The sequence below is a fragment of the Chaetodon trifascialis genome, chromosome 9, assembly GCF_039877785.1.
Source record: "Chaetodon trifascialis isolate fChaTrf1 chromosome 9, fChaTrf1.hap1, whole genome shotgun sequence".
Classification (NCBI taxonomy): Eukaryota; Metazoa; Chordata; class Actinopteri; order Chaetodontiformes; family Chaetodontidae; genus Chaetodon; species Chaetodon trifascialis.
Window position 1 is genome coordinate 25,628,015 of NC_092064.1, and position 267,333 is coordinate 25,895,347.

The 267,333-nt window shown below is 41.8% G+C and overlaps 5 protein-coding genes across 9 annotated transcripts; 4 read left to right on the forward strand and 1 right to left on the reverse strand.

The window, feature by feature from the left end:
- The first annotated feature begins 2,298 nt into the window (after positions 1-2,298).
- tenm4 (teneurin transmembrane protein 4) lies at positions 2,299-148,743 on the forward strand. 4 transcript variants are annotated; one of them, XM_070969824.1, is made up of 31 exons: positions 2,299-2,772; positions 36,013-36,295; positions 37,412-37,684; positions 58,599-58,820; positions 68,028-68,277; positions 71,422-71,657; positions 78,076-78,240; positions 80,212-80,426; positions 81,455-81,665; positions 85,932-86,033; positions 86,710-86,904; positions 88,433-88,633; positions 92,312-92,497; positions 94,966-94,992; positions 98,043-98,189; positions 99,058-99,274; positions 103,728-103,847; positions 107,427-107,688; positions 109,013-109,280; positions 109,379-109,522; positions 112,310-112,559; positions 112,940-112,960; positions 116,310-116,542; positions 117,311-117,465; positions 124,840-125,717; positions 129,961-130,133; positions 133,032-133,267; positions 137,071-137,367; positions 138,140-139,754; positions 141,949-142,091; positions 145,756-148,743. In XM_070969824.1, the coding sequence occupies exons 2-31, from the start codon at positions 36,073-36,075 to the stop codon at positions 146,512-146,514; spliced, it is 8,424 nt and encodes a 2,807-aa protein (XP_070825925.1). In that variant the 5' UTR covers positions 2,299-2,772; positions 36,013-36,072; the 3' UTR covers positions 146,515-148,743. The 4 variants fall into 4 exon arrangements, with proteins under 4 accessions (XP_070825925.1, XP_070825922.1, XP_070825923.1 ...); XM_070969821.1 differs by lacking the exon at positions 58,599-58,820; XM_070969822.1 differs by lacking the exons at positions 58,599-58,820; positions 94,966-94,992.
- Positions 148,744-161,138: 12,395 nt separating this feature from the next.
- On the forward strand, positions 161,139-165,566 carry nars2 (asparaginyl-tRNA synthetase 2, mitochondrial). The gene is made up of 14 exons (XM_070970222.1): positions 161,139-161,480; positions 162,030-162,139; positions 162,261-162,381; positions 162,504-162,644; positions 162,723-162,803; positions 163,011-163,105; positions 163,199-163,331; positions 163,899-163,997; positions 164,123-164,160; positions 164,268-164,334; positions 164,439-164,576; positions 164,708-164,805; positions 165,186-165,212; positions 165,334-165,566. The coding sequence occupies exons 1-14, from the start codon at positions 161,319-161,321 to the stop codon at positions 165,476-165,478; spliced, it is 1,455 nt and encodes a 484-aa protein (XP_070826323.1). The 5' UTR covers positions 161,139-161,318; the 3' UTR covers positions 165,479-165,566.
- Positions 165,567-166,289: 723 nt separating this feature from the next.
- Positions 166,290-200,080, forward strand: gab2 (GRB2-associated binding protein 2). Of its 2 annotated transcripts, none has more exons than XM_070970954.1 (10): positions 166,290-166,722; positions 181,322-181,622; positions 192,502-192,730; positions 194,705-195,300; positions 196,050-196,147; positions 196,336-196,615; positions 196,777-196,867; positions 197,012-197,114; positions 197,246-197,368; positions 197,483-200,080. In XM_070970954.1, exons 1-10 carry the CDS (start codon positions 166,651-166,653, stop codon positions 197,624-197,626), a joined length of 2,037 nt encoding a protein of 678 aa, XP_070827055.1. In that variant the 5' UTR covers positions 166,290-166,650; the 3' UTR covers positions 197,627-200,080. The 2 variants fall into 2 exon arrangements, with proteins under 2 accessions (XP_070827055.1, XP_070827056.1); XM_070970955.1 differs by having other exon boundaries at positions 197,249-197,368.
- Positions 200,081-203,124: 3,044 nt separating this feature from the next.
- maml2 (mastermind like transcriptional coactivator 2) lies at positions 203,125-237,137 on the forward strand. The gene is made up of 5 exons (XM_070969825.1): positions 203,125-204,531; positions 229,237-230,445; positions 235,168-235,332; positions 235,448-235,556; positions 235,644-237,137. The coding sequence occupies exons 1-5, from the start codon at positions 204,121-204,123 to the stop codon at positions 236,486-236,488; spliced, it is 2,739 nt and encodes a 912-aa protein (XP_070825926.1). The 5' UTR covers positions 203,125-204,120; the 3' UTR covers positions 236,489-237,137.
- A 3,243-nt stretch (positions 237,138-240,380) lies between these two features.
- yap1 (Yes1 associated transcriptional regulator) lies at positions 240,381-263,757 on the reverse strand. The gene is made up of 8 exons (XM_070971045.1): positions 263,043-263,757; positions 261,632-261,867; positions 252,828-252,946; positions 251,715-251,828; positions 246,768-246,937; positions 244,734-244,861; positions 243,494-243,606; positions 240,381-243,270 (listed from the first exon to the last, which is right to left on the reverse strand). The coding sequence occupies exons 1-8, from the start codon at positions 263,241-263,243 to the stop codon at positions 243,035-243,037; spliced, it is 1,317 nt and encodes a 438-aa protein (XP_070827146.1). The 5' UTR covers positions 263,244-263,757; the 3' UTR covers positions 240,381-243,034.
- Positions 263,758-267,333: the final 3,576 nt, after the last annotated feature.

A 267,333-nucleotide genomic window follows, 5' to 3' on the forward strand; every position in this document is an offset into this window, starting at 1 on the left:
CTCTAACTTAGTTGCTGTAAAGACCTGCCTTTCACAATCGAAATGACACTGTGAAAGCAGTGAGAGTCAACCAGAACAGTGGAGTTGCAGAATTCGTATGATGATTCTTTGTACCTTGCAGGGCTGAGTCATCCCAACAAGTGACTTCTTTGTCATGTTAGACCTTTTTACGCAGAGATCCCGCACACTGCTATAAAGTATACGTTGCTTTTTTACACTGAACTACGTTACAGCTAATGCAAACCAAACTTTTCCTACTGCTGCAGCTTCATATTAAAAGCATTTAACTGGTGAAACACGAGTAAACTGTCATCATGAGGTAGCCACAGGAAATGCGATGTGTTGTCAGTGAGTTTTGTACTTAACTGCTACCGTTCGTCAAAAGCGCGTCAACAAAACAGCGGTCATTTTCGACTTTCCTTGACAGCGTTCAGTTTGAAATATTGCAGAGAGTAATGGAACGAGAAGTAGCAGCCACAGTGAGCTGTTAGATGACGAGCTACATGTGACAAGCTGCAAACCTATTTAACCAACTCCTTTCACTGTGTTCTGCTGTCTGCAGACCCATGACGTGTGCAGCATAAAATCAGAGCATAGTTTCTCACAGCATGATGGAAAAAAGCCAATTATTGCCTGGCTTCTTTATTAAAGTGACAGTAGTTTGTTTAACTGCCCCCAGAATTCTTTGACACGTAGTGTTTAAACCATGTTTGCTGTAGTAACTGCAGGTGTCGCTAAATCACCCAAGACTGGAATCTCAACTTTAAATAGCACAGTTCCTTAAAACAGGGATTTAGATCAGATAGTGGCACTGAAATGGAGTTGATGTAACCTACATCAGTTTATTTTCACACATGAAAAGCGGTGCGTAACCAGTGAATTACAGCCCACCACCTGCAAACATGAGCCTGAATGCAGCTTCTCAAACTGAAACTGGCCCCTCTCCTGCTGTTGCCTGGGTCAACGGCAAATCTCACATTCCCACAATGACACAGCCACAATACCGGGCCAGTCTTCAGTTTTACATTTGAAAGCATATTTAACTTTTCACTCATCCATTCACAGCCTGTGAGCAGTAAGACTCTGAGCCTGGCCAAGATTAGCTTTTGGCAGACAATGCAGTGAATTAAAGGCCACACATGGCCCCTCTCTTGTTCTCTGGGTGACCAAACACACTTCCAGGGCCAGGAACTCTTGACCGGTCTTTTTAACCCACGAGGAGTAACGAGGAATTGGAGATAAGTATATGGCAATGGATTTAGGATCAGAACCTGGCCAGACAAAAGTGTTGTCTGGTGGAACAAGACAGATGGTCTTTACCTCGCTAACCTACCAAACTCTAGTGTCAGAGGTTTCATCTCAGGTTGAGGAAAACATTTGAGGATATTGTCAAATACTCACATATTTATTTGTGTTCTGGTACATTTTAGTTGTCTGTTACCTTACATAAGGCTCCCTGTTAGTATCTCAATTCCAAAACATCTTCATTCAAACTATTTGAGTGAAAACTTGACAGTTTAAATAGAAAATTGCTGAAACATCACAGTTAGCGTTAAGCAGAAGCTGCTGTTCCTTCTTAAATATGAAGAGTTCCCAAACAATTCACACACTTAGAACTGATTATGCTTTTACCACCAGCATGATGAAAATAAAGTGTGATTAAAGCAAATATTACATCCCTCGCAGGAAGGCTAAATAAATCGATGGCCTGGGGAAAATTTAGGAATGCGAAAAACATTCCCTTAAGCTTCTCAGTAATTATAACTTCGAATTTAGTATCATAGTTATGACGTCAAAACTATGACTTTGTATCTTTTCTCATCATGTCTCATTATTCCCATTTGATAAGTTTGATGGAACGTTTGTTAAAAAACTTGTTTCTGGTCTTTGAGGAAATTCTTGGCAGTCAGATGTGAAATGGTTAAGCACATCCATTAGTAACACTTGTGTTCATACAGGGCACCCAGTACACATGGGACACAGTTATAGTATGCAACACAAGTCGTCTTTGGTTGATGGAGACTTATTGTTAATAATTATGCAATATGAAGTCTTCGTTTTAGTTGTTAACTGAATTTTTTGTCCATACATTCGAGCTGTTTTCCTGGATGGGAAGGCCTTTCATATGTGGGTGAAATTAATAAAAGATGATGTGCTGAATAGCTGATGGGTTTTTTCCAGGAGAAAAAAACGCACAGGGAAATCAGAAGTAGGCAGATATTTGGAGGGACTAGGCTTCAGCGTAGTAGCCTACCGAAGGGGGCGACCACGCACAGCCGCACACTCATCCCTGCTCCAGCCTCGTAATTGTAAATCGTGAGGGACCACGCAGCTTGTCATTCCCCGGCATATCGGCTTGCGTGTCACCTTATCTCCCGCTGTGTGTCCTGGGACTATTTCGCGTATTTCTCCCGAAGGATTTTCACGGCGTTCAATTAGGTCCGTGCATGCTAATGGGCATCTTGGACGGCTGCCTCTCTCGTCCATGTGTGCCTCTGTGAGAGCGCTCTGAGCGGCGGCGGCAGCGGCAGCGGCGGCGGCACCTTGGAAGAGCAGCAGCAGCAGGAGGAGGATTTTCTCCTGCCGTACCGCGTCGTGCTCAGTGGAAATACACTCGCCTGCTCGGGGTACTATCAAAACGAAAGGGAGGGCAGAAGAAGAGGAAGAAGGAGACCAAGTAGAAGCATAAGGGCTTTTGGGGGGGGCATCCCAGACCGTATTGGTGAATTGTCAACGGGACAGGCCTGCTACGTTGGATGTGTCTTCAGAATGGTAAGGTTAATTTTAGTGAGGTTTTTTTTTTTTTTTTTTGCCAGTGTTGCAGAAAAACAGCTTAGCGCAAGCATCATGCAGCAGCGGAGCGAACACGGAGAACTGGTGGAGGAAGCCGCGATCAGTTTCACTACAGATGTTTGTTTTCTTGTCAGTGTTTATGCAGTCTTTTTCTAAACGTGCTCATTAACCCGCACGTTATTCCTCGCACAGAGAGAGATTAACGGTGCTTCGTCAGCGGTGCAGCACGGCAGGCTACCTGCTCCTCGGTTTTTAGCTGCCTGGAGGCTTTGGAGACCGCCTTTACATCGCACGGTGTGAATTTGATAGCTCGTAGCGCTCAGGGATCAAAAAGTCCACAGCTTTCTTTTCACGGCAAGCTCGGGAGCAGGAATGGCTGCAGCGCGTCCTAAATGATGTGAGATAGGTGCATGAATAACGGATGAAGACGGGTGAGGGCTTGGTTTCTGGATTTAGAGGTAGGTTAAAGTGCCCTGCTGTATGAAGACTGTGCACTAAGCTCGTCCATGGCTGTGTCGCTGAGTAAAGGCTGCGAGTTACATTACAATAAACCCTGCTGTTTGTACTGAAAGGAAAAATGTAGATGGATGTGGACTGTAAAACCTTCCTGCCTCATTTTTTTTGTTCCTTCCAGGTGAGTCCGTATTCAACTTTGTAGTAGCCTCTGTGTCGTGTGACAGCAGCACCAACTCACTGGACTGAGGCTCTGGCTTGTTTCAAATGAAGCAAAGCGTTAAGGTTTAGGGATAATCTCATACCTGGTAGTTTTAATTTAACAACAATAATAGATAATATGAATCAAATTCAGATATTCTGAGTAACATTATGGATTTAACAACATAAAATAAATAAAAATACACCTTTAATTAATTAGCCTTATTATTTAAAGTCAAATCAAATTGGATCTTCAATTTACTGCCGTTTGACTTACATTTTTTTGTTGTCCTGTTAAATTTATGAGTCAAGCCTCAAAAGCTGCGTCATTAGCGGGGTCATAATCAAGTCAATTAATGTAAGCAAAGTAAATTAAGAAACCTCTCCACCTGAATGTTCTGCAGTTCTCAAATGTTTGAGTCTGGAGCACTAAAAGCGTTTAGATGGAGGACTCCTGGGAGTCATTGTTGGGGCCCTACACACAGCTTAGATCAGCACTGGCCAACTTACAGGACTAACACACACACACACACACAGACAAATACACACCTCTGAGTGTCGTGATGTAATCGTGCTCATGCTGGTAGTAGATGTAGAGCTTACACCACATCACACTAATATCGGTTATTAGTGTTCTAAGTTATTGGAGAATTTTTCCATGAAGGATCAAAGGCCTGCATAAGAGTTAAAACCGTTAAAGCAAGGTGAACTGATCTTTAAATGAGGAGAATATAATGCCTTCATAGATTATAATGGTGTCAAAACAGTGAAACTGCCCCATTATGTTTTACTGAATGTTTTTAAGATTGATTATAAATGTAGTAATAATACTTGAGCATTTCCAGTCTTAATGTGAATTCAGACTTTTCCCAGGACATGCTGCAGACATCCAGATCATTAAGAAACTACTCTCTATGTGTGGGGGGATCCCCCCCCCATATAACAGAGCTCACAAGTGCCACCGTTGGCCTTAGTGGGATGCATGACCCCAGATATTAGAGGTTAAATCCAAGGGAATCTGGGGGCCCTCCGTCCTCCATGGCAAGTGTTTCGTGGAGGCATCAAATAAGAGGTCTGAAGTTTTTAGGTCCCGCCGAGGTTAACCTTTGCAGAACAAGGCTGCATTCTCCCAGTTGTCTTTGTCGTGCTGATGAGCTCTGAGAAGCAGCCTCAGCACTAGTTCTATGCATGATAAGAGGGGAAACAACCCTTCCTTTGTGATCACGAATGAAAAATCTGTTGCTTTTTTTCCGCCTTTGTTGTTGTTTCATTGAGAAGTGAACACACAGCTATTCTCCAAAGGACAGATTGCTGTAAGAAAGATGACATGTAAGATGCAGTTGGACCTTGTTATATTCCATAAACGATTGTTGTGTTTGAACTAACATTGGCAGCGTTCGGGGGCAGAACGATGACAGAGAGGAAACAATGAAATGCCTCTGTCCCTCTGGAGTTTTCCACAGGGATATTGTGTATTTCAAGTCATAATTGTTGTGAGAACTGTACGGTCATCTGGGGAGGGAATGGTTGCATTTGAGGGAAATGGATACTGTGGATGGTGAAGAGTATGTTCTCAATGTTCTTGCATGACAATAGAAATGTCTTTTTAATTGAAAATAAATGATAATCAGCAAAGCAGCATTTTCCTGCTTTGCCTTATAGAAAACGTGGAAATTGTGGAAGTCGGTAAATTGAAAACTGCTGTTTGATATTTACATGTAAATCATTCACACACATTTTTTCCTGTTAATTTGTGCAGTCTGTGATCCTTTTGTACCTGCTCAGCTAAGCAGCGTTCAGAGCAACAAAAGGAGAGGTGGATTTTCTAGCCTGGAGCATTATGTTTAGTTGAAGCTGCAGTCTGTCATCTTGTGATTTATCACACGTAGAACCAATGGGTAGCTGTCACAATTACACCACTTTACTGGACATGAAACACACACACACACACACACACACACACACACACACACACACACACACACACACACACACACACACACACACACACTCACACACACAACCCCCTCATTTTTCCAAATGTTGACAGGACAGCTCCAGACTTTGATAAGTTGAGGACACTGCAGAAATCAAAAGCATGTGGTGTCAGTGACCAACTGATTGTTGCAAGGCACATTTTTGTGAATAGTCACAGTTTTCCTACTTAGCACAGTTACCTCTGATAGCCCCTCCATGTAAATATCTACAGCACAGTCAGATTTATACCTGCAATATTATATCACATCTCTGTTTTGTCTTCTGTATGCTGCATCATTCTAATTGGACAGCAGAGAATTGAAGTGAATTTTATTTTTGTGGCCACTGTCGACCTGACCTATGTTTGTTTGAGGCACTTTTTTTGTATTGTGTATTTTAGTGTTTTCCAAAAGCTTCATAAAAAGCTGAACACTTTTTGAATAACTAGAGCCTGAAAATTTTCTGTTTCACCTGAGTGTTAATGCTAAAACACTGCTATACTGTCTCCTATGCATTGATACTCATTTCACTGATTAAACAAAGAGAAATCCAAATTCCCAAATTAAAGGAAATGTTGAAGTTTATCTGATTTGATAGGATTCACTTGCATGTGATGTAAATAAAAAAAAAAAAAAAAAAAAAGATGGGAACAAAGAAGAAAAGATCTGATTTGCAGTGTGCTGAAACCCTTAACAAAGCCAAGGTATGTTAGATGTGTCTTCACATTCTCTGTTATCCTGGAGCATTGCAGTTATCCATTTTTGAAAGAACTGGAATCTCGCACCTGTTTGGTGCTCTGAAAGTCAGAATCACTCAAACAAAGTACTTTTGGAGTGAGGTTGGGGTTGAAATTGTGCGCTTGAGCTCCGATGCACAGGGTAGTATTTCTTCTCGTGGGCACACAGCAACAGACTCGCCTTTGTGTTTGACATTTCATAGTATGCATGTAGCAATTTTTAAGATGACTCTGCTGCAGAAGCTATTGACAGTCTGCAGGTGTGGTACTCATTATCCTTACACACTCTACTTTGATATATCCGTGTCTGCTCAATTCCACAGCAGAGCATTGTTCTGTTCACGTTTTCCCTAAAATCTGCTCTGCTGCCCGTGTAATTTCAGATCAATTTAGAGTGTCAGTCTCAGAGTAGACTCTGTGATAGTCAGAGTGAGAGCCCATCTACAGTGATGGCCATTGTTGCGAGTCTCACTTTGTGCTTTAATCCTACATCTCTTCATTTATGTTACACAGAAGAGCCAGTTTTGTATGCTCCTTTGACCAAAAAGTTCCCACCATTTGCCAGATCTGTGTTTTGTTTGTGAAGGGGGAGAAAAAAAAAATCTGTCTGTTAAAGAAATATAACTTGTTCATTGGCTACAGCTGTTGCTCACTTGCCACCGGTTGCTTTTAGGTCTATTGCTTGCCCTATTGTACAACACTTACTCTGGGAATGCTCATAGTTATATAGCATGGTGTGTAAAAATAATGGCTAGATATATGAGGATGAAATCTTAGACAAATAAGAGTTTACATATTTATGTGTGGCAAGCTATATCAATAACAGCATTCGTTCTGATCCTTTTAGGTGGATGTGTTAGATGTGTCCACAAAAAGTCCTCACAGGCAAACACAGCTAGCAGAGTTCTGCAGAAGTATTTGGAACACATTGGCCTGAATTTCAGACGCAAGTGGCAAGAGGTGCAGTTGTGAAAATGAAAATTGAACAGTGCTTGAGGAAACTGTAGATGCACTTATCAAGGTAGTTGCTCTACAGCCATAGAATTACACCAGTATTAAATCAAAGTCTCTTTTCTACAGTCTCAAAAAAGAAAAAAAAGAAAACAAGCTTTGAAATTCACAAAGCTGGCACTTACAACAGAGGTGCAAAAATACAAACACACAGTGCATTTCCTGGTGTACTGTGAGAGAGCTTTATACTTTAACAGCCAAACAGAGTCCTATGGTCTGATTAGTTGTTGTTGAATCTTTTTCATACATTAGAGGAGGTTTGGAGGTAGACAGCGTAACGGTGCCTTCGGCTAACAGTGTCTAGTTCCCACTTTTAAACATGCTTCTGGACCTATAATGGGATGGGCAGCCATCTCGGGAGGGTCATTAGATCTGATGGTTGCCCTGCACGGTTGTTAACAGCCAAATAATATGAGGCCATTTCACAAGACCAGGTGCACTTAGTGGTGCCAACACTGTTCTCTTAGCATATTCCCATATTCTCAGATTCTAATGCTCCAGCCAAGCACATTCACGAATGTCTCCTCTGCAGTACGATGTAGTTGCATAGTTTTCAAGACATAAGTTCTGGATATTCCTAATTAAAAAAGTGTCAGATTTGACAAATACTAGCAGTGTTGTCTGTACATTTGTCATTTACTGCCTGTAGCACAACACAAAATGTGGTTGCACTCCAAATAGTTGGGGTAACAACTAACAACATATATCATGTTTATATAACAATATGTAACATATAAAATGTTTTCTTTGTGAAATTTACATTATGCAATACTATCCCTTTGCTGTGGTGGTATGATTAGGCAACATTGCATAGTGTGGTTGGTCTAATCTGTGTTGCATCACTAAAGAGGCATCTCTGGAGGTCGAGCTGATTCACTCATAGTTTACATGTATTACAGAGACCTAAAAAAAATGTTGACAAGGCTAGCAAGATCAGAATTGCACTAGTATGACTAATGAAAATGTTTTTTTTTGGTCTCTGGCTGATTTTGCTCAAATTTGTGAGTAGAGTTGTTGATAAATGTGCAAATAAAATAGAGACCTGTGGCAGCAAATAAAGTTTAACAGAGAAAGTCCAAAACCAAAAACATGCCTCAAAAGCTAAATGTCAAAGTAAAGCGTCATCAAACAATCTGCTCTAATAGAGCAGATTTGGCATTTCTGGCCTTGCAAACCTTTATGTTTGATTGCCCATCATGCACTGGAAAACTGTCCACTGATGGAGAGAAATTGAGGCTGACCAATTCAAACTGCTCCCAACTACTGCTCACAGACTGAGTCTGCCCAACTGTCGGGTCAATGTGTTTTACACCACTAGAGTTAAATGCACTGCAGCAAATTGCCCCACTCACGTTGTTGTGTGTACAGCGTGGCCTGCTGCAGCTATGGCCAGCAGATAAAAAAGCCTGTAATTTGATGACTGAACTTCAACTCACGTTGAACTTGAAAAAAGTGACAGGAATAATAAGATGTCCTACAGTGTTTGAAGGTCACATTATGAGGGCAGTTTAGCTGACAGGCATCACATTCCTTGCAGCTATCACACTAATATAGTGGCATCTTGTATTTTCTGCATCTTCGAATCCTCCCATCAGAACAGTCTCCCTAGTGGCATTTCATCATGACCAGGATAATCTTATGCAAGATAGTGAAACGTTAGTTAATTTGCAGGTAATTAAGCCCTAGTGATTTACAGTTGGAAAAGCAGCATATACTGTACAGTAAGGCTGCAGTTAGTGTGGTTGTGTAATGTTTTGAATGATAGTGTGACTGCAGCACCGGCACCTTTCATTATTTATAATTAATGTATATGCAAGCTTATATGTGTTTTGTGCACATGGCTGATAATGTGGTCAATGCTAAAAAGTCCAGCTTCAGCAGTGTTTATAGGTCGTAAGTGTCCGTTGTAACGGACACTTAACCCCGGTGAAATGAAGTTGTTGGATTGATTCATTGCTGTGCTTGATTAACAAAAGAAATGCATGAATGTTTAGATGATCACCGTCTTATGTACCTTGGTTATTTAAATCGTTGTAATATGCGTTAGTTTAACTGTTCCCATTTAATTTGCACTTGTATTTATTGGTTGTGACAGTGGTTACAGTAGGTGGACAAACAACATGCAATTTTTATACAGTCATAATATATTAATGAGCCTGGATGTATTTGGTTCTTTGCATTGCAAAAGAAACTGTTGTATACTGGGTTGCTCTTGAGAACAGGGCTTTCAGCAGGTCAAAGCAGATATCACGAAAATGGGATGGAGGCCATTTACAAGGTTTAGGTTCACATTGCTTGACTTGAGTGCAGAATTCCTGTTAGATCTCAAGCTAATTTTTAGCTGTGAGTTTAAGCTGTGATTGCTATGACAGAGGCATTTTTAATGGATACGCATGAGGGCTGTATTAAAGGGAAGGTGCGGGACATTTAGAAGCTTATCATACTCCTCACTGATTAAGCCCCCGAAGACATGAAAATATTTTCAGATCAGAGCTGTTTTTGAGTTAGTTGGCACCAGCTTCCTGTCAGCATCTCTCTCGTACCTTGTCTTCTAAATGGCACACAAGTAATTTTGTATGCTTTTAAAACTGGAGCAAAAGTTAATAAGTAATAGGACAATTTCACAGGATATACTATATGTATTTAGCAGTGATTAAAGGGATCATTTTTGGGTAGTTCAATTCTCTTTATTTCCCTCTTACCCAGTTAGACGATCACGCAGAAGATTTTTTTTTTCTGTCATCTGGATGCATAGCTTGAAGGTATGTTAATTCAGCTCATGGATATCTGTAAGATAAAGTAGCAGCTGCATTCAAAGGTAAGGAAATATGCCTTTTCCCACACGGGGGGTTTACTGCCAGTTGCAACCTAACCCTTAGACAGTTAAGGAAATGACTGTAAAAAGGGCATCTGCAAGTTTCTAAGCATAGTTAGAAATAAACCAAGTAAAAATCTTCCAAATTCTAGTCAGCATCACCAAAGAACATTTGGTGATGTGACAGTGACCACAACATCACAGGATCATATAATCTGCCTGCATCCATGAGGATGCCTCTGGAAACATTTATTCGGTCAAAAGAGTAATGAAATAATTTTTCAGTCTCTGTTCTGTATCTCTGACTCATCCAAGCAATCAGATAACGTCTCATGGAGCAAACTGAAGTGACATACGGCGGGATCCCTTTGGATCATGTCCATGCGCATGCCACTTCACCTCCAAGGACAGCTTCATAAGTGTTCATAGTTGATAAGTGACATGAGAAGATTCTTTTTGTACTGTAAAAGTCCTGGGCCAAAGTTGTGACTGAAAACCTGCTCAGTCTGGCTGGCTGCACTCTGAGACATCAGAGAGCTGCCAACAGGGCCTGTTTCATCCAACCAGACACCAGGGTGTCATCCTTGACATGACGTCATGATTGTGACTGTTCTCTTTATTCAGTAACAAGAAATTGAAATCCCAGTTCCTTTGAAATGTCCTTTTCAAGTCTTTTAAAATCACATCATCTTACTTCATTGTGCAAATTATAGAATATAAAGGTTAAAATAAAGGTCCCTCTGCCTGCACTCATATTTTATAAACCTTATGCACATCTGCATGGGGATGTTTTCAGGGGAAGGGGAGTGCTGAAAAGGAGTTGTCAATATATTTTGCAAGTGTTAGGCAGCAAAGAGGAGTGATAGTTCTCAAGGGGGCTGGCCTTAAGCTGTTATTCTATAAATATTAATAAAGCCCACTAGCCTGCCTGGAAGGAAGGTAACAGTTTGCTCATGTCACAGACTGGGCTTCAGTGTGACAACTTGTGAAAAGAGTGATGAGATGACAAAGAGGCGGTAAGATGACATTTAGTGACAGGCCTCATTTTTCAAATATGAAATGCCATCACTGGAAAGGGAAGCTGAGTCTGCTGACCTCTTCCATACAAAATTGTGACACAGCAAATAATACCTCCAGTAGATTTTATTTTTATTTGTTTATTTATATGCAGTCGCCACAATAAGAAAATACATTCACATAAATTACTGGAAGAAGAGAAAACTTTATTGACTGATCGATTTTGGACGCATTAGGAGACAGCTCTAAAGAAATCTAAGATTATACATATGAAAGATAGTCATGCTGGTTAATTTAAGAGAATGTCATGGAACCAACAGTGGAGATGGGGATTAACGCTTTTGGCTGCTGCTGACATTGATCTGCCAAGATGCACTTGTTGCATGCAACTAAGACTAAGCAGCAACACCGTGCTTTGGCATGCTAATAGATGTCATGTGTTTGTATTTCTATTATGATCCATGGTACATGTGTTTTTTTTTCCTGTGACAGCTGAGAACAACAAATTCATAACTGCCTATATAGAGTCATGAAAAGGCTGCAGCTGCTCTATAATGAAGATTTCCTGTTTGGGTTCTATTTAGACCCCCATGCTGGCAAGGCACTTAGGGGCCAGTTTCAGAGGCACAGTTAACAGTCGAGAATAGAAAAAAATGGCCTTTGCATACTGTGTCAGAGGCACTAAATGCAACTTTTGAGGCCTTTGAAGTGTGGGGTGTTCTGTGATTCTCATCTTCACTTGGCTAAGTTTCCAAGCTCACGTCATTCATCTTGATGAGCTGTCCGGTTTGATCGCTCTGTGCTTCTTTTTAACGTTGTTGTTGTTCACTGTGCTGTGTACCCTTGCCCTATCTTGACATCAGCAGCCCAGCTCATGTGTAGCCACTGCATATGGTTTTGTCCAAAAGTCCCAAACATCATTGGAAAGCCAATTTAAGTCCGTCAGGGGAACAGAAAGTGACAGACACATGGGGACTACTTCCAGCATATTCATAATATGTCTTAATAATTTATTGCTGTTTTGTTGGGGAAATTTGTTGAAATGTGTCAGTGCTTTGACTATTGAAAGTTAAATATTGTAGTATTACCAAGTAATACAGTTTGTGTTCATGTTTATTGCAGACCCACTTAAATTGCTGCTCAGTGCAAAAGGTGTCACCACATGCAACAGTTTGCGGTCTCCTCCACTAGTACAGTACTTGCATCCAATCCAGGAAGCAATCAGCAACATGCATTATCAGGAATCAAAAGATGTAGTCCACCAGGACTGGTGTAGCAGCATACATTAGGTGGCATATGAAATTATGTATGTTTGAAATAAAATATATCTCTTCGGGGTTCTTCAGTACATTACTGCCTCAAATGAACTTCTTGATAATAACGTGTGCATGCCACGCATTAATGAGAGATTTTTAATTACTAGTGGACCACTGTGTCAGTTCAGGCATTCTTAAGGCATTTTCAATATTTGCCATCAAATGAACAGTTTGCTATGCTTTGAGATTATCTGTTGAGCTTCAAACACTAAGTTTGTTTCCTCAAAAGAATGTCCACCAAACAGATTTAGCACAGCCAAACCAAACTGCAGGACGTTGTTGTATAGTTTATGTCTTCAATCATCGATGTATTCTTTCTACGTTTCTTTTCACCTTCCAATCACACAATTTTTACTGAACCCAATGAAATAGGCTTTAATGGTCTATAACCAGTGTTATCATTAGAAATTAAATTCAAAGATTAAATAGTTGCATTTATAGACATGGCTTCCATATGGCAGCCATTATGCACAATATTTTTTCTCTCAGGTTATGCTATCCAAAACATTACATTAATGGAATTTAACACCAGTGAGGACACAATTCCTGTCTGGTAAGGTGTAAAATTGAGCAGCTTAGATGTTAAACAGTCTGTTTAAGATTCAAGATGAGGCTGTTAATTAGTTGACAAAAATCTTTTTGGTTCTAGGTGTTTTTTTTTTTTCTTAATCCCGCCAGACTGAGATCAGGTTGCTACAGCTGAGTTCAAAGAAGACAGATAATAACTGATAGTAACAGTATAGTTATTGGACTGACTCCATGAGGGAAGCTTCAGATTGGAGGGTTTGATTGGAGATGGCCAGGCATCCACAGTTGAGGTGGTGAACGGGTGGACGTGGGTCACACGAACATCATGGTGCCAACGTGCACCTGAATGACAGCAGAGAGAGAACATAACTAAAGCTTGACAGCTTTCAGATGATTGGCTAAGGTGAGCATGTGAGGTTGTGATTGCATGAAGACAAGACTGAGCTTGTGGGCTGTAGAGGTAGCAGCAAACTGAGTAGGGGGTGACTTAGGAGGTACGTGCATGGAGACAGTCTTCCTGACTGATCTTTTAATAAGCTTCATTTTTCATATAGGTATTCACTATCAAAAATGTAGCACCCTAAAACACTGCACTACAGTATTTAAATTTAAGCAATTATCAAGGTGGCCAGTGAGTGATACAATTTGACTTGGAATGGTGAAAAACTTCAGTGAATCAGGACCGCTAAATACACATTAGGTTGATCTGTGATATTTAAGAGCTCAGGGAATATTTACCTTGACAAGTTGTCTATGCCAGCATTTCCATTTGTGTTATACAGAAGTACATGCAGTAGATACCACACCTAAATGGAAGGGGAGAACAATTCCTGATGTTCCATGTAACTATGCCAGCCTTGACTTTTATATTGAAAAGAAAAGCTTGTATGTCGTGTAATACACTGTTCCATCCTCAGACGTATTCTCTATACTAAGTCAAGATGGAGATGTAAGTATTTTTCATAATATTTGGAGAAATCGCCTCTCAATACATGTATGCAATCCCTAGGTAGCACATATATGTATAGGATACATTTATATGTGAGAAGCAAAGCAGCTAATGGGGGAAATACAGCCACATTGAATGTGAAACCCATTTTCTTTTGTATCCTCTCTGCCGTCTACAAATTCTTTTGGATCCTCTAATGGCAGATATTCATCAGGCTGGGCAATGAGCAGCCGTGATCACAATGCGGACACAGCACGGCCATTGTTGCCATGAAAAGGCAGGAGACTGCTTACTGTGGTGATGTGATGCTGATTAGGTTTGTCCAAACTACCATAAGTCCCTGCACTTCTTCCTGTTTTGTTGCAATTGCAGCTGCATTGTTTCTTTCATTCATTCCTTGCATTATTCATATTTATCCACAAACTGAAAGTGCTAAAACATCCAAATAAAGATGTTTCTAACAAACAAGGATAGCTCAAGAACTTAACCTGCGACAGCTTCACAACAAAAAGCTTTTTAGTGATTCTCCAGTGGAGGGCTTATATATTTAATCATTTACACTAACAGAACACCCTGTAATAGCTTAAATAGCTGGGGTGACTCAGAAAGTAGACATGCTACTAGCGACCAATTTGTGTTTAAAAAAAAAAAAAAGTCTCTAACACAGTAATTAAGCCTACATCCTAACATCCAACAGTAGTTATATTCTAAAATCCAACACCCACTCAGTTGTGGCTGCAAAGCAACCTGTCTGTCATTGCTTTTGTGGTACTGCAAGTGAATTAGGTTAATTAGTTTAATGTGTAGTAACTTTAAGTAAAGGTTTGCCAATTATTAAGTAATTGATAGTGATACTGACTGCTGGTTGTCATTGTTGTCATTAACCAAAGCAGGTCTAGTGATGCCATCATGGCCGTTTGTCCTGTGATCTGTTTGTGACCTTTTCTGTGCTTTTGTTTCATGCCGTATTCACTTTGATAGCTAGCGATGTCAATACTAAGCTAGTTACTATTGATTATAGTAATGGTTAACTTGGCAGTGGAAAGAACAAGCTGTGGAACTGGATTTATTGTGTCATTGCAAGCGTGGGTTAAAGCCATCATCGCCACTGTAATATATGAGCTTGTGGTCCACACTCGAGTGGATCGGGTATCCAATATATGTTTTTAAAATAGCTATTATGGTTTATCAACCTGCACCATCTACTGGCAGGCATAGGAAATGCATTTTATGTATTCAGTCTGACCAAAAGCAGAAATAACATGTATCCCCACCGGGGAGAAAAAAATTAATGACCAGACGTTGGGATATCAAAAGCAGGGAGAAGGAAATCCCCTCCATCCCTCAGGTAATTCACACCCAGGATGCTTCTGTCTGTTAGATAAAAGTAAGAACTGGAAATGTAGGAGTCAAACAAACTCTAAAGAATAGCAACTTCCATATTGGAGCAGAAAAACAAAACACGGCTGAAACCTAAATGTACTGAGTCATTGACCACACATGTTGTAACTCCTCCTGTGCCAAGTTCTCCATGACGTTCACAGAGTTCGGTTGATGGCAGGAACCCATCATGGCTTGGCCCTTCTCCCAATCAGGACCATTGTGTTGTGCGTCAGCATGGTCACCCCCTGCTGTGAGGATGGTGTGCAAATGGAAGTTAATTCACGGCTGAAGCGTGCAATATCATGCCAGTGGAAAAACAACATTACAGTTGGATATCATCAGCCACTTCTCAAACTTCAGCTGCCAACTTCTGATGTGGCTTGAACATGCAGTGTGAGGACTCACGGGAAGCAGTAGCAGAGCCAGAATTTGAGAAACTGGCCTCTAACTCAAAACGCACTGCGTTCATGTTGCATAGCATTCTGCTCTGTTGAAAACCCCAAATTCAGCATTGGTAATGAGGTAACTAAAAGACTGACCAGATTTCATCTCAGATGGAAAAAGTTTAAGGTGATGTCACATCTTCTATCAGCAAGAATAAGAAAAAGAACATGATACAGAAATCTGTCCAGAGCTGTTTTCAAAAATGTTAATTCATTTTTTGATGGTTTTCTTGTCAAAAGAAACCATCAGCAATTAGCTACCAACACGGTTGCTTCCACTGCATGAAAGTACCCAGATACAACTCTTCATAGTTATCTGAAAGCAAAATCAATCTTAGTACTGTATAAAGGCCCATTTATACCCTCCGGATCCGGACGAAATCCGTCCATCCCTCCCACACGTTGCCTCCGTAGGGGGCCTTCATACCTCCGTCCGTTTTCAGCGTTTTGTCAGTGTGTCCTCTAGGGGACAATGTTGAGTCATAAATTACAGAGCTGTTGTCATGGCAGCCGATGCCTTGTCAACGCTTCTGTCAGCATATACCGGCATCAGTAATAGCGTCAGTAGAGGAGGTTATTATAATGACAGTACTGAGAAATAGGAAAAAAAGATTAGACGAATCTTTTTTTGACGTAGAACCGGTTCTCTTCTTCGTTGGTTTTTAGTTTGACTCATTTTGCTCATTTTGACTCTACGCTGCCCCCACGACTTCCGGTGGTTTCGAGTGGTTTCGTCCGGAGAGCTCCGGATGGCTAAGCTCAGAACCGACGGACAAACTGACGGATGAAACAGCCTCCGGATACGGACGAAAGCGTCCGTATCCGTTATTTACGGAGGGTATAAATGGGCCTTAATAGTCAAAAAGCTCAGTTTCCAGTTAAAAATACACCGGTCTATTCAGTTTTGTTCTAACAGCACGGTTGCTTTTTTAAAAATACAACCAGCTGTTCTCAGTAGTCTGGGTTTAATGTTTGTGCATCGCAGTGCTTTTGTGTGTGCATTGGTCTGAGTAAAAATAAGCAATGAAGAGTGAGAGAAATAGACAAAGGGCAGCTTATAAACTGTTTGTGTCTAATTTGCACCTCAGTCTTGACAAAAGACATGACTGAGCAGGAGCAGGAGGCAATTCAAACAGGCCTGAGGGTCTTAACCAGCATTCATATCTGGTGAAACTGAATAAAAACAGTTCTACAGACAACCAGTGTTTTCTGCCTCTGTTGTTTCAGTGAATGCATCTTTTTTTAGAGGACAGAAACCTCTTTTGGTTTTAGTAATCTAGAATATGTGTTTAAAATACCTAAAAAATGTGACATTCTCCTCCTGTCAGTGCTGAGATTATTTCCTCGTGTTGAATATCACTGAGCACCCAAGTGTTACAAGGAGGTGGTAGATTGTCAGTGGAACTCCTGTGATATTCAGATGCACTTAGATAAAAGAGATAGCATAAATCAGAAGTTATTTTTATAAACTGCACTTAGCATCACATATCCAATGTTCTTAGATTATGTTGTTGGTAAGTAAGTAGCACGTCAGGTAATTGAATTCTTAAAAAACACTTAAGATCTTTTGAATGAACAGTCTTTGCTCAATACGAAGATTAAATGATATGCTCATGAAAATCATGTGAATATCAAACCTTCACCCTCTTGGGTGAATTCCAATGCTGACAAATGTTTTTGAATAGAATAACCTAAGGAGTGACTACTTCATGGCTAGCAATCCTGCTAATCCTTGCACTGCCATCTAGCAGTCGCTCCAGGCTCCATCCGCACTTTCATATTACATTATAGTACAATGGTACTGTGCAACTGCATGTGGTCATTGATAGAACAGGGTGGTGAGAAGTCAAACAGAGTGAAATGGCAACTTAAATATTAAGCTAAATCCTACTTTAAGCACTAGTTCATAATGCCCGTAGAATGGAGAAACTACTGAATTTACTTCACCAGCTTTGTTGTGTTGAGTATCGCTTTCTAAAAATGTCAGTGAATCCTTTAAGACTTCATTATTAAGCCTTTAGCATCAGCTCCGAAATATCTCACATCTCATCTGGTATCAATAATTTTTTGATAAGTGATGTCCGAAATTGTTAAAATGATGTGAACAGTGTTTTTAATGCTTTGATTAATTGAATGACCTTTGGGCAGAAAACCTTAATAAGCCGTGCACTGCTGCTGAAGGAAGTTACTGAGCATAGAAACCGTTTGATGCTCCTCTGCACAGACATGTGACCTTTTACTCAATAATGCAATGTATTCTTGGATCAAAGAGCATATTCTTAATTTCACAGCCAGCTTGCATTTTCAGATATCCCACTTGCATGTTCAAGTATTTTGGTTGATATCTAGTACATGTGCACTGTTGAATAAGTAATGGGGTTACCACAGCATCCATGCACCAACAATGTAAATTAACAGAGAGGCTCAGTGCACTTCAAATCCACTGACTCTCTTGAATGCCTGTACAGCATTTTCCAGTTCAGAGCTTCTGTTTAAAAGCTGCAAAATATTTTTATGTGAAACATACATGCAACCTACCAGCCTAAATCATTAAGTGGCACTGTAAAATATAAGCCTCCTTGTGCTCTGGTAAAAAGAGAATGCACACCAGGCAACTGGTAAACATGAGTGAACTGTGTGCACTTTATGGGTGGCACATGGATGTACAGGTTCAGATATTTTCAGTTACATCTTGATGCCTTTTGTTCCCACCAAACTACAAAATCAGTCAGTGCAGTTGATGTCTGCGGTAGTTTTGGTAATCTGGCTGTCTTACCTGCTGATTATATGCTTCACTGGTGATGCCAGTTATTCATGTGCTCCAGTGGAACGTGGTGGATACTGCATGATGAAGCCTCTTGATCTCAGTTGGCTCTCATGTTGCATCATTTTCATATTGAATGTATTGTTAAAGTCACTCCATATCCCGCTGCTGCTTGTCGGAAGGTTTTCCTGCAGAAGAAACTGTCAGCTCCCAAAATGTGTGCAAAAGGAGCAGATTTTTTAGAAGTGTGCATTGCAGGTAGAGGTGTAAACATTAGCCTGTAGTTTATACAGTGCTCTTGAAATGACTACTGTTATAGGATCAGCTCAAGGTTATCAAAGTAAATCAAGTCACTGTTTCCTCATTTTTGTCCCCTAATTTCTGAGTATATGGAAAACCAGTTTTTGTCGGGAGGAAAAGAGCTCTGGCACATCGCTGTCTCTCCCTCTTGCCCACTGTGCCACCCACACACTGCTACATGTCTCTATTGCTCGGCTTCTCATTGTTCAACGCACTGTTGTGTAAAATGAACAACTTGGTGGAAATGCTTCCTTGCTTTTTGGGCTCATTTTAAAACAGGAATTTTGTATTCCTCCAGTTTTTCTGGCTCTGTTTGGATTGTACAGTAATTAGAAGCAAACGTGGAACTTATTAGTTATTGTGCATGGGCCAACTGGGCTGATAGACTGGCAAATTTGCTGTCCTCATGAAAAAGTGCTCTCCCAGTTGTCATCTGAATAGTGATGGTAATCAATAGCGATGTCTCTGATGTATGCAAATAATCATCAATGCAAAAAGTGTCACAGTAATCATTTTGTGGTGACATGTGGTGCATATAATGAACCATTCCGTTCTCTCAATTTCATCTGCTATAAGTAGATTTTTCACTTTAAATGTAAAAAAAAAAGATCATATGATGTTTTACAGGTCAATGATGCCTGATGTTACCGTATAGTTTTATGGAAAACTATAATATGATCTTATCAGTCAGGCTCTAAAGACAAGGGCACATACAGTATCGTATAAAGTTCTCTTTGAATTGATATATTAATTTTTGGTGTGACCCAGGTTAAAAAGTTTACATTTCATTTATTTATTTATTTAATTGCGTCAGTTTCTGTGTTGCAGCAATCCAAGGTCACTGTATTCTAGAAAACTTAAATACATGGCATACCTCCAGAAGCATCACAGACCAGATGGCTAAGACATGCACATTTTTAATAAAGGCATGTTGTTCACAACACTATGCTGAAGATTGTGGTGCTTAAATCCTTGTTCAGAAAATGTGCAAACTGAAAAGAGTGTGAGACAGAAGATGTATGAAAAGCCTCAGCTGGGCGGAGGTTCTGTGCAGACAGTACATTGCTGCTATGACTCAAAGCCATAAGTTGCCTGTATTTTCTTTCCAAGCTTTTAGTATTCCAGGCCAGCTCCTTAGTAGCTGTAAGTGCAGCTCTGTATGTGCCTGAAATGTTTTTGTATTCGCCTGAACACAAGCAGAAACATTGAAGGAGCTTATATGATTTGGATCATGACTGGGAAGGCTGCTGATGTGCTGAGGTAGAAGAATATCATAGTGAAGGAAACGGCTGTGCTATAATGCACAGCTTGACCCATAGCAAGGATTATTTATTGCTGTCGTCTGAGAAGCTCATAACTCCTGTTTTAGTTATTTATTTTATTTGTTAACGTCAGGTCAAGGACTCTTCGTGGCTCTGCGGGTTGAGAACAGTCTTTGTCTATGGAAGTTTTTCAGTATGACACAATGCATTTTTTTTATTATTATTCTATGCAGCTTCTAATGTTTTTCCAGGGTTTGTAGCCAATATCACTGATGCTGGTCCACAGCTGCATTAGTTACTTGATAGGGCTGATTTCAACCAAATGAATTCATATATTGATAGTCACAGGGCATCAGATGAATCACTTTGAAATGTTCAACAAGCAGCTCAGGCACAATAAGAGGCACGTGAAGACATTAAGCTGTCCAGGTGTTTTGATTTGTTTTACGGTCCTTACTTCCCGTGTGGCGCACACTGTAGCCGATTGACCACACCGAAAAGATGAAAGGTAAACAAAAATGAATGAAATAGGAGAAGGAACCAAAAGAACGAGAAATAAGTTACATTTCAGAAAGTGAGCTGGCCCATTTCTGCCAGCAAGGTCTGGTCTGACCTGTTCTCATGGGAGCTCCTGCTTATGAAAGAAGGTGCTTTAATAAACAGGAGCGTGTAGAATCTCCCCATTATAAAATCAAATCAATCATCCCACAGAGATTGTTCATCTTTGCCTTAAGAGTAAAACATCATACTTATAACAGGTGCTTAAAACATGCTGAATGTAGCTATTGTCTCAACACATTGAAATGAGCCTTTCATTCTGAGACAATGCCCTGGAAATGCTTCAGAAAAAGAAATCTGGATCACCTGACTCTGATTTAGCAGTTTGAGGCTCTAAAGAAGAGGTACGATTGTATTAAGTGCAGACAAAAGACAGTAAATCATTTTGCATGCAAATATTAGAAAAATATGGAAATGTGCACTGACAAGCAAACACATGTATTGTTTATACAGTACACATAGAGCATACTTCAGAATGAGAGCATACATCACGCTTCATTATGAGGATTTAGATTTTCCTCAAGCTTATGATTTTCCATAAAATGTAATTCTGAAGCTAAAGCAGCTACAATGTCTCGCCCACTCTGATTTATGTTAATGTTGCCTAATAACATAGCAAGATCACTGTATTACACTTTATTTTGAAAACCGCCTGTTAATTCTGGGTTGTGGGAAGTGTCTGTCTCATTTCTTGAGTAGTTATGGTGTGTATGGTGTGTGCTTTAATTGACTGCTGCCAGATTCAGAGGCTATTGATATCCAAAACCTGGTTCGGCCTTGGCTCACCTCATAATCTTCAACAGTGAGTTCAGAGACGTATCAGTGTAGGCTCATAACATCTGCATCAGTGAACAAACTGCATTTTCATTCTGTTTTCTTGTGTTGGAGGTCAAAGAGCAAATGACTCAATAAAATAAAGCATTATTAACATGATTCAATGGAATTAAGGTGGCACAGGGGGTGTTACATGACTGCTGTGTGTTTTGTGCAGGCCATTGTCAGTGCTGAAACAGTCATGGGTGACAGATTATCTGAAAAGGTTCAGCTCCTCTCTGCCATTAAAATACATATTAGCATGCAGCACTGAAAGCACTTTCAGTTCGAACATCCAGCCTTTGAAAAATAGAATTTCTTCTCTGAGCCCTATTCCTTTTTGCCTAACACCTGTCTGTTATACACAAACTTGGGCCAGAGTATGTTGTTGCATCTCATTTTTTACAGCTTTGATTCTGGTTGCCTATAAAGGTGCTCAGTAAAATGCATTCATGAAAACAGAGGTTGGCCGGCAGATTGTTAAGTACCTGACTGGAGCATTACAGACTGCTAGTCTTGTGTGAAAATGGCTGTAGACTAAATGCATACAAATACATAATGCAGGTAGATTTATGTAAAGGTATTCTGTCACTGCTTAAGCTTTTTACATTAAGGCAGTGCCAGGAGTAACTTATGTCTACGTATAGTTTTTTTTTATTTGTGTTTCTAAGAAATAAAATGTTTGCATTCGAGCATTCATTGTATTTAGTTCTTTACTCCAATTTAGGACTACGTGGGCCTGGAGCTAATGCTTTTATTGCAAGGAAGGTGAAATGTTTATATTCTGAATGTAAATTATGATCTAATTCAAATGGTCTGCTAATTTAAAAAAAAAAAACAACAGAAGTAGGAGGAAGAACTGGCCTATAGTTGGACTGCACCCAGAACTACAGTGTGACTGGGATTCTCAGCTGTGGCCTCGACTCTGAAATGTACTTTTATTTTATCACAACACTGAAAAACTGCATGAATGTACTGGCTGTAAGACATTTTCAAAGATGCATCGTTGATCTGTATGTTTCCTCTTAATTTTCGGAGGAATTCGTAATGAGAGATATTGATGTGGAGCAGATTTTAGATATTCACATGACAGGGTGAGCGTGTTTCAGTCAGTTTAATGTGAAGCAGCCCGGGGAAGAAAGATGAGCGGAAAACTCTGGGATTCTCTGCTGCTGTCAAGGAGAGATGAAACGGCCTCCAATGAGGATTTGAAGGAAACCCCTGCTTGTTTCCAAACTTGTTAAACACGGAGACGGTGTTAACATGCTTTGTTTCAGCACTGCACAACCCCCACCTCCATACACACACCCCTCCTCCACTACCATACCAAAACAATCCCCCTTTCGAAGTTGAGCAAACCTGCAGAGTAGCAGTGGAGGGAGCCTGGCCCTGATTTCGGTGCAGCGGAGGAGCCGGGGGGGCCCAGGGGACACTCAGGTTACCAGCATCGAATCCTGCAGTATTAGCAGGGCACAGTGAAATAACAGCCTGCCATCTGGAACCTATGTTAAAGCCATCCTAGCCTTGCAGCGTTCAATCACACTGACCTCAATTAAGTGTTATTTGTTCAGTATTTTTATTCACTTCTCCCTTTGCCTCCAGATCTCTCTGCCTTGTGTAGTAATGTATGGCCTAACGCATTGTGTCAGATCCAGAGCGATGGCTGGAGTTTAGGTTTTCTTACCAGGTCCACTGCTCTGTATGAGCTTTCCCATTAAACTTTAAGCAAGTCCACCTCATAAGAGGTTTCAGCAGAGAGCAGCTTAAGTGCAGGGGGATAAAGCTTGTCTTTGTCCTGGAGAGATGCAGCATGGTATGCCAGGTTAAGAGAGGGGGTTTTTCTGGTGAGGCTTCATGCTCATGGCTCAATGTGGTCTTTCTTGACCCCACTTAAACAGGAGACAATCAGCACACGTGAGCAGGTCTCTCCCCTTTTGAACCTTGATGCTTGGCAAAAAACCTGGTAGTTGTAAACTTCATATGAATATCAGCTTTCCTTTCCTTCACTGACATTTTGTGATGTACTGGTGATCTCTTTCATTCCTCAGGTTGCAGTAATATTAACTCTTCCAAATCACTTGTGTTTACTTGAGACTTTAATTAAAAGGATTTGGATTTAATTTGAAAGGTTTTCTGACTGATTGGATGCAAAACACTTTTCAAAATGAACTTAGTAAAGTTAAGAAAAACTTTTTTTTAACCCTGTGTAGTTTGTGTTTTATGGGAACATGGCTGGAAGATTTCACTTTATTTTATATAATTCATTGGTACTGGACTGTGATTTATTCTGCCTTGATTTTGTTTTTTTCATTTGACTTGTTATTTAAATCAGACTGGACATTATGTTGGATTTGACTGGGAAAGGATCTGTTCCACATGTCAACTCGGTATTTGTATTTAAACATGACTTTGACTAAAGCAGAGTTGGTCACTGTTCTGATATGAATTCGAAACGTCCGGAGTGCTCAAAAATTTGAAACAGTCTCAGCAGCTACAGTAAGCCTGCAGTTATTACACTGTCAAAAAAGTCAATTTTAATGGCTGTTCCTTCCCAATTAACTCCTCACGAATTGGATGTGGTCTTATGTGGCAGTCTTCTTTCAATAACGGCTGGATTCCTCACAAGCTAGGCTGAGGTTTGCAGCATTTTAAGAGACATGCCCACAGGAATGCTTCCATCCAGCAGATTTCATCTTTTGATATTGTGGATGCAATTGGGAGCATCATCTCTTAATTGGCAGCTATTGTTGTGACTTTTTAGCATGTGGAGATTTATTCTTGAAAGGTTATGTAAGAGTAGTGTAGCTCTGTTAAAACCGTGCAAGAAAAATTGGATATATGTCATACATCCTGAAAAAAAAATCAGAAAAAGTTTCAAAAGAACTGACATGGCTGCCATTTCTGTTGTAATTCACTAATTCACATTTACAGTGACTATGACCAATACTTTCCCTCCCTGTTTCTATCACTCCTCCTCCTCTAGTTTTGTTACCCAACTGATCAATCTAGGTTGTATCTTAAATTTAATTGGAGGTTGAGTCAGAAATGGATGAAAGCAAAGAGTGCCCGATTAGGGAAAACTACTTAAATTCTAAGTTTTTTAAAATAAAAATACATGAATTAGTAAAGATACTCTTGAAAGCCTGAAGCCAGGATTTTGCATTCTTGAATTCAGAGAGAGTCAACAAGAAATGTGTTCATAGGAGATACTAAACTGCACATAATGTAACAGCAGCCTTGGTTGACTGGTGACTGATCTCTTCCATTTTGTGCATGAAGCCATGTCATAAATTAGAATTTTTACTTTGCAGCAACCACCAACATTATGCATATTTTTCAGGAAGGTTTTATCATTCACATTTCATAGTTTTATGCTTTTCAGGTTCCATGCTTTCTCACTGTTCAGAATTCCATTGTGGCTCCAGAGGTCTGCTTTCTTCTTGATGCAGGCAAAATATGCAAAAAGTGGAAAAAAGGAAAGATGAAGCTTTGGGGGAAGAAATGTTGCCACTATCCTAATGGCTGGGAGATAAAATAGGAGGGATTATTGCTGTGTAGTCCATACCAGTTTTAGCCTGTGAGAAAATAGCCATTTTTTAACTCATAAAGTCGTACATGCTTTACAGTTTTTATTTTTATTTATTTTTGAAAAAGGTGAGTGTTTATTTGAACAGTGTCTGTCACCTGCACTAAAGACTAAACATCTCATCTTAGTCCTAAAGAAATGATATCGTCCATGAGCCTCGCTCTTATCTGTATTTACCTTTTGTGATCAGTGAGCACTGGTCAGAAATTGCCTGGTGCCGTGTGCCACGCTGTCAGCATGTCACAGTGCTGGTTGCGTGCCAAAGATGCCAAGGAGATACAGGCTGCGAAACTGGCATTTTGAATTATCTGCTAAATATCCCCTGCTATCAGCGACAGGCATCAACAGGATAGTATGCTTTTAATGGCTGTGGAGACACATCTCAGAGGAATTCCCAAACAGGTGACACAGGGAGTGCTGCAGGTAGCTTCTGAGCGTGCTGTCAATTCGTAGTGCTTTCTGTTTGCACAGATTTCCTGTCTGAAGCACAGGATGTCGTAACTACTCCAACAAAGATGATATGTTAAAAATGTGCAAGTCAGTGGACACAAAACGTCCACAAATCAAAATGTTCTAACACTAAATAATGTTGCATTTCTTAATCAAGAATGTGTATTTAATCTTTAAAAAGTGGTCTGCACGAGGCCTGCATGAAAACCTACTTACATTTTTAATGTCAAATGCAAGAGCAGATTTCTCCCAGCTTATGTTGTAGCATATACGGAACAAGAATTTCAGCCCTGAAAGCAGTTTACCCCTGTATCCATTTGGTTAATAGATCCATTAAGCGGCATGGCGTGAGTGGAGTGCGGCTGCTGTGTGGAGCGCAGGATGACGTGTTAATTCTGGGTAATTTATTACCCTGGGTGTCGCTGGGCAAGGCGCTCCTGACAGATCCTGTCTCACTGGGATCGTCCTCAGCCAGGCTTCCATGGGCATCGCCTGCTTAGCAGTGACTCCAGCATGTGGTGCTCACATCCGCTGATGCAAGTATGATGTAAAACCCTTAGTGCAGGAAAACAACAGTGAGGATGCACATAGTGTGGCATTATATCAGACTGGCAGTCTTCGAAGGTAGGAGGCTAAAAGCACACCTGTGGAGAGGGAGAGGGTAATCAAATTTCCCCCCAGTGTTATGGGCACTTGCTGGCTCTCATATGGTTTTTATTTATGGAAGTATCCTTTTCTGTCTAGGGCCGGGCCCTGATTGGATCATGGATGCTGATTGTGGCCTACAGCTATGGTGATCAATCCTAATTTACTTGGAGAATTAAATTCATATATAGGAGGATGCAGTGCCCAGCCCTGATAGATGAAAGGCCATTTCCCTCTTATGCATCAACAATAAAGATGACAGAAAAAAAAGACACTACGCGTATCTTTGATTTTGCTTTGTTTTGTGTTTTCACAGCATGTTACGCAAGGCTTTCACTGGGGAGTAAAAGCTGCATTAAAAGCTGATAGTAGATAAGCAGAAAACAGGGATCGCGCAGGCGTTTGTGCGTAAGGCTTTTTACAAGCTGCAGCACTGTCTAATGTTCAGCCATTGGGATCAGAGAGTGCAGACCTCTGGTGCCTTCGAGGCAGAGGAAGGGGATTGCGCAGGTCAACACAGCACTGCCAAGCTCCCCGTCAGCCATTTCATGTCATAATCAGTTTGGGGCAAATCAGCATGCACCAACTCTCAGTGCCCCACGAAAATCCTCTCGGGATTCTTGTCTGCACTGTAGCACTGAAAAGATGGCAAAATGCATTTCCTCATGTCATGTTTTTTTTTTTTTTTTGGTTGCTTTGTTTTTAAATGCGATGGTGTTCTGTTTTCAGCCCCAGAAAACAAGCCCTGTGTGTTTACAGTAGGCCACTGCAGCAGCCACGCCCTCTAGACAGAGCATCTTTACAGCCAGTGCTGTCATCCAGTCGATGATGAAGCTACAGAGTGATTAGCCCCACCCAGAGGCTGCTGAGATGGGAGATGTGGGAGGTGTGTGGTTGTCAAAGCAGGGCTTGCAGAGATGACTCAGTTAGGCACTTAGAGTAAGATCATTACCATGCAGGAACCCTCCGCCTGGCTTTGCTGCGTGTGCTGATTTTTTACTGTTGATATTGAACAGCAGCTGGTTTATTGTCTCCAGCAACACAGTTGTTCATGCTGCTTGTTCGGGTTATCACATGGTTCTCATGTTAGTGTTCTCTCAAGCCCGCCCTGTTAGCTAATTCATTTTGCAAAGCCCTGCTAAGATCCATACTATTGCTGTTGTGAGGAAACCTAATTAGTCCAGTTTATGTGATTGACTGACACTTTTAATTGAAAAAAATACAGCACTTCCCACTGTGTCATAGTTTATTTTGACTGGCAGGGGGTGATTATGTTGTGTTCACTGGATTGTGAATATACAGTATACAGTATTGTTTATACATAATTGTACAGTGCTGTGTTTCCTGCACTTACTTCACACAATGCGACTCAATGGATAACAGCCATACCAATACTACTCATTTTCAGTGCTTGCCAGAAATTAATATTCATTAATATTTCTATTAATATTTCATTGTAAGCTCAACAGCTAAGATTCCAATATATGATGTGATATTTTACACTTAATTGCCAAATGTCTCAGGGAAATCCAGCAAGGATATGTAAGAATAGGAAAGTTTAAAGGAAATGAGTGGTTCTCCTCTGAGGGGTGGGCCCCTGCTGATGACAGTGGTGATTTTAGGACCTTGCTAAGTTTGTGATCTTTGCAGTGCACTTCCTTACTTCCTTCCTTACTCTGGGTATACACGAGTTACATATCATGAGGAAATACCAGGAGCACCATTGTGAGTGGATTGTAATTGGTATCCAGCAGCCAGTGCTGTCTCACAGTCTCTTTGAGGGGAGTTCTTCCATTATTTGGCCTTGTCTTCATATCCTGGCACACAGGGAAAGAAGGCAAGTGAAGAAAAGCATGCATCAGGTGATCTGATTACAAGTGGACAGCTCTAAATACAGGTGTGATTGCACCCACAGTACAACACATTCATGTCCAATATGCTGGAGCCACTGATTGTAGGGATTCATGTGACAAAGTTCTTTATGTTGTGGACTGTGAGTACAGACTTCATATGCAGTCAGTTCTCTCTGGCCTACAGGAATTAAAGTGATTTACATGGTTATTTGCATATCAAGCAGGGAAGTGAAATCCAAACACAAGTGGTCACTTGAGACACATTTGAGACAAATTCTGACGCCATAAGTCAACTGAAATCTGGCTCATCTCAGTCTAGACACAGTCAGGATGTACTGCACTGTATTTGTTTGATTTGATTTTACTTTTTTCTTTGCAAAATGTTAAGTAAATATATTAATTTTAACAGAATTAGTGAAATGTAACACCTCAATGTTCGGCTACTAAACATAATTCATGCACCATGTTTGGATCCAGTAAACTGTAGGATCATTAGTGGCACCAAGGTGTGATAACATCAGTGAATTATTTTGTAAATATTATATTTTCCAAGAAGCTGCAGCCATTTCATTCTACTATTTGAATACAACGTCATAGCATGGGAGTCACCTGCTTCCATTTCTGCTCCTTTAGTACTCTTCAGTCTTTTAAATTACCCAGGCAGCCTACTCTCAGGGTTGAATGGAAAACTAATAAAGTGCTGGCGGAAAAAAAAACAATAAACATTAACTTTCACCTCATTTTGCATTCTGTAAAGTGGCGACATCAGTTGCGTGAATACTTGTAAGGCCGATACAGAACAGGCCTGTACAGTACAACCAGTTTTTTTATAATGAGTCCCAGGCAAGTGATATTTGATAAAGCCATTCGTATATTAAGCACTGTGAAGGTAAAGGGCTTTTTTCTGAGATTCTGAGGCAAATGGAAGTGGCAGTATTACATTAAAATACAATGGACTTCAAAAATCTAGGAATCACAGATAGTGCTTTTGTGAAGATTTTGAAGAAAATTATAATTAGAACTGTAAGCTACAATAAGAAGAAAAGATTCTGTGTTGTGGGTTTAGGTCCATTCAGAAATGCAGAGAGGAAAAGTCAAACACTAGCCGCACAGGTTTCCACTCACCTTATTCTAGCTCAGTTTGGTAGGATAATATAAAACTGTAACTACTAGTTATAAGGTCAGACAACAAGTATAAAACTCAGGTTTGTTTCTAGTAAGACGGTACTGGTTATTTGACCAGTTTCCAAAATGAAATAATTCTCCATTTGATCTACTCTAGAAGTGCAGAATTGCTCAGAATTTTCAATGACGTTCAAAATCAAAATGAGGGTGAATTGATAAGCTCTCAGCAACAAAAAGTATGAATTAATGTGTGTGCTAAAATGTGTTCAGCTGGTGAGGTCATACAGTACATTTAGAGATTTCAACAGCTGTTCCCACACTATGTGGATGAACAGCAGACTACCTCCAGTTTAGCTACCAGAAGGCTCATAATGTCACCTGAAAGAACTCTGTTGAATATACTGCTGTTAGCTACAGGAGTGTGTGGTCCAAACACTGTGAGAGGAGACTGATGAATGCAAGCTGATCTTGGAGCAGAGGTCAAAATGAAGTATGTCAATGAGTTCATTGGCTCATAATAACGATTGCCTTTTCTTAACCTTACCAAATTTTAGGAGTTATGTTACCAAAAACATGCTTTTCACTCTAACAGTAACTAGTATTGCTAGTTTCTATCCACTAAAGCTCTGAAGTATGTGTCCCTGTACAGACAGTGGAGGTAAAGGATTCTTGTTTGTCCACCTCAATGTGTGACGGCCTTGCTGTTGACAGTTTTCAAAGGGACTGACTGTAACTTAGGTAGAAAGACGTTCTAATGGAAAATGTTGACAGCGTAATCTATCGATTATTCAGAATAACAGGGACATTACTTCTGGAAAGACGTTGCCATTAATTTTTTTTTAATGTAATTCTTCAGTGCTGTGAGCAGAAATATAATTCAATTCACCTCTATTGAATTAGGGACAGTGGCTGAAATCTCACAGGCAGACATCTCAAAAGTTGGCATATGAAACAGACACAATTTACATGCAGTGGGAAAATGCATTTTTGCAATTGGAGTGAACTAACCCCAAAGGATACAGAACCGCATGTAAAATATTTTTGATCAGAGCATCATTTATTTGCAGCATTACGGTCCCGTAGACCTTCCTCAGGCTGCAGTGGGAAACCTCAGACATTTGTAACAGTAACTTTGACAGTAGCAAGTTTACAGTAATTTGATTATTGCTTAGCTGGTATTAGGTTTGGTTTCACCGCAGGCCAAACTATAAATCAAACTCAGGTCTAGCCTTTGCAGGATAATGAGCATTAATCGCAGACTAATGAGAGACAGGTCACCACCAGGGTGACCTCTGCACTCAGCGGCCATGCCTGGGAACAGAAGCACTTCACCTCAGTGGAGAGTTCCTCTTTAAAACCTGCAGGAATTTCAGATTTATCTGTTGTCTCAGTTGCTCCTCGGGGCTGTAGTGAACCTTATGAGTCCAGATGACTTATTTCCTTTAATTCAGTTTAGGATATGTAGCTGGATCATTTCTCACATGCACCTATGCTGCAGTAGCAAACCAGCAAAATACACAAATGTATTTTCTGTGGTTCAGCAGCAATACTGATAATGGATAAGTGAACTTTTCGGCCTGACATAGCGCTGCTAACATTTTGCTGTATTTGGCCAAGGTCGGGGGCATACATCAATGGAGGAGGTGATTGTAAATATACTGCTTCTCCATGTTATTTACCAGGCTGGTTTAAAAGCATTATTGCATTGCCGGCTCCCTCTGTCAGGACTAAACCTTGAGTTGCTTAGAGTGATTAGTAGCGGGGAGCGTGCTGCAGCAGTGGGCCCAGGCTACTTTTGTTTATGTTAAGGCTTTTACGCATTCTGTTTTACTCGCTGGCGGGGCTCGCTTTTGATCCCGGAAAGAGGCGGCTGCTGAGATGCCCCACCGCAACCGTGCCCCCTCCTCTCTCTCCCCAGCCTGCATTAACACTACAGAATTCAGGTCTGTTTGGCAAGCCATTCAGCCCCCGCCCCCCCCTTCCCCACCTCATCTACCCAAGTCTTTTTTCCTCTATTGAAAACACACCTTTCTGTTGACCGAGGAGGGTTTTCTATAGAGCCGAGGCATGTGAAAGATTTCCAGAATAGAAATAAGTGGTGCCTGTATGGAGCTTTCCTTGCCCTCAATGGATCTTGTAGACAATGTTCTTGATATCTGCCCAAATTTCCTCTCTGTTGCACTACAGGCTGCTTTTGTGTATATACCTTTTGTCTGCAGTGTTGTGAGCTAACTGTCACTAATCCTTTGACGACGTGACCAGATTAGATAATAACAAAACAGATATACATCAAAAACATATTTTAAAAACTTTGTCACCTGATGCCTTTAATATATATAATATATATGTTTACAATGATTGGCAGATATTACTTTTTTTTTATTTTGCAGAAATTCTAAATTGTAATTTGGGTTGGATTTGCTAAAAGTTGTTGACATTTCCTGTGTGGGCTTATTAACATTGATCATATATCAAAATGTTAGTTTGGTCTCCCTGAACTGCAAAGCTGTAGTCCTCCAAACAAACATTTAGCTCATGCTTTGTATATCAGCAGTAATCTGTCTAAAAATGTCATCACTAATCAGTGACACATTATGTCTCAATCGTAGTGATAGTAATTAGTAATAATACTAAGTAATTAAGTGATTTCACAGACAAGTAATCTGTAATCATCGAATTATACTCCAAGGGATTTGTCAAACATCGCGCATGTGTGTTACTTTGTCTGTTTTCTGTGTCTCCTGAAAATGTTAGTTAACATAAGTCTTGGAATTCTGCATAGAAAATCTGCAACATGTAAAGAGCAGCAAGCGGTTAATTATCATGGAAAACAGGGTTGTGTGCAGAGTGAAGGCGAGATTTATATGCCGCAGCACTGAATAGCAATTCTCAGCACACTGCTAATTGTTTGATGGATAGTACAGAGTCATTTGCATTTATATTGTACCCCAAACGCCACCCACGTATTTAGATCCCATATTTAACCAACTCCTGACACTGGAGCAATGGTCACAACGATCTGCCCAGCAAAAACCTCAATGAGTGTTTTAACAGGGGCTTCTGGAAGTGCCCATTCAGTGCTGGTGGTTTGTTTCATGGGTTGGTTTGACAGATTTTGTGAAGTGCAAGCAGCTACCATCGCATCAAGGAACTCCTCTGAAGCGACAAAGTTTTCAGCCTGCTCACATTTATACGGCTTTAGCGTTAATTGGTTTTGGGGAGTTTGGAAGTGCTGATTATCCAGAAAGAATGGAACACAATCAGAAAAAAATTCAACAAAAATTAACATCAACCCCCGTTTTTGGCCGGGGAACTCATGTATGGACTTAATACTAACAAGCACGCATCCTTTGAGAAGCAAAACTCAATTTTCTTGCATTGTATGTCGAATATAATTTTTTTCTTGGACTGCTGGCCAGACAAAACAAACGGTTCACCTTGTCCTCTGGGAGCTCATGATGAGTGTTTTCCCCTACTTTCTGAAGTTTTCTTAAGTTAATCAGAGAGAGATAATTGGTATTGATTGAGTCTTATAAATCCTTTGGTTTAAGAGCAGTGGCTAACTGGTCTATGCAAAGATCTGTAGTGACGAAGATGATTACATTTTTAATGCAAAATTGAAATTTAGGGAAGCAACCGCCTGCATTGAAAAGAGAACTCTTTAACAGAAGAACATACAGTAGCTGGCCACACTGTGTGTTCATCCAATGCCAATCCAATGGCACCTAAGTGTGAATGTGATTGATGGCTTGGGTGGTTACTTACCTTCAGACTCTGGCAGTACTTTAAACTGAAGTTCTGCCTTCTCTCCAGTATGTTAAACTGGTTTGAATCTTTGATCCTAGACAGTAAAATAACAGAGGCAGCATAAAGAATGAACCGTCATTACCAGGCAGAAGACATGCCACTGATCATGTGCTGTCTGTACCAGTTTGACTCATACGTGTATTCTGCATGTACTGTACATTAATCAGTTTCAATCGTCATGAGCTTATCAGTGATCACCTATTCAGAACATTTACTGTCTGATCATAATTTGTTCACAGTTGTTGGATGCACCATAGAAACCTTTAAGAGCAGAATTCTTCTGCCATGGCGATCCGTCTTGTCCACACCTTCACACGTAGGCAGTGCTTCCATGGTTGTTTAGCTCTTGAAGAAAAGGATGTTGAATAATGTGTGAGTCTGCAGTTAAGCCCTCGACAAACAAATCAACAAGCATCGTATGCAACATCACTGTATCTGTTGATGCAGTTAATTTGTCATCGCTCGCTGCAACACTTCCTCTGCAGAACCAAATTATTACTCTGCTTGCAGCTGCTATACCTTTGCTTTACACCCACAGACAGCTCTGACTCTACTCTGGCCAGTTGTAGACAATGCAATTGAAAAATGTAGAGTGTGCAATTGTTTGAAAGGGGAAAACAGACCATCCACCATTTCTTTTGTCTATCCAGAGAGACCTCAATTGATTTTGGATCATTGCATAGATATGCAGTTAGCTTCTTTTTGGCACTGCTCAAGCTCTGCAGCTCAAGCTTTAGAGGAACTTTGTCTTTGAAATAAAAGCCCGTGATTGTTATCTTCGTTTCAGAGATTTCAATCCATGGCATTCATTTTTCACTGGTCTTTGTAAATAACTTTTCTGAGTCTTTGTGAATGTGCCCTCATTAACCTTCTCCTTCAGTGTTTCAAGCTTCTACTTTCAGTCCCCTGTGCCTTGCTATGAGATGATAATAATACTTTAAAAATAGTGCTCCTATCACTTCTTGCTTCTGTTTCTCATTAAGTGTTGAGACATCTTGGTTCAATAGAACCTTCTGTTTATCATCTTCACGTACCACTACATTGAAATAATACAACAGTGGCATTTTCTTTGTTTTGGCTCCTTCTCCCATGATTTAGACATAGACAGATGAACAAAAACAACAGCTTTGCTTTCTGGTGCTGAAACACTATGATAATGCCAGATGTAGTCTATTTCTGAATAAGAGCACTGTTTAGTTTTACATGCTTTTTGTGAAAACTCTGACAGCTGCAGTCAAGGTGGATGTGTTTGCAGGACCTACATTTGCATCTGTCATCGTGGACGGCCTGTTGCTTCTTTGAAAAACTCCTCTGGGTTTCCCATGGCCTCAAAGATACATCTCATTGCATACCAGCCGATTAATAATGAGGAGCAGGGGCTGTACAGAAGAGAGATGGCCGAAGCACTGAGCTCAGCTCTTTGGAAACAAAAACAATGCACTTTACAGAACATTCTTGAAACTTTACAAAGCTGCTTGTTCTGTGCTCTCTCACATTTGCATAGCATCAAGGATCTTGAGCAAAAAGGTAAAAATTAGCAACCCATACAAGCTGCATCAGAAATCTTGGGAGCAGCTGAAGTGCTCTTGCGGCTGCAGAGTGGGAGCATTTCCCCTCTCCATGTGGCGGAGGTCCTGGTATTGAGGCCCCAAGTCATTAATCACTAGGATCTTTTCAGCTGTCAATACATACAAAAAGAAACCCCCAACCCCAACAATGGCTTCTTCAATAAAGGGTTTTTTTTTGTTTTTTTTTGGAAGCAGGGGCAAATATAGTTCACTAAGGATTATTGTTTACTGTTCTGTCCAGCACGAATCTCATACAGTATTCATAAAGAGCTTATCTTGTGGAAAAATCCTTGTCTAAACAACACAGGCATATTGTCACTAAAAAGTCCCAGATTTACCAGGAGTAGTTTTTATCTCTCTTTCAAATGTCTCTCATCCAGTGACTTGCATCCCATTTTGGCTTATGCTGCTGTAAAATACATTTTCAAGTGTGGAAGCGAGTCGTATAGAGGAAGCATGAGTGATAAGGTTTTCAGCTCATGACATGTTTTTGTGGATATATCATCATAACAGTGTATTTGGAAGAAGCAGGAGATTATTTTGCTTCAGTGTCTGCTCACTGATTACCAATGTTCAGTGATCGAGCCTCAGAGTAAACAGCGACCAAGCCTTTAATCAAGTTCGTATCCACATTGACATTTCTTAATCCAGCTCAATATCTTAAAACCATGCGGTCGCTTCGAATGAGCTGTTTGCAACGTGCCATCAGCTAAGTGCTGTAATATTAATATAGATCATGTTGCAATTAAAACAGCACTTTTTTGCTTCCTGTGTTTTTTGGCTGTTTTACCTTTTTAAATTATAAAATGAATATATAGTGAAGCTAAAAACATTTATGTTAGAATATATTACAATTCTTTTAAAGCTTGTTTCTTTATTTTTTCTGCCATTTTGAATATTTTGTCTTTCAAGGCAAGAAAATAAAACACGGGACATAGCTGGATGCTAAAATTCCTTCCCTCCATTGATCTTATGCTCGGTGTGCTATTTGACAGTTGGGGTTTTATGTTTCAGATTTTAATCATCTCTGCTGGTTCAGTGTAGCTCCAGCTTTTTTTAGCTCCTCAGTTTTCAGCTGGTGATGATTTGTAACTTATAAACAACACAATTCATGGAAGGACACCTGCCACTTTTACAGATGCTGGAGGCCCAGCGTTTCTATATGGCACATAAAATAGAATATTTGTGGGAGACTTGCACCGTAAACTTTATAGGTGCAAGATTTGTTGTGCCATATTTTATTAAATCTAATCCTGGTGGTTCTTCATGCTCTCCCTGTGTGTGCTGAGCCATGCATACACTGCTGTTTGGAAACATGCATTTGCATTTTATTTATTTTCACAGTTGCTTGGTTAAGTTTGTGTGTGTGTTTGTGTGTGTGTGTGTGTGTGTGTGTGTGTGTGTGTGTGTGTGTGTGTGTGTGTGTGTGTGTGTGTGTGTGTGTGTGTGTGTGTGTGTGTGTGTGTGTGTGTGTGTGTATAGAAGTTATTTCCAATTCCTAATGATGTTTATATTAGATACCTCTTAATATAATTGTTACTGGTGGTTGCAAGTGATCATATTTTTGATGATGCATGAAAGGATTGCATTTAAAGATACTGTCAAGGTGTCTTCATACATCACGTATCTGTGTTTTTTGTTTGTGGTTTTCTTTTACAGAATCACTCTAAACTGGCACTGTAACCCACATTTGATGTTGAAAATAGCGTGGAGTCAGCCATGGAAGTGAAGGAACGTAGACCTTACCGCTCACTCACGGCCCGGCAGGACACAGAGCGCCGTTACACCAGCTCCTCAGCAGACAGTGAGGATGGCAAACCCAACCCCAAATCCTACAGCTCAAGCGAAACGCTCAAGGCCTTCGACCATGACTCAAGGATGGCCTATGGGAGCCGTGTCAAGGAAATGGTTCATCACGAAGTGGACGAGTTCAGCCGGCAAGGTTAGCTTTAGCTGTGCCAATATTAGAAATACTGTGGAATTATGTCAATAACAGAGATCGTCATTGATATTAATACGCTTCATCTATAAGTATATTAGCAATGCACAATGAACGACACGCAGGTTATTAGGTGAAGGGAACATTGCTGCCTGGTGCCTGATCTCAATATATGCATCATTGCAATTTAATGAGGAGTCTCTTTGCAGTTCACATTCAGTCGCTGCAGAGGTCACTCTGCATTGTTTGACTATTAACAGAGGTGGCCAGGGATTGAACTCACCATGCCAGTGTTAAAAACTGCATGGAAGACATGCATACCTTTACCTGCTCGCTCAGATATATTATTGATCATCAGAGTTCAAATCAGATGTGATGACACTGTCGAGCTAACCTTAAATCCAGCTGAGACATAGGTCTACCACTTCACTAAAGAATATACAATTTTTATCATCGTAACATAGGCTGTGTCCTTTAGGTGGTGCACTGAGGGAAAGAAACAGTCTTTGATTTTTTTTATTTATTTTTTTCATTTTCAGCAGTTACAGAATCTAATGAGATTCTCAAATCATCAAGGACTGCTTTACAAGTCTCCTGCCTTGCAGTGGTAATTCCAATTACCTTGGTAGAGAACTTAGGAGAGAGAAAATTGAAGTGACAGATGTCTCAGTTTTCAAATCCGACATGTAAAGATATAAAAGGCGTGTGGCATTTGAAAACTAATGTTGCTTATAAATGAAAGAAAAAAACGAAAACATCGATTGTATAACACCGATTCCAAAAAAGGTGGCAAGAATGTGATAACTTGCTAATCCTTTTTGACATATACTGAACTGAAAACAAGATACCAGTCTGACATCTGACATCACATAGGTGTGTTGAAAGCAACACATTGAAATATGCTAAAGATGATTAAATACTAATTGCATCTGCATCTTCATGTAACTCCACAGCTGCTGCTTGTGAAACCTTTTGCTTTTAAATTGTTACTGCACCGCTGAAGGCCAGGGTATTGCTGTCATATTTTTCTGCACTGAATACAGTTCATTATGTTAAGTGATGCAGTTAGTGGCAGATTTCATTACCAGAGCTTTGTATTTATTGGCTTTGTATTTACAGGAGCAGACTTTTCCCTTCGAAACCTCGGCTTTGGAGAGGCCCTCCCGTCCCACGTAGCCACATACAGGACTGACCTGGGGCTGCCACACCGCGACTACTCAGTCAGTGTGGGCTCAGATGCAGACACAGAGACAGATGGCATCATGTCACCAGAGCATGTGGTCAGATTATGGGGCCGCAGCAACACCAAGTCAGGCCGCAGCTCGTGCCTCTCCAGCAGGGCAAACTCCAACCTAACTCTCACCGACACTGAGCACGAGAACACAGAAAACGGTAGGGTGCTTTTCTCTCTCTTCCTTATCAGGCAAGCTGATTTTTACAATGCGTCTCTTTCCATGCGAATTTGATTTTCATGTTGAAATGGAATAGATTAGTGTTTATTTTTTTAAGCATGTTCGTGCACACTGCAGCAGAACGACATGCTTTATCTTTGAGACAGCAAAAAACACAAGCTAGATTGTTCCGCATGAGACTAAATGATGGTCATGTTGGTTTGGATCTGTTTAGTTTTCGACTGCTCCACTGGAATCCATACAGCCACAACATGAGTTGCATCTTTTCTGTCTTAGTAAACACTATTTCCATCTCACCAAATCGAACTTGGCATTTTTATTAAGTTCTTTTAAATCTAATGTCGGATTTGACCTCTTGAAGAAATAGACAATTATCAGTGTTTCAGCACAGCCAGACGTTTAGCATACCATTACCAGCGCTGTTCATCATTCCCACATCATTTTCTTCTCGCGCTCTTCTTTTTAGTGCAGTGTGTGAATCATATGTGCACTTTGATAGGAATTGGTCTGGCAGCTTTCTTGGTGAAATTATTGCCAGGAAATGGGAAGCCATATGTATCGAATTCATCTCTCTGTGGCTTGGTGTTTTCCCCCAAGGGCCAGATGAGCCTGTGTGCTTGTTCAGAAGGTCACTTGAGCTCAGGGAATATGTAACTGTGAGCCATGTCAAGTGCCGGAAGAAGCCAGAAGATAATAGCAGTTCTGCTGAAGATACTCTTATTCAAATTATAGATTAATGTGCTGTAAAGTCATGAGATACAGAATTCTGTTTGGAAGCAGAAGTGCCATTTTGATTCTCAGCTCAGTCCCCCCAGCGCTTATTTGTCAGTAAACTCAGTTACAACTTGGTAATTGCTTGGATAGTGTCTACACTGAAAGAAAAAGCTCTTGGAGTGAATTCAGTGCCGTGTGGAGGCAGTACCTGACAGACAGGTTTCTTTTACCCACACAGGCCTTTTGTGTCTACAATGCCTACTACTTTCTGCACGTGTTTACTGCCAAAATGAATTATTTTCCATTTTTTTTACTCAGTGGTGCTATGTGCTAAAATTTTAAGTTCTGTTTCACATTATGCAAAGTTAAACACAAACCTAAATCATGCATATTAACTGGCAGATTTATGATACTGTTCCCAGGATACTTCGGAGATAGAGGAACTCATCAAGGGCCTAGCGGCAAAATTCTAATTGCCCCTGCACAGCATTGCAGAGAACCTTGTGAATAGTTTTGCATTTCAGAGTGTGTCACATTATGTATTAGCTTCTTATTATAACTGACAGAAATGACTCTTGGAAGTGGAATCCATTTGCCCGAATGACTCGGGGAGAGAGCGTGGCATCCCTCTGCTTGATCATCTGAGATGCCAGGGGACTTGGCTGTATTGTACATAATTAAAGAGAATCTCCTTGGATGGCTGTTCAGGGGTCGGTATGTTGGAATAGATTCAGAGCACCCGTAGCTGCAGCATCATGCTACATCTTGGAGATGCAATCGAGATTCTAAGTAGCTTTTTATTCAACTCACCCGAGCAGAAAGAGCACTTGTGTTCAGCATTTAATTCAGTAATGCCTGATAACATACAATTTATATATGGCAAGTTAATTAAAATCCATCGAGCAGGTCTGCTTGTGTGTGCTTTAATCTTTTAAAATCAACAAACCATTTACTCGGCCTTAATCTATTCAAGCTGTTGGGCAGCTCTCCCCCTCTTCACATGTGACTTACTTGACCCTGGTTTTAATGCATGCAAATAAACGATAGCGATGTTGAAACATTTTCTTGATGCTCAACTGATTCTGAGTCTTCCTGTATGTACTGTGAATAAGACCCCTTGCTGATAAAGATGTGCTATACTAGACTCATTTCATGTGTGATTATAAAATTAGTTGCTACCTTTATTAAGATTCTAACCTGCTATGGGATGATAGACAAGTAACAAGTGAAAACATAGGTTGCTATATAAATGTTTCATTGTACCCAAAGACCATGGGGTCTTTCAATCACTGGCATTTTGTACTTGAGTGTTAGTAGTTATGTCAAGCACTTATTGTTATGCATTTGTGCTCATATTGTGTCAAAAGTGCATTCATGCAGTGTCCTCAGGTATGTGTGCTTCTCCTACCCAGTACGTCTCTGGTCCCTAGGGAGCTCCTTGAGGACATTTCCAGCAGCCAGCGACTGCTGAGTCATTGCACATCCTACAGGGGTTGAACAGCAAGGAGGCCAGTCCAGCCTGCTGGGTTTGGGAGAGGGCTGCTGTTCCTGGGTTTTACCCCATTACATCTTATCTAGATGTGTTCTCTAATCCCAGCTTTCCCCCACTGTCATGGCTACACTATTACGTTTCTGTAACCATGAGAACTGGCAGGAGCCACTAAAGCTTGTCAAGGCACTGTTGTTAGTCACATGTTCCATAAGTCCGCTAACTACACAGTTCCTGTTGATTAAAAAAAGCTTCTCTGACTCACACAGGTATTTTTAGATGGACAAAATGTAATTATTTCCAGGGGGCTGTTAGTTGTGTACTGATTTGGCTTTCCCTTACTCCGCCCTCCTGGGAGATCTGTTCTGTATTGATTAATGGGATGTGTGTGTGTGTGTGTGTGTGTGTGTGTGTGTGTGTGTGTGTGTGTGTGTGTGTGTGTGTGTGTGTGTGTGTGTGTGTGTGTGTGTGTGTGTGTGTGTGTGTGTGTGTGTGTGTGCGCGCGCACTTCATGATACTTAATGGAAAAGTCATCCTTTCCTGCATTCTCACCACAAAATTCAGCATCAGTAGTTTGCACAGTGGCATCTAAACTAGGCCGTCACAGTCCCCCCACCTTAACATTACAGGAAATTTGTGGATAGACCTGAAAAGAGCAGTGCAGGCAAGAGGACCCAAGATTCTTTCAGACCTAGAAGCCTGTTGCTGGAAGAATGGGTGAAAATCCCATCAACAAGAACAGAAGGACTCTTAGCTAGCTACAAACAGCGTTTAGGAGCTGTGATACTGACCATGCAGGGTGCCCAAATTTTGCTTCAAGTCCTTATGAGAACAGTTCATATACAGGCACATACTGTAATGTAATGCAATAATGACACACAAGCTTATGTACACACACATATGTGTGTGTGTCTACAATGTAGTAATATTCTGAGAGCAGCTTTTTTATATATTTTGATATTCAGTTATTGGACTTAGATTATTTTTTATTATTGCTCATTACTCAAATCCAGGTCGCTGCAGGCATTGCTTCGGGGCAAAGCCTCGAGGAATACCAGTGAAATCCTCTTGTGAAAGTCCCTCCATAACCTCTCAGTTTGGATTTTCTGCAGCACATAAGCAACTAGTGGAAGTTTCTGCTGAGATCTCATCACAAACTCTGCAGGCTTTGTCTTGATGTGTATGCATATTATGGAAGTACATCTTTTCCTCTACATTTTGTCCTCGTCCACATGCAAACTGTAGTTTTAGGTCACTAAAAAGATTTTTTGAAAACACCTGCTAAACTACTACCACCACTTCTACTACAGCTACTAAAACTAGTACTACAACTATGATAATAATAATGATATTATTATTATTAGTACTACTAGTTGTCGTGACCTGACTTGGCTTTTAAAACAGAATCTGGTACAGAAACAGCCAGTAATGACAAAATTTGCAGCTCTGATTGTGAACGTTACTTTTGCACCCATAACAATAAAAGTATATAAGTATTCACAGCAAGTGTAAGTACTGATGGAGGGACCCAAAGCCATCTCTGCTTTAAAAGTACTCCATAAAATCTTAAGCCTGATTCAGAAATTCTCTTGGCTATCCAGACAAATGAGGCAAGGATTGCTGTGATGTCTTCTTGTTTGTAGTGCCATTTGAGTCTCTGGCTGAAGAGACTGGACATAATGATCAGAGAAATGACAATTTTCAATTTTGCTTAATTTGATCTTGGAAATTTTCTTAGACTGAAATAAGCATGTTCGTAGAAAGCAGAATGGTGTGATGATTAGCAAAAATATACTGGCACCAGTCCTTTTCATGAGAAGTTTGAATTATTCTGTTTGTCTATACTTTCCCTTGCATAAGCCGTGCTTTTACACCATCAAGCAAGTATGGGGATAACACACTTTTTAGGTTCCTCCACTGACTAATGAGTTGAAGCTGCAGAAAAGGAAGATGAACGATGGTCGGCCTTCTTAACTCAATTCTGTTTTTTGTTCTGCATGGTTAGCTGCATGGAATCAGTCAGCATTTATACGACCTAAGCACATAGTAGCTAATGTGCTGATGTGATCACACTTAGCTGGGGTGAGAGCAGTACTTATTGATGTTGGCTTGTCAGATTGTCTTTTCATGGGGACTCTGCATTTTCATACACAAGCTTAACAGTTGTTGAAATAAGATTTTTTTTTTTCTGTCTTCGTTGCTGCTGACAACCTTAAATTTTCAAATTGAGATGTAAAGTGCCTTAATATTATTCAGTATGTATTATGCTAATGAAGCTGGTCTGCTTTGCACACAATTACACAAATCCTAAAATTACTAAGAATGGCAATGAATAACTACTTGTAGCAATACTCCACTAAACTTCTTCCATTCTTAGTTATGTGTCCTACTACACAGCACTAGAACTAAAAGCAAAAAGATGGTTAAAAAAAGTATTACAATGATGACAATTAGAATTGCTTTTCTTGGACTAAGAAACAAAAATTCTTGCAGTGAGCGCCAACTCTACAGCGATGATGATTTACTCCTTTGCTGCCTGTATCAGAGTTGTTGGAGGGTTCACGACTGAAGGAACTTTGAGCTGCTGAAAGATTGAGGTTAAGAGCTCCAGGGTGGCGCTCAGTTACAGAATCATCAAACATAGCACGACTGTCTATGAGGGACAGGTGTTCCTCGTGGAAACATGTCACAGCCCCAAAAGGCTGATGGGTTTTGAAAAGGTTGGAACCTGAGCAGGGAGTACATCGGCCTGTCCTCTTAACATGCTGATCGTGATTGAAAGAACGTTTGATCAGTTCTGTTATTCTCAGCCAAAGCCGCATTTTCCTTCCACAGAAAAGCACCAGCTGAGCTTGAGACTAATTGCTTAGTGTATTTATTCTAATTTGATTGTATTTAATTCTAATGATGGTCCATTTTCCTTTATTAAAAGCAGCGTTGTATTTTTCAAATAGAGCCAAAGTAAAAGTCTGAGTTTGCAGAAGTCACAGAAACATGAGTATGTCTAAATGAACGTTGTTTTGGAGTACCACTACCACAGTCCACCATGACTAACACAATTAAATGTTTTTTAGAGGGAAGTCTTCTGATATTACTCACTAGAACACATCTGAGTCACAACAGATGAGTGAAAATAGCCAATCACATTAGAAACGTACCCTCTGCATAATGAGAAGTAACCACAGAACAAGCAGCATTTTTACACTTTGATTCAAGCATCTGAATCTCAGACCGTGCATGCTGAAATACCAGTGCTGATGGCCACACCCTTCTGAGGTGAAAAAACCAATGTCTTTGATGCACACTCCACATTTAAGTCCCGGAGCTTCACCACCACGTGAGGAGCGTGTGGAGTGAAGTGAAATCAGACCAATTAGACAAGACATTTCCTGTATACAGGGCTGGATTCATTAGGGCATGTTTTACAGCAGTGTGGTAGGACCACAGAGATGGGGTTTCCTATTGTGACCTTGGAGTAGCAGCAACATATTTGCGTGCACACACACACACACACACACACACACACACACACACACACACACACACACACACACACACACATATACACAAGGCACATGTGCAGAGCAACTAAAGAAATAGTTTTTATGTGAATACTTGGACAGCAAATTATAAAATTATCATATGTGAGAGCGATGTTATTATCAGGTCTTTTTCTTTGAATTAAAATTGACAGAAAATCCAACTCCATGCAAAACAGCAAGCAAGCTATTGCTCTTGATATTTTAATGATGTATTTAAGATAGAGTAAATCCTTTCTTGTTTTTATTCGTCCATGCTGGGAAGTCGTGGCATTTTTCAGGTTGTCCATCCGTCTGTCCGTCCTGCTCTTGTTGACGTGATAGCTCAGGAACACAGTGAGGGAATTTCTTTAAATTGAGTATAGACGTTCATTGAACTCAAGGATGAACTAATTTCTTCTTGGTGGTCCACATATGCAATTCTTGACCATAACTCAAGAATTCATATAGTAATTATAGTAAAATTTCACACAGATGTCTCATAGGAAAAAAATGATCAAGTGATTAACATTTGAGAAGCTGAATGTCAAAGTTCAGCTTCACTGTGACATTATAATGTCCTGCAAAAACACTTTTCTGGCCATTATTCAACCCCCTAACTCAGGAACAGAAGGGCAGATTGTGACCATATTTCACATGGTCAGATACTGAATTGGTGACAGTAACCTTGGATGTCCACCTTGAAACTGTCGTGATTGTATAGATCCTCCGTGCTGCCGGGTGAACGTGTGTGAAGCATCAACCTTTTATCATCTTTAGCGTCTTTGCGCTAACATCCATATTTGAAGCATTGTACTCCACCACAACCTCACTTGTTTTGCTGATGTTGAGCTTCAGGTGATTGTTGTCTCTGTAAGTCCTTTATACTCATCTATGAAAACAGTCTTTAAGTGAAGACAGCACGTCTCTCACTGGAAATTATCCACTGGAATCATACATGTCAGCTGGACAGATATGGATCTTATTTTAGTAAATGAATAATCATACATTTACAATGGTGGACTGTAACTTTGTGCGCATTGAAATTGCATAATTAGAAAATTAAAAGACATATTTTGAGTGTGATGGTTTATGTTGAATGTTGTAACAGATCATATGGAGTGATTCTTTTCACCTTGTACCACTGCACTGCAAGGTTGTGCTATTGATCACAGCCCTCGCTCGTAATTTTCTGTGTGCTACAGGCTATTCTGTAATATCAGTCATATTTAATGTCAGTATTTACAGTAACATAAACATTAATCAGCCTGTTTATCACTGGACATGTTGCAGAGAGCAAAACAGAGGAGAAACATGAAAGGATGCAGAATTTGTGCAAAATACTCTTCATTTTAAATCTTTTTGATTTATTACTTTTGTCCATTTTTATTTTTTTGGTTTCCAAATAACTCCACTATCCAGAATATCAGAACAATGGTTCAAACACATCACAAGTTTGATCAACTCATCAGGATGGAAGACATTAAACAGTAAGAGCATGCAGGCATCTTATCTGTTTGCTAAGTTCTAAAATAAGTGACAGGTATGGATAGAATATTTTGTTTTAAGGAACCACAGAAACAGTTACACCATTGAAACAGGTTTGGTAATCCTATCAGTTTTCATGTAGAGACAAATAAAATCACATCTCTATCACAGAAGCCTTTTGGCGTCAGTGACAGCGATGCCAAAAGCGACACAGAGACTGTGATCATTTGCTGTAGGGGACAGTGTTTTCTGTAATTTCGCTGCATCCACATCGAGCGCAACATGGAAGCTTGTTCTGAAATGGTCACAGGCATCGTAGCAGCAGAATATCAGGCGAAATGATGCTTCAAAGAAATCACTAGTGGATTCCCAGCTCACAGCCGTGGTTATTTCCACCCCCAGTTTTTCTTGTGAAGTTATTTATTTGTTTACTTTTTTTGGCAGAGTCTCTGCTCAGATCATGGATTAGTAGAGATATTCTCTGGCTCATTTGCAGGCTAATTTGCTGGGTTTTAGAGGCCCTTGTGGACAGTTTTGGTCTGTTATCTGTGGAGTTGCATGCCCGCTCGCTGCCAGTGCCTCTGACAGTCTAAACCAACAGCACATCAGGGCCCATCTTACCACCAAAGCTCAGGGGCCTCAGTGCAGCTCAAAGCACGACATGGAGCAGGATGAGCCCTCCTCCATGGAGGATCGTCTTAACCCAGTCTCACAACTTCTGTCCATCTCTCAGCAGTATCCATTTAACATACAGTCATTAACCACGCTCATGTTATATTTATGTTAGTTTTAAGAACTGCTCTCCCTGTCTAAAATGGGATACAAATAGCAATGCGGTGATTTTCTGGATCTCTAATCTAGCATATGCTATCAGATCAGTCGTCAATACTGTCTGATACCCAGCCCACAAAGATGTATGATTGGTCCTTTGATGCAAGTTAATTGCTCTCCTGTATTTTTTTTCTTTTCTGAGCATACATTACAAAAAAAGTAGTATTTTATCTTGACCTGTGTTTTATGTTTTTGAACACCGTATATCAGTCTGTTGGAACTCTAGATAGCTCTGAGCAAGCAGTTATCACAAGTGAAAGCAATTAGTGCTTGTTGTTGAGGCTGAGGAAACAGTGATCATAATGTGCGGTTGCCCTAGATAGACACAGTTAAACTTCCATGCGGAGATTTCTCTCATTAGCGGTCACCTCTGATACCGTCAGTGTAAGTCTCTGATACCAATCCAGGTACAGAGCTTTCAGGGCTGCTTGAGTTACAAAATATTCATCAGCAAACATCAGCTCAGGTAATGCAAATGTTTGTCTGTCACTTCGTCATCCAAAACTGGATAATGCTTGTCATGCTTAAAGGTTAGAACGTGCATTTATGTACATCTTTGAGTAAGGGACCATGCCACAACAAATGTAGTACATTTTCAGACGATGTGTAACATTTGTACTTCTTTTTACTCTTTACTTTGAACCATGTGGAATACAAGATCGTTTGTGTGGTAACGTAATGCGAGCGTAGCTGTAATGATTAATTAATTAGCATAATTAATACGAATTATTTGCTGCGTTCCCGCTTTTGCTCTCAGGGCTTGTCAGTGTACTGCGTGATTCAGAATAAGATTAGCACACTTAAATGTAGGGGTGGCACACATGGAAGATTTTGACACACATAAAGACCCTGCTGTTCCAAAACCTTGATGTGTTGGACAGCTGAGGTTCCTCCTGTATTATTTCTCTCACAGTGAAAGTAGCTTGGCACGGTGAAATTTCACAGCCTGCTCATGTTGAAGAAAATAGCTCAGGACATAAGCTTTAGATTTTTTTCCCCTCTGCCTTCAGTGGTTCCTGTGAAGTACTGCTGTCTCACTGGAAACACTAGTCTTATCTCAGCTGAATTGCTGGCTTCTGCAGCAGGTCACACTGGAGCTGCAATCTGTCTGTCTTCAAACCTCAATGCTTACAGTGTGTGAATCACCAGATTTTGGCATAGGCACACTTTGAGCTATTTAGATAATTTAAACTCACTCATTATGAGCTGAGCACTAATTGTGGTTCGCAGGAGGTTGGATGTGTAACAGTTTTAACATTTAATTAAGTGCTAATGGGAAATACAGTCCAGGACAGCCAGAAACATTTCCACACTGACTTTAGGAATGAATAAAAGGACAAGTTTGAAAACTTAATTCGGGAAATAGAAAATAAACTGACCTCTGTCGGTCAGCTGACTGATAAACACTTATTAAAAATTATACACATATTAAAAAGACATACGTGGCTTGTATGACCCCAGAGAATACGTCTGCTCCATGACTGAGGCAGCAGTATTGTAATCTTTTTGCAGAGCTGAACCTGAAAGTGAGGACAAAAGAGTTTCTTTTTTCCGAACCTTGTTTATGTTGGTAAATGGCATCAGAATGATTTGTTTTCAGCTCTGAGAGATCACCCCGATGACCCTGATTTCCCTGAAGTCTAGAAGTAAATTTGACTTTGTGGAAGTTTTAAAGAATTATCTCTGCATATTTCAGCGAGCAAGAGGTTGCAGGTTACAGCTTGTTAGTGTACATCACTAATTGGATGCTTGCCGCTTTCAGGTCAGACTTTGATTGTTGTGGTTTTTTAATTGCATTTAGTTGCCACCCTTGTAATGGACTGCATCGTCTTTTTGTTGTCAGTATTACTTGAGAGACAGTGAAGATGCAGCATTGAAGAAATGGAAGGGCCTCTTAGGCTAATGCAACCTTGGGCTCAGTCTGTGAAAAAAGCTCAGTTTAAACTTGAAAAGTTGTAGCTGTACATTTATAAAAAGTGATTTGGTTCAGTGTCACAAAATGGATTTTTTTCCATTCATTTGGTGAACCTTTATTTAAACACGGTGGCCCAGTGTTACTGAACATGCGGCCGTCACAGTAGCTTTTGAAACATAATGGAAGCAGGTGTTGCTTGGACCACTGAAAGGAAAATTTACATTTAAAATTTTCATATGGATCTGTTGATAGGAGCATCACTTGACAGCCCTCACTTTCAAACATTCAGTAAAAATGCATTAAATAAAAATGCATAATGTCTGAGAGGTAACAATACAACCCAAAGAGAGATAGAGTGCAATCAAAAAAGGACTGAAAATGGATCAGGCTTCACGCATCTGCTGCTGATCAGTTAGAAATGATTGAAATAATCAGCCTCAATCTGATCCTGCAAATAAACAAGATTTATATTCAAAAAAACAAAACTCAAATGGATGAATTTGACTGATTGTGATAAGTAGTGATAAGTTTAAAAGCCATCTGAACACATTACAATAAAAACAACATGTTGCAGCATAACGGGCTCCTGACTGCAGCGTCCAGACTGCTCCACAGGTACCACAGTATCCGCACTATTATTAAAATGATCACGTTTTGAAGTTAATGTTCAGTTTTCGGCAATGGAAGAAAATATATGAAATTCACATTCTGATTCACCACTGGTTTGAGTATGAAAAGGTAATCCTCGTGTTCACGCCCATCTCCAGTTGCTAGGACTCCGTCTACCCCAGGCAACTTAATTTACAATCTTCGCCTGAGTGGAACTAAAATTGGTTTACCTTGTTCTGACCAAAGTCTCTACAATTACGCTCCAGAAAAGGTGTCTCCTGTCTGCACTTGTTATTTATTACTACATTCTTGCTACTACCACTGTGTCAAAAGCTTGCTATTTTTTCATAAAAGAGAATTAAGAGACGTATCTAAATGGGTCCAAATGCAGATACTGGATTTCTGTTTCTGTCAGTGATGTAGCAGCCTTATATTAGCGTTAAATTATTGTAAATACTTCTATTATAAACAAGCCTTCTTTGCCATTTTGCAGACTCTCAGTGGCTTTAGTTTAACCATGGTGTAAATTATATAAGCACTTAGAAACACAGGCCTCTTGGCAGCATGTATTTTAGATAGCCTTTTGAACTGTCATGCACTCAGTGGGAGCTGGGAGGCACACACAAATCAATTCTTTAACACTGACAAAGTGTCTGAAATGAAAAACAGGGGACTTTTATGTAAGCTATCTGGAGAGCATGATGAGAGGAAGAAATAATGTTTTGACAGAGGTATGATCCTTTAGCATAAAAGCATAGATATTGCTCTGACATTTATACACAGCGTAGCAAATCTGCACAAATCAGGCGAAGGTGGCCTTCTCAGCACGCCGAAAATTCCCACTCAGTCTAATAAAATTTTGATTCCAGGAGAAAGTTTGGAAGATGGGAGGTTTTTGTATTTTTTAAGGCAGTGCTTAAGCTCTTGACTGTCTTTTATTAGGAACGTACTATTGCTGTTTCTTAAGGGTATACTTTAGAATTTTATTAGGCCAGGCCTGCAGTGCACTGAGAAATGACAGGATGGGGATAGTGCCATCTTTGTTCAGCAAGGCCCCAGGCAAGCCACATGTAGCCCTAATGAGTCGCTTACAATTTCAGGCTCCGCTTGCTCTCAAACACCAAAAGTAAACTTTTGTCTTTTTTCCCCCTCACAATTCGGGGACCTTAAGAGGATTGTGGGGTCATTATTTATTCATGCCATTGTGTTTATTCACCAGCCTCTGTGTGTGATGGGAGAGGGAATAGAGCAGCTAGTGCAGACGGAGTAAAAGCTGATAATTATCCACTATTAGCATTGTTTTTTTCAGCCATGGTTTAAGTCGGCTCAGTTGATGATCGAGCTATGATAGAGTACCAGAAACATCCATTTAAAGCAGATTACCACATGCACTTCTTTGAAGTCCAGAATCCTCTGCAGTGGAGTCGCCAAATGGGTGTGGATGTGTTTATAAGCCTGCTTTTACGCCACTTTTTCTGTGCTGTTAGAGAAGATATCCTGTCATGATGTCAGTTACAAACACTTGTGTTGACCAAGAGATCTTTAAAAACAGCCATCACATGCCTGCAGGATGCTGTTAACAGCAAGAGGTGAGGGGATTGGAACCTTTACTATTTATCCTAGAACAAAGAAAGCCCCTGTGATGCCTGAACGGGACTGCATGGAGGGATTTAGCAATGTCAGAGCTCGTCAGAACTAACATTGATTCAAAAGACTAGTGAAGTAAAGAGCAAAAAAAGGGAAGACGAGGAGTCTTGCAAATGGCTCAATTAGTGATTACTCCGTTCTAAAAGAGCAGTTTGAAAACTTAATTGTACTCAGTTTTTTAGCAGCATTTATTCCAGGTGTCTAGTTAATTTCAATAACACTTAAAAAGTTGCAGAAGAAGGTGGCAGTACAGCAGCAGTGACGCTTCTCCTCAAACAGAAGAAATTTCCAATCAGTTTTTCAGGAGTTCAGCTTCACATTTCCAGTCTGATTCAGTCCTCTGTTTGTCACAGAGATGTCCAAACAGATGGTGTCTTTCGGCTGGATTGCAGGGCCCACTGTCTCTGCAGCACAGAGAAATAGGATGGACCGGGCGGATGAGAGTGGCAGAAGCCAGGCAGGGATGTGGGTAGAAGATGACTGTGGAAGGAGTCTGTGCTTATAGTCACAGAGTGGAAATGCCATCTGTACTCTTAGCCACTCTGGCCTCCTTTTCATCTTCCTAGGTGATGCTCTGGAAAGCCGCTGGCATCTGTAGTCTGCTGGGTGCGAGTGCTTGTGTGCCACTGCTGCTTTTTCTTTGTCTTAGGTGGATATTTTCCTCCTCCTCCATGCAGATGAAGAGATTAGCACTGATAGATTGCATCCTTAAATTGGTGTAATTTAAAGAGGAATGAGTGTAAAAGTTTGTTCTTTCTGGGGCCCATGGTCTGTGAATGTGTTTATGGATATCGTGACAGCTGCTAATTTGATCTAAATCACCCATTTCCATGTCCAAGCTGTCCTGCAGGCACCACAGACTGTACTAATGGCCAGATATTTTTTACTTGTGTTTTCTGCATTTATACAAACCATCCTTTTATAATTCTGCATTCAACGTCTCTTAAAGAGGACACAGTAGTTGTAAGTAATGGATGCTGGGTTTAAAGTGCTGATAGAAATGTTATGGGTCAGCCTTAAATGGAGTTGTGCCTTCTGTGGTAATGCTTTTTTATTACACAAATATAATTTCCATTTTCTCAGTAATGGTCATGTCCATAAAAAAATAAAAAAGAAATATGGGTATTTACAATTTGTTTTCAACCTTATCATACATTATGTTCACTCTGTGTTATTATGATATTGATTCAGGGAAACGGCACCGTCAGAGAAAGTTTTATCATTTTTCCAATGTTGGTTCATAAAAGCTCATTTCCCACTTCCTCTGCAAGTGTGTCCGTGTGTCTGTTAATGTTTTTCGTTGTATAGTTTGGAGTAAGGTGTTGAACTACGGGCAGTGTCCTGCAGAATTACAGTTTGCCTGACAAATTTATGACATTGCACCGTATCAATTGGGGAAATTCTTGTCATCCTGCCGCAGGCATATGTTCAGCATAGCCTTTGGCAGGTGGTGTAAAATCAACTAATAACTTTATATTGCTCTGAGAAAAAAGTGGAAGCGAAATATTTTTTAAATATGAAGCATGTTTACGAGGCACTTTGTCACCTGCGTTTGCTGCATTAGGCTTATGACTTTGTCAGAACTGTCCCTTTGAGCTGTGTCGTTTGTTTTTCTGTTTGTTTGGGTTTTTCTTACTGAGATGAGATCACCTGTCAAGTATTCATTTCGTAAAAGGCTAGTTATGGCTTCAGCTGTGCAATAGAAAACAATTATGTCAATTTAGAAATCCCAATAACGCACAAACCAGAATCAAGCCACCTTGATTGTATTGAAAAGAGAAATCTGATAAGTGTAATTATTACCTGAACATATCCACTAATAACTTTTCCAAAAACGTAGAAGGAAACCTAAAACTTCCATTCATTTGATAAATAATCAGGCACTATTAGGAATTTAGCTCATCCTATAATATCATCAGTTGTTTAAGCCACATCATGATTACTTGCAGTTTCGACTGCTGTTACTTTATCTCAGACAAACACAAATATTCACATCCAAATGGATTTCTGATCTTAAACTCAATTTTATTTTAGTTTGAACTTTGACTTATTGTGAAGACCATTGCCTTTATTGATCATGCCCACAAGTAATGTTCTGCACACTCACACACTCACTCACTCACACACACACACACACACACATATGAATGTTTTTGTTTTGTTTTGTTTTGTTTTTAACCATTTTTTGTTGTTTTTATATTGAATGTGTGTATTGTTTTGTCTTGTTCTGTAACAGCACTAGCCAGTGTTTTCTAAATCTGTGTATTGTGATCAAGTACATTTTCTGGAAATTTGACTGAAAAATGATTTAAAGATAAAATAACCAAATGGGACCCAGCAAATCAAATACCTGAACGATACTGAAGAACCGTCCAGCTTATTGATTTGCAAAATTGCCCACAGTGTCCCAATACAGCAGAAAAATATTAAACAGGAAAATGTCTGATGTTTGACAGATTAATTTATCTTCATATAAAGCACACTATACTATACTGTAAATAGTCATGTCACCCAACCATAGCCAGTCTGTCAGCCAATATTCACCCCATATTTCATCATGTTAGCTTGTAAAAACACCACTAGAGGACTTTATTTCCTTCGGTGACAAAGACGTTGAATATCTAACACTGTCAGTGACACAAAGGCAGCACTAACACTGCCTTGCCAGAGTCTTAGCAGTTCAATCCAAACCAAGAACAGTGATAAAGTAGGCAAGAGGGCAGATTTAATCAGTGGTGGCAGGGCTGAAATGCTGCCAGCCGTCAGTTAGAAAAAAACATCAAAAAGGGGCATCAAGCCTCCTTTCATGGGTTAAGCAGCTCTGAAGCCTTTGTATCACACAGTATTTCCAGGACAACTTGAGCTTGACCAGTGAACATTTGTGTTGCACACTGTAAACATGTCCGCGAGAGCTAAGCAAAAGCACATCATTAGGGGGACAAAGTTGGAAAGCTGAAAAGGGAATTGATAACACCCATGCAATTCAAAAGCTATAAATATCCAATTAAGCTACGTTGTTGCTACCTTAATTGTACCTTGTAGGGAAATATAACTCAGTAATTAATAGAGCATTATTCGTATTAGCTTTGGCATAATAGGCTTTTTTATAAATCTGTTTTGCCCTTTGAAGAGACTTACAATGCATCCTTGCTTCTTCATAGAAGAAGTTATTATGACTTACTGTTCTAGTCAAAGCAACATGGAAACTCATGGTTTATTTTCACTTTGAACTACTGTACACACAACACTCTGCTCATGATTTATTATGATGACTTATCCTCTAAAAGTCTGTTTTTCCCAAGCAGTTACTGAAGGATTGCATGCAGTATTAACCCCCAGAGACCCACAGTTGTAATTTTACATTAACAATGGGCATGCATTTATAACAAGCTCCTAAAGATGTTACAGTCTCCAGCACTGATTTTCATTCCATACATTGGGTCAGATTGTCAAGAATACTGAGATATAACTGAAGCGTTTAACATGCACAAAACGCAGATGTTTGTGGGTTGATTTTGCAGTGGCCTGGCACTGGTTGCACAAGATTTAATCAAGGTTACCAGTGGGTCTGGTGTGCATAATCACATACCTGCTGCCTTCAGATGGCTCCAGAGAGAGTTAATCAGCCGAAAGGGAAGGCCTTCATACATGAAATCTGTTGTGGCTGACAGATGCTGGTAAGAATCAGCCATTAATCTTTTGCGTGCCTTCCTGCATCACTCCCATAATCCTTTTTTTTTTTTCTTCAATCTGTACAATTAGATATCTGCTGATTGAAGAATGTACCTGTATAGTGAAAGTGAAGCATGCAAGCAAAACATTTATAAAAGGGGTCTGTCTGGTTTTGGAGTTGTAAAGGTGCTACACCAATTAGTGATGCAGCAGCACAGAACTTGCATGCGGTAAGTCTTGTCTGCTGTCAGCCTGGTCTGAATAGGCAGGCCTTGGACTGAGCAAAATGTGGTGAATCTTGACACCAAGATTGCATTACACTATTGGTTTGCTAATGACACAATGGTGAGTATCACAGGTGTGTATTGCAGGGAAAGAACAAAACCCACTGCGTCATATACCATGAGCCAGCCTACACGTAACCTCCACATGCAAATACAGTAAGAAGAGTAAGAAGAACAGCTGAAAGTATGACAAAGCTTTAAACATGCTATCACATCTTGGAGTGGATCCCACTCCACCTACACAGGATGACAAAATTGGTGCCAGGGGGAGCAAATTACGCAACATTTTACTGATCTGCCAAAGACAAACTGCCAACCTTTCACACAACCATGTATGATTCTTACTACACAGCTGCCCAAGTCAATGTGGAAACACACGGTGTTAGAGATTTTTTTTTTTTCTTGTTTTTCCTGGCATCATTGTAGAATATTAACATGAATTTTTAGCATTAGCATTGAATAAAAATGCTGGTATCTTGACTACATTAATCCTGCATGCAGAACATCCGGCTCTATGATAAAATGGAGATTCAACACAATCTGCATTTACAACAAGAGTAGCGGTGTGATGATGACACTCAGTCCCCGCTGAGACTCTGTGAGTCATTCCTGTGCATCCTGCATGCTTTGTATGCCACATGGCATCAGTTGATGTTACCGGACAGGCGCAGAGATGTTTGTTTTTTCTTCAGTGTTAATCTGCAAATACACTGCATTTTTTATAGACACTGCCTGCAGCGGTAGTCCTTGAGCAAACAGATAATTCCTGTTGTCACTGTGGAATCACACATCTGCTTCACCTTACTCGCTTTTGTGGGTGTGCAGTTGTACAACGTAGTCATAGATCTTATTTACCATGTTGTGTATTGGAAGCATGACAACCTTTATCTCCCTGAGCATTTCTATGTATAGCTTCAGAATATACAGCAGTTAGAGGCAAAATCAGAAAGATTAGCCAGGTTTGGAGAGAAAAAGAGAGAGAGAAGTAAAGATCAGGACTCCCCGGATGAAGGATGTTGACTCTGCTTATTTGATTTTCTTTTCACTCAATTACATTCTCCCTCTAAATTATATTCTCTATTTACGTGATTTTGTTCTCTATCCCATAGCCAGAGAAGCCTTCTCAAATGACGGCATTTTTAAACATGATTTGTCGTGTGTGCTCGTACAGTGCTAATGACTCTACCTCTTTCTCATGCACAAGCTTGATCATTGTGATTAGTCTCGTAGCTTCCAGTCCACGATTCTGAGTTTTAGTCCCTACATTATGTGAGTGTGTACACCTTAAGCAATTCTGCAGACGTCTCCTCTGGCCTCCACTCATTAGTCAGCACATATACACACCACCCTGCACAGATTGATCACATTGAAATAACGCACAGAGGTTGTCAGATATCTTTGCACAGGGTGTTTCCACAAATCCCTTTGAAGTGTGTAATTATTTATTGGTTTTAGTGCTGAAGCAGTCAAATGATTAATTGATTAGTTGATTGACAGCAAATAAATAAATCAATATTTAAATAAGTGGTTAATCCTGAATGAAGCTGGCTTTTTCTATAGTAGTAAATATATCTTTTTGGACTGCGTTAGTCAGACAAAATAAGCAATTTGGAAATCTGCCAACCTCACCTTGTGCTATCTTGAAACTGTGATGGCACTTTCCACTATTTTGTGACATTTATCAGACCAAAGCTACAGGAGTGCAGTACCTTTAAGCAGCTGTTCGAAGGCATACTGTAGAGGATTATGAAGTGAAGCCCATGAAGTAATATCCTTCAAACAGTCATGTGGAAGGATCTCGCTCCATCCTCGCTTGTGAGCGCCTGAGCCTTTTCGAGGATGCCCCTTTCATCTCCACGCACCATACCTTCACTGCTTGCCTGTGTTTCAGGATGTTTGCATACGTGTTAGTGAAAACAAGACATTCCCATGAATTTCCAGAAAATTAACAATATCACAATATATTTCTACATGATGTTTAAAATTATGTATAAAGTGTGTTTTTCATATTGCCCATAGCAGGAGAATTTACCCTGTGACCAGATGAACTCATGCTCTCTCTCTGCAGCAGCCAGTTCATTTGTTATCTTAAAGTTTTGAGCACAACACAGAACACCTACTTGCTTATTTATTGTAAGTTGCAGGGTTGAAAAAAAAATATATATATTGATGCGTTGCCGCCCACATTCGCATGTTTCAGCATCTGTCTCTCATCCTTGAACCACATACTGATACTGCTTTTCCCTGGAAAATAAATGTCATACTTTGAACTCGGGCTTTGATAATTGCTGCCTGAGCCACTTTTGTTATGTTTGACAACTTGCACTGTTGAACTAATATACTTATAAAGTGATTTTTAGATAATCCTTATCAAAATTAAACTAATTGAATATGGAATTGTAAAATAATTCAGTTGTTACACCTTTTGTAAGTTACTTTGAATCAGAACATCAGTTATATTTCAGAACATAATGCAAAACATGTATGGAGCATTTTTTCCATGTTGCACTGAACACTGCAGTGTCATTAGCAGTTATCCTTTCCTGCCGATCACAGTAACTGATTTATTCATCTTTCTGGGCTCCTAATGAGTTGATTAAGACCTCTAATGCAGTTGTCGGTGGTCTGTGTTTGCTGTCAGGCCAAACCAGACAGTAACTGGCGCTTCCTTTAGCTGTCAGGAACTGACTAGTAGCGCATGGTCCAGGTCCTCCTAAGTAAAGGTCCCCTTTTGCTGCCATAATATAGTGATTGAAGGCAAAGGCAATCAACTCTGGCAGCCAGAGAAACTTTTCTGGCCGTCTCAGGCTGTCGTTTCTGGCCTGCAGCAGCCCCGTGCACGATGTTCGGTGCATGTGGCTCGGGCACGAACTGGACAAGCCAGCATTAATTAAACACAGTGAGACAGTAAAACCTCTGTGTGCTAAACTAATGGCTGCCGAGCATGACTACCTTGACCTCATTTAGGTTATGACTTTGACCATTTTTAGAGGACTTTAATCTTTTCTTGTCTCATTGATTAATTCTCTCCGTGAGGAAAATGCTGTAATATTCGGTCAGAGACTTGGTACAGCTCATTTTTGTCTCTCATGTCGAGAATGTTCGTCTTGCCTCTGGACTTTCATGCCCACAGATACTAGCTCAGTGAAAGATCCTCTGTTCAGCAGCAGAGTGTTGTTTATTTGACACACGCTGAATGTAGTGTCTTTGATGTGTCCGAAGGGCTCTGGGAATGGCTTCTAATTTCAACAGCTCTTTCTCTCCCGGTTGTACAGTGCTGTAGAGTCAAGCACAACAGTGTCACGGCCATTAACCCGCAGCATGGCCACTGTGCCACTGTACCCATTACCTGCACCTACATTAGAGGATTGAGAGAGAAATGAAGTGTGTGGTGGGAAGTATATATAAAGCACAAACTGTGACTCTCAGGGGCAGTGGACATTTGCTTGTGTAGGGCTGCGGCTGATATGTTAGTATCACTAATTGTTTCCTAATTAGATGTGAGTCACTGAGCCGTATTTTAATACTCTTCAGGGATCATTACAGAGTGAGAGGAAATTTATCTCTCCTGATGGATGACAGTAGAGTCAGCAGGAATTTCAACATCAACACCGACGGACTGATGGGAAGATGGGAGAGCACCAAACTGATGGCTTTGTTCGCTGCAGTCACGTTACTTAAGTAGTCCATTTTCAGCGTGGCGCAGAGCTGCATCAGGAGTTAATCACACATTAATAGGAGCTCTGTGGAGATTTAACATTTTATGACAGCATGGGAATTGGAGCCAGTAAGCCTCGAAAGAAGAAATTGTATGATATTTGTATGTAAGAATTAGCATACTGTATTGCTATATAACAAGAGGCTATAGATAATCACAACTGTAAATTATTGGTATTCTGCTGTTTAGGTGAGTGGCCAGTCTAATCCCTCTGGTGTTTTATATTACTGACAAGTAGGGAAGCTGAAATGGACACAGAGCACAGAAGAAATAGGAAGGATTGGTTCAGGTTGGATTCATTTCTTTGCTGCCAGGGGTTATATGTATTTCCGCAGGAGGGGGTATTAACAACCCCTCCATGCCTGGGAACATATGATTCATGTGCCTGCTGCACAGCACACAAATTTGAATCCGCCTGCGTAATTTTTGTAATTTGGAGAAGTGTAGTCATGTCAAATTGTGATACTTTCAAAAAAGTTCAAAATGAGAGTGTCAAGAATTAGTGTGAAATATTATTTACTTGTATTTGAGCAGATATTTCTGACTTAACATGCATTTGTTACTGAATATAGGCTGAGCTTTGATGTAGGCATACATCCAAACTGATCAGTTGTGGGGGGTTTTTGTGCTTGTTTGTTTTGTTAAAGGATTTGAGCATTGTAGCCTGTAATTGTTCCCCTTTTCTGCATCTAACATCCCAAAAAGGTGTTTTGTTGTTTTTATTTCTCTAAACCAGTGCCAGGTATTTGCCTTTTCTATTCTGTCTCAAATTCATTTCAGTTGTTTGCAGTGTTCCTCCCAGCTGGGGTGAGGTGGCGGAGACAAAGGCAGATGTGTCCCTGTTTTTGTTTTTTTTTTAAGTGTCAGAGTTAAGTCTTACTTATGTGTGTGTGTGTTTGCGTGTGTGTGTGTGTGTGTGTGTGTGTGTGTTCTGCTCCTATGTGATGTTGCCTGTGTTTGGGTGTGTTTCATTTCCCCCCCATGTGTTGTCTCTGTTTGTGGTCCACAGGTCCTCCGCTGCATTGTTCATCCGCCTCCTCCTCCCCCGTTGAGCAGCTCCCATACCCTCCCCCTTCCATTGCAGCCAATGAGAGCCAGGGAGGGTTGCTAGGTAACTGTGCGGCTCAGCCAGCCCAGGACTCTGACTCTGAGGATGAGTTTGGCCCCAATTCATTCTTAGTTAAAACTGGCTCAGGGAACGTGTATGCTCCTGCCACTGCAACTGCTGATGGTGAGTTGGTTTTCAAACTACTGTTGCTTTCTGGAGGTTAGCCTTCCCCTGCTCCTGGATGTGTTGTGTTATAGGTCATGCAGATGGCTATGGGCAAGAATATGTCCCTTTTTTCTGAGCACCATGAGAGAGAGCTGAAACTTTGAATCGATATGTAGCCTCAGGAAATGCGCAGAACTCTCTGAAGCGAGGTCTGGAAAGTTCAGAGTCTCACTCAAAGAGATGGACGATTTTGGTTCAGTAGGAGATATTTGTCACAGATACTTCTCTTCAGTTTCAATGCGTGCTGGTGGGAGTAACCATCTACAATCCCTCAATAGAATTTTCAGAAACAGCAGCCTGCATGCATCCTCCGCACCTGATAGGAAATAAGCAAGGAATAAAGACAGCTGCTTGACACCAGCTGTAATGTAATCCTTGCTGTATCATCATATACTGTATAACTGCAAGGACGGACTCCTTCCAGGTTTATTAAAAACAGAGTTGGCCCCTTACTTTAGATTTGTATTTTGATAACGGCTCAAACTTAAACAGTGCCCCTTGATTTAGATTAGGTTTGAAAATTCCTGATGTGGTTTCTCATTAATAAATGTCAGCCTCTCATTCCTCTTGTCTCCTGCTGTTGACTTAACACTCATTCAGACTGACAGAATGACATTTGCACTCAAACTGCAAACATAGTGCTGACATGTTGACAAAACTTCAGTGACTATAAAAACACGTACAGTGGATTTACTAAGGAGCAGTCAAAGTGAGTTACACATTGTATCAGCAGTTATCTTACTCCTTAAATCATTGTGAAGATTTTATTTGCCGTGCCACTGTGGGCACTAATGAATTATCTGTGGCAGATAATAAACATGGGTGAAATTGTTTTGTTGAGTCGATATAATAGTATTTGTTTGTTGCTGTATAACTGCTATACATTCGTAGATTCTTCTTAAACTCACTGAATGGCATATGAAAAATGTATGGACATAAGAACATTTGAGTATTTTGTAAACTCAGAAAACCAGATTTATTATTAATCCCACATTTTGAAGTGGAGCAAGTTATATGTTCTTAACAATGCTGTCATTCAAACTCAGTTATTTATGCCATATATCTCCCATAGGTCATCCCTTTGCATGCTGAATAGTTTTTCTTTTCTGATATTTCAGTGTTGCTGCCTTTGAACTACAGCAGCTACTTGCTTATCCCACCGGCATGACAAACACAAAACAAAATAAAATGCTCTAAATAATTGATCAAGCTTGCAAGTTAACTATCCAAAGGGTTGAATTACATCAAACTCCAAAGTGCTCCAGCTGCCTGCTCAGAAAGCCTCCAGAATGAGTTATTAATCCCGCCGCAAATCTCCCCCCTAATTCCACAGTAGCAACACGCTGGTCACCCAGCAGTGACATGACTGTGCTGGAGGGGACATGGGTGGGGGGAATTGGCCTTTACCGTGGCAGATTTGTCTCATAACAATGACACTGATTTGCATAGGTACAGCATTTAGGTTGGCCTCAGGCTGTCACTAAGGGGTAGGAGAGGACTGAGGAGGAATTTCCTACCTTAGTCATCCACAGGCTTTGTAAGATTACTTTGAATTTGCATAGTGCAGCATGTTTCTGTGTTTCTCTTGCTAGTGGGTGCAAAGGCACTTTTTCTACTTCTCCTGTGTACTTTTGACAGCCATGCTCTTGTCCATTCTGAGGACCCTTCACCTTTTTGTAGTTACATATGAATTAGTTGTAATTTATGCAAAATAATCTTTTCTTTGAGACTCTTCTTTGGAATTCTTCATTGTTTAATCACAGGAAATCTTTGACAGTAAGGAGCCAATTACAATCAGAGAGAGAGCAGAGAAGAGCCTCCACTGTTTGTTCACTTAAACCACCTAGTGAGTCGTGTCAGCCTGCTCCACGCCTTCTTGCGCATTTCCCACATCACATCCAATTACTTTATAAGCTTGCAGATTCTGTTTATTAAAATCTTGGATTTTTGTGATAGCTGGTGCTTCTCTATTTAAAATATTTCCAGGCCCCAAAGCTTTTGTGGCAAATAATATATGTAACTAAATAACTCTGTCAATCCAAGCTGGTTTCACCATTTCAGGGAATGAAATGACTTCATTAAAACTTGTTCAATGCGTAGTGACACTTTTCCCTTCAGCTACATAAACCTCATCTTCTCAAGGTGACAAACCGAGAGTGAGCCAAATAGGTTGTGTGGAGAGTGGCATGCAGAACAGGGTTATGGACACAGAACCGCATATCCAATATGATTAAACCAAAGATCACGAGTTTCCTGAGTTGCTTTATCAAAGTTATGGAAACTGAATTCTAATGATTTCTGTTTCATGCAGCGGTTGGAATTCTGGTTGGGAAAAAAAAGACTTCATGTGGCCAAATGTAATCTGGAATTAAGTATTCAACTCAGGTTTTCAGAGGGAATTACATGAGCAAAAAAGGTAATTTAAAAGCCACCATGGTGAAAATGACTGGAATATGAAATCAGATCTCTTTGACATACAGGTCAGTAATTGAAGAAATCTTCACATTCAGATTTGACATGGTGCAGGAAGTATTTACTTTTTTACTGCTAGTAAACAACCACAGAAAACTGTGTATGCCTAAAATAAGTGGCTCACAGTATATTTGTTGCACTGGAAAACAGGTGCCTTTTATCACTTCAGATTAGATTTGCTCAAGGTCATCTTTGAGCCCACATACAGAACTTAAAATGTTCTGCTGGATTTTGAACAAGTAAACGCTCTCAGCAGCATATCGTTATTCACATTAGTAGCCTCTAAGGCTGCCTTGTTTATTTTTTTTTTTGCGGGATCCTGTTTTCATTTGGAAGAACACTGAGCCAGGGTTTCTGTAAGGCTGACGAGGCTGCTCACTGAAGCCTGCAGTCCTTTTGTGAAGCATGTGTTTCGCTGTGGCCCTCGGCTTTCTCTGAGGGGCTTCTTCCTGGGGAGACTGCCAGTGGGAGCCCGCTGCCACGCTGAGCAGCAAGATCTGAGACACTGCAACCTCCCAGTATTAGCATCTCTTAATGCAAAACAGCATGGGGTCGGCCAGTGTTGGCTTAAGTGCAGCCGGGCTCCCTGGTGAAAGGGCCAGCACACCACCACCTCACAGCTGACCAAGCAGGAATGCCGAGCCGGGTAGAAGGCTCGGGGATGCGGTCGTGTGTGAATTCAAATAAGTCTTCATTTGAACTGCTTAATCATCCCTCGTCTGCAAGGACGGGGGGAAATGTGGTTAAAAGAGGTCATCCCAGAAAGTAATTCATCCACAGACACCATGAGGAATGAAAGTATCTGAGGCTAAATAATAATTTAATGAGTGGCACATGGCACTTGCATGCCATGCCCCTGTTTTTCGGAGTATGTGAAATTTCAGTTTTGAGTTGACACATCAAAAGGAATTGGCTTTTCTTGATCGTGAGTTATCAATGAACTGGAGCCAACAGACAGTTTGTCCGGTTCCATTCAACTTGCTGTTTGTCAACGCACAGATACCACAGATAATGCATTTTGCATACCTACGTAGCTTCTTTTCATTGACATAAAGTGAGATGCATTACTTTCATTCCATGATAATTGCAGACCATCTGTGCCCTTTTAGAAAATCTTCAACCTCTTGATGGATATGCAGCAGAGTGACAGACTGAACAGAGCATACATAACCACTTGTCTTGTTCTTGCTAAAGAATGACAGAAAATCCATTTGATCTCAGAAAGGGAGAGAGAAACATATGCCAGGACTAGTCCTAATGGATTAGATTGCAAACTGTGGTAAATCTCAGTTTGAAAAAAGAAATAGAGTATATATATATATTATTTCATTTGTTTTGTCTGATAAATAGATTTTTTTCATTATGTTCTTTGTATGTGTTTTGTTATGTTTCAGTTTACTTTTGCATTGCCTTGTATTACCATTTTGCCCTACATGCATAGAACATATGGTATGAAACTGTTTTTCTTGTTGCTTGCCTCATTTGTTGTCCTCAGTGAAAGCTGGTGGCAGGGTGTTATATACTTATGTATACAGCAACAGGGTTTTCCTCCAGTTAGTAATCAAGTTGAGCTTATGTTTGGATTCAAGAAGGTCTTTTCCCCTTATTCCCACAGAGAGAGCCAGTGGAGAGCTGAGCGTTATACCCACCATGTGTTGTTTGTGGTACCTGTTACCTCTCAAATGAGTCCAGGAAAGACAGCTAGTATTCCCACATGGCTCTTTCCTTCAGACTTTTCTAATGGTGTAGGAAACAGCAGGGCCAGCAGAGAGAGCCAGCTTCAGGGAGCCAGGAGTGCAGCTTCACTGCCTTCATGATAAATTCTATTTGTATTTTTATAGACAAATGCTACTCAACTGGAAATTCTGCTCCTGTGATTAGCCATAGGGGCTGTAGCAGTAAGCAAGATTCAATGATTTATCGGGACGCTAGAAAGCTTTTGATTAATTCTGTATTGAATGGCTCACACCTCGGTGCGTCGATCGGGTGTCCGGGGCATGTCATATCACTTTATTTCATCAGGTGTGACCATTAGTGCTGCGGATTTTAACCACTGTCCTTGTTCAGAAATAGACCTTCTCCCTGGACAGTGCACACGGTGGCAAATTAAGTGTGAGCGGATTGTTCCTCCACATGTCACCAAATGTGGCAAAAATTATGCCACTGAAATGTTTTTCATGTGTGGGTGATGTCAACCAACTTTGTACATTTAATAATTAATTAATGAAAGGTTTAATTTGACATTCATACATGTTACAGTTACTGCAAACTTACAAACAGGTATCAAACAAATTAGTTTTCCATTTGAACAGCACATAACGTGCATATGGAGAGTTTGACGTAGCTTACATTAATTGCTCCTGACAGCTGAAGTGCTGCTCTCTCTACCATCTGGTAGCCACAGCTCCACTGAAATATGTATCTAATAAAGTAAAGGCTGGTCTTTTACATTTAGATTTACTGCTACAGTGTGGTGTGTTGAATTTTGTCAGTGACTGTTGTTGCTGATTTTAGTCAGGCGGGACCTCCACCCACTCATATGGGGGGTGAGATTTGCAGGAGTCCCTCTGAGTTGTGGCAGTATTACTGACAAGTCGACGTTTGAGTGCTATATTGCACAAATTTAGTCCAAGAAGCAGGATTTGTTTTTTTCCTAACCCACTAGGTGCAATTTTCTGTGCATCTCTTGTGCAAGATAAGTGGTTTTATTTTTGTATAACTCAGCTGGTGTTCGCTGAAATCACAGACACAAAAAGAGTTTCTTCCATAAAAAAACTCAAGCCTAAACTTTCATGGCTACACATTTTACATTTTAATTAAAGTAGCTGAGTTGCAGTTACAGCAACAAGGCTACTGGCTTATTGTAGTGAGTGCTGCACACCTGCACCAATAAAGGAAGCATGGCAATCCCTCAGATGAATCACACTAATTACCATGTTTATGACATTTTGAATTATTTATTTTGTGGGATTTGTTGATTTCTATCACTTTTGGATAGAACTCAGTACAGTCTTCCCAGTAATCCACACTGCAGTCTGCACATAATAAACACATTAAATAAATTCACCATCAACTGTTTAGAAATATACAGAACATTTAATTTAGCTATTTTAATACCATTTAGAGCTTCAGCATCAAAGCACACAAAATGATTGAGATGCACGTGCCAGATTTTTCATTGACTTAAGTAAATTCAGTTGTTCATAGGTAAATGGTGAACAAGCTCACGGATCTCACAATATTCGCAAATCCTGGATTCTGAACCCTCAACAGAAAATACTAACTTGTTCCTTAATCCATTTAAGTATTTTAGGTGTTTGAAATATCCTGCATTTTCATGAAAACTCTGATAAATTAGTATTAGTTTTAATTTTATGGTGTAGTTATGTGATACCTCACAAGCTGTCCGCTTGCTTCCCAGCAATTATACCATCTTACCATTACACAGACATTCCTGTTATCTCTCAGGGTGGAGGGTGAAGTCCTAGCTAATGAAGTGGATTTGCCGTAATTACTTGTCTGGAATAGCATCAGGAGGCCTTAACCAGTGCATACATCTGTTAGGAAGAAAAATGAAAAAGCCACATTCCCGGAATGAATGGATATCTTTAGGCCTCTGTTTTGAATGCCATGTGAAAGTTTAGCTATTGTACCAAAGTCCCCCTTCTCTGTCTCTCTGATAACAAATGAATCTCCTTTTCTTGCCAATTTCGTTGTGCAAGGCAGGTCAATAGAAAACCATTAATTTTTTTCTGTCCTTTGGATAGTAGTGAATAATTGTTGCTGAATCGCCACATCTGTGGGGGTCGTGTTGCCCCGTGCTTTGTCTCTTAAACTGTCTTGTTTCTTGTCTCTCTGTTTATTCCCACAAACATAACAGTGACTACTTGCCTGGCTGTTGAAGGGCTATTGGTTGGACAAGGACAAACATGCATACAGCCAGGCAGTGGGTTTTGATCATGATGCAGTGCTTCTCTTTCTGTAGAACATGGTCTGTAATGCATTGAAATGGTGATGGCTTATATGCAAAGAAGTAGGTGAGTTTAGTGAGACTTCTGTGCAGACTGCAAAGCATTTTGAGGGCACTACATGTAGAAGATTCTTTTAAATAGTTCATAACGCTGCATGGCTACTGAGAAGTTATAACAGATGAGAACATTTGAACTTCCAGCAGAGCATGACATAAAGTATTAAAACTGGACTTAATCCACTTACACTTGGAAATTTGATTTAAATGTAGATTATGTTGTCATCTAATGTTTATGACTGTTATGTTTCAACTGAGAAATAGTAATACAACGTTATATATGTGTGTGTGTGTGTGTGTGTGTGTGTGTGTGTGTGTGTGTGTGTGTGTGTGTGTGTGTGTGTGTGTGTGTGTGTGTGTGTGTGCGCATTTGCGTGCACAGTGTGAATTTATTTGCAAAAGTGATTTGGTCTTTAAACAACTATTTCCAGTTATGGTGGTTTTTCCATGCAGAGTGGACAAAATAACAGGAATACCAACAGTGTGTTGCTAGCCCACGCAGGAGACTTGCAGTCAATAATACTTTTATGAAGCTTACATCATAAAATTACATATATTGATTAATTTCTGTGGTAGTTTTTGAGACCGTAGCATGACTCTTAAGATGTATTGCAAGTACAGTCCTCAGAAAAAAAAGTTACCACATGTCAGAAAAATTAATTTCTTGTTGCCCCACTCTTGCTTGATCGTCGTAGGAAGTAAAGTATTTGTTTACCAAGCAGTAAATGCATTCCAGGGCAGTGATGCATTTGTCCTTGTGATATGTTTCAGTGCGTATGTCTGTGCTGTCCCTGTATCGAATTAGCATAACCTTATTAATGGCTTTGGGGATCAGGTACATTACTGAGCAGGAGGGAGGTCATCAACAACTGTGTGGTTTTACCTCGCAGTACTCCATTGTTCATCAAGGCCGTGGTGTGCGTCTCTCTCAGTGGCTCAGCTAATTGCGAGGGCAGCATTGTGCAGAAGTGCTCAGCATGGAACCATCTGTCAGTGCAACAGATGCAGGTTATAGCACTCTCTCCAAAATGAAAAAGAAATGAAACAATTTCTGTCAGGGGTTCATCCTGTGAAATATGTGAACTATGCGGCAGTGAGCCAGATTCACAAAGAATCTGAAGATGAAAAACAGTGGTCTCGCCATTATTTATGATGGTTATGAAACGTACAGAATGTAAATAGACATTTAGAAATGTTGATTTTATTTAACAAACACTATCAATGTAGGTATGTGTGGAATCGTTAAGTCTGTAAAGCACATGCATGTTGACCGCCTCGCAGGAAGGGACATATTTTTATCTTGTTTTTCCTTGCTGAACCATTCATTAACACATCACCTGTGAACATGACGGGCTCGCTTTCCACTTCCCTAAAATGCCTCCGTACTAACGCTTAATGCTCCTTTGTTCTCAGCACAGCCAGTTTTGCACCTCAGCAGTTTATCAATCTGCCTTGATTGACACATGTTGAGCAGCTTCATGTTCTTGACCTCTAAAAAATCTGAAATGACTCAAAGCTTCTTGACTGCCACGAGTAAGTGTCGCTTTAATGAAGGAGCTGATTATCCAAAATAAGCCCTTCTGTGTGTCTATATTCCACTCTCTCTGCTGTAAATTGGCAATTTAGTGTTGTGGATATCTGTGAAATAAAGGAGGCTTGCTGCCATAAAAGAAAGCCACTCTTTCGCTCTGTGTAAAGCCAAGAGTTCATTGATTGATGAATGGCTTAGCAGATGTGGAAATAAATGGATACAGAGTGCACAAGGACATTGGTCTTTTATCTTGTGAAGCGCAGAGCAAATCAAGTGCATATAATGTACAGCTGGACCACTGGATACAATCTGTTTGTCTAGACTTCATACCTAATATTTTGAAATTGTCTGATGTGAAGACAACAGAGCTGGCAGAAGACCTAAAGAAACTAGTTTTGGAACAGTCTGACCACAGGTATCACTTCTAATAAGGTTGACCACCGCAAATCTGATCATGACGTGTAGCTGACAATGGCTGATTGTTGGCAGAACAGATGATGTTAGCTCATACTTTTTGGAATTCAGTATCTTACATTTGCTTCCATTGAGTTGTGGCAGTAGTTAAAGATTTTGTCCAAAAAGAGCACAGATGCTCAAACATCCTTCTCTGGCCGAAGAAAAAAAGCCTAAAGAATTGGTCAGTTTCAAGAAGAGGCCAGATCGTCTGTTTACACAGGAGCCAGTGTCTGGTCTGAGTAAACAGTCCCGGGTCTCTGCGGGAGGCACAGAGTACACTCTGTTAGAGACCAGTTGGGAGAAATAATGAGCAGAAGAGGGACTTAAGAGCGGTTGATGTGAGAGCTTTGCAGGTCTTCAGTGAATTTAGTCTTAAGTTTAGGAATTAATTTATGGGCTGCTGGTAAAACTATGGCTAATCATTCATTAATCAGAATGTTGAGGCTCAGGGAGTTAAAATAACACCATGAGCCTGCTCGCACACACGCTTCCACAAATCTTTTGGAATGTGCATCTTCAGTGGATCTGCAGTAGTTTCAAAACTGTGTGTTGGCGAGCAAACATGTCTCAGTTTGTGCTTCCAGAGATTACCAAGATTTAAAGAGCATTAAAACAGTGGAGTCGTTATTATTTTAAAGTGTCTCTAACGTGTTTCATTTCTTTGCTCTTTCACTTTCAGACGGAGCCTTTCAAAACCACTCTCGGCTGCGGACGCCTCCTCTACCACTCTCCCACTCCCACTCGCCCAATCATCAGCACCATGCAGCCTCCATTAACTCCTTGAACAGAGGGAACTACACTCCGCGGAGCAATCCAAGTCCCGCGCCCACAGACAGCTCGATTCCCCCCGAGGGTCCCGCCAGTGGTCAAGACTCCGGCAGCGCACAGGACAACTGGCTACTCAACAGCAACATCCCCCTGGAAACAAGGTACTGTGTAACTTGTTTCCTCGACAAAGTATAGAGATGTTGGCATCTGTAAGAGCGAGCCTGAGCCGGTGCCGGTGAACACAGGTTTTCATGCTGTCTGCTCCATATTAAATTGCCACGGTGCTAACATGGAGCAAAGCAATAAAATGGAAACTACCCTGCTTGGGGCAAAGGCCTACATTTGTGATGAACATGGTTCTGTGGCAAACAAGAGAAAAGTCCTGTTTTTGGGTTTTCGTGTAATGTTAGCAATACTAACAGTGGAAGCTATTGAGTTTAGACAGCAGAGTAATTCTAATCGTGTTGGATATGAAACAGTTCTTTCAAAATTATACCCAGGCTCCCGTGAGCAGGCTTCATAGCTCCTCCACTTCAGCCCTGAGTTTTATTTATTTCATATTAATCAGTATTCACTTCTCTAGCACATTTCTCAATAGGAGGCTCTTGTGTGAAGTCGATCTGTCGAGTGTTATTGTAACAAAGGGAATATCTGTTGGTTTTTTTTTGGCTCGTCTCATTGCAAGGCGGTATGAAATCCAGAATAGCAAGGCAAATTATTTTGATCCTTCTAATGTTCACATTTCTCTGCTAGCAGTAGAAAAACTCCCCCCAATCAGGTCCCCCGCTGACCACATTTCAATAAAAAGCACTTATGTGGCCTTTATTTTTAAGGAAGTTATTATAGATTTCAAAATTAATTTCTCTTTATTTGGATGATTTGATTATTATTATCAGTTTATAGCAATCCAGTGACAATGTTGAGACCACACTATTGTCTGTAGTGTATCAAGTAAACACATTGCCTTAAAAAACTGTTGTTGACGGGAGAAGAGGTAATATCTAATTTGGCATGGATAAACAACCAGCCATGAACAGAATTACTGTCTTTTCCTTCACTTTTTGTGAGATGGCTCAGTCAACAGGAAAATGAGCGTCAATTTCAGCTGGTAGAAGGACGGTAAGTGGTATAATGACTGATTACACGTCATCCAGCTCCAAAGTTAATCCTGCACAGGTATTCCCTGTGGAGTAGAAAACAGATGGTGTGGAGAATGGATCTGCAACAAGCAGAGTGCTGCTCAAACCACATATATAGTGTTTATGACCTATTGCTTGGAAAAAAGATCCATGACTGAAGCTCCAATAATGAAATTGAAACCATTAGTAACATCCACACGGACACAGAAATATTAAATGTCACCTTTACCTAGTTAATAGTATTACAATGGCCCTCTGTGGCCACTTCTGTGAAATGTAATGATCCTGATGAATTCAGCACTGGTAGGTCTTATCCTGCTCTGCCTCTGGAGGGATGCCAGCAGCTGGTTGGTCCTGTCCACCATTTTCTGCCAAGCATCTCTCCCTCTCTCTCCATTAAAAGTTGCATTCTTCCCCAAAACACAAACTTCAGAGCCTATGATCAGATCAGGGATCAAAAACAAGGCTTTTCTCTTGTACCACTGAACGTGTTCAGCCTGCCCATTGCATGAAGTCACTTCTCCATTGCATTGCTGCTGTGTTTCCTTATGGAACAGAGCTCTCACAGGGGGGAGTTCCTGGAGGGAGAAATGAGACATGCACCTGTAGAAACCTGAGAATTGACTGAAAATGTGTTTTTTTGGCGTGTTGCAACCTTTAAATGAAAAACAACTGTACTTCAGGATGCCTTCCAGCGTGAAAACTATGAAACTTTGATAATGAAAATGAAATCCAGGTAATAAAAAGTGTTTTGTCTGAAATACGTGTTAGAAACTTTAAGGTTTTTATTTGTAAGTGATGCATTGTTTTCTTCCAACCACAACCTTAAAGGAGCCAGAATACTCTAATGTTTATCAGAGAGGAGCAAGACGCTTGCAGAGAAGGGCAGGGCTCGTACAAAACAAGGTATGGCAGTGCCCAAATGAGGGGAACAAGAGAGATAGATGTTATTTGTCTCACACCTTTGTAGAAGTAGTTCCATAAGGGCCTTGGTTTCTTTGTCCCATGCCGTCTGTCCATTTGTAAGTTGTTGTTGATGTTGCTTGGTGATCACATACTGTACTGGCATTTCTGTGTTTCTTGCACGCGCATCTCACACTAGCTTCATATCCATCTTTCCACCTGTGTGTAGAAACATAGCAAAGCAGACATTCCTAGAGACTTTACAGGACAACCTCATAGAGATGGACATTCTAGCATCAGCACGCCACGATGCCTCGTACAGCGACGGGTATGTTGCATGCTTGCTATCTGGCTCACACTCCTGTCAGAATCTGCTTTGCCATGAAAACAATAGTGATGCCTGTGCTATTTTTCCATCAAACATCCTCTGTTTTGAAATGCTGTCAATCATCAGTGCGTGTCTCCTGCAGTGCTAGAATCTTTGCTGTGTTTGTCCCGTCCCTGTTTAATACAACTAACAATTTGCATCAAGTCACATTGTTGGGTTGTATTGCTTTTGATTAATGTTAAGCATGACCGCTTTATGAAACACAGTTGTCCGTGTTATCTCCTATTTCTAGAATAGGATATGTCAGAGATTTGTCCAGATATTTATAAATAAACTCCGGTCTCAGTGACTTTCCACATCATACATTGTAATGTGACATTCAATCACGTTCATGTCACTGTCGCTCGGGAGCTTCTTGTAAACTTGTCAGTAAAATGGCCTTGACAACAGTGCTGCTGCCACTGACTCTCTGATGGGCTGCTCATATGGCTCTTGGACATGCTGCTCTACACATGTTTTCTGAGATAGCCAGCCATGTTCTTCAAGGGTGAATAAATCTTCTGAAGTCCATGCTGCAAACTTATATGCTGTATCTCTTGTCGGGCACAGCCTTGACACATAGTTACTGGGAATTACTCCTCACCACACTAGCATGAATACATAAACAAGAGCCAGCTGCGGTCGCTAGTCCTGTAAATTAGATTTGATATTGATTCACAGTTTCAACTGAGCACAATCCAGTATGCTTTAGTAGTCTCACTAACCTAGCAGTAGCGTGACTGTGGTAACAGCATTGAATATGCTTGGAAGCAGAATTACTTACCAGAGGGAGGGACAGCACTTGGATAGACAATAACCTGCAATATAATGATGATAGACATCACTAAGAAATGAGTGTTTCTGTTACGACTAACAAGAAAATGTGTTTTTTCCAGGCACTTCCTGTTCAAGCCAGGCGGAACGTCACCCATGTATTGCACAACATCACCAGGATATCCTTTGACCTCCAGTACGGTGTACTCGCCTCCCCCACGCCCTCTGCCTCGAAACACCTTCTCCCGACCTGCCTTCAGCCTGAAGAAACCCTATAAGCACTGCAACTGGAAATGTGCTGCTCTCAGTGCCATCCTCATCTCAGTTACACTCCTGTTCCTGTTGGCCTACTTCATTGGTGAGTCACCTCTGATACTTCTACACACCAGGGTGGGTGCCTCTACCTATCCGCCCCCAGCCCCACCCCCAGCCTAACTGCAGACACAGGCTGAATCCATGCTCTGTTGTGTTCCCTCTGCCATCCGTTTTAATAGTGTTGAATCTGCGTTCTGCACCTTATATGAGCATCGTGATACAGGGACTCATAGATTGACTCCTCGCCCACGCACCTCATCCGAAATAACATTATCATTCATAGATTGACTCCTCGCCCACGCACCTCATCCGAAATAACATTATCATTCATAGATTGGGTTGACTAAATCTGCAGAGATGGGCAGTCCGGTTTCTTGCTCTTGCGAATAGGTCAGATAGGGAATGAATTAAAAAGACATCAGCCATCACACAGGAGAGGACTGCACATTTAGAATATTCATCTTATTTGATTTAAGATCCCCTGGCCAGCATACCCAGGTCCCCGCTCAGTAAGGACTACCAGCTGTGATATCTGAGTTATGCTATTAAATCAGTTCTGCTTTCTTTGACTGCTGTCCTTCCCTGAGGGAATGATATTCATATCTGGAAATAGTTTTCTATTTATCTATTTCATCTGTATACAAAACTGTTGACACAGTATCTCATGAGTAAAGGTGAAATATTCTGTAAAAAGTCTTATTTAAGTTAAAAATACATCTAAGTGGATTCTGGAAGTAATTGGTGTGATGTTGTCTGTCTGTATTTCATCACGCAGTAAACTGTGTTACTAACTCCGTGTTCTTACTTGGATTTTATGTTGATTTTCTTGTGGTCTGTTCAAGCACGCTGGCTGTCACTGCTATCACTGCTAGCTTCCCAGTTCATCTTATGTTTATTTCAAGCAAGCTGTCGCTCTGCCAGTAATCAAGTCTTCATGGTGGCAGAGATTTTTTTTTTAGCTGTTCTTTAATTCTTCCCAAGACCTGGCACTTAAAGCAAGTGTTCCCAACATTTTAACTAGCTACAAGTGAAATCACAGTTGGTAAATCGTTTGGTGATTGCACAGCGAAATACACATTTGCTTATCAGAGAATATTTGTTGTTATCACTACATGTTTAAAGGCCGGGTGACAGGACTCCTGTAGTGCAGTGAGGAAAGAGAAGACATTATCTAAATGTAATGCCAAACAGGTATGTTTGAGGTCTGGATTTAGATACTGTTTAACATCATTGTTGCTTCGGTTGGCAGACAGTTCCATGGATGAGGGGATCTACATGAAAAAGCAAGCAGCACCTTTTTCTTTCAAGTAATGAAAGTTCCGCCTGGTCCGTTGTTACAAATTCAAATAAGGAGTTGATACACACTTCTATTTAATATATTATATTTTACCATATAAAGTACATCTGATTGGCTGTGAATACCTGTTTAACATATAAATGGTTACACTGTCTCACACAGAAAAATTGAAACCGTTTTTCAAATAGATGGATGGTGAGAACGTTGTAGTTCATATGCATGAAGTCAATGAAAGAACAACCAGATCCTTCTGCATGGCCTTAATCAGTGAGATAAATGGATTCTTCATTGAGGACATTTGTTAGAGATACGCATTACACCGTAAAACTCACAAAGCTATCGTTTCTACTTCTCCTTGAGGCCAGAGGAACTAAAATCTGATTATTCATTTTTTTGTCACCGGAGCCATTTAAATAGTTTCATTTGAAATTCAGATGGATTTAAAAAAGAATCAGCTGGTTTCTGCTCATCGTGATTATCTACGTATCCAGCTATTTGAAATCAGCGGCGGTGGATGAGAGCAAGGTCTGGTTTGGGTTGCTGTTGGCGTCAGCAGTGTGGTTTGGCTGTAGAAGTAGAGATACAGTATGTGTCTACAGTTTACTGCTTGTGACTTGGCCAAAAGCCAGAGAGCCCCATCATCCTGATAGCGCTTAATCAGACTGTGTAATTATACCCTGCAAAACTCATACCATCTCCCGATGCACCACAAGTAAACATGTTGGAGACCAAACCTCACCCTAAGATCGGAATTTCCAATCAAGAATGAGGGCCATGTTTAATTAAAGGCTGATGAGAAAATACATTTAATTTCAAGTGTAATTAATTATTGAGGCCTGTAATTGGGAAGTCTGGGTGAGATGTCTAATGAACCCAATTATGCCTCATGACAGATGTTTTGACTTGCAGCATGGTTTTATTTTGTCACCGCTTTGTAAATTGGCACATTTTGAAGTGCAAAAAGGTCGGGGGCTTAAGATGGCACTATTTTCTCTGTGGTCGCTCGCTCATTAGCACATTTGTTATATGTTCCTCATTTTAAGGTCATCAGTATCCTCCTGTGTTCACTTCCATTCACCCTGGGTATCTACCCAAGGACAAATAGGTTGGGCCCGAGAAAATGTTGCACTGCATGCTCTGCAACACAGATTTTACCTGTTTGTGTCTCTTTCAGTTCTTCAGAAAATAACCGCTTTCTTTCACTTTGGCTTTTCATGTTTGTACTGTTTGTCAATGATGACGTTAACTCGAAATAAAAGAAGTGCTCCTTCAGCTTATTTGTAATCTTAAAGAAATGCTCCAGTGCTTTTATCATGAATGTTAAATCAATTTTAAATATTGCCTATACCTCAAGACCAAAAACCATTCAAGTACATAATTGTTACATGCAATGAAAGCATGAAAAAGTGTTTGTTCTGCTTTTAGTGAAACTCCCATTTGTTTAATTTGCTGCATTCGCATACCACTGTGCACAGCTACAAACCCTGGCTATGTCTTCTAGGTTTTAGTAATATTTTAACACAATATTTCTGTCAGAACAAGTGTTTATCCTACTAATGTGCCTGCACAACATTGCGCATATTATATGGATGTAAAACAACTAAACAATGTACTGTATACTTTCACGTCACTGGCAAACACCAGTTGAAACAATAATCATCCCCCTCTCATTGCGACTAATTGGTGAAAATTAGCAAGTGTGGTAGCCACATATAGCTGCCAAACATGCTGCGTTAAACAGCAGGCTGTGTGTTGTTGTGATGTAGGGTTTCCATTTTCCATTTGCTCAAAAAGTATTTATATGTTAACAAGCAAGCTTCATTCACAAATCCCAAACCCAGGTCTGACTGTTACCTGTGCTGGCAGACGGAGGGGACTGCTCCGTCTGCCAGCACACACAAAATATGGATCTGGATTGGCTGCAATAGACAAAGATTTGTTGGACTGTTGTTGCACCACATATTGATCTTTATAATTATAAAGGCATGGTGATAGGGTTGAAACACAAAGGAGTATTCATGTAAGATACCCTGCGGCATTGATCTTTAACCTCGGCTGAACTCGAACTCAACATTCAAGCTGTACATGCAAATATAAGCAAATTAATTAATGCTGTTCTCACTCATACTCGCGTACATGCCTTCCATTTTAGTTGGTTTCTCTATTATTTCTTTTTTTTTTTTTTCCTCACAGTCAGAATCATTCCACATAATGTTGGTGCTTGTTTGCTGACAGTATCAACAAAGGCATTAGCTAAACAACAGTGTAAACAAAGGGTAAACTCTTTGTTTTGTTTAATAATGCTTTGTTTTTTTAGAAAAATGCAACACGGGAGTGGTGGCATGTCTCAGAGTAATGGCTTATATGGAAGTTTGCAATTTCTGTACTGCCCAACATGCATATTGCAAAGATGCATGCAGTTTGGTGAAACATGGCTGTCATGTTTAACACCTTCACTAAACTTTTTTCTTTTTAAATAGATTAATAAAACGTTTTTCATTGCAGGACATATATAAGAGACTGTATTTTATGCTGGCTTTTTGACAGACCTAAAGATAGTTTGCCTTTATTAGATGCTCACAGAGTTTGATGATTTTGACCAGCAAGATGAGAAAAAGGGTTCCTCTCATCAGAGCTTCCCTTGAAGTGTGCACTAGTTGGAAAGTGCTCTTCAGATCAGAGGATAGAAGTACAGGAATGCAGGTGGATGACTCACAGCAATGAGCCCTGACTTCCTCAGATTGGCTTAGAAGTCTCCACTACAGTACAGTACTACAGTACCTCTGTTCTGTAATTGGCACATGGCGTGACCCAACTTCCTGCCAAGAGATAAGCGAAAGGAGGGCACAATGTGCACAAAATGGGCGATGCTACAAAGTTCAATACTCTTGACAGGTCAGTGGCATCGCTGGAACTCAGACACATCTTGTTTCTGCCTGTACCCGTCTCATTAGCGGTACCGTCTTTTTCCTACAACCTGTCTTTATTTTGCAGCCAACTGCAGCAGCCTTCCGAGTGTCATTGCGCAGTGTTTGCAATGTCTGAAAAGGTAAACCAGGACGCTATTCACTGGTTTCAGATCCAATGCTTTGCATATCATAGATACCAAGAAGACGTTAAAGTAAATGTGTATGCAATGGAGGCGTCTTCCAACTATTTTTCCATTAAAGGCCTCAGGGACGGATGGGACAAAGAACAGGGCTCACAGAGATGTGATTACAGGACTCTTGGAATGACTCCCTGCCTGGTGACTTTGTGATGGTTCTGCCAACAACATACACTGACACGTTCCATTCCATTTCACCAGTCAACATAGAGCTACAAATCAAAAGGAATGTCTTTCTGGAGCTTACAGAATGACAAACAAAGCCATCTGTCCCTTTGCTGGTTGTCCTCCACTGACACAGTCACTTCCACAGGCACTGGACAGACAGATGCTGCTATCGTAGTTGAACTTTTATCATCTTAGGGAATGTTTGTACTGTCTTTTCCCTGATAACCACAGTGTTGCTACCTTTCTTTCAGTTCATTTAGCTCATCTAAATTTTTCAGTGACTGTCTAATGTGCATCATGAAAATATTCTCTGAACATGTCGTACACGTCTAGTTCTATAACAAAAGACTCTTAATCCTGGGCCAACTGATTGTGTTTGATGGAGTTTCATCTGCTAATGATCCAATTTATTCCATTCATCAGACTCTATAGTTTGAACTGACACTTGTTGCATTCGTGTGATGGTTTCAGCTAATTTGAAGTTGATAGCTGTGGCTGGACAAGTAAACCATCCTTTTGCTCTTGGAGATCACTGATTTTTGAACTGGAGAGGTTTAATAGAATGGCCATTGCTTTATGAAGCAACTTAGGGCCTCCAGTTTGGTATTTGACTATTAATAAAGCACTTTTTCTTACCCTGATAAAGACACAGTAGTTTTGAAACATTGATGCACCCTGTTCCACTGCACATCGCTACGAGATGCACAGAAAGGCCATTTTTACCGACGCTTCCACAAATTTTTCCATGATGAAGTTGCCAAACAGTTGTGGGTGATGGAGTTTGTAGATTCCTAGTCTGCTGCTGCAGTGAAGGCACAGTTCCTGTGTCTCTTCAGTCTAGCTTTGAAGGAGTCCAGAAACGTATTATTATTATTATTAGCAGGCATGGGACTGCATTGTAATTAAGAGTTATTAGGAGTATTAAGAGTTATTGTGTTCTCTATATTATAAATCATTTCTGATGAAGTGTTATTATAGTAAGACCCTTATCTGTAGTTCCTACTAACAAATCATTTTTTTTCTATGTATGCAAGTTACTGAAAGTCACCAAAGGCTTATTGGTGACATGAAGTAGTTTATGATCTTATAAAAAGAAAAATATGGAAACTCATGCGAAGAGAACAACATAGAGAGGACTGAGGAGAGGTCTTACTCCCAGCGTTGGTCTGAAACTGTCAGATAATTTCACTCTTTATAATTGAATTGCGTGGTTATTTAATTGAGGAGCTTAAAAGAACCAACAAACCAATAAAATAGCTATATTGAGTTTCTGAGCCTTTTCTGCTGACACTTGACTTCCAAGGTGGGTTTTGCCTTGCTAAGCTGATCTTGTCCATTCTCTTATTGGTGATCTGTCATGGTCGGCCCCTCCTCCTCTGTCCTGCACTCTGCTGCCATTGTTCCAAAGGACATTTCTTTTGTCGACCTCGTGAAATATCAGCATGCTTCATCCACCGTGTTCACATTGAAAAACCCCTGGTGTCTCCCTGCTGATGTGTTTTTTTTTTTTTTCCCTTTTGTCCCCTAGTTTTGCCGGGGAATGGAAAGGTAGTGGGGTTAGAAAAATGACAGGGCACTGGGGATGGTCCATGCTGTTGTTGGGGTGGTGAGACAGATGTTGTCCCATGAGGTCAGGGGAGCATTCATCTTCTGATCTTACTGCTCAGCACTTTTGAAAAAATGCCATTAACCATTAAACCATGCATTGTGCCTTATCCTTTGGAATTTACTTCCTGTTCCTCCATCTCTCAGCTGTCACCTTTGGATAATTACCCCCCATAAAAAAAATCCTTCAGAGGTTGGGGGTTCATTTGTACTTCTTTTGTATTTTGTATCCAAGTAATCTTAACATAAATAAATTCTGAGATTCTCTTATGTTTAATATTTCAGCCATGCACCTTTTTGGATTAAACTGGCACCTGCAACCCATGCAGAGACAGATGTACCAGCTGTCGGAGGACAATACAAGTGGCTTACCTTTTCCCACTGATCTGAGCTTGCCACCACTCGGCAACACAGGCTTGGAAATACCTGACCGCAAGGGAAAAGATGACAGTAAGTGCACCTTTTCTTATTTTTTTTCCCCCTCAAACAATCCTTAAATAGATCAACCTAAATGCAGCTGATGTTTTTGTCAGGATTATTTGCACAACTCTCAATTGACCCTAATACACTGTTGCACCCACATTAGAAAAGGACAACATTGTACAAGGAAAAAGTTTTTCAAATCTTGAAGTTTAAGGATGACATTTTGGAGTTCAAGCAAGTTTGTTATTATTTTGTCATCCAGTTTCACATTGTGTTCACACGTCTCCATGGTATGCAAAGAGATCTGCATTGTAATCCTATGAAAGTTGTTGTAAGTGGGAAAGTGCTCTTTGTTCCTGGAGGGAGAAAATGGAACAGCTTAAGGGACAGAGTATCCAGGGGCTGGAGCAGGATTAGCCACTCTGTCCTCTTCAGAACGGATGTGATCCTTTCATCTCCTAGTCTGGGCTGCCTTTCCTGGCAGCCAAAGAAAGCATGTGCTCACCCCATGGTACCAACTGCTCAACTTGAGGAAAGTTTGCTCTGTTCCATTCTTGAACAAATGGGTCCAGATTTAACCATGTGATTTGCCACTGGCAGACTACAATAGGTAGAAGATGGAGTCATTACCATATAGATGAATCCAGGAGTTGTCTTTTTCATTTACCAGAAAGTGTGTTTAGTTAACAACAAGCATGACCACAACTGAGCTTAGACCCTGCATGGCAGCCGTTGCTGATAGGAAATCAATAGCCATAGTTTTCTAAATAAGTCTCATTCTGCAGTGCTGTCACCAGAAACAATGATGAGCTATCTAATGTTTTATCAAGGTGATGCAGATGTGTACCCTGTCGAAATTCAGTGTAGTTCTCACTTTGGGAGTCTTGTCTTTCCATCAAAGCATTATGTTGTCGTTTAGCTTGCAGTACAGCAACCATTTATTTAACCATGATGCCCATTATCACTGGTCTCAGCTTATGATTTATTTAAACAGCCTGATGACTACACCATTAATGTGCTGCATAAATACAAACACACCCCAACGTGTGGAAAATGAGCCTGTGTGCTATAGTATTACGTGAAGCCCAGATCTGGGAGACGGGGAGTGTGAGTCTACTCTGATAAAAGCCGCTGCCACTGATGGACTGTTGAGAGGACGGCCATCTGCCGTGCCACGTGTAACCTAGAGCCGTGTCTGCCACCAAGTCCTGGGGGTAGTTTGTATGGATGTCTGCTTTAGTAGACATCGCTGCTGAAATTAGCTCATCTACATGGGAAAACAGATGTTGCCATTTCCATGGAGTCCAATATGAGGTGTATTATGGAACATATGGACAATTTTTGGCATTGCTAATGCTGTACCTAAGCGGGTACTAGTATTAGAGATCCATATCTACTATAAGTGCAATTTCTACTTTCTTGCATTTACTTCAATTATAACTGTATCATGACATTAAAGCAGCATTTGCTCTAGGATTTGTCGTACCATTTTCATGCATTCAGCTTTTTAAATCATATCTTTAGAACCTTTTGTCACTACTTACTTCGATGAGCAAGATAAAAGTAAAACAACATACCATGTTTGAGCCAACAACCTCAACAAAATGAGCATAGTTTGACCCCCAGTTTATTGTTAGGATATCAGTGCCTCTAGCACATCTCATCATTTCATGTTAAACAGTATTCTTTTATTTGCTGTTTCTAAAGAATCAACACAAAGCTCCTCAGGACATGAGCAGAGTTTTGATTTAGGACCAGAAAGATGTTCAATCAGATTATTCTCACTTTTCTACCCTCTCCTCCACTGGAATTAGGACTGGAATTGTTGGCAATGGCCATTCATAAGGTTTTTTTTTTTTCCTCTGGCTGTCAGGGATGTGATTGAATATCTGTGATATGGTCAGACTATCATGCTTCAGCAGACTCACTCCCTCTGCCCTCCATATGCTGGATTAATGGTGTGATCTCTTTGACCGATTTACTTTGTGTGCAATGCAGGCAAATTGGACACCTTGTTCCCAGATGACAGCTATATAGATATGGGGGAGATTGACGTGGGGCGCAAGGTCGCGCAGCAGATTCCTCCCGGTATCTTCTGGAGGTCCCAGGTCTTCATTGATCATCCCATGTACCTGAAGTTTAATGTGTCCCTGAGCAAAGATGCCTTAGTGGGAATCTATGGAAGGAGAGGTCTACCTCCATCACACACACAGGTGGGAATATTTGAGTTTCACTAACACCCATTAATTCATTACTACAGTTAATCTACTGTATTCTGTTGCACTCATTAGTTGTACAAAAGAAGAGTTTTTAAGACAGTAGTGAATTGTAAATGTGAGACTGTGTGAGACAATTTACAATCGTGTCTGCATCGCACTAGGATTCAGTTTCTTCTTCCATTCTTCCTCTTCCACAGAATATAAATTGGGATATTGTTTAAAAAAAATCTATCTACGCATGTAGGAGTGTGTCAGGAATACAAACCAATTCATAAATCTCTGTATTGTATTATGAATCACTTTCTTTGTTGCAGAAAGGATTTATGGCAAATTTCTTTCAGGTTCAGTATCATCAATGAATCACGCAAAGATATGGGACTCGGGCCAAGAAAGGGAGATTTTTCTTTACACTAATTTCCCATCTATGTGCAGCACAGAATCAGATATATCGTGTTATTAATCATATCTGACTGCTTGGTTCACAGAGTTAAGAATCGCTGTAAATGTAACTGCAGTTCATAGCATTCATAGCAACATTGCCAATGTCCAATGTGATTTATTTTCCAGTCAAAAGATCATTTTTTGATCTTTTCTCCACTTTAATTTCAACAGAAATGATCTGGAGTGAAGTTTTCGTGCTGTGACTGATTGCACGTAGAGTGGCAGATGAATCGAGATTCGTTTTCTTATGTGGTCTCATTGGTATTCATTGAGTCACTACCAGTATGAAGGAAATTCTTGCAGATGTTATTTGGTAAACGCTAGCTTTACATTTTTTCACTTTAATAGTTTTAAATGAGGGTTTCATTTAAGATATTTGGATTATGAAATTATCACAGCCCATCCAGCCGCGAAGTGCCAAGACTTACTCAAGCTCCTCTGGAATGATGAGTTATTCATGCAGACCAAATGATGCTCTGCTATAAAGAGGCCTGAAAGCACTCATGTCTCATGTGTCACTCTAATGGCGTGTCTGCGGTCCATCCATCAGTCTTTCTCACTTTCTGTGTGTCTGTCTGCAGTTTGACTTTGTGGAGCTTTTGGATGGGAGGCGGCTCCTGGCCCAGGATGTCCACGGTCTGGAGGGTCCTGTGGCCATGCAGCGGAGCCTGGCACCCATCACCACACACGACACAGGTTTTATCCAGTACATGGACTCGGGCATCTGGCACCTGGCCATCTACAACGACGGAAAAGAAACTGAAACTGTCTCCTTCCTTACCACCGCCATAGGTGAGTGCCCTGGGCATGACCTGCTGCTGAAACCTGTAATAGCAATCCACATAATCCCTATAATACCCAACCAGCATCACTCCATAGCGAACAGCCCAGACTGGGGCATGAATCAGAGGCAGTTTTTGACAGATTTCAAAAGCAAAGGAAAGTGCAGGTTAATCAAGGTGAAGTTGAATATTACAAAAATCAGGACATCAGTGCTATCCTGCCATGCCCCTGAGTAGGGCATTGAAAGATCATAATATCCTCATTACCCTGAGTGTCTTCCGAGCGAATCAGGGGTCCAGCTTCTGGGAACCATTTGCATACAATTCAAAGTATGATTGTACCCTCCTGCTAGTGCCATTTTTGATCATGATTTGCTCCAATTTCCATCTACTTTCCATATTCTCTCCTCCGACTAACTCTGCACGGCACACGGCTGTGTCTCAGACATACGTCGCTCTTTGTGGAGGTGATTTCATTTTGTACGCTCCTCTTTGTTCTCCCTAAAGCGCCTTTGATTAGCACTGCTGTATCAAGCAAGGTGTGAGAGGGCCCGAGGTGTCGACTTTCACAGGGATGGCAGCTGGGAGCTGTTCTCACATGCTCTTTAATTAAAAGCTCCTGGGCCAGAGTCCATCTGTGACAGGGGCTGTGCCAGGCAGCAGATCGATGAGAAGCTGTCCTCAACACCAATGTAACACCAAGTGGAGACAGGCAAGAAATGCCCCCCCCCCCCCCCTTGCTGTACCAGCAACAGCTGTAATTCAATACTTAATATATGATATGACACAAGGAGGGGGGTTCAGGGCAGTATGTTTACTTTTGCTTATTTCTTCTTGACTGGGTGTGCATGACGGCCTCCTGTGGTTTACATCAGAGAAAACACAACTAGATAAGGTATTCTGTGCAGCGAATGGGAATGGGGATAGGATGGGGTGGGGCAGAGTTAGTCAGAGCTAGAATTCTGCCTCTGTTCATTTGTATCAGAGCTGATCTGCCCACAGGAGCTCAGAGGGAGGCATAGAGGCCCTTTCTAAAATGGGTCACCGGTTAAGTGCCCTTCAGCAGAAATTGAATCTCACCAACTGCCTGGATTGTATTGAGCCATGCAGGGATAGAGTTGACCTTCAAATAGAGCAGCCCAGGCATAGAAATATATGTGAACAGTATCCAGAACAGGCTCATCCACAGACAAATGCAGCATTGTTTATACAACACTAACGGTAAAATCATTTAAGTGGCAGTGTCGGTGGGAAAAAACGTCTTATTTTACCGACGTTGGGACTCGTTATGTTCCTCACGTGTAGTAAATGAAAGGTTTGCTTGTTGCACATAGCCATGCCATAATCCATCTGGTGGAATAGCGTGCCCCTGTCTTTAATCTGGGCCGCTCCTCATACTTGGCTGTGGTTCCATGGCAATGTGAAATGTGTCCTACTGAATGTTTTGTATCACAGCCCTCTGGAGCATGAAGCCATTTGTCCCTGCTGCCTGGTGCCAGACATGCTTCAACCCAGACACGACTTCCTATACAGGGGATCAAAGCAAAAAGGAAGCAAAGACCCAGCACCAATGTCTTACTCTATATCCTCTCTCACTCCATAACAGAGGCTCTCTCAGTACACAGCCGCCCATCATTCAAAGGTGCTGAGCATCTTCTGAGAGCATGGCAAGGCGCTGATTAAACCTGCCTACTGCACGCTACTCTGTCCTCACCGACTGGAGAGACTTGCACAATAGTTAGCTCCCCTGATATGAAGGGTAATGAATTTCAATGAAGCTCTGCTTGAATCCATGATTTATGCGTTGGCCTATGTCGAGTGTGTGGCTAAGAGATATTCATGGCCTCCCCTGCTTGCTCTCAGAGGAAACGGAGGCAATAGACATGGGGAGTGCGTAGTCTACTAAACTGCGTCAGCATTCAGAATGGGAGTACTGCAGTTCACGATTATTCAACTGAATATCTGCAATTTGACCGTTTGCTGTTCACCAAAGAAATTCCTGTGATAGTTAAAGATAATGTAACCTTAATTAGAGGCAGATTAGTGTAGAATACCTACCTGTAGAGTGCAGTTTAAGTGAGCTCCTTTAGGGTCTTACTTGGTGAACAATAGATCACAATCTGCTTAATTCTGTTGTCCCGACATGCAGCCACAAGATTGACTCCAGGAGTCTCTCCTGCATAATTGTGCATATGGGAGGAATTTCTAATAACCACACACCACCATCCCCAATATTGATTACACTGACTTGCATTCATTTCAGAGGGACTTTTCCCAACCCCAGCCACTACCTCCCTAAACCTTACCCTAACCTTAACCCAAGTCGTCACCCTAAAACTTCGTGATTCACATCATATAGATGTGTGTTTTGTCCTCAAAAGGAAGTCCCCACGATGTGACTGTGTAAACAGATTTATGTCTCCACAATGTAAGTAATACTCTACACACACGCAGGCACAGACTGCTGGTTTCACTACATATGAGCAAAAAAGCTCAGGCTTCCCACTGTAGGTAGATGTTCTTGTTGGAAGCCATCAAAACCTCACCAAAATGCTGATTTGCCTCCACCACCCCAGAGGGTAGTCTCCCCTGCATCCCCTCGCTAACCCAACATGGCAAAAGCCTGCAGCACTGAAAGCATAAGCTGCATTTCTCTGCTCACTGCCTACCCCTTACTCCTCTCACTGGATCTCTGGTCTGCCTCTGTCTCTCTCCCTCTCTCTCTCTTTGTCTTTTTTCTGTGTCTTTCATTGCATCCTCAGTGATGATTGACTCTCCAGAGTAAAGGGAAGCTGAATCCATGGCTCACATTTCTAGCCCTTTGTGGAGCACAAGAGATTCTTTGTTCTGTAAGTTTTGCCTCAGAGCTTCTGCTGCCTGAAGGCTATGGACAAGATTGAATATTTTTCAGCACCATTTCAGGCTTAATTCAGTGAGCGTCATGTTTCACAATTCTGCTGCTGTCGAGCGCCTCACATATTGGTGGTCACTCCTCTTTCTAATAAAAGCAAGTGTCAGAACATGGTAGCAGAAATAATTATTTTGTCAATTTATTTGATTTAGTTGGAGGGATCAGTAGAGGAAATGATGGAGAGTGGTGTGCTGATTGTTTGCAGCACACAAAAAAGCCCTCAGTTTGTTAGGAAACAAAGGACGATACATTAATAACGCCACACAAAGCCGTTAGCATATGATATTCTGGGAACTTGAAAGGTGAAGAGGGGACTGAAGGCATTGCTTAAGTATTAAAAAACATTTATTGTAATGGCTTATATTAAGAGCCCACACCAGGAGGTCCAGGAAGTCTTCATCACAGCAAAATAATGTCTACATTAGAGCCAACTTGAAATATTTAATTTGAAAATGTAACTTGAGTGATCCACGGTCTAGAACAGTATAGAAGTAGAAAGTATAGAAAAGATTGTGTGTCATTTTTGCAGTTTTTTTTTCAGTGGCATGCTGAAAGACAACACAGCCTTTTGTCTTTTGTGTGGAAAACGCTCTCTGGATCAGAGTGAATGATTCGGGGTCTGTGATAAAACTACTCGCTGTTTGATGTGAGCCCAGCTTTATCTAGACAAGGTGCCAGGATACAGATTGAATATCCCAGCGTGATTTTCATTGTTTCATTTTTCTTAATTTAATTTTCTTTATACAGAACTGGTGTACAGTTTGTTACCATAGATCCAACTAAACACAGTCGAACAATTAAGAACAAGAGTGTAACCAATAGCATAGCAATACCAATAGTGTCTGTGTGTCTGTATATATATAGACACACAAACACCATTCAGCTTGTAGCATTGTGATGAATAGACAGCACAAAGTAGCCTGCCTGGCCTACTCGTGGTTTCTGCAGATACATAAAGCAGACTGAAAACATGATACAGTAACATTACCCATGGCAGTGGGAAATGCAGGTTTCAGTGTTGCTGATGCTTCAAACAGCCTGGTTGCATTGGCCATAAAAGTGTCCGAGTCAAACAATGCGTGTCACTTGTCACACCCAGCGCGTTCAGAACTTTGTTTTGTAACTTTGGGGAGAAGCCCAGATGATCAGAATTTGTTTACCCTTTTAGTGAATTCTCCCATTTGCTCGAAACATTTCTAACACTCAAAAATGTTTTGCAGTGAAATCGAAATGTTGACAGGATTGGAGCCTGTGATTATCACTGTCATTAGCAAAGGGATAATAATCAACCCGGAGAAAATGAGTGGGATTAAACTGTCGTTCAAAACGCGTCGCTCAGAAAAGCTCCTGGTTGCTCTCTTGCAGATTCTATCGACGACTGTCCCAGTAACTGCTTTGGTAACGGTGACTGTGTCGCTGGAACATGCCACTGCTTTTTAGGATTCAAAGGACCTGACTGTGGGCGAGGTGAGTCACACCCTCAGTATCTATTGTTTTTATTGATCTACATCATTCAGATACATAATTTTTTATTTAGGGTGCTGACCAAATTATATTCACTGTGTGACCCGAAAAGGCAATTTCAATCTTAGAATTAGTTCATCCTTCAGATTTTTCTTACGAAATTAGGCCTCACTTCTCCCCATGATTAATTTTTACCTCTGTCTCTCTAATGGAGATTGTGTTATTGTGTCACATATAAAAGAACTCTTGATTAACTGTATAGAGAAGAGAGCTTTAGATTATAGGGATGGAGTTTTTCAATAATTGAAACCAAGGCTTCATTTATTTTTCATCAAATTAAAATAAGAGAAAAAAGACAATGGGGCAAGGTTTTAGAATAATGATAATAGATTGTTTGTTTTTTGTTATATCTTTACATGTACAGCCATCTGTTTCAACAGCAATTGTGTAGGTATTAGAAATGTGTTGATTAGTTTTGTTAGAAGTTGGATCACGTCTGCACTGGATGCCAAAGTGCAGTAATTTGTGCTGCATATTGTACACTGGAAAGGAGCTTTTAACATTTTGGTCAGACGCTCGTTGTCAGATCGCGGCTTTAGGACACGTTCACTATTCTTTAAAGCTGCTATGGTTGGAAGGGTCTATTCAAATGGATGTATGCTGTCTGCTCTTTTCAAAGCTGCCTGTCCAGTGCTATGCAGCGGGAATGGTCAATACCTTAAAGGTCGCTGCATGTGTCACAGCGGCTGGAAGGGCTCCGAGTGTGACGTTCCCACCAACCAGTGCATTGACATCACATGCAGTAGCCATGGGACCTGTATCGTGGGAACCTGTATCTGCAATCCAGGCTACAAAGGGGAAAACTGTGAAGAAGGTGATTGTTTTAATAAGTCACGGTAATGTATCCTAAACTTATAAAACCCGACATAATATGGCTGCTGTAACCACCATCATAGCTTGTTAGTGCTTGACATTTTAAAAGAATACTCATAATGGCAACAGCTATTAAGTTGGCATGGCTTATTTAACAGTCTGTCTTGTAGTAAAGACAGGACACCCTCTATGAAGAGCGTTATAGCCATAACACTTCACACTGTGCATCCTAAGTGACTTTTCCTGTGTAAATCATGGATCCATGGCGTTACATTAATGGAAATAGTCAGTTTATTGTCTGAAGTTCAGACGCAAAGTCTGATGTTAATCCATTAGGAACTCCACATTCATGATGCTGGATAAGGCTTGACCAGATAAGATTGAAGGAGCCATTGTGTTTGTCAGCTCTTGAAGGCTCTCATTTCAAGATGAAAAATGGACCCCGGGAGTTTGATAAATGGCCGTTTGTGACATCCATAGGCCCCCCATTCTATTTTGGGTGGAGTGTTAGCCATAAGGAGTGGAGGGGAATGTGGACGAGGGCCCTTTAACATTTTTACCTTTCTTCCGTGCGACCTTCAGGCACAATGATTAATTGCCAGGAGAGAGTTTCTTGTCAGTTAGCCTCTGATCTTTGCGCCTTGTGCTCAAACCATCTGCTAAGAGGCAAGAGATCCTGTTTGTCTTACTATAACGGCCTTTATACCCATTTATGTCATGGTAAACGGGTGCTGCTATGGCGCGCCCTGCTGCTCTCGGTGGCTAGACATTGCTCCTGCTTGCCGTCCATTTGCCATCTGTGTGTGCCGTACAGATATTATCTGGTACGAAGAATGTTACTGCTATGATTGTGTGCTCCCACACTTCTTGTGCTTTACAAAGCGAGCATTCATTTAACAACTTGTCAAGGGAAGGGATGCTATAGAAACAGGCATGAATTTGGTATTTGCATACTAATTGAATTTGATAGAATGTACACTGATGCAGGATGCAGAAAAGATGCAGCAGAGGAAGGCCAGTGTGAGGCTTCTGTCGACTCGAGTTGAGCAGGTTTACTGTTGCCCCAGGCTTTTCCTTACTTACCCCATTTCCTTTACATTCTGTTAATGTGACTGTGTTTTTCCAGCTTTGAGCTTCTCATCTTTGTAGCTTTCATTTTAGAGCATTCTGCTTTTATTAAGGCACCTTCCCTCTTTGGGAGGAATTTTCATTTTGAGAAGATGGGAAAGTGCCAGCAGGAGCGTGGGCAGTACCTGTAGGTTGGTGCCATAAGCCCCAGTGTGAATGCAGCCATTTAATTCGCTTGTTTGTAAGTCTTGTCTGCGGTTTGAGAAAAAGTGGGCCTCCTCACATCGTTTTCTGTGTGTTCCCTCTGTACATTTATTGAACATGTGCTAAGCCAATTGCAGCAGCAGCCCACTGCAGTTGTCATTACACTGAGGCTCACATAGAAACGCCAGGTTGCTTCTGAAAGAGGGAAACAGCGGGTGACTGGTGTATCTGACACTGTCTCTTTGGAACCCTTTTAGTGGACTGCCTGGACCCAACGTGCTCAGGCCGAGGGGTATGTGTCCAGGGAGAGTGCCACTGCTTTGTGGGGTGGGGCGGGCCAGGATGTGAGAGCCCCAGGGCCTCCTGCATGGACCAGTGCTCTGGACATGGAGCTTTCCTGGCAGACACCGGGACCTGCAGCTGTGATCCCAACTGGACAGGCCATGACTGCTCTACAGGTGAGTGCTTCCCTCAGATGAGAGTAAACATTGGGGGAATTCACTTTCACAGAGCGGCACTGATTTAGCTCTGATTACCAAATAGAAAAAAATTCAGTGCTCTCTGAGAAAATATTGCACAGGCTAAATTGAATTAGACAAGATTTATTCATTTATGCTATGCAGGGTGAAAACAGCATTTAGGCTGTTTCCTTATGTGCTTGTGAATGTCGCAGCCTCTTGAAAATGAATGATCATCGTAGCTGTTTAAAGGAAGGCATTAAAATGAAGCATTATTTAAAAAATAAAACATTACTTAACTATGAAGTGTGTAAGTAAAGAAATATCTAATGATACAGCAGTCGAAGGTTTCACACTTTTATCACAGCTGTGTTCAGATGAAGCCTCACTCATGCCTGTATTTGTAGTCATACACCTCTCAGTTGTATAATCTCTCACACTTCATCACATCAATCCTCAAGTCCTGACAAACAATCATCACATTTGGTTACTATTTTAACGAGTATTGTTTCTTACCCCAGGTCTTCCTGCAGGAAGAACTGAAGCTGAGTTGTCACTGTATAAATAAAGCAGAGATGCCCAAAAATAATATTACAAAACAAAAATGCAACTTTCGTGTAGTACCTCACTATAAACAGCAACAATATGTAAGAACCATGACATCTCTGATAACAATTCTTGCATTTCTGCTGGAATTTATTTCACGGCTTGATTCAGTGTGGCTTTGATAATTGCTAGTCTCCTCACAGAAGTAAACATTTCTGATTATGTCAAAAGAAAGCGGTTCACATAAAAGCCTCAATTATTCACATCAATGATCAGTTGGAGGTCCACAGCTAGCAGTCAAACTCCGGTTGATTTTTCTCTAAATGTATTTCTTTTACGAATGGTTTCATCTTCACTCTCCACAAGGTTAGCTGGCAGCCACAGAAAAGAGGGAAACACGCATAGCAGGGATATTGTCAGAGGCATGATCTAATGCAAGTTAATGCTCCTTCTTGAGTTCTGGCTTTCTTCACGTTGGCACAAGGCTCGCAGCTGATGATAGCTTTTTCTGCTCTGGAGGATTGTTCCCATTGTGCTCATTTTGTCCATGGGGAATGTACTCTCCTGGTAGTCAAGAATAGGCTGAGTATAAGATACAGTTTTACAGCTAGAATATACCTTCTTGAGGCTGTGAGGACGAAAAAAAGTCTTGCACAATTTAGGTTTAGCTCTGACAGCAGCCTGCCTGCTCAAACTTACCAAAGAAGTATTTTACTGAAAAACTCGGTGGTAGATTGTTAAAGAGCTGTCAAACGTAAGACTCTAACATCACTGATGCAGTGTTGGCAGATGCAAATGCTCCCTAAAAAAATGTTTTGTCTTTTTTTTTCTTTTTACTGCAAAGCTAGCTGAAGAATTTCACAATTTTCCACACATGTAAATGCTCATATGAGGCTTTATTCATGTTTTACGATAGTTTCTGGCAGATAAAAGCTTCAAATAGCTCTGTTTGAACTGGCTTCTGGTGTGTTGATAATCAGGACATCAGCTCTGTTTTTGTAGAGGTTAATACAGTTGCAGCCCTCAGCTAATTTTATTGAGATGGCATAATTTGTATTCAAGCAAAAATTTTCTGAAATGAGAGTTTTAGTCCAGCAGTCACTTGGAGACATGAATTCTTTTGTATTCCAAGCAGGCACAATGACCTATTAGGTAATCCCAGGGATTTTGAGGGAAATGGGCAGTTAGTCTGAGTTTGCCTCACAGAGAAAGAGCTCTGTAAATGATGATGAGTTGGCTCTTTATCCGCCTTTATCCTGTTCATTGTAGAGCTTTCTGCGGTCTAATACAACACTAAGCTTGGTAGTGGGGTAGCACAGTTAGCAGTCTATAACCTTGCAGACTTGGAAAAGAAAAAGACGGAAAGCTTTCAATATATCTTTCAAGATTCTTTAATCCCCCCGCTGCAATACTTTTAAGTCACAAACTCATTTTCTCCTGTGCTTTGGAACAGTACAACCTGGGTGTGCACAGTTGGTCGTAATACCGTTACAAGCCATAAAACAATGCCTGAGGTTTTATGTCCTTTAATATGTGTGTTTTTATGCCATTTTTGCCATTCTCCCACCCAGAGGAAAGTTTGTTTACACAGTCCTTTTGTGGAAATGGTAACGGCCATCGTGGGGATGGGGTAATTCTCACTGTGGACTCCTCTGGCCATGGATAATGAGGGTTTGCCTGCGGGCTGTAATTGCATCTTTATCATGTTAAAGCTTTCTCTTGTGTTCCAAGTGAACAGTTGTCTCACAGTCAGTTTGAGTCTGCTTCCTCTGACCGCTATGCATTCTGATAATTTGGAGAAAGCAGTTTTTACAGTTTTTTTTTTTTTTTTTTTTCAACATATGTGCTAATGAGATCACTCAAGATGTTCATTATATTCATTAGCGCCTTCCCTTTAAGTCAGTTAATATTGTCTTTAGAGTATGTTATGAGGCGTAGTTCAAGCATGTGTGTGTGTTTAGGTGTTTAAGCAGTCATTAGGTGGCACTGATTCAAATGCTGCTAGTGTACTCTACCTCTAAATCAAAAGTCAGATGTAAAATTAGCATATTCAGAGGGGCAGGGGGGGGATTTTTTGTAAAGCTTTTTAAGATGGTAATGTCATGTTATGGTTTGTGGCTGAAAATACCACTCAGATTTAATTTGTAGCAATGACAAAATAGGCACTGTAAAGACAGTAATTGACTTATTAAAAGATTTTACCTCTAGTTTGGTCCCCTGTGGTCACATTTGAATTGGCTTTGCTAATAAGCCACGAATACATGGCTATTGTTCCTCATTGTCCTTACTGCTAAGCTTCTTTTTAACAGAACAGTTAATAGAGAGGTTAACATTTCAATGAGATTCATAATAAATCTGTCAGTCTTTAATTTCTTTCAGCTTTCGTCTTGTCATACTCTCCCTCGAGTTCATGAGACGTGGGTAATGTCCCAGGCTCTATCGGGCTGTCAGGGAGGTCTTTCTGCTGCCACACAAAAGCGCCAGCCAAGCTTTACTGTGGCTGTCTCTCAGTCTCCTTCATTCCATGAATGTACTTCTTCCTCAGCTACATTGCACTTAGGTAGAATGAAAACAGCATATTGACATCCAGTGCCTTGAATCATTCTGTGGACCCTTATTTCCTGCCTGTAGCCTGTAGTAAAGCATGTGGCAAAGCTATGAACGCTGCATGTACAACAAAGGAAATGCGGTAACATTTGCTGTTTCATCAAAATGGTGGTGCTGATAATGCTTCCATTCCTACAGCTGTATATTTCTTCCTCTTAACCCTCTCTGCAGCAGAAAGAGCTGAATTTACAAAGAGGAGAAGAGGCAAGGAGAAGAATAAGTCTGCTAAGGCCACCACAATCCATGTCCTTTCTTTGTAATGGACTTATTAGATTTGTATTGTCAAAAAGGATTGCCCCTTATGAGGTGCAGGAATTTCTTTTCAACTGCCATCAGACAAGGTAGTGGAGCGTGGCAGCCGTTCCTTGACAATAACTCCTGGATTTGTCTTTTCTTCACCCTTGTTGCCTTGTCCCTTCACCGCCTTGTCTTCCCTTCCCATCCCACCTCCACCCCCTTCCTTCCTTTCTGTCTGTCGTCCCCCACTCTCTTTTTTGTCTTTTTCTATGTCCCTGTCTCCCACAGAGATTTGTGCAGCGGACTGTGGTGGCCATGGCATTTGTGTGTCGGGCAGCTGCCGCTGTGATGACGGCTGGATGGGCACTGGGTGTGACCAGAGGGCGTGTCACCCTCGCTGCAACGAACATGGCACTTGCAAGGACGGCAAATGTGAATGCAGTCCTGGTTGGAACGGAGAACACTGCACTATTGGTAGGATGGGAAGAGGTTTTGGTTTGGCAGGGGGGCTGTGTGTGTATGTCTGTGTGTTTGGGAGGGCTTTGGGGGGGTAACAAAGGCGTAGGCTGTCTGTCTGCCTGCGTGTATATAAAGCACTGGGTGTGAGGGGAAGGGTCCAGTTGGAGAAGAGAGGGAAAAGCATGCTTAATTGAATTTGTGCAACTCGGTAAAGCATGAACAGGTTTACTCAAGGATCTGAGGCTTGGCTTCATGCATTTTAATGTGGGAATGTGCTAAGGTGTCCTTTCATTTTACTCATCCTTTTCCTCATCTCTTTCTTTGCTCCCTTTCCATTTACTATTAATTTCAAATGCTGACATGTGAGTCATTGTGAGCAGGTCAACCACCACTTTCGGTTCTATGTTCGATGTCAACAATTGTTTTTGTCTAAACACTTAGAGAAGTGAAGTTTTCGAGCTCTTGACTGCATGTCAAGAGCTTTCTTGAAAACCTTGGCTTACATAAACCCAAAAAAGTTTCAACTGAATTTTCATTGTGTTGCCAGAGAGTAAAGTCGTTCAGTGATGTGTGGTATGTAGTGGATTTCATAATCCTTTACCAGAGTATGCCAGCCGTGGTTCATGGGCAGATAGTGTTGGCTCTTTTTATTTTTATTGAATTCCTTTACAGAGGGAATAGTTAAGAGGTAGAAGGAGCTGACTGAACGCTGTGTTCCCACAACACTTTATAATGAAAATATATTTTCAATATGTTTGCTATTTTGAAGTTCCTGAAGAGGTGGCATTCCCGCTGTGAGCATTTGTTTCTCTTAAGTCGCCCTCTATTTGTGACCTCTCTCCTCTGTTTGAAATGCCCACTGCCAGAAGGACAGCATGACGATATTTTGAGTTATGGTGATGGATGTTGTGGGGTTTGACAGTTTCATCGCTGAAGTGTAACTCGGCTTGCTAAGACAAGTGTTTTAATGTAGTTAGCTTCATGATATTTGATGTCAGGACTGTCAAACTTCCTGTAGTCATCCTGAGCAGACCATTCAGTGGACATGCTACGTGATGCCTGCTTTGCAAGTGCAGATTTACCATTCTGTTCCTGTGTCACATCAGTCTCTTCTCTTCTCTTTTCTACTCTTCTCTTCTCTTTTATTTGTTTGTTTAATAGGTGGAAGTTAAATACATTTACTCAAGTAGTGTGCTTAAGTACAGTTTTGAGACATCGCTTCTGTACTTCCAGTACAGTTCTTTCTTAATACTCTATTATTATTATTATATTTTTTTGAACTCCTCCTTTACTTGAATATTGTAGTTAGCAGTTACTGATTAAGATTTTATTTTAACAAAATATTTACATCATATAAAATGTGGTTCATTTTTATGACTTAAACTATCCAACAAAATACAGCATGTGTTAAAGCCCAACATCGACCAGCGTTGTTTTTTTTAGTATTTCTACTACTAAAAGATCCACTGCTGCTTTTTCGACAGTTGCCCCCTAACATTGTAGCTCACTCATTATCATTCTATGATCCAGCCACTCAAGCATCAGAGGGGAAGTGGGAACACAATGGTCACCTCTTCCTCCTCTGCCTCAGCATGTCAGCGAACAGACATTTGGAACTCCTACACATTTCGGTCAATCGGGAGATGGGACAAAAGTTGAGAATGCTAGTCTAATAGATGAAAGCTTTATTCCGTATTCAAGCAGATGAAGATCATTTTTCTCACAGTATCCTCATGCATATCTTGGAGCAGAGCTGGCTGAGTACAGAGCATTGACTCAGTCTGTGAATGTTTTATATTCTGGCCTTACATTATTGATGGGCCTTTTATAAGTGCCATATTGAGATCCCCACTCCCTCGAAAAGAATATTCCTCAGTGTCATCCATTAAGAAGCCAAAGACCTCAATTTAAATCAATTTTCATTATTGAGAGCTCTACGTTTGCCCTGAGCCCCATAGTGTGGAGCTCAAGAGATCCAGTGGCCTCGCCACAGCCAAAGCATTTGGTGACCTCATCGTCTATAGAGGTGTTTCAAGATTAAAAGGCTTTTTTGTTGAACATCCTGACCTCTTGTACAATATTGTTTGAGAGATTTAAGGGTGGTAATATGTGCATCAATCATGTTGCTTTTGAAATACTCCCCTGAGATATTCTTCCGATCCTGGCAGTTGATAAATGGGGACAGATTGAAATGTTCTTTCTGAACATATCACTTTTTACCCTCTCTCTCTCTCTCTGTCTCTCTCATTCTCTGTCTCTGTGTTCCACAACCCCCCCCCCGTCTTTTTTCCGTCCCGATCCCTCTCCCTCTGTGTTGGATCGTATTTGTTGTCTTGCTTGTAATGCATGATTTTGCTTCATGACTGCACTTTTCCGTTTTTATTTACCTTTTGTAATGTAAACTAACACCTTGCCTTGCTGTCTTGTCATGGAAGTGGCACTGTTCAAACCTCCCTTATATGTCCTGTCTTTTATCTCCCAAGCTCACTATCTGGATAAGGTAGTGAAAGGTATGGCATTCCTCCTTCCTTCTATTTTGCCCTCCACCCATCGTAACTCCAGCCAGCATTAACAAATCATGCACACACACCATGCTCTTCCCCGACATTGACATATGCAAACACTACGCACCTCTCGCTGCTCCACACGACTCATCCTAAAGATCCCCACCTCCCATCAACTTTTTGCCATATTGCCACACAGCAATTTCCTCTTAGCACTTTCGCACCTGGTGAGTCAAGTTGTGCTGCTTCCTTTATGTGTCGAATCTTCGGTTTGTGTGCGGCTTTGCTTTCTCAATTGGGGGATGTTGGGAAAGGGGCTTCATAACCTGTTCCATGCATTATGGATGAGTGTGCAGCTGTGAGCAGGGCCTGATAGGTGCTGAGGCCGCATCCTCTCTAATTAAAAGAGTTCATGGTCTGGTTGGTGCAGGGCAAGCAGGGGGTGGAGGCTCTGCTGCAACCCTGCTTCTCTGCCTCCAGCACCCTCTCTCACTCTCACTGTGTCCTTGGTAATGGACCACCTGGCATGAGAGCGGCTGCCAGAGGAGTCCTTCGAACACTTGCAGCCTCACGTTTGGAGCTGTTTCAGGCAGGTTTGGGCCGGGCTCAGCAGGGGCTCCGCTCTGAAAGGGCTGCCAATTAAGTTGAACTGGTGCCAACAGAGAGCGGATCTTTATTTATCCTTGTAATAAACATTCAGAGCTTACTAATCATTTGTCTCCACTGCTCTAACCAGGGTTGTTTTGTCCATTTGCTCAATAAAAGTACGGCCAATCCCCAGACGTGTCTAGGAGACAGTACACTCTCTAATGGTATTGGTCTTCAGCAGATTCTTCAGGGAAACAAGAAGAAAATGGAGATGGGATTATTTCTTAAGATTTCTAATGCTCCCCAATTGATCCCAGTTATCCAGTAGTCTACATGCTGGTTGCTTCTTTTTTATTCACCATTTTTAGACATAGATTCTTAGGAACCCTGAACAAAAATCCACTTTATAGGATACGTGTACAGTATAAATGAACAGCACAATAGCAGGTCACTCTTGCCGTGTTTCATGATTTGTTCTCGAAAGGACCGTGAACAAGACTAAAAGCTTTGTTAAATTAGTTAGACTTGTCTAACAGTAAAATTATATAGTGGCTTTCTATATCAGATGGACAGGAGAACAGGAAGGAATCACACAAATTTTGGGGATGTTGTTCGTCAATTTTTTCTCAGAGTTGTTCCAATAGATTTAAATTTAGTTCTTCTTTTGGCACCATTATTTTTTGAATCACCATTTAAAGGCACATATGTGCAATAATATGTACAAATGTGGATTGTTCATTGATCCATGGCTGCATTATGACTCATGTCAGGATACTATCTTTTCTTTGTATTGCAACAACCAAAATGCAACTGATGCATCCCTCGCCTAACCATGTGATCCAGAATCACACATCTATTCTCGGTGCTGCTTCTACCTTTTATCTCCCTAAATACTTATCTCTGTTTCCTTCTCATCACTGTCTCCTCCTTTAACTGATCTGTCTCCCTTTAACACATGCCTCCCATTCACGGCACCCATCTCTCTTCCTTTCTAACTCTCTCATTCCTCCACTCTTATTCTCCCTCTGTGATGTAAGAGCATTGAGACAGTTGCCCCAGTCTCTTTAGTTGATAAAATGGGTCAGCTTAACATTCTCTCTATCAAGGCAGCTTGCTAACAACACAAATTGTGACAGACTTGTGCGTTTGATATCTTGAGATGTTACCCTCTGCCTCTGCCTCAGCGAGGGGATACGAATCATAAGGTACCAGATAAATGCCAAACAGCCCTAGAAAAATGGGTGAGTTAATCCTCTGATCTATGCCCTTGTGAAGACCTATCCAGAGAGAGACAGAGGAATGTTTCACCTGTCATTCTGCTCCAGCTTCCCAGGGGTCACATGCCTGAGAACACAGTTAGTAGCAAGCAAAATCCTCCCCTGCATAATGCCGTTGAGCTCAGCCTTATCCGCTTCCTCTTATTTTTATTTTGGCTTCTGCCTCTCTTAATGGCAGAACACACACTATACCTGAAGGGATAATATTATTGATTGCTAAGGAGACTCTGTTGACAATTTATCAAAAAGAGAGCGTGTAATGATATAGACCTTTTTTCAATAATTAATGCAATTCTGTTGCTGCTCATTTTTTAATGCAGATGACAATAGCAGTAACACAATGATCGTAATGATGGTCAAATTTGAAAATCACATAAAAAAACGAATCCAATTATGTCCAGAAATGCCAGCACATACTCCACTGCTCTCATTACCCAGCTGTAGTTGCATAGATGCAGGAGGCCAATATACTGTAGTAATGAGTGAATATTGATTTAGAAGATCCCTCTTATCTGATTTTACTGCAAAGGGATATTACAAGCTTCACAAAAGGTGTGTCAAATTAATCAACTTCAGCTGAGGGTCATTACAACCGCCCTCATCCATTTAAAATCTTAAATGATTGTCTAGCTATTATCAGAGAGCTATTAGCAACAAACCATGCCATCAACAAGCCCAAATTGTTGTCACGGTTATGTTGTTGGTATTTTTTTTAGAATAAATGTGCTATATTTGGTAACAGTTTGTATTAAGGTACACAGATTCACCATTGACTGGTTGCTTATTAGCATGCACATTAGTTGCATATTGGTTTGTCATTACTCATTCTAAAGCACTTACTAATGTCTTATTCTGCATGACCATGTCCTACAGCAACTAGAGCATTAACTAAGAGATTTCCATCAATCACCTCCCAATTAATACTTATTGACAGGTGTTGTTCATGAATTACGGTCCAAACAATTTAACCCTAACCCTTAACGACCCTAACCCCCAGAACAAGGCATTAATATGTACTTTATGATGACTGATAAAGTGGCAATATGCTACTGATATACATGCTAATAAGCAACTAGGTAATGGTTAATATGTGTGAATAATAGAGTTACTCAGTATTTATTTGTTAGCATTAAACCTGCTTTTTTTGATGTTCCATGCCGACCTCTGTCTTTGTCCTTTTTTGTTATACAGAGGGCTGTCCTGGTTTGTGCAATGGAAATGGTAGGTGCACTCTGGGTAACAATGGATGGTACTGTGTGTGCCAGCTGGGCTGGAGGGGCACTGGCTGCGACACCTCCATGGAAACTGCCTGCAGTGATGTCAAGGACAACGATGGAGGTAAAATCACAAACAACACACAGCAATGCCTTCTGCCACTGGCCAAACATCAACAGGGACTCTTAACTAGACATGATTTGACTAAACAATGAACTACCTTTGTTCTTGAGAATATACTGTACCTGCTTTCCAGCCTCAGTTGCACTCTTATGCAGGTGTGGATGAGGAATGGCTTCCAGTCAGTCACCTGGACAACAGGTTTTTATTAAAAAGCAGACTAGCTGGCCTGAGGCCCTAAGCATGCGCCGGCCCCAGGAGGAAGTCCCTGCTCTGCCCTCTAACTAGCCCCGAGCAGAGCCAGGCACACACACAGAGCCAGCCAGGGGGCTGCACCACTCTTGAGGCCAAGTGGAAGACGTGACTTCCTTTCTTCCAGACCTCATTCTGGGCTTGAGCTATGTGCTAGCATACCTTATTTATGCAGGGGCTGTTTGTCTCCCCATCACTGTGTAGGGACCTTAGGGCTCTCACTGGCAAAGATGGGGCGCTGCTGGGGATTTGACTGACTCCTGACAGCAGGGTTTATTTTTATCACCCATCTGGCCAGATAGGCCCCTGAAAGCAAAGGGTAGGGAGTCCAATGACCCACTTCAGCAAAGTAAAATGCATTGCACAGCAACTCTTTCCGTCTTGTTTTATTTCATCCAAATCTGAAGAGATAAAGAACCACATGCAACGCTAGAGGTGTTGAAGTCTTCTCCAGGATGAGACTTACATAACGTGGTCCTATCATGCAGCAAAACAACAGTGAAAATAAATAACGTCCCAATGACTCAAATATTGAGTGTGTGCTTAGTTTCGTTTGCCAGGTGTGTGTCAAGGCTGTTGTTTAATGAGAGGGCGTGTGTGACTCGTTTGACCTTGTCAGATGGCCTGGTGGACTGCATGGATCCAGACTGCTGTCTGCAGGCAACCTGTCACACTACCTCTCTGTGTGTGGGCTCCCCGGACCCCCTGGACATCATCCAAGAGACACAGATGTCCTCGGCACAGAGCAACCTGCAGACTTTCTATGACCGGGTGCACTTCCTGGTGGGCAGGGACAGCACCCACATCATCCCTGGAGCCAACCCGTTTGATGGAAAGTGAGTGACTTTTTTCATTACTCCGACCAGACATCTCCCAGTGCGACATTCTGCAGCAAGACCGAAGCTATTATTCTCCTGGCAAGGGATTTCTGACATCAATCTCGAATTGATTGAATCGTCGTTTGCTTTTAATTTGGTCAATTTCTTGTGAGATCATATTAATTCAGTTGACTCAGTTGAATTAATAATTGCTGCCATTGGATTTAACAGTGATTTAGTCTGAATTTTTAGCTAATATCACTTTTTGTGTAATTCAAGTAATGAAATTTCAGGTGCAGGTTTTTACACACATATTAGAGGCCAGTGCAGTTACAATGCTGATGTTTGTTTTTTTTAACCAAGACCAAATAGTGTGTGTGAGTGAGGGGAGGCAGCTACAGGCAGTGGAGGTTGAGATGGGCACGGACTGGTGGCGTACACAGCTGGAAGGAGGATAAACAGATGATGATGGACATACATCGAATGTGGCAAAAAGCAAGGAGCATTCCCTGGCACGACAGGCATCTCATATTCATGTATTGTGATTACTTTTACTGTAATCCATCTGAGGCCCACTCCCAGAGGCAGAGCTCACGACACCCCAGCCATGGAATCTGAGATGCTTTCATATCAGGCAGGATGGCTGTCAAAGTCCCATAAGATTCCCCTGCCTCTCGTTTCCTTTGTCTCCTTCTCTTTTCATCTTTAATCGCTTGTGAGGCTGTGTCACCTTATTTGCATCCCACTTGCTTGTGGATGGTTCTCATCTTGGCTTACCATACTCCTGTGAAACAAACAGACAGTCAAAGCAAAATGAATTGAGAATAAAATAAGTTGAGAATATTTCTCTTTTTAAATTTTATACAATGGTTTCAAAAACAGCAGACAAAAACAAACAAACTTCATAGCTGGGCGTTGTTATTTGAGGCTTTTTTAATGCTTTTCCTTTCTTTTTTTTTTTTAAATTGATGGCAGAAGGTTGTGGTTTCAGACGTCCCTATTTTTAGTCCAGCAGAGCTGTTGCTTTGTTCTTGAAGGGAAAATTGATTTCGAAAGTGTCCTCAAGCAGGATAATTTCCTTTCATATAATTTGCAACACAAAACATCGAAGTATTGAGTGCTTGTTGAGATATGAAAATAATGTGCTGTTTGCTGACATAATGTGGACTGCATTAAATCTTACCACAATGTTTGCAGTAAAATATGTTTTTATCTCAGTCCAGATTCAGCATTATGTTCTTCTATTGCTTAGCTGGTTATCTGCATATGATCAGACATCAGCGGTCACTTAGTGTGCACAAAAAGAAGAAAAATCATATGAATTATATGATCCAAAACTCAAACTCTGCCTGTTTTTGAACTTTTTGAGGTAGTGTCAGCCGATACTTGAGAAAAGCACTTGTAACACATTTTGTGACATTTTCCCTCATTGACCTTTTTCTGGCTTTCAAGAACCACTCAACATTTCGCAGTTCTTCACTGGACAGAGGAAGAGGCGTAGAAGGTTGAGTAATACTCTTGTCTCTCTCAAAAGAAGATGCAGCCATAAATAAGTAAAATCAAGAATCTAGAGATGAGCTGCAAGATTGGAGGCCTCAGCTCACCTAAAAATATCAGTGATAATCTATTATTCATGCTTGGTATTCATTTCCCACCCACCGACAGATATGAGTGGTTTTGACAGGGGGCTCTGGGCTTCAGCATCTTCCTGATATCTCTGCCCTGGTCACTTGATCATCTCTTTATTGATCCATTAACCACTTCCTCATGCTGCTAGACATGTTGGACTGCTATTTCTGATGTTTCCCACCACAAAAAGCTGCAGAGGTGCCACTGAATAACGCATCTGCCACTGCATAAAACGTCTCGACTCTCCACCATGACACATAATACAAGAGACTGCCAAGGCCCAGCAGTGGATGCTGACAAGAATAGTAAACAGGGACTTTGTCCATGGAACAATTTGGGCAAAGATTGATAGCTTGCTTATAAAAGCAAGGCAGAAGCCATTGGCTTCATTCACAGGCTTGCGCTTTTATTATTTTATTTATAACTCTTTTATTAGCATTAGGCCATTAATGTCAGAAAATCTATTGTTTGTTTTGTTCTCAGTGTGCTCGAAACCCTTTTAGCAGCATTATACTGTATATTTGGAGGGCTGCAAATTTCTACTGACGTATCCTTATTTTACGCTCTTCAGCGTGCTTGATAGCATGCAGGCAGGGAAAGAGAGAGCTGCAGTGACATGCTTATATTTGCAGCAGGGTTTACCCTGTAATCAAGTCATTTGTGTGGGTAATGATGTTTTTGTTGCTTCTGCGGTGATGGTACCATTTATTAGCGTAGCTCATTGGAAGTTCTCTATACTTAAGTCTGCCATGCATTTTTTAGATTGCATGGCAGAGCAGTGTAGTTCCCTCACAATTACATGCTGGTAAAGGGGGCATTTTCTGATTTTTTTGGCAAATTTATACTGTGTGATAGCTGTATGTCTTCCATGCTTATTTGTGGCTCCTCACCCACCTCAGCTGAAATGGGCAGTTTGTCATAAATTAGTTGAACAGTAGGATTGTTCATGTAAAGCCGCTGTGTTACTAGCTCTCCTCATAAACATATCTAACAAGCAAACTTCATTCACACCCTCAGTTTTGATAGTTTGATAGTTCCATTTTTCCAGTTATGACATTGAATGGAAAGTAAATTCACAATGGCTTGTTCAAATGGTGCAAGTTCATCATATTCAAAACGTAGCGAAGCGGCAAGGGATATCAGCTTTGTGTGTTAACATTACTTACATGACATCAATCCGCCCAAAGACTCGACTAGACTAAGGCTTGTTATCCATAATATCTTCAACAGAGATAAAGCAGGGATGATTTCTTGCTGAGTCCAGGGGCCTCACCTATTTATTTTTCACTTGTCCTCACTTTGCCCTCTGTGGATGATGTATGATAAACTGGAGGCTGGAGATATTGCGAAGTCTCTTTTGACTTTGTGAATCCTCTTGGACTAGTGAAATCTCACACGGAGGGGAAGTTTCTGCAGCGACCGCTTCATGCTTCCTTTGCTGCTCTTTCTTTCTGTTGTATTTGATGTCAATATTTAAATCATTTGTCTTGACAGCGAGGAATCGTCTCCCCATGTGGTTCACAGAGGCAGGAAGGAGATAGTTCCACTTTCACAGCTTCATCTGAAGAAAATGTGGATGATTGCCTCTTCAAACAAGACTCTAAAATAAACTGTCGGCATGAATGATTAATCGTAGACAGCCAGGCCAGTGCTGGGTTAACTTTAGTAGTAATTCTATGTAAATGCAAGATAGATCTTTGGGTATGAGCCCAAGGATTCAGAGCAGTATCTCCTTGCTTGTTTACAGTGCAGTGGTGGACAGCCAAGGTCTTCTGAAGGGGACACGGCCTAATTAACATAAAACTGGGTTCCTGGGGACCAGGGTAGTGTGGGGTGAATGATCTTGCCTCTGGTAAGGACATGTTGAGGGCAGCTACTAACACACTAGTGTTAATTGTTTCCAGTACATGGCAGTGTTTAAGACCCAAATGTATTAAAAATAGCCGTGGTCTAATGAAAAAGTGACAGTGAGGCATTTGTTAGGGGATTTTTTGCAAACGACTACAGAAACGATGGCTGACCATGGGCTGGGCCTTGTTAATGATGAGGGCAGAACTCGACAAGGGAGACGTGATACAGCAAGGTCTCAACTCATCAGTTCAGTAAGATCAGGAGGTGAATTTGGATAGCTTCCCACTATTGATTGGTGGGGACTGATGATCAGATCTAATTTATGCAGCTTCTAGAGCCCTGATGTCAGTCTGGAAATCTGTCGAGGTCTTGATAACCAGCCAAGCAAGTCTTGCAGTCTGCAGTCCTATTATATCCCTCTGTTGTATTCTGTAATGGAAAAGATAAATCCTCTTTTTTTTTAATTAGAGCAAAAGCAAAGTAAAGCTTTCTTATCTCATTATCCCTCCGTTCTGGCTAGAAAAACCCTTAGAGACATCCTAGGAGGTGCTGTTTCTGTTATGGCTGTTTGCTTTTATTGTGTACATTGTTTTGTTTTGGTAACATTCATACTTACTGTATATTTATTTGTTATCCATCTCCATTTGCTTATACGAGGTACACAGACTACATTAGAAACACAACAATATAATGCAATCCAATAGCCTGTTTATACCTGGCGTTAACATGCCTCTTGAGTGGTCCAATCACGCTGTAAGTCAGTCAATTCACACCTGGCATTACAGTGCTTACGATGCATTCAGAGGTGAGCAGGTACCTCTGAATGTTGTCTCAGCACTCAGCTCTCCACTCGTTTACAAGTTTTACTGCAGGACTATTGTTTTTGGATTGTATTTATTTGTACTGGTTTACCTGCATGAACCTGTTCACAGAAAGTTAGTTCAAGTATTCCGTCATTGTAATGGTGTTGGTCTTTCTCACTCCATTGCAGCCATGCTTGCGTTATTCGTGGACAAGTAGTGACCTCGGATAGAACACCGCTGGTTGGAGTCAACATCAGTTTCATCAACAACCCATCATTTGGTTACACAATCACGAGGCAGGATGGGAGGTAAGAGCCCTCTTCTTTTTACTGACACACACACACACACACAAACAAGGAATGCAGTGCAAATGCCGCTAACTGCCACCTAAATATGCTGTACAGAAATGTGACAATGATATTTATATTATTGTCAAATAGTGTTGTTTAGCTGTGCTGAATTCTAATGATGGAAGGAAAAAACACAGTTGCCACCACAAACTGTGCCGCCATTGATCTGCATCGTGCTTTCATTTGGTCCAATTTTGGAATTCTCGGCTCAATTCCCAGAGAAATCAAACAAAGCCCTTCTGGTACACTCATAAGTTATGCTTCAGTAGCAGCAGGGAGGGGAAAGAATAAAATATGCCAATTCAAAGCAGCTCACTGGGGCTAAGAAACAGTGCAGATGGACATTATTTATTTGACAATGGAAGATTTAGAGAATTAAGTGAGACATTTAAGTTTAGGCCTCAGATCTGCAATTAATTTGCTTTGTATTTGTCTAATTTCTTGTTGGAGCTGAATAATACTTTTTTTCCCCTCAGTGTCATATGTGACAAAATAACCCAGAGCCTGAAGTCAGTTAGTTGTGTGGTAATTTTAAATCAGAAAAATAAAATGCTAAATGCACTGATTGACATATATCATTACCAAAATCTTCCCTAGAAAATTTCACATATCCTCTGCAAGACACAGGAAACCAATAGATTCATCATCTGGCTCCTTGCTGTTTCATTATAGAACCAGTGGAGCCCCTTTGGAGAGAGATAAATTGATGTGTGTTGAAGTGTTCGGATAAAACAAGTGGAAAAAGTCTGAGCTCTCTGTTTGGCTTTCTTTGAACGACTGTGCCAGCTGCTTTGCCACCAGGAGAGTTTCTCAGAGAAATCCAGACAAAAACCTCAGACTGTTTTCTTGGAGTGAAAAAGAAAGGCCTGAGAGGAAAACTTTGGCTAATACTGTCTGTAATTTCTTTTCTTTCTTGGATATGGTTTTTGGATCAGATTGCACATGCATACACACCCACTACCACCGATGCCCCTGTATCTCTCAAAGAAGTCAGTGATAGTAAGACCTTGTGGAAAAGCGAGCCCTTCTGTCACAGCACAGCATGAATTGGTGTTTGCTCTCCAAGCCCCACTTCCTCCTGACACTTTTATCAGTCACAGACACTCTAAAGGCCCACATCTTAGCCGCTGGTTTGATCTTGATCACTCTTGCTTTTCCTCATTCCTTCCATCTTCTTGTCAGTCTCCTCTTCCTCCTAGTTTTACAAAAATCTTTCATCTTCACCTCATCATCTTCACCTTCCACACTTCATCTGCTCTCCATCCCTTCGCACCCTTCCTCCTCCGAACCCCCGCCGTCCTTAAGCCTTTCCTTTCTGGGTGCTACTCTTTCACTTATTTCTTGTACTTTCCTTGAGCCCATGTCTCATGTCCTTTCCACTGCACTGGCTTCCCTCATCTCTATCCTTTTCCCATTTATGTGTGTCCCATTTTTCTTTAGCATCACTCAGTTTCCCCCCACGAAGCTCTATACTCTTTTCTCCCTTCCAGCATATGTGTAAACACTACTCCATCTCTCAGGTTCCCCTGTAAACATGCCCAGTCTCCTGCAACTCCCCTGCAATCACTGTAAACTGGCTCAGTGCAGCGTGAAATCAGAAATGCACCTGTTCAGCCACTTAGAAATGGGAATGCTGTCTCAACTCATTTTTATGATGTGTTCTTTATTGTCCAAAGGCTTAGTTTTTAAATTACCTTTTCCACTGTCTTGAAAAGTTTTCTGGCCTAAACAAAAGAGGTTAGTTTAGTTTCTTTCCAGCTGTGTAGCCATTTTCTGACTGGCTGAGCAGTGAGACACACCTGTTCCCTTTTATGCTTTTCTCCAGTAATGAGTAAAACGCTGACGTGGATTCCAGCTTATTACATTATTAAGCGCTTGTGAGGATCGTTATAGGAGCTTGGTAGTTTGTTAAAAGATCCCGTCTGTAATATTGATCTTGTTTTCATTCTTCTTACTACTGCTGCTACGACAAACTGCAGTCAATGTCACACTAATAAATGAGGATCTAACTGAGGTTCTAATTGATGAGGAACTAACACTCGTATACTCTTTCTCACTTTAATCATACATGCCCACCAATAACCTATTACCTGAACATGTATACAGTCTTTATTCATTCATGCCAACTTTTTGCTGTGTCCTTGATTCACTTGAACATCAAGTATTTCCAGTTCATTACAAGTCTGCATTGGCTTAGAAATGATTGCGTGTAATTTGGACGCCAAGTTCAGCAGCAGGCTTAACTCTTTGAGCTTGATGCATTCCCCGAGGGCATACACAAGCAAGCCTGTTGTAGGTAGCTTAATAAGTTTTGTCACATGGCTTAAGGCTGTTGTCATGATTGATAACAGCCAGTGAATCCCTTCATCGATTGGCCACGCTGCCCATGAGTATCTGTCCAGAAGTGTTTTTAGCGAGCGTAGCCTGAGCCTGCCAGGTGTCATGCAGACTGACCGGCTGCAGCTGTATGGCTACTGATGGATCACGGCAGCACAAGGGCACCACTATCACAGCCCCCATCCGCTCTGCAGCCCCCGTACTGCTGGACTCGGTCTACTCACACCCAGCCAAGGGCAAAACACTAAGGGTGGAACAAACCTTTGTTTATCGCCGTAGCCAATCAGATGTTTATCCTCAAGGGAGGTTAGACTTAGCAAATTCTTTATATAGTAGCATCAACTGAGAGGGAGGTTGTTTAGAGGACACTATTAGGACCTGCTTTTTACCTGTAATTTGGAAAAGACACTTCCTGTGTGAGGATGAGGCCCTGTCCCACGGGCCTGTGGGTGACCAGGTGCTAATTGGCTCTTAGAGAGAAGTGACAAGAACTGCAGAAGTCTAGCGTGGGTGCAGGCATGCTGTTGTCACCATGGAGCTGATGTTGGAGATGATGAAATCGCCAGAGTGCAGCCTGTTTATTGAGACCAACTCAGGTCATATCAGAGGCAGAGGCCCTTAAATGCAACAGTGGATGGGATTGCATTGCAGGGCTTTTAGACTGATGTTAGAGTGGACAGCCTTCATCTAAGCGATCGATAGAGAAGCAGCAGCTGCCTGCATCCTGCGGCACAAATCTCTCTCTCACATATAAATGTGAGCACAGGAACAGTGCATTACACACACTCATGCCTGCGTTTAAAGCCTGCATCTACTGTTTTCCGTTCTTCAAATAAAATATATAGATTATGACATTAATTAAGAGATGTGCTCTAATGTTGTGATTAATCATCCTTTTGTATTTCCAGCCTGTGTGCCCTGAAGATAATGCTAAATAGTAAAACACCATCCTTTCTGAACAGCTTTCACTTATTAAAACATGGATTTATTACTGTTTGATGTGTTATAACAACACTTAATTAGAAAATAGACATCATATTCACAGTAAATTGTGGTATGGTTTAATCCTCAACACGCAGCTGATTACATGCATTGCTAATGGGGATTTTCACAGGGTTTATTTGAAAAACATATAATTTAGCATCACTGTATGTGTGTCAGTATTCATCCTCTCTGTCTTTGCACCTGTCTGTGTTCCAGTTTTGACTTGGTGACCAACGGGGGCATAGCCGTAGCCCTGCACTTTGAGCGCGCTCCATTCATCACGCAGGAGCACACGCTCTGGTTGCCATGGGGACGCTTCTTTGTCATGGATACCATCGTCATGCGGCATGAGGAGAATGACATCCCGAGCTGTGACCTCAGCAGCTTCACCAGACCCAGCCCCGTGGTGTCTCCAGCTCCGCTCACCGCATTCGCCGGCTCCTGCTCCGAGAGGCGGACCGTCGTACCTGAAATCCAGGTGACCGCTCCTCAAGCACAAGTGTATTAGTGACTCTGGCTCATGGCAGTGCTGTGATTTTATCTCTCTGGTGTAATTGCTCTGCAGAACTTCAGCGATTTACAATGTGCATCGCACTGTCTCGCTGCAGAGTGATGATGATTACCGCATACACAGAGAACAGCCTGGACTTTATTAATTTCTCCTGTGTTGTAGTCTCCCAAGTTAAGCATCCACTGCTTTTGTATTTCATGGCCATGTATATTTTAATATCTGTCCACATGTGTATGTGTCTTCTTGTTGTGAGCACACACTTGCATGGGCTTGTGTGTGCAGGTGAATGTGTGGCTGCTGTATGTCCAGCAGGCATCTCTGTGCCCTTCTCTAATTACTTTGTCTCCCACTTTGCTTCATTAGATTTATGGCATATTGCTGAATTCAGTATGCAGTCCTGTCTATTTTTAGCAACCTCGTCTTTGCTGTTCCTTGAGCTATAAGAGCCCCATACAGGAACATCGTCCAATTTACACTTGTCCCTTGTCCCAAAGGAATTCTGATCTATTAACCAGGCGTAGCTACACTCTGTGAACATTTAAAAAAAAGCGCATCATGCTGTAAGTGGCATGATTAACTGTTTTAAATGTTGCTTTACATCTTGTTCTGTGCTCTGGAGACAGGCGGCAAGAGGTGACTCAGTTAGAACAGAAAGGAGTTGGTCAGCCACACCAGTCGTGTCGACCTTTGGTCCTATAAGCACCGTACAATGTCTGACTGCTGCTGACCTACTGTTGAATCATGAAGAGGTTACAGGTCTGACCTCAGTGGAAATTTCCTAAGGCCATAACGTTGTCTCTTGCTAAACTAACTCTTATTACTCTATATATTATTGGACTGTGTAAGCCCTGAGCCCAAGGGCACTCCTTTGATGCCATTGTCATATGGATTGGAGGGAAGGCTATTGTCCTAATGAAGGACTTGCTATTATTAAATCAATTATGAAATATACTCACTGGAGTACATAATGAAGAAATCCTTCAATGGATTCCCTGTAACGCTTGAACATAATTGCCCTCTAATTGATGTTTTTAATCTTCCCATGGGTCCGTATATTTGGTCGGGGGTAAGGCTATGAGTAATATGTAAAAAAGGTTATAGTGGCCGCTCACCAAAGGAATGACAAATTGATAATTTGCGTGAAATGAAGCACATGGAGAGGCATCTTATTAATCATACCTTAACACCGAAGACAGAATTGCAATCATCTTAATATTTACAATTCCTGCCAGTGAGCGTGATGATTTATGTTTGCTTTCTGTCATTGATACGCTTTGTTTTTTGCCCACAGTCTCTACAGGAGGAAGTGCCTATACCAGGAACAGATATGAAACTCAGCTATTTAAGCAGCAGGACCCCAGGGTACAAGTCAATCCTGAGGGTGACCCTCACCCACTCCACGATCCCCTTCAACTTGATGAAGGTTCACCTCATGGTGGCTGTGGAAGGCAGGTTGTTCACAAAGTGGTTTCCTGCAGCTCCAAACCTCTCGTACGACTTTGTGTGGGACAAGGCTGATGTCTACAGCCAGAAGGTCTACGGCTTGTCTGAAGCTTTTGGTAAGTTATCAAGTATATGTTGCACATCATGCATATTTTTTGCTTTTTTATCCAGAGCACATGTGGTTCACTAATTGTCGTTTTGCTTCTTTCTTAAGTGTCTGTGGGTTTTGAGTATGAGTCATGTCCAGACCTTATTCTGTGGGAGAAGAGGACTGCTGTTCTACAGGGCTATGAAACCACTGCCTCCAAACTGGGAGGATGGACTGTAGACAAGCACCATGCTTTAAATATCCAGAGTGGTGAGTCATCTAGTCAACCCTTTTTAAATTCCCATTTTCAGCCATTTGTTCATGAAAACACCTACTCAAAAAATCATTCTGTGCCTCAAGAAATCTTCATTTTAACACCTTATTTATTCCTTTGTTAAGTCTCTGCAGTTGTACTTATTTTTGGGATTTGTGTCAGTGATTGATTGAACATTGATATAAAATGTAAAGAATTATTTTATAAAATTTATATTGGAATTTCAATTGTATTTCATTTAACCTTTTTTTAATCTTTTTACTTGTTCCATGAAATCAAATCTCATTAGGACTAAATAATAGGTTTTTCATTTATTTATTTATTTATTTATTTATTTATTTATTTATTTATTTATTTTTGGTGGTGTTAGTCTATAGATAGCTGCTTCCTATCTAATTTTATACATATTCTGAAGAATGCAGATCAGTACCCTCATGTCCACCCAGCACCTTAGATGATGCTTTTAGTGTAACATTGAATTTTCTTCCCTGCCTGTAACACTTTTTGAAGCTTTTTCAATTCAACAGTGTCATGTAACCTTAGATAGGTCTGACTTTTTTATTACCGTCCATTTTTAGGTGAGGGGGGTCAATTTTCTTATTGCCAGCAAATTACTCCTGAAAGGCAGGAGTAGGAATGAAGAGAGAAAACTTTGGGCAGCACCTGTCACTAGCTATGCTTCACACTCTGTTTGTGTCACAAGGGCTCATCACAGGAGATGAGGCATACTTATATGAAAAATGCTCAGAAAGGTTGCACTGTGATCTGTCACACTAAACCTGCTGAGTCTGAATGTGCCGTCTGAAGGGAGGAGAAAGCCACTTCTTGTCCCCTCAACACCTCCGCTGCCAGTTCCTCTAGCCCATCCTCTGCTTTGGCAACCTCTGTGTCTCGTTCATGCCCAGCATTTTTAGAATCATCCCTAATTTAATTGCTGTCAGTCTGCTACTCCCTGTAGCAGCAGCCCCTAAGATTAAATCATGTCCCAGGAAAGGGATGCTTGGCTGATCTTTTCTGATAGACCAAATGTTGTGCTGCTCAAGAAACTCAGGTCACCAAGTTCCATCAGAAGCACAAAAACTACCGGAGACACGCAGATGCTGAATTTCAAATATGATTACATTGATTCAGCAGCAGAAACATCTTAACATTTACATATTTGAACATTTTCCAAGAGTAGATTGGCAAGACTAATAAAACATAGTGTGCGTGTGTGTGGATGCATGCCTGAATGCCTGCACATAAACTATACAGCTCTTTCTGTGTTCATGAGCAGAGCCAGTGGAGGTAGAAAGGCAAGCACAATATCATTTTTAATCAAGAAAAGTACATTTTTGTGATTTTTTTTTTTGTGCCTGTGTGGTAATTTTCTAGCTCCGCCTGTGCCAAGGGTTTTTTTTTTGTTTTTTGTTTTTTTTTGTCCCCATTTTGGTGTGAAATTGTGTTTCCATCCGCTAAGACTGCCGCTTACTGCAAACACGGGCACAAAGAGCAATTTTCATGGCTTCATTTGGCAGAGGTGCACAAGCAGACCAGTTCAGAATCATATCTGTGAGTTGACTGTCACTCTCCTTTAAAATCTTCATCTCATATACATTTGAAATTGCATTAAGCATATTTTGAACCACTAGCATACAGGGAGTTGCAGCATTAGGGCCCTGGAATAGTCTCAGCTAAACACGTTCCCATCAGTAATGTGCTGCAATGCAAACAGTTGCCTACTCACTCACCCAACAGAAACAGAGCAACATGAGCATCCCATTTTAATCCTTTTGCTTGCCACTTGTTAACTGCACTGCGCATTATTACACACACATCAAGCAGCGTGAGTGTCTTAATTAATTGATTAAATTTTCTGACAGGGAATTTGCAAACATATTTATACAGCCCTCTGCGCATCTCTACACACCAGGCTTCAATGCTATTCTCTACAGATTCCAAGTTTATATGCAAATTACATCAGCCAGCATCAGGATGTGTCTTGAGTGCCTCCAAAAATGCAGCAAAAGTAGCATTTTATATTTAAGCAGAAATACCAACAGGATTTCCTCTGTATAATCAATGAAGAATGTCTGTTTTCTGCGTGAAAAGATTTAATTGGGAACGTTTAGCAAATGCAATAATGTGAATTGCATGAACAATTTGCCGAGGTGGGATTAATATATGCTTGTAAACATACCTAAATATGACTAATTGGGTGCAAACATTGTAATCGCCGAGTGCTTGCTCAGGGGGGAATTGTTGGGTCTCTGTAGATTAAGAGTATGGTCCTGACCTGCTCTATAAGTGAAGTGTCCTGAGACATTTTCTGTTTTGATTTGGTGCTATATAAAGGCATTAAACAGTACAGTCTTACATTACTAATAATGGTAACACATTTCATACTCTTGCAGTTGTGTACTTGTATAGGTTTGTGTACATCATTACACATGAACTAGATTTTAAGTGTTGTTTTGGGTGCTGTGTATTCATTATTGGGCTGCTGTATAATAATGCCTCTGTGAAAAGTTTTTTCTTTGCCTGGATGCACTTCTTTGCTTGGTAGAAAACAGCTTTCTGCTGTCAAAAGCTGATTTAACTGCCTTTTGTTTAAGCCCACCTCTGGTCACCAGAATTGCTAAAAGTAGCCCTAAACCAGTTGGCCACATTTTCACTCGCTCTGCTAGTCTGCACCTGCATTTTTGCCTGCATCCAATTTCAGGCAAATAGAGCCCCGTCTTCAAGCTCCGCTCAACCGAAACAGGTTGCAGGTATTACTTGTTTCTTTCCTGTGCCCTCATCAGGTATTCTTCATATGGGCAATGGGGAGAACGTCTTCATCTCCCAGCAGCCTCCTGTAATCGGCAGCGTGATGGGGAACGGGCGCAGGCGCAGCATCTCCTGCCCCAGCTGTAATGGCCTTGCTGACGGAAACAAGCTGCTGGCCCCAGTGGCTCTGGCCTGTGGCTCAGATGGAAGTCTGTATGTGGGCGACTTCAACTATGTGAGGAGGATTTTTACCACTGGGAATGTCACCAGCGTCCTGGAGCTCAGGTAAAGAAGTGGTAGCCTAGAAACATTCACTCAGAACTCTGGACCATGAGCTCAGATGGGCTTGCACACAGGTCATAAACCACTGAGGTCGATTGAGATAGACAGAAATGCCCTAAAGGTCCAGGATTGATGGTCCTGCCTCTCTCATTCACCTGTATCAGCTGGAGTTTGGCCCTGATATGGGCTGAAGATCAAGTAATTGCGTCGTAACAGAAGACGTTCTACGAAAAGATTCATTTGAGTTTACTTTACTTTGAGTAGATAAGAAATATAATGTTTTCTTTCTGGTTCTCTTTTAATTCATTCCATCCACTAACAACTAACATTTTCTCTCTCTTGTCTTCCTCTCATTTTCTGCTCCTTTTTGCAAACTCTGACAGAAATAAAGACTTCAGGCATAGGTAAGCAGGACAGTATTTGCTTGAATTAATAGAGAAAAGGGTACAGTCCATATACTGTACTTGATGTTGAAGTGACCTTTTCAGCCTATTTCAGACATGCACTTGTGAGCAGCTAGAAGATCATATCTTCAGATACTTACTATAATTTTCATCCCCATAAAGCTGTAGTTTTAGTGGTTTAACTATGTCTCCAGAGCTTGCTTAATCTCTGGATTCAGTGCCTTGTTCACTACCATGTGTTTGCATCTGTATGGGTGACTGCAAAGAGAATATGCACCTTGCACTGTGGGCTCAGTGGAGGCTACATTTTTCCTCAGGATTGACAATGGAATTTAATATACTGCAACTGATATTACCCCAAAACATGTGAAGTTTTTAGTAATCTAGTATTAATAGTATGACCCTCTTTAATATATCGCTTTAATTAGAATGGTTGTGGATTGCCATCTGTCAAGGAATTTCAGCATTTCAGAGTGGGATATAGAACCAGTTTTATTAGGTATACTTGGATACATCCATTGTAATCTAACAGAACCATGCTGCAAGAAATCCAGCTTTATGAAACACATCATTTTCAGTTTTTGTTGACAGTGTCATAGAGGTGTTAATGCAATTCCATAATCATTAAGAGGCTGTAGTTTATGGTGCTTTTGAACTCAATTATATGAAAAGTCAAATGTGCCCCATTTATTTCACACCTCAGCATCTTCCCTTATTGTCAAATACATGTCAAATGCACCACATACTGCAGGTTAAGAAATGATCACATAATTTAATCAAAACCTTTCTGACATTGTCAATAGAAAGACTGATAATGCTGAGTTTCATAAAGGTTTCGTTTGTTGCTTAAGATACAAAACTGTAATTTTCCTTGGCAGGTGGCAGTGAGGAAAATCTCTGTGTGCTGTCATTAGATACCATGTCTCAGGTAAAGGACAATTGATTGATTTTCTATCAGAGGGTCATGACTTCAGCTGGGGAACATGTAGTCAAACTGAGGATGAAAAGCAAAGTGATGCTGGTCACTGGCCTCTATTTTCCGGACTGACCAAACACTGTATTGCTTTTTCTGTCGCTTTGCAGCAGCGTTGTATCTTTTCTCGGTCTTAATATCTCAAAAGACTTTGTGCAGAGCAAAAATGTTAATATGCTTACAGGCACCAACTGACAAAACTAAAGAAATGTCAAAGCTCTGTCCCTTTGGTCTTGATATCCCAAATACATTTGCATATTAAGAGGAGATTTATCCAGGAAAACACAGCATGTGTCTGTATAAAACGGTCGGCTGCCTCCTGTGCATGTGTGAGCTAGTGATAGGACTGGGAGGTGGGTGATCTCACTACAATGTTCATTGACCCCCTACTAAGGATGTCCCCATCCACTCCAACCACGCTCCCTCCATTGCCGTGCCAGCATGCAGCAAAATCCAATTATCTTCTACAAACTAGATGTTGTCAGTGAATATAGATGGAGTATGTGGCCATAGCTCAAGGTCAGGGGATAACGCCTCATAGTTTCAAACACGGTGGGGGACCAACACTGTTCTACATGCAACTGGGAGCTGATAAGGTATCAGCTGATTGCACATGGCAGATAGAATGCAAAGTGGAATCCAGTTATTGAGGCTTGCTACTGACCTACTCAAAGACAGCAGTTGTTGTTCTGTACCTGGAATGTACTGTAGACCAACATATCAGTCAACTTGGTCAGTGGGCTGATTGTGACATGTGCGCCTGAGGTTCGCTGCAGTGTCCTGTCATCACTGATTCATTGAAGGTCAATTGTCATTTAAAATTATGTACTGGAGTTGACAATTCCACAGATCCACTGGTCTTTCTTCGTGTCGTGTTATAAAAATATAAGCTTTGGCACTGTCATACCGACTATAAGCCCTAAAAGAACCCTCAAGGTTATAGTTGAAATTCTTAATCCACTTTGAATGACGCCCTGCTGACAGGTTTCTCCATAATGCTTATCAGGTCTGGCAGATCTGTGTTGTGTCCTGCCCTGATAACTCCGCTCCTCTTTAAGGTTTCTGAACTGTTAACTAATTCCCAGTCAGAAACGATGGTCAATTTCCAATGGTTTTATTCTATTAGCTTCTTTATTAGTAGAACTACTTTGAAAAGCAGCAAATTATCGTATTTGTAAACCTAGAACCAACAAATGTTTCGCGTTTTTGCTTCATAAAAGTCTTCAAGATTTATCAGTGCAATAAATGAGCCAAATTGTTGTTGATAACTTTTCTTAGAGTCAGTTAGCCAACTAATAGAACTAGTTCAAAGGGATCATCGAGCTGTTTTTCATGTTGGTGGCACCTGTAGAGAAAAGGCCTCTTATCCAACTACCATCTGTGCCATGTGCTGTATTTATGGGAGCGCAGACAAGTCTGTCAAATCTGTCAGTCAAATTCACCACTTTCAAAATAAGATTAATCCTGCCTATAGTCTCTATCCACTATATAGTATATGTATAGTGCCATTAGGGTTTTTCTAGTTGTGTTGAGTATGACAGTAGGTTGTACGCACCCTGCCAAAGCAGCGTTGGTTATATTAGGTTCTGTTGTCCGTATGTCAGGTTGGGCGACCTCCTGTGGATAGGATTTCTTTGTTGACTGGGTTGGAAGTTCACTGTAATAGGATATTTTTTTCTGTGCCGGAATCTCTGCTGGATGTGTGTTCCGATCGTTGCTTCAGTTATGCATTTGTATTTCTCTAAAAAGGTCCCAAGGGAAACAGAAAAACATACTTGTTTGTACTACTTCTAGGATTAACCAGGCCACTGCTACTGTACAGACTCTGTGGTGTCATGTTGTTGTTTTCAGATGATATCACAGAGATTTCTTTGGTCAGGGATGGGGGGAGTAATTAGGATTTCTGTCAAAGGATCAATGTACCCTGCTGACTGAGTCCCACTAGACCCTCATTTCTCTTTGTCATCCTAACTCTGGACCCCCAACAACATTTTAAGTTTTTCAATAATAAGAAACTAGACATCTGTATCTGCATCTGTACATAAACAGTGTTTTCTCATGTATCTGCTGTGTGTGTGTCGATACAGACAGTATATTCAGATGAGTGGAGTTCCAACTGTCTTTTGACAACAGGGATTTCTAACTAAGCTGACTGTATTGTAGATGAGTTCTAAGCTCCACCATTATGTCATGTTTAATCTCATTCTATTTTTCTTTTTCCATGTCCTTGGTTTAAACTGTAATTGTGCCCAATTGACTCTCTAAATGGCTTTTGAATCCATTTTAATTGTATTACACAATGTTTCTTATTGAAAGCACTGTAGCCCTTCCAGCTTTATTGACTTTGGCTTCTTCCTCTCTTTTTCCTTCCCTCAGCAACAGCCCCGCTCATAAGTACTACCTGGCTACCAGTCCTGTGAATGGTGCTGTGTACCTTTCAGACACCAGCAGCAGGAAGGTGTTCAAGGTGAAATCGCTGAATGTTGTGAAGGACGTGGCCAAGAATTTGGAGCTGGTGGCGGGAACTGGCGACCAGTGTCTGCCATATGACGACACTCGCTGCGGGGATGGAGGAAAGGCTGCCGAGGCCACGCTCACTAACCCACGAGGTATTGTATGGATGTTATTATAATCAATGTAGTGTGTGTTTAAAGTCAGTCAGTAGTCCCAGAGGCTAGATCAATACTCTTCAGTTTTCATGCTTTAAATTCTCTTCTCTTACCTCCATCACTAACTACATGCATGTAGCTTATTAATTAATTCAATTTATTTTTTATATCTTGCCTTTCCATGTGCTTCCAGGGTCCTCTTTAATTGTTGCTTCCATATCAGGATGATGCATTAGTCATTAGCTCACATGCTTACATTTTGTCCTCCGCTGGGATGACATTGTGAATCTCGTCCTGAAATAACACTCAAGTCCTGCTCAAATGTGCCACATGTATTGTGTAGTCCAGTATGTTGAAAATACAACATTTTGCTGCAACTACTGCAGACTAGATGATTATAGCTGCTTAAATATTGTTTTACAGACCCTGAAATAGTATAGTAATACAGAGATTTGTGTAGCTAGGGTTAGCATTCTCAGTTGCATTACTTTTTGAGGCTGGGAGGGCATGAGATTCAATTTTTGTTGTAATAGAATCAATACAGACAGTGCTCTTCATCTAGTTTGATGTTTCTATTGTTCTACATTATTGATTTAAAAAAATCAATCCTCACATTAGTTTTCATTGCTGTGATTAGTCTTTAATTTTTATTGCAGTGAATAGTGCTTAATTGTCATTTAGTGGTGCTCTGTCCTCACATTAAATTCACAGATAAATAACCAGTGGATATTTTCCTCCTTTGTTCATTGGGTGACTTTTTACCTGCAGGCATTACGGTGGATAAGTACGGCGTAATCTTCTTTGTGGACGGGACAATGATTCGCAGGATTGATCAGAATGGTATCATCTCTACTCTTTTGGGCTTCAATGACCTGACCTCTGCCCGACCTCTCAGCTGCGATGCTGTGATGGACATCTCTCAGGTACGACCTCTCTGACCTGGGCAGCCGGCATGTGTCTCACTGTCTCTCAACCTACACCAGTCTCCTTGACTGACCCTGGCCTTCAGGACGCTTACATCCCCATGTGAGATTTGATTTCTGTAGCTGTAAGCTCTTAGCCTGGATCTAGTGGTCCTTGGTCGCATTTTGATCCACATTTGTTTATTGGCTGCATGATGCCAGTTTTTAGATCACAGTACTTGCAGTGGATGCTAAGGTAGAGGAAGGCAGTTAGAGCCTACAGGCATTTAGCATTCATTTGGGATTTCACTGCCAGTTTTCAGACTGAATGCTGTTCCTGTTCACACAAACCCATGTCAGTTATCCATCTGTTGTTATTTGTTGTGAATGAAAGCTGACCTGATAATCAGGGCTGTTTGGTTGAGCAAGAGGCAGTTGGTGGTATATTTGAATTACATGTGTTTGTTGCATGCACAATAAAATGAAAAATTTAACATGTTGTACCTAATTCTTAGTTTAGATGTTAAATTCATTAAACCAAGGATGGTCTGGATTCACTGAGGTGGATATCACTGGTCCAGAAGATTATGAATTCAGGAAAGCAGCTCCAAACACAGCTGTGCCAGCCTAGTGAATAACAAAATTTAAATCAACTCTTGGTTAACAAGCAAATACAAATAAGAAATTAAAATAAGCCGCTAACGGGACTCAGTCTAGGGTGGGGGAGCTCACAAGAACTGGAATAAACATAGAGCCGTGCTGAACCCAGAGGTGGCACTGTAGTCCTGGGAGCTTCCATGTCTGTGTCCAGTAGCCACACCATCCCGAGTGCAAAAGGCCTTTGACCTACAGCTGTAGGGGAGTGATGAAGATGACCTGTGACCTCACAGGCTCTCAATTCATGCATATATGTATGTTCACTGATGCACACAAACACATGTGCAGACACACACATGTGCACACATATGAACCAGACCACTACACCAGACAGAACACATCCCCCAGGCAAGGACGCTGCACTGAGGTCACATCACTCTCCAGCTCAGTGGCTTCCCTTCAGAGGTGACTGGACCGACTTTTTGCAGACTCCAGCAGCCTTCATATGGCTGTTTTTACCGATATTATAATTTTCAAATAAAGTAGTTTAGAGTTGTTTTGTACAAAGCTCGGATGGTGTCATGGAGGGAAAAAATATTAATTTATGCTCCTAATTAAACAATTTGTGCCCCTGTTTTGATAATTCAGGCCCATTGATTACTTAATTCATGCTCTTGATTTATTAGCCTATTGTATTGACATGAGAGAGCACTTTCAAGCTCTGTCGCTCACCACCCAAACAAAGCCACAGAACCAGCCTGCAACAAAAAAACATACAGTAGATGAATCATTAACAGGGCTTCCTAGTTAATGAAGCAGGCAGTGGCCTCATGCTCATTTATGTGCATTCTGCCCAATAGCTATGATCTCCCCGACCCTAGACAGGGTGCACAAGTAGGGCCTGTCAATGATTCTCATCACTCCAAACTGGCCATCAAAGGACTGGCAGGCAGAGACAGCCCAGCTCCTTTACCAGGAGCCACGGCCCCTTCCACTATGCAGGCACCTGCTGTTTCAGGTGCACTCAGAAATATTTCATCCCTACCCAGAGAGCCTGGCTCTGCGGGCCTGGCCTTTCAGTGGCTCAATCTGAGGACCATGGGACCGCCCCCTTGGTGTGTCTGAGACCATCCAAAATGCGGGGCCCCCTCAGTGAGACCCCTTTGTGGGAGCAAATGATCGATTGTTGAGGAATAGTCCTGAGACTTGCAGGAAGTTTCTTGTCAGTGTCCCGTGTCTGTGACCCTGGCTTTCTTATATGACATGATGGACAAAGGGAAGGCTTTCTCCACCGTCAGGGTGTACTTGGCAGTAATTCTGCCTTCCATATTGGTTTTGATGGGAAGGCTGTGTGGCACCATCCCTTGGTCTGCCACTTCATGAGGCGTGGATGCCATAAGCTCCCGGGTTATAAACCGTTAGCTCCATCCCGGGACCTTTCCACGGTCCTGGAAGCCCTTTCAGCCCCTCCTTTTGAACCCCTGGAACAGGTGGATTTGAAAAAGACAGTCGTGTTGCTTTCTCTTGCTTCAGCTAAGAAAGTGGGTGAGATCATACTCTGTCAGTACACCAAACATGTACAAAGTTCTCTTTGGGGAGCAGCCTAACCCTGCCCTTCTGCTTAAGGTGTTACGGTCATGTTCCCCCTTTTTCCTCGGTGTTACACATCTACATTGACAAAACCAAAAGCTGTAGGAAAAGTGTGCCATGCTGCTTCCAGCTCTCTCCCTCTCTATCCTCTATCTATCTATTGGAAACATTTCCTTCAGAGCCTCTACATGCTGCTCCAAAGCACACCTGGGTAATCTGTTTGCATAACTAGGTGCTCTTTATTGGGACGGCTTTCCTTTTTTACCTTGGTCATCTCTGTGCGGATATCAGACTGCGGATGTGCTGCTCATGGGCTGCTTTGAATTTACGCCTGAATGTCAACTGGACAAATAGACGCTGACACATTGCGTTATGACAAATGCATTATTATTATTAAATCTTAATATACACTTATTAACTGCACCCTCTTCAACAAGCCTGGCTATGTGATTCAGGCATCATTTATTTTTCATTTTTTTCTATTATTTATTTATTTTTTTTCATGAGGGACATTAAGATCAGAGCAAATTTTTCTGTCCCGGCCCAACCCGAGTCTGAGAAACTGAGCCCCACCCGAATCCGACACAGTTAATGCAAGCTGAATCTCTGAGTTTGTTTTACCCTGTCACGCAATTGTTGTCTGTCAGCCTGCATCCTGCACCCTCCGTTCACATGTCACTGCAAGGCTGAATTTCCAGTCTTCGTGCTGTCATATCTCATCAAGCCTCAGACGTTTTGCAATTTACATAACCAACTACTTTGTTATCGTCTGCATTGATGACGAAATCGAAATGCCTCCATACCCATATCCCTGCGTGGTTTTTTTGTTAGTTTTAAAGTTCCCTGGTGAAATTTAGTCTGATGCCCTCCATCCTTCGCTAGGCTACATGAATGCATTCATGTGTTGTCACAGACCCCAGCACTGAAAATTATGTAGATGAACATTAATTTTTATTTGTTTTTCCATTCTATTTTCACTAAAGAACTTGAAAGCACCACGTCAAGTCAGCTATCCCCGCCGACATGACCAAACCTGAAAATCACACCTAAATTTATGTCTTAATTTGAGTCCTATCGGGCTCGGGCCGGGTATCAACACTCTAATTCAGATATAAGTCATATTGTATCAGGCTGCAATATGATCTGATCCATGACATATTTATTTTTGTTATCTTGAATCTAGAGGGGTTGAGGAAGCGAAACTTGTGGGTCGTCTGTGTCTATTTTGCAGTGTTAACAAGTGTTCATGCGTGCGTAAAAAAAGCCTACTCAGCTGTGCGTTAAAGTACTTAACGGTCAGTGGAATAAGACTGAATGCTAGATACAGCTTTCTCTCTCTTCAGCATCAAATCCCTGAACTTCAATTTCCTGACAGTATTAACATGTGTTTGGTTGTTTAACTCTATGTACATGCAACTCGGCATCAGACAATTGGTTTTAATTTACGACGGACAGTCAGATATGTGTTTCATATCAGGGTGCAACCTCATCTGGTCTAATATATTGTTAGGTTAAGGCTATTACTTTTCATCCAGGGGCAGTGAAAAATATTGAGGAGCTCAAGCCCTTCAGCAACCACAGAACTGGAGTCTCTGCCGGGTCCACTCATTCAGTGGCTGTAATAACTGTTTATTTAGAAGCTACCTGAAAGTGTTTTGTAATTTTGGAGAGGTCTGCGTGTGTGTTGCGCACGCCTCCACCAGATAAAGCCAAACAAATCGTGCCTTTTGTCTTGGAGCTGTAATGTGGGAAAAAAAAGCATTCAGATGTTGTGCTGTGTGAGGAGGCAGCTACTGCACATTTTTTCATTAAGGGGTGGCTTTGTGGTTTTGTTTGGGCAGCGAGAGACGGAGCTTTAGAGTGGGTGTCTCATGCCAAAAACAAAAGGCTATTAAAACGAGAGCATGAATTAAGTAATCCATGCACACAAATGACTAAATTGAGAGCACAACTCATTAAACAGCAGGAATTACTAATTTGAGAACACAAACTATTAAATAGTGAGCATAAATTGCTAATTCAAGAGCACAAATTATTAAATTGAAAACACTTCTTTTTTTTTTTTTTTTCTCCATCACATCTCTCGGTCTCGTATGTGTTGTCTTTATGTTTAGTTTTACTCCCATGAAAAGATCATTCCTCGACTTTAATGATAGGATTTGAGTCATGCTCCATGTGCATGCACCAGTTTGTTTCTTGCCCCATCGTGTGTTATGGAGGACGACTAGCAAACAGGTCCTGAGGGGGGGCCTCTGATGCCAGTGGAGAGAAGCTTTCTCTGTGTTGAAATGATGTATTCAGTGGAAGGAGCAAAGCCTCCAGCTGCCCATTTCCAGCCCCGGGGGAACTCCATCCCCCTCATGACCTGTGCTTGCTGCTTGCCCCCCCACCCCCACACACAAACACAAGCGCCTATAGATGCTCACTATCCCAGCTCCGCAGCAGCGAGGACACAGGCAGACTGACTGCAGCTCTACAACGATGACAAATCACACAAGCACTGCCAGAGACACTCAGACAGTAAAAAGCATCCATTAAAAATTCATCCAGGGCACATAGCTTCCCACTTCAAACACTCCCCAACCCCTCACTTAGGACCAGAGTTTCTCTTGAGAAGGCTCATCACAGTGGTCATTACTTTTGCTGTACCTCACCTGTTCTTGGCAAAAATTAATGTCAGATTTCTCTCTCTCCTCTGATGAGGTCATTGTTATCTTCCCATGCCATCTGTGCAGCGAGCCTATTGCGGCGACTCTTAATTTGATGTGCAGCTCCGTAACCTCTTCTTCTTTTAACTTTTATTATCATGTAAAAGGACAAGAGTTTGACCTTGTTCAAGAATGTCTTAATTTGTTTATACCTAGGCCTGAGGTTGCTATTTCAGAAATCTGTTCCATTTTCTGTTTCAAGTCATGAAAATCTTCCCTGCGTCCCCTGCTGAGTTCAGCCTTAAATAGAGGGGAACCATGTCTTAAAACAAGATCACTTGAACACATTTCAAGGGTGTCAGCAGCTTCAGAAAGCTTTATCAAGGCTCTGACTGTGACACTCAATTCAAATGTGAGAGGGACTTCAAATAATGACATATTTCCCTTCTTCAGACAGGCGTCATGCTGGTACGGGCAAAGAGCGAAGAGATTGCTAATGGAAAATGGCATTATAGTTCCAATACAAGTTCAAATACATGTAAAAATAGTTTGTGTTGTGGTGGTGCAACTGACAGCTGCCCCACTGTATAAAGAGGAGGGTATGATCGGGTTACAGCATATGGGACAGCAGCTCGGGAAATATCCCCTCATCAGTCAGAGTGGCGTGAAAACCTCCTTACAGGCAGCTCCCCCGAGCCACTCCACACTCTGGCTCATGAAATATTTAACCACCAGTGTTGACAAGAAATAGGTTTTAAGAAATTGAAAGTCTCCCCTTCATTTCCCAAGTAAATGCATTTTCTGCTCACTGAAAGACGACATGTATCCACTGCCAATCTCCTGTTTGTTGTATGCGGCCCAAGATATGTCCTATTACATAAACCTCTTCTGTTTTGTGGGGGATGATGGGATGATGAAAGGTTTATGGGATGTGAGTTATGTGCGATGCTCAAATCTGTTTTTCAATCAAAAGGGTGGACAAGTGCTCTGCTTTCGGAAAGTGGCTGGGATTGGAGAACACGACCAATGGCAAGAGTGTAGAAGCGTTCAAAAAAAAATTCTCCATGGAATCCCCTGTCAGTTTTAGATTAATTATTGTGTCAGCATAGCACTTCAAATTAGGAAATTAGTAATATGTGCCCAGCAGCAGGAAAATAAATCTGTGAAATAGCTGGCAGACTTTTACCAGAAAGCTGTTGGCTGTCAGCAACCTGTTACTCTTTGCCCTGTGGACTGTCATGTTTTGTGTTTCAGTACCTCTGTGTTATGCACATCAAAAGAAGCTGAATGTATTGTGTCAACCTTGACTTTTTTCTCACATTTATCAGTGGAAACCATTTCTGTGAGCCATTTCTAACCCTGAAGTTTTTCCTTTCACAAGTTCGAAACCTGCGTTTTCTTATTTAAAAGTTTTTTGGTGAAGTTATTGTCCCGATTTTTTAAGTTCCAGACGCTCATACAATGAATTCAACGTGTTGCATTGATCTATTTCTTCTAGCTTTCTATACACTTGGCTTACTTGTTGTATCGAGTTTGGGTTTCTTTTCTAAAATACTTAATTAAAAAGTATGTAATGGGGGTCAAGATAACAATTTCTTTCATGTTTCAAGTACAGTAAACATGACCTGATTGTTCCGTTGTCAATTCTGTCGAGAAACGTTTATGCAATTTGCCTTTTTCAGGTCATTATGACAAATTAGTCTACCATATTAACATCTACATGAATGCATTCACCCATATTCCAGTTGTAAGACAAAGTATCCAAAATGATTTTTGGGCTGCTCTCGTGTAATAGATTGCCTAAAACCTGAACGTGTCTTTGTATTTGGGTCCAGGTTTTAATCCATCTCCTTCGTTGGCGCACCAAGGCTTCGTCTATTGAAATATGGCACTTCATATTATGTTCCTAAGAGATCCCCCTGGGATCATAAGTGAGAGGGAGACCAGTAAATTGCATGAATCCAATCATTCCAATTTGTTAAAAGCCTGATACATTGTTAGCAGAACAATAAGTCATAATTTAGGAGTCCTGAGGCAGGGTAGGCTTTCATTTGGTAAGTGTGCTCCAGTTTCTTTTCAAGGACTCATGCGATCTCTTGTCATTACAAAATTAATAACCCAAAGCAGGGAAAAAGCTGTGACTAGCAGAGGTGAAGGATGCAGAAGCCCACAGTTCTCATGATCAATTGCAGTATGCTTTTTAAAGTAATCTGATCATTTTAATCATCTCTCCTCATTCTGCCCTTCCTCACCACTTTTGTTATCATCTTTGATCTTAAAATCATGTTTTTGTGTTGTCCTTTTAACAGTACGCCAGCTGCTATTTTCCTCCTTATCAGATAATAAATCGTTTCAAAAAATGTTTTTGCTCCCAGTGTAAGCTATGAGATAGCCCACCTTTCTCACAGCAGCCTATCTTTTTGTAAACAGTTTTCAATGATTCTTCCCTTGAGGGACTGTTTCCCTCTGATAAAGTGGAAAAAACTGTGTGGATCAATAAGAGTATGGTCTGTTTTTTGTGACCGAGGCTGATATTCGTGATGTGTTTTTTTCCTCGTAGGTGCGTCTTGAGTGGCCTACAGACCTGGCAGTGAGTCCCATGGACAATTCCCTTTACGTCCTGGACAACAACGTAGTACTCCAGATTTCAGAAAACCATCAAGTCCGTATTGTTGCAGGCCGGCCAATGCACTGCCAAGTGCCTGGGATAGATCATTTCCTCATGAGCAAAGTGGCCATCCATGCCACCCTAGAGTCCGCCAATGCCCTAGCTGTGTCCCACAATGGCATTTTGTACATCGCTGAGTCAGATGAAAAGAAAATAAACAGAGTACGACAGGTGTCCACCAATGGAGAGATCTCCCTGGTTGCAGGGGCACCAAGTGGCTGTGACTGCAAGAATGATGCCAACTGTGATTGTTACTCTGGAGATGAAGGCTATGCCAAGGATGCTAAACTGAATGCGCCCTCTTCTCTGGCAGTGTGTCCAGACGGAGAGCTTTACATTGCAGATCTGGGCAACATTCGTATACGCTATGTGCGCAAAAACAAGCCCTATCTGAGTCCCCTCAGCATGTATGAGGTGTCCTCGCCTATTAATGATGAGCTCTATCTGTTTGACTCAAATGGCAGCCACATTTTCACACAAAGTCTGACTACGGGAGACCACCTCTACAATCTGACCTACACAGGGACGGGCGATCTGAGCAGCATTACTGATAAGAACAAAAACATGGTGAACATCCAACGAGACACGACAGGTTTGCCTCTGTGGCTGATGGTCCCTGATGGACAGACATTCTGGTTCACCATTGGCACCAACAGCGCCCTTAAAACTGTCGCTGCCCAGGGTCAAGAACTAGCTGTGATGACCTACCATGGAAGCTCGGGACTCCTAGCAACGAAGACAAATGAAAATGGATGGACAACCTTCTTTGAGTAAGTAATATAAAGAAACATTTAAAGAACACACTTGTAATCCTTACACCCAGAGTCTGGATCCCAGTTGAGCTGATTATGTGTAGATTACTGTTTCGCCCCAGAGATCTGTTAAATCTCTTAAATCCAATATACAGTTTTCATGTCATTTCTGGAATATCTGAACCGGGAGCTCTGTATTTATGGTGGCACTAAATGCTAAGATGCTTTAGTAAGTGAGTGTTTAGAGTTGAAGACATCTTTGACATCTGAGTTTAGCATTTTGGCACACGGGCTACCTTCTTATGCCATGCTGTCTGTGTCACTCAGAATACAAGACCTGTTGAGGTATGGGTGTAATCCTATTTGCTGTTATCATACCAAATAGGATTACTGGATGATATGTTACTCATCTGCACCCTTGCTTGCAGTGACAGACTGCAGACCATCGCTTGTTCTGAGTTGTGAGGTAAAGGAACAACATATATCTGCTGGCAAGTACATTTTACCCCAAGACCCAGCAACATAAGCGTAATAGAATAGCCAGCAGTAGCAGTTGATTGAGGCAAACAGTACATTGTGAAGGAACAACTGCAAACACTCCCACATGCTGCAGCATGGGAGCTGAAGACTTCATGTTCTTGTAACTTCTGTCCCTTAACACAGTGTACGCAGAGATACTGTGTTAACTGGATGTCATTCCAAAAAGTGTGATTAAGCAGATTGGCTGGTCACACATCTGTTACACCTCGCTAGAGGAATAAAACACCCTGACACATAATAAGACGCTCTGTTTAATCTGAGCAGACATTTATCACCTGTGTTTGATTTGGTCGTCACCTGAGACGGTTGCAGAGGCGTTTCTCAAGGTAGAGTGAATTGCCTACAGCTTCAGCAAATCCAATGGCTGGTTGGAACTCTGAATTATTTCTCTTTGAATTTCAGTGAAATGGCTCCTGTTGATATCAGGATTAATAATACCCATCCCTGTTAGTTAAAGAAAAGATGCCAGTGGCACAAAGAGCTTTTTTAAGATGAAATGCAAGCAATGAATTTCTCCCAAATATCACCTGTACTTAAAAACACTGAAAATAAGTCCAGCATTTTCATGTATTATTTAATAACACGAGAGTTAATGTTTAAGAAATCAGCATACTGTGGCATGAACGGGATGTATGTACACTCACTCATCATCAGCTTTAGTGAAATGTATGCAAACGTATAAAATAATCAGTTTGGTTTTCGGTGTAATGAACTGTTGATTACGTCCAATAAACCTCACACCACTTAATAGAAAACAAAAAAAATCAAGCGACTGTTTTGAAAGTATGAAATGATATCCTTGTATCATCGTGAAATTCCACTGAAAGACAACGTGATGTCAGTGAAACAGTTGATGTAACAGCAAAAAGCTTCTGACTGAAGAAACAGCGACAGTATATAATATATATTAAATGTCAGAAATGGGACAAAGTGTGAAAATAGTGTTTTGGCCCGTTGTACATGCAGTGTACAGGTGTGCAGGTGTACAGGAGGCCAATTGCTCACCAGTTACTTAATGCAGGAAATAATAAAAGATAGATTGTTATCTACCAACACTACAACAAAGAAAATGTCAAACTAAGCTGTAGAGCCGTTAAATCATCTATTCATTTCCTTTTAAAACATGCATGTAGGCAGAGAGTACAAAACACTCTGCATCCCTTTTCAAAACACAATAATGCCATACATTAAGGATAAAATGAAGAAAAGGAATTATTCACTTTCTTGTTTTTGTCTTTCAAACGAAACAATGGCTTCATATTTACCTACAAGCAAGTCAGATCATCCATGTTTAATTCAGATGCAGTGAAGAGTGTTTGTTATTTTGAATAATTAGCTTTGAAGGTCACCACCTGAGGGTCAGAACCATAATTTGCTATCATCAGAACTGAAAAGGAAACTCCATTTATCTCTGCCCAAGAAAGTGCACTGCTAAACATTTCACCCATATTAATTAATGCATACTTGCATTCTGTAGCCCATAGATTGAACTTAATTTGGACGAATGCAGAAACAAAACGCAAAGGGCTGGCTTGAAAGCAAAAGGCTTCTGCTCTGGCGTATACTGTATATGCAGATGCTTTGCTAACCTCCTAATGTTTTTGTTGTACTGATAAGGGCTTATGCTTAAGGGTTACTGTAAATCTATTAAATCGTGGAGCATTCTGGAGGATGACTAATTGTTCTCTTATCCTCCAATTAACAGGGCAGCAATTCTTCTGTTTAGTAGCAAATGTGCTTTAGCCACTGGGTTCAAGCAAATGTTATTAGGTTGATTAAATACATCAATAATAACAGCTAAATCATGTGAAACAACTGTTAATGAAGTTAACACAGTTACATGGCTGTTGCCTCTGTATCATCTCCACAGTCAACATGTGTTTCTCAGGCTGCAAGGGGAAGTGAAAAAATGAGAATAACTCAGAAAACTGAGGTTAGGCATGCTGGAGGGGATGCTGATTCGAAGTGTCCAGCCTATTGTTGGGTCCCAGCGTGAAAGGTCATAGAGCTAGCATGTGACACAGAGGTGATGCGATCCGAATGGACTTTCAGTCATCCAGGGGGAAAGCAGTCCTTCTGCTGAGCACCCTGCCCCCGCATGCCCCTCTTGTCCAGAGAAAGCAAGCTAATAGGCATCTGAGTTGAAGCAGGCAAGAGCCATTAGAACTCAGCAGTGAAGCCCGAGGAATGGCTCTCGCTCAAGGCCTTAATTGAGACAGAGAGAGTTTGGGTCAGTGATCAAGCTGAGGCATGCAGCGTTTCTCTAGAATGAGATTTCTGTCTTGTGGACTCTGTCTTTTGTGCAGAGGTGAAGGCAAACAGGAACAGTCTCTTCGTCCAGTGAATTGAACGTTAAAAGAGGTGCCGTGATGACGTGTAACTTCTCGTGCTTTCCCTGTAAAAACTCATGAGAAATATATTGCTAATTAAATATGAGCAGTATCACAAGAAATCAAATGCTTTAGATATAAATTACTCTGCTATTTAGTATTTCCTGAAGTGAAAGACTGGGGTTGAAATGCATCTATGAATCCCAGTCTGTGGTGCAGCTGAGATCAGATAACATTTATCTCTGGGAGATGATTCCTCTCCCACTCTTCCTCTCCATATTGGATATTTGAGATGGCAGCGCTGAGGAAATATCCGTAAACCAGCACCCGCCATCTCATTTATTAGAGGCTTTATTATGGCAGGCAGCAACATTGAAGAGGGCTTTCCAATCTGTATTCAGCACGCAGATGAAAGTCTTCATTCTAAGTAATGTACTGTTCACTCAGTCCCATTCTGGAACACTGGCAATCTGAAAGATTTCAAATTGTTGTATGCTGATGTGCTCTCTGAACGAAATGAAACAATCTGGCCACTCATGTTCCTATATGTGATGAACTGACTGATTTGTAGGCAAGGGAGATGCTGCGTCTCCCCATGGAGTCGCACCTCAGTGCTCCTGTTTCATAGACTGTATAATGAGATTAGGTGATATCGCTAATCTTTTAAGCTAATAAGCAGTTTTCCAAATGCGAGAAGGTGCGAGCTTTCTCCTCTTGCCCGTGACACTTTTTCCTTGTCAGTAGCTGTGTTTTTTTTTTAATTGAGTGCTTCTCTTCTTTGAAATGTTACTTACAAATTGAATAGCATTTTTATTAATGTCACATTCACATCCCCTTGGAAGAGCTAAAAAAGTCCAAACTCGTTTAACTCGTCGGTGCACCCACTCTCACTTCAACTGCAGCAGACATTGCACACTTTAAAAGTTGTGTTGATTGTGCTTCGGTGACTGAAGCTGATAGTTTGGAGTTTTATTACCTCAGGCTGCCAACATTGATAGATTTGCTGCTGTGTTTACTGCCTGTGTTGACACATTTCCATAATTTGTGACACCCAGAGGGAAATATAGGACTGTGCAAAAAAACTCCCAATTCCTACTTGTAATTAGCACTTGGACAGTTTATCCAAGACAGCAACTCGTAATCAGAGGGAATCTGAGATGACAGTCCGGCTCATTAGTCACATTTATGCACCTATATGCATTAATGCAAACCTGACCTGCATTTATTACTATGATTGCTTCCTTGTGATTGAACGAATCTCAACAAGGCTCCATAAATTTTTCATGCCACAACACTGTTTACGATTCTGCTATAGTTACTGTTTATACACAGTTTCAGACGACGTGCCCCTCTTTGACTTCTTTGGCTCACATCAGTGTATTTCTTTGTAGGTATGACAGTTACGGGCGTCTGACTAATGTCACTTACCCCACGGGCCGAGTGAGCAGCTACCGCACAGACACCGACAGCTCAGTCCGCATCCAGACAGAGGGCTCCAACAAAGAGGATATCACCGTCACCACCAACCTGTCAGCCTCTGGCACCTTCTACACACTCATGCAGGGTGAGTGTCTTTTGCTGTAGCTCACAAGTGGAGCATGTGATTTTTAAGGTGTCAGTGGAAGTACCAAAAGCTTTAACTTTGCTTCAATAACAAAAACTTTGCGTTATCTGCTCTACAACGTTATGATCAGGTGTTGTAAATATCATAAAGGGGGGATCTATGCTGCATTTTGCACACTTTTTATTTTAAGACATGCAACTTGTAGAAGGGATTGTCAAATATTTTCATGGATTATTCCGAGTCCCCTGTTTGGGAAGACTTTGTCTCAAGGATTGCCTTGCGTTCAGGGCTTTGCTATAAATGAACAATTCAATAGCTTATGGAGTGTATGTACAGGAATCACAATTGTGAAAGTTAAACAAGATCAGACTCCCCACCTTATCGTGGTAAAAGAGATTGTGTGTCCTGATGCTGGAAGCTGTGTTTAAGCGGGTAATAGCTCTTTGTATAGTAGGATGTTCAAAAACAAGCTCAGAAAATGGAGTAGAGAAGCGATTCAGAGACCTCTGGTGAGGCTTGGTTAGGTTCACCCTGAACGAGTGATGTAGGCTAACCAGCAGTTTAAACTGGGAGTGGGATTCCATTCACCACCATCTTACTGTTCAGATACAGATATCGCTAAACTTCTGCAAATAAAACCAGAACTATCTGCATGACTGTATCTAAGGGTTCATTAAAAATTCTGTTTTTGTGATTTGGGTGAGCTGACCTTTAAATGGAGATGTGATGTCCCACTACCTAAGTACAGAGCTTCCTTGCAGTAGTATTTGTTGTTCCTCTGTTGTCTTAATACAAAATGTGTGGTGCAACCCTGATTTACCAGAATGGAAGCATATATTGACGTTCTGTCAGAAAACATAATTTACAAAGCACAATGCTGGTGGCTACACGAGACTAGGGAATTTAGCGAGAGAGATGAAGGCAGAGGGCGGACTGATGTTGTACCTTAATCCACCTGATTTGTTTTACATGTTCAGGAATTCTGATATCCTGACCGTTTGCCTCTTTGTTTACCTGTTGATAGCTTTTATCTTTCTGGACCTCCCTCAATTTTTAAACACGCACACCACAGAATTGAACATGTCCTCCACCCTCTGGCCCTAATGACTCACTGCAAAGCTGTGTCTGAAACAGAAGATGACAATCTCTGGTTTCTCGCTGTTGGGATGGTCATCTCCGTGTTGTGACCTTGTCTTAGACATCTGCTCGTGAGAAGAGCGGCGCCAGGAACTCTGTCGTAAATTAATTCACTATTGTCTGCTTTGTAAGCTTGCAATTGGACGATCACGTAACACATGAATGCACTGCCTGCAAGATTCCTTTCCGGTCATCTGGTGTGTTTGTCCCCTTCTGGGCGAGCTTCAGCACACCTCAGGGTTGTTAATCATGTTGTCACCATGTGAAGCTGATAACTGATAATTGTGGTCCTCTGAATTGTGGTTGCGACTCCAATCAGGTCATCAAAAGATAATAAAATATATCAAATATCAAAAATTTGCACAAGTCTAATGTGAATATACTGTATATTTATAGTAAGTTGAAATAAGAGTAAAGTCGTGAAAAATGAGATGCAGGTGTGAAATAATAAGTAAACATATTGCATTTAGTGTGGACTTGTTACTAACTTACACCATAGGCCCAAAAAGCTTTACGACGGAGTAAAGGAGGAAATTATAACCAACTAATATTTACCTTTGTTAACAAAACAGGATCATTGTGTTTTTATTCCTCAGCAATGACATCCTAATTTGTAATTGATGAGTGAAAACGGGTAGGTGTACTGTTCCATTATTCATTTTGTTTAAAGCAGACCTACAGCCCTCTTAAATGTCAGTGCAAGGCACATAACACTGTGCTGAACTGTGTGCATGCATTAGCATGAACCCCCACAATTCAGCAGTATTTCCAGCTTCATCTGGTCTCAGAGGCCTCCTCTCGGTAGGGCCTGCCCCAGAGACCTTTGGTCAACCCCTGAGGTGTCTGTATGATGGAGAGAGGTAAGGACCAGTGCAAGGTCAGCCCTGCCTCCTCTGCTCATTTCTCTTGTCTCAGCAGCACAATACGTCCTGTGGCGCTCCGTGAAAAGAAAAAGATACAAAACTCCATCATCTCACGTGATGTTTATTGTTGTTCTCTGTGCAAAATAAAGAAATCACAGGCACTTTAAAGTGACATGTTAACATGAGGAAATTACAGAGTGGGTTTTGATTATTTTTTTGTGTTAAATGAAGTCAGTTAATTAATGTAGTGTTTGACAAGCCATTAATTTTCCTTTGTTCTTAATGAGAATAATATTCATCCTGGTCCCTGTCAATCTACTGACAGGAGGCAAGAAGGAGGCATTTTCTGATGAATGTACATGAGATGATCAGTGCAAACATTAGTCACTGGTCTGGGGCTGGAACACAGGCTGTCATCACCTGGGGACAGTAACAGACAGACTCAGATTTATCCCTTGTGTGTCTCTGTATGTGTGTGTATGCACGGCGTGTGTGTCTCTGTATGTGTGTGTATGCACGGCGTGCGTGCGTGCGTGCGTGCGTGCGTGTGTTCACCCTGCCTTCTCTGTGGCCACAGGCAAGCTAGCAGCTTTGATGGTTTTCACTCCCCCATATCCTCGAGGCTGCTGCAACAGCTGTAAAACTTTACTTTACTGGCGCTGTGAAACCTCTCACTATTGATCTTTGTTGTCACAAACCCAACATTATTGCAGGGGTTCAGTTAAATACTGCTGCTAAAGGCTTTCTTTTTGCTGAGCAGCCATTTTAGGTCATTATGTTTGTGTCTGACTGAGATGGATATTAGATTTAGTCCTCTTACATCAGCTACAAGAAGCTCTGATTGTTTCTCTTCTTATAATCATAATCGTTTTCCCCTATGCCCCCTCTACATCCTCAGATCAAGTTCGGAACAGCTATTTCATTGGTCTGGATGGCTCGCTGCGGTTGGTGTTGGCCAATGGGATGGAGGTGTCCCTGCACACCGAGCCCCACCTGCTGGCTGGTACAGTCATCCCAACAGTCAGCAAGAGGAACGTAACCCTGGCCATCGATAACGGCCTTAACCTGGTGGAGTGGAGACAGAGGAAGGAGCAGGCTCGTGGCCAGGTCACTGTGTACGGACGCAGATTAAGGGTAAGCGTGCCGCATTGCTAAGAGTGACTCATACACACTCAAAAAGGGCCGCAAAGGGACTGTTCAAGGATGACTGGGTGTGAGGAAAATTTCTGTCTTGCTCAAATCGGTGTTGAATTTCATCTACCTCCTTTCTAAGACTACACTCACTGTTCAAAATAGTCTTGAGTGACAGACATTCCTCAGTGTGATTCTGGGGTGTGGGCTAACAGATAGCAGCCCTGTTCCCTGAAATGCTGTTTAGGCTACATTCAGGCCAACATTAGCTCTGTGTCCAAAAAAAACCCAGATTATGACCCCATGATTGGCTCAGCAGAGTCCAAAATGCAGGATTGTTGGCAGCGTGCTGAACTGGTCGATCACTTGCACGCACCCATTCCTTGTAGAGTACCCTGTAGCATGACTGGGGTAATGCTGTTGTTTATCTATCTTATCTTGTTTATCACTGACACAGAGCAGAACATTATTGGAACTGTAATAACTTTGCAGAGTTGGGAAATTGTGCCTTATAGCTATAAACTGCTGCGCAGTGTTTTTGGATTTGATAGGCCTTTAGACTCAAACTCGACATACAGGATCATGTGCAGTCTTCTCACCCGTATCTGTAGCAGCACGCCCACACCAATAGAAGTCTGCTTTTGGTCTGAATGTGACCTGAGTAGACTAAATAAATTTGACTCAGTGTTGTGCACTCATTATTATTATCTTCAATATATTATTCATTATAATATTTTGATAAGAGAAGTCTATAAAAATGAAGAGACTTGGTAAATGGCCTCTGCAAGTTAACCACGGTGTCACACAGAATATCAACAGATCCTTTTCCATAATGAGATAAACACCAAATGTTAAACCATTGAGCATCTTGAATGACCTGCTGGTAATAACTATTAACACAGGGAGCGCATGTAAAGAATGTGTCCTGAGTGATTGGCTTGTAATGCGTTTCTTGGCTTTGTAAAGCAAATAACAACTTCAGTGAAGTTGTCGTCCACATTCTCTGGGAGGCGACACAGCTAATGGGGAGGTGCCACTTTGTCTGTCATTGGCTGTTCATTTAATGGCCCTGTCATCCCTCTGGAAGTGAAAGCTTCTAATGTATGTTACAGACAATGGCCCCAGGGGTGAGGTAGGAAATGGGAGCAGCCTAATGGCAAGAACAGAGGGGATGAACAGAGCTGGAATCATTGAGCGACCTTGAGTGGCATGTCAAGTGATATTACGTGGGTGGCTGGATGAGTGTGTGGCAGTGTGCGAGTGTGTGTCAGGGGGGCTCGAATACATAACAGAGGGATGCATGAGAAACGAAGCAAGAGAGGGAACTGTGTGCCTCTGACTTCACATCTTTCTTGTGGTGCAAATGCAAAGATGACAGAGAAAAACAACAGTGTTTGGGTTGTTTTGGTCTGTGTTCCAGTTTGGTTCTCTGGCTGTTTTTCGGGCACAAATTCGTAAGACATGTGCACATGTTTATTGTGCTGTGCCAAAGCTGAACGGGTCACTGATGGTCCCCGGTTTACCCCATCCACAGTGACGCGCTGCTTGGGCTCGCCCATCCCTGCCACGCACACCGTTCATGATTTATTTTGTCGAAGCACAGTAACTCTGTTTCTTTCCAAAGCCTCCTCTTAGACTGAGTAGTGTGTAAATACACAGTAATGAGGAAACCCTTGTGGCTGCCACTCCACCATAGCATGAGCCCTCAACCACTTCAGTGTTGAAATGAAAACAGTGACAACGCGGCTATCTCGGTTTTTCTGCATTTAGTATCATCACAGTGCCTTATAATGTCAGACCCTTTGTTCAAAAGAGAAACGAGGCAGGAAACGAATAAAAAGATAGAATTTGTTTTCTTTGATTGCAATGTGAGAATAAACATAACTGATGTTACTGAGGAAATAGAGCAATGGTTGAATTAACTGATGAAAGGCATTTTCGCTTGAAATGACAGATCGAGATTGTCATTTGACACAAAAGTCATTGATACTGATTGAAAGATCAGATGTTGCTGTACTGTTTTATGTTGAGGACAGTTTAGAATACAACATTGTGGGTCTAATGTACCGTAATAGTCTCTCTTCTGTGGCTACACATCTACTGTCTTTGAGAATTTCCTTTTAGAGGCATTGTCCAATTTAAAATAATTCCTCTTGAGCGGTTTTCCAATCTCATGGGATCTTGGGATCTCTGCTGTGAGAGGTTTTTTCCACCCCGCTGAGTCTTTGGCGGACCAGATCCTTCCACGAGGAACTCCCTCTCTTATAACTTATTTTGTGTTGGAGGCAATCTCAATGCAATCTTTTTATCAGACGGTGGGCCTTTGCAGCCTATGAAAGAGTCTGAAACACTGCATCCAGTGTTCAGGAGATGCCGGAGCACGAGGGGTCTCAGTCTTTGATACCCAGTCACTTATCTTTAAGAATCAAGATGGTTTAACAAATCGTTATCTAAATGCTGCTCTAATTTCACTTTTGTCTGTGTTCTCTGTGTTATGACATTAAGTGAAAGTCAAGACAAGAAAATTAATGTGGACCCCCTGTTCTTAATCCTATATCCATTTGAGGACCCCTCCCATCATTGTGGGGGCTCAAATTACTTGTGTCGCTCCAAACCTTCATGGAATTTTGCGCCTCATGAATCTGTTGCTTTTAGTTTAAAGTAATCCTCTCAATTAGATATCAGTGACATTAATTGCCTCTGGTGTAATTGTCCCTTCACAGATGAGAGACCTAAGCATGCTTTTCTCAATGTGAGATTGAAATAGTGAGGCTTCTCAGCGAGCCCCCTGCAACCTGCTCTGTGGCACATGTCTGGAAAGAAGCCAGAAACAGCCTTCTGAGCCGTGACGTTTTAAGCTTTGCAAAGAATTTCAAGTTTAACGGTACCACATCTGAAGATAAACCATGTACATTAATAATTTAAAAAAAAAGTTAAATCATACAGAATTGGGAGGTAGTTTTAATTAATGCCAGAGACCTCCACGACCACATTCTCCCAAATCTTCCAGATGGTGCTTAAAGTAGTGGTTTATATGGAGATGTGCTCTGACCTGCAACCTAAGGCCTTTTTCTTTGATTTGATTTCTTTTTCGTCTTTAGCTTCATCTTGCACAGACTGCTGACTGAGAAACGTAATGTTAGGGCTGTTGGTGGATCTGAACTAAAGTATAGCCGGGTAGCAGGTTCGACTCATTGCTGACCTGAACATGGCCGTGAGGGTTACACTCTTCAGAGCAGTGTCCTTCTGCTCCAATCACAGTGAAGCCAAGGGTCATTTTATGCAGCCTCATGCATTTAAAGGAGGCAAAAAATGTGAAGTGTCATTTGAACAGTGTTCTGAGTCACACAGGAGAAGAATTGATTTTTATTCTCCTCTTTTCCAATTTATGGAAATGACTAAATAAAATGAGAGTCATCTTCGCCTGGTAATTCTTTCAGTAAGCAGTAAAAATGAATTTAATGATCAATGTGGCTCTAATGTTTTTTGCATGAATAGGCATACTCCCACTAAGACTCTGCTGAATTTTTGCACAAACAAAGAAATATGGTAATTCTTATAATTTCATCACTTCAATGGCTCCTGCAGTCCTGAGATACAGCTCCTCTGTTGTAATTAAAAGCTGTGAAAAGAAGAATATAAAATAATCACTTTGTGATTAAAGCTCTCCTCATAAGGTTCCACCTCAGAAGAGCAGTGCACCAGCTCCTCTCCATCATTTCAGATTTCCAAACATCGTTATTCCCACTCAGTGGATTTGCTGTGGTCAAATTTAACGTTTCTAACTCCCTCTTCCTCTCCTGTAGGTTCATAACAGGAACTTGCTGTCATTGGACTTTGATCGAATCACCAGGACCGAAAAGGTCTACGATGACCACAGGAAGTTCACTTTACGGATCCACTATGACCATGCTGGGCGGCCCACTCTGTGGGCGCCAAGCAGTCGTCTGAATGGAGTCAATGTCACCTATTCCTCTGGAGGACATGTGGCAGGTATCCAAAGAGGTACCATGTCTGTACGCATGGAGTATGACCAGAATGGACGAATCACCTCCCAGATATTTGCTGATGGTAAATCCTGGAGCTACACTTACCTTGAGAAGGTACGAATTGTTGGTGTTGTGATTAAATTGTAGTGATTAATGATGATTAAATGGAATGTAAGACACAGATAAATTGTGGAGGTGTGTTTGTGTATCAATCTCGACAGGAGATTTTAGACTGAAGCTGTAAGTTAACTTGTAATCCTGCAGCAGCGTTTGTGCTGCATTATCAGCCTCTAGCACAGATATCAGCTGAAATGTAATTAAAACCTGTCTGGTGCACTGCAGATGTTATACTTTGTTACCATAGTGTGACAGCAAAGCTCAACCCAAAATAGCTCTGATGAGAAGAGTGAAATGTCACTTTCTACTCACTAATTGAAGGTAAGATTGTTGAGGAGAACGTGAGGAGCTGCGGTTCCTCATGTAATATGAAAAAGGCAGGCAGTCACCTTGTTAACAGTCTGTCGTCCGTTTTTCCGCCACCTGTAAGAGCTGAGATGCTGGCAGCCTGTTGTTACCTTAGAACTGACTTAAAGACATCATTTATTGGTGCAAGAAGGGTGTGAATGGAAATTTTCAATTTGCAGAGTCGTGAAAAATTCAGCTCCCTGACACTGTTTGGATCAAAAGATCCCACAACTAAGAAATTAGAAGCAGCCTGTTTGTGAAATCATCTCTCAAGGAAATGTTTATGTCACAGGAATATCAACAACTCCACTATAAACATCAGACTTGCATGCATTAAAGGTTATTTCTTTTTTAATCAAGATATTTCATCTGCTGACAGTAATACTTTTCAGTAATACTCTGTTTCCTATTCTCTTTACAGTCCATGGTACTGCTGCTTTACAGCCAGAGGCAGTATATCTTTGAATTTGACAAAAACGACCGACTGTCCTCTGTGACTATGCCCAATGTGGCACGCCAGACCCTAGAGACCTCCCGCTCCATTGGCTACTACAGAAACACCTACCGGCCTCCTGAAGGCAATGCTTCAGTGCTCCAGGACTACAGTGAGGACGGCCAGTTGCTCCAGACCACCTACCTGGGCACAGGCCGCAGGGTCATCTACAAATACGGCAAGCTTGCCAAGCTGCTGGAGATTCTCTATGACACCACACGCATCGGATTCTCCTATGACGAGGTGGCAGGCATGCTGAAGACAGTCAACCTGCAGAGTGAGGGCTTCACCTGCACCATCCGCTACCGTCAGATTGGCCCACTGATTGACAGACAGATTTTCAGATTCAGTGAAGAAGGCATGGTCAACGCCAGATTTGACTATGTCTACGACAACAGTTTCCGAGTTACTAGCATGCAGGCTGTCATCAACGAAACGCCGCTGCCGATCGACTTGTATCGCTATGACGATGTGTCTGGCAAAACGGAGCAGTTTGGTAAATTTGGAGTAATCTATTATGACATAAATCAAATTATCACCACTGCAGTGATGACCCACACCAAACACTTTGATGCTTATGGCCGGGTGAAGGAGGTCCAGTACGAGATCTTTCGCTCGCTCATGTACTGGATGATGGTGCAGTATGACAACATGGGACGAGTGGTGGCCAAGGAGCTAAAGGTTGGGCCTTACGCCAACACCACACGCTACACATACGAGTATGATGCTGATGGTCAACTCCAGGTGGTCTCCATCAACGACAAGCCTCTGTGGAGGTACAGCTATGACCTAAATGGCAACTTGCACCTTCTCAGCCCTGGAAACAGCGCACGCCTCACCCCACTACGCTACGATATCAGAGACCGCATTACTCGCTTGGGAGATGTTCAGTACAGGATGGATGAGGACGGTTTCCTCAAGCAGCGAGGAAACGACTACTTTGAGTACAACTCAGCAGGCCTGCTGGTTAAGGTGTACAACAAAGTGACCGGTTGGAGCATCAGATACCGCTACGATGGCCTGGGCAGGAGGGTGTCCAGCAGAAACAGCATGGGCCACCACCTGCAGTTCTTCTATGCGGACTTATCCAGCCCCACTCGAGTCACCCACATGTACAATCACTCCAGCTCCGAGATCACTTCACTGTACTATGACCTGCAGGGACACCTGTTTGCCATGGAGCTCAGCAGCGGGGATGAATTTTATGTGGCCTGTGATAACATAGGCACCCCTCTGGCTGTGTTCAGTGGCTCAGGCCTCATGATAAAGCAGGTCCTCCATACAGCTTTCGGAGAGGTTTACCTTGACACGAACCCCAGCTTCCAGCTCATAATCGGCTACCAGGGAGGCCTGTACGAGCCCCTCAGTAGACTGGTCCACATGGGCAGACGGGACTATGACGTCCTTGCTGGCCGCTGGACAACACCTGACCATGAGATCTGGAAACGTCTCAACAGCAACCACATTCTGCCATTCAACTTGTACATGTTCAAGAATAACAATCCTCTCAGCAACAATGAGGAGATAAAGTGCTACATGACCGGTAAGTTCACTCAACAGACCCTATGTTTTACATAGATGAGAGGATTTGATGAAAGAAAACCCCCCATCCCTCCTTTGCAAAAGAAAAGGAAAAAAATGCGTTACAGAGTTTCAACATTAATAAAAGCCTCTCAAACCATCGCCGCCACCCTCTGCATAGTAGCATCTGCAAACTTGTCAAGGCGACATTTCAAGCCTTTAGGCAGTCTGTATTTCATATTCAAAAGCAAGATTTTCTTTGAAGTACTCCTCTAAGAGCTTTATCAAAAGTAAGTAGGAAACATACGCAAAATAATCAAAACAATTATTTCAACTGTTTACAGGTAAGTAACTGTATATAAATAGCAGTTGGCAGATGTTAAGTGAGTCCAGCTCGAGCAATCGATGATGCATATAACTGATTTATGCTGCTAAAAGTACTTGTGGAGGAGGGGAGAGGGCCCCATATCTTAACCCTGTGAAACTGCTGTTGTTTGCAGTTCAGCAAACAATACTCAATTTCAGGTTCCTCTGTCAAATTTGGTGTGTTTTTATTCTAAACAACAAGCCTAAATGGAAGAACAGTCCCTGCCAAAATTAAATTGAAAAGCAGTGTGCTAGAGAGGCTTTTAAGAGCTTCCTCACTGGGACACAGAGGTTGTTTTTCTGCTCTGGTGTGTGAGAGTGTGTGTTTGCGTGCATGCACGTGTATGTGTATGTGTGTGCATGTGCGTGCGCATGCGTGCCTGTGTGTGTACACACGTACGTATGCGCTTGTGCGTGTGCCCAGTGGCTATCGTTTTGAAAGTGCTCAAAGGGAACAATGCCGCACTGCAAAGCCCCCTCTGTTGTTGAACACTCAGGTCCCTTCCCAGAAATATCACATCGTTTTGTGTTGCTTTGTGGCGGGGAGGGGAGGTAAATGGCAGTGAAAGCACCCCAGTGGAGACGGAGAGCACAATGGATCCATAGAAACCTTAGCCAGGGCTGGTTGTATCAACCTCTTTGGCTGGAAGGGAAACAACATTGTTAAGGATACTTGGTGAATACTCTGTGGTTATACCGGTCGGCTTCAGCCAGATCTCATTCACAAATGACAGATTTAATTCCCTCCGTTCATTCTGCACTATATTTTGTTGATAATGCTTATGCTGCCTATCTGATAATCAATCGTACAACATTTACCTATAGACAACACGGAGTGGAAAAATGGTCACTTTTTGTTCAGGTGCAGTCTAGGCTTCTATTTCTTTGTGTTCAACAAAGCCATTTAACCGGCTGCCAAACAGAAAGGCGTTCAGCTTCACAATCCACCATTAGGGGCTGACTGGCATTTGAATGCTAAGCAGACTGTTAGATATACTGTAGTGGGTCTGCCTCAATTGTGATTGATGGCGCTGACATTTCCATTCCTTTCACTAAATTATCATGGTCCCTTCATTGTCCTCAAACAAATTCTCATTTTAAAAAGCTTTGTCAGGTGCCACAATGTGGCAGTGCCAATCTGTGACAAACTTGCCCCCCAAGTGTCACAGCAATGATTCTGCTGTCCATAACAAACACATTGAAAGGGGCAAGAAACAAATGGCTCAGATTAAACAGCCTTTGCTTCCAGTCATGTCTGTAGCTCTCTCTGTGATATTCAGAATTAATGACAACTTATCGCAGGAGATGGCAGCAACACCTATAACCACAGCGCTGGTGGCTGCTATTAGAAGAACCACATTATCATGATTGCATGGATTTGAATCCCAGACACGTCACTTTCTCCTTTTTCAGCATCTCATTAGGAAAAAAATATATATATTGCAGAAGAACCCGCTGAGTCTTGAAAATATCTCGTGTTGAAGTCTTGGCTGCTTTGAAATGACATGAAATTACAGTATATAATTATCAGCACTGCAGACACTCTGAGACGTCACTTGGCATTTCTGGGACCCAGCTGTGTGTCATTAGTGTCGCACCTGCAGGAGTGGACATGAATCATTGGCACCATCTCAAGTGTTTATTATAGCTTGTCCACTCTCGCAAACAAATCAAGTGCTCAGACGGAGTGAGGAGTATTTCAAGGAGACAGCCACTTGACCGCAGAATGTCAACTGTTAAAATTGAACAAATCAATTCACAGTACTTCTTATGGTTTATCTGGAGCCGGAAATGATTGTGTCTATTAAGATATCAGTATTTATTTCAATGTTTTGGTCCCTCCTCTGCAGATGTGAACAGCTGGTTGGTGACCTTTGGCTTCCAGCTGTACAACGTCATCCCCGGCTATCGCAAACCGAGCACAGAATCCATGGAGCCATCCTACGAGTTAGTCCGCACCCAGATCAAGACACAGGAGTGGGATAGCACTAAGGTAAACCAGTCACTTTCACCTATCCCACCTTTCACCTTGTTACGCATCGCCTTCTTTTACCTCTTCTCCCTTCCTCTCCAACATCATTAGCAAATAGACATGCTCTTTGTAGCCAGACTCCCACAGGAGCTGCCAGCTATCAGACCAAAACACAGCCCTGTGAGCCCGGTCCCTGCCCCTAGTCCTCATCTTGGGGAATGGGGTCAGGCTAAACAGCTCTTGTAATTGTCCTGCCATTAGGGAAATTCACTCTCCATTCCCTCCACCACTGGCCATTGATTTCATCTCAGTCTTACACCTTTACCCAAGGTCTGAGAAGTAGTAGACATGCTCTGATTCCCGCATTTATCAGCCCTTTTAAGATGCCTCCAACTCACCTGAATTATTGAAGAGGCCACTGTTTTCTGGGGTTTGGTTACAGCTAGACTAGTGAATGCCACCCATCAGGAGGCCGGATTCATGTTGAGTGACACTCTGGCTGCTACCTTAACACAGTGGGTTGTTATGAAACATTTGTAAGCCTTGATACAACTCAGGGTTATCTAAATCTTTAAGCTCTGATCTGACCAGCCAACCAATTTAGGCAAACATACCATAATAAGCAGAGAAAGCAGTGATGATTGTTTGAGTTTCATGTTATATACTTAAGAATTTAAAGCAGCAATTAAAAATTCTAAACAGACACAAAGCTAATGTTTTACATTTCATATCCCCAATGATTGTAATATTAAATATACTGTAAATATATCCAATTTTACTGTCAGTACAGCCTGCATTACTGTTATTCAATTCAAGTGTTTGTTGACAAAAATAGTGAGTGCTCCTATGCGGTTTACATGCATTTAAGCCATGAAAGGAGTTTCAGTCTTACTCAAGGAATTCCAGCACTCCTTAGTCAATTACACAGGAAATGAACCACTTGACACTGTTTCAAACACTGAACCTTTCTAAAACACTGTTATTTTGCAGGTCGTATACAAAGTGTAAAGCCATGATAGCAGGAATCCCAGTTACGTCCTCATCTAGCGTAGACCGCTTTGGGAGGGCTACTTGTCAAAGCCCCCTGGGACTGACTCATGCATGCTGCTTGTGCCTGATACTCCACTGAGAATTTCTGAACTCACTCAAGGTACCAGTCTACAAAGGAGCTGAAGCAGAGGAAATATCTAATTTAATCTAATGCCACCCCAGTAATTTCCATCTCAGATATCTGAACTTTATATACGATGGAATAGTGCAGTAGATTAAAAAGAATAAATCAGATGACGTACAGTTGCAGTTCCGACTAAATCTGTCGCCACCTCAGACCTCACAATTTAATCAACACATTCAAGTCTAAAGTGACTTTTGTCAAGTTTAACTGGTGAGGAATTCGCTCTGTATGATTAGACGGTAAAAGTCCTTAACTGTGAAGAGAAGGTGCTCCCACCACAGCAAGCCAAGATATCAGGTCGCTTACACCACCGGTTTCTTGGAAGCACTCTTGATAGGACATCTATAATGCCGTTATATTCAGCTTGTTTATGTTTGCTTCACTCAGAAGCACCAAATAGAAGTAGGTCCATTTGTTTAATAATGTCACTAAAAGCTAATTTTTCATCTACATGCCCAGATTTTATATATTCAAGAATTCCCATGATACTCTGTAATATCTCTAGAAATCCTGCAACTGAGGCTTTAAATAGAAAAGTTAGCCTAGTTTTGAAGGTTTGACTCATTTTTGTGAGGGAGCTCTTCCTTCAGCACACCTCTCTGGAGTGTGTACTGTAAATGATATGTGAGGAAAGATTGAGATAATTAGTCTTTATCCTGTGTGGGAGACCAGGCAATGACACTCAAATCATGTATTCCTGCTTCAAAAATGCTGCTCTGAACTGGTAAAGGCTGTGTTGCTCTCACTGCAGATGGCCAGACGAGCCTAATTAAATGTAGGATTCTTTGAAGCATAAATATAGCTTTAAAACTACATGCGGTATGTCTTGTGCACTTGCGGTTTTATTTTGCTTTATACAGGAGAAACGTACGCCTGCCTTTCTATCTCTTTTCATTTAAGCCCCTATTTTCCCATGCTGCTGAATCCGCACACAGATTGAAAAATGCCGTGAGGGGCCAGACAGATGAGGTTTGTGCTGCACAAGGCTTGATCTCTCATTCTGGCTTGTGCTGGAGGCTGATTGCACCCCATGCTATGTGAATGATGTCTCTCTGGGAGTGTCCTGGGAGGCTGTTTCAGTGAAGTGGAGGACATTGCCCCTTTTCCCCTCAACCGCCCCTGGGACAGCTGACCGGGTCACACTGTTGGCACGGTAAACAAACATGGAGTGGCATGGTGTGAAGTGTCCCCCCAGGCCACCTCTCCCGAAGTGCCGAACAGCCACGGCTGCCCCCTCCCCCCCGTATGTTTCCGCTTCATGCGGGATCTGATGCGGTGTCATGTCAAAGAGCAGGCAGATATGCCGGTCATTTCAGCCTGCTCCACACTCCTCAGCCCCGACCAACCCCCCAGCCTCTTTCGGCGGTACAGAGAGAGCAAATTAGAAACTGTCAGGAGAACTTGGGCTGTGACTGGCTGAGTAAAACTCCTCAGGACGCTCACAGACTCTTATCTCGGGCGATAGCAAAAGGCACACTTTTTGAGAGTCTTTTTGTTGCTGCTCAAATGCGTTCGGGCAACTGTCTCACTATAAGTTGGCCAGCTTCCATTTCATATCACTCTCCTCACTTCAACATCTTTCTTTCTTCCTGAGGAGCTTCTCTTGTCAAGTAGTATTAGGACAAAGTATTAATTTTGGCTGAAGGGAGCGTGGGGTCTATACAAAGCTTTGATCCCTTAAGGAATAATATATATACACTAGATACCAGCTGATCCTGCTTCATATTTGGCACAGCATGGCTGTCAGAAGACCCTAATTTCACCGTTTTTCAAAATATCATGCCTGTCACAAATGATCAGAGAGATTTGCATGTGCTGACAGACACCTCTGCTCCCACCTTGACTGTGATATACTCACAGCTTCAAAGATAATGGATTTTAAGAAATTACATCGTTATTTACATACATAATGCAAGAAAAATGCTGAATCAAATATGAATCTTTTATCAATGGGGTCATTTCTGTACCACCTGTAAGCTTTTATTTTGACATATTTCAGTTTATTGTGGAAATTGATTTGATGACACCATTTGTTTTCTAATTTCAGACCTTAGCAGCAGACTTCCAGGAAATAATGTTCTGTAAAACTTTGATAAACCAGCTCTTTTTGTTTAGTTCTTCATGCAGGTTTTACAGAGTATGTTAGACCCAGATCATTTAGTGTTTCATTCAGTCACATGCGTTAACATAAAAAAGAATAGCTGATACTCTACAGTCTTAGCATTGAATTTGGACTGTTTGAAGTGTTAATGATGATCTCAGTCTGAAAACGGGAGAACGCAGGCAGTGCTGCTTACTCCCCATGCAGAGGAGGATAAAGGTGACAAGCCAAGCTGTGAGGCAACCAGAATTTTTGCTAAATATCTAGAAGGTTTTCAAACAAGAAAGCAAGTGATATTGTTTAAATCCAATTCAAATTCTTGCTCAGCGAGAATGCAGAAAATATACGTTACTGTCTGTTTAAATGCTTCAGGGTCTGTGTGACTAGTCATTACTGTCTCTGTTTTTCAGTCTTTGCTGGGCGTTCAGTGTGAAGTTCAGAGGCAGCTGAAAGCCTTTGTGAAACTGGAGCGTTTTGGGCAGATCTACAGAGCCAAAACTGCCGGATGTCCTCAGACGGAGGACGAGAAGATCTTTGCCTCTGTTGGCTCCATCTTTGGCAAGGGGGTGAAATTCGCCATCCGAGACGGTCGCATCAGCACTGACATCATCAGCTTAGCTAACGAGGATGGGCGTCGCATGGCTGCAGTTCTGAATGACGCGTTCTACCTTGAAAACCTCCACTTTACCATTGCCGGAATGGACACCCACTACTTTGTCAAACTGGGCTCAGTGGAGGGAGACCTGGCCCTCATTGGCATGACGGTGGGCCGGCGCACGCTAGAGACCGGCGTCAATGTGACAGTGTCCCAGGTCAACACTGTTCTCAATGGCAGGACTAGGCGCATTACTGACATCCAGCTACAATACGGCGCGCTGTGTCTGAATACGCGTTACGGCAGCAGTGTGGATGAGGAGAAAGCTCGTGTGTTGGAGCTGGCCCGGCAGAGAGCCGTCGCCCAGGCTTGGGCCCGGGAGCGCCAGAGACTGAGGGACGGAGAGGAGGGCTCGCGAACCTGGACTGAAGGAGAGAAGCAACAGCTCCTGGGCTCAGGGAAGGTGCAGGGCTACGACGGATACTACGTGGTTTCAGTTGACCAGTACCCTGAGCTGGCAGACAGTGTCAACAACATTCATTTCATGAGACAGAGCGAAATGGGCCGAAGGTGACATGAACACGAGGCTCTGGAGTGACGGACTCAGATGCAGGACATGGGACTTCTTGCCAAAGACAGTTGTGTACATGACCGCTTTTTTTTTTTTTCTTTGTGCTCAACTTGGTTTTTAATATACTGTAAAAAAAGAGAAAAAAAACATGGTTGCAATCAGTTGCACTGTATTAATAGAAGAGTGCCCTTCTCCTTTTGAAGATTCTTTAACAGTCTTTGCCCTCCAAGTGCGGCTGCTAGAGGATGAAAATTCGCGATGTCTGTGAATTATTTTTGTGACTCCATTTCCTCGTTCCTTTTGGTGATTCTGTTCAAAGGAATCCAAGAGGACTATTGGTAATGCATTATGTTCACTGGCTCACTCTGCTGCCAGACTTGCAGATTGTTATTCACAAGCTTGCTCCATTCTGCCTTTTTCTGCGCTTCAGCCAAGGAGATTCCTTCTCTTTTAATCACTTCTTTTTTATACTTGAAGCCCTCATAGCCCCAGTCATCCTTAAATAATGAGAGAGATTTCTGTTGGCGGTATAGCCCTTCATCAAAACCCCAGCTGAACTTGTCAAAGCACCTTCATTTGTGTGATGTCTTGTAATTTTTTAATAGGAGGATCGATACTCATCTGTGGTCTTAGCGTGGAAGCCTTCGGTGCACCCTGACTGTGCATGTTGATGGCCTTCTTTATGAACTACAAGATTAGCAAAACTGCTTAATTAAGTTTAAATTGTATGGTAAAGCCAACAAAGGACATGAGGTCACTTTTTTATTTGGTGTGTATTTTATTTTTTAACTGGATTTTTTTTTGTTGTTCAGAGGAAGAAAATGAAAACAGATTTAATTCTCTATGCTCATTTTTATTTGACTGTGGTCAAACAACTCGATTATGAAAATAGTGAAGAGCCAACCCTGTAAGAAAATACTGTGGAATTCATGTCTGTATTAAACAACAAAAGGTATTTTACAGGAATGGTTTTGAATTACATTTTAGTTTTGTTTTATAAATAGCTATATGAAATAACAGTATAACAAATGTGAATTTTAAAAAAATGTGAACTATTGTCCCTTTTATTGTTAATTGTTGTACTTGAACAATACTTAAGGGTGTTTCCACACATGGAATTAACTATAAAAGGTGGTTTAGTTAAATCAATTACTGTTTTCTCACTGTCTTTTCATTAGACAGACTGCGTTTTTCTGATCTCGATAGCATATGAAAGACAGTGTTTGCTTATCGCTGAGCTCAAGTCAGTATTCCTCACCACATGTTCGATCAAATGAAGCTTGGGATGAAAATATTTTTAAAAAGTGAGACTACAAAGATGGTCAAAGAAACCAATATCATCAGTGATTCATGCATTAACATATTGGCTGCTGAGAACGATAGGCTTGTTGTTGTGGGTGAGATGAAAGATACAAATTGCCTTTGCCCTAAGGGCTGCCTGCAGATCAGCATCAAAAGTGCTTTCATTCTCCAGAACAGGGCTCCACTTGGTCCCTTGGCTGGCTGAAATGCATTACACCTGCAGGCGTACAAGTTCCCGTTTACAGACTAAAGGTTGTCTATACACGGCAACCTCGGAAATAACCCACGTGGACACATTCTAGCTCCCGTATGTCCGTGTCCTCCTCAGTGGAGACTGCAAAGGACAATTCTGCTCGTTTGAAAATGTCATTATGTGAAAACTCAAGAGGAGTCGAGACTATTTTGGGAATTGTGACATTGATTTGACTCCTGGTACTTTTTGAACTATGCCAAGCCACTGCACACTCCAGACTTTCTTATCATTTGTCCATGAAAATATGAACTTGTTTGTGTGTTTAGGGTTGGTGGGAGCATGATTGAGTGTCTCAATCTGTACAAACATTAAAGCGAACAGTACACAGTTATTTTTTCCTCTGCTGTTGGTTGATTCAGTGACGTTTTGTTTCCCAAAAAAAAAATATATATATGTATGTTCAACATTATATGAATGAAGGATATTTGCATTGTGGAATATTGCACTGAGAACTGTTGCGTCATTAGACTGTATCTTTTTCTAAAGTTTTGGACTCATTTTTAGTTCTGGTTTGTTCTCAACACTGTGTTTTTAGCGCTTCTCTTTGACCATGTAAATATGAAGACATCAAAGTAAGCTGTAAATAAAATGCAAATGTAGATACCTCTTAGAGCTACATCAGTGACCCTGTGTAGTCTTAAGGTAGGAAAAAAAATAAAGGGAATATTTTGTGTTTATTTTTTGTGCTTTGCTTTATATATCATATATGATGCAGAGTGTGCCATGTCATATCCAAAACGGGGGGCAAAAAGTAGTAACCAACTACAGCAATATGTAAGAAGTGCAAGAAGACTGTAACAACAAAATGGGGCAATAAAACAAACTTATTTCACCACCTCAAGCAAAGGCACCTGGTTGAGTACAAGATTAGCCAAAAATTCCTCAAGGAGAGCTCAACAGCTATTTCAGCTTCTGAAGCAAGTAGACAAACTCTACTGGCTCAGCATTGCATGGCCAAGTCTTTGGCAAGCTGCACTATTTTTGGCCACATCACCTATCCATACTGCTGAGACATCAGATAGATCTTATAATCACTTCATCACCAGCTTGATTGTGTGGATTACGCATCTCTATTACAGAATTCATAGAATCGTATTAGTCTTCACCTGCATCTGTAATATATTTTACATACACTAATTCACCTACAGCACCTTTTATAAAACTTACAATGAGGCTAATTTGATGCAATATGATAATGTAATATTGCACCATGTGCCATTATTTCGTTAAACATGCATTACCACCTGTTTAGACCTTGATTCTGTTAAAGGCTCACATGGAGTGAGCATCACCTGGGTGCATCACCACGGCACATAAAATACAGACTATTAATAAAAACATCTCTGCAGTAAATGTCCTAAGACAAGCAAACCACGAGGGATGCTTTGCAAAACCTGACTATTAATTAACTTGTCAAAATTGAGGACCAGTCCTTTGATGTTACAAAAGCTACCAGGAGACTGTGTTTCTGAACTTGATAACTTTGTTGAAACAAGTGGAGCTCAGGGGCTAATCCTGTTAGCAGGCGGCATGGCTTGGGAGTTAGCTGCCAATATGTGGTGGCAGAGAGGGAGCCTGGAACATTTACACTCACCGCAGGCAGAGCTGAGCTTGGTGCCCAGAAGAAAGCGTGATGGCCTGTTTTACCTAAGCAGACAGGGCTCGCGTTTGTTCTTCTCCACTTTCCATTAATGTGTGAAGAAGAAACCGCTGATATCTCTGCGTGACGGACAAGCATCATAGGAAACGATCACACCGTAATGTTTGCTTTAGCTAGTTTGACTACACAAGTTTTTTGCAAAGTAAATTTCAAATCTGTGGCTGTCGTCCCCCTGAGCCTCAAGCCCTACATGACTCCTCTAAAGAGGATTTCTTTACAGAGAACAGAAAGTCCTGCTAGCAGACAGCCTGTGCAGAATGAATTCTGGTGCAGAGGCAAAATGGCCTTTCGCCTGGAGGACTGTAGTCTTTTAGTAGAATCATAATAACAATAACTTCACCTCAGCCCCTGTTGCAGAGAGGACGCTGACAGCGCGCTCCGATGATTAAAGAGGGAATTTTATATCTATCCGATAATGAGAATCAGATCTAATTAAATACCGTACATGGCTTCGGTATTTGATCTATTTTTGGAACAATGGAGCAATGACATCCACTCACATACTTCATAAAGCTAAATGTGTGCAAGACATAAGTTACTGTAATTAATTAGATTCAAATGACATGTTATTAATGGATAAATACTATATGATAATGTATAATAATGTAAAAGCAAAAAAAAGATAATTTGCTTTGAGAACAGTGCACATTCTGTGGCACTGTGCTCCATCAGCGGGTGGCTGAAGATGCAAGGAGAGGATGAGGAAAACAGCATGTGCCAGGGAGCGCTGAAAGTAATGGCTGAATCACTGGAATTGACGAATGAGCTTATTAAAACCTCACAAATTTGCTGTTGTCATTTGTACTGTGAGGTTGTGAAAGTCTTTCTAATTGCATTTTTAATCGATTAAAGCAACATATCGCGATGGCTACAAATGACAAATGATCTTTTGATTCTAATGCAATTCATAGGATGAAACAGGCCAGTTTTAGTTTGGGTACACACAAGATATTCGGGTCATACGAATCAGATGAAATTAAAGAAAATTCATTTTCTGTGTTGCTGTTGTGCTTGTCTTCTCCTTTCCAGACAGCTGGGTGTGCAGGAGTTGCTTTCAGAGTTCATTCAGTGCAAGCAGCCAAACTTCAAATTTGATTCATATTCATTTAACACCTACCATTACATTCAAATTTGGCTAACCCCTTCCAGATATTTATGAGAGATGAGAACAGAGAATCTGGCTTCTAGCCTGATTTCACAACTACAACGGGCAATGGAAGGTGGAACTTTTCTCTAAAGACCATGCATGAACTCTTTTCCATTACCTGTGCTGAGCCTGATGTGAGGCGATATCTTCACACTGCTTTCACACTCCATCTGTTTCCTCTCACTGATAATTTGAACACTCCGAGCCCCAGTGTTGGATAAACACTGGTAAAGGTATTTGCTGTTAAAATCAGCAAAAGGTTGATTCCTGCTGAGGCTCAGTCATCCGTTCAGTCAGTGAATCCTGTATGTGGTCTGAAAATGACTGTTAAAATGTCACATATGCTGTCTCTCATTTCTCTCTGCCAATATCAGGTACCAGAATTACATGACAGACATCTGCATTGTAGTTGACAAAAAGTGAGTGAGTACATGAGCGACTATTCTACAGTTTCAAGCATCCTGGCTACACTTGTTCAAGTTTTCCCAACAGCCATAAAATAACTGGCTGGTACGATGGTCCACATCTGCTGTGTAGCCTGATAACACCATATGCCTGAATGGGTAGGACAGACTCTGATTCTGTCTTTAATCATTCAGGTCCACTCCGTACCAGTTATGCAAATGGTGGACCAGTCATAAAAGCTAATGGGGCAGGGAATGGTAAACCAACTGGCCATAGAGAAGTGGGGTTGAATTTTCCTCAAGGTTTAGCTCTCTTCTGGATGCCCACCATCATGACAAAACACAGCAGCAACATAAGCACTCAGAAAAGTGCAAACTTCGGAAATGAAACTGAGGTGATGGTTTCCGAAGTGTCATATTTCTGTGGGTCATACAAAGGCCAGCGTCTCCTCTCACACAACTGGCCTGCGAAGGGAAAATGGAAAATGTGCCAAACTAGCACCTTAAGCAGTACAACGCTGCATGCTCGTAATACGAGAGGCATTATTTTCCAAAAATGAGACTTATGTAAGAGCCGCGTGAGAGAGCCTGTACTCCTCCATTGCAGAACAACACAACTTGACAGTTTTGACCTCTGTGCTAGTGCGAGAGTGACTCATTACATGGCTTTCAGTGTTGAAACGATTTTCACTGAGATAAACATCACCAAGATAATCAATAATCTGTGATGTGGAGCAACATCAAAGCTGGTCTCACAAATTCACAGTATGTAGTTTCTTACTGGAAGTGAGACTTACTGCAACCGCAGACTGAAACGACCAGAGGGTCACAATTTGCTTTGTTTTTTAACTTCTTTTGACAAGTAATGCAAAAAATATATATTATGAAGGATTTATTTGCAGGTCCTTGAGAAGCCTTTTCACATGAAAAACAACTTCTGTGAGATATAAATTCATGTATCTCAGCTGTGTGTTTTCCATTATTTTCTCCTTGGTTACCTCGGCTTGCGCTACTGAGAAATATGACAATTCAGTTTCTATTCTCACTCTGATCTCCATGGATTATGCTGGAATTGACGCTCTAAGAAATTAATCCTGTCAGCACAAGGTGAAATTCTTTTCTTGCTTTTTCAGGACTACTTACTGTGAGTGTGTGTATGTGTGCCGTTTACGCGAACCGGACTCCAGCAGGGTCTTGATGGTCTTGGTGGACTCACTGGAGGCGGAAGCCGCAGCTGCAGCTGCCGTCTCCCATCACATTTCCTCTGACAGGTGTGAACAAAGGACCCAGAGAAATGTCACTGCAGCATTTTTAAGTCACTCGGACACCGCTTGCATTCAGGAATGAAACTGCCTTTGCACATTATGCAAATCATATTGACAGCATATCTAATGCTTTTATTAGGCTAATTATACCGAAGGTCAGATCTGTCCATAGCAAAGGATCAGTACCCATTCAAACCAAGTGTCTGGAAGCGTTTGGGTTGACTTAAAGGTTAGCTAATGCTTAATGTCCTAGGACAGCTTATCATGTAGCACTTCATGTCCATGAAAAAATAGATGTTTTTGATTTCTGTCTATGACATGAGCACCGGTCATGATCAGTCAGGGGCCGTCTCCCGTGTTTAGCACGGCAGCAGGGATGAATAGCAGATATGGGAAGACAAACAGTGTTTTCCCTCCGCTCTTCATGATGCTCCAAAAGATGTTTTAAAACATCTGCAGAGCCACCTCTGTCCATTACGTGAAAGTGTGATGAAAGAGAGAGGGCGTTAATCATAGATGGAGGCAGAGAGGAACTGTAAAGGTAAGGTCTGTCCTCAGCGGAGAAACAAGGCAGATCTATATTTAATAGGCTTGAGCTGCTGCAAAGTATTTAGCAGCAGGCCATATTAAATATATATAAAGCAGCAGAAAAGGTTGTGTATTCTTTGAATTAGTGAGATTTCTTTAGGTCAAAAGGTTAAATTGATGGAAGGAGCCCTCTTTCAGCCCAATTTCCATAAACTTTAGAGGCTATTTTGTTAATTTGAATGAGCTTCATATGTTGTTAAAGTGAGATGACTTCAGCCTTTAAGGCTACAGTTGATTTGACAGTCAGACACACACCTCTGATGAAGGAATAGTTGAGATCCGTTTCCGCTAGCATGACTCAACAGCAACTTTGCATTTTTGGGAATTTTGAATGTGTGTCAGTCAGTGAGGTGCACAGACGAATCCAAAAATCAAACCCTGAGTCTCAAACATGCTAAACCTGTCATGTTACCTGTCTTCATGGCTACAATTACATAATTCATGGATTCCTTCTTTTGCCACATGAAACTGAGAGTATATACTGACAAAAAAAATCTCTTTAATGTGTAAAAATGTGGAAAAGGCGTGCCCTGCTCTTTGTGTAGGACAAACACCCCAAAGTGCCACACACACATTCTTACTGCCAGTGACACAACTTGGACCCAATATCTGGTGTCACACAGCTGTTTAAAAACAGCCTCGCCACCCTCTGCGCCACTTTTGTGAACTGCATAGCCAAGAGCGCAACCACCCATGCTGACTTGAAATAGGATTCAATCAATTGAAAGAATAAAATAAACATGTGCATACTTTTGGAGGAATGTGTAAATATTGTTTTCCACTTTCACCCAGACAAAATAATCCATGATTCAGTCGGAACGACGCCACTCTTATAAAGACTACAGAAGTGTAGAAGAGCCTTTGCTTCCTTTGTCCTCCTTTGAATCTGCAGCTGTGTGTGTGTTTTCAGTTTGAAATACAAAGCCTGAAGTCAGTCTGACAGAATTATTTTGGTTACAGAACCTTTGGGCCCATTACGAATACTATTATGTAGATCAGCCTTGGGGAATTTATTTCCACGTTGTGCATTTGGATTGTGACACGCCTGGCCTCTCGTTTCATTTACCCATACAAATAAGCCTGCCAGTCCAAATGCTTTAAAGTTGTGGAGCAGAAATTTTTTAGCACATTTCACCAAGAGACTTGTTTTCTTTCATGATTTTTTTTTACAACCAAATTTTCTTTAAATGTAGAACTGATAACAGTGCTGACCCCATGACACCCCTCTTCCACAGGCAGACACACACCCTCTGACACACACCACCACGCTGCTGGCAAAGCATGAAAACACAATGACTATTGCTGTCAGGGGGAAAAAAACGCTTCTAACCTCAGATTCTTATAGTCACTTCCTATTCGAAAAATGTTTTTGGAAACTCTTGGATGCCACTGTCGTGTGACATACTGAACATCGTTTAGATTTGAAACAGGAAGACAGACAGACACGTGCAAAAACCCTTTTATTGGATGACTCAGACGTCTATGATCCCTCCTGGCTTATGCAGTTTTTATACACTGTTGTTCTACATGTGCAAATTCATTGTTTATTGGCAAGAAACCTCAGACAAGTCTGTGTGTCTGCAGTGGAGCGGAATTAGATTATAATTCTACTGCACACTCTTCAGCTTTCGCTGCTCCCCTCGATGTGGCTACTCTACTGCACTTGCAAACATGAAAAACACTATATTTATCTTTCCGAGATGCTGCTGCACAATGCCACTGATTCTTGGCACAAACTAAGCCACGGAAAAGAAATCAGTCATTTTTCTCTCAGTTTTGATAAGTGTTGTCCGTGTGCAGCAAGAACCGCTTTTATTGGGGCAGGGGGCACAGGGGGTTGCTGTGAAAATAATAATCTGCATGGAAAAGGCAGAAGAAAGGAAGACAACAAATTTCAAGGGTAGGCTGCTACCTCAACCGGATCGGCTTTTTCCTTCCCCTGACTGATGAACATTAACATCCTGAAAGAAGGCAACAATATTGTAGAATAAACAAAAAGCTGGTATTTCAAAAATGTAATTTGGTCCAGAAAGAGATGGACCAGAAAACAATGTTTGCTGAACACACAAGACACCAGCTCTTTTCATCATGACATAATGTTTCAGGAGTGCAGCTGCAGTGCCAGCTCCCGGGTTACATGGCATGTGTTTTGTTTTATCAAATGGAAAATATATATTTCAGTCTCTGTGTTTCTGTACAACAAAGGTGCTTGAAAGGGAACTGACTGCATGAATAAACCAGATGCACAAATCAGATGCAGCTGGAGGACTTGTGTGCAAAAATAATGGAAAGAGTCTCAAATTGATGTTGTTTTTAAAAATCTTCTCTTTTTCGGGTTTACTTCAGCGTGAGCCTTTGCCGCTATTTTCTCAAAATTCACACCTCCTTTGTACTGTAGATATGAAAAGACAAGCCCTTAATTTTGTTCAGGCAGGTGTTAATTGTTCTATAATTAACACAACAGCATATGGGTGCAGGTCTTTGTTTTCGTAAATACCCTGAAAAATTCGGTTGAATACACACATCTTCAGTTTGATGCAGTGAGTGAGTGTAACTCAAAAGCCCACATGGAAACCCAGGACATTACCATTCATTGTTTGGCTAATTAGAGGGTAGTTGGTGTGTCTGGATAAACTAAAGTAATTAGTCATAGATTTATGGTTGGACGCCTGCTGAGACAGCAGTTGCTAACTTCGACTGAAGGGGATTATTGCTTTTCTAAGGAAGAAAGAGAAGAGGGGACTTCTTTCTAGTGTGATCTAACAAAATATATAATTTCAGCCATCTCCAAAGCAGGACAGCAGGACAGAACAAGGACAGATGGATAGGTGCCAGTGTGAGAAGTGTTGTAACACATTAGCTAACTTTAAAACTGCCCTTGACAAAGACACCGAAGTGCTCCAGGGGTATCACACCAGTTACTTCAGCACCCTGACCTTTGTGATTAAATGTTCATTTCCAGGATGTTTTTTGCTAGTTGAAGAGTCGATGTCAAACTGGACCTTCTGAAGCTCCTCAGTTCAAATTACAGTGCGTGTCAAGGCTAATTAAAAGTTATTGTGTTCTACTGCAATAATGTTTTGTTATCGGGGATGAAACCAGCAATCATTCACTTATCATCAGATCGTTCCTGGTTCAGCAGGGGAGGTAAATGAAATAAATCAGCAGGGGAAGGACACATTAATGATAGGGCTTTGGGGGCATGCTCCCACACAGACAGAAAAGAACAGCTCACTGCTCAGTTGCAGTTTGCTGTTAGTGAATTGTTGACCGTTTTACTGGCATTCTTGAAATAGGACATTGTGTTTGCCCTGTAAGTGCTTGTAGAACAAGAGGGCAGTAATACAGAGCAGAATTTGGCTACAAGGTTAATAAAGTTCAGAGTTTCTGTTAATTACAGAAATTTAGATGGTGTTTGATGTGGCAGTAATAGAAAGGTCAGAGGGCTGCAAACATTGGTACGGTTTGATTTGTTGAAAGAATAAATGTGCACAATAAATGTCTTGACGATTTCGCCGGCACTTCAACAAACACATTTACTCCTACAGAGAAAGAGACAGAGTGATAGCAAACACACACACGGGTGGATGGATATACTGTTTATACAAATACATAGCCTCTCTGGAGGAGGTAATAAAATGTATACAGTGCAGATAGGGTAAACTCTGTAACTTCACAGCAGTTTGCAGAAACGTTTGGCAGCTAAAAATGTCCTGAAAGAGTTGTAAAATCTTCAGGTGGAGCTACAAACCATAAAAATCTGACAGCAGGCATTTTCCTTCTCAAAGCCTGACTGGAAATACGTGACATGAGGAAAGTTTGATGAGAAAATTATCAAGTACAAAGATGTTTTTTTTTTTGTTTGTTTGTTTCTTTAATTCATCTCAGTGGTAGTCCAGATCCAACCTGACAAAACACAAGGTTAAGAAAAAAATGCTTTTTAGGTTTTAAGGTGTTTTCTACACAGAGATTTACTGTGGTTTTAATATTGTTTTATGACAACATGTAATCAGATAAATAAGCAACAGATGCTGGATGTAATGTGTAAGTATGCCCACACAGGCGTTCTCAGACTCTCACAAGGCAAGAAAATAAATTCCACTCTTATCTGGGGTGACCTAGATATAACTACAATTCCTGCATCACAATTGAGAGTTAACATTTAGGATCATCTGTGCAAATGATCCTGTAAATGAGGATAAGGGAGCTCTATCCTTATTGGAAGTTAAATTAAAGAACCTGGGGGAATGAAGCAGAGCCCACACTATCCTCCTAAAGCCGGCACTGACAAGTGATGCTGCCGTAAAGAGCAAAGTGTGGATGAGAATGAATTGTTTCATTTGACTGTGGCCTCTGTGTGTATGCGGATGAGAATAACACCGTGTGATGAGGTACAATATCTTAATATTACCTCTCTGCTTTTCTATTTTTCATCATCTATTCTTAGCCGTCTCAGGAGAGTCTTGTCTTTGATACCGCCAGTTGAAGCAAAGAAAAAGGTTCAAGTGGTAAACTGCTGTGACTTTTTTAAGGTTGAAGCTGTGATTTAATGCTTCATATGGCACGACCAAGTCTGTCTGTCGGGTTTCTTCTGTGTTTCAATCTGAAGTGGCGACCAGAAGAATCATAACTTACCTTGACCTGATATGCTGAAATCACCGGCCTCATTACAGCACGACTGTTGCTCCTCAAAATATACATACTGTGAATAAATGTTTGATACTGATCTCGTGGCCTCGGCTGTGAGACAGTGCAACAGTATCTCATAGAAAGCATTACTGAGTCACGCAAAAAGAAACAGTTGCTGTGTGTGACACACTGCAGTAACAATAGTGCAATCAGAGATGTAATTATATTGTTCTTCTTCACCTACCTTCAGTCGGAGAATGAATTATATGCAGGCTCGAGTGCAGAGCGAAGATTACACTCAGCTCCACAGGAACATGTCAAGTTTGACTCAAAACTGGCAATAGCAATTTCAGAAATGCAAGAGCTTTTTTGCAAAAAAAGATTTTTTTTATTTATTTTTTTTTTTTTTACAGAAGACTCTATAGAGCAGCATGCTCGCTTTGAAGAAACTTAGTTGTAAGCCAAGTGGTACCAATTGATATGTAAAATCAGGATCAGAAAAAGTATAATCCGTCACAAGGTGATGGAAATTGTGTCTTTATCTTTCGTCTTTGAAAAGCACACACTGTACAAAACACCTTAAACGCTAACAGGCACTAAAGCACACATAGAGCACAAGCATGGTCAATAACAGAAGAAGGTAAACAATAACGGCTGCACCTCAAGGGGGCGACACCACATTTTTCTTAAATACGTTTCATTTATTTTTGTCTGATCATGGGGAGGCAATGTTAAAACAGGTGTCGAGCAGCAATTATTGACTGATCTGTTAGTTTTACTATTAATTGATGAGTTGAGCTTCTAGCATGATAAAAATAGGGACAATTTCCCAGAACCCGATGTGAAAATTGTTTTGTCTCATCAACTCCAAAGCCCATAATTATTCATATATAATCATACAGAAAAAGCAGGAATTATAACATTTGAGAAACAGTAACTGTTTGGTAATTTTGATTTGCAAATTAAGCAATCAGATATCACTGTCACTATCAGATGTCACTTCCAAACAGTGAATGTCCTGAGCTCTGTTAATGGATTTTGTTTGAAGATGGTCCACAAGGCATTAACCTGCACAAACACAGTGCTCTGTGGTAACTGGAGAGTCAGTGAAGCAGTGCAGAGGTCCAAATTTCTTTCAGTAGGGGTTGTTAGTTCCTTTTGATTTGTGTTTGGCCGCCTGTCACCCAAACCCATTCCCTGAAATCACATCACTATAATGGTCTAATCAGCACTTAACGAGCCATGTTACATAAAATCAATGCACCCTTTCATTTGAGAATGCGGAATATTTGGAGGAGCTGATGAAAGCTCGTGGAAGGGGCAGGAGATGCCGTCGATATAAGCCGGTGGACAGGCAGTGCCTGCTGAGAGCAGAGGATGCACTTGCCCTCTTAAGTTCAGGGATCCTCCTGAGATCCAAGCTTTTACAGCAAAATCCTTTGTTTTGCTGACTAATCGTGTATTGATTTTAACAAGTTGTTAAGCCCAAATAAGGTTGTCAGGCCACTGCCAAGCACTCCTCCACCTGTAGAGGCTCCAAGAACAGAGAGCTATGAACAGTATCTCCCACTGGAGATACGATTTGACTTCTCTTCTTGATTTATTATGTGGGGAGTGTAAACAGGATAATATTTCACTTTGGGGTGTTTTTACTTAACCGAGCAGTACTTTTATGCAGACGGCAGAGCATACTCTTTTCACCTTGTTTCATGCATTCATTGCCTTGCGGTTGGTGTGGGAGGATGTGTGTGTGTAGAAATATAAATACATGCGACACGCCATCACTCCCACATGCAAGGTGTCAGGGAATGTGTCAAGCTTGCAAAAAAGGGGAAAGTACAAATCAAGTTATAGCTAAACGGTGGGGGTACCTCAGCCTTGCTGTTCCTGTTGAGGCGTAACAAACAGTTCCTGGATGCACCCTGAATTCACTGTGGCGCTGGACTATCTGCTGCCAATGAAAGCCAGCAGGTCCTTTGCATTATTGTTGATAGAACTACAGAGAGAACATAACAATGCCAGCTTGTTTCCATTTCAGTAGACATTGGAGCTGCAAATGAATAATATATTCGAGGTAACTCAGGGGTAAATGAATAAATCTACATTTGGTGGGGATTTGGGAGGAGTGGAAAATGTCATAGAGCTACAGCACTATCTTGTGGTAGAGTAAGATATTGCACTTGATGATACAGGAAGAGAGGACGTCAGGACTATATTACTTCAATAATATATAAGATTAATTTGATATTTCCTCAAGGGGACATTCTTTTGTAAATCATTTCTATTGGTTGTCAAATCCTGGTTGTTTCCTAGTGGCAGCTTAAAGACAGCCTTCTTCTGATTGCTGGCTTCAACAGTTCTGATAGATGCCATGACTCAACTTTTCTCTGAAGGAACACATACAGACCTTAACAAATGCCCCATTATATTTTGCACTCTCTGTCAATTATTCGGAAAATATAATCGTTCTGCACCCCATTAAGATGAGACCATGTGCATAATTGCTCTATCCACGCTGGAGATAATTAATATCAATGACCCTGCTGACTTTTCAAATGCATCATGTTGGATTTAATGATGATGTGTCATAAGCAGCCGGAGGTGGAGACACCCTGCTCCGTGTTTGCTGGCAGACCCAGACCAGGGGCTCCAGAGCTGACAGGCGAGACCAGGTGAATAATTGTCTATGGCATCTTATTGCGTTGCAGGCATGATCTGATTTACTCCAGCAGCAAATGGTGGGAATAGACCCAGTGTCGTTGTGAGTATTGGATTAACGAGGTTTACGCACAAATGGACCTCACACTGACGGCAGATACATCATGAAAGATTAAAGAGCATTTCCATGTGGTTGTGATAGCTGCTCTGCTTGCTTCATTACGCTATTGAATCACTCTACATGTGTGGGGTTTTGCTGTTAAATTTTTTTTTTGACATTTCTTCTTGTGTGTTTGGAGAGGCCTGAGGAAATGTGTCAATCATTTTAGAACAAATTCATCAACTCTTACTTCACGCTGATAGACAACGGCTGGGACATTACAATATCAAATAAATTAGATAAATTTAACTTCTTAAACTTCATTAAATAACTTCTTATTTAATGTAGAAATGACGGCATTATCTGCATTTTGCTCTTGCCTTGAGTAATTTTAATAATCATTTAGTTTATGAGATATTTATCTGTAGTCTGTACTGTAAGAATAAAATATCAGAAAACATTCATAAAATGATTGCAGTAAAAATTGTGTGCAAACTTGTGACGGTCTAATATTATAGTTATGCTCTCATAAAAAACTACAACACCCTAGAGCAATAAAAGGACTGCTGTGAGATACCGACATCTGGTTGGTTTATCAGAATCCACGTGACTAAGTTGGACAAATAGTGAGAGACCCAAACAGGAAGCGGTACTGTAAGACAAGTAACAGCGTGAAAGTCAAGCCGAAGCAAAGCGTGATACATCTTAAAAATACGATTAAACATGTTATTGTCGGTATCTTTGAGTTGTCGCTGCATGTTGTGCTTTTAGCGGTTTTTGTGTGTTTTGTTGTTTGTCACGATGCTTCGAGCTGTAGCCAGAAAGCTTTCTGTATCATCAACCACCTCGGTTTGTCGGGGGATATCGAAAATTATTCGACACTACTGTCAGAAGACACCAGCGAAACTACGAATATCCGAAGCAGTTTCTGGTGCTGAGACGGGAGCCAGTGTCAGAGTTCAGGTAACGTTAACGCCTCCTTTTCTCATTCAGTATTTCCTGCTAATTATTGCTAATTTGTGCCAACAACGAGCCTTCAGCAACATGCTGCTTATTGTAGCCGCACCCATACTACTGCATTTCACTGAGAATGAGATGAACAAATCGGCTACCTTATATTAAACCTTAAGAATAAGTTAAGAATAGAACAAACAACTTAAGCTAAATGTCACATTTGCCTGCATTCTTCTGTCACCTGCTTCTGCATTGTGCACGTACTGCACGTATATACTTTCATTGGAACTTGTAAAACATGTTATGAAACAGGTGTGTTACCTGAACTCCAACCATTATCACCCCAAACTATGACAGTGCTAGATCTTTGCTTTCCAGCTGTTTTCAGATATACCTGTATACACTTAACACTGATATTTTGTTCAGAGAGAATGAAGAGAGAAGTTCTTACAGTAAATGGCCAGCATCCCGGTTTATGAGCGTCATGTGCAAGCTAAAAGAAGATATTTCTGTGTCACCATAAGGAACGTACAGTTACAGTTTGATTCTGTGTTGTAGGGATGGGTTCGCTCTGTTAGAGCTCAGAAGACAAATCTCTTCCTCCACGTGAATGATGGGAGCTCTTTGCAGTCACTGCAGATCATCGCCAGTTCGGAGCTGACGGATCCGTAAGCCCTTCAGTGTTATGCCCTGTGGGTTATCCTTCACCATTCAGTTGTTTGGATATGAATGATGCACATGTTTAAAATGCTCTGTCTTCCACTCTCTGCCTTTTTCCCGCATATTCAGGTTGCTCACGTTTGGCAGCGCGGTTGAAGTCACCGGTACTCTGAAGAAAAGTCCACACCAAAAACAGGCAGTTGAACTGGAAGCAGACCAAATCCGTGTTGTTGGAAAATGTAACCCTGCGGTAACGAAGACAGTCGCCTTAAACACAAGCCCTCATGCATTTTACCGACTCACCGTCAAATTCAGTGTGGTCACTGTATAGAAAAGCTAGTTTAAAATCAATGCTGTGTCTTTTTGTTTCAGGAATTTCCCTTTAAAATCAAAGAGAGACACAGCCTTGAGTATATTCGCCAGTTTCCTCATCTCAGGTGTAGAACAAATGCTTTTAGCTCCCTGTTGAGAATACGAAGTGAGGCCACAACAGCGATTCACTCATATTTCAAGGTGAGAACGTCAGTGAAGGACTTTTAACAGCACGCAGTGCAAGAATTTTGTTTTTATTATCGAATTTATTTTTTCCAGGAAAATGGCTTTGTGCAGATTCACACTCCAATCATCACCTCAAATGACTGCGAAGGGGCAGGAGAGCTCTTTCAGATTGAGGTGAGTATCTACAGACGTGTTAACAAATGTCCTTAAAGCGAAGGCCCTATGTTTGAAACACAGCAGGATTTTAGCTTTCTGTGAATCCAGCATGTCGATGCTGTATGTGACGTCACCTCCAGCGTGCGACTGTCAATCAAAGCTCTGATGTGAATACAAGGATTAATGACATCGTTTGAATCCTCAAAACCTCGACTTTTACCACAGCCATCAAGCCCAGAGACAGAAGAGAATGAGAACTTCTTCTCTGTCCCGGCCTTCCTGACTGTGTCCGGTCAGCTTCATTTGGAAGTGATGTCAGGGTGAGATAAACTACATGAATTTATCACCTAAGCACATGCCCAACCACACTGAAGTACATTTCTAATTATGCCTTGTCACTTGTACTCTTCCAGGGCTTTTTCCAGAGTCTACACATTTGGGCCAACTTTTCGTGCAGAGAACTCCCAAAGCAGGCGCCACCTGGCTGAGTTTTACATGGTGGAGGCCGAGGTCTCCTTCACACAGTCCTTAGAGGACCTCACCAAGGTGCAGCATGTCTTTGTCCCCAAATACAGTATCACTCTATGGCATCAGTTACAATTTAATCCTGTAAACTGCTTCTCAATCAGAGTATTTCTGTGCAAACAGTAGATTGATTTCAACCCTTTCTGAAAGCCATTGTTTTCTATTCATTTTAGCATGCTATAAAAAGAACCATCCTGAGTGTTAAATGTATTGATATGTGCTGTACCATATGAGCATGTAGCTATCATTTACCTAGCTTTACCTCTCTACCCAGCTTTGTCCAGACAAGCAGAGACTAAGCAGCGTTAAAGTTGTTTGATAGCCTTTGAAAAAGAGCGGTCGCCACAGGCTAATTCCTTAAACATGAGCATTCAATTCAATTCAGTATTCCTTTATTAGTCCCACGAGGGGAAATTCCAATATACAGCAGCATCTATAAAGTACATCTTGGGTGAACTGGTGTCCCATCACATCAGTTCCTGTGTGCGGACGTTCAGGTTTTACACTTACCTTATGTGACTTTTAAAGTTGCCCTTGTGCGGAGTTGCCCAGGAAATCTTTAATTATTAAACTGGGCCTACTCCTTAGGTCATGGAGGACATGTTCAGATTCGCCACGGAGCATGTCTTGGCTCACTGTGTGGAGGATGTGGATTTGTTTCACAAGCATGTGACTCCAGGACACAGGGTGAGTCCTGAAGGACACTTATTTAACTCTGGTACATAACCTGCCTCCTAACACCAACCAGCCACAACTGCATCTCATTATAATCCCCCCCCCCCCCCCTTTTTTTTGCATCCATACGCTTCAAGGACACTGTAGATTCAATGCTGAAGAAGAGATTTCCCGTGTAAGTCTCTATTTTTCTTAACGTGGCGTATGAAATTTAATCAGATAAAGAAAAGAGTCAGATGTCGAAGGCCCTGAATGAATGGGACTGGCTCGATCTGCTTTCAGGATTACCTACACTGAGGCTATAGACATCCTGAACCGCACTTCTCAGAAATTTTCCTTCCCAACACACGTAAGTGCCAATTGTTTTATTTTCTCCTTGGTCTACTTAACATTTGCTGCTATCTCTACCTTTCCACAGAGCTCCACACTGACTTTAGCTCCTCTTTTCCGCAGTGGGGTTGTGACCTTCAGACAGAACATGAGAAGTACCTGGTGAAACATTGCGGCAACATTCCAGTCTTTGTCACTGATTATCCTTATGATCTGAAGCCTTTTTATGCAAGAGACAACAAGGACCATCCTGAGCATACCGTGAGACATACTCTGTTAAAAATGCGAAGTGAATCAATGATTGAACCACTCAGTTCCTTCCTCGTAATGTCACCCGGGTTATCGCAGTGATTTGCATATCTGAGCTGACTCTGACTGTCGTTTGTGTGCAGGCAGCTGCAGTGGACCTTCTCGTGCCAGGAGTTGGAGAGCTCTGTGGGGGCTCGCTGAGAGAGGAGAGGCTGGATCTGCTGAGGGCTCGGTTAGAAGAGTAAGAACACACACTCCATGAGTGTTGGAAAGCCCATGATAATATATTTAGACTGCGGCTGTCACATCTGCTTAGCTGCCTTAAATGTCTTTGTACTGTAATTCATTGAGATCAAGCTTAATCCCAGTAATGTCACTCTGGGATAGCTGGAGCTTTTACAAGTGTTGCTGGTGAATTTTTCTATTGTTCTAAGTCCAGCCCTATTATGTACAGCACATGTCTGAGCTTGTAACCCTCTACTAGTGACAGAAGTCTGCAAAGAAACTTAGTTTTGTTATTTGCTCATGCGTGGATAACACGTATGAAACGGATACTAGAGAGGATTTAGTGTAAGTCTTGAGTTTACGTTTTGACCAAAATTAATTATCATACTTTTCCAGGGCTGGATTAGAAGACACCTACAGCTGGTAAAAAACACACATTTACATTAATATCATTATAAAAGAAACATCCTTACACACCAGCAGGGTGGTACTGACCTCATTTTGATGTTACTGTATGATGTTTTTTTTTTTAATTTATTCGCAGGTATCTGGATTTGAGGCGTTTTGGCTCCGTCCCTCATGGTGGCTTTGGACTGGGCTTTGAGCGATATTTGCAATGCATTCTTGGTGTTGACAACATAAAAGATGTGACTCCTTTCCCTCGATTTTCCCGTTCTTGTCTTCTATAAGACACAGTTTGAACCCAGGAGATATTTTTTTAACTCTGTGAGGTCTGTAATTACTGTCTGGCAAACATCAAATAAATTCATTTACTCAACACTGTTTTGATCTTTATTGGTTTATTGGTGTTTAAATGTTGTTAGTTGTTTTTCTCATATGAAAGCTGTGACAGTGATAGTTGAGATGATGTATTGGTCAAAGAGGAATTTAATTTAAATCTCTTATCACTTGTGTGACTTTCCTGCAGTGATGTATGAATATATGAAGGGATTTCATTCACGCACTGTTTATGTTTTATGGCTTCTCAGAAAAGTGTTTATTGACACCAAATTATGTTTTCCTGTTCCACTTCCGCATTTAAAAACAACGTTGCTTTCCGGAGCAACTGTCAGGTGTGTCAACTTTCCACAAGATGGTGCTTTTTCCCATTCTGTCCAAATGAGAAAATGCGAATGTTTTACTCAGTCAACAACAGCAGGTGTTGATTATTCGCTTTTCTAATAATTTTCTATTACATATTTTTCTAAGCACAGAAAATCCTTTAAAGAAATCTGTAGCCATGACCAATACTTAACCATATTTACTGAGACATTCAACCAGTTTGATCTCATGCGGTATCAGATGCGTTTCCGCCTTTGAAATAAAACAAAATTCCTTCTGTGCGTTTTCTGTTCACTTTGACAAATAGGATGTTCCAAATCGATCGACTCCGCCATGATTTAAACTCGTTTTGGGATCTTGGAGCTACTTTGTGGCGAGCAGCTCTCCCATCCTGTCCATCCCCTCGCAGCCCATCCCTCTTTGCGCGGTGGGCGTGGTGTGAGTTGGGAAAACAAACTGCAGACACCCTACGGTACTTCCTCACCCTGCATCAGTTGAGTTTCCCCGCGGCTCCGCGTCAGCTCGCCGTGCGTAATTCACCGCGAGTCGAGTTGCGCCTTTTTCATTTTCCCGACCCAACTGGTGTTTTTGCGCTGGCGATTGCGCACCGTGCCACCGGGAGCGAGCGGCAACATCACCGAGCTGCGCTACTTTGATTTGTATCAAATGGGGGGAGCAGACTGCACCAGCGAGAGCCGAACGCCGACAGGACTTTGAAGAGGCGAGCCTTGAGGAGCAGTCATGTACTAGTGACTGACAACAGTTGTAGAGCAAGAAGAAACCGCAGACAGTGACAAACATGAGCGGCGGAGAAATCCTTTTCCAAGGCTGGCTGAGAAAGTCCCCACCGGAGAAAAAACTGAGGAGATATGTAAGAGAATTCCACTTTGGCTTAGTTTGTGTGCTTGTGAGTTTGCCTGGTGCAGGAGTAACCGAATGTGTCTGTCTTCTGTCCCTGTTAAATAGCTTCGCTTCGTGTTTGGTTCGTCTGCCTCTCTGCTAAATGGTGTCAAATTCAGATATTGAAGTCCAATTGTAGCAGGTGCATCCCACCACCACCACCACCACCATCTGGACCTCTCCTCTCCTTGCCCTACAGGAGGCACCACATTATTCTTGATTCTGGTTCAGTCTCACTCCATTACAATCTAGAAATGTTTTATTTGAGAATCCAGTTGGCAGATTTGTTAGGCCACCCACTGTGGGGTCCTGTGACAACATGGAGGTAAGCTTTGGTAATACCCGACAGCTGTCTATAATTTTGATTAATAGCTTCTCAGACACAAACACAAACTGCCATTTGGCTTTATCCGATCATGATGAGGTAATGTCTAATCAAGCATCGATGTGACCAGTTTTCGTCTTGGCCAAGCCGACTAATGTCAGCGGTGATAACTCCACAGCATTAGAGTGCTTTGATAAGGCTTTATTAGCCAAAGCTGCTAGTCTCTTGCTGGGTGCCGGGCAGGGGAATGGCTGCAAATCAGATAATGGGATTTATGGAGGCAGAGAGAACCATGAGACAATCTCCTATAAATACAGCTGTCCACTGTTTATGTATGGTGTTGCATTACCAGGCCTCTCTATGTTCCTACTCGCTGACTTTGCCATGATGTCATCTCTCTGTTTCATCTGGAAATTCATCCTTGAATGTCTTCAAATGCCCCCCCCCCCCCCACCAACCCCCCTGGGTCATTTCCTCATTGTCTTCCACTTAAAGCTGGCTAATGTTTACACAGAGACCACCGTGGTCAGTATGGAACAGCAGCTGCAGTGGTACGGAGGAAAAAACTTGCTTGGTTCATAGCAGCACTGTATAAACAACACGAGAAAAAACCCTCACACGGCATGATGGCCTTCCTCAGGCAGAAGAGTGGGGAACAGCCTCTCAGCCTTTCTCACCCTGCTTCTCACCCTGAGCTATAACCTATGAACAACTGCGCACACACAGTTTCAGCCAGAAAACATCGTCATGAGATGGAGCGTCCAGAACAGGCAGACTTGTGAATGCGATAATCTGTCTATCTGAAATTCCTTCCACTTAAAGTCAGGCTATGGACAATCAGGACCATTTACTCACCAACATTGCTGTCATCTGACATAGCTGACGTCCTAATGCAGAGGGATACGTTCCGATACTACTGTCACATACTCTCAGGCATTCCAGCCTGAAGGTGTGTTGTGTTTCTCAGGGAACATGGTGGCAAGTTTGATTGGTCATGAAATTGGAATGAGCTGACGAGGTGGAAGGCACGTATTGTTTCGCAGCTGTCCCCGACATGTTAAACGCTGCAACAGTTTGCACCGCTGTGCCTCTTTTAGGAGATAATTTGCAACAATGAAAATGTGTTTTAATCCTTAACAACATTTTCTGTCAATATTCCACCTGTTTTTTTTACCACAAAGTCCTCCCTAACCCAGATGAGGCCTGTGTTTGTTAATCAGTAGTTAGTTGTTGAAATGATTGGTCATTGCATTCAAAACTATGTCTCCTGTAACCCTTCACACTTTCTGAAAATTTGGCACACAGCCGTGCATGTTGAACGCAGTGTAGAATCCAGCCCAGGGTTAGGATAGAGTAAGAACTGGTACTACCGCCACAGGTCGGCATGCAAATCATATGCAAAATCAGGGAGCAAAACACTCGTGGCAGTTGAAACCTGGATGTAACCGGTGGTTAAGACAGGAGACAACATGTTTCCTCAGTAACAAGCATGACTAGTCCTGGTTAAATGTTTGCTAATTGTTTAATGATTGTGATAACTCTCAGCAGTGAGTCACTCTCCATACAACAGCTTCTTGCTGCACAAACACATGATTATGATAAACTTTCTGTGGCCCCTCCCTCAGACATGTGACACTGCAGACGTGTAGTCACTTTTCACACGCGCTTCGTCTCCGCGTGGAAAACAGTTGCGCTCTGATGTCTCAGAGCTGCTGAATGAATCACCCGGTCGGATTTATCTCCTCTCGGGGGCTGATCGAGGCTCCAGAGGTGGGCAGTGTTTTAAGGGTAGGTGGGAGTGGCCTGGTTGCTTTTGTTGAACAATGTCCAGAATAAGCAGAAGGAACATGAAAACAACTGACTAATCCAGCACTTGCCCAGTGCCTCTTGCACAGATCTGTTGAGGCTTTACTCATCAGTCAGTGGTCAGACAATATGCTTCATCATGTCTGCCACATTTACCCCCACACAAGCCTGTGTTTGTAGCTGCCGCCTAGGCGACAGCTCATCACCTGCCAAATCAATATACTGTTAAAATCACATTTGTTGACATTAGTTTCTCCTCCTTAACTTAACAAAGGAAAGAAAATCTTGAGTCTCTTTTCTGACCTCTCCCTTGCCAGCTTCTTCATAGATGGGTACACTTCTCTGTGACTTCCACTGTTGACATACTCATAATACTACGTCATCTAAATTAATCATGTACATATGAACCTTGCTTTGCACGCATGGGACGCATTGTAGTGTAAACAAATGAATTCCTGTTCTCAGGTCGGGATCAAGCTGCTGTTGGCTAAACCCTCCCATCTGCCCGTTGTTGTATCTGACATCACAAACGTGTCTGTTCACATACAGTAAAGTATTGTCACATTCCAGACAGATCATATCGGCGAGGTGATCGCTTCGCTGCTGCTCTCTCCCGCCGCCAGTTTCTAAGGGCTGTAGCGTCTCGTCCTTGTGGATGGCGCGCAAGAGGAGAGAGGAAGAGAGGTGGGGGGAGTCCGTCGGTTTTCAAGGCAGGCTTTGCAGAGCAGCGGCCGCCTGAGTCCCACTGTCAGCTGCCCGGTCTGCTGTTGTTTTGCAGAGGGGCTTTGGGAAGTCCTTGCCCTCAGAGGTCAACGGAGAACGCCTCCCAGTTCCTGCTTTGACAGACACCCAGCGCTCACACAGACATTTTCCTTGTTCCACTTTATCTGTGGGCCCTCAAATGGGCTGTTTCCCCAGAAGCTACAAAACTGGGGTGGCTTTATGTGACTGCAGTATCAAAGTCAGATTAGTTTATCATTGTTATACTCGCTCGCTTAAATGGATCCTTGTGATTGACACAAGGCTGGAATCTACAATCGTTTTCGTTGTTGTTGATTATTTTTAACCTCCCGTAACCACCAAAGTGCCTTACTGAGGGTAAACATCTCTTAATCTGATGAATTGATTATTCTTTAGTGTAAAATATCCTGAAAACCTAGTCTAAATTCTTTTTAATTCATTTTCTGTAGTTCAGCTTGGTCTTCTTCTTAGCCATAAATTATATAGTAGAGTTACACTTAATTGCCATTCATAAGAAATAAATGCATAGCAGTCACAAGTGTTTGTCACAGAATTATACTTTCACAGCTTTTTCTTCTGCAACCCCAAGTATATCCTTTCATCCATTCTTTCCATGGTGGCCTTGTTTGAACCTTTGTCACAATATCCTGTCCTTTGCCATGAACTCTGGTTTAGCCTGTGTGTTTTCTGTCCTGCACTTCATTATTACAGCAATAGCAGATGCCAGATTTCCTTTGGATGGTACCTACAGGAAGTTTTGTGACAGAGGTCCTGTGTCAGGGAAAGAGATTAAATTGGCCTGTGAGTATATAAATGTATTTCCGTATTTCCATCGATGAAGAGGAGCTTAAAATACTGCCGATCTGAAGGAAATTAGATCCCATTGATTTTCCTCTTGTTATTTGGGCCAGCAGTGAGAATGTTTTTACTTAACTGCTGAACTCTCAGAGAGTGCATTATCACAGCAGTGATTATTTCATTTCATGTTGCTTAACATAGAAACTGAGTCAGCCTTGAACAACAGGGATCACAAACAGCTGAGCAAAACAACTTCTGGGAATATCATTTTAATTTCATCTGTGCTGAGCCAGAGATCATAAATTACTACACTTATAGTTGACTTGGTGTCTCTAAGCTGTAGTTTGACGATATTCTGATTATAACAGCGGAACAGAATTGACACTGATGACAGATACAGTGTGTGGTGTGTTTCATGTCCATCGTAGGCTTATGCACCTAGTGTAGCGCTGTTAGACTGTTCCTTTGTAGGATAATATCTACAGTTTTTTTGCATAACGAGAACCAGGTAACACAAAGTCATGCAGGAAACATGCTACCAGCTCTTACAGGTGCTAGTACTGTAGATTACATGTCATATGACTGTCATTAGATTGGCCCTCTGAAGCAAATTGGATTTGCAGTTGTAATGTGAGTCAGTAGGAATGCCTTTAGCCGGCTGCATACGAAGACCTGAAACTGAGAATGACACAAAAAGTCTTTCAAGTCTTATTAGTAAAAGCAAAATGGTTTAAGCTAAGAAATCAGGATGCCAGTGCTCCCATCTGAGCTTTCAGTGGGACATGTTTGTATTTCTGTTGTAATGTGTGTCCCAAAAAACTCCCAGAACTCCTTTTTAGTATTTATTTACTCAGAGACAGTTGACTTAGCTCTGTTTGATCGACGCCCTGCTTTACACTCAAAACAGCTGCTCACACCTGAGAGCTTCCAGCGGCTCTCTGATGCCCCCTGAGCAGCTCTGTTTAAGCAGCTTCAGCTTAGATGCACAATAGTAGGCGGTGATGAAAGGGAAGCTCTTACTTTTTCACTTACTCCAGAATACTAGTAATTTTACGTCTAGACATGTAATTCCTTTATACAATTATAATATCATCATGGTGGCCAGTGAGAGGGTGTCAGTTGTTGACTTCCATCATTCTTACAGCTTACATAGAGTACGTTTAAAAACAGACTTTTGACTGGTGAATGCACTGTGAGCACAGCAGATTACTACAACACAAGACTCCTATACAGATGCCATTGGTTGTAAAATTATTACAAATATCTTCAATGAAATATCTTTAAATAGGAAGGAGGATGTATTATTTCCCCTGCACAGCATTTTTGTATTCAATGATACTTATACATGTGTTCTGGCAGGTTGAACCTTAAGTGGTGCCTAATTTCTCCCCGGCAACATGTTATTGTTTTTTTGTGAAGTAGGACGCTGGTAAAACCTCAAAATTGTGTATGTGTTTGGATGCACTTTAAAGCTGCGACTCACAATGAGGTAGACTATTTATGGTGTGCTTCTCTGTGAAAATAATGCATGTAATAGTATGAAACGCCTCGAGAATACTGATAGCAACGGCTCAAGCACACAAGGGTAAAAGGGAAACGTATGCAGATACATTGGCCAACATCTTGGTCCAGACTGTTAGTATGAAGCTTAAAATGTACAATTGTTAACCAGAATAATATCAGAATTATTGGTAATTATCCAATTTAAAAGAGAAAATAACTGGCCTTTTAATGGAGTAAATTTAAGCACACTTTAATGTATAATGCAGAACAATTTTCTTTTTTGATGATTATTAGGACTTTTTATTAGGCTTTTTCCTTGAGACATTAGTGTGGCAGAATAATCCAGGGAAGCTTTCGGGGACCCACCTGCTGCAGAAACAAATGCAGGAACAAAGAAGTTTGACAAGGTGATTGACATGAAATCGCACTGGCCAAACTTACCAGTTTTGGATAAGTGATTGGCATGTTTCAATCAAGATTTTGACAATGTGTCATCCTGGGAAAATATGTTTTATACACTTTAAAAATGATCCTGCTATTGGAACTTGCTCACCAACCTTAGTGGCCACATAGTGAAGTAGGAGTTGACGGTCACTTTGGGCTCATTTGAACCAGCTAAGGATGCTGCGTGACCTGTGGAGGCAGTTGCATTGTAAAATATAATTATAGCACAGTTATAAATATGCTCAAGTTGGGGTGATGTGAAGTGCTGACCTGTTTCGTGAGAAACATTTTGTCTTGCTGTGATCGTTTGTGGGAGTTGGATACGTGTAAGCATTTGGCTGAGGTTGTGGTGAAAGTGTTTGTAGTAGTCAAAATGAAAACTGCTACAAGCACACACAAGTTTCTCTGTATCGTAGTGATAAATAATTAGAATTAAGAAACTGTGATGCAGTGGAAGAAGTGTTTATTTACTGTCTTGAAATCAGTTTTTTCATGCAGTCATAAAACCGCTGCACAAGTAAACAAGGTGATGAAGTAAACTGCATCTCTGTAATTAGAATATTTTGGGGGATTGAAAAAGTCCTTTTAGTCTCAATGTCTGTGTTCCTCTGCTTACTGTTGGCATATCTTAGACTGGGGATTTTTTCTTCCTCTGAAGATTCAGACAGTGATGACTCATTGCCGCTCAGGAACTAAAATTTCCTACAACTGCAGCTCAGATAAGAATAAACTGAGTATGTAGTCTTTTTTTTTCTCGAGGTCCGGTGTGGATCCAAGGTTTTCAGGTGACATAATGCACGGACCGGACGGCATCTTGGACGGTCACAGCCTCAACACATACACAGTAAATGTATTGGACATTAACCAATCTGGATGTTATAATCTGATGAAATCCCACTGATGCATTCCTCCAATGATAATTTTAACACATCAGTTAGTTTGCGTCATTAATTTTTTTTTTATTCAGCCATTTAATTGTGCCAAAACGTGTAGTTCCCAAGGATGCAGTGATATGTACTTATTAACACAAATGACAGCATGGCAAGCGCAAAGACAACCCTGTTACTGTGAGTTGTGATGCTACAGCGGCGTTTGACTCCAATGTTATTATCACACACCTGACAGTGTGAATGTCAGTTCATAATGTGTCGCATTAAAACAGTTTCGCAAGTATAAAGAAGTACAGACACTTCTGTAAAAGGCTTTATATCATATTCCATCTCACAGATTATTTGTCTTTAACATATGAATGCTCTGTTTTGCCCTGTCTTTGATTTAAGGATGTTTCAGCCAGTGTGCCACACCGAAAAATGAAAGGAAGAGCATGGCACAAGGATGTCTTAAAATTTAAATTAAAGACCGACGTCCTCAAAGTAATCACAAAACAGAAACTCTCAAAATCAAGGCAGGAAACAGAAGAATTGAGAGGTGGATTATAACAGGACTGAATAATCAAAAGTTACATTTAAAGGCCTTTTAAAGCAATATGTTTGCATTGATTGAGTTCTTGTGAATAGCATGTTCAAAACATGCATACAAGCTTGTGACTCATTAATTATTTAACAATGCATGAATAAATGATTGATTGCAGTTATCTTCTGAAAAAGTGTATTTATTTGTCAAGTGTTATTCACCTCATATTCCATACTGTATTGATAAATACAGATTATTACTATTGTGTGCATGTAGACATTACTAATGGCAACTATGTCAGGTACTGTGTGAGATTGCCTGTGCTGGTGTGCTCTATCTACATGTGTGTTTTCCTCATGCATGCTAGATCTTGAATGCAACATCGGTGGTTGACTGTAATGATGCACACTGGGGGTTGAGGAGAGTGGCCTCATAGGCAGTGTGACGTTTGAGCTGGAGTGATGGTGTGACAGATTATGGTGCTGAGGTCAGACTTTCCCCTTATATGTCAATATTCCAACTGTCAGAGACCAGGAGATGCTCACAGCATGCCCTCCATACACAGACATGTATGAGCCGCAGCAGATGGCAGAGGCGGGGGAAGTGACACAAGGAGTTCTGATTAAAGATAATGGCTCCCGTTAGTCGAACTGTCGAGGCTCGCTCACGTTAAATAAGCACAGCCTTTTGCTGATACGGAGACATGGTGAAAGATTGCTCATTTTCCTAATGATGGAAGTGTTCGACTGCAAATGGAGGCTCATTATATCTACTGAAAGCGCTTGAGAGGTTGTTTTTCATAGGATGTGCTGCAGATTTCACAGATCATTGCTCCTGTGAAGTGAGTGAATTAGCACTGTAGGTACCAAATGCAGCATCCCCCTTCATCACCATCACACCTGTAAGATGGAGCTTTCCATCGCAGTCATGGGATGACATTGTATGTGGAATCATATATCTTATAATATGAAAGCTGAAGCACGCCAGGCTTTACGCTGCGTGCACTAAATGTCTTGCTTAAACGGAGAATGCGAACTTGGCAATTCCACACGAGGGGAACATCAGGAGTAAAGTGTTTCTACCCTCAAGAGGACCCCGTCTGTCTTGGTGCTACATGGCTAACCTCCCACCTTCTTTATTAACACACAAGAATTTATGGGTCTGTTTGGGTCTTATCTGCATGTGTTATGTCTTGCAGCTGCCGGCCTTCCAAGGTCAGTGTTTTGACTATTGGGAAACCTGAGCAGTTTGATTTAAGTCACGAACATGCTCTAATTCATCCATTGGACTTAAATGCCTCTAGGTTTTATACTCTCAGTAATCCTGTTTAACATCTTTTCATGTTTACTTCTCCGGGTACAAAGATGGTGCAGGGTTGTGTCCAACCCAGGAACATCTGGATCTCTTCACCACTCAGACAGATAATGGGCTGGAGCTGCTGAAAATGCAAAATGGCTACACTTTGTTGGCACACTGTTGGACTCCTGTTTTGTTTGTGACCTGAATTTATTTGAAATGCTCCAGAAACGTGTTATAAACTTTGTCTGGGACAGCTGTCTGCGTAACGTCTCGCTCTGTGTAAACTGTAAGCTGACCGAGGAACTTCCGCATACTCTCTCAAGTCCATTTGTGGTTTATTTAAGCTCACTGTTACACAAACTGATGTCACGTAGGTAAATACAGATGCATGATACCTGTCAAGTACAGAAGAGATGGCAGCACATTTCAGTGAGCTGTCCAGGTTTTACGTGAGGGGCTAAAAAAAACCAGAGCATCCTCATGTTCAGCATTTCACGATTTTTCAAGCAGAGCTCAGAAAGCATTAGAATGCTAATTTGAAAGGTGTTTTTGTGTTGTGTGAATGGCCAGGCGATATTCTTCAAATCTAACTAGATTGCATTCCCTCACTTGGTGAAACTCCCATCTGTTCCTGGAATGTGGACTGACGTGTGACCCACTATTGATTAGGACTAGATAATCAGGCCTCTGTCGTCATTGTCTGCTGCAGCCCGTCCAGCTTTGTCCCCTGTCACCGCATTAACCAGAATCACAAGTGTTTAGGCATCCGCTCGTACAATCACAGCCTTTATATCGCTCCCACCTTTTAATTCATGCATTCCAAAGCGGCCCTCACTGCTGTTCTTTTGTTGAGGGGTGTTTTCTGGAAGGATGAAATTCTAACCTTCGTCAGGCACCAGAAGGGACAAGAAATGAAGCCACTGACGTGCTAAATATTCCTCTCTTCTTCTTCACTAACATGGAGAAGCTAGGAAACGCCACCCACATAGAATAGATGTGGAGTGAATGCGTTAAAGGCATCTTTACAGGAGGGCCGGAAAGTTCTCTGTCCTTATTGAAATGGTAACATTTCTGGGGGAGTGAAATGAAAAGCTGCATCACCTCACATATGAGCAGCTGGTCGTCTCCAGTAATCATTCATGATAAAGTTGAGTATATAACCTTCCAAAACAAGCACACAAGGTGCTTTTACACAGGAAACTCAAGATAAACATATGGTTGCATTTACTGTCCTTTTTTTCATGCCTTACTTTCAGAAAAGTTTTTTATGAAACCCTTTTTCATTTAGCCAAACTCCTCAGCTGTTCAGTATTGTCTAAGTATAAACAGCCATGCAAGAACTTTCCTTTTTACATAGAGCTTCCAGATATGTGAAAGCTCATACTGAACTTATGTTACTGGAAGTCCTTATTGGGTGAAACTGGATACTTACGTTCCCTCCATGCTGTGTCCCATGCCCTAGAAGCTGGCGAGTGGGACCTCTGAGAACACTGGTGGGATCCCTCTCAACTCACCTTTTACTATAATTAAGCGGTAACGGCCCAGCACCAGTGTATTTTAATGAAGTCTCATCACGGTGTTGTTAGTGTGTGTGTGAGCACTGGCTCGCTCAGATCAAACAGGAGACACGTTGCCTGAGGCGTCCAGATCGACTGTAGCCAAGAGTCACAAGAGGTAACTCTCTCTGCCGTTGCGTGCAACATTTACAAAAACTGGTAATAGATAATACTATAATAATAGATAATAATAGATAATAGAAAATACAGACAGGCGAGGTGGTTCCAGGACTGCTGCAGCCTCACGGTGCTGGTGTTTGTGCAGCTGCGTAGTGTGTGTGCTGCAGCAGCAGGCATGGCAGAGGAGGCAGAGTCAAAGACAACAACCTGCTGTCTCCTCCTCTCTGCTCTAGCAGGAGGACAGGTAAACAAGACTATTCTAAGCTTTAACGCGGAAAACACACGTGTTTGGTTTGGATGTTTGCTCATGTACATTTAAAAACATGTGGTCTTATGCTTATCAGCCGGCCTGTTGACACAGCCTACTACTACACACACACTGTGTATTGCTCTGTTGCTGTAAAAGGCACACCTGGGATAATTGTTTAGGCCACAACCGTCTCTACCTTCATAGGTCAGTGTTACTAGGACAGCAGAGTGATGAGTTGGGTTCAAACTCATGAGTCTGGGCTTGTTTTTACAATGTTGGATTAGATATGTGCAAATGTAGTAAATGATTGCTGTGATTTATCAGCTGTCGCCGTGTATGTGTCTCCTAAAATGTGGTATACAGCCTTGGACAACTTTCAACGCATACCAGACAATTGTTTTTCATTTCTGTGAGCAGAAAGCTTTTGTATGAATTTGTTTGTTTTCCCACACTATCATTGTTTTGCAATCTGACAAAAATAGAGCGAAACATGTCTACTTATCAACACGCGAAGAAACAAAAGGAATTGGCAAGACAAACCAGTTTTGATCCTATTTTTAGACGTAAATTCATTCAAAAGATTGTTTTGCGCGGTTTTGTTATTAGATGTTTTCCTTCCCAGTCATCTAAAATAGATGCAAACGTGTGATCCTTTGTACTCCGCTGTAGCCTCTGTGCGTCTGTAGCTGGCTGCCATCAGCGCGGGACAAATGAGACTGTGCTGGAGCAAGGTAAGATCAAGCCTTTATGGGATGATCGAATAAGACTGAGGGGACTAAACGCTGTGCGTTCGTAGATGCGGATGGCTGCTCTTCTTCTTGGAGAGCTTTGAGTGCTGGCAGGAAGTCTTTTTTTTTTTTTTTCTACAGTCTAGAGTTGAGTTGAGACCCTTGTAATCCAAATAGCAGGTTTTTAACTGAAATAGTAGGAGGTTTTTACAGGCTCTGTCTTTAATGTTTTTTCTTCAGTAACAGTAGAATTTCTGTTTTGCACTTTATGAACTTTCTGCTCAGATTTGACCTTTATTTGACTTTGATCTCCTCTGCAGAACATGATGAATAAATGCTAGTGCATGGGAGTTATGACACGTTCATGTGGTTTACTGTGTATAGTCAAGACAGCCATGAAACTCTTTGATATTGTGTTAGTTTAGGTTGTGATTAGTGGCCTGGCTCACAGCTCTCTTAGTGGTCCGGTGGACTGTCTAGTCCAGTTGTTAACAAGGGCAGTGTGTCTCGGCAGAGCCTTTTTTCCCCCCAACAGTGATGCAGCTTAAACCATGAGGGGGAGGGGAAAGTTGAAGAGCCGGGAGAGTTCAGCCTAGTTTTACAGCTTCAGCCCTCACTTCCCAGCGCTTCAGCAGTGATCGATGGGCTTAGACATGCTCTGTAGGACAGGCGGTGGGTGGGTTAGCTCATTTTGTTGTGTCCTCCTCCCTCATGATTTACTTTGCCAGGGAACTCAAATTTGAAAGAGTGCATGAGAGAGAGGGAGAGAGAGGAAAAGCTGCACTGCCAGTTGTGTTGTTGAAATGACTGATTTGAAACTGAATGCACTTCAGACTTTTTTCCGTCGTTTCCCATGCAAGACTTCTGTGAGGAATTAGCATCGAGTGTGACAGAGGGAAATTATTCAACCCTCTCATTCAAGCTGTAAATTATTTTGTTCTTCAATTAGGCAGCAACTGATTTTCCTGTGGAAAATATTCTATTTTTAGTATGATAAGGCCTCCTAAATGAGTTGTATTTCCTCTGTGGTTGAGAGCTATTGCTGTCCTGGGTTAATATGCTGGCCGCAGCTGAAGGATGCCAGGAATAACCCAGCTGGGTCGCACTGACCTCTCGAAACTGGGCAGCGCTCCAGGTCTCAATTAAGTGATGCTCTCTCTTTCCAGAAAAGGCAATAATATTTAAATGGGCCTTGCAACAGTTACAGCGGTTTCTCTCTGCATGGCGTAATGGCACTGAAGCAAAGAGATTTGTGGACGTGGAAAAAGAAAACATGTATGCAGTGCTCTTTTTGCTCTGCAGGAGGAATGTGACGACTGCTCTGTATTTCTATGAAATTAAGCAGTTTATACTCCAGTGGAATCCTTCAGAAGGAAACTTGAGGTCTAACACTGTTGACTTCTTTCTCACACCATTTACCCGTGTAATCTGCATTAGTCAACATTCATAACACCCTGCCATGTTGAGAAACACAACTGCACTCCTCACTGTTGTTTTTGATTCACGCTTCCTAAGACTGGGGCTGAGACGCACACAGCAGCGCAGCTCTGCTATCAACATCATTAAGGTTGTACTGCCTCCAGCTTTTATCGGCGTATCAGTCTGACAGAAACTAAAATGAAAAAGTCTTATACCCCGAAAGCTCAAAAGCACTTCAGCTACACACCGAAGATAAGATCACAATCTGCACTTCCTGGAAAAAAAGAAAGAAAATATGTTGCCTCCTCTTCTTACCTGTGTTGACTTCTCGGAGCAAAAACAATCAGAACTGTCAACATGTCAAAATGACTCTGAACATTTGCTTAACATCATGTGGTGGGTAAGATACTTAAAAGCAACAGCGTACTACGAATTATAAGAGCAACTGTTGAAACTGATTGGAAATCTTTAAAACGTGTGACATTTTAATCATTAGTTGCAGCCTCATCTTAATGTTTTTTCAGCACTCTGCTATCAGTCGATTAATTTAAACTGATTGCTTTGAACCTTTTCACAGTTCGTCAAGGTTCTTGCATTCAGCATGTGAGGTGGGCTGTCACACCTCAAATACAGGTATTCTCTGCTAGTGTAAGAAGAAATTATTACATTTTTAGGAAATTTAACATTAACCATCAGGGAAAAAATACAGATGGGCTATTTACAGTGAGCCTCCTGTTTGTACTGTTGTTGTTTACTGTCGAAAAACCCCTTTTTCGATTTCATCACAGTTTAAGAGGCAGCAGTTTTTCCAGGAAGAATCCATGTAGTTAGCATTAGCAACGTGAATACAATGACAAAGAGAAGAGAACCGTCCCATGGCACCACACACTCCTTTATTGATTTGATGCATGCAGAAACCCTGCAGCAGTGACCACTGAGCAGAATGCGGATTGCAGCTTTATGTGCAGCCAGAAACGCTGTGAAGAGGACCTTCTCACAGGAGACATTTTGACTTGTTGCAGTAGGAGCAGCACGGCTGTTATTGCCTGTAAGAAAACTTAGCATGCGTATTTACAGAACAGATTAGGAATACCTCTCTGCAAAGCACAGGAAAATGCAATGCAATCCATTTTGCAGCCCTGTGTGTGTGTTTGTGCATCTGTATGGTGTCAGTCTGGTTTGATGGGGCCGTGGGGCAGTTAGCCTTGCGGCAGCGTCTGCGTTGATGGAGTGAGAGGGGCCCTGCAGGATCCTGTGTGTCAGCAGCCTGCATGTGAGAGACATTGCCTGGCGGAAGTGCATCACTGGCAGATGTCCAAAAGCTCCCCTCAACCCCCCTTTACTCCCCCTTTCCCTTCCTGGTCTATCTTCCTCTTTTGTCTCTGAGCACAGAGAACACAGAGGCCTTTAACACTGGAAAACACATATGGAGCTGTTGTAATCAAGGCCACTGTTATTCCTTTGTGCCTTCCCGTTTGACAAATGCAACAATGTCATTGGTGTGAAATCAACATGTTGCATTGTAGGTTTCTTGCTCATCCATCATAAACTGCTTGTAGGAACATGGACTTCTGCTTCTGTATCTGGTTATGACAGGGCATGTTTATTTACACTGTCTCCAGTAACACAATCGTATGCAGGTGTAGCTTGATTGGACCAAAGCAGTGTCATTGGCTTCTTCTCGCAGTGGGTGGAACCAGCAGTCCTGTACTGAAGTTGTAGTGGAGGAGCTCTGCTTCTCTCTCAGCTCACAGAGGGATATCAGCACAGGAAATACGTTGGGAGGGAGTAAACACCTGCTGCCTCCCCCTTATAGCCTCCAACACACACACAAACCACACACAACCGCATGTGTGTGAAGGCACAGTAACCTGTTCAAGTAAACAGACATTAGCTTCTCTGAAGTCTGTTGGATAAGCCAAACTCATCACAACCAAACTCAACAGCTGTTTAGGCTGTGAAGGCAACATTTAGCATCACACAGTAAGAAATCAAGCTGAAACTGTATAATTATTGATTATTTCAAATGCAGTCTGGCTTACATAAAAAAATTGAATTATATGTTCACTGTCAGCACACATATATACTTGGCTGTAGTGGCTCACAGGGTAAGTGCTTTCTTTCTGTGTACTGAGCTCGTGTTCTTACCTTTCACTCTCATTCTCCAGGCGTGGAAGAAACGCTGGTTCATACTTCGCAGTGGCCGCATGAGTGGTGACCCTGATGTTCTGGAGTACTACAAGAACGACCACTCCAAGAAACCCATCCGGGTCATCGACCTGCACTGCTGCGAGCAGGTGGACGCGGGCCTGACCTTTAAGAGGAAGGAGTTCCAGGACAGCTTTGTGTTTGACATCAAGACCTCAGATCGCACTTTTTATCTCGTGGCTGAGACTGAGGAGGAGATGAACAAGTGGGTCCGCTCCATCTGCCAGCTGTGTGGGTTCAACCAGTCAGACGATAACCACGGTAGGCGACCCTGACCTGTTGTTGCTGCTCCGCCTCTATTTTTACAGTGTTTATCTCTCTGTCATCTCCCTTTTTACCTTTACCTAAAAGCTCATGAAAACATCTCAGAAGTTTATTTTTATTTCTAGCCGTCTTTCTTTCAGGTTAGGTTTTAGTGTGCTCTCATTACTGTCTCAAATTGAAATTGTCACATATTAAATACCACTATTAAAATATGTTGTGTGGAAATGATAAGTCAATCAATAGATTAGTCCATCAACAGTAAGTATCAACAGTAATTTATCAGGGTAAATTTATCTTCACTTCTGATTTATCAAGCTTATGAATGAAGGATAATCTGCCTTTCACTGCTCTGTATCTTTGTAAGTTCAATGCTTTTTGGTTTTGGAGTGTTTGTTCGAGAAAGCAAGCAATTTGAAGACATCGCCTTAAGCTTTGGGAAATGGTGATGGGCATTTTTCCCAGTTTCCTGACATTTCCTGAATTAGCAGAATTTGTTTTGGTCTTTTAGGTATATGAGCCTGACAGCAAAAAACAACTCCCTTTTATTAGTCTCCCACTGTACTTTCTCACAGTCCTTGGAACAGCCTGTCATCTTAGTTTTCCCAAAAATTCAGCAACTGAGGTCCAATTACATGATATCATTGGCGATTGTTATTGTATTGCTTTTTCCATCTTTTTTTTATTTGGGAGATTTGAATAGGAACATCCCTGCCAAATGAACGGACAGTGTCTGAGAGCGTTTTGGATTTTTTTCTTTGTTTTGTTATAGAAAGGGTTCCTGTATTCAGGAAAATGGGAATCCTCATTCTGGATATGCTCCACTTTAAAAGGGTTTTTAAGGTTTTTGTGTTTGCTCCAGCTTCTGTTTTAGATGTTTTGTGCCTGAGAATGGTTTGTTCCACTCTGGGGGTCCTGCTGATGAAAAACGAGTAAATGGCATCATGAGGCATGTTGGATAAAGCACCAACGACACAAGATATGCTAATGATAACATTTTTATGCAGTAATGTTCTTATGTAAAATGGCCTCCGTCTGGTACAAAGAGGAGCAGTCCTTTCACCTTTGAGCCATAGATTTGCCTTAATTATCTTAATGACACTCTCTCGCCATTAATAACACAACTACTGCATGTACAAATTGGTGACTCATAATGAAAGATAGTAATACAAATGCCTCTTAGCCTCTACTTCTAAGGAACACTGAGTCTCACGGTGAGAAGAAGAACAGTGAGTCTTTTTTGGGTCATGAGATCATAGACATCCTCTTATTTTAATGTGTGATATCTCTATAAATATATTGAGTGGTTGCAGCATCAGTGCATCTCTCTGCCATACATGTGAAACTAACCACACGTTCTCAGTATAGTGTGTCAACAGACTTTGTGAAACATACACTCCTCTTGTATTCTTACTCCTACCCATCCAGATTGGACTCATGCTGTTGTTTTCCCGCCATCTGGCAGCTGGCGGACGTTAATCTTTGTGCACATGGTTGATCATCTGTAACATGCAACATGTCCAGGTGTGGAATCAAAAACAGCTGTGCACGATGTAATAATGCTCCCATCATGAGAAGATCCCCCTGGTCCAAGTTCAATAATTAGTGAGGTCCTGTTATGAATCTCAAAGTGTATCAGCTGCAGTCAGCAGGGTGTGGCTGGGAGAATGGGTTGGGGTTGTTGGAGAGTTTATGTCATCACAGCTGCATTAGTGATTTCAGTCTCTTTAGCGTTAGCGTCACATCAGGCTGTTTTTGGTCATGTAGCTCTGTTTCGCCGGCATTTTTAGTCCCTGAGAAACGTCATCAGAAACTGTTAGCTCTCTGTGTTCATCCAAATGCATTTTCCATACTCTATTTCAGTAGATGGGCAATTATGATTAGAAGTTACAAATGTTAGCACGCCTCTGTGTACTAGCTTGTTCTATGAAAAACCACTTGCAGCCGTTTACAAGGAAAATCGTGATTCTCAGCATCATTTGGACCTGAGGGCTCCAGACAGGCCTGGAAATATTATGCAACTCTTACTTCTTAAAAAATGTAATATACAAGCCTCAATATTTTAGGTGCTGAAGTAACAGTAGTAGTAGTAGTCTCATATTTTCCAGGTTTAAATGGTGAACTAAACCTGTAGAAGGTTGTATTGCCTATATTTTTCTTTCATGTATCATCTTTCATGTCTTCCTTAAGGGCATAGCTGCTCAGACACCACTGGTTCACCATTACGTCATTACCGCGGTCTTAAAAAAGCAAAGAAATGTGTTTGAGACGCAGCCACAGATCTTGAAGTGGTTAATGAGAGTATCTGACCCGCTGCTGCCCTGATCGACCCATCAGCTGGTTATGTATGTCTTATTCCCTCAAAAAGATTCTTCCTCGTAGTGTCAATTTAATTTTCTAATCTCTCTAATCTTAAACACACACACGGATCTTAAAATCAGTCCACACAACACACACCTTCCTTTTCCAAGGAATAAGTTGTTGACTTTTATACAGATCCTTCCCTCTGTAGAGCTCCTGCCTGCTCCCTTGTGTGGTATCAGGTTGTTGTCAGTGTGGCAGCAGAAATAAATACTCACCTCCTCTGAACTGTATTCATCAACACTGTCTTAGTGCAGAGTTAGCCAGTGCTTATGGAGATTTTTTTTCAAAATTGGAAAACTGATCATACAGTTTGCTTCAAACTACCTGTTGTATAATAACACACAAATACATTTTGATTATTACAGCCATACATACAGCCAGCCATAATCCTTGAAACCAACAAGTATTTCATCTACAGTGTATAACCTTTTTGGCATTATTAAGCATTTTTCATTGCTGTAAAGTTTCACGAAATGATTGATTTGTCAGTTTTCTAACGGTGAACTAATCCAGTAACCGACTAAACGTTTCAGCACTACTCGTGTGTTGCCCAAAAGGAATTCGTCAAAGCAGGGCACATTTGTGAGAAACACTGTCTTGCCTTGTGGAAATTTTCAGCACATTTTGCAAAATCCGACTGGCAGATATTTAGTTGATGTCAGTGAGCATGCGTGTGTGTGCTTGAAAGAGAAGCAGCATGTGAGAGGAGTTGACTTCCTGCAGCATCAGTATTCCTCCGACAACATCTCTGATCTTGATCTTTGAGCCTGTGAACACATAGCGCTTGTGCGAGCTGAGCCGCATCTTCATACCAGCAACCATGAAGCACCATGAACTGTTTCGCGACTGAGCTTTTATCAGTTGATGCAGAATCTTGTACTTGTGGGTTTTGTGATTATAGTTTGAGGAGTTGAGTCAGATAAACGCATGGTAATTCGAGCTAACAGATGATAAGTGTTCACAAACATCTCTTAACAGTGAGGATATTTTGTGGGTTTTCCTCCTGGCTGGCAAACAGCTACAGGTCTGAGCCAGTGTGTCACCTAACAGAATGGGAATTCCCTCTCTGAAAGAAAACAAACCACTTTGGGAAAAAAACCCCTGAGAAGTTAGTTCCTCTTATGCAAATTACACAAGTCTACAGAGACGAACAGAAGAAGTAGCAAGTTATACAGAAAGCTTGTGTGTTTTTATGCAGAGCCAGACAGAAGGTGTTAACCAGACTGGAGACACATCAGCCTGCATGTCTGAGATTCATATAGACTGCGTTATGCAGACATAAGGTTACGAAGTGCACACAATGTCCTATTTGTTGTTCTCATACATCTGCAGTGCCAATGGGAAGGCTTGGATTATTATGAAAGGGATTAACCAGGAATAGCCAGACAATAGTAAATCTTAAGGAGTGTAAAGGATGTTGCTGAGACTTTGGCAGCATCAGTTATAGAAGATCTGTGATCTGAACCTACCTTTTGTCAGTCAGACTGGCCTCTGCTGCCAGTAGTGAGCTGCCTGTTGGGACTATGCAGAAGGTTGGCCAAGAGCAGCACATGACAGCAGCTCATTGTTGCACAACTCTTAAAAGCAACTCCCGGTCTGTCTTTCACTGCATCTCATTTTGTTTCTTTTCCTCTCACACACATGCTAAGGTTTTTGGTGTTGTCTATCCTAAAGCACTCCTTTGAAATTTTACTTTGAACGTTTGTTTTGCAGTCATTTTATTTCTTAAAGGTGTAAAAGAAACATTGATTTGCTCAAGTTAAAGTGGTGTAAAACATCTCACTCGATCGGGTGGTGAACATCAAGATAGCTTTGGGTTTGTGTGCTGAGATTAGGATAGGATTAAGATATTGACCTCTGAAACTCCTGCCATGACCTCAGTGCAGTGGTGGTGAATATGATTTTGTTGATGCTCCTCAAATCAGTCAGAAAATGCAGCTGAAAAACTTAACAGCAGCATGTCTTTGCAGAAGTCCCTCTGTCACTCTGGATAATCCAAAAAGCGCACTACTGACAGTTTGTATATGGACAATTTCTTCCTTTAAAATCTGTTCACAGTGATATTTCTGAAATTCTTCTCAGCACCCACACTGTGATACCACAAGTATCAGAGCAGGATATCTAAAATTCAGGGCAAAAGCAACATGACCTGCATGCTTTATACAGCAAGTAGAAATTGTCATGCTGAAATTTGGGTGAACTGACCCTTTAGGAAAGGTACCTCTAATTCCAGAAGTCTTATTATATGCAGATCTTTATGGCTTGATTCTGAACAAAATAATTTCGAACATATGTTGAATGTATATGCACACATAGTACATACAAACATACACATTCCCTCTTCTTTGGCTTTTCACTCTCTACACATGCACACTCGCCTTTCCCCCTCCCAAAGTGCCCTTCGTCTGCATTGATTTTTGCTGAAATAATGAGACTCCATGGCACTGGAAGGTCAGGTTTCGGCTGCCACAGAGCTGCCTAAGGACGGCTGGCCGTGCATCCCACAATACCGCTGGCAGCTCATGAAGTCATTTCTGGAAACCAGAGACTTGAGAAAACATTGTGCACACCCATCATCAAAATTATCAAAGAAGAGGGGTGAGGTTTCTGTCTGCAAAGAAAGACATCCTGCAAAATGTCAGTGTTCATGTTTGGGTCTAGTGATGTGTTTTATTTCGCTAAAAAAATGGTTTTAACTCACCAACTGATGATTGGTACAAGTGCAGCTGTGCTTGTTGCTCATTTATTTATTTATTTATTTATTACAAATGCTGGCAATCAATGGAAAGACTCCTCAAGAGAAATTAGACAGCAGTGTGTATTAGCAAAAAGGGAGTTTTAGCACCTCCGACTGCCTCAAACATAAACACAAGTTACGTGTTTTTCTAGTTCTCATAATCTCTTGATGGGTGTTAGCGCTGTTTTTATCAGATGCAAATGGATGGGTGTGTGGCGTGTGTCTGCACAGTCTAATGAATGGAACATCATCTCGTCAATCACGGGCTTTGTTCTGCTCTGTCCCAGCTGTTTGAACTCCGAGTCGAGGATAATCTCCACTAAGGGATGAGGTTTTTACCTGTCAGCAGTCCTCTTTTGTTTTTTGCTTCTTTTTGCTTCTCTGTTTTATTTTCCTCCTCTTCATTTTGTCGGTTTCCCTGGCTGTCCCTTGGAAAAAAAAAAACATAAGTCAGTATTGTTTTTAGTTTAAAGGTTTCCCCTAAGATTGTGAGAAATGGAAAAAAAGAATAACCACTAAATCAGCATTTCCAACAGCAGCCTCAGCAGTTTTTGTCAAAAAGGCATTGAAAAGAGATTAGATTCAAACAAAATCTTTCAGAGTGGGCTCACATTAAACCTTCGATGTGGAGCCAGACTGATGAATTGTTGACTGCAGTTGTGTGTTTCAGTGTGACTTTAAAATATGTCTCGGTGAAATTAATCATGATGGCAGCCGTGACCTTACTGTCAAGGTTGCCAGTTTCCAACACAATGAAAATGTTACTGTTGAGGAAATATTGTAACCAACTCCATACTTGTCCATTTCCTCTGTCTAACTTAAGAAAGGCAGAGATTTGTACTGAAATCTAGACTTACCAGCAGTGATTAAAAGGAACCTGCTTGAAAGACAGCAAAGTTTTGGTCATTGTTTTTTTTTTCTCTTTCATTGTGGCAGTGGCTGAGAGAAGTTGGTTAAAATGTGACAAACCAGAAGCCTCCAAGCAGTTGTGTTGTGCTGTGAAATCAAACTAAATCGTTTTGTGTTAAAGCTGCGGGAAAATGCAGTTCAGATGATTTTATGCCATGTACATAACCGCTCATGCATGGATCACAGCATCTCTACTATTTCTTTTCCTTCAGTCCTTGTTCATCCCAGAGTACCTGCTGTCCATCATTCATTTGGGTAATAATCTTTGTGGATTCATGTGGACAGATTTTGGTGGTTTGTGTAGTCATAGTTCATCTTAAAGATGGCAGCGGCTCAGCAGTTAGAATGACAGGTTTAGTACCAGCCTGTGGCAAAGCCAGCCACTCTAATTGGCAGCTGCTGGTAATATGGAAACTGCAAATGGACTATTTTGGAACAGGATTTTTTGTTGGCCAACTGTTTATGTGCAATTCAGCCGGTGTAGGTAGATGTTTATACCTGCCTTCATCTTGTAATCAGCAATTTGGAGATATATCTGCTTTCTGTCATGCAGATAGGCCTCCCTCCTCTGTCACACTATAATACATTCCCCATAATTGGTAGGCTGGTAGTGTTAGTGTGGAGCTGCCTCCTGTGTACTGGAGTGCACAGATTTTCCGTCTAACTGTTGTGATGCAAAGACGTTTATGTGGGCATCTGTTTGCAGATCTACAGCATGGCTGCATGTCTACAATATCTGCACAATGGACAGGTTTGTTTTTTGTCAATGAAGATACTATTGCTGCTTAGTTTACTGTGCACTCTTGGGGTCAGCCTTACAAATACTAACAATATATTACTGAAAATGAGTCTTACTGCTCTAAGAGTTTTATTGCAGTCTGCCAAAGATATTTAACCTCTTTGGGGTCGTTATCAAGCCGACAAGTTTCCAATTGATGCACCCTCAGACAGGCAGGTTGACTCTCAAGGTCGTCTTGATAATGACCCCACAGAGCTTAAATCCCTGGGACTCCCACCACTCAGTTAGAACTGAAGAAGCCACCACGACTTGAGGGAAAACATTTCAAGTATCTACAACCAGTTGTTATAGATTTAACCTTCCTTGGAAGACGTTTGTTGTAAATTGTTTAACAACAAACATTTGGTGAACTGTTTACAACAAAACTAAACTGACGCACTGCAATGCAGGATTAGCTGATTCAGTCCAGTCCACTGCAGTATTTATCTGCCCATTGTCTCACAGAAATTAGGTCAGAGCGTTGAAAATGAGCTGCTGTTTTAGACTTAACCCAAACTCTAATTCACTGGCCCTGGCCTGGCCTTTTGGGTGATTGATGAGTCCAGTGTTTCAGGTCAAACTGATGTTGCAGTGCGGTCGAGTTGCAGCGCTCACATGATGCTGTGGGGCGGACAGGCAGGGGGTAATGTGATCAGGGATGCTCCTGTGTGTCTGCTCTGCTTCATGCTCATCTTAGCTGCTTTCAGGGGAGAATGAAACCGCCATGTCACTTTGTTCACTTCAGACTAACTAGCAGTGCGAGGACGCCATTTTCCCTCTGCCTGTTGAGTGTTGCAGCCTCTCCTCAGTGTCTACCTAACCCATCTGTGCTGCAGCTAGTGTTGTCCTTATCCAGTTATGTCATTTCTATGGAAAGTTCCCAGCCCCCTGCTAACCACACATGCAAATGGGCCTCACTGTAAGGCCTCCTGGGACCCAGTGTTGCTCTAAAGAGCCACCGGTCCATCAGATCTATGGAGGACAACAAATGTATCTGCGTACTGTACTACAATTCAACACTCGTCATTTAGCTGCTGTCCTTCTCCAGGCTGACTTACACTGAGTGAGCAGGTCAAGCCCTTTTTCAAGGCCATTTTGTCAGGACCAATGGGGTGACAAACCTCTTGCCTGACCTTAATGTCACAAGATGGCCTCCCTATCCACCAGGCCACCCTGCAGAGCCTTGAAATATCAGAGGTTAATTTGCAGCTCTCATTTTAGCTGTCTCAGCCCTGAGGCTATATTTTTTAGTCCAATCTCATATAAAACCATTAAGGAAATTGCATTTTTCTTGTACTCAAATTGAAAGCAGGTGGACAGCGCGTACCTTACTGCAGATGATTATCTTTTATGTAATATTTAAGGAATAATTGCAGATGAAAAGCCTGCAACTGCTGTATGGAGAAGAATTCAAATACTTCGTCTTCCTTCATGTTTCCATCAGACACGCTATCAATTCAATAGGTCAGTGGTATTTTCTATTTTTATATCTCATGCCAGATTAGATTATCATATGTCCTCGTCTCATTCTGGCCGGACTGAGAGGAAATGAGCACCCTACAAAGACGTTCTTGTCCTTAGTGATCCAGCACGATTCTAATTTTGGCCCCTTGAGACCAGCAGCCGGCTTCTATTAGATTATAGCCACAGAGCAGATGAGACAGTAGGTGATGTATTATAGAGCATAATTGGAAAATTGCTCATGAACTTAGGAGCTCTTTGACCCAGAATAGCTATATGTCGTCTCGCAAGGATCTTGTAATGCATTGCTGTTGATAGCCTGATGTTTGTCTCAAACCGAGGAATGTTGTGGGAGGAATTCTTTGTCTCTTTTAACTGACTTGTTTGATGTTAAGACTTCATCTTAGTCTTCCAGAAAACTGTCTCTGCTAATGACATCGGGCTTGTAGCTCAAAAAAACTGTAGTAGCCTTTATTCTACATGTGCCAGCTCTTCCCAGTTTTATTTTTTTATTTTTTTATTTTTTTTGTAAGATGCAGGATGATAAATGACTTGTCACTTTGGTTAATAAACATTTTACCACCTTACATTGAGTGTCACGGTACATTAGCCAGTGGAGGGAATATTACTAGAAGCACGTAGGGGAAGGTTTTCTATTTTTTTCTGCTCTTTTCTCTATTTCTGTGTTGTGGTTCTACTCACTTGATGGAATTGCGTCCCAGTGGTAACATACATCATCAGACCCATTAGTGTCAGTGATGAGCCATGTAGGCTATTCCATCAGCAGACTGGACAAGTCGTCTTTCTTCTCCTTTTGATTCTGACCGTCAATCAAAATTAGAAAAACATGCTCCTGTACACACACACACACACACGCTCATTAATGAGATTACTTTTTACTTTGTACATTAGAGTTTCTGTTGTGTTTTCAGCATTTCAGTCAACAGGCTAGCATGTGTTTTTCCATGCAGCTGTGCGCTCTGGTGGGGGGGAGGTACTGTCTTTCTACAACAAATCAATATATCTACCCATGTTAGTGGACCTAGTACCCACCACAGTGGATGAAAGCTTTTACAAAGCTTTTTGTGGAGAAAGGAGATGATGCCTAACCAGTCTAGGGAGAGTGGAATGGCTCAGAACAATGGTGTAATTGAGGATCATTGAGGGGAGTCCCTGCCTGTGTGGCTGTGGGCATGAGCATGTCACTGAAGTCCACTGGCCTGGAGACCCTACAGCAGAGGCCTTTTTCCCCTCAGGCATAGATGTGACCTCATTCAGCTAACCGGGCTCCAGAATACCCCCGCCCTCCAACCATCCCACATACATACACACATGCTCACACACCACATTTGTGGGCTTTTTTTTGTTTTTTACAGTGGCTGTGGTCAGCTCACACCATGACTCACAGAACATTGCCCTCTTCTTAAAGGGCAGTGCGGTCCTTAGCATGCTTTGTAAAGGTCTGATAAAGGAGGAGGCCAACGGAGGATTGGCAAAATGCTTGTGCATCTGTTGGAAAAAAAAGTGAGAAGTTCCTTTCAAGATGTTTAAGAGTTTGCATAGTTCGTTGATAAATTAGTAGCTTGACAGAAAATCACTAGTTTTAATGCAGTTAGGTGTTGCGATGAGAAGACTTACTGTTTTTCTGTTCCACATTTTTGTAAATTGAATATCTTCATCTTAGTCTCATTGTGTTGGGCATTTTTCACAATTCTTTACATTATACAGACTGAACAATTAATTGATCAGTCAAAAGATAATCCCTAAATTAATCCACAGTAAAGACTTGCATCTTAAATTTGACATTTTTCTCATTTTTCTTCCGTAAATAGGCACATGCAAAACCTAGCATTTACTGCACAGTGAAAGTTAGAGATTAATATCAGCAAAAGAGGCTCAGTGGAGGCTTTTTCCTCTCTCCCATCAGCTAGTGCTGCACACAGCACCATGGGTCGATGGATCAGTGGGCCGCCCACTCTCTACTCCCACAGCTCAGTGTGCGCCTCCTCATTTTGGCCTCCTGCCTAGTCTATTTGCAGCATCCCCATCTCGGATTTGTCTTTTCTTTGTAGCCTTTCAGTGCAGATATCAGGGATGTCACAAAGAAACAATATGAGTGTAAGATGTTGTTGTCCACACAATCCCACTGTGCAAAACAATGGTTTACTCAGTAAAATCAAACAAAGCACATTGACCTTGGTCAAAAGGATAACTTGGATCATGTGCTGTTGAACCACTCGCACCCTGCAGCCCAAAAAAGCAGAAAGATACAGTTTTCTGTCCTCCCGTGAGACAGATCCCTCTTCTGTATTGATTAGAGAGCAGACTGCAGACTGAAAGCTACTGAATACAAGACTCCATACAAGGCGAGGTCATGTAAAGGCTTAAAACCCTCAAATGAATTACTTGCTGCCCTTTGACATCAAGGATTGTGACAACAAAAGGAAAACGTTTGAGGGATGGTGATAAGGCTGATTGTTACTTTCTGTAGCTTAGGATTGCACAGTAAGTCCATTCTACAGAAGACTGTTTATAAATTCTCAAGGCAAAGCTGAGATGTTTTTTTTTGGAAAGAAAAAAGACATTTTGTAGGTTAAACGATCAATAACTCCAGTTTCTCCTGTCTGCAGATGGCAGGTTACACCATATGCCCCGTTCTGTCGGAGCAGATGTCACCAGCTCAATGGCTCCTCTGACCGGAGAACGCAAGTCCTCTGCCCCCATCCACTCCAGCCAGCCAGTCCTCTTCACCTTTGATGTGCCTGTGCGCCACACACATCATAGCTCCCTGTCCAACAGTGCACCACAGGACTATCTCCTCCTCCACCAGTGCATGAGCAGGAAGACAGAGAGTGCACGGTAAAGGTCATGACCCTCAGGCGTCCTGTGTCAGTTTCCTGTTATCTGTTAATGCAGGTCAACATACAGGTTTACGGCGCTTCCTCAGTTTAAAAGCCCCTAATGGTTAGAACTAATGTTGGGGGGGGGGGGGGTTATCCATCTGCTTTGAGTGTATGTGCATATGCATGTGTGTGTGATAATGTATGTAGAAAGATCATAATGTATTTTATAAGTGCTTCAATTGAGAAAATGCAATCATCAATAATGATATTGAATATTCTAAAAATAGCCTGAAGTGAGTAATACATAATTGTCAATAAGTGTTTCTGTGAGTATGGCAGATACTGGCAGATTCACTTTCTCATTCAGAGTGCCTAATTTTACTTTGATAATTATTTAAAGATAAAACAATTAGATGGAAATGTCTGTTTTGTGCCTTGAGTACCGGAAAAATAAAGGTATTTCATCTCATTATAAAATCTTGTAAATCCAATGTTGCCACAAAGCAGACTAGTGTTAAAACAATCAGCCAATCAGTCATTTAAACATAAAAACAACCAAACATGCACAAGTCAATTGGTTTTAAAGCTTAAGGGACTGTATGTATGTGGACGTGTACGCCTACCTCAGCGATATGCTAAGCCAGAGAACAAAAGGACCAAGTGTTTATATTAAATGCACTCCTGAGTTTTCCATTAACATTCACCTCACCTCCTGCTGCCATCCTGCCCGCTTCCAAGAATCAAAAGGCTGCTTTAATAATGATGCCATTCAGCAGATAGCCGGCACAGTAGATGATCAATGAGGTTGAGACTGCAATTCATCACTCCTATAGGTTTAGACTCACACAGGGTAGAACTGCCCTCTCAGCCACACGATTTGCACATAAATCTGTTGTGTTGGACCTCTGCGAAACCCAGGAAATCAAACCTCACAATCCATCTCATCAGCTTTATGCAAAGATTTCTGTCACTCCCTCACCAGCTTCTGCTCTGTGGGTCTGCTAATTAAGACAGGCATCATGTGGCGGGGTATGATTCATGTCAGAAAGAAACTCCACTGGTCTGATGACCAGTGGAATGAATTAATCTATGTTAAAAGCCCCCGTGCAGCCACAATGATGGAAGGCAGAGTGATGAACAAAATTATTGATTGATGATTGAAATTCGGAGGAGACAGAAGAAGAATTGATGAAACGCAGTGTGCCATCTGACATTAAAAAGAAATGGAGTCAGACAGAGCAAAATGTTGTGTCAATATTAATTGCATTACTTTGATGCATTACTCATTTAAAATTGTTAGATTTATAATCAAGATGGAGCACAACCATTAGAAACCTGCAGCGTAGCTAACACAAATGCACAGAATCTTGAGAGAGATTAGCACAGGCATAACGAAACGACTCATTGACAATATCTTATCTTTGCATCGGCCAACTAAGTCGGACCATTGGTCAACTAACTGGCTTGAAATGTCTGAGCTGTAAGGCTGCTCTAGTTGGCACTCAAGGTCAAGCCCTACAAAGGAGCCAGAATAAATGAGGCATGTCCCTTGGGTGCCTAACTGAGGCTGAAAAACTGTGGGAAAGTCATAGTAGTCTCCCTCTTAACATGGATGTCCTGTCCCTGTCAGCATGCTGAAAACGTGTAAACAAATCAGCTTTTCAAGGAAATGCAAAAAAACAAATATAATGCACATGCTATCGCTGCATAAATGGGCTCAGGCATTGATGGCGAGATGTGTTTTTTAAATGTGTGCTGAGGCATATAGAGTTTCCTCTGAAGAGCTACAGTGCCATCTAGTGGTTGTTTGGGCAATTACATTGGAATTTGTATGAAATTCTGCTATAAAATTGTAATTATTGCTATTGTTTGAGATGGGCTGGCATAGGAATGAGACAGTCTGTTTTTAGGGAACATTTAGACACTGACAAATGTGGCCACAATAAATACTTCATATGTGTATATGTGTATGTCTTTGTCCATGTTTCAGGAGTGCCAGTTTCTCCCAAGCCACACGAAGCAATCTATTTGTGGGGAGCGACTCTGCGGTTCAGAAACTCTCCCATGGCTTTTCACACTGTCTGGATGGCATGGGTGCTCAGTTGCACGGCTTCTACAGCCTGCCCAAGTCAGGGAAACACCAGTTACCAGTGCATGATGCCTCCCCCCAGGAGGCCTGTTACGTGCTTCCACGAGGTTACAGCTCCGAGGCACCGCCTCACAGCAGCCTGGGTGAGCCTGAGCTGGAGAACGAGGAGGTCTACACCTTCAAAACGCCGTGCAATGCCCTCGCCACTATGCACAGCAACGACCGTCCACCTGACAATTACGACCTTCCTACGACACCTGGCTCCTTCTACCAGATCCCCCGGACCTTTGATAAGAATCATAATGCTTTGACACCCTCCAGCTCTGAGTCCTCCTGTGCTCCTCCTCCCAGACCCCCAAAACCTAGCCAGGGGTCAGAGGGGCAGTGGGGGAGTCCCCAATCAGTAGGTAGCCAGAATGGAGAGATGACGTCTGCGGTGTCAGTTATCCCACGCAGGAATACTCTCCCTGCTGTCGAGAACATCAGGCTGCACAGAGGTACAAGGAATTCAATTAGTGCTTTAACTGCTCAGTTGACTCTGTTGAAATCACACATTTCACCTGTTTTCTGTTTTTGAAATGCAAGCCTGACTTGATCAGTCCATTCTGCTGTGGTGCTGCAGTGACTTTGTGCCTCCTCTTCCTCCCCCTCTGTCTCTCACTCATTCCGTCCTCCTCTGTCTCTCATTTTACTGATTTAACGCTAGCAGCTGAGCAGAAACAAACAGGCCAGTCGAGCAGACACTGTTCTGTTGAGACGCTAATGAAATTCAAGCCATACAGCCTGCTCCAGAATGCCTCGTTCCAGGCTGATAAGCAATGGAAAAAAACAACAACAAAAAAAAAAACAGTTGCAGACACAATGCACTGCCTCTTATTATGCTGTGTTCTCTGCTTTGCAAAGCCCATGCCCAGGCTTCGTATAGCTGCTGACAAGAACTGACCTGTGACCCTTGTTAGTGAGGCTACAGGCTGTCCACACACCTGTGCTGTAAAGACTAATTATAACCCAGTGAAGCATTTAATGAAATGTCACTCGAGTTCTGTTTGTTTCATTAGAAACAAGAGTTCACTCCTTGATATGTCGGGCATTTTTGTCTAAATTCGCCTCTATTACAGTGATTATCACACAATATTTGAATCATGTACTATAGCATTGGCATTGTACTATTTCACTTGAGGAGCACTTCCTTGTAGAGTTTATGGCAGTGGTAAATATTGATTTCTCCCCTTGCCTCCCTCCACAGGCTCCTCCTTTGAAACTAACAGCCATCACCGTCCCATCCATTTCAACAACTCAGACCAGTCTGTGGAGTCTGTCAATGATGGGTTCAGCTCCTACCTGGTGAGTCACTCTCTCCATTTAACCACAATCCCTCCTCAGACTCATACAGTCAGTGCAAAATCATAAACCGCAGAGATAGAAAATGCATTTCTTCTATATCTGCTCCAGTTGACTGTTGCAGTTTTCCTGCAGTGTTGAGCCCAGTGAGTTTGAAAGAGTCATGTGCCTTCTGTCTCTTTTGACACCAGAGAACCAAAGCCCCTCTGACTCGCTCAGACAGTGGAAACTCAGATGACAACTACGTGCCCATGAATCCTGGCTCCTCGCCACTCAGCGCTGCCCAGGCTGACAGTCCTAAGAATATCTACATCCCTATGAGCCCTGGGCCCCATCACTTTGATTTCCCAGGATTCTCTGCAACGTTACCTACCCGTAAGGGGAGCAGCGCCTCCCTCTGTCACCGGCCCAGCCGTCTCAGTGATGTCACACCACCACCCATCAACCGCAACCTCAAACCTAACAGGAAATGTGAGTTTTTGGCAGCAAAGGTCTCACTGATCTAAAAGTGTTGGTTTTCTTTTCTTTTAATTGCCATTTTTGGCTTCAGATCAGCCACAGACTCTGCATTGTTAATTGTTTTTGCAAAGACAGTGACTTTTGTTGACAGTGTCTGGTCTTGTGTTCCACAGCGAAGCCAACACCTCTTGATTTGAAAAACAATGGGATCATTGATGAGCTGCCATTTAAGAGCCCAGTCACTATGTCCTGGACACGGCCCATGTGAGTCTCATATAAATCATTCAAGCTAGGTTACCCAAGGCCACTCATGCACACACAGTTTGATGATACAGATTGGTGCTGTATTTCGTTTCTGCCTGAGGTCAGAAGGTAGAAGCACTCACAGTCCTGTCTGCTTTGCTTCAGGCCTGCTATGAACTCCATGTCCTCCCAGCATTGTCGACCCATTTCTACACAAAGCATCACCAGCACCGACTCTGCAGACAGTGAGGAGAATTATGTGGCTATGGTGAGTCCCAATAGCTGGAGGGGCGATTAGGAGAGCACATTGTGTTCTTTGTTTTAATGATCCACTTGTTTGCGTGCTACGCTTACTCATTGCACCCTGTGTGAGTGAAACCTCCGTCCTGTCCCCATTAGCAGAACCCAGCGTCTACCTCCCCAGCCGTGAGTGGCACCAGCAGCCCAGCTCCCAGGAAGTGTGGCAACGTGGACTACCTAGCACTGGACTTCCAACCTGGGTCACCCAGCCCACACAGAAAAGTAAACAGATGATTTTGTAGATGTAATTTGTAAGAGTGTTTGTTCTTATTTCCACCACGGTGCAGTCTTTCATCAGGCCAGAATCTCACTCCAGCCTTATGTATCTCTCCACAGCCCTCTACATCCTCTGTTACCTCTGATGAGAAGGTGGACTATGTGCAAGTTGACAAGGAGAAGACCCAGGCACTGCAAAGCACTATGCAGGAGTGGACCGATGTGCGGCAGTCTACTGAACCTGCCAAGGGGGTCAAGTCCTGACACTGACCTGTACAAAAAAAAAAAAAAAATTCCAATCTTGAGTCTAGCATCTCCAGTATCATGTTTCTATCATTACTATGATTACTGGATGGGCTTGTTTGAGACTGAAATATTTGGACAATAGCCATAACTTATCCTATGCCTGTTCTCTGTGATGATTTTTACTGCAATGCACTGCTAACATGCAGGATATCAGGCCATACAGGTGAAGCGCCCTGCCAAAGCTCTTCATGCAGACTGTTAGAACACTGTATGGACAATTGATAACGTGTATGAAAATATCATCCTTACTCATCAATCCGTCCTTTATAAATTGCAAGTTTCATCAAAGCTGTCTCACTTACCCCCTCTGCAACAATCACACTTTTTTTTGCATCTAGCAGGCAATTTACCCAATTGCTGGCATTTGGAAGAGTAGCGGAGGCTAACTGGTCGATAACCATATTAATATACTGTGAGAGTATGCTTACTGATCTCAGGAATGCCAAGATGCACTCCAGTCTTGGCATGCAGGCAGACTCTCTCTTTTCACTTCAATCTATCATATGTGCTGAGTCTTGCAGAAGCAATGAAGAGATTATTTTCACTGCGGGCAATCATTTCAGCTTAGCAGTGCATGTCTGGTAAGAGGAGGCGGAAAAAATACAGCCTTACAAACACGTAAAAGGCCTGTGTCAGAAGCCCCAGTGATAACTGTACATGGCTGTTTCCTCAGTTTCAATTAAATATGAGCCCAAAATGTATTTAAAAGCTGTCAGGCTGGTTGGCAGGCCAATTATTTCAATGCAGGTACAAAGTCAGTACCGTCCAAATGTACAGAATGAAGAATGAAAAGAAGCATCTTGTATCTTTGTAGGTTTGACTTTGGTGGTCAATTCAGTTCAGGTAATATTCTAATACATTTCATTGTAAATGTGCACTGACCAAGAAAATTGAGCGAGAGGAAGTAAAATTAAAGCAGGAGGTGTACTTTCCAGGGAGTACAGATATCCTCTCTTTCTGTCTCTCTCCCTCTTTCTCCGTCTCTGTCTCTCTAGAGACCATAAATACAAGCTAAGCAGAAGGAGAATAGCATATTTATGTTTTCTGGAATTCAACTGTTCACTGATGTATGTCTCTGGTGTTTGATATGCCACACACTACAGCTATGTCTCTGAAGAGTAATTGTTTCCTGTATGTAAATTATTAATAGAATGACATATTTGCAGTGCATCGTGTTGACTGTTAGAAATTTGATGCACTTGTCCGAGACAATAAGTGCACTACAGTAACGTCACATCGTGCTTTTCTTGCAAAGGCAACCTGCCACAATGAAGATTTCCCAGTGATTACAGTCACTTAAGAATAGTTGAGGAAAGAATGGTTTCTTAATTTCCTAAACTCTTCTATTTGTTTAATTTGCCTTATATTTTGATTTCAGTTTCGACTGTAAATTTTGCCTTGGAGAAATTTCACTATTCACGATATTGTGCGAGTAAGAGCCATATGGTATTTAGGACAACTGAATGATCAGTTTCTAGTTCAACTTAAGTCCAGTATTTCATTGTGGGCTGGGACCACTGAAGGGTGAATTGCTATTTGATCTTAATATGGATAGTGTGGCCATGCAATGTTAGATGGTATTATTGATTATTTCATTAAGATTTACTTCTTAATGTTTTTCTACCATTTTTACTGCTTTTTGTATTTTTTTAACATTATTTTCTACTGATAAGTGTAAGCAAGTGATATTCTCAAGGACGGGGTCAGGCTAAATTAAGCTAAGTTTGTTACAATGTGTATTTTATTCCTTTTTAAATTCCCAAATTTTATGATCTATACATGAAACGGGGAGGGTGGCAGTTTGAGTTGTACTGGCAAAGCCCTTCCCAAGTGAACTGTGATTCACAAAGAGCAAGAGCGAGAGAGGAATGAAAAAAACTGAAGAAAAGTCTGTCTCCCTGTCAGTCTCTGAAGTGAAATGGATGTGTAATTTATTATCTAGAGAGACCCATTGTAAGCAGAAAAGCTGTGTATGTGTTGTGGTAGATTGTGAGTTGTAGTATTTTAAATGACAGCCTGACTGGGCGAGATTGAAAACACTGCTCAGATCTACTGTCAGTCTGTCACTGGGTTGACGTACTGTACTAGTAGAGATCATTTTTTTAACCACTGTTATTGCTACTACTGTAAACCATTTGCAGATTGCTTGTGTGTTAATTTATTAATTTATTGTGCGTTTTGCAGTTGATAGTTGTACAAGGAAAAAACAACAACAGCCAAACAAGGAAACCCTCTCTCTACTAACATTGATGTATGCAAAATGTCTTGATTTTGTGAAGCAATATGACAAACGATGCCAGTGTGATGGTAATGTGGTACAGTTCATTTGGGATACACAAGAATACAAGACTTTGTTATTCCTGTATTATGGTAGACTTAAACTGTGGACATAGAATAAATCAAGAAGTGAAAGTCTGGTGTTAAGGTTGCTCTTAAATATAAACCAAAACACTGTTTTCTGGCAGCCATTACTGGTCTCTCACCCACATATTCTTTCTTAATTTCTCTGTATGCACAAAGTTGAATGTCTGCTGCCCCCTGTTGTGTATGACAGCAGCTGCATCCATGGGCATCAGTAAAGCACCAGATGACAATATAGTTTTGCTCAAGTTGACAGTTCGACCAATATGAGTTTTTGAAAGCTGATACATGACACCAAAAACTTACAATATGCAGTGCTTCCCCCAAAATTTCATTCTTAATACACTGGAAAGGTGACCAAAACTGCATTTTTGCCCAAATCTGAAAATGATCCACTTAAATTATTATTAATAAATAAATTTGTTTAGAAATAAGAATTTGTTTCTCCAGGATCTCTTAAACTCCTGTACTTAAAATGAAGGTTATTGCTGTTTGTTCTTTGTTCATTTTCCAGTAATGACCAATGACTAATATGCCATTTCCCCCAACAAAACTGACTAATCGGCCAAAAATTTCAGCCAAGATCCTAATGGCAGATCAGTTGACTAACTGCCTGGAGGGGCAGTGAAAAAATAAAATGTGCAATGAAAAGAATATGTTTTTACTTTAACTTGCAGACTGTAGTCCCTCTCCCCTGGAAATGAGTGATACCACTGGCCAGTGTCTGCTTAAAGACCAAGATTAGCCCTTATGTTGGTCTGCTCCTGCTATGGGCAGCATCACAACAGTAATTATGGATTATCTGTCATTGTCAAATCTTGATCCGTATGCACAGCCCTCCTAAATTCATTCGTATTTGTTGTTAGCAGTACCTCAGCATTTTAACCTGTTTTCCACTTAGACTACTGTCAGAGTTGTGAAAAAGAAAGAAAGAAAGAAAGAAAGAAAGAAAGAAAGAAAGAAAGAAAGAAAGAAAGAAAGAAAGAAAGAAAGAAAGAAAGAAAGAAAGAAAGAAAGAAAGAATCACTGAGCTTGTTGCTGAAATGACTAAAACTTGAATTTTTGCACAGTTATTTACCAGCAGAGTGTTCTGCGGGAACCCTGCTATGAATAATGAATTTAAAGTGTTCTTTTGTATTGCTGCAGGCTGTCTTTAGAGCAACACCCATTGCCATGCTCATGTGTTCATGATGATGATAATCTTATGAATCTCTTGGACTAAACAAGGGGTGAACCCAACAACTATGATTAAGTCAAAGCCTTGACACTGTGTTCTAACAGCAAGCAAGTGGCTGCCTATCGCATTGCGTTCAGTCAGATGTGAGCCGGAGGCTTAGTTAGTGAAAGGTTACCTCAAGACTATCAGTAGCTAATGATTTAGGTGTCTGTCCACTTCCAGCTCAGCAGGGTGGTTTGAATGTGCCAAGAGATTGTCCCATAACTGCAGAATCAGTAGGTTGGTGAGCACAGTAGCATTATTAGGTAGGTAGGCACAGTTGCTTACAGTCTTAACAGCATGGCACAATGCAGGTGAGTGGGAGGGCAGGTGTGGTCCTAAACAGGAGACTAATCCACATTACTCATGTAATTAAAAGAAATCCAAGCCCGGTTAGTAAAAAGAAACTAACTCTCAGTAGGTAGCAGTGGGATGGAATTTCACACAAGCTGAATGAATCTATCATACAAAATGCTGAATGTGAAACATGGAGGATAACAACTGACTTGTCTCTTAATTATGAGACTTAACCTGGCTATGTAGTCAGAGCTAATGTTAGCATGAGAAACCACAGAGTGAAAAACAGGCAAACTTAAAGCAAACTATCCACGTAACATAAACATAACCACACAACACTTTCTATAACAGTTACCTGAACAGTTTCAACACTTTCTGCCATCCACACACTCAATGTGGATATCCACACACTTAATGGCTCATTCACTGCCAAAGCCTTACTTTTTTTTGTTATCTGCTTTGGCTCTTGTGTGTAACTTTGCATAATCTCCCGTCATGTTTGTGTGGTTTTCTTGTGGGTGCTTCAGTTTCCTTCTGCTTTACAAAATCATACATCCTGTCTCTGTGAATGTCAGTGTGATTGTCTGTCTGTAGCTGTAACTCTTACTGCGCTAGCATCCAGTGTGCGTCTTCATCATATGGGCAAGTCTGCAATCACCCATTAATCTCATGTCAAATTAACAGGTGATGAATGAGTGTTTCAGTGAATTACCTCGAGATTGTAAAATTGAGGCAAAACTGCCTGAATTCTCTTTTGATTCCATTGTAAATAAAAAAGGTGACAAAAGGATTTACAGTTAGATTTCAGGCACAGCAGCCCCCCCACCCCAGCTTCCAGGACATGGGGGACCTCATTTGGACAGCATGTATGCGAGCATATCGGGAGGCAGTTAGCTCATTTGAGCAAATATCAATGGCTCGTTTGGTTTGTCTTCTTGTTCACAAGGATTCGAGGGACATGTGTCTTTCTGGCTGTAGGAGGTTGTACGTGTCAGTTAATGTGTCAGCATGCTTTATATTTGTGTTTGTTAAGTGTTTTAATGTGTAACTTGAGTGGCATGCTGACAAGGCCGCAACATATTTGCAGTCTTATTATTAATTTGTCTGTGTAAGAATTTGACAGCCAGCTTTACTCCAACCAAACTGAAGCTTTCTGAGCTCATAGTTTGGCTGTCCACTCTTTAGAGATTATGTATGTACAGGCCAATCTGATGTATTGACACCCTCTGGCCACAGTTTTAGGACTTCCAGTCGAACTAACTGAGTTTGTATTACGTGTGTTATTCCAGTTAATGACTGTGATTTTGCTGTTATTCTAGAAACCACATGCACACCAGCTGTAAACCCCTATGGCCTTCTAGTAAAGTATGAGCAAACTATTAAACACAACCAGTGACATTTATTAAGAGATCTCAAACAGCATCTTTACAACCACAAATACCTCATCTTCATTTTCTTCTACTTTCTGTGAAAGCAACATTAGTGTCATATTTAAGAAACTTTAACGAGATCCTTCCTCTCTCCTGCCAGCGTCCTTGCCTTGAAGGACAGTTCACCCTTCACTCCACTAGAGTGTGCATGTGGACTCCGCTGCATCCATATGAGTGGATCATGTCAAAAGAGGAATGTTCATACAATGAGGGTCTGTGTATTGTAGTTCCGCTGTTGCCTCAGTGCACCACACGGACAAACGATTGTCAATGGACTATGTGAGACGGGTCTCAATCGGTTTATGCAACGGCTTCCTGCGCCTCGGCTGCGTGGTTTTTGACTTACAGCTTGCAACCAGATCATTCTTATCCGGATGAAGAGAGAAAGACTGAGAGAAAGGACTCATTTCCAAACAAAAACGCCGTGAGTCTTGAAGTTTAGCGGATTTTGTTTGTAGATTCTCCTTATTTTGGGTGGCCAGTCGCTCACTTTGAATTTCTAGTTGGCGGTCTTGCGCTTTTCTTCTTCAGACTATTTAATAAGTGTGGCACATTTGAGGTAAAGTAAGCTGACAATGTGCCAGGGATGTACCCATCGATGAAACTGAAGTTGTGCGTGCTATGGTTTCGGATCATCCAAGGGATTCATATTGAATATAATTTATCTGTGAGCAGAGGTCGAGTCGTTAAGCAAGAGCGGATTCATTCCAGATTCATTCCAGCTGTGAATCCACGAGTCTTTCATGTTTGTAAATCATATTAGTTTTAATTAGAAGCTGACATAATAACACCCCTTAGGAAGAAATCATTAATAAGATTCTGGCACACTAGGGCTTTTTAATGCCTCTGAGTGTGAGTTTATACTGACCTTATCTTACTTTATAGGTAAGTGTTTTTAATCTTTTACATCACTATAACATGTCCTGTCGGCTCGACGAGATCATTGTGCAGCACATATTTCAACACATATCATAGGCTGCATCGTCTTTCTCTCAAGTGACTTTCTGCGCGCAGTGTAGGCTAGTCTTTTCTGTCCACATGGGATCATAGCTGAGTCCTTACGTTTTGTTTTCTTCAATGCCCGTACTGTGGTCCATTATAACCTCAGTGGACCTCAGTCTCAGTAAACTTGTCGGGGACCTGCGGGCATGGGAGAAGCGACCCCTGCTCAGTCCGCTGCAGGGGCATTCGTACCCATGCTGGGTGTCGGTTTAGGAACTATGCCCGGTGGGGTCGGCAACGGGCCGGTGGTGGCCACCTCCAGGGGCTCCGCGGTGCCACAACTGCACAACGCCATAGTGGAGCGTTTGCGCGCCCGCATAGAGCTGTGCAGGAGGCACCACTCCACCTGCGAGAACCGCTACCAGAGGGGTCAGGCCGAGAGCTCGGACCGGGAGCACGAAAATACGCTTCACCTGCTCAACATAGTCCAACAGGGGCCTGGGAACCGAAAGGCAAAGGGCAGCCGAGGATCAATCCAGCAGCCTCCAGAGTACAGTAGAGCCAACGGAGAGCAGAAGGGCTCAGAGGGCGAGCAGAAGATTTCCACGCGCATAGCGGTAAGTTTTGTGGGGTCCTCGGTGATGGTGGTGATCATGAGTGATGATTGTGACTGTGATAAAGTTCGTGGTAACGATGACACCATGGTGATTATGATTATCATGGTGGTGGTGATGATGAGTATGGTGGTGATGCTGTTGCCTGTGATGATGATCAGTTTCCTAAGTTCTGCTCAAACTTACAGGACATCAAAACTCAGATCGTGCAAGATGCATGTATCTGAGCAGTGTGTCACTCTGCTGGTCAACTGAGAGCTGTGATCATGTCTTAAGTAATGCTTTTATACGTATTACTCAAAAAAATGTTAAATTACTCTGCTGTGGCACTTGATGAACAAACAGTTGTCAGGGCCCGACAGGGCAAACAAATCCAGACCAAATGGCACAAAAAGCAAGGAAATGTCTTAAAACGAGAGTAGTAAACTCTAGGTTCCTGATTTTGCTAATTATAGGGGCCATTGAAGTAGACTGAATGATACAGGATCACAAAGCTTGTTTACAAAGCAATCCATTCAGAGGAAATCGTTTTGGGGTCATTGGGCCATGTTGGGATGTTGTGCATTTAGTGCAAACCATGTCAGCATCTCAGTGCAGCTGATCCAAACAGAGGGAAGCAGATGCATTCTGTGGCTTGTTTAACCCATTTAATATGCACCATTATCTCATTTTGCAGTAGGCTTACGGATAATTCAGTTTCCTTTATGTGTCACATAGATTTACAAATTCTCAAGAGGATGTTACCTGTCACTGAAGAGGGTTTCTTAACAAGAGTCATTTAATTTGTTTCTGAGGGATCCTGTATTTAGTAAAGAACTGGAGAATCTTATTTTGAGGAATTTCAATGCTCATTTTGCACATTTTGAGAACCCTCATTGTAAAGGATATTGAGAAAGGACAGTATAGTTTGCGTGTTGTCCCTGAACAACAGCGCCTTGCAAACTCAACTGTGAAACACAACAGGGCTTTCTGTGTGCCTAATGCTGATAGGACTGACTTCCTGTATGGCATCTGTTAAGGGCACAGCCAGTGAGATGTGAGATTTATTTTGTTGTTTTCTTTCATTGTGCATGAGGGAGTTCAGCATCAAGACTATGAACTATTTCCCAAGCAGTGTTTCAGCATAATGTCAGCAGGGTGAAAGCTTGCAGATGTTCCTGCTCTAGATTTGCTTGAGATGCTGGATGGAAAAATAAACAATGTGTAATTTTTCCAGTAAAGCCATAAAAAGGGAGCAATGATTGTTCTGTCAGTTCATTTATTGTCATCACTGGAATTGGGCAGAGGATAGCCTCTACTGCATGTCATGCAGTTGTATTAGTTTATGCTTTCATCAAGGCTTTCACATACAAGAAAAGTGGATTTTCCATGACTTATAGTACTAATATAAAGTGCAGTACAGCTGTGGAACATGACGAGAGGCAAGACAGAACAACATCATGGATTATATTGACTGTCTAAAAGAGGTCAGGGAACATCATTATCACGTACCGTTTCATTTTTACTGATGTTGACTCTGGAGAAGCGTGTTCTACATAAAACTGATGAGTGCAGCGAGATTGTGAGGAGGAAATAAAGTCCTGGCGCACATGTTTTTATCAAGCCTGAGGTTAATATGTTTTTCACAACTCGTGATGATTGGATGAAGCAGAACAGCAGCCGTGGCAGAAATCCCCCTTAATGCATTTACACTTCATCCATCCAGCATTAATACTGCAGAGAGTTTCTTATTCAAAATGAGTAAAGTGTCTACTAATAACACTTGCCATCAACAACGTGAAATATCTTTTGAATAATCTCTGGCTACGAAGAGAATGCAACTTGTGTTTCAAGTATTTCCTGGGGTGCAGTGGTGCTTCACCATACTGCATTCTTCTGAATTAAAAAGTAAGGCTTCTACAATGGCCACATCTGTGCACGTTATTGACTGTTCACATTGGAATTTGCGATGGAAAATGTACACCAAGTGAGGGGCAAACAACACAATGGATTATGACTGGCTGGGAGTGCAGAGTGAGCAGCACTTAACAACGGTGCTCATTGAGACCAGATTAACAAAGGATATTCTTTTAGATGAAATTGGAGAAATTGGGAAAAAGGGATGAGAGCGTACTTATCCAACGACTCAGAAAATGATTTTCCATAATGCTTGCATGAACTCATGGAAAGCTTTTGGATATTCACATTTTAGATCATGTTTTTTCACAACCAGTATTTTAATCTTTCCCTCCGTACCTGTATCAGTGAATGCATTCAGCGCAGAAATAGGTCAGAGTAGAGCTTACAAAACACTGGCCCTGTATTACAATGTACAGACATTCAGTTTCATCAGATCAGGATCCAGCAACCATCTCACATTGTCTATCAACGTTACAGATAGTGAGTACACAAACTAAAGGCTTAACAAACAGTGATACAGCCTTGCTGCATGTAGCATGCCATGCATTGTCATGCCCTATTATCATGCGTTTAACAAATGGCTCACTAAGCACCTTCTTGAAAGATGTGCTGGCCATGAAACTGTTTGAAGCACAAGGCCCCCATATAAATGTTTAGAGCCACTGAATACATTTCCTGCACATGTTTACTTTAAGTCAAACAGGCCTTGAAAAAGCAGTAGGCGAGGGATGCCTGGTGATTAACAGTCCTGTGTGCTCTGGGAGGATTTTGTTATTTCCCAGTCTTGTTCTAGTGACAGATCTGGGAACTACAGACTTAGTGCAGCATACGCTCATAGAGAAAGTGCTCTGTATGCTGATGTACTGTAATGACTTGCTGTGTTTTCCCACTTGTGACTGTGTCCACCACATGGCAGCAGCTTTGTAAAAAGCAGGAGCAGGAGGCAACCTGGTCATCTAGTGGTCTAAAACACAGACCGTAAAACTGCTGTGTCCCCTGTTTGAATCTGGCTAAGAACTTTGTCTTCATGCCACCCTCCTCTCTCTCTTTGTGTTTCCTGTCACTATCTACTGTGAGCGACCCAATAAAGGCACAATGGCACTTACAGGATCTTGAACAAAAGGTCAAAATTTGGAACTGCTGTCGGTCGTGCTTTTGATTTTGATGATAGATCAGATGTTGCCAACTTGGGATTCAGGACCCCTGCAAAGGTTCACTAGATAAATCTGAGAGGTTGCAAGATTATTAACAGGAGAGGAAAACAGAAAATACCCACAAACAAGCATGCAGAATCACAATTGTTATAACATTTATTAATTAGACGTTTTTTAATATAATGAATATAATTTAATTTATTTACACCACACTTTTCTGCCAGTGTACTGTCTGGCACACCATAGACGAAAATAGACAATTCTGTAGCCAAATGAGAAGCTAAAAGCTAATTAAATGTTTTACAACAAAAAGTCATCACATTGAGCTTTAAAAGGTCGAGCATTGTCCTCTCATAGTATAATTTTTGTGCAAATGTGTAATGGCATTCCAAGCACATTTTGTTCAGCTACCATGACGCGAATGCTGACAATGAAACAGAACAATCGCACGTCTTAATTCATCGTCGCTGAGGTAACGATAACTACCAGCTGACCAGTAGATTGTCAGCTTACTCAAATAGCATGGAGAAAAAGACTCATTGTACTCTCTTGTGGTCACGTATGATGGATGAAGAATAGTGTGTGCACGAGTATGAGTGTGGGGTGGGGTGTGCACTGTAAGTGCTTCCTGGCATACCCTGTTTGGCTGTTGAACTGCCTGAATCAGAGCTGCCGGTGGTCTGATCTGAGCCAGGCTCGGCTGTGATGTGAAACAATTAGCCCAGGTCCGTGGGGGCCACCCACAGTGAAGCTCGCAGCTTTACTCAACCCTGTGGATACAGCAAAGATCCATGTTCATCCCACAGATCACTTCCATGTTGTCATGGGAAGGCTGAAGTTTTTCTTTTAGGAGTAGCTGGCTGTCAGTTGGTCTGAATGCTGACTTACTTTAAGTCTGCTATAGTGAGGACAGGAATTGCTGCGGGTTCTGTTTATTGACAGCACGACTGCACTGTAAGCCTGATGTGATTAAGCTTGTCTCATTGTGTAGAATGTAGCTGTGAGATGAGCCGAGCATCTCATAGTGCTCTGATTAAAAGACATTAAGATAGGCCTCCATATACTGTAGTAAAGCCATCTGTTAATCTCCTCCTTCTAGCATTTGGGATTAGCGCTCATTCCAAGATATGGTTTAAACACAGCTACAATCAATCCAATTCTACTTGTGTGTGGTACATTTTCTGTGGCAGTATGTATTTTTAAAATGCCGTCTATTATTTAAATGTGAGTTTTTGCAACAAAAAACACTGAAATGTAGAATACATACTTCTTTGCAAATGATGCAAACTTATCAGATTGAAAGATTTGAGTAGTTATTTACTTTGTGCCAATATAAATGCATTATCCCCCATTCACCATCTACGAAGGATTTAATTTAACAGAATGATACCAGCTGGCATGGTAGTAAAGTACGCTATGGAATGTGACTGAAGTTAGGAGACCTTAAATGACATTTTCTCAAGTATTTCCAGGTTCATTTCAGGCATGTCTCATAGGTGGATATCATGACTATGTTCCTAACTTAATTCCTATGTTGTGTCTTTTGATTGGCACCACAAAAACCGAAGGATTCATCATTACATTTTGCTTAGACAAACATGACAGCAGCTTCTTAGTGATACACACCAGCCGTCAGATTTACTGCCTGATGTTATAAAAGGTACGCCCATGTAACATTATGTTCTGGACATTCCACAGTCCTATCTGAGAGCAGTTCATAAATTTTTAGCACCAAGTAGATCTACATAAGCACAGCTTGTCTTTAGGGATGAGGGAAGTAGTAGGTTAATGTTGCACACAAGGCTAAGGCTGTAGCTTGTCAGTTTTCAGGAAATTACTGCCTCTGGAGGACATCTGTTTGGGCTGTATGTTGATCTTGACTTAGTTAATAGCTACTGTATCATCTTCTGGCTAAATGGTGCATGAAATGAACGTCTCTATCCCCCAGTAAACATAGTTTTATGATAACATCAGCGCACATGCATTCTAAACAACTTAGCTACATATACATTTTGTGATCACGATTGCTCTTTCCTCAAGGGAGCGCAGGGTACAAGCCTCAACAAGCTTCTCTGCTGGTAACCAACCCAGACATCAGATTTGTAAGTGGCACAAAACAAAGTTCACTGATGACTGACATTTCTCAACGGGGCTTTATTTTTCAATCCCTTTGAGTTAATGACTACGTTTACTGAAGATATTAGAGGGACTGTATTTCTTATATCATCTTATAAACTGCAGCTTTTAATATTATTCAATGTCACGATGGCATAAGTCATGATCTTCAACAAAATGTAAATTCTAGTATGATGATGTCCGAGTAAGTAAAATGAAATTTTAAGTGGTTGCCCAAGAGATTTTTTTATTTTTTATTTTTAGCACATCTTCAGTGCTAAGCAGTTGTTGTAGCGCTGTTTCTCGCTGCCTCCAGGAGATTAAACTGTGCAGTGTGATTTTTTTTTTTTCCTTGTTTGTCCAGCCTTGGTAGCTGTTGCTGACTACCCAGTTCTTAACAATGTTGTTAATGCCAGAAAACATGTATCACTTCCTGTGCACCAGTGGATTTTTCCCAGAAAAGACCAGTGAGGCACTGGGTGCATGTACAGTAAAAACTTTCATGAGTTCAGTGTAAGTTATATCAGCCAATGATGGAGAACAGAAAAATATCAGATAACTTAAAGGTCTTGTTAGTTAGCTGTTAAATTAAGAAGACTTGCATTTTTTTGTGACCACTTTTAGAAGAAATCTGTGGAAGTTGATTCTATTCATGTAAAAACATTATCATATTTTGCAAGGATGACTACATTTAATGTCATTTCGGAAGAAAAAAAAAGTAAACCCAATATAATCTGTCTTGAAAAGTCAAGGCTCAGCAAATGTGGTGTCATGCAGAAGCAGTAGCAACGTGTTCGAAATAGTGCTCCGTGAATCTGGGACATCTCTGTACCTGGCAAGATTTGCATTGCCTACTCCTCCTGAAATGAGCACACTTGCATTCTTTTCTGGACTAATTTAGATTTTGTTAACAAGTTCCATCCCACTAACAACACTCACAAAAAAATAACACAAACTAAGAAGACAAAGAAGAACATGTGAATGAGGGAAGACAGCAGGGCAGTGAAGATGTGTGTCAAATCAAAGGCATTCACGGATCATCTGTTATACGGTATGTCTTGTAGTGGTGTCTTAAAAACCCCCTCATCCTTCTCCCCTCTTCCCACTCCCCCACTCAACCACCCTCCCACCCATGTCACACACACACACACACACACACACACACACACACACACACACAGGCACACACACAGGCACACACACACAAGCCCATCCTGCCGCACACACCTCATGTTTTATTCAGCAGCTTATGGGGAGGCTGTATCTGTCTTTGAAGAGTGCTGCTGAAATCGTGTAGTAGACCCATCTCATCCTCAGTCTTCAAGGGATGATACAATATAAGTGTGTACATGCTCAGAGGAACATAGGCCTCCAACAGTCCAGGTAGGCCTGTTCTGGTCTGCTCTGCTGCATGAGGTATACACCCGCCCGGCCTTAGGGTAAATTTAGCCCATAGTTGAACTGGAACAACTGCCTGTCCTGGCTTAAAAGCCTTTCCTCCATAGACATCTGGTTGCTGTCCCTGACTGTGATCTGTGGCCTCTAGCAGAGCTCGCAAGGCAACAGCTTTACCTTCAAAAACCATGTTAAGATTGTAGAAAATACACCATCAGCAGCAACCTTGCAACATCTCCTCCCTGGTGCTGCAGGTTGTGCTGTTTTTGTGTGTCCAGTGTGCTCATTTCTACTCAGTGTAGTGATAAATCAAAGGTCATGCACAAGTCTGTGATTGGCATTGTTTAATCTAACATGATAAAAAAAGAAAACAAGTATAATGTGATGTATCTAGAATTTATACATCGATCATATAGTAGGTCAACAGTAAATTAGTCTATGGCAATTTTGATAATTGTTTAAGTCATTTATCAGGCAAAAATGAAATAGAAAGTTACATATAAGTTAGAGAAAATGTCATATTTTATGATTTTGGACTGTTTGTCAAACACAAGCAATTTGAAGGCACAGTCAAAGAAGCTGTAATGGGCATTTTTAAGTCTTTTCTGATATTTTGTACCTCTGCACAATTAATCTGTTCTACTGATCTCATGGTCAATAAGAAAATATGTTAGGCAGAGCTTTACATTTGTGTATGATTTTCATCTAAAACTCTAGCCTGCAATCTGATGAAGTTCACCAAATATGAAAATGAGTTAAAATATGTCCTTGTTGATTCTACAACTGCAAATTAGACTCTGCAATAGACTCTTGTGAGTATGCGTGGATACTTTCATGTTCTGAATATGAGTTACCCCACTTTTTCGGTGTTTCATCCAAGTGAACATTTCACTGGTTTGAAATACCTCCATTCCCAAGAGGTTTGGATTAGAGAGTCCCCACTGTATCCTTTTGTTGTTGATTTGTGCTTTCAGCATGCTTCCCGTTGTTGCCAGCACTTGTTTGAATTTTGAGTATTATGCGGACCTCAAGACAAAAAAATCTCATTTGTGCCACTGAAGGCAATGGTGGATTTTAGTATGACTAATATATTAGTCCTCCATCATAGCTATTAAATCCATTTGACTGAGGAAACATGTTTTTTCATGGCTTTCATCATCTGGAATTTAGACAAAAAATATGTGAAACTTGAGGCAGTCACTTAGTAAGAAAGGGCCATGTTTATGTACATCTGTATATTCAGAGGGGCCTTGTAGAGGTATCCGTTCATGCCTGGTGCAATTTCTTCTGCTGAGAGAGCTCTTTGAGGTTTGTCAGGTTTTTCCTGCTTGACTTAATTGAAGAGAGGGCAGGATTGTGTGTGAGGAAAAAGAGGGAAGGGAGGGGTGGGAGGTGTGGGGGAGTGGAGGGCAGTGTCTTGGAGTGTCTTTCCACAAGTGCTCTGCTACCCAGTGCTGAAACTGGAACCCTGTGGGAACAAGCATGTTCAGGTGTGTTTTATGTGCGGTACATGGAAGGTGAACTGAGGGGAGAAATTGCATGGAAAATGAAAGACGAGTGGCACTTTGCTGCCTTGTTTACGACTCGGCCTTGACACTGTTTTAACCCAGTAACGCTGGTTTCTGGTCATTTTCAGCATGCATATTGTGCATATTGTGCACCACCTTGACAGCTGTGAAGGTTTTGCTTTAGAACTGACAGTTGTGTGATGTTTGGATAAACTGGAGCTTATCTATAACTGTTCTCATGCTTATCTGACAATCAGCCACCTGATATGTCAGAGTGCCCCAGACTTGTAGCTGCTGTTGTAAACAGATCTGATTATCACGGTTGCCGCTGGAGAACTGGGTGTGGATGCCGGCTTATGTGTTACCATATTAACCTAATGACTCTGTCTTCACTTTGTTGAATTCTTTACTCCAGATTTACATGGATTTATAGGTTTATAACGGGGTATATTTATCAGACAAAACCATTTGAAGTCCGAATGCAGTCAACCATCTCGCTCTTCTGCTGAGGAACAATTGGGTTCAGAGCAAAGCAGCTTTATTTGCAGGACTTCAAACAGCCTATTCTCCCCAGGGTCATTACCCCGCTCAGGAAATGAGAAAGTGGGCTCCTGATGTCACTGGCAAACCCCTCCACAGAATGCTGGGTTAAACTGGGAGGGGGAGGAGAGGGCCACGCTAGATCAGAGTTCAGACGTGTTTACATTACAGCTCAGGATATTTCTCAGAGCCCGGCCAAGCTGCTGAAGTTCCCAGGCTCCAGAGTTGCGGAGTGCTGAAAAGAGGCACAAGCATTCACTTTTTCTTCTCCTCGCTCCCTCTCCCTCCCGCTCCTGTGCTCTGGGGTCAAAGTCATAGTTCAACTCCATTTGCATCGTGGTAATGTTCTGTTCTTTGCTACAGTTGCCCTTGGGGGAATATTATAGATGTGAAATATATGAAATGTGAAAGTCACAAACATAGTTGACACAGTCAATGTTTGCATGTCTGAAATAATGTTGAATAAAGTATGCACTATTGCAGTTTTTTTCCTCTAGTTTCTCAGCAGTGACAACAATACACCAGGTGAATGCTGTCCTATCTTTTAACATGAGCACTTGAATTAGAGTTAATCCAACATACTGAGCCTTTATTGGTGTGTTATTAAATATCAGATCATTTCAGTGCTGTCAGCTTGATAGGGATTCAGGGATTTGGTATTTTCTCTTTTTAGATAGCTGACTAGTTAAATCATTGCAGAGCAGTGTGGCAGGATTATATCTCGTAGCGTCGTGGACGGCACCGCTGCATCACCCTGCCTCATGGAGCTGCCAGCCAATTTAAACCATGCAATTAGTTTGGGTTTCAGTGCAGACTTTCAAGGATTTTTCCAGTTTATTATGTTTCAGATCTTATTTTCATAGTGTTGGCTATTGCTTCCACAGTTTCTTTTGGTAATATTGTTCTCGCCGAAGTCATTGCAGATATGTGAATGTGACAAAATTGCTAAGAAGGACTCAGACTGGGAAAGAAACATGACGGATTTTAAACAAACCCCCAGCTTTGCGAACTTATTTGGGGGAAAACAAAAGGCAAACAATACAAATATTACTCATCACATTATTATTATTGTTGTTATTATTATCATCCATTGTACGATAGTAGATAATCCAGCCAAATTGTTTTGGCCTGTTAGCTGTCAGATCGTCTGACCTCATATTTTTTGCTTAGTCTGACGTCGTTGTAGCGATGCTCTGATGATCTCAGATGAAATCTCAGGGAACTACTAAATCCTTGTCATTTTTAGGTGTGGACATGGTCAGATTTAAAGTAATTGAATATCAATCACGATATTCTGTTTATCAATTGCTTAGAAAATATATGTATTGGTGCTGTATCTGTCTTTAAAATCCCACAACTGTCAAATCCCAGTTCAGTTGTTACAGACTGCTCGACCAGGCTGTCTGGAGCATCAGGTATGGGTCTAGAGGAGGAACATAGATGGTCTTGTTTCTTGCCTCGGCTCTGCCAATAAGGCTGAGAAGTGGCAGCTGGAATGTTTGTGTTAGTGCTGTGCTGTGGTGAGGTGTCACAGTGCTGAGCTATGCCCCGGCGCCTGCTCTCTCTCCACCTTGCCGAGAGGCACACAGACACTGCTGTTGCATCTACAGCACACACAGGAGGTGGAACCAGGGGAGGATCTCTGGTCTTTATCTGCCCTGTCGAATCATCTGCAATTTGGTTTTAACAGGAAGCAGGCCTACGGTGACAGAGGCGCTGTGTGGTTTGGTGGACTAATTTCAGCCTGTGTTGATTGTGGCATATATTGGACAGCTGTCTACTCACTGATGTGATGATTTTGATTGTAATGATTTTGATACTGTTTGTCTTAAAATGAATTCAACAGCTGTTAACATTGTTTGCATATCAGAAGAAAATCCGAACCTACAGATGTAATAGTGCCGGATTTTGATTGGCCAGCAGCTAATTCCTCTAATTCAAGGCAAACTCCCATTGGGTGTGAGTCCTCGCTTACTGTAGCTTTGCTTCACTGGCAGGTATATCACAAAAGTTCAGTGGGGAAAGATGATCAAACCCAATTCCAGAAACGTCCGATTCTGAAATGTAATGAAACATGCATAATGTTTTACAATTTAAACGCTCTGAGCTCTTTGCATGACGAGTGAGAGAAATCTGTTTTCCTACCATGACAGGATTACACGAAGGGGAAATGAGCAGAAACATGCCGTCTCACACTGAAAGCGTTGAGCAGATATTAACAGTCTTGACGTGTGGTTGGCACATTGATGTCAGCTGTTTGAGACAGGGATCCAGAAGTTTAGACAAATACCCGGAGTAACCAGAAAAATGGAACCCATGTTAATGAATACTATCTTTTTCAAATGTGTACATTTTAATTGTTGTTGTCGTCACTTTGACAGTAAGGTCTTGAATGTACATTTTAAGCTTAAAGTAAAGAGAAAGGAAACCATAGTAAAAATGAGAAACTGAATGAGGGGACTCCGACTGTCTCTGCACGGCCTTTATTTTTTCTCCTTCCTTCTCTCCTTGAAAGGCTCACACTATTATAGACAGGATTCCTAATTTTCCTAAACTGTTATTTTTGCTCCTTTGAGTTTTATCCCTTTTCTTCACTCCTGAAAAATTACAAAGTACGTTTAATCCATCTGGTAAAGCCACTTGGTGAATGTAGCCTCCAGAAGATGGGAATGAGTCTTACAGCAATTAAGCAAGTGAATCCTATAACTACATGGGTGCTTCTTTTAAGCGGGTGGAGTAAATCCAAATAAGGCACAATATCTTTATAAAACATGTGGAAGCATTTAGAATAGGGCAAACTTAGGGCAAATCATACACGTGGTCTGCTGGTTGGCCCACAATGAACTTTGATTAATCATATTCTAGTGAAGTGGACCCTTAAAACAAACACTGCATATTAGATTATATCTGGCACAAGGAGGCATATGTGTTAGGTCAAGTGCTGCCTCACAATTATTAATCAATTATTAATTATTAGTGTTAATCAATAATTATTCGAGTCATCTCCATCAATTTTCCACTGTGTCAGTCTCTCCAAAAAATGAGCATTACTGTGTGCAGCACTTAAGACCATACCGAGCTGACTGACAGAGAAAAGCTGTGATGCTGCATTCTTTTCATAGCTGTTAGTGAGAAAGTGGGGTTATTATGTGTGCGTATGCATGATAACAAGAAGGAGAAAGAGAGTGAAGAGAACATTCCTTTCTCACTCCCACTCTCCACCACCACACCCCCATTGCTACTCACTGCCACCCCACCCCCAGTTTCCTTCCTGTGCTTTTTTTAGAGTCTATTGGATGTTTTTCCCACATCCGGCAACAAAGCCAGCCTTTTTATGCCATAAACTAACAGCATGGTGTTCTGTGTTTCTGCTACAGCCAGGCATGGTCAGATGTGATAAATTAATTGAAGCCTGCTCTTTCCTAACTTCACGTCCTCCTTCTCTTAACAGATTGCTCAGGTAGGCTAGTTGGTTGGAGTGTCTCCTTGAAGAGCAGAAATTGTTTCTATCATGTGTTGAAGAAAATTTTCTGTTTTTTTTTGGTTATCAATATTTTAAACTTAAGCCATAGCAGTAAATTTAAGACTGCGGGCTCCTTTTGATGTGAATTTACAACATATGATTTAGATTAGTTTTCACTGAAATTTAACAAGATTAGAGCATCTTGAAATCTCAAATTTTTTGTTTAGAAAATCAAAATATGTTCATTCAAGAACTGCTATTAGAGAGGGATGATGTCGATTGAGGACTAAGTGGATCTAATTTTTCTTAAATAAAAAACAACAAACCCCCCCCCAAAACATTTGGTTATTAATTTGGTCTTGAATACTTTAATCGCCCCGTGAAATTGGCTTGTTACTTGTTATGGAATACATACACACATTGTTGTGTATTTTTTAGTTAGTTGGCTTTAAATTTCTGTTGTGGAGTAGTCAGACTGTCAGTGGTGGCTAGGCTAACAATAGGCTGGTTAGGTAAAGCTAGCTCTAATATTAGCATTGGGTACATCAACAAGGATTTATGAAATTACTGTCATTTTAAAAGCATTGCACATATGGCGATGACTGCATGAGAAAACTAGAAATTGCTTTTGTGGGATCTAGAAGAGTTTTGTAAATATATAAACTTCGTTTTTAGTTCAACGTGTCCTGTCACAGTTTTGCAAACTGTTTTTTAATGGCAGTCTATGGGGATGTTAACACACGCGCCACCTAGAGGCAATGTGTGCTGGAGCTACAGTTTTTTTCTGTCTCGCATTTTGGTGCTACTGGCTGGACTCAAACTGCAGTGCCAGATCTGCAGGTGGCCTGCCATTGGATGATAAGCTTGGTTCATGTGCTGTACATCAGTAACACTGTTTGTCCTTGTTAGCGTAAAAGTTATGTGCAATATATTTGATAATCATATCTGTTTTTACAATTTTGCTATCATTCAAGCAGGTTTTACTTAAATAGCCGACCACTGACCAACAGAAGATACAATATTTAACTCGTTAGTGCATTATACCAGAACAGCGTTTCAAAGCACTGATTAAAAAAGTGACACTTGTGTTTATCATCGTTTGTCCTCATTGTCATTCCCAGTGAATTAATTCCCTTTAAGAGGGAATGTTCCCCTCTATTATACTGCCTTGGCTGAGTTTGAATCACCAAGCTCATCTGTTTTGCCTGAAGTAGTCAAAGCGAGGGAAAAAAACAGCTGTCTAGTCAGTGAAGGGATGCCTTGCCAGTTGAGCTGTGAAATCCACACAAGCAAGCAGGATAATCTCTTCCACCCAGGCCAAATATCATATCCCGGGATGGAAATGCAGATAGTTCCACATACACAACCTTGACCTAACAGGGTGTAATTTAATGTGACAGCAGCATAATGTATAATATGATATCCCAAATGTTATCGCATTGACACTAAAGGTAGATGTTCCTTTTTGTTTGAGTGACATTTCTACCAACAGCATTTCTGAGGTAATTCTGCATTTTAGTTTAAGTTTAAGCATTGTATAAGGTTACCTTGGCACAGGTTTTTCCTGTTGTTTTGCAAACAAGAAGAGGAATGACCTATAAACTTGTTTACTTGTTCATGTCCAAAATGTTCAGATTTGCTCTGCCTCCACTAACAACCTTATGCTAGCGGGGGGGACTTCCAGTATACACTGGAAGTGAGGGACTGATCAACTTGTGTTACCACTTCCTGCTTCAATTTCTCCAACTTATACTATCACTGCAGTCTGCCAGTTTATCTTCCATGTGGCAGCCTCTGTCCGGTTAGGTTATTGTTGTTCTACAGCCCATTCCTGCAGAGTGGTCAGAGCGAGCCTGACCACATTCTGTGCTTCCTCCTTTAGCAGACGCTACAACAATAGCCACATGGCTGTGAGTCCCTCACATGAGCTGTTTTGAGGGTTCACTGTCCATTTAGTTGTGCCTCATTCATTCCTTTTTTGTATAAATCCAGCCAATTGCAACAGAATGGGCAGATGACTGGCGCTCTGTGTAGCCAATGAAATTCCAAAAATAAGGATACACTGCTTAAGTGGGTAATTTACCGCCAAATCAAGGAATTCAAAGCAAATAGTTATATTACATAGGATTTGAAATGATGAATTTAGTAAATGGCGTCAATATAAAGATGTATCGCATAAATATGTGTATAGAACGACATATGTATAGATGACCTAAATATTGATTGCCTTAATATAGAGATTGATATTTGTATGCATAAATATAATAAATGGCCTTTTTTGGAGAAGACCTAGACATACCATTAGAAAAATTATACGTAAAATCATTTTCTGTGGTCTTGTTATCAATGTTTTATGTTGAATTTGGAATAGGGTAGGGGTCCTTGCTGTCATCCCATTGTGTTTTCCAGGCAGAAATCAAAACCTTTGTCTTCAGTGTCTTCAAACTTCTGTTAATCAGTGCCAAATAGCACTTACAGTGATTCTGTCTGCTTGGGATAAAATTTCAGTGTTACTTTTCAAAAGAGTCCAAAACCATGCATGTCCTCCAAATCGCTAAAGAACAACTTTCAGTTTACATAGGGTGTGTCTCGGACAGACATTTTAGGCTAATTTTATGTTCATCATCTAGAGCAGTTTGACTGTTTTAAAGCAACAGACTAGATGTTTACTTGACCAGATACCACTAGATACAGAGGACATGCCTGCAGCTGCTTTAGGCTATTTTGGGATGAAATAGGTGCTTAGGATTTAATTTTTTCCACAATCAGTGCAAATCCTCTCAGTTTGAAATCACAATGGTTGCTTAGTGTTTCCCCTAACTTAAAGTGAATGTCAGTGATCACATCATGGGAAAGTTGTCTTTTTCCACTTGGACAGATTACCTGAGAGCACAATGTGACTCTCCTACCTGTTGCTACATGTAAAAAGACCTAAAGCGCTGGTTCACAAGGCCCACTTAGTCTCAGACAAGAGCTGCCTACATGCAGAAACTTGCTCAGAGACATAGGCTGTGCTGCAACCTTGAACTCTCTCAGCCACTGTGAGAGCCACCACTTGCACTGTGCACTGCACAGTGGTGAGCTCAGTACCGGCAGGGCTGGAAAGGTGCTCTGAATGAAATGTACTTTTTATTCTGCATATGTCGGAGACAACACATTTTACAGATGAGATGAGGAGTGACCTTTTTATCCTTCATTTAACACTGGAGCAGCATTAGACCAGGGCCCTTAAATTGAATGCAAAAATGCTGTTTAGGTGGTATTTCTATGTGCACAGGAAGTGACCAATCAAATTTAAAGCTGTACTAATCAATTTTGATCACAGTCTTCACATGTTAACACCTTACAAAGTTAAAGTGACCAATGTGTTGGTTACTCAGACCTCCAGATGAAACATTAGCATTAGCATGTTTCTGGCTACCTGACAAGTGTTCACTCTCTGTGTAACTCTGTTTTGGTCTCCACCTCCAGGAAAAAAGGATTTGTGGCTCTTTAGCTGCTAGATGCTACACTTCCTTCACCAGGTAGTCTCTAACTTGGTCTGATGTTTGGTGATGTATCGAGCACGCAGTGGGATTATCACAGCTTGTCTGTCATGAACTACTGCCTGCTGTAACCAAAACATTGTGATAAAAGCGGCTAAGAGGCTTGCCTGGGTTTGTAAAAATGAATTTAACACTCATGATTTCTTTGTATTTAGGTTGAAATCAGACAGTGCTAAGTCAGCAATGTGCAAAGTTACCTAGTGCAGCGATTAATTTCCTTCTCTACCTGATGATCCCCTTGGTTTTGTGGCAGTCAAACTCGATCCACAGACTTTTCACCAGTCTCAACAGTGTGAAAAACAGTTGTTTTTTTTTACACCAAGCTATCTATTATTTCAAAATGAACTGAATTGCTTGTTGCTGTTTATTTGTGGATGATGGTATCTAACTGATATCTAAGATACATCAGTATCACGTGATGTTTTGTTTTTTTGTCCTTCTGGGAAATGTCAGGCTGATGATAAATTTTTAGAGGTCACATATTTTCTGCACCATGATCCCCCAATGCTCCCCCCACCGCACACACTTCTTCCTTGGTTGGAGTCTGTGAGAGCTCTGCAGTGTTTTCTGTGTCCGTCTCTGCCAGCGTCGGTCCACACAGACCTTATTTGGAATGTCAGAACTGATAGGAGTGGGAGTCAAACAAAGCTTCCCACTCATTTATATTTTTCTTCTTACTTTCTAGCTGCAGTAGTCCCTTTTCAAACTGAACTAGCAGAGAATTGTTTCAGAGTATGAGTGCGGATTAGTGTGACTGCTCGCCTGTCCTAATGCATGTGTGTGTAATTCAAGTGAAAGCTAAGAGAGATGACAAAACTCAACAAGTATACCCTTTTCAACTAGTGGATTTTTCCAAGCTTTCTCCATTGAAGCAGTTTAAAACACTAAATGTGTTTCCCGTCTCTAAAAGCATGAGGCTTATCAAGACCTGGCTGAGTGAAGGAGCATTAGCACAGCATTAACCACTCAGCCCAGGTTTCCCACGGGATATAAAATGGATCCTTGTTTCACTGGGAAATCGCCACAGCATTGCTGCTAAAAAGCACTTTGCTGCTATCACATCAGATATTGAGGAATATTGTTTCCTGATTTGGAACAGCAGTCACTGTGCTTGAAAGGGAGCATCAAGGAATTCATAATCCAAACAGCTGAGCGATAGGACATACAGTAAAGAGCTTAAAAGGCCTAAATATGGTACAATTAAAGATCATCTCATCAGTAGTTACTGCAGATTCTAAATAATGCACCGTAGTTTCATGCCTCGCATTAGCTAGTGAAGCTAGATGATGGTTTTCTTTCTAGTGGCCAGAGACATGACTGGAATGGCTCAGGACTGTGTTGCTCAACTCAGCAGTGGCACTGTTGGCTCTCACCGTGCTGCAGCTGCATGCTGAAGAGCAGCCAGATGTTTGAGATGGTGAAATGAGCCTAGCGAGCAGGAAACAGCTCTGCATGCCATAGGAATCGTCTTTGAAAACAGGAAGGGAACTTGTTCCCTGCTTATGGGCCTTTTCCTGTGGCATGACCGGAGGCAGGCCTTGTGTTTGACGGTTGCTGGGGAAAAGGTACTTGTGGTTGTGTGGCAATGGCCTTTTAAGGGTACAAACATTGTAGGAGAGCTTTAGACCTGTTAAACAAGGGATTTGTTTTCAGAGAAGCTAAAATCATCAGGTTGTCTGCTATCTCAAGTGGAGTCGTTTTCAGGTGTTAGTTTCAGCACTGCACTCGTTACATTTTTGTGTAATGTGATAGTTCGACTAAAAAGATTTTTGGAACCTAATGCGTGAACCAACCTCATATAACTGCCTGAAGACCCAGGTGTCAGCTTCATTATCCTGATTTACTTTCACTAATGTAATAAATAGCTAATCCTAACATCTTGGATTGTTGACTTGAAGATTTTTCTTTCGTTTTTTTTTTTTTTTTGCTCACACTGACCTCTTGTATCTGCAGTGATTGATAATTTCTTATTCTTAAGCCTTTGCCGTTAAGAATCCTTTAATGTTCTGATTTATGTTAACCTTCCCACACCTTCAAGCAGTTTCCCAGCCTGAAAATGGTTTCTTACCTCCTGCTTCGCACATTTAAAGGAATAGTTTGGGTTTTTTGAAGTGGGGTTGAATGAGGTAATTACCCACAGTCACTGTATTATGGCCCCCAGTTTGCAGACGCACCAGTAGGAAGCTAAGCAATGTACTGCCGTGCCATCAATTCGAGTGTAAGCTATATTTTGCATATTTTCACTGCTTTTCCCTGCCGTCAGACAGCCCTGTGTGACGGGAAACTGAAGCCGTAACTGTATGCTATGTTCTAAATGTAGCATACACTTAAACTGATATTGATTGTTTTAGGTGGACCTTTTTTTTAGGCGGCTGAAGTACGTTTTGCTGCTGCCTCCCTCCACAGCTGTACATTGCGTTTCTTCCTATACCGGTACTCCTGCTGCTTTTCCAAACCAGGCCCATGCCGAACGCTATATACTCTCTAGGTAATGTACTGACTATGGATAAGTAGCTCATACAACCCCACCTCAAAAAAAACCCAAACTATCTCTTCAACAGACACAGCACACATATACCAATTTAAAGAAACCCGTCGTGATGGATCGTAGATCCTACATCATGTCCTTTCATTTTAGCACTTCAGATGTGGATGGGAACAGTAAGAGTTGATAGAGGGTGTTTCCAGCACATAGAGTGTTAGACCAATGAGAATTTAAGCCTGTGTCACCACTTAATTAAACCCTTTGCTCCATAACAGCAGCTCAGCCGATACGCAGTCGGCGGAAAGGCGCTGTATGGCTGTCTGTGACTGGTTAAATGGCGGGATGTCTTCCTGCTCATCATCTTTCTCTCTTTTACAATTATTAAATGAAGACAAAGGTGGCAGTTGTCTTGTCTAATAGGAAACATTATGCTGTGGCCACAGCGTTAGATCGTGATGTGAAAGCTAAACCTGGAAACGATTTTTCAGATTGCTCTTTGTGTTGTGGCCTGTTATTTGAACAGATCCTTTAGTTTAAATCATTTATTGAAGGGATCCCTTTTACTCTGGAAGCTACAGTGATGTGTGCTGCACGGGATTGCTCCTTAGTCCGGGGAGCCCTCGGTTCTCCTCAGTAAATGTCTCTGTGGTTAAGAATGACATGTAGATGAGAGGTGACAGCAGTGTCAGGAGCTCTGTGAGCCACATGGCCATTGGTGATGTGATGTGACGGCTTGTCACTGCGATGTTGGTGACCTATGGTACGTCTGCAGTGGCGTGCTCTAGCTGGTGCTGCGGTGATGTCTTGACAGAGCCTGCCTTCCCCCTCCTAGATACACTCACGCACCCATATTTGTTCCCAGGATCACTTCACTGCTATCCTCCATCCTGGGAATCTGAGGGAGAGGAAGCACAGATTTCGAACCCTTGCACCTTACAAGAGAATATACTCAGGGAATATTACACACAATAGGCCATTTAAATTACCTGGATAGATCAAGAATAATTTGTTTTTTAGATAATTAAACAAGATATGAGGTATTTGTATTGAAAATCAGTATGACTCAAACTATCCAAGAGCAGCTTTGCATACCTTGTCCACTCACCTTCAGTTCAGGACCCTCATGACTGTAATGGGTGTGCATTGATCAGTGACTGCAGAGCTTTGCTTGTGTCACGGAAATTTATAGTGTCATTGTCTTCTGATTCTGCCCTATAGCTAGGTGCACAGTGTGGTTCTTCATATTTTCTGCTTCTCACCTTGCGTTTCCTAACAGGTGTGAAATCAAAGCGAAGCTGTGGGATTCGGCCTTCCACTTTTAATTCTCAGCAGATTGAGGCAGAGAAGGTAACCCTCTAGGCTAGGAAGATAGACAGAGCTGTGAATGGATAAAAGGAATACTGTGTATTAATTAAATGACAACTGTTAGCCTCCTTACGTGAGAAATGTGGGATGTTTTGTGACACATGTGGCTGTTTGTACAAATACGATCATTGAATTTTTGCAGTGTCTCTCAACCCAACAAGCTCAGAGGTCCATTTGCAAATAACTGGCTGAATGTTGCAATAAACTCATGTTTTGAAGTGGCCCCATTATTCTCTTCAGGGTCTGAAGCATATCTTCTGAGCTGCCTCCTCCTGCCTCCTTTAACCTCTGTGATAGCACGTTGAACTCATGAGCTTGACTCTGAACAAAGGGCATGCCAAAGCAAGGGCTGATTGGAATGCTGGCTTTTAATCTGTGCATTTGGATGAAGAAGAGCTGATATTTGAATGGGAAGTGTCTCCAAAAGGGTTTTTTATATGTGTGCAAGCTGCCTTTTATTAAAATAGCAAGTTTCTCCATGGAATGTTGGAGCTGAGCTACATTAACTGTTAAAAAAAATCTGCCTTCAGTAAACATAATGGATGATTTCTCTTCAAAGGAGCTCTTATCATCTCTTCCCATTTCCCAGAGGCTGCCACAAAGCTGCCTCTCCTTTTTTTCCTTGCTGCTGCTCATCCTTCTCTCCTGCCTGCTCTCTGGAGGGCAGCCTCAATCTAATACAACTGTGTCAGGAAGTGTGGGGATGCAAAGTGCTGATGAGCCAAAAGTAGCCCATCTCTGCAGTGTGCTGCTTCGTCCCAACACGCGCCAGCCTGATTAGGGAAGCACACCATGAACCTATGCTCACATCCCTGCGCAACCTTATGGCACATGCCCTGTAGAAACCGATTAAATATGCCTCTTTTGTTGAGGGAATATGAGTTATATTCCAAATGTTCTGTTTGAGAGAGAATGTGAAAAGCCTAGATTTTATAATTTGCTGTGTGAAAAAGGATAAAGCCTACTGATGTTATCATTTTGTCAGCCACTGATTTACCCACCAAAACGTGCTGAAAATTGTTTTAATTTAATGCTAAAAGTAATTGCCAAGATCTCCAAGAGGAAGCTAATTTGTTGACTAAACCTTGCTTCAGTAGATATGTAGTTCAGCATTTCCTGCCGGATTGTCATAACCACACACCATATAAACTGGTGTGGCATATTTTTTTTAGATATAATTTCAGTTATAATTGCTTGTTGCTGCCTCAGTGCACCCCTCAAAGTGATATGATTTCTTTTATTCTTAGTGCTCTGCAAATATTGCCTTTAGATTAAATCTAAAGTCAACCTGAAAAGCTGGGATTAAAAAAGAAAACAGTTTACAGGAAAGACAAAGCACAATCTGACGCCCCCCCTTGCCTGATTTGACTGAAGCTATAAATTTCCTTGTGAATGTACATACAGTCTCAGCCACAGCTTCCTTACCTTCCTTTAAATAAGACAAAATTTCAAGTTAACCAGGATCTTCTTTTCAATTTCTCTGGATATACTATTATGGCTTACAGCTTTAGACAGCGAGTAGAAAACCTATAATTAAACTCAGCCCTCTCCACTTTCTCAGCATTCTGCGAGCAGATAGCTGAATTTTGTATGACAGCTGATCATTGGCGCTATTCTTTGGGCTCTTGTTTCTTATCTGGCTATAAACGAGCTGAAATCCCCTCTTGCAACAGTATGCAACCTGCAGAACCGCATAAATATTATGTCTCCCTAGGAACACAATAGTCATATTTATTCCTTTATTTTGGGACTTTCTTTCCATGTCAAATGCCGAGAGGAAGGTTTCTAACTCTCGCAGGAGTGGATTGCAACATGTTTCAGGGCTCTGGTGAATAGATTAAAGGCTGGCGAGCTCGATCTTTTGTTGAGCCGCACTCTCATACTCAAACACAAAACCCTCGAACGCTCTCAAACCTATATATCCTTCAAGCATGCGTGGCTCTGAGGGCTGTGCCACAGGATTGACAGATTGTACCAGGAGGCTTGGTGTTGCATCCCTGTGATGGCTCACCCGGAGCCCCATCCACAGTGCTCAGCATCACCACACTGCTCAGCTTGACACACGAGCTAGCAGCCCTGCAGCTCTCAGGAATAGATAGCTTCTGTTGACAGGGCCAAGGTCAGGTTCCTCACTGCCCCAGTAAAACGGCATCAATAAGCTGCATTGAAAAGGTTATTCTCAAAAATCCAATCTATTCTTGATTCGCTTATTAAAATGATTTCCAGGGAGATTATGTCTACAGGTTGTACAATTAAAGTGGATAAAGTAGAATGGGTGGATGCCATAGAAAAGTACATCCTGTTAAAATCTTTAAAAGCAGTGAAATAATGTTCATTCCTGTTTAAATGAGAAATTTTCTAACTTCTAGCAAAATAGATTCTTTTGTTGTTTTGTATTGATAAAAATCTTAAATGAACATTCTGCTTGCTGGTAATGTAGACCTTTACTGTTGTTGAATTACATTTTGACAACACAAAAAGAGCATAAGCACTCATGCTTTCATGTCTAAAATCATCAGTATATAATGCATACGTTTGAACCTCTCATGTAGCAGGAGTCACTTTCAAAGTGATTCAGAGCTTCTAAGCTCATTAAATGTTAATCAAAAAATCTATTTTCAGATCACTTGGAGATCTGTCATGAGGATTTCAGGACAGCTAGGAGGCCATTGCTTCTGAGTACTGAGCACTGAAAGAACAGGATGGTCTTTTATTTGTTGGAAATGTAAGAAAAAAAAATAAGCGTTAGAGCTTCGATGTTAGTCCTTCTTACCCAACTGCAGGTTGTATCAGTATGCACACATAACAGTGATTTTACCTTTCGCAAAGTCTTGAGAAGCTTCAGAGAACTGCTCTTGACTAGAGACCATTTTCAAATGGCACAGAGGCAGTAGTGAGGCAACCCTGTCTCACAATGGCTTTTTGCAACCATCCACTTTCCTTTCCATTATTCATGATGTGTTTTCTCAGACAGTGCCTTGAACCATGAGGAGTACTCCTGTCTGTCTTCTCCAGAAACAGCCCTGTGGAACGAGAGAACGTGTGCATGAGCTGCACACACTGGAAGGCCTGTTTTCATCTGCATTTGGAGAAAAACAGATGTCCACTATTCTGTGGAGAGGCACCATGTTTAACAGTCTGCATCTCACAGAAGATGGCAAAAAAGGGAGCTGGAGACATTCTGTAGATGAACTTAGGGAGCATTTCCAAATTAAAATTGAATGTGTCACTATAATTACATTACCATCATTATATCCAGTGTTTTTTTATTTACATTTTCAAATAGCAGGGAGTCTGTAAATGCACCTACAATATTTTTGAAATTGGGTTATGCCTCCAGCTGCAGTACAGTACAAATTGGTCACTCTTGCTTGACTTTGACATTCGTCGCATCCCAACTGCCTTTCTGTCTTTGGCTGAACGCAGTTGGTTTTTCCTCTGCTGCCTTCACACTGGTCGTTGTTATGCAGCTCAAACAAGTTTCAAGTGTTGATTTTCCTGCTGTAATAATAAAAATAATCCCAATGGTTAGAAAATCAATCTGTTTGCAATCATGCTTTTGAAAATAGTCTGCAGTAATATTAAGTAGAACAGTTTCTGATCAGGCTAAATGCAAAGCCACTGTATGATATTCTGAACAGAATTGATCATTTCAGTGTCCCTCCCCCCTCTCAGTGCTACACCACCACCACCAACATAATCATCATCATCCACCCACATCCATTCAATATGTTGAAATGCACACACACACACACACACACACACACACACACACACACACACACACACACACACACACACACACACACACACACACACACACACACTTATTAGCTTTAATAAAGGAGGCTTGGTGAGTCACAGAGATATTTGTGCCTTGATTAAAATGTGAGGATGTATCTCTGAGCAATTGTTAAGAGCATTAGCACAAGTAATACAGACACGAACAGAGTAGAAATGTAGTGAACTGCAGGATTCACTCCAAACCCTCAGGCTATGAATCATCTTAATCTAATGTGTGCCAGCAGGTGGAAAATGACTCAAATTTGTTCCCACAGTGAAATATGCAACACACTGATACTCTTCTCCTGTGTTCAGGTTGGTGTACAATCAGAGCCATTTTGTTTTTTCCATGCAGGCACCACATTAAAACATGGTCAGATAATCAGTCATTTTAATGTGTATGTGTGCCTGAGATCGCCACTGGATAGACCATATCTTTCTCAGTGGATTGTCGTTAGAAACTCTATTATTTTGTTGACGTGATGATCTCAGTTCCTGAAAATATAAATAATCTAAACAACAAAAGTCATTTTGTTAGGCTTTTTAATGCTTCAGTTTCATGGAGTGTTACTGAGAGGTTAGAGTTGTGAGTCATGGCTATGTGCTTATTACTTTAAATGAAGACATGCATGGGGATAGGACAAAAGGAAGTCAGGCATCTGCACCGGCATGTTAAGCAGAATCTCAGCCGCAAAGGTGAAACTCCGCTATCTAACGAAGCACAATGGAAGAAAATATAATGTATGCAGATGAGGGAAACAAAGACCCTATTCTTCTCTCTGTGGTCTGTCAGCTGTATCAGATTCCTAGCTATCTTCTCAGCCCATGCTCTGCGCTCAAACTACATTATATCAAAACATTTTTCTCAATGGTTCAGCAGCGTTTGCCTCATCGCTGCATTGCAAGTGTCAAAAGAAAATTACATATGAAAGCTTTGAATGTTTCATCTGAATGTATCGGCTTGATCTTACAAAATGATGCGACTGGACTCATTTATGTCAAAATACAGAATTTGAGACTTGGAGTCGAACCTTATTCTACTAAATGAAAACACTGTCTATTAATAAAAGCAATTTTCCTAAATTTCACAAGTTGGTCAAGTGTACAGCATCTACAGGCCTTGGAGCAAATTGTGAAATTGGATTAATTTACATGGTGATACTTTGAGCTGGATGTAGAATTTAATGCACCCATCCTCAGAAGTATCACCATGATTTAAATTGGCTCACAAGACTGCTTCTAAATCAAGTGGAATAATTAAAGTCTTGATATGAAAATGTTTTCTTTAGGGTTAGTTTTCTATTGAAATTCAGCTCTGTTACCATGGAGGTTTTTTTTGTGAAACACTTAACCGGTAAATAAATTAATGAAATGAAGGTGAGGTGAAGGTACCAAGTCATTGAAATCTTTCTGTTTTCTAAATGTTTTTAAAATTCCTTTCTGTTGTGTTTTGCAGCTTCAAGGATCTTTGCGAAGGAAGATTGAGGGACATGCACCAGGACACACACCAAAGCAGAACGGGCTCTCCTGTGGTTTCTCTGGATCAGACTTTAAGAGGGTCCGCGTGGATACCGCTGGTCTGGGACATGGGCCCTGCAACCACAGCTTAACCCAGTCTCATTCTCTACAAGGGTCCTCAAGCATGGGCATGCAGAGGAAGAATTACATGATGCCCCATGGAGCGGGGTCAGACATATTCAACATGACCCTGAAGGAAATGAAAAAAGAGCCCACTGAGGTCCAGTCTTGTGGCCAGTCAAACACAGAGATGATTTTTGACTTCAAAGATGAAGGTGGTGGCCAGATTGACCCTGAGCTCCAGGATCTCTTTGATGAGCTGACAAAGACAGTGCCCACGCTGAATGACCTGGAGTTTGAGAAGATGCTGAAGCAGGACGATACGTTCGGGTTGGAGCTAGGTCGGCCAAGCTCGGCAGGAGCAGCGGCCAGTCTGTGTTCCCCAATGGAGAAGCCGATAAAGATGGAGCACTCCCCAGATTTTGGCCAGGTTCATGGTGGCTCGCCGCAGCTTCGACCAGCTTCAGCAGGGCCCTCTTTCACATTGACCAGTACCTCTTCTACCACCACGTCACAGAAAGCTAATACTCAGGCAGGGCAGCCCAGAACCATGCCCTGCTGGCCGGAAATATCTCACGCAGAGCAGCTGAAGCAGATGGCAGCAAACCAGCAGCAGCCGAGCTCTCTGCTCCATCACCACCACCAAACGCCACCTGCGGGATTGACCAGCTGGACTCCTGCCATGAGCTCCACCAGCGCCTTCCCCCAGGACAAGGTCTCCAGCCCAGCCCCACTCAGCCAGCAGAGGATTGGCTCCCAGAGTAAAGGGATCAATAACTGCCTCTTCAAGTCAAATGGCCACAGTGGCCCCCATCATTTAGACATGAAGGTTCTCAGCACAAAGCCCACGTTGCACTTCAGCCCCAAAGCCCCCCATTCTGCCAGCCAGCCCATGCCCATCATGACAAGCTCAGTGAACAAGACTTCAGCCCATCAGCAGCAGCAACAGTCGCCATCGACCAGTCAGAACCAACCACATTCAGCTCTCCATTTCCAGAACCAACAGATCTCCACATCAGGGGCTCTCTGTCTGCAACCCAAGTCTGTTCCCGCAGGGCTGCCCTTCAAGCTGTCCCAGCAGCGACAGGTAAGGCCTCTCCCCACTATTCCTTTACACGGGATTGCTCTTGAAAACCTTGTATCTCCAAATGTTTCAGAACAGTTTGGCCTTGTGTTTAATAACGGTTTGAACCATACCCAAAGGGCCTTGAAAGGCTGTTTCACAAGGTCAGGCAAGTGGAATGGATCCAACTAAACATTTAAAACACTGAGACTGTGGCTACAAGGTCTTCAGGTGTGTATCTGCCATCATGTGTGTAATTATGAGTCAGCTTAATGACACTGGAATTACAAGGTTTTCACGCAACATGTGCTGACAGTGTACTATCATATGTGATAGTAAACATACAATACAAAATAGTGCCATGACTTAAATGTACATTTTTGACTAATTACAAAGAGTTTCATTCCCATTTCTTCTTTTCCTGTTTGTGTATTTTATTACACTCCACATGCAAAGTAAATAATGTAGGATAACCATTTCCTGCTGAAGCTATATTAACATGATACACAGCAGTTAGACTCACTGTCTCTTTAGTCTTCCTCATCAATCGGTTTCCTCAGTTTGCTCGCAGCAGCCAACCTGCTGTCTGAAACAGCAACAATGCAGTGCTGTTTGTTTTGGGATTTTATTCTCATTGTTCTCGCTGCTGCCTTTGCTGTTGTGACTCCCTTGAATATGTATTTCCCCTGAAAGTGTTTTGACGATGACACAGATTGCCAGAGCATGGTAGATTAACATGCAGGACTTCTAATTTCTCTGCTTGTCATGGTGGCTCCCCGTCAGGGCGCAGATATGCACAGCGGGATTTGCTAATTGGAGGTTGTTAGCTACAAGGGACAAGTGGTGGAAAATGACAGTAATCTGCTTAGCCTGGTGCCGGAGGTTGAATCACTGATTTGTTATGATTGGGGAGATTTAGACCGTCCCCTCTTTCATTTTTGCGCTAACAGTATCTGTAGCTGTCTTTGTGTGAAATGATAATGCGAGCCACACAAGAGAGCTCTCATAACCTCTACAGATCAAGGGAAGTGCTTCAGTGAGTGGGAGAGGGCGGGAGGAGAGAGGGGGGGAGTTATACAGACATGGAAGTAAACAAGGTACGATGACAAATGCATCGTCACACATGGGTAAAGCAGATCCAGTTTTACCACTATACCATAGAGCTGTTTACACTCAAAACATATGGCCGTGCATGTGGTTTTAAAACTTAGTCGAAGTCCCATTAAAACATATTCCTCATCAGAAGCTTTCTATGAACGTATGAGGCATTGACATTATTAGTAGTAGCGTTAGCAGTAATAAGCACTAATGATATTTAGGTAGCGCATTTAAAACATAAATTAGAAGCAATAAAAGCGGTGCATAATTAAAAATTACAGTCGTGAGAATGAAGGAGGGAGAGAATTAGAAGAGCTGGATTTCAAATAATGAAAAAGGCTTAAATGGATTTTGCTAAATTATTTAGAAAAAGTTAACTTTTCCAAAGCCTGGAGCGCCTGAAAGTAAAAGCTCAGTCACCTCTGGTCTTTAAAATGCTGAGGACATGCGGCTGCGCTTGAGTTCATTAAGGGTAACAGTTTGGTGAGACAGCTTTCCCAAGGACATTGTGTTTTAATGTGCCGTTTGTTTGAACAAATGAAATATGCAAATGTGAAGCTGGGGATATGATAGTGTAGGAGTTGTGAAGAAGAAACAAGAGCCACCTCGTAATTTAAGGGTTTAAAAAAGGCCGATAATGGTGTTTGTCTTTTGCAGCCAGCATGGACAGGGTTAAAAGTCCAGCTAATGAGGAAGGGACAGCTCACAGAGAGGAGAAAAGAGTTTAGTCTCTTCCCACAGTGAATTGAATTAGTAATGCCAGAGAAATAAAGGTCCTGAAAGAGTGCCCTGATCCCCTGTGTAACACCAGCAACTAGCAGTAGGCTTCCTCCCACTGAGTGTAGCTGAAGACCTCTTTTAAAACAGCCAGAGATGTGAGCTCCGGGGTTTGTTTGAAACTTCTTACAGTTTAATAACCGGCCGCTGAGTCAAACATGTCAAAATTCAAATCCACCACTCTGTAACTCTCTCACACAGACAATCTCACTCACTTTAAGTATGGATACGTTCTCCGGCAGCATACGCTAATGCATTATGAAACCTGAGTTACTGTGGTTGGTGGGCAATGCTATTTCAAGGACAAAATTTAGTGTTGGTAGTCCCATCAGTAGTGCAGCTGTGCTGTGTGTTTAAGCTAAAGAAAGAAAAAGGGACTTTTTTTAGTCCCTGACAGTGTAAACAGCAAAAAGAAAGACGATCCTGGTGCATTAAAAATTATTACTGGGCTTTGTTTTTTATAATTTCTGATATAACTCCAATTTCTGCCTCTATAGAAATATTGCTTTCTTGGTTTAGTGTTGGTTTTAAGAGAAAGGGCGTGGAAATTTCTGGTAATAAATGCCACACAGTCATCCATGCAGGTGCAGAAAGGACTATTTTCAGGAAATATTGAAACTAAATGGGTTTTCTGACACAAACGAAGGTGTTTGAGCTATTCACTCCCCAGCTTTTATTTACACGATGGGAACTGGGCCTGCTGTAATGAAAGGCCTCCTTTCAGAGTTTTGCCTTTGTGGATGTTTGACTTTTGCCCCCTTTGTATCAGTACACTAATGTATGTTTGTGTTTCTAATTATATCCAAACATTTACACTCAGATTTACATTTACAGCATCTTATCGAGAATGACTTAGTAGTTCTGCTCAGAGTAAGACAACACTGTTATTTCAAGTGAAGACAGACATTTGGCAGCAATTTCATCATCCCAGTGATTAACTTCAGCTACAGATTTCCATTTAAATACTTACACTAAAGCTTGCACCTTGCTTTGTGCAGAATAGAGCACGCTTCCTAGTGGAAATACACAAACCCAAATTACAACTACAACTTAGGATGAAGGTTTGCTTGCAGTAAATAATGAGTCAACTTTTGTTGATGTTCTTGTGGCACCACATCCCTCAGTCAGGATAAGAGCAGGGCCATGGGGGTCGAGCCTACCGGGTCACTCCAGCAGTGCTGTGAAGGGAGTGCTTGTTTCCTGGGAAAGGGAGCTGCAGCCAAGTCCAGATGCCGAGGCGCTCCCCAGGGACAGCGTCATGAGTCCAGACTGGAGGAAGTGCAGTGTGAGAGCCGGCAAGGCTGGGCCTGGATCACTGTCAGCTGCCTGCACTGCCGCAGGATGGGAGTCTAAATCACTCTGCTCCTTCTCTGAGGCCTGAGCCACATGTGGTATTCATTTACAACAAGCTTGTGAAGAATGAGAGGGGGGAAAAAACATGGAAAACAGCTTTATGACACATCAGGATGACAGAGAGGATTACTCAGTTGTACATGCTAAAACACCCCTGGTTTGGTTTTTCTTACAACAAAGATGGAACAAGCGCTGTGCAGTGTACCTCTCCTCTGCAGGGAAAACGTCTGTGATGGTCACAGTTTCTCACAGTCTCCATAACTGGATACAGTGAATCAAAGCCAGTGACTCCGCTTTCGAGAGTAACAGGAGAAACCACTGTTTTGATGTGTTAGTCCCCGTGCTGCCTCATTGCCATGCTTGGTTTGCTGTGTGGGTTGAACTCAGGCAGAGAAGGCGAATATTAGCTCGTGAAATGGCTCCTGATGAGTTTCAGCTCCCCTCGTTCTCTGATCCCGTCTGGTCAGTTCTCCACATTTCAGCACCATTCATTAGCATTCACGCACACACTTACATGTATACATCCCTCCATTTTTTCAGCTTTTCTCGAGGGGACCACAAAGTCACCACCCTGTTAGAGATTGATCCTCTGCAAAGAATCTGTCCTCTAAGTAATAGCTTCTGCTAAATGCGCTGTTGGATTTCTAATCCATTACACCCTCGGAAACATTTTAAGTCAACACAATGACCGACATTGTATACACAGGGCATGTTGACTTGCACATTTACCTCTTTCATGACAAATGCTTGCACTTGGTTGAAGTTTGAGCGTAATGAGAGTGTCCTTGTATCCACAAGAAAGACGGGTTTCACTTGGAGAGCTTGACCTGTCTGCACAGCTGCCTAAAAAAGCTAAAAAATGTGTACAGCAAGGACATACAACGTCTCAAACAGCCATGATGGTGAAAACTTATCAGCGAGAGCATACGTTCCAGACAAGACTTCAAACAAAATGCTAGTTTGAATATCTCAATGTCATTTGAGTGCTGCCGACTACAACGTTTTAATCAGTGTGATAGTGTCAGGAGCATAATGGGTTTCTAGTGGATGGAATTCCTCCTTGCCAAACACAACACAGTGATCAGTGAAGGAGAGCTTATTAAATGGAGGTAGTCATGGTGCTGGCGCTTAACTCCCCATTGGCACACATTTCCTGCTGTCTCAGGGATTCTTTCCACTCTCTTTAGACACAATTATCAAGGGAGAAGCAGGCCTTGAGGAGGGCTCGCACTACTCCTTCCAAAAAAAGCCTCCCTCCAAGTCTCCCTTTTTCATCTGCAGAGGGAGTAGCCTTGACCACATTCTGGAGGCTGAATAGCATCTTTGAAACGGATCTATGATATCTTGTCACGTCTTGCCCTCTAGTGGTCAAATTGTATTATTGCATTGCTTTGGTTTTGTGTTTTTCTACAGCAGCTGTCTCGACGCTTGGCTCAAATCTTCAGGCTCTTACGAATGTAAAAATTAAGTAGCGCCGCTGACACGAACGTAAAACCATCATGTGCATCTTTTTCTCAGGGTGTTCCTCCTGGTCCAAGACTGCCCACCAACGGAAGCTTAGGAGTCATGTCAGCCCAGTCGCAGCCACGGCCCCCAGCTCCCAACAACCAGCAGAAAGGCCCGGCCAAAACTCAGGCCATGCAGAGGCAGCTCAACCAACAACAGCACGCCATCAGCAATTCAGTAAGCCACATCTCCATCACACAGCTTTCACCAGTTAATAAGATGTTCAGACTGCGAGAATTGAGTATTGATTGATCAAATAATCAGTATTCACAACGTTGTGTTTCCTTTTCAGGACAAAGACAATACACACGATCAGTTCAGTCGTCATCTCACAAGACCGCCGCCTGATTACAAGCAGTCGCGGAGTATGGTGGGAGTTCAGCAAGGAAACATCTTTGCAGGTGTTGTGCATTTCTGATGAGTCAGGAGTGTTTTAAAAGATGACCAGACGCCATAATTGTAATCAGTTTTTCTTGGTGTCTCTTTAGGTCAAAACGCCGCCCAGGCTTCCAGCAACAGCCCTGAGAATGAACTGCAGTCCATGACTTGTCACCTCCCGAGTAGGTCTGGTTCAAAGATGAGTCCTTCACCATCGGACCGCAGGTTTGGCATCGGCACCGACTGTCACCCGAGTTCTTGCATCGGCCAATTCCAGCAGCATAACAATCAGAATCGAATTGGACTAAATCAAAATAAAGCCAGGTTCCTGGGGCCAAACACGCACGGAAACTCTTTTGGGATGAACAGCGTATCAGGCGTGCAGCACCCGAGAACAGCAGCTGACCTGCATTCCTCAGGGGTGCCGGGACAGGGACTCGGAGGGTTGATGAAAAGCGTCAACATGGGCTGGGGCTCAGCCAACAAGCAAGTGACAGCTGGACTCAATGTTAGGCGGCTACCCAATCCGCTCCAGTCTCAGGGTGCGCAGCTGGACATGCCAAACCACCCGTACCAACAGAGACACATCGGCCCTCCCAACCAGGTAGCACCAGACATGGGGATGCTCCCTCATAACCCTTCGATAAGAGACACAGGCCCGAGACCAGGCCAGCCAATGATGGGATCTCCATCAGCAGTGGGAAACCTGAACCAGGCCTCTCCTGAACAGAGGGTACCAGCGGGAAACTTTGCAGAGCCCAGTCCCAGCACCAGCAGCTACCAGAACAACCGGGCCAACCGTCTGACCTTTGACTTCCTCCCCGAGGGAGACAACACAGTACCAGGGATCAACACGGACTCAGACTTCATAGACTCCCTGCTCAAGTCTGGCTCTGGGAATGATGATTGGATGAAAGATATAAATTTGGATGAGATTCTGGGCAGTCACTCGTGAATTTGGGTCACATTGCTAAAAACTGACCCGCAGCTGAAATTACAGAGGTTATGGATGAAAGACGTAAGGGGTAACATTTTTAAAATAATGTTAAAAAAAAGGAATTTTATAAACTCATATTATTTGTTATCCAAGTATACTGTATTGTTTTGTATTGTATTTACTGTGAAAGGAATTTGTGTTCTGTCCTTAGTACTCAGCATATTTTATTCCTGGTATATTGGCCAACAGTCTGTTTTTCTTTGCAGTCACCGTTTCGTGGTCTCCTCGTCATACTTATGCTGTCGTGCTGTCGTATAGGATGAAAAAACCAAATTCACACTGTGAAAAGAAAACATTGCTGTGTTGCTTTCAAGTTCATCTTGGTATTCCAAGTTAAGTTTCTAAATCTGCATCCACTATTTAGCATGAAGCGGCATTTACCTTGAGACGTTTTGCTTCCGTACACACAGAGAATCTCGCCACAACAGATGTTTTCTTACTTATCGTTCAAGCTTTTCCATCTGTGGTAGTTTCTGATGCAATTCAAATGATGTAACCTTTAGTTTTTTTTCCATGTGATATTTAATAATTATTGGGATAGTAATGATACATTATAATACATGTAATTAATAAAATTGATTTGAATAAATGAATACATAAAAACGGGTGTTTTTGTTTGTTTTCTTCTGTGCTTTCGTTTGCAATCTAAAGCAAAGACAGAAGTCATTTATAAAAAGGCACTTCTCTGTGTCTTACGTCACATTATTAAAATATAGTATTCGAAATGATGGAGCAGGATCATGTTTATTCTAACGTTTGGCTAAAATAAGAAATTGGTATCATAATGAAAAGAACATTCTGCATTTAAATTATTCAACGATTTATGTTTGAGGAGGTGATGTTGCCCTCTTGTTCTTCTGGTGCGATATGACCATCTTCATCGCTGCCTAATGTGCTTTTATATATATCACAAAGGTGTTTAAAACATCCTGGAAGTATTTGCTGACATATTCTGCACACTTTCATATTTGTTTGTGATGATAAAGTGTGACAAAGCTGAGAGTTGGTTCACACTGATGAATCCTGATGCTGAACCTTATAAAGCAGTGAAGAAATAATATACAGTTTGCCATAACTGGGAATTAATGGACAGAAAGATTCTATAATGCAAAAAGATCTTAATTGGCTTCAGATTTGAGGGCCTCAGAAGACCTGAGAAAGACTTTGTGGTTGTTTGGGATTAAATGAAGTGTTTGATGTTTTCTTCTTTTTTTTTTTCTTTTTAGCTATGCATGCTGCGTATTCCTGCATTTCCCTGTTGTTTTTCATAGCATCATCGTTAAAGGATATATCCCACTTGTTTTTATTTTTAGATGCTTTAAAATTTTTCCCTTTTCCTCACACATAGAATCCGTCACCTCCATTTTTGTAGTCCATGTGCACCAAAAGACTACAATACCCTTGAGTATAGTCATGGAGCCTGGATCAGATGTTATGCATTGGGACTAATTACAGGAATGTCAGTGTATACACCCACGTGTCACTGGTTCGGTTTGCCTCGCGTGGCCGAAGGTTTTAAAAAAAGCGAACATATTAACGATTAAATAAAGACAGACCAAAGAGAGCTGAAGTCCGTGATCCAAGTCCTCTGAGCACAGCCTCTACATCAGGTAAGCAACGGACCGGGTCGGTACGCTCTCACATCTGCCCTGATACTCCTACAAGTCCTTTGGTCCAGCGTGTTACTACATCTGTTTATTTTGAGTTATATTTCAACAGTGTTCAACGGAAGGTATTGTACGTTTAGCATTTGAGTTTTTGCTAAGCAACACCAACACACAGCCATTGGACCCGAATATAACACACAAGCAAATTAGCAAATTAATTTACTGTGTAAAGCCATTTGTTTGCTGCGCGCGATACAGATGGTTGACATGGAAGCACTGCCCTCCTCTGGCTACCGTGCGTAACTACATCCCTGCTTTAACCTTTATTTTGAACGTACTAACCGGAAGTACCTCTATGTTATTATAGCTGCCTTGACGCTATTCTTGTGGGGTTGTAGTTTCTCACGGTGACCACTAGAGGGCACTCGTTGTAGTAACGTTAGCTTACGTTAGCAAGGCTACTGTTGGCTAGCCTGGACCTCTGATTCACTACTGCGGGATCCTGACAGTATGGCGACGTACAGAAAAGTTTGTTGATGTCAGGTACCCCAAATTCTTCACGGCGTGACTTCATATTCACGTCCTGTTTTGCTCAGTTTGAAAACAATAAATAGTCATAAAATTAGTGATGAAGACAAAGAAATAGAAGCTTAGTCCGTCATGTTAACTTTTTCTTGTGACAAACGTACAGAGAGCAATTTCAGTCTAAAGAGCAGAGACGAGAACGGGAGTGATGATGAAAGTTTAAATGTTAACATAGTCAATTCATGATAGTTATTCTTTATTTCAGACTGCTTCAGTTTGCTAACAGAAATAATTTACCGAAAGTGTATACGTTGACGGTAGTTTAATATTGCAAGTCTTCTCTTTGTCCACTAGAGGGTAGTGTACGGTCATGACCATTAAACTCAGCTCTGCAACTCAGTTGTCGGCTAGCGACGTGATGGGCTATTAGCTTTACTAACTAGGCTGAAACTGAAAAGGTCTGTCTGTAAGAAAGTAATTAATGCTTGCTACTAACATCAGTACTAACATGGCTATCAGTGCCTCTAAAAAATATTGCTAATCTTCATTGATCACTATAGATCGTTGAATTTAGCATGTTATGATTTCTGTTACTGGTTACTGGTTTCATTGTTACAGTGCCTCTCTATGACCACTAGAGGGCAGTGAGCAGGCTTCGTGCTGTATGTTTTCATGAAATACCCAACTGTTTGCCTTCTGTGACATTTTACAATTTGAAAGACAATCAAGAAAGCAAAAATCTGCGCAGGGTGTGAGCCTCATAGCAGCCAAAGACATGTAGGCTGTTCTTTGGAGGCCAAGAGGAGAATCAGGAATGTCAGCTCGGCTGTGGCGGTGAAAATATGCACCGGAAGTATTAGTGTGCTATCGTGTTAGCTTGATGCGTATTGAAGACATTCATGTTGCACTTCCACCGCATGACCACAAGAGGGCACTCACTCGATCGGTGTGAGATCATCAGGTTATTTTGTTCACAATAGTAAAGAGTGCCAGAGAAGAAGTTGCTACTCGTAGTTTGTTAGAATAAGCAGTAGCACCACCCCCTCATTCATGTCAGCATCGCCGAGCCCGTAGCAGCTTCTTGTGAACCTCACACATACCTGCTGACCTCACTAGTAACCGGGCAGACACAATCACACTGTAATACATGTGTGGAAAATATTCATAATAAAGCTTTTCTAATAGACAGAGGTACGGTATTTCCCTCCAGCGATATCAGAAAGGAACTGCGTCACATGCGATGCACTTCCGGTGAACAATTTCAAAATAAAACCTTTAGAAGGCCGATTTATTGTACTTGTTTGTGTATGTTGTAATATGGAAATATATAAAACAGCCAATTTTAAGATACTGAGCACAGTTAAAGGCATTCATTATGTATGTTTATACTTTTGCACAACTTGTCTACAATTTACAGAAACCCTTCACTTAAGCATTGCATAGTCTTGGTCATCATTTTTTATATATTGATCTTTATATCTACACATCTTGACAAACTTGCATGTACATCTGTTTGTGACTGTTTATTCACCTTGTTGCTCTATTTTTAAGCTGTATGTCTGTATTCCTGTAGTGTTCTTTGTGTCAGTATATCATGAGAAACTGAGTCAAATTCTGTGTAAGTGTACACATACTTCGCCCACACAGCTACTCATTCTGATATAGAGTGGTGTATTTAGATCTTTTTTTTCTTTAATATAATGACAACATAAGGAAAATATTACCACAAAGTATATACTTTATTTCAGGCCAATTTCAACGTATCATATGAAGCAAGATATAATGTAACAGAATTTATTGTTCTAAAACACATGCACATATCTATCAAAAAAAAAGAACAGATCATTACTGAATATAAATTCATTTCGTGTGCATTTAGAAAACTCTAAATACAAAATCCTTTAACTGTGTGATTAGTTCTACTGCTACAATGACAGTCAACAGCTAATATGCTCTGACAATTACACACTAGGTAAGCATAAAATCAGATCTGTGACAAAATGCGTCATTGCATCAAAATGAAAACTTTGTAGCCGTGCAATACAAGCACTGTAGTGTACCACTCATTTTAGTTGCATTGTTCAACACTGTTTGTCCATCTTAAATTCCATCATCAACACGATTTAATGATCAATAAAATCAAAACTAAAAAGAGGTTTCTCACACAGAATAAAAAAAAAGTTGTTCATATTCTCTGATCTAAAAAAAAAAAAAAAATTTGTTCCATCAAGTTAATGCTACCAATGAAGTACTGGTCGGCAACAGAATCAGTGTGACATCCTGCAAGTCCTCAACCAAGGGCATGCACGGCCGGCTGATTGTTCAAAGGATACTGCAGTAATGCAAAGGTGTAGTCATGCTGTAAACATCAAAATGATCGGGAGAGTCGTCAGTGTGTTGTCTCCGCTGTGGCTGTAGCACTTTCTACTCAGAGAGAATGTAAACATGTGAGCGCTTATACAAGAATTACTTGCTTCTCTGTTCTGAAACCTCATCCTTAAATCTCAGGGTTAGTCACTCAAAACAACCATCTTGTCTAAAAAAAAAAAACAAAACAAAACAAAGAATCTCTCAGCTAGACCTATTCAGACATGTCCGTTAACACTTAAACCTACATCATTTTCTCATTAGCTTATACAGTGTGTTCATACAGAGGCTGATTAACAAATCATACTGTTTCTGGACTCTGTGAAATTGGAAGCAAAAATAAGTGTTAGCGTCATTACAAAAACATCTTTGGAATCCGCCACAACAATTCCTGACTGAGATAGTGACTGATTGTTTCTTGATTATTTCACCAAAAAAAAAAAAAAAAAGTCAACAGTCTGCGTAACTCGCCGCCGTCAGTCAAACCCTGGCCTTCTACGCTACCCCTCAACGTGACTCTTCAACCTGCTTCAACTTGTCTGAGCTGTAGTCTACAAACCCCTTATTTCAACACACTGCACATCATCGAGCCGAGGGGTTCAGCTCCTCCTTGGGAAGACACTTTCAAACATCGTAACTCTCGCACACCGTTTGCTGTCACAAGGTTTAATTGATCAAAGAGCTATAGTTTCTGTTTCGCCGAAAGATCTGCCTTTTTGGTTAATGTTTAGGAAAGATAGTAAAAGCTGCATGTGATCAACATAAACAATAACACTAATATGTATATAGTAAATCAGAGACAAGAAGAGAATCAGCTAAATGGTTAAAAAAGCCAAAACTGATCAATCTGTGTCTTGGCAGACTTCATCTTGGTGAAGCGATGTGCTGCGATAACAGTCGACCCTGTTAAAAACGTATTAATTCATCTATGAAAGAAGTTAAAAACAAAGCAAAATGCCATTTGATCTACGCTATCATACATATGTAGTAACCTAAAAATAAAAGAATACTAAAAAGGTAAAGAATGAATCATGAATTAGGCTTGAATAAGACTGAGATACAAAGAGGCTAGGGTTTAAAAACCAACCAGAAATCCCTAAATCCCATTATAATGTGTTTATAAAACGAAAGTACAATTGTGATTACTGAACATTGGCGAGAGGAAAGTGTGGCTGGTGTAAATGAAGACAGCCTTATGCTTATTGCTGCATTACAGAAACTTACTTGTTCGTGTTGCTCGCGTCTTAAAAATTACAACTGAAGGCACTTGATCTATCAAAGGTTTAACTTAGACTTGCTGGCACAGCCAAGCAGCGATGTAGTCGGTCCCCAGGCTCCAACTCTCACTCCACCCCTCCCCGCCCCACCAGCAAAGCCAACATGTCCAAACTGGGCCTCGCATTACCTTTACTCCAAATCAGTATTGTTGTTCATGCTTCAAATACATCATTTTTGGTTTCTCAGGCTCGCTGAAAACAAACAACAAAAGAAAGAATAAAAACGTACAAGGCCAAATATAAAGCTACGTAAGCTAGATGCAATAGTCCCAAATACAGTTAAGTAGTGCTGCTTCACACTATATTGCAAGAAAAAGAGGCACCAGAGACTCCAGGCGGTAACTGATGACGGCGGTCCTTGCAGGAGAGGACCTGCAGCCGCCCAGCTCAGCTATGAGGGGAGGCCAGGGGAAGGAGGCGCCCCTGCTCTAGGTAAAGATTCCCTAGATTCACTGACAGACCTGTGAAAGATTTGGGGACCCTTGCGTAATTGTCTGTTCATGGGCCAGCCTTGAAGACACAGACAAAATAAAGAGATAACACACCAGTGAAAAGAAGAGAACAATACTGCCTCAAAAGAGGTTGGCCTTACACGCCGAGACAGAGACAGAAGTCCAGACACGCTCGCTGAAATGTCTTGTAAAAGCATCTATGAATCCTTCACAGATCAGAGCAGGCAGCAGTTCAGAGTGTGGGGAGAGGAGGAAGAGGCGCCCCGCTTGGATCTTCTATAACCATGTGAGGAAGCTCTCCTTGTCAATCTTGGTAGCTGCCAGCACAGACTCCATGTCGTTGAGGATGTCGGAGCTCAGGGCCTCCTGCAGGCTGGGCATCAGCTCTTCGCCCTCCACCGCCATGCTCTCGCCCTCCAGGGTGCCCAGGTCCACGTCTGTTCCCGGGATGGCGTCCAGATAGTCGGGGAAACGGCTGGGCTGCGTCGCCATGGAGGGAGGAAGAGCGTCACCTAACGAAGAAGGAAAAAATGATTTAATAATGATATTAAACTTTCAAAAAGCATTGTTCATACAAAAGATGCAGCTGAAAGTTAGACAACGAATAGTTCAAGTAAAAAAGGAAAAAATAAAGAATCGTTGTTGTTCATTGGAGTTTCAGTGGTTTCCGTGTACAGTACGTGGTGTGACTGCAGGGCGGGAGGTGCAGGTAACCATCTGTGATCCCAGCCTCACCTGTGTCCATCTCGTCCACGCTGTTGAGGAAGTCGTCTGGAGTGCGAGGGACGCTGTAGCTGCTCATACTCAAGCCGCTGTCTGTGCTCTCATCCCTGGAGTGGTAGGTCCCGCTGAAAATACACAAATTAAGAGATCCCGGTTATAAACTGTGCACGAACATCACGATTCTCCGTCAAACTGAAGGAAATGAAAAGCTTTTCTGTCTCAGCAGAGCTTTTGACGACCTCAATGACCTTCAGTGAACTCTGCTTTGAAACTGAACTACGTCAGTCTAATTAACTGATCCAACAAAGCAAACACAGTCGGTTATTAAAAGCACACAGGCTGAAAAGCAGCAGCGTGGCCTTAATTCTCCCGGGGACTTTGTGCATACATCCACGTTTCCGCCGTTCTATCTATCTGAACGACTACGTGTCTAATCCACAGTGACACAGCTGAAACCCAAGTTCACTTTTTCACCCTCTGCTGCAGAATATAGGAAAAAGAGCAACGGTGAATGGGGCAGCAGAGACAAAGAGGCAGAGAGAAGACATCTGACAAGCCTATACTAATTAGCAGAGGAAAAATATGTAGGCAGAGTATGGCAGAGGCAGGATGAATGAGGCCATTGTAAGAGCAGGGGAGTGGAGGCAACAGGGGGAGGAGGGGAGATTAGGCTGGCCTGTCTACTGACTGGACCACATGTTCTCATGGCCTGCTTGCTATTCAGCTCTTTCCTCGCTTCGTCCGCTTACGGAGGAGCTCGAGCTGGAACTGCTAGGCGTGATTTCCCAGAATGCCATGAGGCAGCACTCGCAGACAGTTGGATGAAACTCCTACCTGCACCTACTGTAGATTCAGCCCGTCTGGTGTCACTGTGAATAAAGTGTGCTTTTAGACATTTCGTCACAGCATTTAGATTCACTGCCTCTGCTGCAGCAGTCGTACACCAGAGGTCATCATTGTGCAGTTAACTCAGCGCAGAGCTGCTGGTCTGAGTGAGTCATAACCATGTGAAGAGGGTTAAGCCCGGAGACCGGCCTCCTGTTTTTACTACTTGTGTAACTCGGGGAGCTCTCACCAGGACTCAGACAGCCGAGCGCACAGATCAAACAGGGAACATTAAGTCTGATGAGCCCTCGCCAAGTGACGTCAATCGGTGCACCTCAGCTGCAGTTTCTGTCCTTTACACACTGCTCTTTGGGAACGTTTCCTCCATTTGCTCTACAGACACATCTGGCTCCTGTGTGAAACCAACCTGTTGAGGAATGGGTCAGAGCTGTTGGCGGTCATGGTCCGGGCATCTTGGGCCATAGGGGAGGACACAGGGTTTGTGCTGCCATCTTGATCCATACTGGTAGGCAGCTGATTCCTTAGCGCGAGCTCCTGAGGACGAGAAGGCACCAAAAAAAAAAAAAAAACATGAGCAACACAATCAACCCCACCCCTAACCTCAGAGGCTAATTATACACAGCTTCATGCAAACATGTCAGAACGGCCTGAAACCCCTGCTGCTCCGCACCGACTGCCAACATGGTGCTCTCCATTTCTTCCCATGCGCAGTGTCAAATTACAAGAGGGGCCGACCGCAGTTGGAGACAATTGTTTTCTACACACGGCGAATCAGATAAGGCTGAGGATATGAAGTCATGTTCTTTTTCACCTCCTGCTCTCAAAGCCCTTGAACGGGAAGGTGAAGTGACTTGACCGCCATCGCCGCTTCAGGATCTCATGAAACCTTCAGAGGGTCAGACGACAGCGGACAGGCAGCCAATAGGATGCCACTTTTTTTTTTTTTTTTTTTAGTAAGGATGTAAAATTGCTGCTAGACACCCTAAGTGGTTGGCAAAGGCTTTTATTGGTTGTGGTGGAGGAGAAATGGACACAATGTTCTTTGAGGCAATAAGACAAATAGAAAGCCTTAATTAGCCCTTCATGAGGTAATAAGGAGTTTTCCTTCTTTGTTTTCATTTCAGATCTACGGGCAGCAGAACTCGAAGGTGCTTCCTTGTCCAACGACGACACTTTTCCCAGAATCCCATGCACACATGTAAACAATCTGGTTTTGATGAAGAGGGATTATGAGGGCTGTGTACTGTAAACAATCTTTACGGTTTTATTGCCTCTCTTTTTGTGCATGACAGAGCGGCGTCAGCACTCGAGTGCCATCAGCACATCGCCAACCTAATTCAGCAAACTTCTTGCCATGTGGAACACATTTGGGTGTGGCAAGTTATCGCCCCAAAGTTGAACTCCCTACACAAGCACATAGCCTACACGATTGCACAATTTCCCTCTATAATACTGCTCTGCTATATTTGCAAACACAGTTGACGTCCGGATTCCAAACATGTTGTTTCTGAAAAGCTGCAGGAGTTTGGGGTTTACTGGAATCCAGCACTCTTCAGATGTATACAGTCTGGTTTGCAGTCCAGTCTCCACATTTCCCATTAATCTTCATTAAAGTTTGGATAACTGAGCAGCCTGAGTCATCTTTATAGCTGTGTGTTTTCCTTGCACAATTGTCGCTACATGCATACATGCATATGGATCAGGAGAAATCAGGCAGGAAGACGGGGAATAGAAAACAAATGCACTGAAATAACCTGGTTGCTCCAAAACCTTTATTTACATGCAAAGGTAGGCAACAGTTTAAGGCTTTGAGAGCAGAAATCAGTGGTAACCAGGTTTCTCTCTGAGCATACCATGCATATGCTCTGAGGACTTCCAGTAAGGACAGTCCAAACATCTTCTTTTCCCCGCCACAGCCTAGCGTACGGACACACTCGGGTCACTTCCTGCACTGTAAACCTGAAGCAGCCTGTGTGAATGGCATGGTAAACAAAGTCACCAGCACCCTCATTCATAATCATAAAGCTCCGTTTCTGGTGTCATGACACAGCCTTGAGTAAACTACTAGGCTCAGCTGCACCACCCTATGTGGGCGGCACAGTGACGCATCACCGTTAGGAAGTGATAAAATTACCACATATGACTCATGAGACTTCATTGCAGGGTGGCGTAACAATAAAGACTGATCAAAGGGGCTTAAGATCCACCAATATCCATGTCAGTGATGACTCATATTTAAAGGCCTACTCAAGATGTACATTTTACTACATAAATATTTAGCCGACATTCAGCTAGTGAGCATTTCCCGTGTCGCTACGACGCTGATGGACACATACTGAAAGTATTGACCTTGTGACCTTTTTGATACGGGTTAGTTCCTCCGTGAGGCCACAGCACTTCCCAAAAAGCCTTTGAATATTGTTTTGAAAAGCGTCCTGACCTGTGGTCTCTGCCGAAGCAGCTCCTGCTGCTTCAGTCTCAGCCTTTCCTTCTCCATCTGCTGCAGTCTCATCTGATTGTTGCCTCCCATGACTCCGCTGTGGGTGCTGGGAGGCAGTGGCCCACCCTGCTTCACTGGTGCACTCTGGGTGATCCTCTGCTGGTTCAGGGCTGCAAAAGAGACAGAAAGGAGCTCAAATCAATCTGCTGTCAGTATAATATTACTTTGCATCTGAGACTGTAGATGGCAAAGCAGAAATGGTCTGTGACTGCTTTTTATCAAAGGAACTAGAGAGGACAAGGATCTTAAACTGGTGATTCCAGCTTTCTTTGAACACAGCAGTTGCTGTACATACAAGCCACTCTGCATTTTCTTCTCTTCTGTGTGGAAATGTCGAAACTCAGCAGCAACTTTTTTTTTTTTAAATCTTCTGGGTCTCAATTAGTGGGATGAGACACTTGTCTCTTGCATCCCCATTCTGTGCTCACAGCTAGTAAGATTTGTGCAGCTTTAACAAAGATGATTTTAACACATATAGGATCTCCAGCAGACTATAAATACACTTAACGTTTCTCCAACTACACCTTTCGATGCTTGGCTGCATTTAAATGCTGCATAACAAGACTGACAACTTGATTTTCTACAAGCTGAACTTGTAAAAGAGCGGAGCCAGTGCAGCAGGTTGTGTAGGACGAGAGAAGTCCCGGCACACGTTTTCCACCTGGTGTCTGAAACAGCCACTATTCCTGTAAGACCTGATCCCCTCCCACTCACTGACTAAGACAGGCTTTGTTAGCTGTGCATCGTACATTGCATCAGTTATGACTTATCCTTTCATTGTGTGTTTTGTTTCCTTCTAAACAAATCACAGATTACCCCTCAAGACTGACTGCCTCGCTGCGCTGGCCTGATGGGTCCACTTCAGCTCCTTCAATGAACGCATTATGAAGCACAGTATGCAAATCAGACAAATTCATTTGAAATAGACATAGATCAGGCTCTGTTGACACTGCACCACTCAACTTTCAAAGTTCTTTCACCAAACAAACTGCATTGTGCGCTAACAACCTAACTACATGTTTGCAATAGCGCAACATGTGAAAACACAGCTGTTCCCCCGAGAAATCTTTGTTATTCTTCACTCCAGTGAGGGTGGGTCTAATAAACATGAGTATAAAGCAGCACAGCAATGCAGCAATTTATGCATGCAAAGTAGGTCACACGTTTTATCACTGTAGTAGAGAAAGAGAAGCAAATGTGCTTGACCACAAGGGGTGTAACAGTAATGGAACCAATGAGGAGCGCTGTTTGCTTATGCGCTTGAAACACCAACCAAAACAAAACCTTGACGGGGGCACGATTTTCATGCGGGGCTGCCTCTCTCTGTGCTGTCCTGCCCGCCCCGGCACCTTTCTCATCACCATTCAATCACTGTCTGTTTACACTATCTCAGGAGCTGAATGAAGCGTGGCTCAGGGCTCTCCCTGGGAAGCTGTGGAGGCCCCGCCCCGCCCTGCCCTCCAACTCCCCCCCTCTGTCCACGCTGCCTCCCCCAACAACCCCACCCCAGCACACACACTTGCACACAAACACAACTGAAGCCGTGGGAGAGAGTGTTAGGTCCCTCTGCTTCTTATCTTTGGCAGATACTGAGGCCTTTGGAGGCCGGATCACTCTGCCATCAGCTGTTCTCAAAGCAGAGGCGCTGCACATGGGCCGTGCAAGCAGCTGTAGATCTGTTAAGGCCTGAGCTTTGAAGAAGTGAGGGGAGGCATATGGAGAAAGATTGTCTGACATATGATGGCCATTTCGAGCAAACTGCGTCTTTATGTTTGTAGTTCTGTCAGTGATAACAACATTCAACTCGTGTATGTATCCACATTGTTACAGGAAGTCTGACAGGGCGAGAAAATCAGGCAGCCAAACCTCTCTGGAAATGAAAGTGAAAGCTTGTTATACTAATAATTACCAAAACTATTGATTGTAAACTTCCATCAGAGTTCACAGACTCCTGATCCAAACTTTCCACAGCTGTTGATAAAATGTACAACTGACTGTCTGTTCGTCTTTCTGGTGAGAGAAAGAGACACAAGACTCGAAAGCAGTCTTACAACTGAGTTTCTCCTGAACAACCAAGTCAAGGACTTCCTCACAGACCAAACAGGTAACCGTGACCAATGTTAGTGGAGCAGCTATTCACAAACAGGGAGCGTATCGAAGCAGGGAATTACATCTGTGGGTGAGATAGGAGCGAAGGACAGGTTCACTTCAGGGCCAGAGTGATAGCATGAAAGCAGGCATGTAGGCGTGTAGGTGTGTGTGTGTGTGTGTGTGTGTGTGTGTGTGTGTGTGTGTGTGTGTGTGTGTGTGTGTGTGTGTGTGTGTGTGTGTGTGTGTGTGTGTGTGTGTGTGTGTGTGTGTGTGTGTGTGTGTGTGTGTGTGTGTGTGTGTGTGTGTGGAGGGGTGGTTGAAGTCAGCAGCACATACGGGCGGTGATAGCTGGTGGGCCAGGCAGATAAGAGACAAGTTAATGCCGTCTGCCTTTTGTCTTCTTCACGCACCCCTGCAACACAACGAGCCAGCAACACAGGCTCTTATCACACAATCACACCGGCAGGCATATTGCATCACGACGTCACCTGGGGCAGGTAGGGTTGAGGGTGTGCCAGCTGTGGGAAGTTCTCTATGTGACCAGGGCACAGCACCTTTGAAGGCTTTGTAAATATTTGTCTGCCGTCAATTTAACAAGTTTAAAAAAGGCCCCTTGGGAAGGTGTTATGTTTCTAGCATTGAGATAAGCCAAGAGGGGAAACAGTCTGGAGGTGATACACTGCTTTATCATCGTGTACAACAGTAAGGCCTGAGTAAAGCTAGCCTACGTTGACCTGGCTCTGCATGGCAAGGAGAAACTCTGAGTCAGTGAGGAAATATCAGTGTGCGGCAGCTTTTCTAGGAATTATTTCATAAATCCCACTGTCCACATAAATAGATGCCTCTAGGGGTGAGTGAAAAAACATGAACTGACTCTTTAAACTGCTGCTTCATCACGCTGCCAGTGTCTCACAGAGGTGACATCACTAATAAGATGACAACTTTTCTGGTGTAGTACTTGACAGCAGAAGCAGAAAAACATCACATGACAGATAATGCAGCAGCGAGTTTGGCAAACGGCTTTACACGAAGGCTTCAAAGCCAAAACTCCCAGAGGAAATCTGTCTTTTTGTGCACTCAGCTATACCCCTCGCATGTTTTCCTTGCTGTTCGTCCAGAGTAGTACGTACAGAAAACAACACATCTACACAGGCCAGCCCCCTTCTGAACTCAGCCACGGCGCACTCATGGCTTGTTCGCTGTTCGCCACCTCCTTGGCTCTTAAAGAGGATGCATGCTTATCCCGTCGGCATTTTCCCTCTGTTCCTCCGTTTTTCTTTCTTCCCCTTTCGCCTTGCCTCTCCCTGCCCCCCGCCTCCCCTCTCACATTGGAGTTCTTTGACTGAAAAGGTCTGGAACAGATTAAGAGTTGGACCACAGAATAAAGAGGCCTGGCAGAGATTCAAGTCTGTCTGGAGCTAGAACAGAATGGGGCTGTGCCTGCACTGGGCCTCACGCAGGGGAAAGCCAGCCGGCAACAACCCTCAGTTAAAGGCGCTCTGCTGCTTTTCTTCTCAAAGCTCAAATTAGCCTCCATTATCAAAGCAGCTGGCTTATGATTGGAGACCTACATAGCAGCAGTATAGAGGTTTCTGCAGCAGATGAGCCCATTTCTTTGCACAAATGTGAAAACGTGTGATTAAAAAATAACTGCGAAACAATAAAATTAGGTTTTCCTTCACTTGTGAAATATCAAGTATTTTGAGGAGCGCAGCTCTTAGAAATCCTTCTAAAATTTTAAAGGATCAAAATTAACAGCAGAGTGAACATAAGAGGCATAAAGGTATAAATGTGAGCCTTTATAATAAAAAGTAGAGAAAAGATTTGATCTAATATGGAACAAAATGATGTCTGATGGCACTTCATGAGTTAACATGGTCTCTTTTCCCCTCACACTCGCTCTCAGGGGCCCAGCAGCCGTGTGTGTTCAGGACTTATAAATCTTCAAAGAGGTTCGCCGATCAGAGCCGCCATCTCTTCCCAGCTGCTCCACTCCCCTTACAACTCTGTTTTGAACTTTCCTGTCTGCCTTGTGAGTGGGACACACAATTGCTTACAGAAACACTGCCTTGAAGTGCCCAGGCTTGATAAAAAGTAACACTAACATTTAACAGGATAACAGCCTGCGTGCTGATTCACACATGCTGCCTTCACGAACCGGGGTGAGCTTCCCAGGGGAACGCCGCTGTAACGGAGGGATGGCACCTGAAGCATGAATGACTCAGAGTGACATAAGCAGAACCTTCATCTCTGGAAGTCTTCCTCGTGCGGGAGGATTAGCTCATTCTCATGGCCACAGAGAAATCTCAACAATGTACCTGTTCCTGTCACTAATTCACCAGCCCTGGCGACCACACACTGAAAGCGAGCTGTCAAACTTTAGCCCGGCCCGGGGGATTAATGGCCAACTCAGCTGTTGCTCCAACACTAAAATGGCTGACAAAAGGTTAGGTGCGGATTTTGAGGGTGGGGGTTTGGTGAAATCTGTTTTCAACAAGCAGTGGTGTGACTAGTCACTGTGAAACAATGCTGTGCAGTGAAATTAACAATGAATCACACAGAACCGGACTCACTATTACAATAGTGGAGATACATGTTTTCTGGATTGGCCAGAGCTTTCTACTGGAGAAAGTAAATTGTGGTCACAAAGAAACTCCTGGTAAAACCCTCTTGTTTACATTTTAATATAAAATAGAAATATTGTTACAACTTAAAGGAGCTCCTTACTGCAAGACATAGAATATACATGGTATTTTACTTTAATCAAAAAGCAAACTTTGTCTAGAGCAAACTCACCAAAGCGCGGGTCAAGCCGTGGGTCAAGCCAGGATGTGGTCTTGTTCTTGTGGTTGATGTAGTAAATTTCTCCCTCTGATGTAATAGCCTGTTCCCAGCCATCAGGGAGAGGACCTGAGGGATGGCACACAAAAGCCATGTTGGAGGGCTGCTGGCGCTTGCTCAGACTTTTCTTTGACACCACAGGCACAGACGTCAGGGTGGATGGAGGGGACAGGTCTGCCCCCAGTGCAACCACCAGCAATGAAAACACGAAAGTAGCTGCAGGCTTTGATTTTGACAAACTGCTTGCCTGAGAGCCTTACTGCATTATATTCTATTATATTTCAAATGTCACCTGGTGCCTGAATTGTGTGTTTTCCTTTACATGAATACATTTCCAGTATAAACTGATGCAGAAAAGACGCAAATCTGTACATACAAAAAAAGCAGAAAGTAAAAGGACCCCTGCTTAAGTTGCCCCCTCCAATGTTGAAACAAAACTTACACCCTAGACAGCAATAACTGAACTGGAACACATAATTGAGCATAATTCCAGCCTGTTGTGGTTACAGACACTCTCAGTAGGAGAGGCAGCAATATTAGATATGTCCTCATGAGCACATGTTATGGCAAAATAAACCAACTGCATGGGAAAAGGCCTCCAAGACAAATAGCAGCACGTTGTTTTTCATCTTTGAGAATGTATGTCTCCGTCGTCTGTAAGTGAAAACAAGCCAGCTTGTCAACATTTATTTCTTTTCATTATTTTTTAGATCTCCTTGTAGGCTGCCAGATGGAACAGTGATGATTTGAGAATACAGAGACTTCATGAGTAAACTCTGTAATCTGTGAGTCACGGAGCACCCAAACATGTCAGACAGGACCTGTCACGTTCTACCTCAGTCTTACCTCACCCAGGGCAAATTCCAACTGCACGGACAGAAGTGAGGTACACACAGAGCCTTAGTGACATGCAAGAACTAGACTAAACTGCTCCTGACTGAAAGTAAGAAAACGCCCAGAAATAACCTCAAAGAATGTAAAAAAAACCCTCAAATATGACTAACATTAACTGTGAATCAGGCCATATGCTGCTGCTGTAGTAATATAACAAAGTCCACATATACACACCACTGGCTGGGTTCATAAGGTTCTGTTGCTGGACTGGCACAGAACTGGCCGGGGCCGCCTGGTTCATCTGGAGCAGGGCCTTGCGAGGATCCTGCCAAGTCGTGGTCTGATCAATGTGGCTGTAAGGAGACAAGATTGCAAAAAATGCAAGTCAGAAAAGTGACCGTCAGTGTGTTTCTACCAGCAGTCAGTGGTAAGTTCAAACTAGGGGCGATATCAGCGCGAAGCGGCAGGTCACATACAGGAACTGATGACTCACAGCAGCTTCAACAAGCTCTTTGATGAAAACTCTGAATCTAACTCCTGCTTTCTGTAAACGATGAGTGTTACAGGAAGTCAGCTGCCTCTGTTTGGACCCAGCCTGAACCGAGGATTCAGTTCTTAGTTTGGATTGGACAATACAATTTCCAGTTGAATTCACTTGTGTGTCACGAATCGGGGGAGAAAGTCCACCTTGCTGTTAATTAAAATTAAAACTAAAAATAAATCACGTACTTCTTCTTGAAAATGTCTACGAGGCTGTGAGTGGTTTCAAAACAACTATTGTAACGTCAAACAATGTTGCTCCATCTATTTTACAGCTCGTCTTTGCTGGGACGGGAGTGGGGGACCAGGGGAGGGGGCATTGTGTTGGATTCTGTGAAGGCATTGATAATTAGTGCTTTGTTGGTACTTGTTGCTTGATTAAGATGGAAAGCTAATACAGGAAGCCCTCCTCTCCCGAGCAGGACCCTCTCTATTGAGGGAGGGTCAGTCCCAGGGCTCAACGCAGGGGGTCCTTTTTCCTGGAAGTGGCTCGGACACTGTGGAGTGTCAGGGGCTTTAACAATCTGGCGCCACATTTACAAAGCTTTCACCTGCTTGACAAAGGCACAGACTGAGCTACGACCTAAAACCCCACTATTCACTTGTTCTTTTTTTGTTTTTTGAAACATCCCATTTGAGAGAGCCCCCCCCCCACCTCAAACAAACAGCCACCAAAGTCCAGCAGCTTGTTTATGCATCACCACAACTCTGAGGTTTATATTGGCTGAATCATTTAAATACAAAAACAAAGGGTTTGTTCATAATGCAATTAAATATCACCCTCAGCAATCTAGCCATTGTACCCTGCAATAATCATGTTCTGGATGCGTTCTTCCACCCACTGCAATTCTTTACAACTCGCTGTTAATTTGATCCCAAAGCGCCATTAGCCCAGATTTTGGAACAGCTGGGGGTGAAGTGAGAGATTCAGAGAGTTTCTCTTGGCCTCTGCTGTAATCCCAGCCTGCCTGTCTGCTCTCTATCCCAGGCCAGAGAGCGAGAGGGCCTGACTCAGCACTCCTCCCCCCACACAATGCAACCCATTTTGAAGCCCCCTCTTGTTTATGCTTTACTGATCAAAGGAGCTGCCAAATCCCCTACCAAACCCTCCCCCAGCCCTCACACACACAAACACCACAAACCAAGCAAAATAGCTGGAACTGCTCAGATTGGAGAGGCCCCCTTGAGAAAGAGGGGTCACAGGGAGTGGGGTGAGACAACTACAGAAAAGAAAAAAAAAAAAGAGTGAAAGAGGAAAAAACATCTACAGAAGCAATCCCTCTGAATTCCATTGGCTGCATGAGTTGCTGTGGTCCTGTTACACGCCAAGCACCCGCCCTGCCCCCTTCGCTGCCTCCTTCCCACTCTGGAAACTATGACATTTATTATAGAGGGGAGGGGAGAAAAGGGAGGAGACTGGGAGAGGAGCGCTGGGATATGGGAAGGGAGGGCTTATCGTAAATGAGAGGCCTGCACATCCTGGTACACCAAAGCCGAACAGAAAGGCTACAACCGATGGAAATATACAACCTCAACGCCTCCAACATCTCTGATCATACCCCCACCTCTTAACCTTTGCCTCTCTTAGCGCAGATGAAAGTACAAATATTGAGTTTTCTATCAAACCCTAGCTCGGGAGGCTAACTTCTGCAGCTCGAATCAATCAAAACAGATGTAAACAAAGCTTCAGTTCAAAACAGAGGAGATTATCAAAAAGCCGATGTAAAATCCACAGAGTGTGAGAGCCTCCAAGTCACGCCGCACTGTATTCAAAGAGCCTGTATGTGGGAACTCAGAGAACAGGTAAATGAGTTACCAAGAGCCAGTAATTCATCACCAGGTTTTAAAACTAAAAGATAATCCATTCACTCAACCTGCCCGAACCCTATATGGTCAGGACTATTCACCGCTTCCTGTGGACCAAACATAAAACGAAACAATGTCATGGCAACTGTTGGGACGGCTGGAGGCCACCAGTTGCTGTTAGGAATTGCTGCTGATCTGCAACCTCCACAGTCACAACTGCTCGGTGTTGTCTTTACACGTCACGGCGAGCTCAGCGGGACAGCCGCCACACCCTCCCCCAACCTCCATCCCCAGGGCAGGGAAGTGGACAGAGCAAACAGGTTGGGGGTCAGGCCTCGTCCACACTGACATGGTTATATTGGAGACAGTTATATTTCCAACCACAACACTGATTATTTATCAAGATCATTTTTGGCGCTTTGTTTTGGCCTTGGAGGACGCAGACAGGAAATGGGGGAGAGAGAGAGGGGCATGACATGCAACAAAGGTCATTGGCTGGCGACCGTGCAGCCATGCAGTATGCACTGTGACATTCAGCTACCACAGCGCTCCTACAATATTGATTTTTTATCATTTTCTGAAGGGTTGCTGTCCGAGCTGAAATTAAATCCATGAAAGCATTATTGTGGACATGGCCTCAATTTGATGTTCGGCACTCTAATGAGAATCACCAAAGACAGAAAATAACCCATCATTAGCTTCTTCAGGGGAAACTGTCAATACATGCAGAGCGATGCGGTTCAAACATGACCCATTATGAAGCTGGCTGCCTGTAGTGTGGAGCTAATTTTTGCTCAACCTGTCATCATGGTTGACTGTGGCTCAGCAGAGCGCAGAGTAGGACTCCTGATCCACCCAAGCACTTGACATCTCCTTGACTGATAGCCCAATTATCAAGGTGGCGTTTATTGTGCCCGCGTTATTTATAAAGTGTCTCGCTGAAGAGGAGGGAGGGGGACCTTTCGCATAAAGGCTAATGGGCTGATCACATGGAAGCTGGTTCTCATCAACTTGCATTGTTTTTCTATATGAAGACCATTTAAGATATTTAAAAGACTGTAACAGAATCAAAATATAGCAGAGGTTCAACATCCTTACAGAAATCCAAGTGAAGAAGTCTGAATGCTGCACTTGATTCACAGGCCTCATCTGATTACAGTAGTATGACAAACTTCCTAACACACAGACTGCCTGTTTACACCCATGAAGACTTTGGCGTTTGCATCTGGCTTTGAGGAGAATGTTCCATCCAAAAATAAGTCAGCTCAGTGGTTTAAATGTCTCTGAATAAGCTCTGCTACCTGCCAAAACAGCAGATCAAAGCTGGATCTGAGGCCAGATCAACTGTTTATTCCACTTAAATTGTCTCTCGGAGCCAGATGTCAAAAGTTGCGTTTCACTGGTGTAAAACAGGGGAGGGAAGCTATGGGGAGTGCAGCAATGATGAAACACGCCCCACAGCTGAGTTGTCAAATGTTAAAAATGGGATCCTCAGGCCACAGTGGCTCCACCCAGGGAGTATATGCTTGGAGGGTGGTTGAAGCCAATGACTAAAGAGCGCACTGAGGGAGGCCAGATGTAATCAGGCCTAAGATGAGGATGACCACCTCCACTCTGGTAGGCTGGGGATGCCTGGCTGCCTCTCTATCAGCAGGACATCATCAAGAGAGATTATTGGGGCAACCTCTGTGACCCTATTGTGGCTTTAAGTTTCCCTTTGAAGGAGGGTTTGTATCATCATACTTCCTAACGAAGCAACTAATTCACAAAGAAGCAGGACTGAGTGTAGCTCAGAAGCTTCAGTTTCACTGCAGTTTATTTCAAAGACTAATTCATTTAAGAGTTGTTTTAGGGAGTGCCATGTGAGATCAATCAGTTCTCAAAGGTTTTACTTCTTTTTTTTTTTTTAGAGCAAAAACTGACGCTAACCATGTTGAAAGCACTACATAAGCACTGAATTTGACTTGCTATTAATGGGCAAATAAATGCATTTATATAGTAAAAATAGTTCAAATTTATTCATGTAGCAACTGCCAACATGAAGTATATACAAATGTTTCTTTATTTTGTTATTCATGCACCACTCAGTTCCCATAAGGTGTGATGGTTTGAGTCATTTTTGGAACTTTAAACCCACCTGAGAGGGTCCACGTCTCAGATACTACATCTCTGTGGAGATGCCCTCAGTGACAGAGGAGGCATTGATGTCTGGGACAGAGGTGTTACATCAAGACTTTGGTAAACACTAGCCTGACTTTCTCACAGTCCCATTTGTGTACTGAGCTGACAGGCCCCAGATGAACAGGAAGGACCTTGTCTGTGTGTGGTCAATAAACCAAAAGTTTGTCAAACACAAAGTTGCTGGAAATGAGGGCTTCACGCAGGCTTGCAGCCCAGTCTTCCCAGCACCATTTGTGACTGAGCGAGCGGCCTCGGTTCGTGACAGCTTAGTTTGACACCCAATTTGTGCATTTATCTCTTCAACCTTTAAGCAGAGTTGAAGCAAATCAGATAACAGTTGATACTGAAACTATTTAGTTATCATATGATGTTTACAGACCATGCTGAGTATGAGATCAGTGCTAACCAAGCTATAAAAATGAAATCATTTTTAGATAATGAGCAGAGAGTCAACACTGCTGTGATGCAAGATCTTTACAATAAATGTGGTACAAATTTAAAAAGCCAGGTAACTGACAACTGTGTTTTACACGGCATTCACACCCATGAGGCAAACATCTGTGGGCTTGGACGGTGTTAAATGTTCAATTTTAACAACCACAGCATTTGTGTGTGTCTCACAATGGTCTGTGGGTGTTAGAGCATTCAAATACGTCTCAGGCGTACACTGATGCATGAAAAAAGTAAACTTGAGTTATTTTACTTCTGATGTAACGCTGATGAGCAGTCTCAGTCTCACTATGTTACAGGGACTGAAAAAGACAGCAAACTTCTGTTTTACACCAGCTACATATTACAATGGAGGCACAGTCATCTGCTGGAAATTCCAACATGATCTCTTATTGCAAATCAGCACCACAGAGATATCGACTGCATACAATGAGAGCATAAGGTCTGAGTAAACACTTTGATCTTTCCGGCTTTAATAGAGGATCTCCCTGACTTGTATTTAGCACAACAGATGTTCAGGAAACGCCACTTGTACGCTGCTGAAGCTAGACTGTTATCAGTCTGTTAATGTGTGCAGCTTTACGGGGTAAAAAACACAGAAAATAACGTTAATAATATCTATTACTACGATCCAGTATGGAAGGTGAAAAATAACTAACGTGGTCACAGTGAATAGCTGGGTCATTTACAATCACTGATAAGTTAAAAATGGGAAGACACGAGCCAGCCTTTCCACGCTCATCAAAACAGTTTAAAATCCAATTGAGAAAAGACAAAAGTGTCCATCAACACACAGCTCTACCTGCCCCTGAGGGCAGACAATAGCTGCTCCCCCAAAGCTTTCCTCCGCTTAGGGCTGACTTCCCACGGACTAAAAGCTCATTCAAAGCTGCATTTAATAAGCGCCCGGAAACAGTGATTACCCCTCCTAGTTCACCGGTGTGTCTAAATTAGAAAGCTTCATTAGTTTATGGCCAAGCCCTGGGGACCGGCCCTGCCCCCATCCCAGCACCAAGCAAGGTGACCCAACCTCCCTGCCCCTGCTGTCATAAATCAAAGGCCACAGCAAACTGCTGGAAGAAAGAAGAGGAAAGGTCAACAGACTTTGTTGACATTCTCCCAGTCCTCGCTCGGCTTAAGGTTTTTGTTTTTCATATAATAGGCAAAACAAAATAAGAGATTTTTGCAGGAGATTGCTCATGTCTGGTGTTAATGTCTTATCACAATATCCCAGAGCCTGAGGTGACGTCTCGAAATCTTAACAGCCTGAAATTTACAACAGAAAGCTTCAAAAATCCTCACAGCTGGAAACAAATATAGTTCAGCATCTTTCCTGATAAATACTAAAATTCTGCGATGATCATCACATTTGATGGCAATTATTTTTCTGAGGACTGAATAATCAAATGATTCATTAATTATTTCAGCACTAATCACTACTCGTATAAAAGAAACATCAGGCCAAACTGAAGCTGTCAGCACTGTTACACTACATCAACCATTTAATATCACTGATTTGAATTTCCACCAAACTCTTATTCTGAACATTACAGATGCTAAAAGTCCTTAGAAAGCGGCTGCCCTCGCTCACCGCCATCTTTAAACTTTCATGTCAACCATTTGTCTATTTTGGGAAGGCTCACATGAGTCTCAACAGGCCTGTGGTCTGAATAAAGATCACTGTTTCACTGCTGGGACAAAGGGAGGGCCGGAGTTTCTCTTGGCCCCTCTTCTCGTCATCTCCACATGGCTGCCATTTAACTCCATTGACACAAAAGAGGCACCATCACAGCGCCACGGCTCCATTCATACCAAAACGGAGCCTGGCTTTTTAAAGGGAGTGGGACATCGGGATCAGCGGGGCTGAGAGGCCAATAATCACCAACTGTATGATCTGAGTGTAGCAGTAAACAACAGAGGGGGAAGAAGAGGCAGACACTTTAAAATAAGAAACTTTCACCCTGAGTTGATTTATCTCTACGGACAACAGCAGTCACCTGAGTGAAATGCGAGCCCCCCCACTCTCAGCTCGGCTCTGCTGGCTGGTGACGGACTCCCCACCCCCACCCGTCCACCCACACACACTCTCCTGCTCGGCTTCACTCCTTCTGCAGCACATCTCGGTCAAACGACCCCTGTTTATAAATAGGGGAGTGTCTTTTCCAGCAGCTCTGCTGAGGCCGCCTGTATTCCAGATCAAATATCTGCACTTTGATGTGCGGCAAACACAAACACGGTGTACGTACACTTATACAAGGTGTACAACACGCCAGCTGAAACACACTTCTTAACAGAGCTTTTCAGCTGTTCAGTCCAAAGTTTTGCTTGTGAGTACAAAGCAAGATGCACCAGCTTTGGACTTCACATATGAGCAAAGACTTGCTGTATTCTAAAATCTATTTTTTTTATGAATTACACAATTGTAGATTTCAGTTAACCAATCAGTCAGTCAGTTGGAGAAAATAATTCTCTGTCTGCAGTCCTGTTTTGTTTTTGATATAACAGTGGCTAAAAAACCCCTCAAACTTTGACGATTACATAACTGTCATATAATAACGAGGAAAAGTTACACATAATTTCATTTTTAACAAATTACTGATGAAGCTCAATCGTGCAACAAACGTTAGAACAAAACAAAATTGCCTCATTGTCTGGATGGACATCAGTTTCAAAACAACTGCAGTGATCCTGGGGGAGTCTATGAGAACAGTCCCCCCCCAGTCCTTTTGTACAATTTTAGAAGAGCCTCCTCAAAACTGGCCAGATGTTGTCCAGATGTGAGACCTTAAAACATCTGGTACTGAAAGCTCTTTTTTGATCCAAGTAAATTTGAGGCTATCATGTTTGCTCACACCCCATGTCAGAGAGTAATATTTCCTCGAACTGACAACATTTTGCATTTTATAGCAGTAAGAATGGCGACTTTCAAAGTCAAATCATCTCTAAACATGATCTGCTGAGCACTCTGTAACTGGAACAACTCACAATGGGCGGATTATCTTCACATAAATTGTTGACAAGGACGTCACTTTTATGAATAATTCAACCCATCTTTTCACACAACTATACAGAGTGAAGGCATTCGAAGACTAATAAACACACAAGAAAGTAATCGAGAATAAAAGAAACCCGTCACGATCCAGAAAATTCCTGGTAAACTGTGACAGGCCTAAAGGGCTCTGGTATACCTGCGACCTACTGTTTAAAAAGTTTACTTTGGATCATTAATGTGGAAGAGATCTGCTGCTAAGCAGATGGGTTTTGCAGAGCTGTCTGTCCTTTTCTGTCTGGGGCAGCTACAATGATCCATTGTTTCTACTGAAACCTGAGACCAAGAAAAGGAACACTACATACAGCAGCAGTCCCTCAAAAGACTCCTCTTGTTTGCAGAGGCCACCAAATTTAATAACCTACAATTTAACTATTGCAATTGTCTGTTTTTGAATACACTGGCCACCATTGTGCACTGTAGCAGATTTGCAAATTATTGTCAGCATAATGTACACTGAACAGAGCTGCAGTATGAGAGTCCGATCTCGAGACCAGTTCTCTGCTAACTTGGACGTCACTGGAAGCTACATTTTTGCTTGTAATGCCTCATAAGTTACAGATTAAAGGGTTCAGTTACATCTCTGGTGCACCTTAAGAAGACACTCAGGTACTACTCTTAATGTATAGTATACGCTGTCTCGGAAATTTTCCATAACAGGATGAAAACAGCTGGGTGGTTAACATCAGATATTACAGATGCCTAATTTCTCACTCCTGATGATGTCTGGCCAGAAAGTCCTGAATTCATTTAAAAGCCATTTCTCTTTAACCAAGAATTCCATTACACAGCCTTCATTAGGATGCACAGCATGGACAGTAGGACATAGAGACATGTAGAGGACTGGGGTATATTGATGACTACGTGCTATACATCAGTAAAGCTCTATCTACCTTCAAAGGCATCCATCCACTTTCCAAAACACACTTGAGTTGCAAATGTTCTTGGTTCTAAGGACTTTGTAATGCAAGAAACAGTGATGATACACTAGCCTTGTTGCCAGCATACTTACTTGAGGAAGTATCTCTGGCCAGAGGCGGTCTTGGCCATCTCCCACCCCGGGGGCAGGGGTACATCATCAGGAATCTCATAAGAAGACTGACGGAGATGTTGAGGGGAGGCACCTGCTGGGGGCATGCCAGACAGGGAGCCACCAGAAACAGCTCCCAACTGCAGGGAGGCGGGGGACGAGTGTGCACGGACATGGTGGGGCGTGAGTGCTCCGCCGCTCCCAGCATCAGTGCTGGCCTGCGTTGGGGTTGGAAGAGAATCAGTATGAATTGTAGAAAACAAAAAAAATCTTTCAAATAATGGGAATTTCCTTTGGGACCTCTTATTCTACCAAGTTCCATCTAATATTGATATGATGATAAATATTTTTATCTTGCTTGAATGTTTCTCTGCACAGTTATATTAAAATAAATTATTGATTAACAGAGAAAATTATACAGATGTCTCAGAAAAACTAGTGCAAGTATTTATAAAAGAATAGAAAATAAATAATTTAGAATAGAAAACACCACAGTGGTAAAATAACAGCAAAACTCCAAAAAGTACTCTCCATATGTATGCTAGAAAGTTCTTTCATATACATGTGTGCACACGTTTTAGTGTTGTTGAAGTCCGAGGATGGGGGGGATCCCAAGCCTGTGGGGGCCAGAGGAGAGCGCAGAGTCTGCTGCACCACAACGCATGCGCACTGATGACAGAACTCCACAGAGACCACAAGCAACAGTTGTGGGGGACGGCAGGGGAGGATTGGAGGGAGGGAGGGGGTAAGTAGGACGAGTTCAACATTCGTGTGATTTTCTAAATTGCAAATCATCACTGAAAAACAATCCATTTAAAGACTCCCTATGATTATTTCCACATGATTGCTAAGTCTATAAATAACACAGTCATAAATCTGACCAAAACTTCTACACATACGTGCAAGTTTACGTGTCCTGTGTAGGTTCATCCAATCTGACAACTCACCTCATGTCCATTTTTTCAGTCATAAGAACAACAGTTAACCACAAACAAGTGTCTGTGAGGATATTTTGGTTATTTGGTGCGTAAAAGTTACTTTGGTAACTTTTACGCACAGGCCCCACGCGCCTGTTTTGGCAGTGGTCTCCCTAATCTGATTGTAACTACTGGGGAATTGAAATCAAATGCATTAGAGTGGAGGGTAAATGGATTCATAAGTGCACCTTGAACACAAAAGGGAGGCTGTATCCTAAATTTTAGGATGTGAACACAAACAGCCTCTCAAGGCACAGTGGATATATCGCAAAGGCGATTCACCGCTACAAAACAGGATAAAGTAACTAATAGCTGATTGTACCAGTCGCGTACTGCAGGCCTGAGCCCCCACAGGATGGGCCTTGCTTTAATCGTGATTTCTGGGAAGGGGCAGAGGAGAGACAGGGCGGGCTTACTTGTCTGGAATGGGACTTTGGTTCTGGAGGCTTGAAGAAGGAGTCTGGCAGCTTCCTCATCCTCATGGGTACGGAGGGGGGGACGATAGTGTTTTTCGGGTTCATCACGGCGTTAAAAAGCGCCTCCAGGTCGGTCTCAGAGTCGCCCCGTACATGGACGATTTGGTGTCCGGCAGGAGGATTATGCTGGCTCGGATCCATTGTCCCAGAACAGTCTGCGAACTTTATGTGTCCGAAAATGTCGCGTTCAGAAACTCAAAAAAGAAGTTTGAGCCAATCCCAAACTTTTTTTTCACACAGCAGGAAAACAGGAAATATCGACGACGCTCAGTAAAAGTTATCCCGAGTCATTCTAAAGTTGAACAGTCCGGTACTTTACTTCCCTCCAAAGTGTGTTAGCTGTCGAAATCTGCAGTGAAAGACAGCGTTTTCCTGTTGTTTCTTGCTGGCATACTTGTGAATGTAACAAAGCGCATATCTACTCCAAACTGGAATCTGTGTTGTCGTCCGGCCCCAACTTTTCCAAAAAAAAAAAAAAACAAAAACGCACACGCAGCCACAAAACACAAAAAAACGCACAACAAACGCTGGAGGAGTCCCACCTTTTCTGCGCTTCGGCCAAGTCGAAGCTGTTAGCGAATATTCTTACAAGAAAGATTCATAGTTCGCAGAACAAATCTCCGCAGCTCACTTTCTAGAAAAAAAACTTTTGCTCCAGTCGGGTCTAAACTTTGGGCAGGACATCAAACTTTATGACTCATGGGATGTCTGCTCCAGAGGCGGGGCTTGGCTTTAATTGGGACAAGAGGGTTTAAAGGTACAGTCAGTGTAGCCCAGGGGCCCGAGAAGGTCCAGGGGCCTCTGAACTTATTTGTGCCAAAGTTTTCCCCGTTTACATTAAAAAACACCAACTTCTGTGAAATAAATTTGAACAGAAAGGACCCAGATTGGATACAGTGTGGGCTATAAAACTGTTTATTGTTAAAATCCCCTCATTTCAAGCCTCCATCTGACAGGATTTTGACAGTCTCCACATGCCATGCTGCCTTTTGTTATCCTTTATGTAATAATCGATTAATTAGCTCATGGGGGCAAAGATTGTTGAATTAAGGTATTGCTTATGTAGCTACTAACCACTTGAATGCTACAAGGACCCCTGCTGATGCCGGATTTTCCAGCTGGGTTCCACTTGGGAAAACACTGAATTATGGCTCATGTGCAACCCAAAATGTAGATGTGCCAGAGTGTTAAATAAGCAGAAAAAAGATGCAAGTTTCATAATTTGTTCAGCTTTACTAACCTCACTTTCACTAAACCCAAAAGAATGCACATAAAGGTGAAACATTTCTGTGTGGAAGCATCAAAACCTCAACTGAACACTGAATTCAAACAGATTTTTGTAATTGCTTCAATTTTCATTTTATTTGATATCAAGTTTGTGTGTTTTAAGTGTTTTTAGGGGTTACTTAAAATCTTACAACATTTACTGCATTTGTACTTCTTATATGCATGTATATATATTGAGAACATAACCCAGGACTATGTCTTTAAGCCTCTCATTTGTATGTATAAATATTCTACATTCTCGCAATTGATGGTTATGAAACATACATTTTCACTACTCAACCTTTTTAACAATAGTTCAGAACCACGCTTTCTCTCATCAGTATGTATAATGGTGATATATTTTCTCTCTCTCTCTCTCTCTCTCTCTCTCTCTCTCTCTCTTTTTACAGTGCTCATGAAAAGTAGATTCATGCAGTTCCCACAATTGTTATGCTAATGAGGCCCCTCTCCCATTGAGAAATCATTTTGTCAAGATCCACTCTCTTTGGATACAGAGGCTCTGTTTCAACTCTTTTTCCCATACATCCACTGAATGAATGATTATGAAGCCCTGTTAAATACCCGCAGACACTGTAAAGCCCCGGTGGGCAGATTAAAGAGCTTCCCCCTGCCACTCATACACATGCTTGTTTCTAAACAGATGCATGGCTTGAATTTAGTTTGTTCATTTACACTTTTTTTTTTTCAATTACTGTTAAATTCAAATTCAAAACTCGAGCAACTTTGAAGCATCTAAGATGAGCAAAACTAAACTTCTTTGAAATACGCAGCTTGAAACAAGTCCAATATTATGGCTTCCTGGTATTATGGGATTGATTGTGGACTTCCACCTATTAAGTCCCGTGTCACTATTATTTAACTGCCTGGTAGGAATATTTGTCCATTTATTATCATTATTTTATATTTGTTTTTCATTCGCATTAGATTGTTTTGCCTAATTGGCACCACGGCAGTCTGAGAACTTTCTAATGTCTGTGCAAGCCCACAGTGTGCACACATATTTTGATTTGTGAATGGCACATTCTGTGCACACATGCTGCCAGTCAAAAGATGTCCATTGTTTGGGTGAAAGTGGTCATTTTCACATCATTGTAACGCACTCAGACACATAAAAGAGATGGACTGCAGTGTCCCGGCAGCCCTGAGGGGACCACCCACTTGGCAGAGTTTGGTCACTTTGCTGAGCATCTCTTCGTCCTTCTGAAGCCACTCAGTGTCTGGGGTTTGGTTGGATGCTGTGGAATATCAGCAGAAACGATGTGTTTAACTGAATCAATCCGAGGTGGTGGAGGGAAGGCGGCTACATCAGTCCCCCCAGTTTCAAACGCTTTGGTCTGGTGTTATTATCGGACATAGTGACGCACGGTGTTGCTACAGTCAGATGGGCAGATGGGAGCTTGAGTACCCCCTACAGTCTTTAATGGGTACATGCAGCCTATGGGTGTAGACACACACACACGCACACACACCTTTCTGTTTGCCTTCCTTCCTCAAGCATAATATGGACCACAATGGAAATAAGCTATTGAATGTCTGCTTTAGTGTTTTCACACTTGTCAGATTTATGAATTGATTTGATTCATAAATCATTCATTTGATTGATTTTCTTCATCCATTTTGGGCCTGTTAAACCTTTGCTCTTTGTTTGATGGATATTTTTTGCAAGCACAAAATGTGTAAATTGTTTTATGACAGTAAAAACAAAGAAACCAGTTTTAAAAAGCTGAGTCATTTCAGTATTGTCTTCATATGCAATATTACTAAACATAGCTGTAACCTACTATCCAGCCAGTATGTTCCTTCGTGTGTCCCTCTAGTTATTCAGTTTTACAGAAACTGAGCCAGACCAGACACTCATTCATTGCATGTTAAATGGACTGTAACAAAACATGACAAACACAACCGACCAGAGCACGAGCTTGAACTTGCCTCTTGTCTTCCCTTATTTTCAGCACTCTTGCCCTTTCTTGTTGGGTTTCTGGGTGTTGTGCTGGTTAAGGCTTAAATGTCATTAAGCTCACCATTGTGTGGTATAATGACTCTGAACATTAACAGCAGTAGGCTAAAGGGAACAGATTTCAGAGACAACCTGCGGTAGAGTTTTCTGGGTAAAGGTTTGGTCAGTGCTGTGCAGACAGTTTGCACAGATCAACTCTCACTGTGCATGATTGTACTGTTTTGTTTATCTGTGCACGTGCAGCCACATTTATTAACTCAGGGATGCAAGTGAAGGGGATCAAATTAACGAACAGGATGCTTTTTTACTTAAATATTGTGTTTTTATAACAAATACATTACCTTGTTCTGAAATGCAGCTCAGATGGCGCCTGGTCATTTGACTGGTTGGTTCTTTCTACTGGACACATTTTTCATTCAGTGACACTTATATAAGTTAAATATCAGCACTGACCTATCAGATAGTGTCAGAGGTTTTCCTCTCCAATGACCTTACACTCATTGGCTTAGACGTGACATCAACTTCCCTCCTCAAGTAACCAGTGGGCATCTTTTGTCCCCTTTTCCAGCAAATCTCTTTACACACAACTCGACAAAGAGGTTCTGCTGCTGCAGGCATCATCATACAGCAAAGCTGTGCATACTCTCTCTCCTTATCTGTTCTCGGTTTTGGTGTAAGATAACAAGGAGGTGAAGCATGACTCTACATGGCAGGGAGACGCCACAGTCATTCACACACAGTCAACATCAGTGTTTACAGCTTCTTGTCGAAACACTCAAGAATGCATGTATGCAATGCATAGAACCACAAACCTGCAGTTAAACCAAAAAAGTTTCACCACCGATGAGAACCTGACTCTTCAAATGAGCTGGCTTCCTCCACCTCTTGGAGCAAGTCCTAACAGGCTGACAGCGGGACAAAACCAGACACGCTGGTGAGGGAGGGGCAACCGAACTCACATCAACAATCCCCGCAGCCTTTTTCTCT

Coding starts and splice junctions, on each gene's coding strand:
- tenm4 (XM_070969824.1), top strand. CDS start 36,073: ATGGAAGTGAAGGAACGTAGACCTTACCGCTCACTCACGGCCCGGCAG. Junction 92,498..94,965: donor CGGAGAACACTGCACTATTG/GTAGGATGGGAA, acceptor TTATCTCCCAAG/CTCACTATCTGGATAAGGTA. Junction 116,543..117,310: donor CACGCTCACTAACCCACGAG/GTATTGTATGGA, acceptor TTTTACCTGCAG/GCATTACGGTGGATAAGTAC.
- nars2 (XM_070970222.1), top strand. CDS start 161,319: ATGCTTCGAGCTGTAGCCAGAAAGCTTTCTGTATCATCAACCACCTCG. Junction 162,382..162,503: donor TTGGAAAATGTAACCCTGCG/GTAACGAAGACA, acceptor TTTTTGTTTCAG/GAATTTCCCTTTAAAATCAA. Junction 164,577..164,707: donor AGGACCATCCTGAGCATACC/GTGAGACATACT, acceptor GTTTGTGTGCAG/GCAGCTGCAGTGGACCTTCT.
- gab2 (XM_070970954.1), top strand. CDS start 166,651: ATGAGCGGCGGAGAAATCCTTTTCCAAGGCTGGCTGAGAAAGTCCCCA. Junction 181,623..192,501: donor CCAGTCAGACGATAACCACG/GTAGGCGACCCT, acceptor TCCTGTCTGCAG/ATGGCAGGTTACACCATATG. Junction 192,731..194,704: donor AGGAAGACAGAGAGTGCACG/GTAAAGGTCATG, acceptor TCCATGTTTCAG/GAGTGCCAGTTTCTCCCAAG.
- maml2 (XM_070969825.1), top strand. CDS start 204,121: ATGGGAGAAGCGACCCCTGCTCAGTCCGCTGCAGGGGCATTCGTACCC. Junction 204,532..229,236: donor AGATTTCCACGCGCATAGCG/GTAAGTTTTGTG, acceptor TGTGTTTTGCAG/CTTCAAGGATCTTTGCGAAG. Junction 235,333..235,447: donor AGCACGCCATCAGCAATTCA/GTAAGCCACATC, acceptor TTTCCTTTTCAG/GACAAAGACAATACACACGA.
- yap1 (XM_070971045.1), bottom strand. CDS start 263,243: ATGGATCCGAGCCAGCATAATCCTCCTGCCGGACACCAAATCGTCCAT. Junction 252,947..261,631: donor GGCCAGAGATACTTCCTCAA/GTAAGTATGCTG, acceptor GTCTCCTTACAG/CCACATTGATCAGACCACGA. Junction 251,829..252,827: donor CCTTATGAACCCAGCCAGTG/GTGTGTATATGT, acceptor GCCATCCCTCAG/GTCCTCTCCCTGATGGCTGG.